We start from the raw sequence: 209,657 nt of genomic DNA, 5'->3' as shown, positions 1-209,657 counted from the left end.
AGTTGAAATAAGAAAGAAAGGATGTCTGGAATTAGCATGGAAAACAGGAAGGATGTTTTCCAGGTATGTATCCTAGGGAAGTTACAAGCATACCTAATTTACAAATCTCATTAAGTCATAGTTTGAGTAATCATGGTTTATGGAATAAACCAGAGTTGACTAGGTTCACATACCACACTAAACCATTATGTATGTATTTAACAGCAGTTTTACACTGAACAGAAAGGACAGAGCTGCAGACATTCAAATTAGGTTCCACAAAGTGCTTACCTGGATTTAAATTGTCTAGAATTGTTCAATAAACAATATAGCATATCATATTGATCCATCTGTTTCTTGGAATTGTCTCCATCCTTAAACTTCATAGGACCAAACACCATTTTGGCTGAATTTGAACATCTCACTAAAGACATGCCCAACCCCAACAACACTCTAGATGTGTTGATCTTCCACTCCTAGCTGAATAGGCACCAAGTTGGGGAATACTGCAATAAACCATAGTGTGATTTGTTTTTTTTTACTGAGCTTTGTGATTATTAAAAAAAATCCCACCATTTAAGCAAACCAGGACTTAGTCCAGTGTGTGCCCTAGCTGTTACTTTAAAAATGCATCTCCCCTCCCCCCTTGTTATTCCAGATTGGAACTGTGGCATGATGAGCAAGGAAATTTAACTGGTTTGTGCAATACTGTGTTCCCAATCCAGATCAGGCCTTTAGTGCCTGAAATTTTTATTTGCTTTTACTGTTTTTTATTTGCTTTTCAGTGTTTTTTTTTTTCAAGACTTCATTCTGGGGCATCAGTGGCTAAATTCACTGTTGTTTGTGTGGCCCATGCTTATTGGTTTGCCTCTACAAAGTTTCACTTCTTGATGGGAAGTCAGAAGGTTAGCTCACAAATGCAGAAACTCTATCCTCATACATCAGTATGAGCCAGGAATTTCCCTGCCATGATTCTCCAAAAATCCCCAGAAGCTGAGATTAAACAGTTGGCGAGTTCCAGAAACCACTCAATGAGAGAGTATGAAGACAGGGAACTGTCTCGGGTTGGGTACAATCGCAAGGTTGTTAGCATTCAACAGATCAGTTTGATCCTGAAGTAACTCTCCCAACTAAACTCATCAGCTTTAGCTCGTGTATCAGCCCAGCCTATGAGAGGCCACAGTGGCTGGCTATCTTGTGCACCACACAACATTCCCTAATGCCCAGTGCCTCTTCACAGCTACAGCACTTCAGCTCGGCTTCTAGAATTAAAGTCTTTGAAGCTTTCTTCATATAACTTTGGCTGGGGTCACACACTGCACTAAGCTACAATGTGGTTTTCCTGCTTCTGGTTTAAGACCAAATGTAAACCCCAGAGAAGGAAGCCTATCCTATTACGCCAGATGGGAAAGGAGGCAGCATTTTGCATATGCTGAAAATTAACATCACTTTTTTTAAAATACTCAGGGTATTCGCACAATACACCAAATCATAATGTGGTTAGATATTATGGCCAAGATAAATGTAAGACTCACTGCCTCTTTCGTTAAGCTTCGAATATATCCAAATCTGAACTTAAGGCTTCTTCCAATTCGCACTGTAAATCTTGTGTGACAGAGGCTGAGTGTATGATACCTTCAGTGGTGTTTTGTTTTGTTGCAGTACCTTGCTGTGAGAGGCGCACAGTTTGTTTTTTTCTAAACCTCGAAGAAATCTTCCTTGCCCTAGGGTGAAGAACCTGAGCAATAGGCGGTTCGGACACTTGCCTCTGAGCACGTACAGAATGACTTTCTTTTCCCACGACCCGATTTTTCCAGGCAGCTCACGCTCAGAGGAAAGAGAACGGATTCCGGGTTAGAGCGCGGGACTCCGTTTGGTGAGGCCAACCAATTTGGAAACTGGGCCAACCCAGCGTCGGAAGATTTGCGCGGTGCGGGGCTACTCGCCCGCCCCCCCCTCCCTCCCTCCCTCCCTCTCTCTCTCTCTCCCTCTCTCTCTCTCTCTCTCTCTCTCTCTCTCTCCCTCCCTCCCTCTCTCTCTCTCTCTCGCTCCACCCTCCCTCTCCTTCGCAGCCTCCGCAGGTCCCTCTTAAGAGCGCCTGCGCTGCTGGCCACCCGCCGGCAGGTCGCAGCTGTTGGGGCCGCCTGTCTGCTCGGTATGGCCATGGCTTCCCCGGCCATCGGGCAGTACCCCTACCCGTTGCTACTGGATAAGGAACAACAGCTCTTCCTGCAGAGCCTGAGCGCCAACGAACGAAAGAAGATCCTCAAGCGCTCCGCTTCCAATGACATGAAGCAGCCGCCGCCGCCGCCGCCGCGGCGGAGGCAGCCGCAGGAACAAGAACAGCCGCAGCCTCCCCGCGCTGCGGGGGCCACGTCCCAGTGGGGCGCGGACGGCGGTATCGGGCTGGAGAAGGACGCTCTGCTGGCCGCGAAGGCGGGACGCGCCGAGGCTCTGCGAGAGCGTCCTGCGGAGTGCCGCGGCGCTCTGCCCTTCGCCTCCGGCCGCGGGAGGCCCCTCGGGAGCGTAGTGGAAGCAGAGAGTAGGGCGCCCGTCGGACGAGCGGCTGAGGTCGGCGCCGAGATTCTCGTGGCACCCATCCTTGCTGGAGAAGAGGCTGCGATCGTGGCTCACATAATACCCCGGGAGCTGCCCGCGTCCCCCGGCCCCGCAGCCAAGCCCTTCCGCTCCGGGCAGCTGCACCACCAGCGGCTCAGACTGAGATCCGGAGCTCCTCGCCTGCTGCCTGACGTGCGCACCATTTTCGAGCAGCCGCGGGACCCCCGAGTGCGAGAGGAGAAGGGCGAAGGACACCGCTTCGAAGGCTTTACCCTCTGGAGGGGCTGGTGCGACCTGTGCGGGGAGGCTGTGCAGCAGCGGGCACTGCGCTGTGCCAGTAAGTTGCTCGCGTCCCACCCGGCCCCGCTATAAGGGCCCTCCTCCTGCCTTTTTTGCCCGAAACGTGGCAGAGGCGAGTTAGGTCCTTCTTACCTGGATTTGGCAGGTAAAACAAATATCCTTCCTGCTAACGGCAGAAGGCCACGCCGGTCCTAAGCAGTATAGAGGACCTGGCTCTTCCACTCTCCCCCTTGCGCCTTGTTTACTGCATCCCCTGGCGTCGGGTTGCTCCTTCACGGCATAGGAGTAAGTCGCTACTAGTCAGCGGTGTTCTCTTTCCCTCCACAGAAAGGCAGACCTCTCATTCTTCCTGCTTCTTAGCAGAAAAGCTCCCTGATCTTGCGAAGTCTTCATCTCTAGCCAACTCTAGCTATTGCCTCCAGCACTCTGGGCAGGGAAGGCTCCTGTTGTCCCAGACTGGTGTGTATGTGTACACATATTTCCATATATAAGTTATTGCCCCGGGCAGGGCCTGTGTAACCTTGTTGCATCCAGTCTCCATCCTCATGAAAGCTCTCAAAAAGCCTGACAGAGAACTCCACTGCTTTATGGTACTTGAGCTGATTTTTTTTTAAAATCAGAAAGCTTAAAAACTGCACAAGACATGTTGAAATAGCTGTTGGCTTTGATTTGAATCCACATTTGTGTGAATGTCATCCTACTTCGATCTCTCTTTTGCAACTGGGTTTTCTTCTCTTTTGAGGATGTGTTTTAGTTTTAGGCTGCATGTTGGTCAGTGCAATCATTAGACATCCATTCTCTTGCTATTGTCAGAATTGTGTTGATCTAAATTCCTTAATCTGTTCAACGTGATCTCTGTTTACTGTTCAATCCATGTTAGGAATAAGAGGTAAGGCCAATTGCTCTGAATTCTTGACATTCTGTAAGTTTTAGATATTGTGTCTAGCTTTTCAGAGAAATGACAGTAGTAATACGATGCAATATTCTTATTTGTGATAGGTGGATAATTTCTTTTTTGTTTTCCTTCTGTGTTCCTGTGGGGAGTCTTTTGCAATCTCTCCAGTGGTGAAAATACTATTTTCCCCCTCTTCTTGTGATTTGTGTGATCTTAAAAAAGTCTATTCTGATTCCTCTGCTGGCTACTTCTTATGCCTTCGCTAGCCTTTTCCAAGGCAGTATAGATAATTGGGTGTTTGCATTATGTGCATGACTTGATTTGATCAACCTTTCCTTTTTAAAAAGAGTGAGAGAATATGTGGAAGGCAAATTAATGGTATATACTGTACATTTACCACAGATATTCAAGGAGATGTTGAGGCTCAGAACCATATGATGGTCCTAGTGAGTGGGGTATAGCAGTGTTTAATTTTGTGTGGGGCAATATAAAGATGGAGACACAGAAAGTTGCCTAATCCCAGATGAGAAGATTTGTTTGTGGAAGCTTCCATCAGGTCTGTCTATGCACTAAACCAGCAAATGTTTTGATAAGGTTACAGCACAGTGTGTTGTGTGAACCCAGTCATTGAACAAACCCTGGAATGTGTTATGTGAACCCAAGCAATCCTCTAAGATTTCATTCATTCATTCATTTATTTTCCTGCCCTTATTATTTTTATAAGTAACTCAAGGCGACGAACATACCTATTACTCCTTCCTCCTTCTATTTTCCCCACAACAACAACCCTGTGAGGTGGGTTGGGCTGAGAAAGAGTGACTGGCCCAAGGTCACCCAGCTGGCTTTCAGGCCTAAGGTGGGCATATATCCCATTAGCAACTGTCCATGATTCCAGGACAAATAATATTGTTGTATTATCATTAATTCTATTCCTTCAATTGGATCAATCAGGGACTGACCCTGGAACAATCTGCATAAGTGATATGTGTTCCATCACTACGCTACGGCCCTTCCCCAACAAGATGCCGCAAGAAAGTTTCGCTCAAGCATGTTTCCTGCACTTGGCAACTTTCCCAGATGCTCCTTTATAATGCAAAAGATTCTGTCTTCTTCCCCTGAGACCACTATAGGCCTATCTGTTCATTTTCCAGGGTACATCTGAATATGTGGAGAGACCCCTCCTTTGGGTTCTATATACATCCAAATACTGCTGGGCTCTAGGATTGTGGAAATTGAACAGGGATCATGTATAAAGGCTCCATGCAAGTAGGAAATTGACATATGCCACAGGGTTGAGGCATAGTTGGAAACATGTTATCCAGTTAGCCACTGAATATATTGATCTGAACTGAATGAACAAGATTTGCAATGTGCAGAGATGCTGATTGCTTCATACTGAGCTTAGATTGCAAGAACTAAGAAGACTAGAGAATCGTAAGAGCCCTACAGAAGCTACCCAGGCAGAGAATTTGCCTTTTCATATCCTGGTATTCTCTGAGATAACTTTTTTTTCAGATTGGCAAATGCATAATGATGATAAAGAACAGCGTTTCTCAACCTTGGCAGAGTTTTCAGAATGCAGGGGGAAAGAGGTGCATTTCACTAGCCCAGTGTTTCTCAACCTTGGCAGCTTGAAGGTGTATGGACTTCAACTCCCAGAATTCTGGGAGTTGAAGTCCACACACCTTCAAGCTGCCAAGGTTGAGAAAACACTGATAAACAATGTGTTTTTCCTCTAAAGTTCCATGAATAATAATATTTTATACTTTAGTTTTTATACTTCATTCAAAATAAGTAGATAATATTCTATATGCATCAGTGTTCTTGAACCTCCAGTGATGTCTCTGGTAAACCAGAAATATGTCAAAATGATGACATTAGTGTGATGATAAATTCACATAAATGCCGCTATTATGTACTTCTGTCCCAGCATTCAACACAAAACCATAGGTCATGGCATTTAGGGGATGATGATCTCTCTGCATTTCTTTTCAACACTCTACTCAGTTGGTCAATATTATTGTTATCCTAATGTTATAAAGGTGGTTGGGAGGGGTTTCAAGCTATGGATGAGTATAGTATCTAAATTTGTAACTGACCTTTCAGCTCAAGGTCTCCTCAGTTAATCTGGTCAAGTTCTCTCATGCTAAAATTAAGCTTATATAGTATTTTGTGTAGGGTTCTTTTGTCTCTGGGAAGGTGGTATAATTTTTCAGAATAAAAATATATGTTGTGAATTAATGTAATCGATTGGAGAATGTCTACCATGTGAGATAATATATATGCAATTATTGTGCTTGATTTTTCCAGACCCAACTGATAATTTCTATTTCTTCTGTTTAGGGAACTAATCTGTTATATTTAATATGTAAAGAGATTAGTAGTTTAATCATGTACTGAATACAATATTGCATCTTTTAGATTGATCTAGGCTTTACAACAATCTCTAATTTTTTTTCTGAATTACTGTAGTAATGAATTCATTTTCTTTTCTAACTACAAAGTCTGAATTGTTATCCAAAGTCATCTTAGAAACTGCTGATTCTTGAAACCTAGCAAGGCAACCCCATACAAGGCTATTCAAAAGATGACACTGAATTCAATGGGACTTTCGCCTAGGTTGGTGGAAATAACCTTACAGTCCAAGAATATTGAAGTTGGCCATACCAGATAAAAACAAATACAGTCCCCCCCAAACTGGCTGTGATGGTCAAATTGTGGACATGTCATGGATTTCTGTTGCGGGATATTACATGCTTCTGCTCTCTATTCTTCCTATAAATGCTGAAGGCTGGCTGACTTCTTAATATTTCGGTGGGATGATTTTATGAGCAGCTATCTAGAGTAACTGCATAAACTGTTCATTGAAGGAAAACTCATTTATAATCTGAGGAGTAGGTTGGAGTTGACAGTATGAAAATATGTTTTACAAAATCCTATCTATTTGCTTCAAGCACATCTCTCTAAGTGGGGCTATAAGACTTTAATCAGTTAATGGGGATAATGAAATGAATATAGCTTTCAATAAAGATTAAAATATCACCTTCATATCTGAATGGTACCATGCCACCTTGTTTTTCACTGAGAAGGATTCTGTGAAAAGAGCATAAATGTGTCTTTTCCCTTTATTCCAGCTTTCGTAGCAACAGATAGTTTTGTCCTGCCCTAAACACTGTTGCTTCAGCAAAGGATCGTTACCTTGTTGTGGTGCTGGAGCTTGAGCACCTCAATGATGCCATGAGCTAAACCGTGAAGGGCCACCCAAGACGGGAAGGTCATGACAGAGAGGTCAGACTAAATGCGATCCCTGGGGAAGGTAATGGCAACCCACCTCAGTATTCTTGCCGTGAAAACTAAATGGATCAGTACAACCAGAGATATGTCGGTATACCATCGGAAGATGAGACCCCCAGGTCGGAAGATGGTCAAAATGCTACTGGGGAGGAACAGAGGATGAGCTCAACTAGCCCCAGACGTGATGACGCAGCTAGCTCAAAGCCGAAAGGACGGCTAGCGGCCGACGGTGCTGGTGGTGAACGGCGAATCCGATGTTCTAAGGATCAACACACCATCGGAACCTGGAATGTAAGATCTATGAGCCAGGGCAAATTGGATGTGGTTATTTGTGAGATGTCAAGATTAAAGATAGACATTCTGGGCGTCAGTGAACTGAAATGGACTGGAATGGGCCACTTCACATCAAATGACCACCAGATCTACTACTGCGGACAAGAGGACCACAGAAGAAATGGAGTAGCCTTCATAATTAATCGTAAAGTGGCTAAAGCAGTGCTTGGATACAACCCAAAAAACGACAGAATGATCTCAATTCGAATTCAGGGCAAGCCATCTAACATCACAGTGATCCAAATATACGCCCCAACCACAAATGCTGAAGAAGCTGAAGTAGAGCAGTTCTATGAGGATCTGCAGCACCTACTGGACAACACGCCTAAAAGAGATGTTATTTTCATCACAGGAGACTGGAATGCTAAGGTGGGCAGTCAAATGACACCTCGAATTACAGGTAAGTATGGCCTGGGAGAACAAAACGAAGCAGGACACAGGCTGATAGAATTTTGCCAAGACAATTCACTCTGCATAACAAATACTCTCTTCCAACAACCTAAGAGACGGCTTTATACATGGACTTCACCAGATGGACAACACCGAAATCAGATTGATTACATCCTTTGCAGCCAAAGGTGGCGGACATCTGTACAGTCAGTAAAAACAAGGCCTGGAGCTGACTGTAGTTCAGATCACGAACTTCTTCTTGCACAATTTAGGATCAGACTAAAGAGGTTAGGGAAGACCCACAGATCAGCTAGATATGAGCTCACTAATATTCCTAAGGAATATGCAGTGGAGGTGAAGAATAGATTTAAGGGACTGGACTTAGTAGATAGGGTCCCGGAAGAACTCTGGACAGAAGTTGGCAGCATTGTTCAGGAGGCGGCAACAAAATACATCCCAAAGAAAGAGAAAACCAAGAAGGCAAAATGGCTGTCTGCTGAGACACTAGAAGTAGCCCAAGAAAGAAGGAAAGCAAAAGGCAACAGTGATAGGGGGAGATATGCCCAATTAAATGCAAAATTCCAGAGGTTAGCCAGAAGAGATAAGGAATTATTTTTAAACAAGCAATGCGCGGAAGTGGAAGAAGACAATAGAATAGGAAGGACAAGAGACCTCTTCCAGAAAATTAGAAACATTGGAGGTAAATTCCAGGCAAAAATGGGTATGATCAAAAACAAAGATGGCAAGGACCTAACAGAAGAAGAAGAGATCAAGAAAAGGTGGCAAGAATATACAGAAGACCTGTATAGGAAGGATAACAATATCGGGGATAGCTTTGACGGTGTGGTCAGTGAGCTAGAGCCAGACATCCTGAAGAGTGAGGTTGAGTGGGCCTTAAGAAGCATTGCTAATAACAAGGCAACAGGAGACGACGGCATCCCAGCTGAACTGTTCAAAATCTTGCAAGATGATGCTGTCAAGGTAATGCATGCTATATGCCAGCAAATTTGGAAAACACAAGAATGGCCATCAGACTGGAAAAAATCAACTTATATCCCCATACCAAAAAAGGGAAACACTAAAGAATGTTCAGACTATCGAACAGTGGCACTCATTTCACATGCCAGTAAGGTAATGCTCAAGATCCTGCAAGGTAGACTTCAGCAGTTCATGGAGCGAGAATTGCCAGATGTACAAGCTGGGTTTAGAAAAGGCAGAGGAACTAGGGACCAAATTGCCAATATCCGCTGGATAATGGAAAAAGCCAGGGAGTTTCAGAAAAACATCTATTTCTGTTTTATTGACTATTCTAAAGCCTTTGACTGTGTGGACCATAACAAATTGTGGCAAGTTCTTAGTGGTATGGGGATACCAAGTCATCTTGTATGCCTCCTGAAGAATCTGTATAACGACCAAGTAGCAACAGTAAGAACAGACCACGGAACAACAGACTGGTTTAAGATTGGGAAAGGAGTACGGCAGGGCTGTATACTCTCACCCTACCTATTCAACTTGTACGCAGAACACATCATGCGACAAGCTGGCCTTGAGGAATCCAAGGCTGGAGTTAAAATCTCTGGAAGAAACATTAACAATCTCAGATATGCAGATGATACCACTTTGATGGCTGAAAGTGAAGAGGAACTGAGGAGCCTTATGATGAAGGTGAAAGAAGAAAGTGCAAAAGCTGGTTTGCAGCTAAACCTCAAAAAAACCAAGATTATGGCAACCAGCTTGATTGATAACTGGCAAATAGAGGGAGAAAATGTAGAAGCAGTGAAAGACTTTGTATTCCTAGGTGCAAAGATTACTGCAGATGCTGACTGCAGTCAGGAAATCAGAAGACGCTTAATCCTTGGGAGAAGAGCAATGACAAATCTCAATAAAATAGTTAAGAGCAGAGACATCACACTGACAACAAAGGCCCGCATAGTTAAAGCAATGGTGTTCCCTGTAGTAACATATGGCTGCGAGAGCTGGACCATAAGGAAGGCTGAGCGAAGGAAGATCGATGCTTTTGAACTGTGGTGTTGGAGGAAAATTCTGAGAGTGCCTTGGACTGCAAGAAGATCCAACCAGTCCATCCTCCAGGAAATAAAGCCAGACTGCTCACTTGAGGGAATGATATTAAAGGCAAAACTGAAATACTTTGGCCACATAATGAGAAGACAGGACACCCTGGAGAAGATGCTGATGCTAGGGAGAGTGGAAGGCAAAAGGAAGAGGGGCCGACCAAGGGCAAGATGGATGGATGATATTCTAGAGGTGACGGACTCGTCCCTGGGGGAGCTGGGGGTGTTGACGACCGACAGGAAGCTCTGGCGTGGGCTGGTCCATGAAGTCACGAAGAGTCGGAAGCGACTAAACGAATAAACAACAACAAACACTGTTGCAGCTGTCTCTTAAATAACTAAGGTGGCCACTTGAAAAGCAAAAGCTTTTCAAGCTTAGGGTTAGCTTAGGCAAAAAATTGGTAAAGAACCTGAGCTGCTGTAAACCTCTGTTTAAAAAGAAAAATCCAAAATCTATATGAAGAAGATAATTTTGAGTCTAAGCAAGTTACAGCATCTTAAAAATAATTTTCAGCTTTATTAATATAAAAAAATGATTTATGTTCATTTGCACTGATTTCTGTTTTCTCCCTACCAAGCAATCTGTGTATCTCACTAAAAATGGAAAAAGAGTTGACTTCAGCAGGTAGTTTTATGCTTCCCTAAAGTGAAGAATCAGCTATTATTTGCTTGCATGTTTGCTCATCCTAGAGGTTTTTGGGAGAGTCGTGGATGCAACTTTATATAACCTCTATATCGGTCAGGCCCAGTTTTGCATACCTGGAGTCCAGTCTAACTCTGAGACTGTAACCTATGTTGTTGAAACTTGGCTTAATTTTTTTCTTCACTCCTTTTTCTCCCCGCGTTTTGAAAATCATCTTGCTGGGTAAAGAGTTTTTGGAAACTAGAGAGCTTGCATGGTAATTTGTACACTCTCACTTGACCTAATAAAAGTAGGGTTTGGGTTTAAACAGCCTGGATTTAGTAATCAAGAAAAGATAAGCCTCCCTTCATTTTAAATTGCTGTGCTCTTGGTAGTACCTTTTGGAAGAGCAGGATGCATGGCTGTTTTTTCATTCTTTTGCAGAGGAATCCTGCCAGTTTGGATGTTGTGCTCTTTTACAGCCCGCATTTTTGGCAAGTGGTAGAGCTGCCACGGGTTTTCCTGGTTGGCTTGACAGTGTTGCAACTTGCCTCTCTGTGGCAGGAAAGCTTTCTTTTGCTAGATCCAAGACTTCCCTTCCTGGATTCTCTTTTAGCTCCTGTCATGATTTTAATGTTTTGGCTTGCTTTCAAATTCATATTTGATTAAGGGCTGGTTTTTTGTTTGTTTGGTGGGGCTGTATCTGCAGAAGAATGAATGGGGCTTGAATCTGTTCTTGCCGAGCTTTTTAAAAGGAAAGAGAAATTGGAAGACAAAAGAGCTCCACTGAGTTCTGCAGCTTCATATTAATACTGCAGGATTATGCCCAACCCTTTGATTTGGTTGCAAAGATATATCACATTTGGTCTTTGTTTTTTTCCTTTTTTTTCCAGAAAATGAATGTTTGGATCACTATGGAAGTTCTTTGTATGTACTGTTTCCTTAACCCTACTGTATGTATGATCATCTTTTGCTTATAAAGCTTTATACAACTTTTAATAAAGGCCTATATTGTTTTAGCAATATTACAAGGGTTTGACAAAGAATGGAGTCAGGCTGATAGTCGTCCCATCCTTGCTTTTTCTTTACTGTAGGTAAAGAGGCTGAGAGACCTTGTTGGGTCTGCATTTTAAAGGAATCAAACTGATGTAGCCTGTGAATATTTTGTGAAGATAATACATATGTAAAAGTTTTGTGCCTCTTTTTAAAATACAGATTAAACTAGAAATGAGATGATAAACGTTTTGAATGAAAAATGCTGATCTGACAATAGACTAAGGACTAGCTCTGATGATCAATCTCTTACAGTACCGTAGCTGTGATCAGTGTCTGATTTGGAGGTAACAGCTGTAGAAGATCTGAGTCTCACTCTGCAGTGAAGTTTATCCCAGTTGTGCCGCCTCTTTACATTTGAATTGCTAAGGGCCAGTTCATATCCAACATATCCTACTAGTTCAGTTTGCACATATTGTTAAGCTTTAATGTTGTTTGTTTGGCTTTGATGTATCCAGCTGTATGAGCCCACTCATTCTGGTTTGTAAGCCATTGGTGATTTATATCCTACCTTCCTGCTCATAAGTACTCAGGGACTAATGGCTTAGCACATTCTGTGAACCCAATCAGTTATGCTTGAATTAATAAACTGTATTGTTAAACAATCATGGTTTAGTGCAATGTGCAAGCTCAGCCATTAATAAAGTTCTCATAGTCACCAGATCATGGTTTATTGAATAAATAAAAATTAAGTGACTTTACACAATCTAATTGATAAGCCATGGTTTACCAGCTGCAATAATTATCATTATTGTTAGTGTTTTTATGCCATTTCAATTAAAACAACAATAACTTTGTTACTGTGCACTGCCTAGAGTCACATTTTCGTGAGATGGGCGGCTATATAAATAAGATAAATAATAAACATGAAGGGACATTTTATCATGTTTGGTGGATGTCTAAAAAAGCCAAAAAAATTTGGATACAAATACATGCATTAATTGAAAAGATTTTAGCAGTTAAAGTACAACTGAAACCATAGACTTTTCTTTTGGGACTAATGGATAGGCAACTAGAAAAAAGTCATGGAACTTTGTTTTTATATATGACAACTGCAGCAAGACTATTATATGCTCAAAAGTGGAAAGGTTCGACACTACCCGCAATGGAGGAATGGTTGGTGAAGATGATGGAACTTGCAGAGATGGCTAAATTAACTTCCTTGATCAGAGAAAAGACAATACCTACATTTATGGTTGACTGGAAACCCCTTATAGACTTTTTGCATGAAATGGAAAAAAATGCACTTATGACTTGTGGTTGTGTTGATTAAAAAAAATGGATAATAGAAAAAAAGTGATTTTTTTCTATTTTCATAGGGTAAGAGATAATTTTGTAATCACAGTTGCTGGAGAGAAAACTGGAAGCGTCTTTCTATTTTTATTCTTTCTCACTGCACTTTTGTTTTTTGTTTTTTCTCCCTCTCTTTCTTTGTTCTCTCTATTTTGTATTAGTTTTTATGTTCTCTTTAAAACTTTTAATAAAATTAATTGAAAGAAATAAATATGGTAAAAGAAATCTAAGCAATTGCAACCAGATCTAAGCAAACCCAACAAACCACATCATGGCTTAGCACATGTATGAACCTAGCTGTTGAAACCAGTGGTTAGCCAAGAGCATTTCTGAGGCTTCAGAAAGGAATGAATTATGTGTCAAGGAATTCTGTTGTCTGGTATTCATAAGAAATAAACATGAAGAACCTAATGCTAATTTCAACCACCACCAAAGACATTGGGCTTCAAAGCTCAGAAATGTCAGGAAGCATGGGGCTTGTAGTAGCTGAGGTCCAACACCTTTAGTATGCACAAAAGGTATCAGAATTGAAATTTGCAAAGCAGGAAGAAAGGGTGAAAAAAGAGAAGTTTGTTATAAAAATACTCTGCAAGTGATCATAATTGATAAGCCTGAGAAAGGGGTGGTTACCAGGCCTTTTTGACATAAGGCCAGGAAAAAAACCAGGATTTGGCTCTGAACTGCATCCACATATAGGACTGGATTCTGTAGGTTGGTCAAAGCTACTCTTCATATTATTTAAATCACAATGATAGCAATAAAGAAATTCTAAATATTCTAGTCATGCCTTAGATTTCCTGCGAATACCAATTTCCAGAAAGAATTATTGAGGTTTCCGAGGGAGCCCTTGACACAAGCAGAAGGAAGTAAACCTATGCCGACACATCTGTGGAATCCCATATTTGTATGGCTAAGATGTCAACTGAACACTCTATCCAGGCTTCATTATTATCAAGAACTTAAAACTTCTAATACACAAAAAGCCCAGTCTTCTCTACCTGGTTCCTTCCAAAGTCTTTGGTGTAATTAAAATGAGAATTTTGAGTAGTACATACATACATAATTTTAAATGTAGCTTCTTTAATATATATGTATGTATGTATGTATGTATATATATTTATTTCAATCATACCTTTTTATGGCAGTTATGTGAGTGGATATGTCTCTCTATATGAATGCTTTGTTCTACAGAACCATTATTGTGAGAGTTTGTACCTGGATTTAAAGAAAAACTAATCATTACTACAGACTGTGTAGATTGCTCAAATAGTGCAGTTTTGTACAGAACAAAAATAGTAATATGTGCCTAAGTTCAAAGAATATTTTTGTTTGGTATCTTCTTTATAATAATGTAATGGGACCTAACACAGCTGTTTTAATCTGCACATTGAAATCAAAGCCTTTTGATGCATCTCTTTAACAGATACTCTGTTTCCATACAAATAGCTTAGGACAGATTTGATGTGGCCTTTTATATTTAAGTTCGGTATGTTCTGTTTAGGAAGAAGTCCTGCCTTTCAAATGTCAAGAAACAAAAGCATGTGTTTCTAGCCACGTGAGCGAAATTTTGCCTTGTTTCTTTTCAATGGCTCCTTTTTTTAATATATAATTTTTCTTAAGAGTTTTGATTATAATAATAAAATCTAATACAAACTAAATTTAAAGAAAGAAAAAAAATGGAGAGGAGTAAAAAGTGTAAGGAAAAAGAATGAAAAAAAGAGAAAAGAATATAATAAAGAGAAAAGAAATATATAAGTGACTTTCAACCTTCATCACATGTATGAACATATTTATTCTTCACCCTCTCTGAAGTTACAAACATTTACTTCTTCATCCCTTATCCCATATTTTATCTATAAACAAATCCATAAAACATCATCTTTTCAGTCCTGGTGTCAGCAGAAAGTCCAAAAAGGGTAGCCAGAAGTAACAACATACCTTATTTTAACCTTGATCAAATAAACCAACTTTATATTCCTTCCTTTTACTTCTAGCAGTCTTAATCTGTAGTTTGTTCAAATGTTGTCTTAAGATTTGATTTCTCTTCATTTCTTTGTCCTATCACACAGAGTTCTTCAAGGCTTTAACAAGCTTCTTTTGTAAATCCAGTAGGAAAAAATTATCCAGTAGGAAAAAATTATCTCTTGGTTGGCATTTGTATTTCCTTTTTAAATTTTAAAACCTCAGCCAGTTTCTTTTGCAGATCCAGTGAAACATTCTTTTCTAAATCATTCTCTTGTTCTGTCAGTTGTAAATCTACTTTCAATATCATCTCTATGTTGTCAGATAAAATTTGTTCTACATCTACATCTAGATCTACATCTACTTTGCATACTATTCATTCAATAAATTAGTTTTCTCTAGTAACTACTGATGAGACTCCTTTTATTGGAATAGGCAATCATTACAACATCTGACATTTCTTCCATAACATTTTTTGGACATAGTCTATCCATAGAAGCAGATGTAATTACTGACATTGTTGATATTGTGGTTACTATTTTCTGATTCCATTCTTCAAATATCTCCTTCAGTATTTTTATTATCATAACCATCTTGCAGGCCTGTTTATCTTTCCTCTACCTAAAATCTTTAGTCCCCTAGTGTCCAGTTTTTGAAATCATGAAATTATTTATCTATGTTATATCTTTGAAAAAACAAAACAGGATCTATTTCCAATGAGAAGCTGTTTGTACTTTATAATTAATTCCAAAATCTTATTGTAAAAGTTTCAATATTCCAATTTTATCTGGATCCTTAGTTGGTTCATAACTTTCTAAGATCAAAATCATATTTAGCTTTTTGCTGTTTATTTCAGATTCTTTATTGCTTTTTTATAAGAATTTTATTAAGTTCAAGACAAAGATAAAAACTACAAAAAAGCAAAAAACTATAAAAAAGAATTAAAGTGTGAAACACAAGAAAAAAGAATTTTAAAGATTACATACACAGGTGACTTCTGACTTTCAGCAGCAAGAATATACAGCAATTTCCATAATCAATCCCTTACTCTATATCAAAGCAAGATCACATTATTCCTATAAATCCTTCCATTGGCACATATACAAATCACTAATACACTTGCTCCTTCCCCTTATAAAAAGAGTATAAAAAGTATATATATATATATATATATATATATATATATATATATATATATATAATTTAAATTGACTTCTCTCCCCCATAAGATAACATCCATTTAATTATTTCCTTCCTACTACTATTCTATATATTTCTATCCACTATAATAAAAAATTATAAAAACATATAAATTGTCTGCTTTTATAATTAATAATACTACAATAATCTTAACCCCATTAAACCTAAAAACCAAGCAATTATTATTATATATTATAGATATCTTATAAATCTTACAAATCAAACAAACCTTTAAAAAAAGGTCCATTAAATCTTAATCTAAGTCATTAAAAAGAAATAAAATCATAATAACCTCATTGTCAATTCAATTAACATTCTTAAATTTCTACCCCACTTCAAAATAAATCAGATCATTTACATATCTCCCAATTAAACCGAAGGCACTTTTCTTGCAAAAATCAAGCAGCCCAAATGCCCCCCTTAAAAATTCAGACTTCTCAGCAAAAAACTCCCACAGAGCAGATTCTCTTCTCTCCCATAACATTTCCTCAGAAAGTCATAACAATTGCTTAGAAAAACAGCTTTAATCTGCAACTCAGACTTTCACTTTAACCCCTTCAGCACCAAAATATAGTCCTTGTCTGGCATTACTTCAGCCTTGTTGTCAGTAGAAGGATCAGCATCCTTTTCTAAATCTTCATTTTGTTACATAACTTTTTCAGCCATATAACACATTTTAGAAATAATCTCTTCCCCAATATCCCAAATGAATAGCTTGACATTACTCTGATAGCATCTCTTTGAAGATCTTTAACTCTGAAAAATCTTTGAAATCCTTCAGGCAGTAGATTATGGCCCCCCCTAGATACTTGACTAACCAGATGGGAGTTAATGAGTTAATGCAAAGCATCCAAATGAAATTGAAACAGGAGATGTGCTAACAAGCAGGTCCCAGAGAAAGCGAACAGAAAGCTGAAAGTTAAAGCAAATCCAAGTGCAGGAAAATATTCAGTCCTTCAAATTCAGTACAAAAAAATAGCAGGAAGGCAATTATTTATTCTGCCCTCCTTAATCTTTAAACAGGAAAACAAGCCAAAACTTTAAAAGATCTTTAAAAGTAATCCAGAAATAACGATAAACACCAAGAGAGTATGCTTCTTACTGTAGAGACCCTCTCTTAGGGTAAAAAAGATTTTTAAAAAAAAGTAAATTGGGTGTTTTAGAAATGGGGGTGGCCGGACTTACTGCCCCTTTAAGGGCTGCAGCGTGGCTTGGAAATGATGGAATCCCAGCCTCCCAGCAAAGTCTTACCTGTCGATTGTGCATGCTGTCCATGATCTCCTGACTGCAACTCACCATTTGGAGGACACATGGGTTGATTACAAGCTTTTTTCTTGCTCTGGAAAAAAGCTCAGCTATAGGAGAGACCAGTCTGAGCCCAAAACAACTGCCACAATGCCAGTTCTGCTCATGGGCACAGCTGCTCAGTCTGCCATATTCCCACCGTAAATCCCAGTTTCTTTAAATTCTTAAGCTTATAATTAAAGTTTTCTTTCATTCAGGATTAAAGCCAGACTCCCCTGGGATTTTCAGACTTGTCATTCCGAAGGTCTCCAATAGAAGTAGTTAATGAGCAATTCCCGAAAGTGATTAGAAAGTGAGGTTTGCAAACTTGGTGTCCTTTAAAAGTCTCTGCATTGGTTGCGAGCAAGATGGCTAATCCTGTCATCTCCTTATGCTCAAACCTGTGGAAAACTGCTGTCTGATGGTCTCTTTGTAAGGAGCAGCCGTCCAGAGCACATATGGGTGAATTCCCATCCTCTCCTTGTCCAGAGAGATTTCCACAGGTTAGGGTTTGAGAAGGCCTTAGCATGGGTTGTGGGAAGGCCATGGAAACCTCATCTTTTCATACTCTGAAATACACTTTGCCTTGCACTCCAATACTAAATAGTTGAACATTCTCCAAACTGGCAATATCCAGATCTGGTCTACTACAACTCCCATCATCTTCAGCCACTATTGCATTGGCTGGAGATAGGGGTATTGTAAAATTAAGCTAGGGAAACAGTGGTTTAAGATTGTCCCCTCCAGATCTGAAGCAGCAGCATGGGCTTTGTTCACTGTTCGGCTATTGCCCTCGTTCCCTGATTCTGTGTTCTGTACTGCAATGTAAGTTTATATGTCATGTAAGTGAAAAGGCTGTGTTGGTCTCCATGTGTAAAAATGGGAATAGAAACAGCTCACCATTTTATCTTGATCAAAGAACATTACAGTAAGGATTTTGTATGAACTTTTAATAATTCAGGGATAGAGATAGCTACAACACTGACTAGATATTTTTGAAATTAATGTTTTCTTACACCGTCATCTTGGAATAATGCCCTCAGAATTTCTTATATATCATAGCAAGGCACAGATCAGCAAAGAGTTCTGGTTTAGAATGTTTTTTTGAAATCCAAGAATGAAATGCTTGGGATTATTTCTTGTTGGCCTTCCTTATTTTCAATAGTGCATTGCTTCCCCTCCCAATTCTCCTTTCCTGGTTTGTGCTGGTGTGGAATTGCTTCCCTCCCCAACAGACCCAGGTGGCTGGCCAGCCAAGTGTGACTGGTGCATTTTGAGAGACTGTAAAATGATGATTGCTCTACTTAAGTGTCAGTGGCACGTTGCTTGCAAATGAACTGCAAAGCAGCTGGTAACCCAGCTTGGTGTGTCATCGGAATCTCTCAGGTCAGCTGGTAGAACTGTGCCTTAAAAAAAGAAAAACAGAAGCAAGTCCTGATGTCAGAGATACTCTGGTAAGTATTCCTTAGTCTTTTTAGAAGAAAATCAGGTATTTATAGCGGAGGATCATAGAATGTGTAACCCCAGAGCCAAGTCAAAGTCAAGGCAGGATGCTTCACTAGAATTAGTGGCAAATTTTATCTGCTCCATTAGAGAATTAGGCTGTTACCTAATCACAGCAGCCAAGAACTGAGACAAGAATCTAGGAAAATGCACAAGTAGTTAGATGACTGGTTCATCTAGGCCAGCCTTTTTAAACTAGTGGGCTCATTTGGCATGTTCCAGTTATATTGTGGGGGCTCTTGCGAAAAGGCTGATGGATGAGGCTTGCTTATGCACAAAATTTCTGCAATTGGAAAAGAACCATTTGCTGGAAGACTACCTAACAACTCTTTCTCCGGCAGGACACTCCCCCTTATCCCTGCTTGCTTTTGTCCTTTTCCCAAACAAACACTGGGGTGGAATTCCCTTTTTAATTTTTTAAAGCTTACAGGGCCCAGAGGCATTCTTGGAAATAGATGCGAGAAGATGCACTTTACTTTGCAGCTTGCTAGCTTCACTATTTCAGGGAGAGGAAGGCTGGTGGTTAAATTTGGGCACCTGGGGGCCATGATTTTATTCTGGGAATCAGTTCTAACTCAATAACTGAGTAGGTTGCTCCCACTGTGGTGAGTTAAATATCACAAGGTGATCCTTCAAGGAGATTTTTCTGAAATACAGAGGGAGGAAGGAAGCAATTCTTCCCAGATATCTACATCCAGAGGGAGGGGTGTTTTTACTCGGGCCTAGTGCCAAAATTATACCAGGGTCTGGGGAAAGGGCTTGCCTCCAGGTAGCCCTAGCAGCAGCTAAAGCCATTCTCAAATAGTTCATTTTATATTAGGTCACTAAAAACATTATTTTTGTTTTCACCTTTCTTGCCATAATTGTCTCGTGATTACTCTTCAGAGGAAGCACTGGAGTTGCTTTATTTCCATATGATTCATAGATCTTTATAACAATTTAATTGCTTCTTTGTTTTTGCTAAGTCTTCTGTTTAAAGGTATTTGCTCACTGGGACTCCCATCATTTCCTGCCATGTACCATCCAAAGAATACATTCCTTTAGCAGGTGTGGGCATTCTTTGGATGGTACATGGCAGGAAATGATGGGAGTCCCAGTGAGCAAATACCTTTAAACAGAAGACTTTGGAATGGTATCTCCTCTTTCTGCATTAATTCCTGAAATGATACGTAAATGGACTTTAGGGCCAGTGGTTTCTGCTGCAGTGCTCAAGTTTAGATGTTGGCATTGAACCTTTGTCAGGAACAGTGAAAGCTGGTCTGAAAATGGAAGAGGTAGGTTCATGCTGTGACTAGGATCCAGCCAATCCTTGCTGTGGACACCTCCGTTTTAATGAGCGGGGAAATGTGATTTTGGGACTCCAACGATTGGCTAATCAGCACTTTAAAATTCAATCTCAGAAGGATTCCAGCTTTTCCTTTGTGCTTGATTCAGGGAAGTGCCCAAATTACAAATGGAAAGGAAGTAGAGATGGAAGTGGAGTCATGGCACAGCAACCCCTATGACCATGTGCAAGGCAGGAGTGTCTGAGCGCAGAAGTTTTATATCAACAGATCTTTATAGGAGTTAGAACTTTGCTCATAGGATTTCAGCTCCTGAAAAAATCAACATGAGTAGTCTTTATTCAGATCTTCATGAATGTTCTTTCTATAGATGGCCCGCCTTCACATTATTAATGCTTAGAGGAAGCTACAGTCAATATTTTTCCACAATGTAGCCACGTTTTAGGACTTTGACTTCAATAAGTTGTAATATTAAATTATTTTTAAGAGCAGCTAATAGAGCTTACAACTTCCTTTTGCTATAGAGTTGATTAACCCTAAAGATGTCCATGCAACATGGGTTGTTTGATTCCTGCTAGTGAACTGGCAAAGCCTCTTCTGAGTTTTCACAGCTCATGTGATCAGGTTTCTGAAGTACAGTAGTTTCAGTTGCCATTTGAAAGGTATTATATATAATCAAGATACTGCATATAGCTGCATTCTCATGCATACTTGGTTCCTACAGATGAAAAGCAAATTCCATCTTTTAAAGAGTTTTGTGTGTGTGTGTGTGTGTGTGAGAGAGAGAGAGAGAGAGAGAATGAGAGAGAAGGAAAGATGGATGTTCAGCAGAGATTTTGATCTGGAGAAAGAAACTATAATTTCCCTCCAGGATACAGTGAATGCTGTTTTCTTAAGAGTAAATGTGTGAAACTATCAGAGCTTCAGCTATGATCTTTACAAGAGAGATGGGGAAATAGAATTCTACAGTTCTTTCTTAGAGATATATCATTAGGAGAAAGCACTGAATTTTGACTGACTTCTGAATAGAATTACTTTGCAAATTTGTATTTTGTTACTCGGTGAAGTGAGAAATTTGAGTTCCTGCTTACTCTCTTGTAAATTATCTTCAGTGCTGGGAATACAGTAAGATAAACCTGTGAGTGTGCAAAATGGTGTTTTTATACATTCTTCCCCACTGAAAAATGTGGCTAGTGAGCTAGGTATAGAAATCTCATAAACAACAAGTTGATGAATGTTCTAACGCAGTCTTCTCATTTGCTGTGTTGGACTACAAGTCCCTAAAATCCCAAGCCAAAGTCTGTTCCAATAACTGAAAAAGAACTTGAAATCACCTGTTTCTTTGTAAAATAGAGACATGATGTTCTTGTGATGCAGTACATTCTAAACAGCAGCTGCAAAATGGTGAAACCTGTTAAGATTTGCTTACACCAAAATATAAGTAACAGTACAGGTAGTCCTTGTTTAGCAACTGCCTTGGACAGTATTTGTTTGCAGGTACGAGGGTGATGAAATAGTAATTTTGCTAGCAATCTTTGCATTGAAGACCTTTGCAGGTCTGTAAAGCAACGGAAAGATGAAGTAAGATCATAAGCACAGTTGTAGTTTCACTTAGCAACTGCTTCACTTAATGACTTGAGTTGGTGGTCCCAATTGTGGTCACTAAATGAGGACTACCTGTAAAACTGATTAGGTCTTTCTAGATACCTTCTCTGTGGTAAACCGTATTTCTCCTAATCCACCTACATGTCCCTGCCCCAATCAGTGTTCTGTTGGTCAGATCATAGTTTCTAGTACTTGAATCAACTCTAGTTCATGAAGAGGTGATTCATGACCAAGCATGTGGGAATATTTGTGCATGTATAAAAGGTGATTACAGAACTATTTTGAATACTTACCAACTGGTGTCCATGAACCAGCTTTATTTATGTCCACACTTGAATGTACAATGTGCAAATACTCATCAGTATTTTGGGAGTTTTTTATTCTTGTGGAAAATGCGTGCATGTACTTGTAACAACTTTAAAACAAATAATACAGGAGCTTTTCCTTCCAGGCTAGGTCCCTATTTTGTCAGTACAAAGAGGAGTTGTGGTTGGAAATATAATGTCAGGAGGGTCAAATTCTATTGTTACTGTTATTGTTGGTATTACTTTGGTTATCTATTCATAATAGCATTATTACCCACAGGCCTGTTTTTAATGTATTAATATCCTTACAGATGCAGCGTATTAAGATTGCTGGTTTAATTATAGTGCAAAATAATCTTAATTCAAAACTAAAAAAAAGATTGTGTAAGCTAAGGATATTTGAAAGAAGCTTTGCTAAAAAAGAGATGGCTTCTGGCCCTCTCTTTTCTGTAGCCTCTTCCGTTATGTTGCTTTATCTTATCAGGCAAAAAGTCCCAGAAATAGAAAGTTTTCCATGCGTTACAGAAGCTGCCCTGGAAGTTTGTGGACTGTAGTGTTTGCTTTTAGTTTGGGGGAAAAAAAGAGAGAGACAAAAAGACAAGAGAGCTGCAAGTGCAGGACTCTCAATTTTGTAACATAAATAAATTGTAGAGATAATACATGTGTGGCTTTCGGTAACATTCCGCATTCAAGCATTTGCCTGCCTGCCTGTCTGCTGTGCCAAAAGAAACTATTGATCTTCTGTTAGAAGAATGACAGAAGGAGAAGCAGGAGCTGCAGCTTGCTTTGGACTGGTAACAAAGAGAATCCGCAAGCTCTTCAGGCATTTTCCTAAGTCTAAATCATGGTCTGAGGGTCTCCACCTCCGACTCAAGAAGCCCAGTAGACCGATCTTGCTGGCCAAAGGTAAGTTCTAATGATTTGGGCAAAAATATGCCCTGGCTCTTAATAGGAAACTGAAGGGTATGGGGTAGCAGTTACTGATGAAGAGAACAGAAGATGCCCAGTGCTACTTTGCAACATATTTATAAAATGTGTTGATGAGTAACTTGAACAACACTTTTTGGGGTAAAGCCTTGAGTTTGACTTGGGCAGTGGGTTGGTTGTTTTATACTTTGTGAGTTGGTTAAGCAGTCTAATAACTAAAAAACCCAACACTAAGGAGAACTATTTCATCATAGCTCACAAGTTAGTAGTACTGATAATATAGCAATAATAAATTACTGTATTAATTGCTACAGTATTCTAGCAATGCTTTTGTGAGTTGCAAGAAATCTAACATTTGTATAGATTTGTGTATATTGTTGCTTTTTGATCATGTAAGTTCAAATTTTTAAGTGTAGCACTTAAATAACATGCTTGTCCTTTTGATTAAATAATATGCTTTTTGAAATAGTGAACCTAGAGAAAGTCATTGGAATGTCAGAACTTGCCTTCTGTTTTGTAAAGATTTGATAGAGGCAAAAAGCCTATAAAATAAAGTTAGCAGCTGTAAGGTTTGCATTTTTGAGATTTATGGTGGTATAAGTTGTTATTTTGTGACTTTGAAATTATTTTTGATGGGCAAGAGTAGACTTACTAAAGATAAAACAAGTATGGATTCTATATTGTTCTAAAGATTTTAGAATTATGTGTTTTACTTGGAAGTACTCATATCATTTTAACTCCTTTCTGGCCCAGATACTTTCTTAATATGCAAGTTTGCAGTAGACGTATCCCTTGGTATTTTGGCCATAATCTTCTTTATGCTATCTCATGGTAGAATCTGCATTGAGAGACCATGGTTATCTGCTGACTGTATGGAATGAGAACTGGCTTGCTATTTCAAACAGGCCAACAATTTTCCTTATTCCCTTTTGCTTCTGAAGATAAGAAAAAATATAGATTTAATACAATCAATCAAGCATGGATAGCATAACAAGGATCAGCAGGGTAGCTGTAATCCAGAGATATCCAGCTGGGGCACTCTCCTATAGAACTGCCATTTTTTTCTGACAGCTGTTTTACACATTGACTATAGTAATTATGGGTTATTATTTTTACCCCTGTGATTGACTTTCAATTTAATAAGTGTAAGCCATTGTTTAAGTGGATGAGCAGGACAGTATAACACTATTAAGTATTGATTAAGTTTGTTACTATTTATTCTGATGAAGACTTTGTTACCATGTTTAGTTGTGAACATTGAACACTGAACCTTACTCTACCTAAGTTGTGAGATTTTTTTTAACTTAGATGAAAGATTTATTTACTGTACTGTATTGTGTATGTATCTGAATTACAGTATTAAAGATTCAAATTCTCCTAATTAGGATAAAAGCATTCAGAATAATTGAGAAGACAGCATATTCTATTAAAGTTGCATTGTAAGGAAAGCTCTCATTTTGCTAGATTTAACAGCTGAGTGTTTTAAGTGACACATTTCACCTTGATACCAGTTGTTCTTTCTGAACTATGTCATGCTGTTTCATCCTAAAGCTTGTGTTAAGTTTCTAAAATTAGCTTTCTCAGCCAGTCACTGAAGCCATTACATCTATTTGGAAGGCGATAGTGACTACAGGACTACTGCTTTTAACTCTATAAATGAGCCTTCTCCAATCTGGCATTCTCCAGATGTTTTAGGACTACAGCTACTAAAATTTCCAGCTAGCATGACAGAGAATTCTGGGAATAAATCTTGTGACAGATATTGAAGGTACCCAGTTGTAGAAATCTCCTCTAAAGAAATTCCTAATGACTGCAAACCTGACAATTGAATGGTAAGAAATGGTAAGACATTATTAGTCTTTTGAGGTAGGCATACACATTTTTAGCTAATTCTCAGAGGAAGAACCAGAACAACTGCCAGGATACATGTTCCAAATTAGTTACATGGAACATGTATCCTGGCCTTGAAAGGTATGTGCAGAGAAACCAGGAAAGACCAGACATTGGGAAGGCAGCAATTGCAGGGACAGGGGAGGAAGGCTTCTATTTGCAAAAGTGGAAAACAGGATTTAAACACAATTCAGAGTTCTCTCTCTGTAGATCTCTTGAATGCATGGATGTCCAATCTTTTGGTGGCAAAAGGCCATCCTTCACCTCTAAAGGGTTTGAGCATTACATAGGGCATGGCAGTTCATCTCATTGGCAGGTAGGGATGGTTTGGGGAAAAGTTAAAGGAGTTATTTTTTAATTGTGATATATCTGCTTTATGGTTGACATTCCAGTTTTCATCTATTTGTAATTCAAAATAGTGGGGAGCTATGCCTTTGGTCTTCCTTCATAGTCAGAGGGTGCTTCCACCTATTTTCATTCATGGCAGTAAAAATTCGTTTGCTGTCCCTGTACTTAATGATAGTGCTTACTGTATAACCTCTTATTTAAACGAACATTAGAAAGGATTTTTCACCTGGAAAGAGCAGCAATATTATGGTTCCCCTTCTGTGAACCCTTTTGGTGCCTGTTACAGGGTTCCTGTTACAATGCGCTGTCAAGCACATTGCTTTAGTTGGATTATTTCTTGACCAGATAGATGGGATTTAAACATGCTTTTTGCTATGGGCGAACTTAGTGCCTATGTACAGTAAGGAAGTAACAAATAATATGCAGGGGTATGTCAAAATTAATGTGGAGAAGATAAATTGGGGGAAGGGGTCAAGGATCAATTTCCGGTGCAGTTAGAATTCATAGCACCTGATTTAAAAGGTATTAGCCTTCTCCAGATGGTTCTCTGTGCTATGACACTGTGAGTAATGTGGTGCAAATGTTGTGCATGTGGAAATCTCCTCCTCCTCTCTGTGTAAGAAATGGAGTCTTAATCCTTGCTTCCAATTTGAATCAAACTATAGTTACATGGAACATGTATCCTGGCCTTGAAAGGTTGTGCTGTGAAGTCTGAATTGGGAAATGGGTTTCAGCAATCCATGGAAAGTTCCTATTCGTTTCAAATACAAAAAAAGTACAAACTTTCCTGATACACCAGAGGAAAGGGAGCACAGATCACTTGCTTGAATTAGTGTGCAGGCTTGTTTAAATTAGAGCTGTGTTTTAACATAATTTTCTGTACTTCATGTTCTTATGATGGAAGCTTTCATTTAATTCTTGTAAGCATTATTCAGTGACAGCTAAACACAACAAATAATGAAAAATGGTTCTCTCTATTGCATTTTGTGTCTCTGGCTTTAGCTTAGACTGTGCTGCTTAGCCTTAATAATATGCTGGTGTGTATCGGTAATGCTCATTTTGTAGAAGTGAAGCAGAATGTGGATACAGGAAGAGTTGCGGTCTGGAGAAATCATACTTCTAAAGCAGTGATTAAAAAAAATAAAAGCACCAACACGCCATCTTAATAATAATAAAAAAAGGTTCATTCTGAAGATCCTTGGAAGTGCTGTTAATTATTGCTTCACATACCCAGCTGTTGATGTGCTCTGTGATATTGTCATCAAGAGGAAGCCAGCCCTGTATTGGAATACATGCAGTTACTCAATCATTAAGAGAAATATCAACACAAATTATGACATATAAAAGGAAAAAGCAAACATGGAGGAAGTCTTTGTAATGAGGATAAAATATTCAGACGTGTATTTTTACTGTTTCTGTCCCATTTGCCCTCCACGAAACATGGTCCTTCCCTTGTATAGTACTCCACACAGGAAGAAAAAGGTTAAAATGAAAGTACCATTCCTAAAAAAATGATGCAGGAAAGCTGAAAAAAACAGTTTGTGACTATTATGAGTTGCACAACAATATGCAGCTGTAAATCCAGCTTTCTTGGCCATTAGTTGATTAAAAATGCATTTGAAAGTGAAATTCTCTTTCCCATGCACATGCCAACAGAATGGGAGAGCAGGCTCAGAAGCATTAGAACCGATCTATGCAACGTGTCTCAGATTTGCTGAGGCACTTTTGATTAATAAGCTTAATTGACTGTTGAAGTACTTGACCAATGTGATGATTGAAGCAATGGATTTCCTGCATTAGTTCTGAAAGCCTCATTTAAAGACAGTAGTATTCAGTACACAGGCTGAAACATTATTGTGTAATTGAGGACTGCACTTGCATATCATTAAGAAATCTGTTCCTACTATATTCACCTGAAAGGAAGACTAGTTTTCCCCTAAATAATTCACCTTTAAAATGGAAGGAATGTTTTACTTTAGATTTATGGAGAATACAGTAACTGAGGCAGGTTTTTTCCCCTCTAATTTTTTTTCCCTTTTTCAGGTCAGGGAGGGATCGTTGTAAATCAATGTTATTTTCCTTTTGGAGGAATAACATTTTCATTAATTCAAATAAAAATGTATCTAATGTTGTTATGAGTGTTCCAAGTACCTGAAAAGATATCACACAGAAGGCCAGGACCCATTCTTTATTGTAATAGGGGACAGGACATGATGTAATGGTTTTAAGTTACTAGGAAATGAGATTCCAAGTTGAACATAGGAAAACATCATAACTCTAAGAGCACTTAGATAGTACAAGCAGTTACCAAAGCAGAAGGTAGTCTCCCTTTCATTGTGTTCAAGGAGAGGCTGGACTGCAATCCACAGAGATGCTTTAACGCAGGACTTTAACCTTGACCAAGGGATTCAGTGGCCTAAATAGTTTTTCCCAACTCTGTTTCTAATCTAGTAGTTAAAGAAATACTGTACACAACACATTCTTTACAGAGTGCAAGTAGAGACGCTGCTAAAAAGCATTTGACTGTAGGCAGCTACCATTTTTATTTTCTAAGAATGCCTATGCAGACTTCGATGGCTGAAAGCAAAGAGGAACTGAGGAGCCTTTTGATGAAGGTGAAAGAAGAAAGTGCAAAAGCTGGCTTGCAGCTAAACCTGAAAAAAACCAAGATTATGGCAACCAGCTTGATTGATAACTGGCAAATAGAGGGAGAAAACGTAGAGGCAGTGAAAGACGTTGTATTTCTAGGCGCAAAGATTACTGCAGATGCTGACTGAAGACGCTTAATCCTTGGGAGAAGAGCAATGACCAATCTCGATAAAATAGTTAAGAGCAGAGACATCACACTGACAACAAAGGCCCGCATAGTTAAAGCAATGGTGTTCCCTGTAGTAACATATGGCTGCGAGAGCTGGACCATAAGGAAGGCTGAGAGAAGGAAGATAGATGCTTTTGAACTGTGGTGTTGGAGGAAAATTCTGAGAGTGCCTTGGACTGCAAGAAGATCAAACCAGTCCATCCTCCAGGAAATAAAGCCAGACTGCTCTCTTGAGGGAAGGATATTAAAGGCAAAACTGAAATACTTTGGCCACATAATGAGAAGACAGGACACCCTGGAGAAGATGCTGATGCTAGGGAAAGTGGAAGGCAAAAGGAAGAGGGGCTGACCAAGGGCAAGATGGATAGATGATATTCTAGAGGTGACAGACTCATCCTTGAGGGAGCTGGGGGTTGTGATGACCGACAGGGAGCTCTGGCGTGGGCTGGTCCATGAAGTCATGAAGAGTCAGAAGTGACTAAATGAATAAACAACAACAAAAAATGCAGACTGCATAAGATTATTTTGTATTATTATTAATTAATTAATTAATTAATTATGTCAGCTGGGTTAGAAGTCTAGTGAGAACCATTAGTGTCTGTATGCACACTAATTTAGAAAGTTATCATGGACAGCTTTTCAAGAAGGCTTTGACCAAAGTCTGTGATCCAACTGTTGGCTGTACTGTACATGACAAAATAGGGTATATTTGTTTTACTATTAGGAGAAAACCCTAAATAAGTTTCCTCAAACAGTGTCTGTCTTTTGGAACTGCTTGTCCTGATTTATATTGTTTCCTTTCATTCCATTAGAACAAATAACTTGTGAAATATTCCAGCTTCATTTAAGCTAAATATTTTGTAGAGCCTCCCTTGCTGTTCTTCTGGGTAGTAAGTGGGGTTTACAGTGTGAACCTCTAAAATGATGTGAAGCACCCTTTACTACATAGCAGCTCTTGAAGCTCTAGATGCTTATGTGCCACTATTACCATATTTAGTATATTTCCCTTCTTTTATTTCAAATTCTTCATTTAAATGAAAGTTCATGTTGTACTTGCCCTAAGGCACATTTAAGCAATCTTTGCTCCAAATAAAAATACAATAAGCATCTAATGCCAGATAAATGCTAAATGATATATTACCTCATTTTTTCTCTTGGGGTTTCTACTAATGCCTCTGCCCTGCAGAACTTTAGCATCCCTACTTCATATTTATTTCCTGAATTAGTTGCTTTGCACAGCTGGATAGAGCTGCAGTTTTTACAAGAAAAGTTGGAAGTATTCCTTTTTTTAAATTACTGCTATTTTTTGTTAGCTGTAGCATGATGGACTGTCAGCTTCAGAGGTTCTTTGTACCCTTTTGGGTTTAGTCCCCATGTCAAAAGTGCTAGAAGTAAAGGAAATAGTGACTGAAGAGTTTGCAAGGTATTCTTTTAGAACATTCTAAATTGTGGGTATATGTATGTGTGCTATACTAATAGTGTAATATGGTATCTGCTCTTCATATACAGTGCATTAGGAAAGTATTCAGACCCCCTTCACTTTTTTCAATTTTGTTATGTTGCAGCCTGATACTACAATCGTTCAAATTTATTTTTTTCTCATTAATCTACACTGTACCCCATAATGACAAAGTGAAAACAGAATTTTAGAAATGTCTGTAAATTTATTAAAAAGGAAAAAGTGAAATAGCACATGTATGTAAGTATTCAGACCCTTTGCAACACCACTTGAAATTTAGCTCAGGTGCCTCCCATTTCTCTTGATCATTGCTGAGCTGTTTCTATGCCTTGACTGGAGTCCACCTGTGGTAAATTAAATTGATTGGACATGATTTGGAAAGGTACACTCCTCTCTATAGAAGGCCTTACAGCTTAGTGCATAGTGTATCAGAGCAAAGGCCATGAGGTCAGAGGAACTGCCTGAAGAGCTCAGAGACAGGGTTATTGCAAGGCACAGATCTGGGGAAGGCTACAAAAAAATTTCTGCTGCACTGAAGGTTCCCAAGGGCACAGTGGCCTCCATAATTCTCAAATGGTAGACGTTTGGCACAACCAGGACTCTTCCAAGAGCTGGTCGCCCAGCCAAACTGGGCAATCGGGAGAAAAGCCTTAGTAAGAGAGGTGACTAAGAACCCGATGGTCACTCTGACTGAGCTCCAGAGTTCCTGTGTGGAAATGGGACAAAGTTCCAGAAGGACAACCATCACTGCAGCCCTCCACCGATCTGGGCTTTATGGCAGAGTGGCTAGACGGAAGCCTCTCCTCAGTGCAAAACACATGAAAGCCTGCTTGGAGTTTGCAAAAAAGCACCTGAAGGACTCTCAGACTGTGAGGAACAAGATTCTCTCATCTGTTGAAATCAAGATTCAACTGTTTGGCCTCAATTCTAAACATTATGTCTGGAGGACACTGTGGGCAGATTGCTAGGAAAGCCTTTGGCCCAGGAGAGATCAGAAAAGTCACACACCAGGCATTTCTATAAAAATAATTTTTATTTACAGAAAGCAAACATATTTAAAAGCTTCTGCATTCTTACAGGCTCTCAGTGAGAGCTGCTTAACTCTCTACATGCCTACACAGAAGGGAAACTGAAACTAAAACAAGTCCAGGCAAGTTCTTCCCTCCAGGTTCAAAAATTAACATCTGAAAAGGGGACAATTAAATTCAACCTCTTCACCCAGCCAAAATGATTAGTTACCATAGTAACCTTATGCTGTAGTAGAAAACATTAACACTCCCCTTTTTATACTACAGAATAAGATGCAAACCAATTTCCTTTGTTAACTCTTTGTGTCTTGGTACAGCAAGAGGTTTGGTTAAAATATCAGCAATCATGTCTTCTGATTCACAATATTTCAACATTATTTCTCCTTTGCTTATCATATCTTTGATATATTGATATCTAATATCGATATGTTTTGTCCTATTTTTGCAGACTTCAGATTTTGCCATAGCAATGCAAGCTTGATTATCCTCATAAACAGTTATAGGCTGGTTCACTTCCATGCCTATGTCTTTTAACAAATGTTTAAACCATATAACCTCATTACAGGTTTGTGTTAGAGAATAAAACTCCGTTTCTGCAGTGGAAAGAGCAACAAGTGTTTGTTTTCTAGAATGCCAGCCTAAGCTAGATCCAGCAAATTGAATTAAAATCCCAAAAATGGATTTCCTGTCACTGACATCTGCTCCCCAGTCAGAATCGGCAAAAGCCTGCGATTTCTCGGTTCCAGAGGCATTTAGCTTCAGGCAATAATTCTTTGTTCCTTGCAAATACCTCATTAACCTCTTCAGTGTTGCTTTTCCAGTAGATGTAGACTTCTCTACCTGTCTACTTAAAATGGCCACAGAATTTGAGATATCTGGGTGAGAATGATTTGCAATGTACAGTAAACTTCCAATTGCAGATCTATATTTCTCTGCCTCAGTTAATTTTCTCCTATATCTTTCTGAAAATCTGTTATCATCGGAGTAGAGACTGGTTTACAGTCTTGCATATTAAAATCCTCTAGGAGCTTTTGAATTTTACTACATTGGTTTAACAGAAAGCTACCATCCTTCTCCCTGTGTATTTCTAAACCTAGGTTGTTATAATTCCAAGGCTTTTTAATGTGAAATGGCTTTTCATGCAGGCTTCAAAATCAAACCTTTGTTTTTCTGTTGGTGTGAACAGCAGCAAATCATCAACATAAATGCACAGATACATACAGCCTTGTTTGTCTTTCTTTATATATACACATGGATCTGCTTTTCCTTTTTCAAAACCAAAATTCTGCAGTTTTTCATCTACTTTTTGTTTCCAGGATCTAGCAGCTTGTTTTAACCCATAGATTGACTTCTGCAGTTCACAGACTAGATTCTCCCCTTTTTCATAGTCAGGGGGTTGCTGCATGTATAATTTGTGGTCTAAATCACCATAGAGAAATGCAGTTTGAATGTCATAGTGGTGAACTGACATTCCTTTGAGTGCAGCAATTTTTAACAGTAATCTAATTGATTCACCTTTAGTAACTGGTGCAAAAGTCTTGTCAAAGTCTAAATCTTTCCTTTGAGTGAACCCTTTTGCAACTAACCTTGCTTTATATTTTTGGATTTTGCCATCAGCATCCCTTTTCAGTTTGAAAACCCACCTGCAATCTAGACAGCGTTCATTGGGAGGTAGATTTACCAGTTTCCATGTTTTATTTTCTTTCAAGGATGCTAACTCCTGTTGCATGGCAGAATGCCAATTTTGTGCAATCTCAGGTGGTAAAGCATTCACTTGTTCTAAAGACTCAGGTTCTGTGAATATGTGAAAAGCCTTTACTGTTTCAGCCTGAAAACGTGATGGAGGAATGCCTTTATTACTTCTCTGAGATCTGCGAGGTAATACAGGGCTTAAATTTTGACTCCTATCACTTTCCTGAGAAGCTTCTGTCTCATCAGACAGATCTTCAGTTTGCTTTTCTGGTTTAATGTCCTCATCAGGCAAAAAATCACCATCAGCAAGTCCTTGCTGTTCTCTTGTGGTGGTCAGATCAACTGGAGAGCTAGAGTTTAATCTCCCCCAGTTTTGTTCAGCAAAAGAAGCGCTTTTGCTAATTATCAATTTCTCTCCCCTTATGAACTTATAGCTCCTTTGGCTTTGTTCATAGCCAACAAAGATGGCTTTCTTTGTTGTGGGGCCTCCTTTCCTTCTCTGTTGTTTTGGAATATGAACCCATGCAGTGCTACCAAACACTCTAAGATGGTTTACCTTTGGTTTCACACCATAAAACAAATGGAATGGAGTGTCCTGAATCACAGTTATACAATCTGTTTTGTACATAACAGGCAGTAGATATTGCCACTCCCCAATACTTAAAAGATAAATGTGAATCTTTAAGCATGCATTCCATCGTATTTTGCAAGGTTCTGCCCTTCCTTTCAGCAGCACCATTTTGCTGAGGGGTGTAAGGGTTAGAAAGAATTTGTTCTATCCCCTTTTCCACTAGGAACCTTTTGAATTTGTGAGAAAGGTACTCTCCTCCCCTATCACATTGGAGTGCAGATACAGGCCTAGGGAATTTTCTATTTGCCCATGTCACAAAACTTTTAAATTTCTCAAATGCCTCATCCTTATGTTTTAAGATGTAGATAAATGTGTATCTTGAGAAATCATCAATGATGGTCATTGCATACCTTGCTTGTCCAAGACTTGGAGCAAAAGGACCAATAATGTCAGAGTGTACAATTTCCAAAGGTCTAGTTGTAACTCTGTCACTGTGCTTACTCACAGGAGCTTTTAGTGTTTTGCATTCTTTGCAAACTACACAGTCTAAGTATTTATCACAGGGTTTTATCTTTAGGACAGCACACAGCTGTGGCATTTGTGCTATATACTTGAAATTAGCTTGACCAAATCTTCTGTGCATCAGGTGTACACATTGGTCATGATATGGCTTGTTGCCAACTGCAGCCTTGCAGCTTGGCTGCCTTGCATTTTGCACCATGTACAAGGAGTTTTTTAATATACCAGTAGCACACAATTTTATGTATCTCACAACCATTTTTCTTAAATGTTATGACATACCCTGTTGCAGCCAACTGTGCCACAGATAAAAGGTTTGATTGTAAATTTGGCACGTACAACACACCTTTTACAGTTTCTCCCAAGCAGGATAAATACAAGTCACCTTGTCCCATAATTTTGGTCACAGACCCATCAGCCAAAGATACACTTTGTCTTTCAGTTTTAGACAGTGACACAAAAGAGCTTTTACAATTACATAAATGACAATTGGCCCCAGAATCTAACACTCATACATCAGAATTACCCTTCTCAGCAACCTGTGCAATTTGGCTTGTCTGTAGAGCCTTCTTCTGTGTTGCCCTTGTGTTCTTCTCTGTCTTTCTACTCTTGGGTCTCAAGGCACAGTCTTTCTGCAAATGTCCAGCTGAACCACAGGTGAAGCATCGCTGGCTGGCTAACGCTGTGGCCTCAGCTTCCTTTCCCTTCTTTTCCCTCATTTTCTGGTACTGCAGCTTTCCAGAAGAGATGGGGGGGGATCTTTCCTCTCTCTTCTCCCATTCAGCGAGTAAGCGCTGTGTAACATACGATGGGGTGAGGTCTGCTTCAGGCATAGCCTCCAGGGTACAAATCAGTGTGTCCCATGTTTCATTCAATGAGGACAGGAGGATATATGATTTTGTGAGAGGTGTAAATTCAATCCCTCTCTCCTGCAACTCAACAAACAGTTGCTGAATATAATGCAGGTGCTCAGGAAGGCTATCTCCTTCTACAAGGTAGGCTTTGTACAGCTTTTTTTGTCAGGGTAACTTTATTCCCTGCTGTTGCCTTTACATACAAGTCTCTCAAAGCATCCCAAAGTTGCTTTGCAGACTGCATACCTCGCACGTGGACTAGCTGATTGTCCTCAACTCCCAGGATAATGGTGGCTCTAGCCCGCTCATCCTGTCTCAGCCATTCAGCACAGGGATTTTGGGGGTTTGCTCACCAATTGGCAGCCAAAGATTCTCTCTGCGAAGATACATCTCCATCTTCAGGGCCCAATTCAAATAGTTGGTCTCTGATAGGCGCTCCAGAGGCATCACTGAGGGCTGGGAGGTAGCCATGGCTTCTTCCTTCTTTTGCAAGTCACCTCAGCTGGCTTCTTTGTCCTGTAGACTGGCAGTTGCTGGAAAATCTCCAGGTGGCTCCAAAGAAAATCTTCACAGGTCTTTGCTACCTGCCTTTGAATTGTGCATGAGGTCTGGAGGTGATCTCTCTATTCTCTCTGGGTTTTACTGGGCTTACTGGGCTGTTTACTGGGCCCAGAACCTGTGGGCAGATTACTAGGAAAGCCTTTGGTCCAGGAGAGATCAGAAAAGTCACACACCAGGCATTTCTATAAAAATAATTTCTATTTACAGAAAGCAAACACATTTAAAAGCTTCTGCATTCTTACAGGCTCTCAGTGAGAGCTGCTTAACTCTCTACATGCCTACACAGAAGGGAAACTGAAACTAAAACAAGTCCAGGCAAGTTCTTCCCCCCAGGTTCAAAAATTAACATCTGAAAAGGGGACAATTAAATTCAACCTCTTCACCCAGCCAAAATGATTAGTTACCATAGTAACCTTAATCTGTAGTAGAAAACATTAACAGACACCAGGCACTGCTCATCACCTGCCCAATACCATCCCAACAGTGAAGCGTGGTGGCAGCATCATGCTGTGGGGGTGTTTTTCAGCAGCAGGGACTGGGAGACTGGTCAGGGTTGAGGGAAAGCTAAATGGAGCAAAGTACAGAGATATCCTCAATGAAAACCTGTTCCACAGCGCTCAGGACCTCAGACTTCACCTTCCAACATGACAACAATCCTAAGCACACAGCCAAGACAACACAGGAATGGCTTAGGACAACTCTGTAAATGTCCTAGAGTGGCCCAGCCAGAGCCCTGTCTTGAACCCTATAGAACATCTCTGGAGAGACCTGAAAATGTCTGTCCTCCAATGGTCCCCATCCAACCTGACTGAGCTTGAGAGGATTTGCAAAGAAGAATGGCAGAAAATCCCCCAATCCAGGTGTGCAAAGTTTGTCACATCATACCAAAAAAGACTCGAGGCTGTAATTGCTGCCAAAGGTGCTTCAACAAAGTACTGAGTAAAGGGTCTGAATACTTACATACATGTGCTATTTCAGTTTTCCTTTTTAATAAATTTACAGACATTTCTAAAATTCTGTTTTCACTTTGTCATTATGGGGTACAGTGTAGATTAATGAGAAAAAAATGAATTTGAATGATTGTACGATTGTAGTATCAGGCTGCAACATAACAAAATTGAAAAAAGTGAAGGGGGTCTGAATACTTTCCGAATGCACTGTACGTTGGCTGATATCCAAGGACTGTTTTCAACTCAAAGGTTGGATAGTAATCTAGCCATTCTAATGGATACAAACATTGTATTTCTGTCAAACCTGGGTATAGATGATTCTTGTGTTAGCAAGGAGGAAAGGAAGAAGTAACATATAGAATACTTCTTGGCAGGTGACTCTAAAGCGGTATATAACAAAACGTAATTACAATAGTATGATAAAAAAGTTCTTCAAGCATACTGCATTAAAAAAATGCTATCAAGATCCAGATATGAACTTACTACTGGCTTAGGTAGTATAAATTCTTGAAACTTGAGGGCCTGCCTAAATAAAATGGAATTCATGGCTAGCCTTCAGAAAGTATTAATGACAGGAAAATTCAGCTGCTCTGTGCATAATAATGATAATGATAATAAAAAATTAGAAGATGGGGCAAAATACTAATTCATTGGACCACCTCTGACTACTCAGTGATGTATAAAAGAATCTCTTCTGATGTCTGCCTGACAGAGCATAATAGTAGAAGTTAATAAGTAGCCAGAGGTTAGAAACCAGGAGATCAGTTGTGAGAAAAGAGAGTTAAGACACAAATTGGAGTCATGGATGGAGAAAAGTCACAGAGATTTCAGACTGTACTAGGATCTTGAACGAACATTTATGTCTGTTGAATTAGAGCAATGTGATTGAGTTTTCGAGATGTATTTATAATGTCCCACCTTCAGTTTAGCTTGTCCTAATGTTAATACTTTCACAAAGTCTGATTCTTATTTACCAAAGGTGAATCCTAAGGCTTTGCCTCTGTCAACATAATTATCCCTTTGGACTTGGGGACATTCATTTCCCAAGCAATTCTTCTCCTTCTAGCTCATACAGAGGCTGGCCTGCCTCTTGCTCAGTTCTCCTTAAATTAGGTAGTGTCAGTTCATGGACTACTTCTGAGACAGCCACATTCCAGCCAACACTTGAAGCCCTCTCTTACCTTTGCCTTTCATCTGAAGCAGCAGTGTATGGTTGCTGCCTCCTTTCTGATTTCTCCACATTAGGTTGATTCATGATATCTGAGCAGAATATCCAGCCAGACCTCGCAACTCAAAAGGCTTTCAAATTAGCATTTTAACTCTCTACTCCACTCACTAGATTTTGCTTTCCTGCAACCATGGTATCCTACTTTTTACTTCCCTTTAGATGATACCAGTTTCATAATATGGTAGCTCAAAGATGGCTAGAACAAGCATTAGGGTTTTTTTTTCCTTTATTGTTGAGTTCCATTTCAGCAATCAACCGTTCATTTTTAAATTACTTTCCATCTCTGGGAGAAGTCTTTATCACCATCTGGTGGTGACAAAGTAGCTGTCTCCCAGAACTGGAATATTCCTATCTGAGTTGTTTATACAATGTTCCTCATGTCTTGATAAGAACTTGCTTTGGTTCTGTGGTTTTGGATTCGAATACAAATAGCACTTTTGCAACTGTGGAGCTAATATGCATTTATGAAGACTGTCCAGATAGAATACCTGGTAATTGCTTTTCCTTTTTTCACCAAGAATTGCACATGACTTTGCTAGGTTATACAGATTTTAATGCAGCAGACAATGCCAAGTAGATCAATGTTTTACATTTTAGAAGCTATTCAGATCCTGAGAAGAGTTGCTTGATTCCCAACCCTCTGACCACTTTCCTCCTTTTTATCATTTTGGGTTCAGAAACTGGGGAATTTTGGCTGACTTGCAAAATAATAAATTCCTAGGGGTGTTTAGCAATTTAAATTGTCTCATTGATCTTTGTTATAACTGTAATTTGGATTGGCAGAATTTTTGGAATGATTCTGTAGGCAGTTTGATCTGGCCAGTTTTTTAATAAATGTAGCTCCTAGGCCCTTTCCCGGTAAAATTAAAGGAGGTACTAAATGTGTTGGTTCTTAAGGTGCCACAAATCTTTGTTTTTATTGTTGCAAAGACTAACATGGCTTATATCTGGAAACTTCATCATGATGAGGGGGATATGTGTGCAGATACCAGTGGAATCACATGTATGGTATATTGAATCAGAAAGTTGCATAGCCCATATACTAATGAGGTAAAGCTATAGTATATGTGCCACTTCTGTTTTTTGTCTGACCACATGATTTATTCTGTATTCCATATTACTTACGAGCTGATGTGTAGAGAAGATCACTGCAAAATTAAGCTCCATGCGCTGAGCTATTCAACTTTGCTACATATTTTGTAGCCCTTCTTGCCTCATAATGCATTGCCTCGGTTGAATTTCCTTATATGGATTGGGAAAGATGCTCTTGTCAGATTTCATTAAATGTTTTATTTCCACATTGGCTCAAAGTAATATTTGCCTCCCCCCCACCTTTCTTCTGCCATTGTTAATAAATGCAGAATTTGCATGATTGTACCGTTACATTTCTTAATATATTTTATTCAACATGGATGAAAAGAATAAAAAGGCAAAGCCTGAGATAGTATTAGTAATAGCCAAATTCTGGCACCATGAAAGAGCTACTGAACACAATATTGATTAGATGCAATTAAGTGAATTCATCTTCCAAAAATAAAGGAACTCCAATACCTGTAGTGAAAATAGAAGACTGATAAAAAAGAGGCCCAGTTATTTATTTATAATCATTCTGTGCTGCTTCAATTTATCAGACTCTAAATGGTATATAGCAATAATTTGCATAATAAAATGCAATCACAATACATAACAAACAGCAATCCTAAAAGAATATATGTGCTGCTGTATCTCACAACCATAAAATTCTAAAGGCAGTCTTGAATGGCCAAGGGCCATGAGAGTAGTGCCCACTCATACTTCTGGGGGCATCTACCAGAGAGAGCCTATTTCTATGCCCCCGGACTTAAAATAAGTGGGGACCTTCAGTGGACACTGTCTGTTTGAATATATTGGGTGAGCAGATAATAAATAATTAAAAATAGTTTACACTGATTTTGTTGTTTTATAGTTTATTTAATATCCAGGCTAAGCGTGTGCATTTGTATCTGTGAAATGGGAAGGGAGGAATTTTCCAGAACAGAAGAGCTACTCAGAAATCATGTAGTGCAAGATCTGTTATGTTTGCAATTTTGGTGCAAAGACACAGCATTTCATAATTGCAAGGGTAAAAGGAGATGCTCGAAGAGCATTAAGGTGTTGGTGACCAATAAATTGCAGTCGCAGGCTTCAGTTGATGTTGTAAACATACACCTATTCAAGCCATCAATTGTTGTTTTTTAAGTACATCCTCTCCTGCCCATCAGTTCTCCAAGGGGAAGAGTGCTCAGTAGCATTCCCTTCTGTGCGCTTGCATATTACTCCCTTAGGTCCACTTGCTTCTCTTTTCAGAAGTCAATTTCACAACCCAGCCTAGAGAGACAAGCTGGCCTAGTCAATTTCATAATTTCACAAAGACCATAGAAAATGCATTAGTTTAATTTTCCCTCTTTGCATGATAATATTGCATATTCCCCAATGGCATCCCACAGGAAAAGCAGATTGTGTTGCAATTTTGAAATACAGAGTTATCTCTTTCTTAAGGACAATAGTATTGGGAGACTGGGTGATAATATGTGCTGTTTGCTTCAGAATGAATTTGACAGTGGTACTGGATGTCACTTGTTAGCAGAATTGTTTGATAAACTTCTGTTAGCTTGAGGGCCCCATTCCAGAACCTTGTGGAGGCGGCTTGGGGAGGGAGTAGTTAAGAGGTGAAAGAGATCCTTATGTTTTTACAGGAACTAAAGAAATACCCATTTTGCCATTTAACCCACAGGCATTAAAGGGGCCTCTGGAGGCTACGGAAGGATTGGTGGTGGTTTGCGTATGGCCAGTACTTCTGCACTTCTCTTCTAAGAGAAGTTCTTTGCGACACACCATTTGCATACAGGAGACTTAAATATAATTAAATGGATTATGAAGTGACTCTCATTTTCAGATATATTGCAGTATTACTTCAGCACTAAGATAATGAAATGGAACATGCTTCACTCTACCTGGAATTGCAGGTAGCCTTAAGTTCACTTAATGTAAAGATTTTATAAACTGAAGAAGTCATTATAGGGGACAGTTTCTTCCTCAATTCCTTTTTTGGTGTATGCTGTTTGTTAAGTGGAAATAGTATCCAGGGGAATAAAATTATGATACAGTAGCTGAATGAACTTAATATTGAAAAGATGATGTGTAAATAATTCAAAGATCAGTACTTAACTTTAGCTTTCTTCTCTCTGGATGTTTCCATAAAACATTTTTATTCAGGTAATTGTGACACTTGAAGAAACAGGAGTTTTGTATCTTAAACAAATCATAGCCAAAACAAAGAAAGATGCATGTTTTACTTTAATCAGTCCAGCTGGACAGAAGTAGGAAGCCAAGGCTGACTTGACTGTTGTTAGTTGTAAAGGCAAAGGATGTTCAAAAGAAGTTACTCCAACTGTCTGAAGATTCTAATGGATTGTTCTGCTGTTGATGTTCACATGGCAAGCTTGGGCACACTTGAGGGAAAATACACTTTTTTAAAGCCTAGACATGTTATTTCTTCTTTGCCTACTTAGTTTTATTAAAGATCACATTATTATATGAAAATAATAATATATGGAAATAAATTTAGTTGGCTTGAATTTCCATTATATGTTCCCAAAAATCTTTTGCTTCAAAAGCAACACTTGACTTCCTAATACTCCTAAATAATTCCTACAGTAATGTTTTGTGTAAGTCATTTATGCATAAGTGTGAATGCAGATCAAATAAAGATATGTTTAGCTCTCTGAGCAGAAGTATTAAAGAACTGCCACTTTTCTTTTTCCCCCGAGTTATCACTTGTGCATGAGAGGAACTGCTATTCCCATGGAGGCTTCGTTTAATGGCATCCGTACACTGTGGCCAGCTGCCTTTTACATTTTCATTTTTAATTACAATGCTTTGCAGGCTTTTTGGTTTAATTGATTTCTTTACTCCCTCCTCCCTCTTAATATTGGATCCCAAGTGCTGTAGTTGACAAGACATTCAGTTCCCTAGTACAGCCTCTTAGCATAACAAGAATAAAGCAAGGCAGCTGAAGCCATTGACATTATCCTGCATTAGCTGTATTATGCCAGGATTTCTGCTGTGGGAAGCATGTTAGGCACAGCTCCTGTCATGATTTTTTTAAAAAGTGTCAAGCTACATATTAATGATTAATCTGAAGATGAAATATCTTTGAACCTTCTGATGAACTGCTCCTGATTTTGCTCATGGCCAGTTTACCTGAGAGCTTGCTCAAGCCAGACTAATATAAGCAGAGTCATGTTGGATTGAATTAATGATCTAGAGGTCCATCATATTCCATAATGGTCAGCTAGATGCCAGTGGGAAAGCTTTTAGGAAGATACAAAAGTAGCACCATCTGCCCTCTTATATTCTTAGGAATGGCCATGCAGAGAAGAATTGAGTTGTTAATTGTGAAATTGCTTTAGCTTCAGCATGTAAACACACATTAGATCAGTTGACTGTCATTGTTTAGGCAACTTGGTGCTCATCAGATATTTGGGGCATCAAGCTTCCATAATCTGTGCCTGTTGGCAATGATGACTGGAGAATATAGAAGTTGTAGTCCAAAACATACAGCACTGTTTGTATGTGTTATTAACACAAAAGCACAGACACACCAGTTTCTGTCTGTATGGTAGGCCAGACCCGTATGGCTGAAGTGCCTAGCATTATGCAGAAAATAAATCTAAGAGGTTTTTTTTTCCTATCATAATTAAAACATCAACCTAAGACATAAACAGGCCTTAAGTAGAGTGCTTCCCATGTTCAACAGAGTCTTATGGCAAAAATATTGATTTTGGCATAAGATGTATATATTATGGATTATTCATTTATGTGAATAACTGGGCTCTACTCTATTAAACCTTATTCTACCAGGTTCCTTTAGGTGCTGTGACTAAATTGCTCCCCCTCCATTTGCTGTTCCATACTGTTTGAACAGCAAGGATGACATAGGATTCTCCATAGAATTATGATTTCCAGATTTCATTAGAGAGATCTGTTTCCTGTTTCTGGTAAATAACAGATGACATAAAGGTGGTTTCTGGACTGAACTACTTTAGGCTGCAGGTGTGGTCTTCATCTTTGACTGTTTATACAAAATCCATTCCATGTAGTGAGACTAAACTGTAGTCTCACACGCTAAATTTTTCTGCTGGAAAAAAAAATCAGCCATGCAGTTCCCTCACCTTCAGTATGCAGTTGTACAGTCTAGGTACAAATTTCTCATTTCATCTGCTGTTTGTGTGAAATTAAGCCTATGATTATGCAATCATTTTAGGAAGCTACAGCACATTGCTTTGGGGAGCCATTTTCCAGGAGGTTGTTTGTTTATATTGATAGGCACTAGCGTGCATTCTTACATATGCAGTAAAAGTATGAGTAGATATGGCGGACCATACTTCAAGGAGGAAGACTAACATTTTTCTTTGTAATTATGTCTTAGCGTTTATATACTTTCATGAATGATATCAGTTTTTTTTTCATTTTTCTGTATTTGATTTCTGAAAACCTGATTGCTTAATCTGTGATTTAGTCATTCCCCGTCTCTCAGGCTATTTTGTACCTTTTGCTGTGTCTTCCATGCTGCAAAATGCGCACATTGGGAAACCTGGATGTTTATTGTTTACTCCATATCTTAATTACAGTTCATTTTGTTCTTTCTCCCTAGACTGCAAGTACACCTGCCATCAGGAATGCAGAAGGCTCATCCAGCTGGATTGCAGCCAACGGGAAGGAGAGACCCACAACAAACCTTCACCAGAAAATACTTTAACACAGAACTATTGTCAGGTATGGTGTAGCATCTCCATCTAAACAGGAGCAGAACTGAGTCTTTTCTGGAAGCTAAGAGATTAACATGCATATAGGAATAGTTCACTGATGTGGGTGACAGAAGTAATGACATTCTGTCAAGGTTTGAGAATTTGTGAAGAAATGTCCCCCCATCTGAGTATAGATATTGCATTCTCCAGTAGGTTTTTCCATTGTGACAGTGTATCTTTTCACAAGGTTATGCAAATTTGCATCTCTGCGCATATATTTGACCACATGGAAATGCTGGCAGTTTATGCTAATGTGTAGCCTATGTATGGTAAATTATTCATTGTGCTCAGGTCACGATGGGTATTTAGCTTAAAGACACTGATGCAGATTAAGGCTGAAATCTGAGAAATATATTTTGCCACATGTGTTTACAGAAGGGAGTAATATACCATCTCTAGTGCAGAACCAGAAGATTATTCCTGATAATAGTAGTGAAGTCAGAGAAGACATCGAAGAAGACATAGGGAAGGAGCCAGGAGTTTTGTGAGATTGTGAAGTACAATAGAAAAAAACTTAAGTTTCAGTGGCACAAGTTACCATGCAATGAATAGAGTAGGTAGTTACTGAGTGATACCAGGACCTGCTATGGAATTTGCAATCTCCAGAATATAGTATTACACAAATTCATGAGGTTCTGCTTCATAATGACCATATGATATTTGTAGGAACTGAGACAGCATGTCTCTGAATAACAATTGCTAACCAGTAGTAGGAGAAAAAAAAATCTTTTGGGCCACAAGAATGTAAGAAACGTAGGATGTTTGACTAGCTTGAGTAAATAAATAAATTAAATAAGTCAATGGATGGCAACATAGAGCTCATGGATATTCTCCTTGGCACCTGCCAGGTTCCCTGTCATATCCAGTTTGAATCATTTTTAAAGGTATATTTCATGAAGAGAGAGAGAGACAGATAGACAGAAACTGGTATCCTGCAGACAGAAATAGTGGTAGGAAGAGAATAATTAAATAGGTGTTATCTTTTGGAGGGGAGAAAGTTGTTTAGGAGGTTTATATGATTTTTTAAAATTTATTTTTATATAAAGGGGAGGAGTAACTGTACTGAGTGACTTTTATTATATGCTAAAGTGGAATGATTTATAGAAATAATTTGGTGTTTTGGTTTAATATAGAGTAAGTGATTATGGAAATTTTTGTATATTCTTGCTGTTAAAAGTTGGAAGACACATCTTTTTGTAAATCTGAAAAAAAAAATCTCTTGTGTTTTCGCACTTTTTAAATTTCTTTTTCTTTCTTTGTAGTTTTTTGGGTTTTTTGTAGTTTTTATTCTTCTCTTGAAACTTAATAAAATTTATTAAAAGAGAAACTGGTATCCGGCAAAGCAAAGCACTTCAACCAGCATCCTAATTTTCAAGAATGCCTCAAGGCTGCACATTAGCACCCAAAGGCATTCTTAGAAAATAAAAATGGGAGATTATTTTTCTCTGGAAATATGCTTCCTATCCTGGAAAAAAAAATAGGCAAATGTATAGAGCATCGCAAGGAACTACAGAGGTGGCAATTTAGAAATGCTGCACTAATATAAAAGAAAGAAAACAGGATTGTTCTCATGATGCATTTCCTTCCATAGAGAAATTGGAAGTGAAATCAATTAACATTTCATCACCATTGCAACAACGGGGCAAAATTAGTAGGATGTCCTGAGCTCTTCCTCTGAGGAAGAGGTCAGAATTTATTATTGTTTATTTAATTAGATTTAGGCATGGCCTACCTCCAAATTGACTCTGGGTGGCTCACAATATCAAACAAAAATTAAATCAAAAACACAATACAATATAAATAAGCAAGAACAAGCAAGGGGAGTCTGGGTTGCTTGTTGGGCCCAAGACTCAGGTCAGAAAAGAGGGCTGGAAGGGAGCAAGAGCTCTAAAGAGGCCTGGGAGGCCTTGATTTCCAGGAGTGTAATAGGGCAGTGTCAGAGGCTGAGATGCCCTCTCCAGACAATACATTCCAGTCTGCCTTATACCTCCGTGTTTGGAATCTAGGTCCATGAACTGTTTTCTTGGATATATTGGCTTTCGTCTGGACCACAACCATTCTTCTAGCCAGATCCCGTTTGGTTCTGGCACAGTGTTTCTTGACTTGGGCTGCAGTATTTCTGCAAGACAGAGTTGCTGGCTCTTGATCTTTGGTATTGGCCTGTCCCCCCCCCCTCTTGATTCCTACTGCAAAATTTAAGAAGTGTTGAAGATAGCAGGAGGCTTACATAATAAAAATGTCTGGTTTGGGAAGAAATGTATGCATAATTGTGTATTTCATTTAAGATTGTATTCCACTTACTGAAATGATCCTTTCTAAAAGAGATAACAAGGATAAAAAATAAAGAGCCTTGCCATAGAAGATTTAAATGTATTTCATGTGGTCTATGAAAGGTTATCCCAGGAAAAAATGTCCTTAAAGGGCTACAAGGCTCTTTCTTGTTTTAATAACAAAGGAAAAATAAATAGGTTTTGAAAAGCCTGCTTCTTCTTTTGATTTCTGGGGTTGAATAGAGTGCTCTGTTTTGTTTTTCCATTGGATTCTGAGACAAGCTTAGGAGGGAAATTGATTTTTTGCTTCATGAGAAATGCTGAATTTCCTGTAACACTTTTTATTCAGTTATCAGTCTGAAAATATTGGAGTTTTTACTCTTTCACATTCTGAGCATGAAGAATCTCAACTCTTTCTCTCTGTATATTCTAGATTTGTGGTTGTTTACCATGAGCACGCTAACTTTCTACAGTGCATCTATTCTTTTCAGAGGATTTTATGCAGGGAAATATTTGCAACTGGAGGAAAAAACCTCCTTCTATCTTGCCGAAAAAAAATGCATATCCCATTATCTGTGATTATTAGTGATCTTCTCCTAGGACAGGAAAGGCAACATCTGTCCCTAAAGGAACATGTTCTTGATCTAATTGAAGAAAAAAAAACTCAGCAAGAGATTACTTCAAAGTCTTTCTAGTAAGAAAAGTCTGTTGGGGGAGTGGCTGGAGAGGGAAGGTTGTAGTTGAGAGAAAGACAAAGAAGAGTTGGGACTTGTCTTTTTTTTATCTTCACCTTTGCCCTCCACCTGCAGGCTTCAGGTCTTCTTATTGTAGCACCCCCTACCAATAACCTCTATGGCAGTATTTTTCAAGCCCAGCAACTTTAAGATGTGTGGACTTCAAGTCCTAGAATTCTGGGTCTTGAAGTCCATACATCTTAAAGTTGCTGATGTTGAGAAACACTGCTCTCTCAACAGGTTTGGGGGTTTGATAATAACTTTATATATGTAAGCTCAACCATGATGCACTGTGGGAGGATGGACTGTACCCTGATTGCAGGCAGCTGGGATTGCATTCATCCCCTTTACTCCTAAATCACCTCAGCGTCGGGACGGCAGGGAAATTGTTAAAAAGTCCTGTGTTTGAAACAGCTGGGTGGTAGTGGTGGTGTGGTGGGTGTGTAGGAGAGAAGCAGATGACAGGAGAAAGCGAGGGAGAGAGCAGCAGTAAAGGTTTGTAGAAATGCCAGGAGCAAGTGAGATTTTGTCCTTTTAAAGAAGCATTGTATCCTGGAGATAGTAGTAGTGTTTAATGGTTATAGTAATAGCGTAGTATAGTGACAGTCATAGCTTAGTAACCTACATGTGTTAGCTAGAGTAGACATAGTTTAAAGTAGTAATAGTGGTAGAAATATAGGTTAGTTAGAAATTGTATTAGCTGGTCACCTGGGTAGAAAGAGCACTTTTATACTGTAACTAGTGGTTTTCTAAGTAAAATAACCCCAACAGAAAAGGGGAGAACAAAAGGTCTTCGTGTGCAGTATCTCATTGGGAACGTCTTGGTGAGTCTGAGTAAACAACCCTTGGGTATCAAACAAACCTGTGACATGCACCAACATCTTTAGGTTCCCTTCTTTTTGTCTTAATTACTGTTCTTGTAGTAGTATCTACCTTTTTTAAAAAGACCCTATGTTTTTTTCTTTTAAAGAAAAGTTATGGTAGACATTGTAGGATGTTAAGACTTGAACAAACATTAATCAAGTACAAAGTTAAAAAGAGAAATGAACCAGGCACAAAAAGTGAATTAAAAAAAAAAACCTAGGAACTTGGGTATACCTATGTGATCTTGAGGGAAAATAAATGTTTTAAACATTCAATCTTTCCAGAGTATTTCTATGGAAAAAGGTAATTCATTGGGAAAATGTCAATGTAAGTAAAAAAGATTATGACCAACTTTAAATACATTTATTGTAGACTTTTCATCAGATTTCATAAACTTTATTGTTTTCAAAAACTAAAACAAAAAAATAACAAACACAAATTTCTAAATATAGACCTGTCAACACAATAATAATCAACATTAATAAGAAATACCCCAAACATAAGTAAACCCTATGAAAAAACAAAAGAAAGAAAGAAAAGAATAACAACATGTGTACATACAACTTACACATTGATGTATACATACCAGAAATAAGGAAGAAAACAGAAAAAAGAAGAAAAAAGTGACTTCCGCCTGAGTTACAGAAATATCTAGATTATAATACTTTATTCTCTTGTTACTGATTATATATAAAAATCTCCATTATTTCTATTCCATAATATCCTTATTATGAAAATCCCATAATCATTACTTCATCTTTTTCAATCTCTAGCAAATAGTCCACAAATGGTTTCCATGTTTCCATAAAACTGACAGTGTTCTTGTCTCTCATCAAGTCCGTTAATTTTGCCACTTGGGCTAAGTCCAATAGTTTAATTATCCATTCCTCTTCTGATGGTATTTATGAGTCTTTCCAATATTGAGCATATAGCATTCTAGCAGCTGTAGTCATGTATAGAAGCAGCTTTCCATGATTTTTTTTCCAATTCTTCATCCATAATACTGTCAGCCCCCCCCCCTCACAATACCTAGTAATTCTGGTTTCTTTATTATTCTGATTTTTGATATTTTCTGAATTATAATTTGAATCTGATTCCAAAATTTTTTCACCTTCCCATACGTCCACCAAAGATGGTAGAATGTTCCCACCCCTTGAGAGCACTTCCAACAAAAATTTGGTACATTTTTGAAAATTTTTGACAATTTATTAGATGTTAAGTACCATTGGAACATCATTTTGTAAAACATTTCTTTTAAATTATAACTTAACGTGAATTTTAATCCTTTTGACCACATTCTTTCCCATAGATTCAACTTAATATTATAACCAAAATTTCTGGCCCATTTTACCATACATTCCTTAACTTGTTCATCTTCCTGGTTCATTTGTAATAGTAACTTATACATTTTACTGATCATATGATGATTATTCATACATAATTGTTTTTCCAGAATTGATATTTCATTTAAAAATCTAAAGTTCTTTTTATCTAGTTTAAAATGTTCAAACAATTGCCTATAACTGAACCAGTGACATATATTATCCCTCTGTCTCCAATTTCTCTCTTTTTTTCAGTACGGTTTTTCCTTCCTCAAAAATTACTAGGTCTTCATACCTGAGCCACTTTCCTTCGCCCGTACTCTCTTGTCTTGCAAATGCTTCTTGTGGTGACCACCACATGGGGACGTTGGGTTGCAACCTAAGCTTATATTTATCCCAGACCCTTAATAATGCCTTTCTAATATAATGATTCTTAAATTCCTTATTTATCTTGGCTTTATTGTACCATAGATATGCATGCCATCCGAATCTTAACTCGTGTCCCTCCAATTGTAACATTTTTTTATTTTCCAACGTTATCCAATCTCTGATCCACATAAAACAGCATGCTTCAAAGTATAACTTTAGGTCAGGTAGCCCTAAGCCTCCACGTTCTTTTGCATCCTGTAGTAATTTAAATTTAATTCTAGGTTTTTTACCTTGCCAAGTAAAATTTGAGATATCCTTTTGCCATTGTTTAAATGTCACATCAGCAGTGATAATTGGTATTGTTTGAAAGAGAAATTGCATTCTAGGTAGTACGTTCATTTTAATTACAGAAATCCTTCCCAAAAGGGATAAATTTAAATTCTTCCATCTTATAAAATCGTTTTTTACTTCATTCCAAATCTTATTATAATTATTTTGAAGCAATTCAATATTTTTGGTGGTCAGAACTACACCCAAATATTTTTTTCTCAATCTTAAACCCTGTTTTTCTCATCGGTAAATCTTGGTTATTAAGTGTCATATTCTGGGTCAACATTTTCATTTTTTGTTTGTTCACTTTAAATCCTCCTAAAGATCCATACTCTTTTAATTTTCTCATTAAATATTCAGCTGATTCCACTGGATCCTATATTAATAAAACTAAATCGTCAGCAAAGGTCCTTAGCTTAAAGACCTCCTTTTTAATTTTCAACCCTTTTATTTGCTCATCACCTCTGATATCTCTAATAAAGACCTCCAAAACTAAAATAAAGAGCAGATAATGGGCATCCTTGTCTAGTTCTTTTTTCAATTTTACAGGCTTCTGTCATTTCCTCATTCACAATCATATTTGCTCTTTGTGTCATATAGATTGATCTAATTCCCTTCATAAAAGATGCTCCGAAATTTATTGTAGACTTTTTGTAGGGCCTTTCAAAAGGTACTGGTTAAATTTTTCAGTCAGAGTAATTCCTGTAGATTTAAATGACACTGATCCAGTGGTAGGTAGACTTTTGTTCTCCGGTGTTTTGAGAGAATGAGAAATAACAAGAACTGAATCAATTTCTTATGCTGCACCAGTTTATATATCCTATATAATTTATATATTATTCAGTTTACTTGAAGAGTAAACCAAAGCTGTGATTCATGATTCTTGGGCGATTCCCACAATTTCTTCAACAATTTACAATCCAAAGGACTAATTGGGCATAGCCTCTAAAGATGATAATGTATACCAATTTGCCTTTAATCCCACCAGTGCAATCTAGAAAGCTACAATTTAGAAAATGTAATTTTTGCTGAGTGTAGTGTTGCCTGTGAATTATCTTGATGATCTATTCTTGTTAATTTGCTGGTCTATTTTTGATCAAGCTTTTGTTGAGGAGTGACTAGGAGGAGGTTTATATTTGGCAATTTTAAGAGTTCCTGCATTTATAGTGCCCTTAGCTCATATGCATGAACCTTCCTTCCTCCTGTCCTGACAGTCGCCTCTATAACTAAACGTTTTACCCATCAGCAGCACTTGGGAGAGATGAAAGCAAATGAATTTAATTGCCAGCACATGCTTACTAAGGATAGTATTATGCCAGAACAAAGATTATTGGACAGTGCTCAAAAAAGCAGGCAGACAGGGTTTTTTTTTTCCTCCTTGCAAAATCTCAGTAAACAAGGAACACCTTTTCTATCACCTGAATTACTACATGAACAGGACTGCTGTGCCTTGTTATCAAAATACTACATTTGTCATAGGGCTTAGTTTAGGTATTTATGTAACGATGACTGTTGAAGTCTGCCACTTAGTTAGAGATTAAACTGGGCGAAAGGTGCTGATAAGTAGGAAACATGCCATAATTTTGATGGCCACTTGGCATAAGTTTGCAAAGGTTATGTGCTGTTTGTTTTCTTACTGCTTTTTAGAGGAATACAATAATGATTCAGGCTAACTAGTGAGGCAGTGACATGATCACCTTCTGCAACACTTTCTATTAGATTTTTTTCTATTAGATTTTTTCCTGTCTATCAAATCAAAGTTTTCAAGGATTTAGATATTATGGATGGTTTTGTTCTATGGCAGGCACTAAAATACCTTTGAAAACATGGTTCTTAGTTTCTATTTATAGTTTTGGAGGATAAAGAATTCTTGCTCTCTTCAGGACTCTACCACCTTTTCCCAGCCTGGCTAAGGAATCTGACAGGTTAAGAATTCAACATGTCTGGAAGGCACCAGATTGGGGGAAAGCTGGTATAAGTGCTGGTGTACCTTAGTGTTGACACTACCAAGAGAGGCAAGGAGAAAAAAGGGGGGGATTTATTGATTGATTATTACTTCTGGAAGGCAAGCAAAAAGGTTCAAGAAAGCACATGGCAGTAGGTCTACAGGCTATCATATAGAGCAGAGTCATCCATATAACTGAGATTGCTTACGGTTAATCTAGTGTCTGTGGCTAATCTAGTAGCATGATCTAGTGCTTCTATATTACTGGATTGGGAATTTATAAAATACTTTAAAAAAAAAAAAAAGACACAGACTATATTCTTGTGCCCCAGTTTGGCTTCTTTTCCCCCAGATTATATTCAGTCTTCCCCTTCCCCCTCTGCCCATGGTTTGTGATAAGTATCCTGGCATTACTGAGTTCACACATTTTTATTATATTTTGCAGTGCTTACATTAATATTCTACATATGTAACTCTTTCACACATTACATAGTCGCTGCAGATCATCTAAGAACACAATTTTGAACTAGATATAAATATAAGGCTAGACATGTAAATATAAGGCTACATATGTGTAGAATATTTAAATACACTGGTATAGCCTTTTGCCTTGAATATTTCCAGAGTGTTACAATTAATAGCTGGCTTCTGGTTAAACACTGGAATATTTCAGATTATGAGTACATGTGTGATATGCTGGGTTCAGTCTTCCTCCGCTAAGAAAAACTTCTCCTTGGAATATAAGAAGTATTTTGCATTTGTTTAATTCAGAAGTTCAAACCTGGCAATCATTCTGAAAAGAGAAGCTAAATTTAGACATAATCAACTGCAAACTTTTTTTATTTTGCTATTTATTCCTTCTCAACTATGCATTTAAAATAATAATTGAAATAAAACTGCTGTTGGTGTTTAAATGATTCTGACTACATGGAAGAGCTATATATGTATATACAAAGGTACACACAAGCAAACATCTATTTTTAATATATTGGGGGATCCTGGCCTGGCAGTTTGTACAGTAAAAAATATTTTCTGGATGACAAAATGGTCAATACATGATTGATAGACCCAGTAATAAAAATCCAGGTGGTTTTTTGGCATTGCCATTTCTCATTCTGACACTTCCCACTTTGTGTCCATCCTACAAAGAAGAAGCCATCTTCAACAGATATGTAGAGGGTATTAAAAATGCCCTGCATGAGTATAGAAGTTAAAATGTTGGCGAGTCAGGTTCCAGACCACCATCACCCATAGAAACTCACTAAGTAACTTTGGGCCGGTCATTGACTCTCAGTCCAATCTCCCTTTCCTTGATCTCCTAGAGGAAAAGTGGGATATACTGTAAATCTAAATAATAAATAGAAAACTCAGCATTGCCCATTTTTGCCCAAACTTGCATGGGAACTGGTAGAGCTGTGGCTAGTCATAGGATATCCCATAGGATATAACTCTCTGTAAATTACTGCATAGAGCTTTCTAAGTTATAATTGCTTATGTGTGCCACTGGTTGCAAAACTCAGGGCTGAAAGTTGTGAAAAAGACTACTAAGTCCCTCCTTAGAGGGGAGATAAAGGCAAAAGTAAAGGTTCCTGTTTAGTTGTGTCCAACACTAGGGGGCAGTGCTCATCTCTCTTTCATGGCCGAAGAGCCAGCATTGTCCAAAGACACTTCTGTGGTCATGTGGCCAGCATGACAGTCATGGAACACTGTTACCTTCCTGCCGAAGTGGTACCTATTTATCTACTCACATTTGCATGTTTTCGAATTGCTAGGTTGGCAAGAGCTGGGGCGAGTGCGGGAGCTTGCTCCATCACGCGACGCTCAGGTCTTGAACCGCCGAACTTGCAACCTTCCGGTTGACAAGCCTGGGGAGATGGGCGGTGATAAAATTTGACAAATAAATAAGTTAAAGTGAATATACTTAGTCCCCTCTGTTCATTGAAGGACGATGGGAGAGATGTGTGGGTTAGCCTGCCTACTAATAGAACTTTCTCAGCTTCCCATGATAAATGTTAGATAGCCAGTTGTCATGCATACAGATCTTGGACAGAGAACTCCCATCCTGGAAGAGGTACCCAGGTTCCTAGTTCACACTGTATCGACTGCACATAGATTCAATTTTAACCTTTCCTATTGAAATTTCTTTCTTTTTAAAATCTTGCTGCGTGTTAAATTTAGACATTTTAGGCAGCTAGCAGCCATGCTTTCAAAATCTTTATCTAGTGTGGGCACAATTATCCCATCAAGTAGAATATGATTTTCTTTTCTTTTTTCTTTTTATCCTGATGTGACCAGTTTAGATTTTATACTAGTAAGATATCAGAATAATTATTTTGCACCTACTGTCTGAGCAAACTGACCCAAATACTAGCATAGATGAATATATCAGGTCTTCAAGAAAAATATGTACAAAGGAACCTTAGATTTCTGGAAATCAGTGAACTGCTTTTGAAACTTAGATTGTAATTTTAAAATTTCACATGAATATGTATAATTTTCTCTTATAGAATTGAGAAAGAATTCTAATTTTTCCTGATTCTGCTTTTAGCACCAGCTTGCTATGTAGGTGGAACCTCAACTGTGTGGTAATGTTAGGGAAGATGCGCAGTCCCAATGCTTGGTCCCTTGCCTTACTGTTCTCTGTGTACAAGACATCCACATTTGTATAACGTATTCACCCATGATTAACTGATCTGCGGTTTACAGGATTAACCCAATTGCTTGGGTTCAAAGTAGCAGCAAAGCATAAACTAAACACAGTGGCTGTGTTTGCACATTATAGCGTGCCACAACTAAGTCAGTTATCTTAGTATATTGTTCAAACCCACCTAAGACTGCTAATCTTGCAGTTTAAAACTTCATTGTCCTTTGGCAGGAAATGCAAATATTAAAAAAAGAATCATACATGCCTCAGCTATAGTTAACCGAGCAGGTTCAGAGGTGCAAGGTAATATATGGGAAAGAAACAGGTTGTGAGAATAAAAACTATGAAGTTGAACAAATTTTAAAATGGCAGTTTTACAAAGGGCATTGGTCAAGTTGTAGCAAAGAAAACTGGGGAGCTGTTTCTTTCCAAGCAAATGTTAATATTCTTGGAGAAAGAAACTGGAAGGAGGTAGTTCAGATTAGGATTTCAGCCTAGACCTAGAGAAATCAAAGGAAGTAAAAAAACATTTTGGGCTTTTTGACTAAAGTTGAAAGAATTGTGCTAAAGTGCTTCTAACATAGTTGTTGTTGTTAGTTGCCGTCAAGTTGTTTACGATTCATGGCGACCCTGTGTATAACAGAACGAAATGCTGTTCGGTCTTGCGCCATATGCCTGACTGTTCCAATGTTTGCATCCATTGTTGCTGTAATTGTATCAACCCATCACACTGAAGGTCTTCCTCTTTTCCACTGGCCCTTGACTTTACCAAACATGATGTCCTTTTCAAGCGATCGGTCTTTCCTGACAATGTGCCCAAAGTATGAGAGTCTAAGCCTAGTTATCTTCACCTCTAGGGAACATTCTGGTTGTATTTCTTCTAAAACTGATTTGTTTGTTCTTCTGACAGTCCGTGGTATTTTCAAGAATCTTCGCCAACACCACAATTCGAATGCATCAATTCTTCAGTTGGTGACAAATAATTAAAAAACCTCTGATGGGTGATGATTACTGAGGTTATGATAAAAACGGCCACTTCTTTGTGCAAGGAATGCTGCAATGCTTTCTAAAATTAGCACAGAACACAGATGGGTTTCTGCATTGAAATGTTGCTAGGGAATCTCTTTTTCCTCTTTCCTTTTACCATATATGTAGTCAGATATATTGCAATATATGGGATACGAAATCTATGTGGATGCTTATCATGACAGGTGTCACAGAGGCCATCTCTAGTAGAGGCCCAACTTTCTAAAATGTCCTGGAAGTCCTTGATTCCCCTGTCAATATTCTATTACACCCTTCCCCCTGGTGTCTCTCTCTCTCTCAATTTTGCAAAAACTTCTTAAAACGGGCTGAGCAGAGAATGGATAAGGATAATTTTGGAATACTTTCCACTAAGATCAGAAATGCCTTAAGCCTATCACAGGATGTTTACCTGGGAGCATACAGTGTTTGAGGTTTATGTCAACTAATGTATATTTAATCAGCAAGTCTCATCTCTGCCCCTCCCTTTTGTAAAGGTTTGCTATGGATACTGGACAGCAAGGAGCAGGCTGTTTCTTCCCCTGAGGGTGTAATGCTCTCTCTCTCACTCTCTCTCCCTCTCTCTCTCAATCTCTCTCTCTCTCTTTCGTTGTGTCACTCAAAATCAACTGAGATACTGTCAATGCTCTCTTAAGAGCTATGTCAGAAATCTTGCAAGAGGAAGTGGTTCAAGAGAAAAAGAAGCAGGAAAGGGGGGGGGGAGGAAGGCGATACTGTTCTCGCAATTAGACTCAGTTGGGCTTGCAGAGAGGCCAATGAAGCCGCACAGATGGTGAGCAAGTTTGTGAGTCAAGAGCAGAAGAAAACTCCCTCGGGTTCTGGCACCCAGTCTGCTTCTGGAAAACAGCCAAACAAGGCTGCTTGGTGGTTGAGGAAAGGAAAGGTTCTCCTGGCAAGATTTTGTGTTTCACTCTTGCTTGCTTGCTTACTTTGTTAAAAAAAAAAGGGGGCAACACCATTATTTGATTTGCTGATGAGAACAAACTGTTACAAGGCATGGCAAGTAGGAGCTGGAGGAGGTGAAACTGTGCTCGCTGTTGATTGCACAGGAACTCGGTTGAGAAACTGCACTGTTGCGGCAGTGAGCTGAGACTCAGAGGTACCTGGCTGTCTGGCTTAGTGGACTTGACATGTTCTGAAGATCTATAATCCTTCCTCAGATGACTGTCCACAAGAGCATGAGTAGTGGCTACTGTAGTTTGGATGAAGACTTGGAGGAGTGTTTTTTTACAGCCAAAACCACCTTCTTTAGGAATCCACAGGGCAAACCTGCTGCAAAGGTAACAAGGCTCTGCAGTGTTAAAACTTTCATAGCAAATTGCTGTTTTTAGATGTCAACTTATCAAAATCAGTTGACTGCTTAGCATTCTTCCATTGGTGTTCTTTTGCAATAGGTGCTGTAATCAATTATAATAGCATTAAGACTGTTCATATTTGTCCAAGGTTTGATTTTGACAGTAGTATGATATTCCCTGGTTGTCAAAGTTACCTGACTGAGATGCTGTGCTTGCTCTTCATATAGAATATTTCTGCACGTTTAAATTCACAAAGCTTGTCTGTGGTTTGTTGCTAAAGTAAATGAACGACATTAGGATATGATCCCGGTGTATCAAATCTAATGACTTGTTGAAGTGTGTTCCTTCTCCAAGACGTTCATGCCTTGGATATTTTTCCCCCTGGTGTTCAATGCCATGGATTTAAAATAGACAGAGGCAGTAGACTAATTCACATATTCATGTGTTATGATTCTCATTGATGATGAGATTATTCCACTGTTCTGTAAGTTCTCATTTGGTAGCTGAACAATTCTGGTTTATAGAAAAACCTTATTTATGCCTCCAGTTTGCAGGGCTTTATAGTCATAAGATTAGAGCACATAAAATCTTGCGCATATTTGTAGCAACTTTTTTTTAGCTAAATAAAAGCGTGGAGGAATTGATTCATTTTAAAGAGATTTAAACAGCCAAGAGAAAGAGCAGTTTCTCTCTCTCTCTCTCTCTGTGGTTTCATTAACAGGTTAAACATACTAGCTTGCAGTAATTTCATGCTGCTGATGACACAGCTGGGTAATGGAGTCAGCAGGGTTATTCATTTAAAGACTTGTGCGTCCAGAACTCTCTAGAAGTGAGGGTTACCATTATTGCAAAGAGGAGTATTCTCTATGAAAACGAATGCTTACCATGGGGTTGGTAGCCTTAGAGGTAATTTTGAGCACTGAACAGACTGACATTCATGTAGGCAATTAGGGGGCATAAAAGGAGATCAGGGTCACCTAGGTAGGCCTACTGTATCTTCCCAATGTCATACAGGATTGTGACACAGGCAATGTCCAATTTCCGTCTCAGTCATGGAATTCTGTGGGTGAGTTTGGATCAACCAATGTCTCTCAACCCAACCTACCTTGTGAGGTTTGTTGTGAGGATAAAATGAGAAACTTGGATGTATCCTAGCCTGAGTTCCCACTAGAATAGTGGATATAAATACATCCTGGCTAATATATTCTGTGATAATACAATCATAACTCATTCTTTGAGGCCAATACACTGTACAATGTGATGGTCTCCAGATCTGTTAAGTAAGGATGGGGATTATGGAAAGTCCCACATATCTGCAAGACACCAAGCAGGAGAATCAGATCTGTTCTGTTGGTATTTGCAGTACTTGACCTGAAGCCAATTTATTTTTACCACAGTTCATTCTTTAATGTTAAAAGATTGCATTTATTAGCATTGATGGAAATATGTTGATTTCAGTTTACTAGATGAGTAATAACAGTTTCAGCATATCTACACTAAATTTAGATTTTATTTTTGAACTGGATATTTTTTTATCAGAAATAACTTATGGTTGAAACAAAACAATTAAATAATTTAAAATTTAAAAAAATAGCATCTGAACCTTATCTATTCCAAGGCTTTCATTCTCAGAGACCTAGTATGAATGTGAAAACCATGTATTGTCTGGTCTTGTAATATTTAACCCCAAGGGGTTGGTGTAAACTGTTTTAAGATTATTTGTTTATACACGTGTGTGCTGGTAAGAGCTGTTAAAACACTTTATACAATAGTGCCATACTATTTCAAGAATATGTTAATGTTAAATTTCTTTGAGTAGTATATACTTTCAACCCCAAATGGAAAAGTGAACATCTCCCAGTCGTTTGCTTTTTTCTAAAAAAGGAAGTGAATAGACACTGGGTTTGTAGCAGCCATTTCCCTTCTGAAAGAAGATCCTCCTTCATTGTTCTGACATGCTAACCAGAGCCCCGAAGTACTGTTAGGACCAGTGCCTCAAATCATGGAAAGAAGAAATCATTTGAACAGGAAAAATTGTATCTACAATTTTGGTTCAGCAAACCATCTAGGTTGTGGGAAGGGAAGGGAAGCGAGATGCATTCAGAGGGAAATCAAGCTCCTTTGCAATGGAAAAAGAATCATATCATCTTTAATCTGTATAAAATGGGCACTTGTTTGCATAGTGAGCTTCTTTCTGCCTTTATTTTTATTCCCATTTCTGTTTTCCTGCCTTTAGCTCAAGAAACGACAGTGATGTTTCTTCTGCCTGTGGAGAAAATGTTTTATATTCCCATTTATTTTTTCCAGACTTCTCTGTCAAAAACTTTAATTGTGAAATAGGTGGCTCAGATTCATAATTTCTAACGTTAACATAATGTTTAATTTTGCTGGTATCTTTTTTGCCCAGTGATTTGGTGCAATTTCCAAATGCAGACTATCATCTTCCATGATGCCTTTAATCTTCCCAGTGTTTGAATACACTGTAGAGAAGTCTTAGTTTAGAATAATAATATAGTTTATCTGCTGCCATTTTAAAAATAAAAGGGTCTGTAGGATACATTTAATATTTATATTAATATCTTAATAACATACAAAATACATTTCTACCACACTGCACATTTTGTTCTGTTCCTTTTGTGCAGGAGCAGAAATATAGAGGCAGCTAGGCAGGATTCCTGAAATGGACTGTCTAGCCAAATATCATCCTTCTCAAATAATGTCTTGCACCAGATGATTCAGAGGAGGTACAAGAACACACAAATGGCTCACCATCAATTATGTGGGAGAATTTGCTTCCATGTAGGAAATTCTGGAAATGTTATTGATTTGGATTTAATCCTGAAATAAAAGATACTGGTTTTTTAAAATCTCGCATTAATTAACTCTTAGTATTTAAGGCACGTTTATTCCTGTATGCATTCATTCGTTTCTCTCTGAGAGACTTGTAAAAAGATTGAACTCAAATTTGAGAAGATTCAGTTCAACTATGCCTGAGCATATTTGTCAGAACATTTATTGTTTCTTCTCTGATGAACTTCCAGTATGGCTCTACAAGTGTTGGTAAGCTTTGTTTGTTACCATACTAGGTGGCCACATAATAGCAGGATTTCCAAACTAACGAAAGCAGATAGAAATGGCCTAAGCCCACATTGTTATGAATAGGTTGTTACACTGGATATGATCGATTTTAATCCTTTTGGGATTAAGAATTCTGAAAGAAGAGAATAGGGATTTACAAAATCTGTTGAACAATACTGTTTTTTCTTTGCCCCAGCAATGAAAGTGAAGAATAAAACCTTAATACTGCTAGTGTTGTACTGGCTAAGTGAAGCAACTGTATTGTGACTTCTATCTTCTTCAGTGACTTTCCATGCAAACAAAACTAGTTGTTTTCCATCAGAAGACTAGCTTTTGATGTACTGATTAAAACCAATTGGTAGCATCTAGGAGGAAGATGTAAAGAATATAATGTAGAATCTAGTGCTAGCTTACCCTTAACCACATCTCTGAATATGTGCTTATATTGCAGTAGCAGAAGTAGTAACGAGGGTTAGATATAATAGTTTCCCCTGAAGGCTGATGACTGGCTGTGTCCTCTTCCAGTACAACTTCTCTTACTAGGAAGTATTCAGGGCTGGCAAACTCTCCATTTCTCTGAATGGCTAAAAGCCAGTACACCAGCATATGATATTGCCAATACCTTTTCCTGTGCTGTACAAATTCTTTAATGAAAATTGTAACTACTTTGCTTCCCAACCCCTTCTACATTTTTGGTAGATCAAGAAATGTATGGCCTCAAATAAATTATTCTGCCAACATTAAAGTGACATTTACAATTGTGTTATTACTTTTATTGTTTGGAAGGTTTGCTTTAACAAAATGATACACATGGTATGTAACTCAAAGATGGAGGGCAAATTAACTTGCCTCCTGCAGCACAAGGAGAGAGAGAGTCCAAATAATAGTTAAGTATTTAAGAACAAAATAAAGTCCCAATACAGAAGAAGAGTAGATGTTTTACAGAAGGTTAATCAATATACCTGTGCATTTGATCATCTTGGTAACTTCTTGCTGACTGGGTCTGAGGGAAGAATATGGTGGAACCAAATTAAATACGTAGTCATAGGAGAAGAGAATAATTGTGTGTATTATATCTAAGGAGAACCTTTTCCCAGGTCTGCCACTTCTCTGAGCAGTGCAAACACAATGTTTCAGGGATCTGTACTTTAAATGCAATTTCTTAAGCATGGTCCACCTAAGGTTGGTGGAATGCTTCTTCCTGCACCACAAAACAACTTCTGGGATGACTATTAAAAAGAGGTGTTCATACTGAATTTTGCTATCATGTAACTCTTGGGCATACAAGGAAAACATCAGGAACAGCACTATTCTTATGTCAACATTTGGCAGTGGGGTGGAGTGGGTGATTTCATATAGAGCAGACTTTCTGAAAAGGTATATATTGCTGAGGAAAGCTAAATTCTATCAGCTGTAACTTTTTATTCTTTCAACAGGAAAATGTAGAGGAAAATAGCATTAGCTTTCCTTAGTTCTTGACTCTCTTCCATCTCCAAATACAGAGATTGCTCTTACAGTGAAACCGTATCTCTGCAATGCGATATCAACGTCTCATGTTAAGATAGTTGTGCATCCTGCTTCCTTATCATAATGAAATGGAGTCTGGAGTAGGACTAGAATTCTAAGAAACTGTGCTTAAAATGCCAGGTCTTCTGGAATGGATGCAGACTGTTATGCAATGTGCTTTAACCTGTTTGAAAAAAAATTATATATTGCACCTACAAAATAAAAAATAATTCTTCTTCTGTTTTTCCCCTTGATGTTTTAAGTTCAAACGTTTTTTAAAAAGAGAATGCTTTTAACCTCAGTTTATAAAATTCCTGTCTATAGCTACAACTACATAGCTGCTCATGAATCTTAACTGTGTATTTAATTATGCTAAAGTACAGAAAAGAATATTTAGGCTTGCAGATAATTCGTTAAATAATTCATTGATCTTTCTTTGGAGTGGTTTTCAAACATGCTTACTACGTATTAAGCTCTGTAATTTTGTTTTTATCTTACACATATTTGAATTCAAGCTTTTCAGGTTTTAGTTCTGTTGCTCAGAACTATGCTTTATGCGAGAAAAATTATCTCCTGCTCAACAATTTAAAGGAGTATTATTCCAATATTGTTTTTCCATTATTATTATCTTGGACTGTTTCCAGTTTTCAGGTGTCCACCAATTTCTAACAAGATAAAATAAAACTATCCCAGAATGTGCTCCAACTCCTTGTTCCAGTAATGTGCAACCTAGAACAAAGCATTTACAACAGGGTTAGAAACTGTTGCATGACGGTATTTCCTACTTTCTGCAGATATGCTGGAGGAAGAGAAATATCCATATTAATGTCCTGTAGCACAGAGAATTTCTATGAGGAACAGGGCATTTCAATTAACATTCATAAAACAGAGGTGAAGATAATTTGCATTCACTCTAATATTTAACATATAATACAACATAATAAATACAAATTGTGAACTCAAATCCACCATGAACAACAATGAAATGCTGTTCTTCAGATGCTTTTTTGCACCGCTATAAAGATGATTGAGGATAGGGATATGGTAGATGTAGATATAGGTAAGATAGATATAGATAGGCTGGCACTTCCTAAACAATACTTTCTGTAATCACGTACAATATTGAAAGCATAAAGTGAATGAAAATACCATTTGACACAATTTTTGTTCCGTAATGACACTGTCTCTACATATACATAGACAAACGCATTCCTCTCATCTTAAAAAAAAAAAGTGTCCTTTCTTTACCCTCTTCCAACTTGCACTTGAATTCTACTTGATAGGTATTTCAGGTTGAGTCGCAGCTTGACTTTGTGGCAACACCTTTTTCTGCAGTAAATGCAAGGGGCAGGGAGGGCCTAGCTCTCGTTCAGGACTTAGATTCTTTCTGGAGGACACAAACACACCTGTCAATATGGTTACTATGGAGGTATGGAATTGCTGTGGCATCACTTCTAGTCTGACAGGCTTGACACCATAGCATGAGTACAAATCCAGAAAAAGTGTGTGTGTGTGTGTGTGTGTGTGTCCTCTAATGAATGAATAGTGTTGTCTGAGAGATGAGTCAATTAGTGTGATGACTGAGTGAATTATTTCTATCAGAACCTGTCAAGACATGCAGGTAATCAAATTTGTGAAAGAAAAGAGAAACTGACGAAATCCTGATCTGACAAACCCATATGGGAGGAGAGGGATGAAAGAAAATGTCATAAAAAAAAACAGAGTGGAAATTTGCCCTTGAAATGAAAAGTCTGATAAATAAACAAGGCAACCCAAATCTCCTTGTGTTTAAAAACGTGATTTTATACTCAGGAATGTTGCTATGGTATCTTATAATACTGTAGGCTGAGTGGCTTGCATTGAGATTTATAGCCAACAGCATAAGTGGCTTCACTTACAATTTTTCCTACATCTGCAGAGGAATAGCTGTGCCCATTTTAAATGTGAAGAAGGCTTTAGTTAAGATGAGTTTTCCATAAGAGAATTTTGTTTGCAGGCTATATTGGGCATGGAGAGGGCAACCTGTGGGCCTGACATCAGCCTCTGAATGCCATGTACCACATTGTACCGCCTGGTCCTTTCTCTGAAAACTGTTGTTAAAAATTGGCAGTGAAGTTTCCACTATTCTGAAATGGAAACAAGGGAAAATAGCAGTGTAAGCCCTAAAACAGGTTTGAATGTAATTCAAAAACACCAGATCTATCTGTCCATCCCCAAACTGGGAAAAAAACACTGAAAATCCCAGTTCCATGCAGAAGGACCTGTGCTCTTTCTCACATTGCCCCAGCCTCTCTGGACTTTGGCCTTTTACCCCCAAAGGTTAATAGAATAGAATAGAAGAATATTGGGGGATGGATTTTCCATTAAGTTACCAGTTTGCTGTATGTTTGCTCAAATACTAAGTTTTATATTGAATTCTGTTGCAAGATTATTACAAGCAGCAATACGTAAATTAATTTCCACATTGTGAGGTGAAAGGTGATCGAAAATTAGTTCAGGATGGTATCATTTTAAATTCAGTTTGCAATGGTGACCTTGACATTAGCAACGTGAAAGCTAACAGAATTAGTTCAAGAAGCTAACTAACTAACATTTTTTCTCAACAGAAAAACTTGTGATAATTACCATGATTCCTAATCTGATGCTGAATGTATCTAATTGACCTTTCTACAAATAGACAATAATTTTCTTTTCCAGCCTTGCTTTATCTGAACTGTATAGCATCTATTGTGTGGCAAACCCATACAATGCAAATAGGGAATTTTAGCATACTGGCATTTCTCTGGCCCATTTTGTTTCACATGTAGGATCCAATATAGCATGGTTGTACAATATAAAAACTTTGTGGACATAATCTTACTCATTAAATTGGCATCCATGATAGATTATTAGTACAACTATCTAGCAGGGTATTCCTGAGCTTAACTCTCGATAATTTACATGGATTTGCCACTGTCTTGTTTCAGGGGTTCAGGGGTGGGTTTTAACTTCCCTGTCTAGACTACAGTCCTTGACTTTCCTGATGGTCTCTTATCCAAAAATAACCAGGGATGATCCTACTTAGTTTTCTAGATCAGCGCAGGTCAGTAAGATGTTGCTATTGCCTGAGGCAAAGTACTTGAATTGTCAAAAAAGAAAAGAGAATTCTAGTATCTAGCAGGGAGCCAGTATCCTGAGTCAAGGGACAATGATTCATTGGTGGAACCCTGTACTGCCTTCCCACATTTATTCTAGAGAATCAGACCTGGCTTTTCCATGGACAAGCAAAGTGAAAATTCTTAGGAAAGGGGTGTGTGTGTGTGTGGAGGGGGTGTACATGTGACTGGATTTGTACATGTCTGCAGTCTGGGTGCCCCTTGATGCCAAAACATTGCCCCTCCAAGAATAAAAGCAAGGCAAACTAAAAAGCATTTCTAATTCAGGGATAAGTATATATAATAGGTTGCTGCTCAGATTGCATATTCAAAATAAATCCATCCATGTAAATCAGGGGTAGGCAAAGGTTTTGGGCAGGGGCATTTTTGGAATTCTGAGAGCATGTGATGAGAGTGCCAGAAAAATTGCTTCTCTCGTGGACATGGCCAGTCACAAAAAGTCCATTTACCAAAAAGTGGACAAACTCCTTCAGATGTTCTCTCTCTCATCATAGTAGGACTAAGTAGAGCCTGGTGTTTTGCTTCGCAGTGTGCTACTTCACAGTATGCTACTTCCTTACAGTATTTAATTGATTAGATTTTTTTTTTAAAAAAGATCAGGGAGTTTGGTAGGCACAAGGAATATTGCTAGGATCACACTGCTGACATGGATGCCACATTGCCCAATTTTGACCTAGCACATAGCATTGTTTTCCTCTTGTGATAGGCAAGAAAACATTCAATGAGATGCTATCTTGCTCATTCTTAGTTGCAGCTGGCAAAGGAGCAAAAGGTGAAAAAAGTATAATTGTACATATCCCCAAACTGGGAGAAAAAAAAAAAAACACTGAAAATCCTACTTCCACCCAGAAATGTGACAGGAACATGTGCATATGTGTTTATCAGTGTTTTAAATAATGGTGATAGTAAATTGCTTTCTTGCAGTTCGTTTTCCTACCATAAGCTTGCAACTTTCTTGGTATTAATTTTGGAAGCTCCTCCTTAAATCTAATGTTTCTGAACTTGCAGAGGATTTTTAAGTTTGCCAATAATGTATAACACTTCTAAATGCACTTAAAGCAAAAACTGCCTATAGCTGAAAGAAGTTTCTACAGCCCACTGGAAGATCCATTAGTGAGCAATTTTCTTTATTCTTTCAGTGCTGCTTGAATAAATCCCTGCAGGCATGTTGCTGAATTATTTAAATTATTTACAATGCACCAAATTTCTTAGATTGGAAAATGAATTCTGAGTGGCAAGTTACAGTAATTTTTTTCTTTTTTGTTTCTGGTAAATGGCAGCAGTATCAAAGCAACATAGACTGGGGATACTTTAGAACTGTAGAATACTGGTCTCATCAAGGATGCTTCTGTACATTTAGTTGTACTTCTGTGAGTCTGTTTCTAAATTTAGTTTGGAAATATATCATTTTAGAGCCAAACTAGAAAGAGCAACTAAAACAGGAGTAAGTCAGCTTGTAGGATCTTAATTCTCATTATTACTGAGTCATATTCAGTATCCTAAGGTGCTCCAAAAGAGCCTTCAGAGAAGACTATCTCCAAAGACACAATGTATGAATGGAGTAGAATGGTGACTGTAGCAACTAGCATATCTGCAGTCCATCTTCTGGCCTCCAAGCTAGTTTTCTGCTGTTGGTGACTCAATACATGCACTGAGTAGAAAAAATGCCTGGAGTGTAAGTGATAAAGCATCACTTCTCCCCATCTCAATGCTTTCTCCCACCCCCACCCCCAAATTCAGTCTTGAGTCTGTTTTTAATTAAGAAATCAGAATATACATTAATGTATTTATAATCCTTTAAAAAACAAAACAAATCCAAGTTGCTATGATAAAACATATCCAAAGTTCACAGGATAAAGTACACTGTGATAGATCTTTGACCTATTTATGTATAACTCTAAATAAATTCCATTCATTTCAGTAGTTCTAAAGTAGATGCTGAAATCTAAAATGTAAATGTGAATTTCATAACTGTGCATGTCTATACATATGTTCTCTAAGATGTTGGAAATCTTCTTGGGGTAATCTAAACAAGATGCAGGTTACATATGCAAAGAATAACAATGATTCACCCCAATGCCAGTAACTTTGGAGATACACCCTTTATTAAAGGCTGCTTCAAAGAATTTATCTGAAGTAGAACTTGGCTCTGATTATCCTGGAAAACAATAGAACATAACTTCCCCCCCACCAAAACAACAACAACCAGATGAACCAAACCATTTTTGCACCATCCAAACTTTGTGGAGGCAGTGTTTCTCTGGATAGTAAAATCAGTAAAAGGAACATTTCATTGAAAAAATGAAATCTAAGTTGGAAGCCTACACTTACTGTGAAAATTAATGATCTAGTTGTAAATCATGTTTCTGTCAGAATATCAGGTAACAAGGTAGGTGACTATTTTAGATTCCCAAGGGACACATAATAATAGGATACAGGATGCTATGAACATCTGGAAAATCAATAATAGATTAGAGATTGATGTACATAGTTCATACTTATTCTATCTCAAATTTCTTACTTGAATTACGGTAAGCAGTATCCTCTGCCTCTTACTACAAGTTAAGTAGCAGCAAAGATAAAAAATATAGTCTTTAAGGGTGAAGATAAATTCTCTTAAAGAATAAGACTTCTGCTTTTGCAACATGGACTAAAAGTGAATTGATTTGGACTTTTGGACTAAAAGTGAATTGATATGATATTGATCTTAATTTCAACAATAATTTGTTATCCAATCTTCTTGATAAAGTACAGATAATTATCAGAAAATATATCTCTTTGAAACACCTTGTGTCAGTACACTACATATACCTCCTTGGTGGTGGTATGTAGGCAACAGTATGTTGACTTGCAAGGTAGTCTCTGGATTACAGAATCTAGCTTGCATAGAATAGTATAAGCATACTTGCAGTAAAACTGAGTTTCGATTGCACCTCCAGCATATTGGCCAAAATGTATCTAGTATTGTCTGTATTGTCCTTATCATAAAGCAGGGAATGTTGCATGTTCACAGGTATAACCAAGGCTGTTAATGTAGTCTACGCCTCTTCTATCTTACTAAAAGTGTTGTGTGAAAGCCTTGATTGACCAAAGCCAGGGTGGGCTGTAACGATCCTACCCATGGTCCCATTTCAGGATGCCCATACTGTTTGAGAGATTGTGGCTTGAAATGAAAGAAAAGTAAATGGTAAAGAACATGAATTAAATGAAAGGAAAGAAAGAAAGGTAAGTATGTTGTATGTCTATAAAACTAAAGCATCTGATAGATGTAAATGAAGATGGTCTGATATAGTGGAATTGATGAATGTATGCAGGGAGATGAAAATGTGGATTTAATTATTAATGAAAGGGATAAGCGATTTGTCAGAAAGTATGAATTCATGTCATCTAGGTTGTTGAGGCTATGTATGTGAACAGCAGTCCATAAGCTGGTGATAGTTCCATGTTACGCTTCAGTGATTGGTGATAATGGAAGAACCATTAATAAGCTTCGGGAAAAACTGCATAACATTCTGAATGAATGTGATTTGCTTGGAGAGGGGGGGAAGCTATTCCACTGGATGATATGAAATAATGGGTGGGAACAAGATGAGAGAATACAAAAAGGTGTCTGGGTCATTTGGACACCCAAGAATACATGAGAATGGAGACTGTTTGCTTAGGAAAGAAGTCTGTTTTGAGTCTATTTGTATGTACACATGCCAAAGGAATTACTGATGAGTCTATTTGTATTTACACATGCCAAAGGAATTAATATAAATTCAAAAATATGATTGATTTGTTTATAATGAAACATTGAGAGTCCTAGTGAAGGAAACAAGGGTGATCAGATGTTCTGAATATAGGATACTCCATGGAAGACGGACATGGAAAAAAGGAAAAATGTGAAATAAGAGTAAAAGTAGAATAACTACATGAAAGTAAACTACAAGTACCATATGAAAAAGTATTAGAAGAATGACTGGAAAGTAGATACAAGGAAAAAAGAATTTTGACCAGAAAGGTCTTGGAGCAGAATAAAAAAGAGGTATGTTACATAGCATCATAGAAATGCATATGAGGGAATGATTCCTGCAAAACATGAGGTTGAGAGAAAGACATTGCAAAATGTCTATGTAGAGAAAAGGATAGTTGCAAAAAACTTGGCCAGCAGAAGGAATTATTAAAAGTAGTGAAAATGCAGAATAATTTTGATAGAAATAAAATTGTTTTGAAAGGCAGTAAAAAAGACTAAATAAGGAACCTCCAGCAGAATGAAAAATAAAAAAAATGAACTGATTTGGGATGAAATTGAAGCAAAGGTATTCTGTAAGGAATAATTCAGTGGTTTGTGTGTGGATGACTGTGATATACCGAAGAGTGAAATTGAAATGAATGTTTCATATGTTAATGTCCAAGAAAGCAATGAAAAGGAAGCCATCAGTACTGTGAGAAAGTTGAAAAAAGGTAAGGCTGCAGGTGCTGTTGGAGAAATACTAAAATAGACATGAGAATAAATGGAATTTTTAGTGAATGTTACAATATTGAGCCTAAATAAGTCAAGGTGTGTGATGGTCCATTGCTTGTTTATTATATTTAGAGTAAACATAAAATGGATATTTGTGGTGATACTAGAGTGGAGTTGATTCTGATGCCATATGGTTGTCTGAGAACCTGAATGATTTGCCCCAAATGTTGGAGGATTGCATGATGCAGTGAGCAGTATGGATTAGATAATTAAAGTATCAAAGACCAAGGTAGTTGTATTTGACAGGGAAATCAAATGAACTGTTACAAGTTATACATAAATGGTGAAAAATTAGAGCAAGCAGATGAATTTGTGTATGCTGGCAGGTTTCTTAAGACATAAAAATGGAAAAAGGAATTTTAAGATGTGCAAATGCTGATAGAGATGTGGTCTGTTGCAAGGAATGAATGTTTATTGAAAGAAGTGAAAATGACTTTGTGTAAGAACATGCTTCTGCCCACTTTGTTATATGGAAGTGAGAGAGAGATGTCAGGAGAAACATAAAAGTAAATTGAATGCAATGGGAACGGGGTACTTAAGAACTGTATGTGTTAAAAGAAGAAGAGATACGTTCAAGAATGGATTGGTGTTAATTAAATGTGGATTGAATATAATAATGAATGATTTGTACAATACAAATACTGTATCTTGAAGTGGTTTGAAGAGTAAAAAGATCACAAGGAGGGGACGGCTGAGAAAGTTATAACTGGATGATGAGCTCCCCAGAAAGACAGAAGTGAGAATTTTAAAGGACAAAAAGCAATATATGAAATGGCATATGGTCATAGCAGAAACAAGGATGATCTGCAAGGTTGAAATGGTATGAATGGTGTTGTGTCAAGTAGTTACAGCTATGTTTCCTTTTCTTATCTCATAGCTTTATTTTTTCTAACTAATTATTTCTTGCCTTTTTTCCTGCCCTCTGCATAACTGCTTATCCTGGAAGGAATAGAGTGATGTGTATGTATGTGTGCATGTATGAGGTCTCTTGAAATTAGTTTTAAAAGCTGCTTCTCTTTAGTATTTCTTTGTGCTATTGATTTATGGCAGTTCTCATTTTAACTACATGCCGTGCAAGTCACCATAAAGGAAAGATTTTCAAAGGTGAAATCTACTTAACAATTGAAATAATAATGTAATGTTCACTTATTTGTTTGAAGCTTTCTCAAGTAGGTCTCCCCCTTCCACTTCCATTTCTTTAAAATTGGGTTGCTAGCTTGATCCCGTTTGGACAGTTTCATTTAGTTTCAGAAAAGTCCGCCCTCAAGCAAACAATTTATTTTTGAATCTCTAATACGTCTAAATTACTATGTTTCAGAACTTCCCCCACATACTTTTGGGAGAACAGTGATGGGAGGGATGTACATTGAATCTTTTTATAAATACATTTTGCAGCTGCTGTGGGGAAAAGTATAAAATTTCCCCCAACCTTTAATTTCTTAAATTTTGCAGATTTGGCTTAATCACACCCTCAACTTCAACTTTACATGAAAGAGCAGAACATTTTCCTATTTAACGAAACAGTTTCATCATGTTTCCAAATGGGATGTACTGTGGTACAATACAAATTTGAAAATGTATCATAGAAAGATATGCTTCATAGACATGTTTGCTACTGTGAGAATGCCAGATAACTTTTGGCTTCATATGAAATGCCTGGGCAGTTTACACAGATAGTAATGGTTTCTTTGTTCTCATAAGTTTCAGTTTTTACAGCCTAATACTTCCATCATTTTATATTATTCTGATAGATTTCCCATCCCAAATGGCCCTGCCCATATTAATACCATTCTTTAAAGATGCCAGTGAAAATTGCATTACTTCTTGTTCTGGAAATCAGATGATCCAGATCCACCAAGAGAGGTAAAACTGTATTTTCCCTTAGCAACATCAGGGATTTTGACATCAAATCCTGACCAGAAAGTTGAGTCCTCCCCAGGAAGCCAGAATTATTGACACTTGGGGGTTCAAAGTCAGAGTTGGCGTGCATACAAATGCTGACCTACAGGCAAGGTCTCCAAGACAGCAACAATTCTTTCTGGGAACTGAGGCAGGGTTTTGAAAGTAAGAGCATAAAGCCCTTCAGTGAGATGCTAGAATGTCTTTTACCAACCCTGTACTTATACTGTGGTTGTCCAATGCCTGATTTACTGACTTCTTTGATTTATGCTTCTTTGCCAATGGCTGATACATTTGGTTAGTGATGACTGTCTCCCTGCTGTTGCCTCTGCATTTTTAACTAAGAGTGACCATTGCCTCTGTGAAGTATTTTTTAGCATTGCTGAGGCTCTAAAGTGAGACATACAATAATCAATGTACTTTGTAAGAAAAGTACTAAGAGAAAAGAGCAGGGTTGCAAAAAGATGTATTATGCACCCATGTGTGGCGAGAGAGAGAGAGCACACTGCAACAATGCCTGTGTTACTGCCTTTATCTCACTTGCACTGCCAGCCATACTTTTTTTCATTGCAATGACACACGCTTTAGCTTTTCTGTATCAAGATTAGAACATGTTTTCACACACAGTTTGTAACCTAATAAACTAGCATCCACTTCTAGTCAAAGTTACTGATTGCTGAAATGTTTATACTGCTCTGATCTCAGCAGTCAGGTAAAATAATACCATAAAAAAATTCATGGACACCACACAAGTTTCCTCATTATTTTTGTGTCTGTATTTTCTTTGTTTTGCATCACTATTTTTTAAAATCTTCCTCTTCGCATCTGCTTTTGAAATATGCCTGTAAGCTGATCTGTTTTGAACATACCATGCTGTGTTGAAATATAAAAAATTCCCTTCTCACCTCTATGGGTGGTATGTGTCTTCCTCAACCTCGGGTCCTCTACCAGAGGCTTGGGAGTTTGGAGGTTCTGTGCAGTATCTTAGCTGTTCCTAGCACTGCACTCTTCTGGACAGAGAGCTCTGATGTTGTTCCTGGGATCTTTTGCAGCCACTCTCCCAGCTTGGGAGTCACAGCCCCAAGTGCCCCTACCACACTGTGACCACTTTGGCCTTCACTTTCCACATCCTCTCTAGTTCCTTCTTCAGGCCCTGGTACTTCTCCAGCTTCTCATACTCCTTCTTCCTGATGTTGCTGTCATTTGGCACCGCTACATCTATCACCAGCACTGTCTTTTGGTCCTTGTCTACTACCATGATGTCTGGTTGATCAGCCAGTACCTGCCTATCTGTCTGGATCTGGAAGTCCTACAGCCCTGACATTCTCCACAATCTTCTGTGGAATCTCCCATCTGGACTTGGGAGGGTCTAGCCCATACATTGGGCAGATGTTCCTGTACATAATGCCAGCTACTTGGTTGTGCCATTCAGTGTAGCTGTTCCTGCCTGCATCTTACACCCTGCCACTGTGTGTTGGACTGTCTCTGAGGCCTCTCTGCACAGTCGCACCTTGGGTCCTGTTTAGCGTGGTAGACCCCTGTTTCTGTGGAGCTGGTGCTTAGTGCCTGTTCTTGTGCTGCTATGATAGTGCCTCAGTTCTGTCTTTTAGTCCAACCCTTTCCAGCCACTGGTAGGATTTTGCAAGGTAATCCACCTCAGCTGTTGATGGTACATCCCATGCATGGTCTTGTCTTGCCATGGCACTCTGCTTGATCTTTCTTCCATGTCTGCTGCTGCCTCAGGCATTCTCTCAACAGCTCATCTTTAGGTGCCATCTTACTGATGTGCTCTTGGATGCTCTGGGTCTCATTCAGGACAGTGGCTTTGACACTCACCAAACCCTGCCTGCCCTCCTTCTGCCTGGGATACAGTCTCTGGGTGTTGGATTTGGGGTGGAAGCCTCCATACATTGTGAGAAGTTTCCGGGTCTTCACATCAGCAGCCTCCATGTCCTCCTTTGGCCAGCTCACTATACTGGCAGAGTATCTGATGACTGGCAGGGCATACCTGTTGATGGCATGGATCTTGTTCTTCCCATCAAGCTGGCTCTTCAGGACCTGTCTTATCCTTTGGTGGTACTTGGATGTTGCTGTCTTCCTTGCCTCCTCATTGTGGTTCCCATGTGACTGTGGTATACCAAGGTACTTGTAGCTGGTCTGTATATCTGCTCTGTGGCCTGCTGGTAGTTCCACCCCATCAGTCTTAACTACCTTCCCTCTCTTTACTATCATTTGGCCACACTTCTCTAGTCCGAATGACATCCCAATGTCCTCAGTGTAAATCCATGTCAGTGAGCTGATGTCTCGTTCACTCTTAGCATATAGCTTGATGTTATCCATGTAGAGGAAGTGGCTGATGGTAGTTCTACTACCATATATACACACACAGAGAGACACACACTCACACACATACCCCAAATATGCATGATATGATTTGGGTGAACAAACAAACTTCACAGTAAGGCACAATAGCAGTAAAACAGTGGTTCTCAAACTTTGTGGTACCATGACCCCTCAAAATTTATGTTATTCACCTTCACAAATTCAGGAATCTTAAATGTTGCCTAATATATGCAAAATTCTCAGCCATGATCCTGCTTTCTTCATGGGAGTGGCCTTTGACCAGCCATTAAATATATATTTATCTGGATCCTTTTCAATCAGGATTCAGACCCAGGTATGGGATGGAAACAGCATCGGTCACAGTTTTGGATGATCTCTGGCATGGGTGGAATTGGGGTTGTTCATCCATCCTTGCCCTACTTGACCTCTCGGTGGCTTTCAATACCATCAACCATGGTACCCTTCCAGATAGATGTAGGAGAATGAGTGTGGGCTGTACGGTGCTATGCTGGTTTGCCAGTTTTCTCCAGGGTCAATTCCAGTTGGTGGTGATTGGGGGGGGGAGATCCCACCCTCAGCCCCTACTGTGTGGGATGCCACAGGGGTTGGTGCTCTCTCCACTCCTATTCAACATCTACATGAGGCCGTTGGGTGAACTCATCCATTGCCATGGGGTGAGGCATCATCAGTATGCTGATGATACCCAATCATACATCTCTGCCCTTGGTGAATTAAGCAGTGCTCTGGATGTCTTATCTCAGTGCCTAGAGGTTGTGAGGGTCTGGATGGGAACAAAAGATTTCAACTGAACCCTGGCAAGACTGATTGGCTTTGGATTTTGAGGCCTGCCAGTTCTAGGACTATACCATCTTTGGTGCTGGATGGGGTTGCACTGCTCCAAACAGACCCCGTGAACAATCTGGGGGTTCTTCTAGATTCACAACTCCTACTCGAGGAGCAGGTGGCAGTCATGGCTAGGAGGGTCTTTGCTCAACTTCATGTTGTGGGTCAGTTGCGCCTGTTCCTAGATCAAGGGGCCCTACTCACGGTCACTCATGCCCTAGTCACCTCCTGGTTGGACGACTGTAATGTGCTCTGTATGGGGCTGCCCTTGAGGAGTATCCAGAAGTTTCAGCTGGTGAAGAATGCAGCAGTGCCGGTAGTTATGTGTGTTTCTAGAAGAACACATGTCGCATCTCTGCTCCATGGCTGCACTGGTTACCAGTCTGTTTCTGTGTCCAGTTCAAGATGCTGGTTTCGACCTTTAAAGCCTACATGGCATGGGCCCGGGTTATTTGAGAGACTGCCTCTCCCCAATTACATATGCCCATCCTATCAGATCCAGCAGAGAGGGCATGCTGTGGGTCCTGTCGACTAGAGAGCTACTCTTGGTGGGTCCTAGGCAGTGAGCCTTTTCTGCTATGGTCCTTGCTTTTTGGAACATGCTTCCTCCTTCATCCCTTCTGACTTTCTGGAAGTCCCTCAAGACCTGGTTGTGCCATCAGACCTGAGGACCCCAGGGGACTGGTGATGGCCCCAGTGTAATTAAAACTTTCTCTTCGCCTAGTATTTTTTATGTTTTTATGTTTTAGCTTTTGCCTTTTATAATCTTAAAGTTTTTAAATAATTATTATGTTAATAATTGTTTGTATATATTTATTGTTTTTAGCTGTGTTACACACTGCCCAGAATCACCTGTTTGTGAGATGGGCAGCCATATAAATATGACGTTTGTATGTATGTATGTGTAGAGATAGACAGACAGACAGACAGACTGACTGACTGACTTCCAATAGCTCACCTGCCAAATGTAAACATTTCCAAAATAACTTCAGGTAAACCTTGTTTTCTGTCTCTATACAAGCAGTAATGCTTGGCATGGTAACAGTGTATAGACAAGACAAGTTGATAGCAGACCCAATACTAGTTTTTCAGCTAGACTGTGACTTGTGTATTGTATTTATGTAATAATTTGTCAGATAACAAATAGGGCTAAGCAGTTCATCATAAATTTCCCTGATACTGCCCTCTAGAGAAACACTCTATGCTTTTATCTTGAATGACTGGGGAACTCCCAGCAAGACTGCTTTTCAACCAGTGAAGAAAAACAATCAAATTAATTTCTATCTATCAATTATTTTACTGAAACTAAGATATAAACACATTCTCTTCTTGGCAGATGGTATGCTGAAATGCATATATGTCAGTAAGGTACCATAAGACTTTGCTGAGCTTTGCTAGAACATGCTAACACAGCAACCCATTGAAAATTTTGCAGTACAATACAGTACAGTACAGCACAATACATGCACTGCAATATTCCCTCTCCACAGATGTTGCAATGGGGGGATCCCATTTTCCCAACATCATATTGCTATTTTCTGTTCAAATAATATAACATTGTCAGGAATGCTTATTTCAGAGGATTAGTAAAAAGTTCAGTTAGAAAATACAATAGATCTCCATTTAATGTTTCACTGCAATCCATTATACTCAGCCCTCTTATAATCTTCCTCTTTTTGATTTTTCATCCCATTAGAAGCAGTGGGAAAAATGAATCAAGTAAATGAGAAATGAATTTATTTTCATTCGGAACTTCTTTGCCTGTAGTGTTGTTTATTTTCAAACCTAAATGGATCCAGTGAATTTGGTCTGTTATCTTTATTTCCATTCATAATTTAAAAAATAAATATACCCCTGTACCCTGTACTGAGTGCCTTAAAAAGTTAATTTTCTGAGACTTCTGTTCTGCTTTGTAATGTTGGTTTATGTACATTGGTAAATTATTGTCTAAGTGTTGGGGTTTTATTTCATTTGCTCAATACCCCGTAACTGTTTTAACTATGGCATATTGAATAAACCATATTTTTCTGGGTTCATAAAAGATGCCAGGCAAATTACAATAAGACTACATTTTGGCTTGGCATACTCTTCAAACCAGGAATTCTACCTTCCTGAAAAAATCTGTAAGAAGTGATAGGAATACACAAGAGCCTTATAACTGGAGGGCAATAGTAGCTGGACCTCCCATTCAATTCCATAAATAAGGCAGGATAACTGCACACCACAATACTGCTCTGAAAGCAAACTCTAGACTATGGCACAATTGTATAGTTCACAGTAATCATCGGAATTTTTTTGAGAGTAAGGTGATAGTGCTTTTTAAATCATCACGTTATTAGGTCATTGTTGCTCAGAAACATGGTTGAGTTGAGCTGAGTTGAGGGAGGGAGGGAAGAAGGAAGGAAGTTTCAACTGTTTGAATGGACATAATTCATAATTGCATTTCCAATTCTACAACCCCTACTTCTCAAAACATGTTATTTGCTTAGCCACAATTTCTATAACTTTTCTGTAATCATTCTTCATCTATACCAACCTCTAAAATTAATTAATTTTAGTTAATTAATCATCAAGTTATTAGGTCATTAGTCAATCTGCATATCTCTGACTATGCATCCACAGAATTTTGTTTTTTTATTCTGAACTGAGAGTCTATTTGCATTCGATTCATAATACAACTTTGCATTTTTAAAAGAGAACAAATTCAGATGGCACATCTAGTTGTTCTGGTGGTAAGATGAGGCTTATATGATTCCTTATTCTCATTTTACCTTTGTCTCTTTTTTTAAACAAAAGATCCTAAAAGAGTGGTGTCCCAGGTGGAAATGAATACATATGAATTTTTAATGTAATAATATATCTCAATATGTGTTTGTAACTAGGATTTTATTTCCTCCTGATTCCATGCCTCAGGGGATGGTATGGTGCAAAAGCCTTTTTCATGTTAGAGTTTGAAGAGCAGGTGTCTGTGATATCCTGTTTTATCTATTTGGCAATAAATAGTGAATATACAATAGAGAGGTCTGTAGAATAGTAAAATATGACTGCCTTTTTTTGCTTTATGTATTTGTGAAAATAAAAATGTCAGAACTGGTTCATAGATATGTTCAATCAAACTGAACTTGGAGGTAATATTAGATGCTGTTAAGCTGAAATTCATTGCCTAAATCCAAAGCAAACTTTTTGGTTCTTGACTAGAATTCTGGAGAAAGAAGCTTAGAGCTCTTAGTCTGAATTTCCAACTGTAATAATAGAAGAATGTACAGTGGAACAGTTAGCTTAATATCATAGGACTCTGATCTTTTTGCTCTAACATATATTTCCTCCAAAGGAGGAATGAGCCATGAGATTGTTCATATATATAAGGCAGTGCATTTGGTGCTCTGCTTATGCCCCTCCACAGAATCTGTGCATTATGGGTAACCAATAGAGCAAAGGTTTCACAGTTTTAGAAAGCTGGTCCCCACTGATATGTTTTAAGTATTTGGTGAAAAGTGTTCTTTGATTATCTCTGTCATCTCTGTGATGCTGTAGTGTTCCATAGTTCTGATCTGATTTTGTAAGAAATCAATAATTTGGAAATACATACATTTATTTCACTTCTTCCAAATATGTTAAGGAGTGTATATGGTCTCTTTTCTGTCCTCACTGCAAGTCTAGAAAGCATATTCAACAAAGAGGCAGGGACTGGTCCAAAGTTCTGTAATTGAGATATGGATCTTGGTCTCATTAATCTAAGTCTAATACACTTAGTACTATACCACCTGGTTCTTAATTAATTTTAGAAGTTGGTATAGATGAAGAATGATTACAGAAAAGTTATAGAAATTGTGGCTAAGCAAATAACATGTTTTGAGAAGTAGGGGTTGTAGAATTGGAAATGCAATTATGAATTATGTCCATTCTTTAAAGTTCCAACAAAAATACAGGCCATTTTATCCCATGGCAAAGAAGATGTGTTTGACATACATTTGTGGCACAAAATAATGTGTCATAAAAGGATTGCCTTTTAAGAAAATAGTACAGTCAGTGAATATTAGCAAATGTATTATGAGACAAGCCAGAGGTAGAGAACATTTTGAACCGGTGTGTTTGTTTGGAATTTTGATAGCATGTTATGGTACTCTCACAAAATGGCTACCATAGGAGCATGAGGTCACAAAACACCCATTTCCCAGAAGAAAACTAGCAAGGTTGCATCTCTAGATCTACTCCCTAAGATGCTCCTGTTAGTCCGGTGTATGTTTACTTTTTTCCTAGTTCCAAACAAATAATTGTTATAGACCCACCTTTTTTTTCTAAAAATGCCAATGATGCTAAAGGCTAGTACTTTGCTTATGAATTAACAAGCCACTTTCCTAATTTTATTAAATTCAGTTGAAGAAACTTTTAAAAATAAAATCAGACATGGCAGGGAGTTTAGTAGTGCCAAGAAAGGACTTGTGGATATATTGGTGTTCCATGACCCACATTACCTAACCCAGCCTTAAAGTTTCATGGACTTAATCGAATGAACTCAGTCTGATTCATGAACTTTTACTACATCATAAATTGGTTAGTTTTTGAGTATCAGAAGGCTCTTTGTTGTTCTATTTGGCAGTAGAATAACATGGCTATTCCTTTGGAGATTATTAAAAGTACAAGAAATCAGTGAAATCTCTGAGTTTCTCACCTTCATGCATTCCCTCAGTGACCCAAACACAAGCCATCTGTTGCATTTTGGTTCAACTCAGAGGGAAGCTGTCACCCTTAAAAGATTGCAACATTTCCTGTTTTCAGAGAGAAATGACAAAAGCTCAATACATGTCTAAGTAATCTCTTTGCAAGTATCTGTTAAAAAAAAATACAAGCAGGTTCATCTGAGATAAGATTCTCAAAGAAAGAGGCCTTGGATTCTTCATAGTTTTGTACTCCAATTGACCTAAGTCTTTATACAAAAGCTAGGGAAATGGATGAAACAAACCCATTTAACCTAACATAACCATCAACCGTTGTATTTTCCATTAAGGAAACAAAGTATGATATCTTAGTATATAAAGCAATTCAATACATATGGAGTCTAGGGGCGTATCCACTAAACAACCTTGCAAGTGTATGAAATAGACAATTTCCCACCACTCACAAAGTACAAAGATTTTGGGGGGGGTTGTTTAAATTAATTAAATTTGTCATGCATTTCATTTTTTTCAGAATTATAAAAATCAAAATTCATAATTCAGTATCATCCAATAAGGAATAGAATTCTTTCTTATAAGACAGAAAACCGGCTAGCAAGTAGCTATATAGCCCTGTGCAGAATCCAGAACGTGGTATTTATGGGCAACTATGACACTACTAATACATTCCTTGGCATCTGATAAGTTCCCTGCTCTACCAAATTTTATAGATTCCTTGAATTAAAAAAAAATGAATGAGAAGCTAGCATGTTGCAAAGCACAAGTATATCCAATATTTCTGATAATGTCTCTGGGCCCTACATTAACTAGAAGCATTCTTAGAAAATAAGATAGTAGATGACTGCAGCTATGTGCTTTATTTTTTGGTATGTGGGTATTTTGTGATTCACTACATCCCTCATGGCAATTATAGCGTAATTTTAATATTTCCAATATGCCTACTGGCCAAAATATTCAGATCACATAACTGTCATACTTAAAAAAAATGGAAAATAGACATATTATGTAGGCTTCTTTTATCCTTTTGTAACAGAACAATTAATGCATTACTATATTAGGATTTTTCTGCACTTTTGTCAAGAATGGTGCTGTTCTTGATAAACAATAAGGATTCTGGGAACATTTGAGTCAACTTCTGTATCCTTCTTCATCTCGTGGCTCCCAGTGAGTGAAAAAAAAGCTTCTTGTTACTTAGAGCTATGAACTTGGCAGCATCTGCTTTGAACTTAGAACAGGTGGCAGGCTCTAGGTAACTGTAGTAGACCTTGGAAGTTTAGCAAGGTCAGCCCCATTTAGTAGTTGGATGGAGAAATTGGACATTCCAGGGTTTTGTCTAAACTGGAAAGTAAAAAAAAAATCTCAGAACAAGAAGGCAAGGATAAACCATTGCCAAGTAAACTGAATGGATGCAGTCACAATGAATTGAGGTCTTGAGAGCATTTTTACACATACCAAACCAAATCTTTGGACTTTCTGGTCTAGAGTAAGCCAGCAATGATACCCTCCAAAGATACTGAACTTCAACTGTTATAACCCATGATGACTGATTATGCTGATTGCAACTAATGTGAATTATAATCGAAAGTATCTGGAGGCATTAGGTTACTGATCTGTTTTCTAGCCCAATACTGCAGATTGGCAAGAGGTGTCCATAGAGTCTTTGACACATAGACTTATGCTCTGTTGTCTGAAACAGTTGTGACTACAGCTGCATAGATTGAATCTTTAGCTGGCAAAGCACTTGTGTTAACACTAACTGTAGCCTGTTCTTACCACCTGCACACCAGTTTTGGTGTAGGGGATCATGACTATAGAAAGATCGAATTGATTCCAAATCATGTTAGCTCACTTTATGTCAAAAGTGTATGTGACTTGAAAATTATGTCATGTGGATCATGTGAGGAGCATGGCCGACTGAACAGTCTTGTCCACGAGCTCCATGGACAGATCTGGTTTTTTTGGGGGGGGGCTCAGGCTTTTACCTGAAGCCCAGAGCTTTTTCATGAGTCAAGAAAAAACTCAGAATTATCACATTCATCCTCCAGAACGTTGCCTTGCAGCCTGAGAATCACAACAACGAAGACCTGGTAAGAGATGGGAGGCAGGGAAACCACCATGTCCAGCGTGCGTTTGTAGCCTTAACAGACACTAGGTCAAGCCTTCCTCATTTCTAAATCACCCAATTTATATTTTTAAGCTTTCTTACCTTAAGAGAAGCTTTTTACAACAAGAAAAAGTGGATTCTCTTCCTGCTTATTGCTATTTCTGAATTAACTTAAAAAAACTGTTTGTTTAGTCTTTGGCTTACTTCCCTTGAATTTTAAGGTGGACTGAGAATAATTACTCATCTCCCCGTTACTATCTTTGTACTCAATTTGAAGGACTTAACTTTTTCCTACATGTTGAATTTGCTGTTTTGACTTTCTATTTTTCTGTGCACTCTTGGTAGTTGTTGGTTAGCATATTTTTCCTTTGGCAATTTTATTCAATAACTTTGCAAGCCTTTCATTAACTCAGTAGCTCCAATCGACTGCCTGAAACATGGACAACCTTAAGAAAGCTTATACAGAGCTTCACTCTGGGCCCTTTTTTGATTTAAAGAGATTTTCTATGACTTTCACCAAGCTATTATGCAAGATATTCGAGATATTATAGAAAATGTCAGTGCTGAAATGTGTCAACTGGCTGAAGATGCTCTGCGGGGGTGGGGTGGGGGGTTGGTGATGAAGAAAAGGAGGATTTATTTCCTGACAGGGAAAATGATCTCTTTAAGAAATGCCAGCTGATGAACCTACTCTGGTGAAGAAGGAGTTAAAGTTTAAATTGCAAGACACTGTCCAAGATGTTTTCCTGAAAGATTGTTATGAGAATGAAGCTATGATGAGTGGAAGGTTGTCTACTGGCAAATTTGTTTTTTGTTTAAGGGGGGCAGTTGGATTGCTTAATTTTAATTTTATTATGAAAAATGCCTTAGGTGTAAGATGGAGACAAGTAAATGCTTTGGTATATTTTGATGTAGGATAAGAAATCAAGAATATATATTTGGATTTATATTAAGGCTTGTAGGACTCTATTGTACTTAAAGGATTTAAAGTTTGCTTGTTTTTTTAGTTTTATAAGGTATAAGAATAAGTGTTTGGAGGAACCAACCAACCCCAAGAGTGGCTCTTCCTCTCCCCACTCCAAGCATGGTGACAAAACCAGGTCTTCGACCATTTCCTGAAGTCCGGAAGGGAGGAGGCCAACCTCACTTCCGAGAGAAGGATGTTCCAAAGGGCGGGAGCTACTGCAGAGAAGGCCCGCCTCCTGGACCCTGCCAGATGGAATTCTCTTGCAGACAGGGTCCCTAGCATGCCCTCTCTGCATGACTGGGTGGGCCGGGTAGATGTAATGGGGATGGGAATGTCCCTTAGGTAACCTGGACCCATGCCATGTAGGGCTTTAAAGGTGATAACCAACACCTTGAATTGGACCCAGAAGCAACCTGGCACCCAATGGCACCACACAAAATAATTGTGGGTTTTAGTGACTAAATGGCTTGCTTTGAAAGGAACAATATTAATATGGAATAACTGCGGGTGGAAGATTACATCCCAAACTGTGTTTGTGCTTACATGGGAGAAGTTGGAAGCCATCTTTAGTTTTTGTACTCTTATAGTCTCTTCTTTGTTCTATGGCTATCTTTTCTTGCTTTTCTATATTTTTTATGTAAGTAGAGTAGTGGTGGGAGTTTGCATTTTTTGCTTATGAATTGACATTCTTTCAGTGCAAATATTTATTTTAAACTAAGGCTGAATGTTGTCTTTTCTATGTAATATATTTGTGTTGTAATTTTCATTTTCATTTCTTTTTTTGTAAAAAGAAAATAGATGGGTGGAAACATTTGATTGAATGCTTCCATAGATATGCAGGCTGATATATTATAAAATAATCAGAAATACTACTTTTTGCTGTTTCTGTAAACAGAAGCTATAAGAATTGAAATAATGCAAAAATATGTTGATGAGTGCAAGACAGTAATGGTAAATTCAAAATGATCCTTTAAAGCACAGATTAAGCTAGAGACTATTCCAAGATATAGTTGAAAACTGTACCATAAGTTATGATTTTGGACATGCCATGTTTTAATTTTTGAAAAAGTTACAGCATCACAAAAAAGGCAGTTTCTGTTAAATATCCTGCTTTTAATTCCAGACCAGGAGAATTTAGAGTCTGCGGTATATTGCTTTAGTGTCCATGAAGTTTTGAATCAAAATCAAGATTGCCATACGTACCAGCTTCTGTTGTAGTTTGTAGTAGTTTGCTGGCAGATCCTAAATAGTCTGACCTAGAGTAATGGTGATGTCCTTGTTGGTTGATGGCTCGGTTTTTAAAATAGTCATTTTTACTTTAAAATTGTTTGCTAGCAATGCAGCAATGGAACTATTTGTCAGTAAACACAGAGGTGTAATAAGAATAAATTAATTCCACTCCACATGCAAGATAACTTGTTAAATGACCCCCTAGAGAAAAATGCCAGGACTGCTAAAACTCATATTTATTCAGTTGAAAAATATGATGGTATATTCGGAATCCCAGAGAGAAGAAATTGAAGTATATATTCACTGGCCAATTATTGCCTTGTATTATAAGGCAAAGCAATCCCATGTATGTTTCAACACTGATCTCTTGAACATGGTCGTTAAAATTGTATCAGTCCACTTTATTTCAAGGTAACACTTCAGTCCTCAATACCACCTTACCTCCCTTTTCTGTATGTTAACTGACCTGGTAGTACCTGAAATGCTAACTGAAGTTTCTTGTTGCATTATAGTTTGTTAAAGAACTTTTTCTAAAATTTCTCAAATTTAGAATGCATAGCTATATTAAAGTATGTAGAAAACCCTAAATATATGCCTGTAGTGGAGAGAAGGAAACATTGTCAGTACTGTTGGCTTCTCCAACATATTCATGTTTAGCAAAAGTGTTGCTCTGCTACTACTGCTACCATTACTACACAAAATATACATGGTGTGTATATTGTGGCTCTTTATAGACTTTCTAAGAAATACAGGAAGCAGATGATCTTCATGATGCTCCCCATATTAACTCTTCCATGTTAATTTCAGCACTTTTTAAGAGGCTGCTTATCCTATTCTATTAAAAACAGCCCTATATTTAAAGGACTGCCAGAAAGCAGTCTTCCATCTGAAGAGATGACTCAACTAAGCTAGGTCTTAAAATGAAGAACCATTAGAGATGTGGAAGCTTTGAAGATGACCATTACCACTTAGCACCTGGAAAGCAGATTGTCAAAAAAAATTGCTATAGTGTAATGCATTGCAATTTGTTCAATTATTTATACATTTGTAATTATAAACAAGCTCCTTTTTTGTAGCTCCCCAAGTCCATCAGGTATGAACCACAAAATTATAACAAAGTGATTTTCCAAAAGAAGATGTAATGGTGATGGTACACTAAATCTTCTAAACTTATTATTTTATTATTTTTAAATGTTTATATTGTTATGTTTAGTTTTAATCTTATTACTCTTTTGGAGGTCAGTAAACCCACTCAGAGTCAGACATGCTTGGAGCAGCATATAACCCCAGTTGAATAAATAAACCAAAAATTGGAGAAAACAGACCCAAGTTCTGTTTCTATCCTGTTTCATGACATCACCATGCCACTTTCATGCCCCTTCAATTTCTACCACTCCCAGCCAGAATAGTCAGTGACAGGGGATTATGAATATTATATTCCCCCGATGGGAAGAGATGGGCAGGGACAAATTGGATAAACAAATAAATAAATAAATATTCTAAAATATCTGGCAGGCATTAGGTTGCCAACCCCCGTTTAAATCGTATTATAATGAATGATGCAGCCCAATAGTATGAACTCCTGCTCTGAAGTTGTGCCTTATTTAATGAGTAAGAGATGCCCAATTAACATCTCCTAGAGCTTGAACCTTAAGAACAAGTTCATTACAGGAGGAACAATTGCTTCCTTGTTTGTAATTCTTTTGCATTTGATGTACTTTCTATATTGAAAGATGTATTTCCAAGGAAGTACAGATTTTATAGCCTTTCTTTCTTTCTGATGAATTATTTTAAGACCTATTAAGATATCAAGGTCAACAGAAAGAATCACACCTTATTGAATAATTACATCTCTCTCTCTCTCTCTCTCTCTCTCTCTCTCTCTGATTTCACAATCAGGTCAGAAGTCAAAACTATGTGCCAAGTTATTTGTTTAGCTTTCCAATAATCAGTACTGTTTCATTCTTTAACAAAAATGTTGTTAAAATTTTTTATATAAACATTGCTTTTAAATTCCCAATTAAATGTGCTGTACATACATAGCTTTTTTGCTCTCATTTCTCTTCAACCCACAGTTGCACAGATTAAAGATGAGTTGCATTTCCCCTAAAATATATATAGCAATCTTTGCCTGTAGTGTAGGGTTTAGGCTTTTTTTTTTTACTTTAAAAAGTTGCAAAAACAATTGACCAGAGACCCAAATCACACACAAAAAATTGTGCATGGATTTGGCGATTGTAAACAGCAAAGTACCTTCTGCTGTTCTTATTTTCTTTAAATAGTGCAAATAAGATATCAGAAGGCTTGAGGGAAATAGGTTTTCTGGAATTGGAGCTTAGGCAAAGAAAAGGTCAGAAGTAAGCCTGGGTAAAATGGAGGAACAGAGTTGGCATTTTGAACAAACTTAGTTTAGATTTCTGGTTGGAGATATGTATGCCAGAAGACAATGGTGTGGGAGATAAATAGATGAAACTACAAGGATGTGGAAGTAATTAAGAATTTAGAAAATATTTTTTCAGTTTATTTGTGGGAGGACCAGGTCCTCTGGGGTCTTGTTTATGAAGATATTGTTTGTAGGTTGTAATGAAGGACCAAAGGAATCCACAATTATTCTCCTTTTAAGAAAGTGCTGTTTGGTTTCATGCCTGAACACTCGGGAGTATATTTTATTTTAATGCTGGTATAGTCCCCATTACTATTTTCTCATCAGGTAGTTTTGTGAACAAGATTTTAAGATACAGCCTCATAATTTGTAGGAAAGGATTATATGTTGGAACAATAAGCATGCCATGGCAGTAATAGGTAGCTAGCTGTTGATGATCCTTTTGATCAGTCAGTGACCAAAGTGCTTGGTGTTATCTGAATTTGGATTGTTTTGCAGATACTGCAGAAACGTATCTGAAATATGGGGTATCTGCTTCCTTTCAGAAACATTACTTCCTTCTAAGGTCCTTCATCTTCAGAAATGAGCAATCCCCAGGTCTCCATATCAAGAGTGCCTTCTGATAATGGAGTTTGTATCCATAAGAGGAATCTGAAGTTTGACATTCAAGAAAGGCTCATTTGTTTTTAATAAACTTTTAAAAAGAATTCCTTGTATACAGTATGTATGAAACTGTTAAATGAAGTTGGGTCAAGCAATTTTTCTCTCTTCTTGCATGTGCCATTTCTGGAATATAGTTAATGCTGGCATCTTTGTTTACACACAGTTTGAGATCTTATTAGTAATATTTTTCAGCACTGGAGGACTTATCTGGTTTATTTGCTTTTTGTTTTGTTTTTTGCTGTTTCAGATGTGCTAAGCCTGTCCAAGGCTTAATGTATCTTATCTCTTTTGAAATAGTTGGGAAATCATACTCTTGATTTGAGAGGGAGCACTCTGCGGCCACAAAGAAGAAGTTTAGTGTTACGTATGGCCCACAAAATGCTCTGTTCTGCTCTTGACTTTGGGCCAGTGGTTTCCAGCCAGTGTAATAAGATCTCTTGGATCTTCTAGTATATCCCTCCCCTTTCTGTGCCTTCTCCCCTTAGACGTCACTAACCATACATTAGCTCAGTGTTTACTATCTATGTTATTTGTACTGAGCTGATTTCATCAGATCTCTCTCATCAGATCCCTTCTTCCCTAAGCAAAAGTTTAATTTAACTATTAAAACTTTTCCCTACCTTGATGCAAGCAATGATGGGGATTTGTTTTGCTTTTGTTTATCACGTGACATCATCTCAGAGACATTTCCAAGGAGCACAATTCATGCATTTAGCTACATATCAGATGAGGGCTGAGGGCAAGTAACTGGAGGTAAAAGTGGATGTCACCTGTTATTTATTCCTGCTTTAAAGCAGTTTTCCCCAAGTTGATCAAAGTTTTCAAAGGTCTTTGACTAAAACTCACCTAATTCCCACACCATGGCTTTCCTACTCAGTGCTGGCTGTAAATTATGGTAGTTGTGGTCTAACCATAATTGGGAGGCACTAGGTTGGCGACAACTGCTCTGAAGTAAGTGTGATGTCTATTGAAATCATTGTTCATGGGTTTTCTTTTCATTTTGAAACTCCTGCATTTGGGTGGTGATAATATTTTGGAAGCAAAGCAGCCAAAATGGAAGAAATGAAATTCCATTTTATCACTCATGTCATTCTGATCTAGGTAAGAACCTCACACATTTGCTTTAGAAGAATAAATAAAACAAAATAGTCAGCTAAAATCAGATTATGTAATTTGACCACCTCTGAAGAACGTGAGTATAATCTTTGGGAATCTTTCAGAATGGAAAGGATAGATGTTCTCTTTACAAAAGAGAAGTCCTCCTTGGAAGGGTGACAAATCTGATCAAAGCTTTGCTTTTTATAAACTGAAAGAATCCTAAAAGGGAAAAGATTCTTTAGAGATAGTATCTCTCCCATTCCAAAGTTCAGCAATTTGTTACCATTTGTTCTTTAGAAACATAGGAGAATGGCGGTAATGTACATAACCTGCTCATATCTGATCATATCAATTTTTAGGTTATGATCTAATGAAATTAGTCTGCCTCCTTTTGCACATGATTAGTATACTACTGCACATGAACATTACGTATAAATTAGTATAGCTTAGCAAAGCATTCAGAGTGTTTCATACCATGCCCGTCTTCTCAAATAATTAAAATAGTCACTTTCAGTACACGTAGAGCAACTTTGCATGTGGAGGCAGCCAGGAACAGCTTCTAAAGCCGTTCTGTGAGCTTTGCAAAAGAGATAGTTCCTTTAATTATTTGAAAAGAAGTACTTCATATGCTGCTTAGCACTTTGTTCTAATGCTTTGCACAGCTGTATAAGCTAGAATCATTGGCAACCATTTTGTGCATATGCTTGCTGGGCTTAATTGGCTTACTGTGTAGATAGCTTCATTATACTGCTTGTTTAGTGTTATCGGCTCCATATGTAGTTAGTAGTTATGGAGTATTTATCCCCATTAAGTGAAATCTAGGAAGATTGAAGGAAACTGAATCCAGTGGCCTTGTGGGAAAGCTGGCCTGCACTTAACATAATGTGTTTCTAGTTCATCTACCTGTAAATTAGAAAGAATGTATATGTGGGTGATGCGGAAGAATTTTATATATTTTTCAGCAGAGAATGTCATTCTCAGAAAGAGTCTCTTTTTGATTTAATTTTTCTCAAGCCTGTTTTTCTCCCTATGACTCTGACACTGCAAGTGAAGAAATGGAAATGCTTACAGTTAAGCTTTATTTTTGAATAGTTGTTGATTACTTTGTTGAAAACTAGGAACAAGAAATTATCTTTCAAAAGTTAATTCTGATTGCCATAGAAACTAGCTGCACATTTTCTTTTGTGATTAGTTGCTAGGGTAATATGCTCTAAGATGCTGGAAAGGAGTAAGCTTGTTGGTGGAAAGGGAGATGGAAACTATTTGGGACAGAAAAAGTTAGGAATCTACTAGGTCAAGTAGTCAGCACTGGGAATTCTTGGCTCTAGATGAGCCTCTGTTGGGGAAGTTCATGGCACATTGTATCAACTATTACGTATCTGGTTATGTATATGGTTTTTTACTGAATAGCAGTCATTCTCATCTGGGAGGACTTAGACATCTGCTACATGATTGTGACTGGCCTAGCGTGTGGAATGTTATTACTCATAATGAATCCAGAAGCCCTGAGCATTGTACATTTTACAGTAATGTTCTTAGTCATCATGGTTGTCAGAAAATCCTGAAAAAAGTATGACCAGCTCTAAAAACATGAACAGTACTGTACAGAGGCGTAGGGTAAGCAACTACAGGTTGAATTTGAGTCCATTGATTCATTTAGCCCAATATATCTGCTCAAATAGGCAGTACTCTGCAGTGATTTAGGAATAGGTTCTCAAAGCTACAATCTGTGATCCTTTTCAGCTACAGTTAAAAGCAATGGAACGTGGGCCTTCTGCACATATAGTGGGTGCCCTGTCTATAAAGTGCTTCCTCCTCCAAAATACAGCTTCCCCAACCACTCCAGCAGATTGCCCATCAGAGACTTGAGAATTGCAGAGGGCATCCGATTTGCTTACAATTTGTCTCCAATGCAGTAGTTTTCATAAACGGTTCCAGAACTCCCTGAAATTGCACTGTTGAAGCTTAGCAACAAATTGTCATTAAATGAAGATATGCATCCATGCTGATTTTTGGCAGCAAATGAATCAAGAATTTGTTTAAGTCAAACATAGGCTTAACATGCCTTTTAAAAAAGGAAAAGAAGGTCAGCACCATCAGCCAGCAAAATTCTCAGTCCTTTGTAGCCTTGCAAAATGAAATAATGTATAGCTCCTGGCTGTCAAATGGTTGCCACCTTGCTCTAAGTAATGTCATCTTATGATTGCAACAGAGTATTATGAAGGTCCGATATATTTGTCTTAAGAGTCCAAGGTTGTGTTAAACCCTCAGTCATTTGGAACAGAGATGTATAAAAGATAAATTAATCTTCTGCTGTTACAAAGTGCCATGAATTTCAAGCTACCAGCCTTGGTGTCTTTGACATGAGCATATATCTTATTAATCGCAGCACTGAAATTCAGCACAGGAAGAGATAATAACCTTCTGTAGGGAGACTGTTCCAAAAATTTTAACCTTAACCATTAAAGATCCATGAGCCAACCATATGAAACATCCCCTTTTCACATCTACAAGGGAAAGAATTTCTAATCTGTATTGCATGTCTTCTGGAAGTTGTTTGGGAATCCTCAAGCTGAGAATTCTGCAGATAAAGAATTTAACTACTACAGTAATGTCCTTTTCTTTATCCAAGTTTTTCTGAAGCTTATGATGGTGAGGAAGATGGCTGAGTCCTTAGGATCTAAAGCTGGGGATCTCAGACCTCCTCTTCCAGAAGTCCTCTAGCTCTGCCTCATGCTTGGTAGTTCCTGCTGATACTGCCTAAATTCTAGCAAGTGCCTCACCTGCCATTCTCCCCACAATCCCAATCTATGAGAGCAAGGGGCTATTACATTCTGGGCTGCCTTTCTGGCAATTAAAAGGATAAAAAGCAGAAAAGTTAAATGATCTCAATAGTGAAATAATTCTACTTCTCATGGCCATGTATAGCTTGTCACTAATTTCACAGGAGATACTTTTTTAAAAAGAAAGAATATATAGATTTTTTTAAAAAAACCTTATCTTTAAATATTAAAATACAAATATCCACTCTTAGTAAATATGAATTACAGAGCTGTTTAGATCATGGACAGCAACTTAAAAGAATATTACATCAGAAAATGCAATTCTCCAGGCAGATCACAAAAAATATCTGCTACAAATAGCATGCTTCCTATCAGAATCTCAGAACAGATAATGGAGGGATTCTATATGTTCTGTATGTTCTCAAGTCCCGGTGTTTCTAACTCATACAGAGAAATAAAAGACAATTAGACTTAGCACCACACAGAAACATAAATGAAAAACCTAGCACAAGTTCCTATGTAGAACATTGTTTACCTATATCTACAGAATCTCCTGAAACAGATGCTTTCTCTGCTTAAATTACCTGGGCTTCCTTTTCCTTTTGGGGAGAGATTCCACTTTAATCAGAAGGTGCTAGGGTTACGGCAGCTCCCACTTTTTCCAGCCTTGATTCAGAGACTTCTGTTTTTTCTCTTCTCTAGCAGAGGGAGGGGCTTGGGTAATCTGACTGTGTGTGATTAAGAGACATACCTGCTACTGGGGATGTGGACTGCGTGCCTGAGTCTGTGTCCTGCAATCCAGCATGGTCAACATTTAAAAAATATGGCAACACTCCAGCTGCTTTTATTAAGTGTGATTCCATCGTTCTGAGCAGAACTCAGAAGTAAAGGAAATTAACCCCTTGTTAAAAAGAGCTGCCACTGTTCCCCAAATTGGTGGAGAAATTAAATGCATTAAAACATGATTATTTAGCATCCCAGGCTCAGTCAGATCAAACTTAGATTGGGTTCTTTGCACATTTTTTGCAATCAGTCCATTTTGTATTTAATGAGCTAGTGTTGTGCCATTTCTTCTGTCACAGCTGTGCCCAAAGTTGAATTCTCTGAGCCTCCTGATCGCATTTCTTTGGTATCCTGGATATGTCCTCTGTGTGACAGGTCTTGATTACCGGTGTGGTTGATTCCATATAAACATTAATGAACATATTTGCATAAAGCCCTGTTTGGGCATCATACCTTTGTTCTGTTCTTGCTTCCTTTAAAGGAATTTGAATTCAGAAAGACAATCCCTTGCCCCAGTTTGACAGTCCTATATACAGCAGTCTCATGTCCAGGCCAAAAGTGAATGGATCAAGTTTGTGTTAATGGTTTTCCTACTAACAGATTAAGGTGCTATTGTATCTAATCATTTTGGCCGGGTGCAGAGGTTAAATTCAACTGCCCCCTTTTCGAATGTTAATTATGGCACCTGGGGGGAAGAACCTGCCTGGACTTGTTTCAGTTCCTCTTTCTCTTCTGTGCCGGCATGTAGCAAGCCAGGTAGCTCTCAATGAGAGCTAAGTCCTTTAAATATGTTTTGCTTTTGTTTTTGCTTTCTGTAAATAAATTATTTTTATAGATATGCCTGGTGTGTATGACTTTTCTGATCTCTCCTGGGCTAAAGGCTTTCCCAGCAATCTGCCAACAGGTTATGTGCCCAGTAAACAGCCCAGTAAGCCCAGTAAAACCCAGAGAGAAAAGAGAGATCAGCTCCACACCTCATGCACAATTTAAAGGCAGGTAGCAAAGACCTGTGAAGATTTTCTTTGGAGCCGCCTGGAGATTTTCCAGCAACTGCCGGTCTACAGGACAAAGAAGCTAGCTGAGGTGACTTGCAAAAGAAGGAAGAAGCCATGGCTACCTCCCAGCCCTCAGCGATGCCCCTGGAGCGCCTATCAGAGACCAACTATTTGAATTGGGCCCTGAAGATGGAGATGTATCTTCGCAGAGAGAATCTTTGGCTGCCAATTGGTGAGCAAAACCCCCAAAATCCCAGTGCTGAATGGCTGAGACAGGATGAACGGGCTAGAGCCACCATTATCCTGGGAGTTGAGGACAATCAGCTAGTCCATGTGCGAGGCATGCAGTCTGCAAAGCAACTTTGGGATGCTTTGAGAGACTTATATGTAAAGGCAACAGCAGGGAGTAAAGTTACTCTGACGAAAAAGCTGTACAAAGCCTACCTTGCAGAAGGAGATAGCCTTCCTGAGCACCTGCATTATATTCAGCAGCTGTTTGTTGAGTTGCAGGAGAGAGGAATGGAATTTACACCTCTCACAAAATCATATATCCTCCTGTCCTCATTGAATGAAACATGGGACATGCTGATTTGTACCCTGGAGGCTCTGCCTGAAGCAGACCTCACCCCATCGTATGTTACACAGCACTTACTCGCTGAATGGGAGAAGAGAGAGGAAAGATCCTCCCCATCTCTTCTGGAAAGCTGCAATACCAGAAAATGAGGGAAAAGAAGGGAAAGGAAGCTGAGGCCACAGCGCTAGCCAGCCAGCGATGCTTCACTTGTGGTTCAGCTGGACATTTGCAAAGAGACTGTGCCATGAGACCCAAGAGTAGAAAGACAGAGAAGAAGAACACAAGGGCAACACAGAAGAAGGCTCTTCAGACAACCCAAATTGCACAGGTTGCTGAGAAGGGTAATTCTGATGTATGGGTGTTAGATTCTGGGGCCAATTGTCATTTATGTAATTGTAAAAGCTCTTTTGTGTCACTGTCTAAAACTGAAAGACAAAGTGTATCTTTGGCTGATGGGTCTGTGACCAAAATTATGGGACAAGGTGACTTGTATTTATCCTGCTTGGGCGAAACTGTAAAAGGTGTGTTGTATGTGCCAAATTTACAATCAAACCTTTTATCTGTGGCACAATTGGCTGCAACAGGGTATATCATAACATTTAAGAAAAATGGTTGTAAGATATGAAAAAATGGGAAATTGTGTGCTACTGGTATGTTAAAAGACTCCTTGTACATTGTGCAAAATGCAAGGCAGCCAAGCTGCAAGGCTGCAGTTGGCAACACTCCATATCATGACCAATGTGTACACCTGATGCACAGGAGATTTGGTCATGCTAATTTCAAGTATATAGCACAAATGCCACAGCTGTGTGCTGACCTAAAGATAAAACCCTGTGATAAATACTTAGACTGTGTAGTTTGCAAAGAATGCAAAACACTAAAAACTCCTGTGAGTAAGCACAGTGACAGAGTTACAACTAGACCTTTGGAAATTGTACACTCTGACATTATTGGTCCTCTTGCTCCAAGTCTTGGACAAGCAAGGTATGCAATGACCATCATTGATGATTTCTCAAGATACACATTTATCTACATCTTAAAACATAAAGATGAGGTATTTGAGAAATTTAAAAGTTTTGTGACATGGGCAAATGGAAAATTCCCTAGGCCTGTATCTGCACTCCAGTGTGATAGAGGAGGAGAATACCTTTCTCACAAATTCAGAAGGTTCCTAGTGGAAAAGGGGATAGAACAAATTCTTTCTAACCCTTACACCCCTCAGCAAAATGGTGTTGCTGAAAGAAAGGGCAGAACCTTGCAAAATGTGATGGAATGCATGCTTAAAGATTCACATTTATCTTTTAAGTATTGGGGAGAGGCCATATCTACTGCTTGTTATGTACAAAACAGATTGTATAACTCTGTGATTCAGGACACTCCATTCCATTTGTTTTATGGTGTGAAACCAAAGGTAAACCATCTTAGAGTGTTTGGTAGCACTGCATGGGTTCACATTCCAAAACAGCAGAGAAGGAAAGGAGGCCCCACAACAAAGAAAGCCATCTTTGTTGGCTATGAACAAAGCCAAAGGAGCTACAGGTTCATAGTGGGAGAGAAATTAATAATTAGCAAAAGCGCTTCTTTTGCTGAACAAAACTGGGGGAGATTAAACTCTAGCTCTCCAGTTGATCTGACCACCACAAGAGAACAGCAAGGACTTGCTGATGGTGATTTTTTGCCTGATGAGGACATTAAACCAGAAAAGCAAACTGAAGATCTGTCTGATGAGACAGATGCTTCTCAGGAAAGTGATAGGAGTCAAAATTTAAGCCCTGTATTACCTCGCAGATCTCAGAGGAGTAGTAAAGGCGTTCCTCCATCACGTTTTCAGGCTGAAACAGTAAAGGCTTTTCACATATTCACAGAACCTGAGTCTTTAGAACAAGTGAATGCTTTACCACCTGAGATTGCACAAAATTGGCATTCTGCCATGCAACAGGAATTAGCATCCTTGAAAGAAAATAAAACATGGAAACTGGTAAATCTACCTCCCAATGAACGCTGTCTAGATTGCAGGTGGGTTTTCAAACTGAAAAGGGATGCTGATGGCGAAATCCAAAAATATAAAGCAAGGTTGGTTGCAAAAGGGTTCACTCAAAGGAAAGATTTAGATTTTGACAAGACTTTTGCACCAGTTACTAAAGGTGAATCAATTAGATTACTGTTAAAAGTTGCTGCACTGAAAGGAATGTCAGTTAACCACTATGACATTCAAACTGCATTTCTCTATGGTGATTTAGACCACAGATTATACATGCAGCAACCCCCTGGCTATGAAAAAGGGGAGAATCTAGTCTGTGAACTGCAGAAGTCAATCTATGGGTTAAAACAAGCTGCTAGATCCTGGAACCAAAACGTAGATGAAAAACTGCAGAATTTTGGTATTGAAAAAGGAAAAGCAGATCCATGTGTATATATGAAGGAGGACAAACAAGGCTGTATGTATCTGTGCATTTATGTTGATGATTTGCTGCTGTTCACACCAACAGAAAAACAAAGGCTTGATTTTGAAGCCTGCATGAAAAGCCATTTCATATTAAAAAGCCTTGGAGTTGTGACAAATTACCTAGGTTTGGAAAAACACAGGAAGAAGAATGGTAGCTTTCTGTTAAACCAAAGGGGAGATAATGGTAAAATAATGTGAATGAAAAGACATACAGAGTTGTCAGAGAAGATTGTTTTGCATCTTAATCTATAGTATAAAAAGGGGAGTGTTAATGGTTTTCCTACTAACAGATTAAGGTGCTATTGTATCTAATCATTTTGGCCGGGTGCAGAGGTTGAATTCAACTGCCCCCTTTTCGAATGTTAATTATTGCACCTGGGGGGAGGAACCTGCCCGGACTTGTTTCAGTTCCTCTTTCTCTTCTGTGCCGGCATGTAGCAAGCCAGGTAGCTCTCAATGAGAGCTAAGTCCTTTAAATATGTTTTGCTTTTGTTTTTGCTTTCTGTAAATAAATTATTTTTATAGATATGCCTGGTGTGTGTGACTTTTCTGATCTCTCCTGGGCTAAAGGCTTTCCCAGCAATCTGCCAACAGTTTGTTTGTGACTGAGTGGAAGGGGAGTATTTAGGGATTAAAAATACAGATTGCCAATATTTCTTGTGAATTTTGCCATTTTGATTGTGGGAGCTACTGCATGAAACTCAAATTCACTGTAAGTATATTTGTTGCCAAGGAATGTACATCTTGCACCTTTGGGTGTATAAAAAATATTAATGCACAGGTTAACATTATTGGTTGCTTTTAGTTGCAAAGTGTGATATTAAAATGAATTTGCAGATAGGACTGGGTATGTGGTAGTGGTTTTTTAAGATAATGAGAGCAAGGATGTACAATATGTGTCCTGCCAAGTTACTGCTGAATTATAATTTTAATATGATAAAAATGGAATATTATCGAATACATGGCAAGTAATCATATATAACTGTATTGAATTACATCATCATCATCATCATCATCATCATGCTGAATCAATCCACTGCAGGGTGAAGTCCTCTTCACTGAAGGTTATATAATGAATCTACCATACTGGTACCATTTGGCTTGGTAAATAAATGTTTTTGACTTCCCAGTCTAGGTGAGACAGAATGACTGGCTCAAAGTCACCCAGCCAGCTTCTGTGTCTGAGGAGAACTAGAACCTTGGTCTCCCTGCTCCTAGTTCAGCTTCTTGTCTTCTTGTCCACTGGCTCTCTTTGAATTGTTTAAAATTTTAATTCAAATAAGTGAAATCAAATTCAGATTTTTTTATTGATTCTGACCATTTTTTAAAATGAACTGCTTCTGTTGTTTCTTCTGTGCTCTCTCCCTCCTTCTAGTTGTAAAAGGCAGTGGAGTATCAGGACCAGAAGTTCCCATTAACGTCCCAACTAGAAAATCATAAATTCCTCCCCCCTCCTCTTCCTCTTGTATTCTGATCTTTCTCAAGAGGTCTGGGCAGGTTACATGAGGTCTCCAGCTTATCCCATAACAACATTGTGCGGTAGATTGGCCTGAGAAAGAGAGTGGCTTGCCCAAAGTAATCCAGGGCATTTTTATTGTTGACCATGGACTTGAACCTGGATGAAAGTTCATGAAAGCACAATCAAGAGAGTCCTGAAACCATGTAATTTTGCTTTACATGCCTCACCAAAATTTCTGTCATTAGTATAAAAATCCAGGGCACTTCTAGAAATGTTGAATGGATTTGGATGGAGAGAGAGACAGAGATACAGATTTCCCTCGTTTTATGCAAATTTGCTGTTATGCAATTGATCATTTTCATCCAAGAATTCACTTTAAATTTCACTTTAAAATTGCAGTTATGCAACTTGTGCAAGGATAGCCAATTTGCACCAAAGATCTGAAAATATGCCAAGATTTCTTCCTACTTCAATCACATGAGTATTTTCCCCTTTCTGCACCGATGCATTTACCATTGTGTTATGCAGTAGTTCTAGTCTGTCTCCCACTTATTTCCATACCTGCAGTAGGATCTACTATTTATTACGTTACTATGGGATCAAAATGGCCATCACAACTTGTTCAAATCCTTACCCCAAATGAAAAGGAAAGGACTCTCTAACACTAGAAACAAGGCTGGACACCAGCTGAAGCTGGTGAAAGATCCTGTGCTCTAGGATGGACTTTTAACCTGGGCAAATCTACTGTGTACAACATAAGGAAGAATGCTAATAAAATTTGTAGTGGTGTCCTTGGTGCTGTCTGAGCTTGGCTGTTTACTTGCAGATGTTTCATTACCCAACTAGGTAACTTTATCAGTGCACTGATGATGTTACCTAGTTGGGTAATGAAACATCTGCAAACAAACAACCAAGCTCAGAGAGCACCAAGGACTCCACAGTTCAATTCTGACCTACTATATTCTCTTCTGTTGAAAATTTGTAGTGCTGTGATGCATTCTTCCTCTTTGAGTGCCATGATAACCATGTGCATTAGAAATTAAGCTACAGAAAATATGGAGAAAATCTTTCATTGTACATAGAATATGAGACAAGGAAGAAAATATCTTTGAGTAATGTAGTGCTTAAGAATAAGGCTATAAAAATGTATGAGCATGTTTGCCAATGCATTTGGGTTACAAAATGTGACATTATATCCTACAGACCGCTTTTTTCTACTGGTTCAGTGTCTTGTTTTATGTGAATTTACTTTATCCAAAGTTTTCAGGGAATGTGTGTGTATAAGTTTATGTCTCTCTGTGTGCATACTTGAAATAATTGAGTAACAGTGCATGCAGCTTTCCAGAGAGAAATTATGCATGACTATGGAGGCAAAGAGAGCCAGTTTGGTGTAGTGGTTAAGGCACCAGGCTAGAAACTGGGAGACTGTGAGTTCTAGTCCCACCCTAGGCACGAAGCCAGCTGGGTAACTTTGGGCCAGTCACCCTCTCTCAGCCTAGGAGGCAGGCAATGGCAAACCACTTCTGAAATCTTGCCAAGAAAACTGCAAGGACTAGTCCAGGCAATCACCAGGAGTCAACACTGAGTTGAAGGTACCAAAAAAAGAAAAAAAAGGCAAAGGAGAGACTGCATAGCAGCACTTTCTTCTTCAACTTAACCGTGAGAGCAGCGTTCATTTGGTTCCGGTCTTAACTACTTCCTTTCAAGCAAGTCATTGTAAGAAAACTGCAACTTTCAGAAATTGTGCCCCCTTTTGGTTGTTTATCCCTTCTTCTCAACCCATTCATCAGTTCCGATTTATGCTGTTTAGATGGCAAGCCTATGTTCCAAGACTGTCTTCTTTTTAAGTTTTGTACAATGTCTAATGCAATTCAGGCTTCTTGGGAGTAAGCAATTGCCACACTTGGGAAAATTCCTGGGCCATGACTCCTGTATGAAGAAAGTCAGTTAGGGCTAATACCAAGATTTTTCATTAAACAAAAAAAACACTGTGAAAGGTTCAGAGCTTCATTTTTCAATACAAGATGCAGCAGCTGTGGTGATGTCAGCAGTACCCAACCTTTCTGCTTAGCACCACAAAAAACTACCTAGTAAACATTGGTCCTGTAAGTAAAACAGGACCATTTGTTATATCTAAAACAGACAACAGGACAAAATAGAGTGGAATGAGTGTTGGCTGGGCAGACTAAGTTAGGCTTATTTGTTCGTTTGTTTATTATTAAACTTATTGTACCATCAACTACCAAAGTTTGCCTGTCTCAGTATTGCTTGCTATCTTTTGTTTTAGAATGTAACAAAGACAGTGGAAGAAGCAAAACCTGAGCCTCCTACAATCCAAGAGCTGAAGGACAAGATTAGCAATTACAACTCAAAAGTCAACAATTGCTTGCTGATGAAGCTGGTTGGTATTGCAGTTTGGGATATTACTTCCTACTTTTGTTACAGTGGCTCTTAAAACTATTTTCCCTTTCAGCATTTATGATGGGAGACTTGCTATGTTCTAGGGTAACCAATCTGTCTACCGCTCTAGGAGCCCCAGAAAAATGTGAACATTACTTCTCTGAAATAATAAATTAAATCCTGACTTCTGTTAATTGGAGTTCTCTATAAAAGGGTGGCTATGTTTACTAGGCTGTGCAACACTTTGGATTCAAAGGCAAAACAGTGTATTGGAGCACACTAGGTTATACATGCAGCACACATTTGCAGTTTCTTCTTCAACCAAATGCCTCTTTTCCTGGGATCACCCTGCAGTTGCAGGGGCAGCTGTAGAATCTCATGAAAAAGTGGGGTAGCTTTAAGGAGTTGCAGACAGATGCTATGTCTATGCACTCTCTGAATCACCTTTTTGCCTTCAGATATGAAGTGCTGCACAGCCCTAATGTTTACTTTCTGAGCTTTGAGAAGAAGAATGGCCAGTCGAACTATCTAAAGCAGTGTTTCTCAATCTTGGCAGCTTTAAGATATGTGGACTTCAACTCCCACAATTCCCCAGCCAGCCATGCTGGGTGGGGAATTCTGGGAGTTGAAGTCCATGTATCTTAAAGTTGCCAAGGTTGAGAAATACTGACCTAAAGCAAAAGTGCTGGTGCTTTATGAGTGACTATTAAGTAAGCAGTTGTCAAAACCAGCTTTTCTTATGCCTGTCCTCCCTTCTTATCTGGAGCCTTCAGTTACATGAACGGTGTACGGGCCACGTTGGTTGTTCTACATGAATTGCATTTGGATTTTATGTTACTTCATGGATACCACTGCATTTACTGGAATTTATTAGTATTATTTTGTCACACATTTGATGTAACATCCCTCCTTTATTGATATACAGCATCTTGAGTGGCAGAGAAAACCCATTAATTTATTCAGTCCTTTGTTTGCTTTTCCTTCATCTGAAGATGCCTTATAGGTTGTATCCCCCATACAGGCCTTTGGATAGATTTCTGCTGGTCTGCAATAGAACATAGTGGGAGGCCACCTTATTGAGGAACTTATCCAATGAGTTTTACAGCTTGGCTTTCTTGGGTTCCTTGCAGCCATTTCTCTGATACTGGAGTACTGCATTGCATGGCTTACACAATTTCTGAAAAGTAGAGTAGTCCTAGTTATGCTTGTCAACCACTATAATGAAATGTATTTTGTTGCTATCTTTTAGCTTTACGTGGGACCCCAATAGCCCTGACAGGCTTTGAATAGAGCAATTATTTGTTGTTTACATCTGGGCCAAATAGTTTCCAGTCTGGACTAAAAAAACACTGGCCCAACTCCCCAAGGCTAAGCTACCTCACAGAATTGCTGTAAGGGAAAGCAGGATGCCAGGAAGATAGACAAGTAGGTATAAGTACTTGCTTTAGCAGACAAGTGGCTGTACTTCTAAGATTGGGTCTGTGTTCCCGTGGCATTGATTTCACTAAAACTCTGTGGGATTGGTACAGGTTTTATTAGTTCAAATAGGCAACCTTGGCCAGGCTCCACTTTTAAAGGTCTAGTTTATTTACTTTGTCTTAATGATGGTTCACAGGGATTCTGATTAGAAGCGTGATTTTTAAGAGGCTGATCCAAAGGAAAAGCACTCTTTGAATTGAGGAGGGTTTGGAGGTCTCTCTCCATCAGCTGAACTCCTTTTCTGGACCTGCTGTTTGAACCACATAGCAGCTGTGATGACTGTTCTGTAGCTAATTGGAGCCTTTCTTGGAAACATTCTGTAGTCTCTGCAAATGTCCTCTGAATATCAGCTAATGATTTTCCACAAATAACTGTGGCTCTATTATTCTAGCTAGATGAGTTGAGATGAACCCAACCTATCGCCTCGCAAAGTGGTTCAGCATCTGTCTCAGTTGCTTTTATGGAAGAACAACATTTTTTTCCACTACAGAATATGTATCAGCCAAAGTGCAGGGAGCTTGATAAATTACCTTTCAGTGTGCATTCTTGATTAAGTTTTTCCCTGCAGTATCTTTAAGGAGCATCATAGACAAGTCCATTCCAGTTCAAAGTTTATGGGGGGAAAAGATAATTTTTCACTCAGTCCAAAGTATCCTGGGCATCTTTCAAAGTAATTGGATAAACCAACTGTCTACTTATTTAAATATTTGCGTTCTGTCTTTCTAAGGAAAAGAACTTGCCACAAAGCATTGTGTGGCTTAAAACACCCCAAAGAATGATTATAAGAACACTGCGGCCAAATAACTGTCTAGCGAGTACAAATCAGTGGCACTGACCCTCCTGGCCACTTGAATTCTGTGGCTTGACCTTGTTGCCCTTCTAGAGTTGCCAGCTCCTGATATTGTGATGAAGTAAAGTAGACAGACTCCCTTGGAATCAACAGGACTGCATCCCTTTGCACATTTCCTTCTCTCCAAAAAATCTATAGAAAAAGTGTAGTACTAAAAGAATTGGAGGGAGTGAAATAAATGAACCTGCATTCTTATATTGAGTCTAAAAAGAAATTTTTTAAAAAAGGATACCTGGAGGAATTCGAACTATGGGCAGTAGCTGGACCAGGCTTTAGAATTGTAGTTCATGTATTGAAACCAGATAATCACTCTTATTTTAGTGGATCTTCTCCAAGTATAAATATGAATGGATTCAATCAATGAAAATTTTTAAGTGAGAAAAGAAAAAAGTGGTGAAATTGGGTATGTCTTGGTACATACTGTAGTCTGAATGAGGTAGGGCTAAGAAGTCTTCCCATTCATAAAAAGAAATCCAATTCAGCAGAATTTTAAAGTGGTTTTCTGTGTCACTGCCAAGGCTGTCCCTCAGCCTATACTGTTTACAGACCTTTCACCTAAAATAAAAAGAATAAGCAAATAAAGTAATTTCCTGTTACCACGAGAGACCTATCTGGTGCAATCCTGATATCCTATCTGATGCAATCCTGCTTAAGTTCAGAACTGGAATGCTCAAGACTGACTGGACTGTTCTAGTTATGTATAGATTTTCAGAAAGCTAAAGTGGTGATTAGAAAGGCTGTTGTTGTTCTTTGACTCTCTCACACATTTAAATTGCTTGGAACAGAGAGTATTTGTGAAAATGTTTCAGAAAGTAGATATATGTAATCATATGCTGTAGTTTCCAGGGTATTGCATGGCTGGATGTTAGATCTAGAGGTCACTTGATTGCAAAAAAACTTTCAGATTTTCTTCAGAGAAATAATCTGAATTGCATCTTTCAAGTCATTTAGGAAATAAAGATCAAAAGAAAAATAATCTGCCTTTAACTAATTTCAGGCTTTTTCCCCCTCATTTCTCCCCAATCTCCAGAATGATGATGGCACTTACACAGGTTTCATCAAAGTGCACCTAAAACTGAGGCGCCCTGTGACAGTCCCAGCAGGGATTAGGCCACCATCTATCCATGATGCTCTCAAGGAGGTCAACTTAGCCAATATGACAGAGAAAAGAACATCATTCTACCTGCCATTGGATGCCATCAAGCAGTTACACATCAGCAGCACAACAACTGTGAGTGAGGTGATCCAGGGACTTCTGAAGAAATTTATGGTGGTGGACAACCCACAGAAATTTGCACTTTTCAAACAGATGCAAAAAGATGGTCAAGGTGAGAAAGACACAAGATAACTATTACATGTTGCAAAGAGCTTCCTGCCCTATAAGTGACCATCCATGCAAATGGTCCACCTGCTGCCGTGCAGTCAGCCATAGGTGCTGCCTCTGCTGTGCTCCCTGGCAAGTCTGCTAGGATCCTATCATCTTTTGTTATATCAGTCTCCCAGAGGAGCCCAAAGCAGTCAAACAATAAGCAATCAATCAGTCTTAAGTAAAACTATACAATACTAACAATTCTTAAAATAATAAATACAAACATTAGAACAAGATTAGTTTTTAAAAAAAGAAAAGCAGTAGAGCAAGGTGAAAGAGAAGAAAAAAATCTATTAATCTAATCAAGCTTCCTTTTGACTATCTTAGCTCTCTGGGCAGAATAAACTTCAATAATTATGGTAAAGGCTTTACAAAAAAATAATCTATTGGAAAGTCACATGGGGAGAGCCTTAAAAGTGATCTTTGAGAGACCTGTTGTAGAATCTCTATTTTTATTTTGCCCAATGACACACTTCGAAATGCGAGATCAAAATGTCCAGGTCTACTTTCATAGTCTGTGATAGAAACATGAATGGAATCATGCTTCATTTTCTTGGAAATAAATAGGATTTTCTTAAATTACAAATCAGCTTGAATCGGTTTTCTCCATGTTATATTTTGGATTTAATGTACCAAAATGAAGACATTATAGAGCTTATTCATTTTGGGATGGTATCTGGAGAAAAATCTGCTTGTTGATGGACCCTTAATTTCTGGTAGGTATCCAATCCAATGTAGGACGTCCTTCCTTAAGGCAGGCGATACTTGACTTTGATAGAAACCTGGCCTTGACATCATGCTACTGTTTCCAGTGTCTGTGACATTCATATGCACATTTGTATGTTTTGTAGCTATATAACTATAGCTTTACCTGATCTTATAGCTTATATAGCTTATAGCTTATATATAGCTTATATATAGCATATATAGCTTATATAACTTATACAGCTTAATACCTCATTGGCAACATTCACAGAGTCCCAAGTTCACCTCATGGCACCTTCAATTATATCAAAATTACAAATGGAAAAGCCCTTAGACATGGCATCAACCATTGCTGGGTTAGATAGGCAATAATTATATCCATGAAAAATGCTTGCAGAATTTTGACTTAGAAGCATAAAATTGTCAGGGGCTATTTAGGCTGAACCCATAGGCTGAATCTAGCCCTTTGCTGAGTTCAGGCACCCAAATTAAAGCATCCCTGACAGATGGCTGTCTAGCTTCTACTAGAACATTTCTAACTGAAAGGGAATCTATTACATCTTCTGATAAATGGGTCCAGCACCAAACTACTCTTGTTATGATTTTCTTTTCTAACATTCAGTAGGAATCTGATATATTGATTTTTTAAACAAATTTATAAGGCCACCCAACTCACACACGGTGAGTCCAGGTAGCTTTCCTGAAATTTAAAATCATTATTTTGTATCCTGCCCTCTGGAGAGTGGAGAACAGGTGTTGACCTCTTGTGGTATCTTCTGAGGTATTTGAAGATTGAAATATCTTTCTCAGCCTTCTCTTCTGAAGGCTAAGCATTTCCAGTTACTTCAATTTCTCTTCCTAAAGTTTCATTTTTAGTCCCTTAATAATCTTCATTGCCCTTCTCTGAACCACATCCAGTTCATCTGAATCCATAATGTATGGTGCCTAGAAGGAGGTCTAACTATAGAGTGGAATGTGATTTGGAAACTAAACTTCCATTACTGATGCAAAATCATCATTGGCTGTTTTTGCAGTTACCTTACACTGCCAATTCCTTTTCAATTTGAAGTCAGCTAGTATTCCAAAATCTTTTCACAAATGTTACTATCAGACCAGGTATCCTCCATCTTGTATCTGTTTCCTAATTGCATTGCTTTCAGTTGCTGTTGTTAATTCAGCTCTGTTGTTATCTGTTCACTTCTCTAAACTATTAAGATCATTTTAAATGTTATTTCTGTTTTCTAGTGCATTAACTATCCCACCCATGTTTGTGTTATCTGCACATTTATAAGCATTCCTGCCACCTTTTCACCCTGTTCGTTAAAAAAAAAAAGTTAAAGGGTGCAGGGCCCAGGACTGAACCTTCTGGTTCCCCACTTGATCTCTCTCAACAGTTTGATGAGGAAATTCTTTAACCGAGAGTTGCTTTCCTTCCTGTTACGGCTTTCGGTAAGGGTAAATAGTAAGTGATAATGTCCAGTTTTTGAGACCAAAAAATAAATGTTTGAAATTGCTATAAAGGAAGAAGCACTAACAGCTTTTCTGTCCAGTCTCCTTGATGCTCTATGCATAAGCCTGGCTATAACTACACATGCAAATGTGGAGAGTAAGTAAATTTGCCCTTTCTTTTCAAAGGTCCTAAGTGATTTTTGGTGTCTTATTTTTTTGTAGTTCTTTCTCAGAAGCTCCCAGTCACAGAATACCCATTATACCTCCGGCTGCTAGCAGGCCCTGACACAGATATTCTGAATTTTGTGTTGAAGGAAAATGAAACGGGGGAAGTTGAGGTAGGTCTGAATGCTACCTGGTTTTTTTCTTCCTAACTTGCAAATACACACAAAGATAGAACCATAATACACAAGCAGTTATGTGAATCTATAGGAGAGAACCAGAGTGAGTGGAAAAAACAAACTTCCCATCTTATTATTTCTTATAATAAACACTATTTAGATACTTGTCTTCGAAAATAAGTGGAATATTGAACCAAATACAGAAGTTTTTTAAGCAAAGGGCATTTCATGTCTCATTTAATACCCTGTTAAAATATTTAACATGTTTTATAAAGTTTAATTATACAGGGCAAAATAGTCTTCCTGCAGAGTTCTGGTGCTTAAAATTTAGAAATACAGAGCTAATTGATCAGGCTTCAGTACACAGATTAACGAGGCACCAAGGTACACATTCTTCTGTGCTTCAAAAGTAAAGGACTAAATTCTGAGTCATAGGAATAATTTCCAAATTAAAAACAAGTAAGCCTTCCAAACCTTAGAAATAAGCTTTTAATGCATTTCTTAAAATTTGAATTGTTTGGAAGCTCCTAAAGGGGAATTTCTTTCTTTCAAGGTAACTATAGCAACATGGCTGAGCCTATAGGTGAAAGGACTCAGCCTTCTTTCCCAGAAGCCCTCTGGATTTATAGATACTGTCTTCACCTTCTTACCTTGTAGTAGTAGCTTGGTAATTTCTCTTGCCACCATGTCTCCCAGGGAGCACCTCACCTGACATTCCCCCCACAATTCTAATGTGCAAGAGAGAGAGAGGGCCAAAACTTTTATTATTTTTTAACATGTATAAAATCCTTTTTAACTTAAGTGCCTGTGATGGACTACAGTAACGCAGCTGGCCCTCAGGAAGGAGGGCGCACATTCCAAGGAGGGGGGAGAGACAAGAGACAGCACAGCCTGGAGTTGGACCATGGGAAGAAGAAAATATTCAGATTAGCCACACCCTAGAGCCTCCCAAGGTATATCCATTTAGATTAGAGTAGTACAGATTTAGTTTGGCAAGATTCTGTCTATACAGTGTAAGCAAATAAAGAATCGAACTTGGCTGGATTGATTCTATGTCATGGAACATGACTAGGGCTAGGCCTGACAGTACCCAAAAGTAAAGCTTCAACTTGGTTAAAAAAAGAAAATTCAACTAGTAGGCAACAACAACAGTAACAATAATTTAAAAAATAAACAGGAAGTTACTTGAGCTTCTGGAACCTGACTGATGTATGAGTCTAGGCTGTCATAAAACATATAATTTCTGTTCATTAGAGATAACCTGAAGTCCTCTATTTCTTTGTCCCTGGCTTCTTGGAGTAATTACAGCCATTTATCGTTAACAGTTGGGGAGATGATGGTACAGTCACTTATTTCCCAGCTCATGTATCAGCTTCTTTCTCCATGTCCCTGGACATTTTCTCTATCTAGCAGGGAAAGGGTTGAGTTTACCTATGCCTGAATGGTGCATATTCAAAGACAGATGTTGTCTGGCATTTAGACTGGCAGGGAGACTTTCTGTGAATTCAGCCTGACTTGTTAGGAACATGATATGGTTAGTAATTCTAGGTTTTCAACTCCTTAAACTTGAGGAACCTGTAATTTTTCAGATGTTCCTGAAGTATCAGAAACAACTGGAAGGTTACAAGTTTTGGAATCCTGATTTAAGATGTTGAATATCAGCTTTTACAGAACATGCTGGCAATGTAAAATACTTTACTTCATTCACTTAATGTTTTTCCCCCTTAGGCTCAAAAATCTCATTCTTGAGGATCTCGCTTATTAACATTACAGTCCATCTAATATAAGCTCAGTAGGGGGTCCCCTTCTTGTCCTATCAAAAATGTTTTCATAGAAAATCCAAAACTACTGACAAAAAGATGTCAGAATATTTGAAACATTTTCTACAATCTGATTTATTTTGAAGCTCTTAAAGGAATATTTGAAAGGAAATTAAAACTGTTATTTGCCAGGATCTCTTCATAAGTTATTTTTACAAAGTAGTTCCCTAAACTACATTTTGAATTAGAAGAGATTAAAACATGTTTGTTTATTTATCCAATTTATATGGCTGCCCATCTCAACGACTGACTCTGGATGGCGAACAGAGTTAAAATAGAATAAAACAATAACAATCATTATAAAAATTAAAAATACAGGCAGCTGAGAAACAACAACCCAAATCACTAACACAGCTAAGAAGTGGGTTCCTCACACACTCGGAGCCCTGGACCCAGGCACAGAACCAGGTCTTTAGGGCCTTATGAAAGGCCAGCAGAGTTGGGGCTATCCTGATATCTGGAGGGAGAATGTTCCATAAGGTGGGCACTACGACAGAAAAGGCACGTCTTCTAAGCCCCGCCAACTGGTATTATTTGGCCTATGGGACCCGAAGCATGCCCATCCTGCCTGACTGGATCGGATGTTATAGAAAGTTTGAAAATTAAACAAGAAACTTAGCAAAATATTCAGGTATTAAGTAATGGGTTAAATCTAGACTAGTTATTCTGTTCACACAGAATGGCTTCTTCCCCAATGTTTTTGTATCCCCACTTCACCTGCACTCATGCTGTTGTGGAGGATATTCCAATCCTTTGGAGCAGATTTTCAACTACAGGATGAAGGAGCATTCAGCATAAAATATATTTTTCTATTCCTTCTGCTTAAGTGGCTCACCATCAGTAATAAACTAGATCCAACTGTCTATACCTCCTTTGATTTTCAGCCACTGACCAAAAGAATGATAAAACAAGCAAGCCATGTTCTGGAAAAATCACCCTTTGTAGATATGGGCCCTTTTGTGGTTGAAAGCTGGAAAATGATACAGTGTGTGTAATCTTTCCTATGGGTGGTTTCTGCTTTCCTACCCTGAAAATTTCAGAGTAGCAAGTTCATGCCTTGAAGGAAAATGTGGGATTGCAGAGGGTTCATTATTTGGGGGTGGGGTTTTCTTCTGGCAAGTTAAGTTTGTTACAACTGACATCTTCTTTCACAGGTTAGAATAACATTTATTTTTTTCTGCCAGTTTAAAGCCTCTCTGTCTTTTTACTCCCTTAGTGGGACAACTTCTCTATTCCAGAGCTACAGAATTTTCTAGTAATACTAGAAAGAGAAGAAAAAGACAAAATCCAGCAAGTGCAAAATAAATATGGCAAGTTTAAACAAAGACTGCAAGAGGCCTTGAAAGAAGCAAATGGGAAGCCTGGATAACCAAACATGGCTAGCAACAAACTCAATTTTAGAGTCTAAATAAATAAATAATTATATTTAAAAGAAATAAAAACAAAACCGAACAACTTTTTCTTTCTCAGGACACTTTTCAGTTTGGCTGTAACCCAAGCTTTGCTTAGAACCAGTAGTTACTGAAAGGGAAGCTGATATTCCAATCCACTGACCCTGTAGAACCAGAAGTGGTCGCTGCTTTTCCTTCTCCATGGTCCTACTGCCAGAAAGCTCTGCAATGAATGCTGAATGTCTACCTTATTGGTTGATTTATAGTACAAATGTTAATGCTGGACCAAAACGGCTTTCTCCCTTTCCTGCCATCCTGATACCTCACCTGTGGATTTGTGTTACGTGCAGTGGAAATGTATAGTGAATGTGCTCTCTGTGGTCAATTCATCCACATAACCATCAGCAAACAGAAGAATCTTAGTCTGATATTATGTGAGACACACTATAAAATATGCCAAACATATTGTTGCACAAGAAAATGAACTGAACAATTGCCAAGGAGGCAGCAGCAGATCAGCATGACTGGAGGAATGGCTGCAGACATGAGAAAGAGTACATTCTATCAGAGGGAAAAGTCCCTCTGATGTTAGGATTCTGATGGAAGTGGGGCATTGCATAGCCCTACTTTTGGAACACACTTTCCCCTAATGCAGAACCAGCACTGAAGGCTTTGGCAGCTGATTGTTACATTTACCTTTATCAAAATATGTTGGAAACATTAGTCACATATTACTTGAAATTTATGTGAAGACTCTGAAAGGAACAGGAAATAATCTTGGGTGTTATTGACACTCATATAGTAGAAAATGAGTTGCAACTTGCAACTGTTCAGCTTACTGGCTCTCCCACCTTGCAGGTCATGCAACCTGATTGAAGGTGTAAGTGCCAACTCGCTGGCTCTGTTCTGTTTCTGCAAAAACCAAGTTGAACTGGAAGAATGAAAAAGTAAATGTGACAATAGAACAAATATGAGAAATGGGCAATGCACTTAAAAAAGCAGGCATTGTTATCTAAGCCCTTATAGTTATATAGAATTTCCTGTTTGAAGCTATGCTTCTGATGTAGTTGCAGCTGTATGGGAACTGCTTTTCTGCAAGATGGTCTCACGTATTTGGAACCTGACTCTGAATTATGCACTCACTTATGGTAGGGACAGATAAATCAAGAACAAATATGGCAACTTTGGGGCTATTCAGGCTCAGCCTACAAATCTACAGGATTGCCTCACATTGGAGTAGCTACAGCGTGACTCTGGCTGCAGTTTGCTTGATAATGATGTAGGACGTGAGGCACTCTTTATTCTCCTGCTTATGTGGTGGTCATGTGAGACAAATGATTCCTTCGTTATATTTCCTGCCGCCTCCCTTTTCCGAGTGTGATTTCAACATGAGTTCATTAAGTCAGACGAGGTTTCATGTATTTCCCCTCTGAGGGCTAGCTTAAGCATGCACAAGCCATTTAGTCCAGCTTGTAAATGTCTTGACTCAGTTGCCTGAGCAAACTCAAGGCTCCCTTTCCCCTGCTCTGCAAATACTAGCCTCTTGTTTAAAACAAACGATCATTGCTCTTTCATTAATTTGGTAATCAAGCCAGTACAAAGAGTCTAATTTTATTAGGTAAGGGTTAATCAGTTGTCAGAACCTGATTAGCCTGAATGGCCTTCTTTGAAGATTCTTCAAACATATTTGGGGGGGGAGGCATATAAAGGGGAAAATATGTTTCTAGCAGGGTTATGCATAGAGGTGTACCTTGCGATCAAAAGGAGTGATTCGAACACCTTAAGGAAAAGCAAGGAGTAAATTTAACTAAATTCATGCTGAAGCAAAGCTACACACAAGCTTCCTCAGGACTATAGAAATGGTGGATGAAACAAAAAATGTTCCAGTTGTCTGCATAGTAAGAAGAAAGGGTGAAGTCATTAAACATCTCTCTCTCCAAGAGGGATATTATATATTGTTTCATTTTCATAAAAGAGGGAGGAAAACTGTCTCCTGCTCCTCCCCTTGGCATGTCTTGAACATTTCTACAGAAGGCATGGCTTTTTATGCAATTGATGTGAATGCTGCTGAGTAAGCCTCCTGCAAACAGGCAGGTGGCTTTTTTCTTTAAAAATATTATATAGCTAGGGGCATTAAGCTGAGGGAAAAAATGATGATGCTTAGATTGGGAGAGAATGCGGAGCCATTTGATCTGTGGTAGAACAGAAGCCTTAGGTATGGAGGCCCCAACTTAAAAAGCGCAGACTCCTGCTAGCAGTGCCTTTGTTTAGTATATTATGTTGCTTGCATCTGTTTGTGTGTGTGTGTGTGTGTGTGTGTGTGTCTATTTTTGTTCAGAATGGTCAGCTAAAAACCACATGTACAATCTGTATAGAATGGAATTAGTGAAAGCCTTTATGTGGGTAAATACATTTTTGCAATGCTGTAACTTATTTTTACTACTGTTTCAGCCTTATGACTTTATTTAATGTCACCATCTGACTTTTTTTTTAAAGCTCCTTCTCACTTTGGTTATATGATGCAAACTGTGTAAGAAACTATTAAAATAAAGAACATCTGATATAAAGAATGAGTTCTGTCTTACACTTTTGTGAGGGGCTTACTAGCCACACACAGAGAAACAATTACGTCATATTTTAACAGAGATGTAGTTTTCTACCCCACTGACTCACTGTTCCTAATAGGCAAAGGAACTTGAACTTCCTCTCCCCCATCTGATCATCAACAGAAATCTTTCACTGAGTCTATTTACTATGAAACTTACCTATTTGGTACCATTTCCTTTTGATTTATCCTATACATTTGAGCAAGTAATTCATCTATCTGTGTGAGGAGACATATTCCAATAAATCACACAGTTTAGATCACCAGCAATGCACAGGCCAAATTCCCTCTGAGTTAATACTGCAGCCACTACATGTTGGTGAAGTGGAGATCAGAGCTATTCCACAGTCATGCAAGAGAGAGAGAAAGAGAAACCAGTGGTCTAAAAGCTGGTGTGATGCAGTTGTTAAAGTGCTGGCCTGGGGAGACCCAACTCCAAGTCCACTGTCAGCAATGGAAGCCAGGCCAAGCGCACTCTCTTGAGCTTACCTACTTCCCAGAGTTCTTGTGGGGAAAAATTGGAGGGAGTGTGGCATGCCCCCTTGAGCTCCTGGAGGAAAGGTGGGATATACTGTACATCTAATAAACTTTTTAAGGCAAGAGGCATTCTGTAGGCTGTGACTCCATTTTTTGCAGCCCTTGGTAGCCCTTCTAACTGTAACTTCTAAAAACTGGCTGAGGTTGAAAACACATGAAAACTATTGTGAAAGCTCTAAAATAGGCATTTCACAATTTAAAAAAGGAAAACGCTTCCCTGATTACTCAGCCTTAGTTAAAAAAAAAACTATCCCTGTTTATATGATAGGGCTCCACTCACTTGCAGCCATCAAATTCTAAAAAGTTAACTAGCTTTTTCCAATGAAAAGGCTGGCCATCCCTGGTCTTTTCTTGAGTCATTGCTCTAATTTTCTTTGCAGCAAGAGGGAAATGTGCTTGGTTCAGGAATAAGGTGCAAATGTCTATCATCCTTGTTCAGTAGAAACAGTTCAAAAGAAAGGCTATTGAGTGGAAGGAATTATATTGCTGATATTATAGATACAGGTAGTTCTATTCTGATTATCCTGGTCCTATGAAAAGTTCAGCTATGAAAATTATGATTAGCTTATGATAACTATACAGACTAGATAACTAGCTTATAATAACTACAGAGTTGTTGTTTAGTTTTAGTACCTTATTCTGGTAAAAGCTTAGTTGTAACTACAAAGAGATAAGTAGAAAACTCAACTATCTGGGAAAAATCTTTATTTCATTTATTAAATAAAAATAGTTTGTAGATAAGGCATTTGGATTCAGTTCCACTGAATGAGATATTTATAAATAACATGCTCTCAATTTGAGGCTCAGGCTTGGCTACTTCTTCCGCCCCATCTTTGGTGCTTTTTCAAGACCTTGGATATATTTGCAAGGTATCTGGTAGTCCTCTGAAACAGAGTCAAAAAATAATAATCACTTGGCATTTAGCAGCAGAAGCATTTGCAACACAACAGGAGCTGCAGCTTACTAAGAATTTTTTAAAGATTCTGAAAATCTGAACGCATTATACCAGTGGTTCATAGATGTTTCCATCATAGGCAGTGGTGAGAGATGTTGGAAACTCTAGTTCAACAACATCCAGAGTAACACAGATTACCTACCACTGCACTATATAATAGTGCACCAGCTATAATAGCCATTCCTCTTTCTTTTAAAGAGTACATATGTGCTTGCTATTTGTGGTTTTGTAATTACCTTAAAGTGTTGTTGAGAAACACCTTTTTAATTCATCATAACCATTTAAAATCAATGGAGGTTACAATCCTACAATCCATCATCCAACTGTTGTGATTTGTAGCATTGTGCAAATGGTGCTGTTCACTAGAGAGGTGGCACATTGGCACACAACTCGCAAAGAAGTTCCTTGAAACCACTGCTTGCTAAAAACATTCATGTGTTTCCACTCCAATCAAAAGTAAAAGGGGATGTCCCTTTGATATATTGTGTTTTCTGTTCTGATGCCACTAATAGGAACAAAAATGAATCCAGGCAACCCAATAATATATTCTGTGTCTCAGCAGGTGGCAGCACCTCAGCAACTTTGTCTGGGCTCACAAACTAAGCAGGGTTGGGTCTGATTAGTACTTGGATGGAAGTTCTTAGGGTATCCCATGGCTAGTCATTAGACTGAGAAGTAAAAAAACAAACCCAGAAGGGGACAATGGCAAACTTCCAAAGTGCTGCCAAGAAAACTAAATGGATCTGTCTATAAAGTCACCAGAAATCCACCTTCATTCAAAGGAGATGGTCTATGAGTATTATTATATCATGCCAAAGATACTTACCTAAGAGCAGTTTAGCAAGATGACCAATCTGATTGCCTTGAATCTGGACTTGTGCTCTGTCCTTTGCTCCAGGGACTGCGACGATTGTGGCACTAGCCTGGACCTTTTGCTGAAGAGTACTGGCAAGAGCCTGAGGGTCCAAACCATACAGCTCAAGATTCTTAATTATTGTTATCTGTTAGCCAAAACAAAAAAGGGCATTACAAAATTAGTTGTGATGTTGCCACTAAATGGCCTTCTAACAATTTAGGCTATTACTTTTACTTGTGTGCGCTCTATTTTTTGGACAAAGATATTTCAAACTGGATGGGATAATAAATCTTTTCACTATATATATATATAAATCATACCTTTACATGTCTCTAGAAACAATGCTTATTTGACAGCATATATACAGTGGTGCTTAAAAGTTTATAAACCTGTTTGTATTTATCTAGTTTTAGATAACTTATCTCCACTTGTGTGGAGAACAGATTATATTTTAGGTCATAGTTATGCAGAAATATTGAAAATTCAAAAGGGTTCACACACTTTTAAGCACCACTGTATCACTAAATCTGGGTGAATTAAATGAATGACACAATCATCATAACACACTGGGTGACATTGATATTTCTTGATCTGTGCAAGCATGTTAACCTTCTGCCTGGTGATAGATTCTGGACTAGGCCAGCTGGGACCTTTGCTCAGAAGTCCTCATGTTTTGACTCTTACCTTTTTATTGGATGATCTCTGTGCTATGGTTACATCAATTGGATCAATTTTTCCTTTTCTCACAACAGGTTCTCGTCCCTGAAAGGTTACCTGATGGCAGGGTTGTAGTTTGCCTAGACACCTGCCAGTAAATTAGAAAATGTAAGCTTATCGAGTAAAAGCTGATGAGATGGAATCTTTCAGCATTTCTGGCTTAGCCGTGCCTGATGTCCAAAATTACCAACTATACCTATCCATTTAGTACATGGATGCTGGATCCTGTGAATAGTCCATATATATAACCCAAGAAAGAGCCTGAGAATTAAACAACGTTCATGTATGCCAGACTGCTAGCTTAGGATGCTATTAAAGAATATTGCAGGAACAAGAACTTATTTCTGGACTTGAAATGTTGTATGTCCCTTAGCAGGTTATTTTATAGAAAAGACAAACCAACCTGCAATTGTTAGACATAGAGAAACCTATGTTGAAGAGGCAAAAATTAAAAATTAGGCAACAAAAATCTCATCTTGCAAACAGTGGTCCAACAGTCCCTATGGCACAAGGAGTGCAACATACAGATGTTTTAGGGCCCTGCAAAACATCCAAGCAAGATGCTTTGTAAGGTACCGAAATCTGAATGAAACACCTCATCTCTTTCACTGAAGCTGCTGCATCTTTTACAAAGCTTGCAAGGCTGCTTCAAAAGTGATTCCTAGCTGTCTCTACAAAAGTGTCCATGCACAACCATTATGATTTGTTTTCCTTCCAATGAAGAATTTTCCGTGGAGTCCTTGGTGCTCTCTGAGCCTTGTTGTTTTCTTGCAGACATTTCATTGCCAGACTAGGCAACATCTTCAGTGCGAACAGGGAGAGGGCCTTGCTCTCAGTTTATATACTGTGGCTTGCCCTGCTTGTGTTGGTGGGGGTGTTGTTCTCTCCTTGGGAGTTCTTTGATTGGGCTGTTGTTTGCTTCTTGGTTGATTGCCTGAGTTAATAGTTCCTTGATTAGGGTGTATTGTGCTGTTTGATGGTTCATCTGGTGTTAATCCTAGTGCTGATTTTTGCATATCTGGGTGTTGATTGCTGGCAAGAAGGTTGGTCTTTTGGCTTTTCTATTGTCTCTTTTGAATGGTATGTAAATGTTGTTTACCTCTATGTGTCTGTTGATGGCTGCTTTGTCTGAGTGCCAGGCTTCCAGGAATTCTCTGGCGTTTTTGGATTTGGCTTGGTTTGGGATGCTCACAGTTTCCCAGTTGAAACTATGGTTGAGTCTGTCCATGTGTTGTGAGATTAAGGAGTTCTCATCATGTCTTCTGACTGCTAGTTGATGTTTGTGGATGTGCTCTGCTAGTCTTCGGCCTGTCTGTCCTACATAGTGGCTGTTACAGTCTGCATTGTACATTGTAAATAACTCCTGTTTTTTCTTCTTGGGCTATTGGGTCTTTTGGCTTGCTTAATATGTTTTGAAGAGTTTTGGTTGGTTTATGTGCTATGGTGATGCCAAGTGGTTGTAACAGTCTGTTGGTGGTTTCTGAGATGTTTCTGATGTATGGCAGTGTTATCCTTTTCATAGTTTCCATTGGTTGGGTTGTAGTGGGTTGGGTGGTGAGGCACTTTTTGATAAAGTTGAGCAGGTATCCATTTTGTTGGAAGATGCTGTGCAGATGTTCTTTTTCTTTTTTCTGGTGTTCTGGGTTGCTGCAGTGTGTAAGGCTCGTCTGAATAATGTTCTTACACAGCTTCTCTTGTGGGAGGTTGGATTGTTACTTTGGCAGTAGAGCACTTGGTTGGTGTGGGTAGCTTTCCTGTAGACTTGTGTTTCTAACTTACCATCATTAACATCTGCACAGCATCTTCCAACAAAATGGATACCTGCTCAACTTTATCAAAAAGCACCTCACCACCCAATCCACTACAATCCAGCCAATGGAAACTATGAAAAGGATAACACTGCCATACATCAGAAACATATCAGAAACCACCAACAGACTGTTACAACCACATGGCATCACCATAGCACATAAACCAACCAAAACTCTTCGAAACATATTAAGCAAGCCAAAAGACCCAATAGCCCAAGAAGAAAAAACAGGAGTTATTTACAACATACAATGCAAAGACTATAACAGCCACTATGTAGGACAGACAGGCAGAAGACTAGCAGAGCGCATCCACAAACATCAACTAGCAGTCAGAAGACATGATGAGAACTCCTTAATCTCACAACACATGGACAGACTCAACCATAGTTTCAACTGGGAAACTGTGAGTATCCTGAACCAAGCCAAATCCAAAAATGCCAGAGAATTCCTGGAAGCCTGGCACTCAGACAAAGTAGCCATCAACAGACACATAGAGGTAAACAACATTTACATACCATTCAAAAGAGACAATAGAAAAGCCAAAAGACCAGTACACTCCCTTGCCAGCAATCAACACCCAGATATGCAAAAATCAGCACTAGGATTAACACCAGATGAACCATCAAACAGCACAATACACCCTAATCAAGGAACTATTAACTCAGGCAATCAACCAAGAAGCAAACAACAGCCCAATCAAAGAACTCCCAAGGAGAGAACAACACCCCCACCAACACAAGCAGGGCAAGCCACAGTATATAAACTGAGAGCAAGGCCCACTCCCTCTTCGCACTGAAGATGTTGCCTAGTCTGGCAATGAAACGTCTGCAAGAAAACAAGGCTCAGAGAGCACCAAGGACTCCACAGTTCAATCCTGAGCTATAAATATTTGCTTCGAAGAATTTTCCCTTTAACTGACCATTTGTCATGAAATAACTCTTGGAGTGGGAGTCATCTTCAGATAGATCACAAGACACAAATATGTCGAGCATCACTTTATTGTAAAGGGCAATCACAGAGCCTTTAGCCATGCTATTGGGAATTCCTGAATTTATGGTCTCAATATGGAGGGCCCAAGATTAGGGAAGGCAGAGTTACTTCATAAGGAAATCTTATATTAAATATATAAAACATCGCTATGAATCAGTCATCCCTCACCTGTTGAGGAGATCATCCCACTTGAGCTTTGAGATTTTATCTTGCTCTGCTTCATTCAACAGGCAGTCACACAAAACCGGGTTTACTTTTACAAAGCTGTGATCAAAAACAAATGCATTTTCATCATGATTTGCTCCTTACGTTGGGAACTCACCATTGTCAACAATGTACAACACTTAATTTTTGTCAAGTCAACTTAAAGCTTTGCTTTAAAACTTATGGGAACTACAAATAAGAAGGTACTTGCCACCTGTTTTTAGTTCAAGGAGGTAAACTAAAGGAAGATTTAGAAAGACTTCCTCCAGCCAAGGTAAATTACTATCAACTAGCAGACACATGTAGTTTTTTGGGCAACAATGTGGAAGTGGTTGGCCATTAACATTTGACTTCCTAGTCGAACCTTCAGCCCTAAGATTTCCTCATACTCTCCCATCCAATTACTGACCAGGTCTGACCTTGCTAAATTTTTTTCAAAACAGCCAGGTCACATCAGCTAGATGCTTTAATATGAATGGATATACCGGTAGTCCTTGCTTAATAACAATAATTGAGACTGGAATTTCCATCACTAAGCAATGCGGTCGTAAAGAGCAATGTCACATGACTGCATCACTTAGTGACAGCAATACCGGCAGTCCCTGTTGCCATAGTTAAATGAGGACCTCCTCGTTACTTCTTGCCGGTTTCCAAAAAGCAAAGTCAGTGGGGAAGCCAGCAGGAAGTCGCAAGTCCCGGGGGGCTTGCAAACATGCCGGCAGACGGGTAAGTGGCTGTTGCAGTGTGAGTGCAGCGAGGCATAGGGTGGGTGCTCTGGAGGGCAGGAGGTTGCACAAGTGGCTGCTTCAGCCTGATACAGGTGTGGCCAGGTGCACGGTGGGTGCTCTGGAGGGTGGGAGGGCACACAGGTGGCTGCTGCAGCCTGGCGCGAGCATGAGGTGTGTGCTCCGGAGGATGAAAAGGTGTGTGGCAAAGTGGCAGGAGTGGGGGCAACTTACAGGAGTGACTTGCTACCATCTCTACTGGCTTCCCCACTGACTTTGCTTGTGGGAACCTGGCAGGGAAGGTTGCAAATGGCGATCATGTGACTGTGGGACGCTGCAACCGTCGTGTGAGTCAGTTGCCAAATGCCCAGATTGCAAATGGTCGTTAACCAAGAACTACCTGTAAATATCTGCTGGTTTTATGTATACTTACGTGTATTAAATGTAATTACAAATGATTACAAATTACTAATCTGTAGAATACTTGTTGATAAAAATATTTTTAATGATTAACAAATTTACTGATTTGTGGATCAAATTAAAAATCATGTATTAATTAATCAAGATTATTGTTGGTGGCCCTAAATAAATTGAAAAAAAGAAGTACTTTTTGATTCAAGTAGCTGCTAAATTAAGAGTACAACTTTACAAGGCCCATACTCGTATATGTATGCTTCTATGTGTCCATGCATGGGTAGAGGTAAGGACTAACAGCACCTCTGATTACTAATAATATGATAATAAGGCTTCCAGAAAATACCTGTCCCATTCTAATATTGCAAGACATAGGAAAGGGACTAGGATGGGACCAATCATTTGGAGGACTGAACATTCAGATTTGGAAATCGAAACATATGATGAACATGGGAAGCTACTTTGTAAAATTCCTGTGTAATCATTCCACTCCAGTGGTACAGAGCAATGATGCAAACCTTCTGCTATGTCAGTGGTTTCAGTTCTTACATACTTTTTGTTTGTTTCATCAACCAATTCATTAGCCTTCACATAGCTGATTATCACACTTCTTACTTCACTGCTGGAGAGGGTATGGCCTTTCCTGGAGAAAGATGGGAACTTTATTAGTTGTGCAGTTGTGTTATAGAAACAACTGCAATTATCCCCCTCTTGCAAACTAAAAATTTTCTAAATATTTCCCAATGGAGTTGACATTCTCTTAATTAAAGACAAAATAAAACATAGAAGAAACGGTGCAAGCAAACCAAACACATTAGCTTGGCATTCCAAAAGGATTCACATTTTAGGTATTTTTCCTGGTAGGTCATTCTTCTCAAACTTTTCTGCAAATGCTACTGGTAAGCTCTAGCTATGACACTCTATTTTTGCCTAAAATATCTAAGTTTACTCTGAATCACATCTGTACATACACACAGACACAGCCCTTTTAAGAAACAGGGTGTTGCCCTCTCCAAACGCCCTTGGCCCACTGGGTCAGTCAAAGAGTAAGGGGGTGTTTAATATTAGAGGGAACAAAACCAGGTGGCTGATTCCTTATATTTCTTACTTATATTCAGACTCTTGAAACAACGGAGCCATTTTTGACGAGATTCCATAAAGTGGTATGATTTCAGGAGGATGGTACAGTTGTTCTCTGTCATCACCTTTACTATCTTGGAAAGACATTTCAGATGTTGCAATGTCAGGTACTACGAAGGATCTAATGCTGATGTGCAAAGAGAAACATCATTTTCATACAGTTAAAGAATTATTGTAATGGTTAGAACATACAAAAACCAATTAATGCAGTGTCACATCTTTCTGACTTGCCAGAAGATGGACATCATAAACTAGTCTTCACACTGCTGCTACATAAAAGCTCACAGCAGAAGTAAACATGAGAACATTTTTTTTCTTAAAGCAACAAATCAAAGAGATTCCAAGATGCAATCTTTCATTGACCTCTACTTCCTATCATGGTTTTGGTCAATCATGGATTTCACATAATGCTTTTCAGTAAGATAAAAAAAATAAAAGAAATGAATATACTAGTTATTAGCCTTAGCCATACCCAAGCCACATGTTGCACCTGCTACAAATAGGTTTAAACATCTTTTGGCCTGTGTGCAACAAGTCCCAATTTTACTCCAAGCATACTCACTGTAATGACTGCCTATTATTCTATGCAAGCTAGGATCTCTAATTTAATTTAAATTTTAAGATTTAGATTTAGTTTAATTTATCTAAATTTAAATTTAGATAATTTAGAGGCCATCTTTAAACCAATATAGTGTTGCTCATATGCCACCAACTAGGAATATACTAACATACCCACTACACAGTACTTCCATTTCTTAAAATGGAAATTTTAAGTCAATATTAATACATTTTCTAAATTAAGTTTTATTTAGGACATCTGAATATTTTACTTTTGTTATCTTTTCAATGTATATTTTCCTCCCTCTATGAAATTCTATCATAGCAAAACACTAATTTTGCTTTGTATGATTTCTATTCAGAAGAAATAAACTGTTCCATAAGAATTTAAAACACTTATTACCTAGCAACTTCCTATGCTACTACAGCAACGGAAGAGCTTAACTTCACTCTTTGATTTAACAAAGAAAGATGCAGAAAAACATCTTCCACATGGAGAGAAACAGAATCGTTAGAGTAAGCATATAGTACATGCTAAATATGAGCAGGGGATATAGAACTGTCAGATATATTAGAAAATGAAGATCTTGGATTTTTTGTAATTGAGATAAAAAGAATCCACAAGGTCCCAGACCAGTCTCATAATGATTAAAACAAACCAGTCTCAAAATGATTGAAAACAACTAATCAAAGTAGCACCTCTGAATGTCCTTAGAAATTTTATAGAGCTTTCTAGACTGGATTCTGATGAAATCTGTTTCTGGAACAAAGGGTATGGACAGTTACATTTCATTCATGGTCTTGCGTGTCACTTCTAGTTAACCTCATGATCCCCCTATACATACTCGGCTTCCTTGACATCACAAGTATCTATTATGACAGAGCTAATGCACAGCCTGGCCTTTTCTAGCAAATTACTGTAGAACCCCCTGATATCATATCTGTCAAGGTATAGCACAAATAAGATCTCATCAGAGTTACTGTAAAATGCAAACTTCACAATGCTGTATTTATGTGACATCATAGATGGGTGGGGGAGGAGACACTAGAGAATTTCCTGTAGGAAACAAAGCCCAGGAGCCCAGAACTAAGGAGCCGACCCCTTCAGATATGATCCTTGAGGAGAAAGGAGAAGAGGGGCTGCAGCGTATCTTCATCCACACGAATCCACTGCCACTTTTAGCAGAAGTAGGAGGAAGACTTGCGAAGAGAGCATGGGCAGCATTAGGAAGAGACGACAGGTAAGCACACCCAGTTTCAGCTTTGACATGGAACTGGAGTGGGATGACATATGTGGAGGGTGTGGGTTGATACTAAAGGAATGGAAGAGTAGAAGCCATGCCAATCCTATCAAACATTTTCTTCTTTTCATTATCACTTTCTACACCAGGGATAGCCAATGCCATTCAGAAGTTGGGGCAGTAAGTGAAACAGGTTAGATGTATATCTAGGTTCCAGGCATCTCCAACTGTTCCAAGCATCAAATGTGTTATTGTTCACATAGAGTTCATGGCTGAGCACATGAGACTAATATCTTTGTCTATTAACACTAACAGAACTGCAAGAAAACGAAATACTATCCTTTCATATCCACTAAATATCATTGTTTATAAATTTTTAAATCTTATACGTTTGATATGTATAGTTCCATTACAGTTACCTGTTATTCACAACCGTTTCTATACTACTTCTAAATTGTTATCAATTTAAAAGTGACCCAGAAATAATTTAAGCAGCCCATAATAATTTAAAAATGGACTGCTATCAAAACACCTGACTCAATGGCATGGCAATAAAGCTGAATAGTAGTGGTAATAACTAGCAGTGGTGGGCTGTTGTGTGAATTATCTTACTAGTAAAATAACTGAGATTTCCAAAGCTTGATCTTGAAAATTAGTTTTTGATTTTAGTAAGTATGCATTAGAATGAGTTTTCCAAAATTTGACCTGTTTTGATGCAGCAAAAGGAATGATGAAAGCATCACTTGCTAAACATCTCCTTAACACAAGGGTTGGCAACCTTTTCTGGCTCCAAGGCACTCTTATGTGGTGGTCCAGATGCCCTTTCCTCAAAATTTTCATCCAAGATCTTCTGTGATTAAAAAAAAAATGTTTGTTGTGGGGGGGGGGGATATAAGTGCCTCTCAAGAGCTTGGCTGTTGCTGCACTGCTGACCCTTCTCCTCTGATACAATACAGAGATTTATGGCTCTACAGTTCATGATCTTAGCCACAACTGTACCATGATGATCTAAATATCTGAGAAAGTATTTACTATTAGTCTGGTCTAATCTTTTTAATTCCCTGCAAGTTCTGCTTTGCTGCCTCATCATGGCAATGGAATGCTGGGAATGTATTCCAAGACTGCATATTCCCAGCAAGGTCACCCAAAGCATGAAGGTCGGTCCAACTGCCCAACTAAAGCAAGAAAGCACCTACATCAGGCAGCAGCGATATAGAAAGATGCTAGAAGCAGATGAGCATGTTAGCAACAACAGCAAAGGGTACTGTGTCATATTGCAGGGGAGAAGGCAATGATAAACACCTCCTGCATTTTACTAAAACAACTGCATGGATAGACAATATTACAAGACTGACAGTACAGTGCTGTATGATGGGCCCTTCAGGTTCGATGGCACTCAGCTCTGCTACAGAGGAAGAGCTAAGGATCTTTTGGACTAGTAATGATGTTTATGTCATGGCTAGATTAAAGCCTCCAGGGCGTCTAGTTGCTGATGTAGCCATGCAAGAAAAGAAAATCTGACAATGCCAAAAAAAATTACACTGGGAACATGGAACATAAGCAACATGAATGTGGGAAAGTTCAACAGTGAAAGATGAAATGATTCAACTACACATTAGTATCTTAGGCACCAAAAAATTGAAATGGACTGGAACTGGGCACTTTCAGTTAGAAGTTCACACAGTTTACTACTCAGGACATGAAAAACAAAGAAGGAACAGTGTTGGTTACATAGTTAAGGATAGTATTTTGGTTCAGTGCAGACAATGACCAAATAATATCAATTAGACTTTGTGAACAATCCTCTATTATGATTATCCAAATCTACATTCCAACCATTGATGCAGAACAGGAGGTTGATTACTCTTACGGCCAAGTTCTATCTGAAACTAACAGAACTTGCAAGCAAATTGTCCTGTTTGTGGTTGGAGACTGGAATGCCAAGTAAGTAAGGAGGAAAACACGAGCTGTATGGCTTAGAAAGGAGAAGTGAAGCAGGAGGGCAACTTACATGTTTCTGCCAATCTAATTATTTCTTCACTGTTAACACAGTCTTTAAACAACCAAAATGATGTCCATATAGATGGATATCACTAGATATATAGAAATCAAATTGACTACATTATTGGTAGAAGGAGGTGAAAACCTCAGTTATAAATTAAAGATGTAGCCATCTGACTATGATCACAAACTGCTTATCTGCAAGTTCCAACTCAAGCTACAGCGGAAGAACAAAGCTAACCAGTTTATATGAACCTGAGCATATACCCACCATTTTCAAGAAGAACTTCAGGAATCACTTTGAAGTCCTGGAACTTATTGATGGGGAACCAGAGGAACTATGAAATGAAATCAAAGAAGTTGTTAGAGTAAAAAGAGACTGACAAAGACAGAAAAAACAGGAGAAAGCAGTCTGGATGTCGTAACAAATGGTGAAAATTGCTAAGAAGAGAAGCCAAAGCCAAGAAAGACAAAAATGTCAAGGAACTAAATGAAGAATTTCAGACAGCTGTAAAAGAGACAAGAAGCAATATTACAACATCTGTAAAGACACTGAAGATGAAAACAGAGATGGAAAAACAAGGAAAGTCTTTCAAAAGATCTTTGAATTCAGGAGGTTCTAGCCACAAACTTGTTATGCTAAAGAATTCCAATGACAGACAGTAACTGACTTAAAGAAGACAGGGTATACTGAAAATCCATAAATTACAGAAGTCAACATCCATGTTGCCTTAGAAGATATTCCCTATTTACAAGACCTTCTATACTAGAAGATGAATTTAGATTAGCACTCCAGTCATTATCAAGTTGACAAGACATTATTATTGATGCATGCTGGATAATTGAGAAAACCAAAAAATTACAAAAAATAAGTCAGTATGTCCTTCACTGATTATAGAAAGGGCTTCATTTGTGGTGACCATGCCACGCTGTGGAATGTCTTCAGGAAATAAGAATCCCCAAATTTCTCATGGTTCTCTTGACAAACCTATGGACATAACAGGAAATCACAGTCCAGATGGAACATGGTGAAAAAGACTGGTGCCAGGTTGGCAAAGGAGTCAAGGCTGTATAATCTCTTATTTATTTAACCTGTAAGTTGAATATATATTGAAAGAGAATGAATTGGAAGAGGAGGAGCCTGGTTTTAGAACTGGAAGAAGAAACATCAATAGCCTACAGTATGCTGATGTCAGTACCCTCATAGCTGAAAATGCAAATGCTTGGGAAGTTCTACCAATGAAAGTCAGGGAGTACAGTGAAAAAAATAACTTCATAAAAAACTTGTAAAATATAAGTTTATATTTAAAGTCAGACTAATGACAACAATTACAGCAACCAGCCTGAAATTGACAATGAAAATATTGAAGTGGTGGATGCCTTTTAGGGTAGACTATCAACATCAAAGGAATCAGCAATCAATAAATATGCTGCACAGTAGCAATGAAGGCCTTGAAAAAGATATTCAGATGCCATGATGTATCTATAGCTTAGAAAGATCAGAACTGCGTAAACAATAATTTTCCCTGGGAACATCCACAGAAACAAAAGATGGACTTTGAAGGAGGACAGAAAGAGAATTGATAATTTTGAACTTCGATACCACATACAGTAATCAATCGTTTTACTGGTGAGCCAATAATATAACATGAGTATCTATTACTAGTCTCCACAGGGACTCTGAATAAAAGTTGTTACCACAATAGAGATATTTCAAAAATAAAGGATTATTACAAAGATTTTAAGAACTGGCTTCTTTTTTATAAGAAGAAATAATGTGGACTCTTTCAATGGAAGCAAAGGGAAAAACTTTTACATAACTGTTAATGGGATACTTCATTTGCTCTCTGTTTCCAGCAAATAAATACTTTCTCCTCTAATTGCAGATCTGAAGTTCTAAAGTAATGAAAAGAAATAATATTGCAGAAATGGCTGGATCATTCTGATACCTATCCAATAAATATTAATATTTCAGCTTCCAATAATGTGCATAAAGGTTTTTTTTTCTTAAGTAGTCTACAATGTTTCATGACATCATGCGCCTGCAAGTTTCACAAATCAATTGCAGCATCTTCAGTGATTCATCTGAAAATGTGAGTGCTCTTCCATGTCCTCAGATCTGCTTGTCCAGTTTAGGAAATTGGAAATAAAATGTACAGATAGTGGTGCAGATAAGGGATAAAGATGTGTGGTCAGTGCATGAGGAATTTATCCTCTACATCATTTTCACTTTCAGATAGACTCTGCAATACCTGAAGAGAGCTGTAAAGGTAATTTCACAAATGTCTTGGAGAATCTATTCAGTATCACCAAACCATTAATAATTTTATATACTTCATCTATCTCTTTCAGAAGATATCTTCCACTTTTTAAAAAATTTTGCTTCCTATGACCAAGACTTTGCAGGGCAAGCATGTCCTTTAAAAAGCAAGCATCTAGCTCTTAAAGCACAGGAAGACAGAAGATAGATCTGAATCTGCTAAACACCCCCAGCAAGGATTGCTAATTTATTTAACAGTAGAAGCAAGGCTACTGTTCTCCTCTATTTTTCAAGTTTGCAGGTACATGATTCAAAATCTTACCTTTCATGTCTCCAATCAACATCCACAATACTTTCCACACCCTTACTCAATTCTTTCACCTGGAGAATCTTCTGCTGCTGCATTGACTGCAAGAATTTTGAGAACTAAGAGAAAAAAATAGTTAAAACTGAATAAAATAGCAATGATAGTCATAACACAGTCCAAACAACAGGGGAGACAGCCTAAGGAACTTCTACCCTTCACTGCAGACTTGGGATAGAGATGGAAGAAAAGGGACCCTGAATAATGCAGGCATAGGATGATAGTAATTTGTTCAGAAACAAACTAAAAGTATCAAGAAATTCTTCCTGGTACAACAAACCTTTGCCTCTCTTTGGCTGGCTGCAATATACACTGCTATAAAAGGCATCACCTGGTAGCATACTAAAATTTGCATCACCAGTTGAATAGGTATCATCAAATTATATGAATGTGTAACTCTTAAATGCTTGTTAAAAAGATCTGATCTGAATAAGTAAGATATTACAGAGATAGCAAAGTGAATTTACATTGAAAGGACATTATTAGAAAGATTATAAATACACAATATTCAATATATTGTTAAACTCCTTCCTAAATCTGCTGCATTATCCTAAGCCTTGTGTCTTGAAAGAGAGAAAAACTTGACAACAAATTTCTTAGCACAGGCAGATATTCTTTTTGGCAACATGTAGGGGAAAACTTAAGGTATTGCCCACAATAGAAAGATTGCCATGACTCAGACCATTTGCAAATATCAATGGGACAATACAAATCAATCTGGACATTTGTTGCTTGATCCATATAGAACATTCAGTGCATACAGCTGAATGAATTAACAGATATACAATGTGCAATAACTAGTACTATGAATAATGTATTTTTTTAAAGCATTGGTTTGGAAATCCAATATATTATTTTGGCATATTCTAAAAAACCCACTTTATCTATTATACTTTTTTTAATCCCTGAATTTGCATGGGGGTGCAAAATTTACATTTTACATACATTTCAACTGTAATTTTAGAGCAGTTTCCAAATTATCTATACTATGTAGTCAATGATAGACATGAAATGACATTATACTTCTTTTTAATCAACTTGGTATAACACATATTTCCCTCTAACACTGCAGTCCTAAAATGGGATTTTCATTGCATGTAGTAAGATTTACTCCTGAGTGTATCTCAGGATTGCACTATGTTCAAAATAATTTAAGATGTCTATATGGTTATCCTCATTCGGTGCTTCCACTGTTCCCTAGATTTATGAATATATTTATTAGATCTGTATCCTGCCGTTTCTGTACGATTCAACATGTCTTGCATGAGGATCACCCTCCCTTTTATCCTGACACCCTCCCTTTTATCCTGTCAGGAGGATTGGACTGAGAGGGAGAGGGAGAGGGAGAGGGAGAGGGAGAGGGAGAGAACTGGCCCAGGAACCCAATGAGTTTCCACAGCTGAGAATGGACTAAGCCTGGGTCTATTCATTTATTTATTTATTTTTAAGATGTATAAGGCCGCCCAATTCAAATAAAGTGATTCTGGGTGGCGTGCAGTGTTAAAAAACAATAAATAAAAGAAGAAAAAACAAAGAAAACCATATAACAAAAAACAGACAATATATAAATACAAATTAGAAAATGTAAAATGGTGACCAAGCACACAACAAAACAACCACAGGGGGACTCCCACTCAACTGGCCCCTTATGCCTGGGGGAAAAGCCAGGTCTCAATGGCATTTCAAAAGGTGAGAAGGGTTGGGGCCTGTCATATACCCGGGGGGGGGGGGTCATTCCAGAGAGCAGGGGTGACCACAAAAAAGGCATGCTTCCTAGGTCCCATAGGAACCTGGAGCATGCCTTCCTTGTGAGAGCATGTGGGATGGGCAGATGTTCTTAGAAGAAGGCAGCCCCTCAGGTTACCTGCTCCTATGCATTGTAGAGCGTTAAAAGTAATAACCAGCACCTTGAATTGCACCCGGAAGCCAAATTAAGTCAGAGCAGCTTGTGGAGTAGCAGTGTTACATAGGCATAACAAGGCAAGCTCAGAACTACCCACGCTGCTGCATTCTGGAGCAACTGAAGCTTCCAGATGGTTTTCAAGGGCAGCCCCATGTAGAGTGCATTGCAACAGTCCAATCAGGAGGTGACTAAGGCATAAGTTACCATCGGCAGGGCCTTCCAATCCAGGAATGGGCACAACTGACATACAAGATACAGTTGTGCAAAGCCCCCTGGCCACAGCTGCCACCTGCTCTTTGAACAGAAGCTGTGGGTCAAGGAGAATCACCAGATTGTGCACCAAGTCTGAACGGGGTGGTGCCACCCGATTCAGCACCAAAATGGAAACTCTGCAACTCCTGGATCTGGGGGAGCCAAAACCCATAGCCACTCAGTCTTGGCAGGCTTGAGCTGCAACTTGTGGGATCTGAAACTGCATCCAGACCCTCACAGCCTCCTGACACCGGGAAAGAACCTTGACAGCTGCAACTGGATGGCTGGTGACAGAGATGTATAGCTGGGCATCATCAGCATTTTGATGATAGCTCACCCTGAACCAACCAATTGCCTCCCCCAGAAGCTTCATGTAGATATTAAAGAGGAGGAGGAAGAGGGCAGAGCCCTGAGGCATCCCGCAAAGCAGGGGTCAAGGACTCGACTGCTCCCCTCCCACCAACACTGACTGGAACTGGCCTTGGAGGGAGGAGGAGAACCACTCAAAACAGTGCCCACCCCCCAGCTGGACCAGAAGGGTACCATAGTCAGTGGTGTTGAAGGCCACTGAGAGATCAAGGAGAACCAGGATGGACACACCTCCCCCCCGCATCCCAAGCTTGCCATAGGTCATGGGCAAGTGCAACCAAAGCCGTCTCCATGCTGCATCCAGGTCTGAATTCTGACTGGAAGGGGTCCAGATAATCCACTTCCTCCAAGGCCCTCTGAAACTGGCAGCCAACCACCTTCTCAACAACCTTCCCTAAAAAGGGAAGGCTGAAAACTGGATGAAAATTGTCCAGATTTGCTGGATCCAGGGATTGCCGCCTGAGGAGGGGCACACCACCACCTCTTTCAGAGCCAGCAGGACCATCCCCTCTCAGAGAGGCATTTATCACTTAATCCCAGTAAAGCTAAAGGACAGACCTATTAGCTATATCACACTTATAAAGTATTACAAGGAAAAGACCACAGGTGGGGAACAGTGTATTTGCTATATATGCAAAATATCCCTGTTTCAATTCAGTTAAAATGTATGGGGCAGCATATGATGTGAAAGAAGTCATTATTGGTAAAATGCAAGAATGTATCCACTAAACAATATATTAACAGTTGCTCACATGCAACAGAAAATTCATTTAATTTCCTCCATTAAGGGCACTGAGAGAGACAGAAGCATTTACCAATGAATATCATAGTGCAGAAAAAACCAAAGTTTTGTCTGGAACACTGCACAAATAAAAAGAGGAAAATCTCCAGCTCTATGTTAGAATGTACTGTAGATATGAGAAGCAAGCAACCCAAGAAAATCCCCACAAATATTAAATCATTTATTTCTGCAAAATTCCATAAATACACAAGGAAACAACTATTCACCTTTTTGTAGCTAGATTTCTTTATATCCAGTTGTTGATCTTTTGGACTATTAATAGATTAAAGGAGAAAACAATTACAAAACAAACAAAAGTTGCATCATCCAGAATATGCTAAATAGAAAGACATCCTTACTAAATTCATATATACGTTCACAGAATTACAGCTGCTGAGGTCTAGAGCCTTTTACGCACATAGGATTTTGACTGTTACCTATAAACACTTTGCAAAGACATGGGCCTCCTTTTGTATCTTTAGCTAGCAAAAGTTGTAGTAGATAAACTCCAAGATAACTTCCATCCGTTAATCAACACAGAAGCGCTGCTCTTGTGCAGTCTAGTCTAATTCAGAATATTCTTACATTTAAGGAGGCTCCTATGTACATATAAATTTCCCCAACACAAGAGTTTTCACTCTCTGCGTGCTCAACGGAGGTCAGCTGTGTACTTGAAACTTACATGATTAATGGTTCTCAAACATGTTGCAGATAACAGGAAGCTGTTCTTTTTGAGAATCACCAGAGCTTCACTCAGTATAGTACTTCATGTTTTGCATACATATAATTCCAAGTTTAATCTGTGGCATTTTTGGTTCAAATAACAGGACAAAAATGAGCTCTGGTTTGGGACCCTGGTTGGAATAAAGTTGAACTCGACTAAACAGAATTAATTGTCTTGGCTCCATATGCCAATTCCATTTCAAGCTACAAAGGTTTTAAAAAGGAGTTAAGATTAGTGTTTTTCAAACTTGGGACATTCTTCTCGTTTTGTTGCAATGTATTTCTAACTAATAATCTTCTAATCAATTAATTGGAATGACAGCAAAATCTTTAACTAAACCAAAGTAGGAAATTGATTTACACAACATTACAATCACTGAATTAAGTTTATGAATTATGGGGACTGAAATACCAGAGAGGATTAATATAATTGCAGTACATTGCCATATTATGACACTAGGTTCAAAAATATTAACCTTGTGTTATGGTATTAACATGTAATTTGTATACGCAATTGTGGATTCATGGATATAGTATATTTTTCAGGTTAACCAATCATGTTTTGAATGAATAAATTATAGTGACATATGAGGCATGGTGAACTTGGGTAGAAGCCATGAAGTTCAAACAGAAAACAATCCTCTATAGCAGTGATTCTCAAACATTTTGGTCTCAGGACCCCATTACAGTCTTGAAAATGATTGAGGACTCAAGGAGTTTTGCTTTCTGTGGGTTATATTTATTGATATGCTAAATGTTAAAATACTTACTTACCTGACTTCGCAGACCCCCTGAAGGGGTCTCGGGGACCCCCAGGGATCCCCAGACCACACTTTGAGAACCGGTGCTGTACAGCAAACTTAATACAAAAGTCCATTCTTACGATACTTACCAGCAGGAAAACATGTAGTTACGCAGAAAAGTGCTGGTCAGCAGGGGGAGCTCTGACTTCTTTACTTTACATTTTAAGGCATGGAAGCAGCACTGATAAAGCAGCGCATCCATTTGCTCTATAAAAAGCAACGTAAGACACAACCGTATGTTCCCCACTGGACTCTGCCCAGAATCCAATATGGGTTGGTTTGCAGTATAAATTCACTTCTAATTAGTTTATGCTTCTGTGTTAACTAGTGTTACACCATGTAACATGATCTCAAACAACGATTTCTATGTAATATTTTAAATAAAAATGCAGATACAAAAGAAAAATTTCTATAGAAATAAATCAACAAGCCATCACTGATATATTAAAAGTAGTAATACATCTCTTTTTTGCCGAGTTTTTAATTGTTTATCCATTTTAGCACCAAGTTTAATTTACGATTTTAATTATTTATGCAGGTAGGTCTCGATTAGTGCAGTTAATGAATCCCACAAAATGGTCACGTTATTTGAACTGAGACTTCTATGGAAAATAGGGTAATTCATTCCAGCTCAGTGGAAATGGGCAATTAATATTTTTAAACGTATTTTTAATGTTTATTAATGAAATACTGCAGAACAGTAAAAGGATAAACCCATATCCAAAGCATTCCTGCTATCTCCTGTATTCTGCTGTACAGTAGTTCTTCAAAATGAGCCTCTTCTTTTTTGAGCTTTCCTCGAACGGAACCTTCCTTTTCTCCATTTTGCACAAACAACGATTAGCATCTAAAACCCCAACAGCAACTGTACATGCACTAGCCTCAACCATGATGCACTAAAGGTAAAGGTAAAGGTTTCCCTTGACGTAAAGTCCAGTCGAGTCCGACTCTAGGGGGCGGTGCTCATCTCCGTTTCTAAGCCTTAGAGCCGGCGTTGTCCATAGGACACTTCCGGGTCATGTGGCCAGCATGACTCACGGAACGCCGTTACCTTCCCGCCGAAGCGGTACCAATTAATCTACTCACATTTGCATGTTTTCGAACTGCTTGGTGAGCAGGAGCTGGGATTAACAACGGGAGCTCACCCCGCCGCGCGGTTTCGAACTGCCGACCTTCCGATCGACAGCTCAGCGGTTTAACCCGCAGCGCACTAGCCTTGCACTAACTGAATTTGGGCTTGCATTAAACAAGACCTGATTATCAATTTCTAAATCATACTAAATCGAACTTCTCACTGTTCGAACTTGCACTAATCACAACCTACCCGTATTACTTTTAAAACTGTATTAACTGTCTTGAATAGGAAGTATAAATAAATAAGTAAAACAAATAGCATCTATAGATTATCCAAGCCCTATGTAAAGGAGATGCATTTTTGCTGCTGTTTCTACCAACGTGTACAATGTACACATGCTGTGAGGAATCTTGATTAATACTTTATGTCTTTGTGCATATGTTTCTGTGTGTTACTCAAGTAAATACATACTATATGAATACACAAAAGCACACGTTACCTGCCACACATTACAGAATATGAGAGTTTGCACTTTGCAACGTGTGAAGCACTACAAATGTCGTAAGTTATGCCAATCTGCCTGTCATGTCATATAAACAAAGCAGTTACTCTCTTCATCTAGTAAATCTATCACTGCACAAACCCCTACTGTTATACCTTGTGGACTTCTATTATCTTCCACCTCCTGAGAAATATTTGGTTCGTTCTCTTCAGTCATTTCAGCAGCATCATTTTCAATGAGTTCTTCTTTTTCACCCATGGTATTACACGGAATATCTTCCTCCAAGTTCAGATGTCCACTGTCCATCTGCAAGGATGGGTCAAGAGAGAGGCTGCTTTCAGGTGCTTCTCCTTCTTCATTCTTCTGTTCCTCTTCTTCCCCAGCCACCAACTCTGAAGGTTCTGTCTCTAAGGGGGGTATTGTGGGTGGGCTTGATTTGTCACCGATTGCCCTTGTTTATTTAAAAAGAAAACAAGTAATGTGATAAAGCTTACTCCAAATGATGTGATAAGGCTTACTCCAAATCCCCATTTCAGCAAAAAGAGGTCATTGCAAACAAGTCTACTTAAAATGTAATAACTATGCCAGAGAAATCAGAATAGCAGTAACCATCTGTTCTATTAATATACTTATTCATTACTTTACAAAGTCAGATTAGAATCCAGAAATCAGTTGGCCTAAGTCTTGGATTAATACTGTGCCAAAACTAAGAGCTTTACTCCAATTTGGAACATTCTCCAAAACTTTGTCTGTGTCCTCACCATAACTGATCCATATAAGTATGTAGCACCGTGAAGCCTTTTCCCTTCATTCCAGCTGCCACCATCTCAGCAGTTGTCATAATAGCTATTCCAATGGCCACAGGGGCTCTGCAAAAAGACATGGAAAAGTGTGTAACATGCTTAAGGCACTTAGTCAAATTCTTACTCCATTTAAAACAGGTTACATCTTAGCTGCTTTCAGACAAGATCCTCTTAATTTGCATGTCATCTCCAAACCATGGTTTAACTGGAGATATTGGCTTTATGTTTCATCTTGCAAGCCAAAGCTGAAACTTAGAGAAAATACCAAAACTCAAGTGTTGTGACACAGCAAGACAAAGTATAGAGTTGCTAAATGAAAAATTCAAAGTACCAAATTCTATTCTTCATTTTCTAATCCATCTGTATTTGTTCAGTGCAGTATCAAGTTTTCAGGTAGATTTGCTACTCTTGTTAACACCTGCCCTTCAGATTTGGAGGTTCTTTTTGTAATAAGAACATTAAAAATAGTAAAAGGCATTATCTTAAAATGTCAGATTCAGAAAAAACAAAACCCTTGACTTTCTCTTCTTAAACAGGATTAAAAAATTTAAAAATGTCCAAAAAACTCAGAAGACCTCATGTGAGTTATATAAATATCTTTTTTTAAGGGAGTGGGCAACATTTCAGAATACAAAATAAGAATTCATTAACATCAAACTTTTAGCATTAATTTTCTGTAGAAATCATACCTGTTTTCCACCAAGGTAACAGCACAGACAGTACCTCGATCTACCTGTGGGAGACCACATCTAGGAACTATAACTCCTGGAAGCATTAAATCTGTGGTAAAGAAACAGAATGAATATGTTCAAGAGAACAAATATTCAGGAGTTAACCTCTCCCAATTTTCTGTTCTAAACAACCAAGAAGCAAAATATTACACCAGGTACATTTCATAGCAAGCATCATCTCTTCAGTAATGAAGCTAAAAGTTATTGACACAACCTTTTATTTTATCCAAGTCTTATTTTGGCTCAGTGATCTTCTTCACATGACAACAAAAGCCATTATGTTTAGGGTAATGTCTGAAGTCAGACCTTACATTAAATCTGTATCTGTGATATCTGAACCTTAACTTATAGCTATTATTCCATAAATTCCAAAGCCAATCCTGTGTGTGTGTGTGTGTATGTATAATTAGTCAACATGGACACACACAAACACACAAACACACACATAAACACAGGTATGTGTGCATGTTAACTAATAATTAATTCCTTTTCTGAGCTCCAGAAACAGGACCAGAAGGTAGGAACAGCTGCAAAATGGAACTAGTCCATCTGTAGCATTTCAGCTATTCCTGTGTCTATATTTCAACCCTTACAAATGCACAACAAGACATAGAGACCACAAGAGGTCCATCTTTGATTAATTCACTGAATAGGAGTTTTTATCCTCTATTTCTCAAACATACACAGACAGGAAGTGTTTGTCAACTGCATACTTTGAAATCACAAAAAAGGGAAGGTTTACCTGTATAGCTTCTACAACTGCATACTGTTAAAATGACAGTATGGTGACTGAAATATTAGTTATGTTTTTCATGTACAATGCCCATAGACAAATACTAGCATGGCTTGGGACATTGTGTGAATATGCCCAGTGTGTCTTTGACTTCTCCCACTACTAACAATTCTGCATCTCTGCCACAGCATTTATTACAGTTACAAATCAAGGCTCTCTGTGGAATTGAAGAGTTTGTATTGGATTTTATTGGGGGACAGGACGACAAAAGTATTTAACAAACAGATAAAATGTCTGATAGGTTAAAAAGGTGTTGTTTAGTGTCTAAAGAATAATAGTTAGGCACCAGTTGTGTTCTCTGGGAAGGGCATTCAAAGCCACCAAAGAAACTTGATTAAAAAAAATTTAATATCAAGTCATACTGACTTTTAATTATTATTTATTTTCCTTTGTTAGGGTTAAATAAGAAAAATCCCCCAAAGTCTCCTCAAACTGTCACCTTAATGGTAAAAAAATATGTATATTTGAAAAGATATTTCATTGTTTTTCAAAGTACCCTATTTTCCAATCAGCATGCTAAGATCAGCAGTGTCACAAGCCAAATATTAAGGACAAATTCCACAAAAAGGAAGAAAAATGGCACAATATAAGATTTCGACCATGTCCTTACCTGCTCCTCCTACTAATTTGTGCAAAACAGGTGGCCAAGTAGAAAAGGCAGGGAGAAGGTGAGGATGAGACCACAGAGTGTACACTGCCCCAAAGAGAAAAGAAAACAGTTTTTAAATGTTTTGCTCATCTTGATTTCTCTTCAGTCTTGCATAATGTAAAATGAAGACTGGAAAAGGCTAGAAAATGGGCCGCATATCCAAATGACTCTCCTCATTTTAACTTTTCATTCAGCTAACTCAAGAATGCAATAATTTAATTAGCATTATTTTATCCTATACAAAGGATTGAGTACAAAATATTTAAAACTACTAAGTATAACAATGGAAGGCTGACATTGATTAGTTGGAGAGTTATCAATCAGTATAATTATGCACTCTCTTTTCTACCACCTTGCTTGTGTCATAAAGATCATGGCTTGTTTAAACAACAGTTGCCTGTTACATTTGAATGAAGAACTGGTGGTTCCTAAAACTATGGTTAAATAGATTAGTAACTGATCATAATCAATATGGTAAATGTGGAGTGGTTTCAATGTTGAGCACAGCAATAAAGTATGTATCTCCTACTATCATCACAACTCTTATATAGCAACCAAAACTAGGAAACCAAACCACAATCAGTCTTTGTTGGGGATCACATCCTCCTGGAATCAGCACAGATTCCTTCTTCTTCCCACTCACCAGCAGATAGACATTTTGAGAAGAGTCATAACAAACCATATTTCAGAAGTAACATATGAACTATAAACAGCATGCTGCCTGCCTGCAATTAAACATTTTGAACCCTCAGTGCCATAACTAGGAAGTACTGGAACACCATTCTTAGGTATGGAGACCAAGAATTAGAATGATCAAGAAACTTGTTCAAAGAGAAAAACAGAACCAAACTCAAGAATTCCAAGTCCTATAACAACCAACTGCCCACTGGAATGTCTCCTGTACCTGTTGGATATAGCATTTTCTCCATTTCAAAAAGGACAGGATTTTTGCCATTAGCATAGATGGTGAGAGCTTCTCCTTTATGAGTATATATTTTAATAACATTCAACTCCTCTTTCACTGGCACAACTTCAGCCAGCTGTTCTGAAGTTAGGATGGGAAATACTGTTGCAACATCATTTCGCAATTTCCTCCTGCAATTATTAATTTTATATTTGTTACTACATATCAAGAAATAGTCAGCCCTGCAATTTCATATCATTCAATCTGCAATTACTCATATATAAGATTATGAGATTTTATATTTTAGTACTTTATTAATATTTTCTTAATAGCCTCATTCTGTATTTTTATGCACCTTCTCTATCTACCCAAGCAGCTCACAGAAAATGTACAAATATCTTACATATGCCACAACATTTAAAAAGTTACCTTTAAAACCCTAAAGCCATTTTAAGAATAGCAAGTTATCCTATAGCTATTATTTCAAATCACAGATATATATTCTATACCAATATTGTCATTTTTAAAAAAAATGGTAACAGTATCACTAAATCATCCACTTTGAAAGGAAATTTACTTCATTGATAGGGAATAGTTAATAAGATAAGAAAGCAGATTGATGTATTTGATACTGGTTTTTATAAGAATATAAAGTACCGCAAGTTGAGAAATATGTTATCTTGTTGGTCCAAATAAAATAGCCAATTTCTAAATTCTAATACTACAGCTGTAAAGCCCAAATTATCCCCTTAATGAAAGATGTTATGAGTCAGATACTACAGAGTTATAATAGCAAGCATTTGATGATCTGAATAGGAGAATGGATATATAAAAACATTTCAGAAACTTGCACAATCTTATATTGTCCTGTCTCTTTTGCAATTTGTCCATTATTCTAGGGTTGCAATGTTTATTTTAAAGATAGCAAGATCAGATATTTACATATTAATAACATATAGCTTCCCTGATCTCACCTTTTAAAACACTATTACAGTATTAAAACTAGAAGACTGTTATTGTTTTGTCAAAAACAAAATCTTAACCCAACATTCCTTTCAACGCATGCTGGCTTAACAACTCAGATCACTTTTATTTATAACGCAAATATCATCATGAAATCTTCTCTAAACACAAATTCCTTGTCGACCATCAATCTTTCGACGTCACACGATGCGTATAACGAAAACGTTCATAGACTGCGTTCACGTTGCAGCAGGCATTTCTATGCCACAGAATTTCAAAAGCGTGTCGTCCTTATCGGCGAATAGTCTTAAGCTGCATCACATAAAACCCCTCCTTATGTTCGATATGACAATATCCCAATTTACAACTCCCAAGAATATAGTGCCTTGACAGAAAGCAAACTCACCTATCGGACCCTTTGATAGCGGTGTTGGATTTCACCCTGAAAGGTTTGACAAACATAGTTAAAGAAATCTCAAGCCTTCGGTTCGGGTGGAACTTGGAATTTCGCCGATCGTGGTTTCCCCAGGAGTGGGGGAAAAAAGTTAGAAACCGGTACCCATTTATTATCTGAAATTTTCTGCATAGACCTCTTTCCTCATTGCACGGGCGCAGCCATAGTGCGGTACTGCAACAATATAAGTCCGTGGGGCAATTGCATGATTATTCCTGTAGCTGGTAGAACTATTTCCTGCTCTGGTGACCTCAGCAGCAAAGATACTGCAGCAGGATCGGTTACACTTCCGGCTACTCCAATTTGCCTGGCTTTCGGCTGTGCTATGCAAATAGAATGGGAATCAGTACGACTCACCAAAATCGCCGCCTTTTAATTCTGCTGAAATTGGTAGAAGAAACTTACGACATGAGACGTTTTGAGCAACTAAGGAGGATTAAGCCATACTTCAATGGGAATCTGTGAACACAATTTAAATCATTATTTATATCTCTGTACATCGTCAGACATTTAGATCGTTAGAATGGCAATGAAATGTGTTGAACCTTCTGCCCAAGTAGCACTAGCAGTTAATAATAATAATAATTTATTAAATTTATATGCTGCCCAGAGTCACTAGGGTGACATATAAGTTTAATAAATTATTATTGTTATTAAGGCTTTGCATTTAGATCAGCAAGGATTTTATTCAGTGTCTGGAGTTCACACATCACTGCCTTGAGTTTCTTTTTGATTGGGCAGCCCTATAAATAAATAAAATCATGCTAAGCAAATTGTTTTAACTCTGTTTATTTATTTATTTATTTTATTTGTCCCTGCCTATTGCCTCCCATCTGGAGACTCTGGGCAGTTTACAATAAAATAATCGATCAAAACAACAAACATACAATATAAATATGATATATAAGCATAAAATTACTCTTAATAAATAAAAATAAAAATCAGGGTAAAAAGGTAAAGGTAAAACTTGTTTACCATGATTTACAAACTAAATGTTCTGGCTTAGTGCACTGTGCGAACCTAGTTAATCTTTAGAGCAGTGCTTCCCAAACCTGGGTAAATTACCCAAAATTGGGTAAAAGTGGTTTTTCTTCAGATATTGATACACAAACCCATTACCCAATCACAACAGGGACATTTAAATAAAGCTTTTACCTACCTTGGGTAAAAAGGACTTTCTGATAAGTGGCTTTGGGTAATGAAGGAAAAAGTTTGGGAAGCACTGCTTTAGAGGATCAGTTATTTTGGAGCCTGGTTCAATGTGTTATGCAGGTGTGCCTCTGTTCTTTAAAGCCCTAAAATTGCACAGTGGTTTATACCTTCCTTGTCAGCCACAGAATTACCTGCAGGTGGAAAATACAGGCCCTGAAAGTATGTAGTACATCAAGAATTGCTCAAGTCTAGACAGCTGAAGTCTAGACAGACTATTTAAATGAATATCTATTCATTTGATTTATATCCTGATACACTCCATTTCTTCTCATAACAACCCTGTGGAATAGGTTGGGCCAAGAGAGAGTGGCCCAAAGCTGCCTACAGAGCCCATCATAAAATTCAGCTTTGTTCCAGGACAAACAAGAAATCTGATTCTAGGATAAGAATATGGAAAATCTCACAACACATTTTATTTTGCCAATGGTAAGAGGTGTAGACCTTTGTGGTAAATTGTGTTATATGCACTTTGATGTAATATTTCAGATGTCCCATCAACATGCCACACCTGGAGGTATCTCTTTAGTAGAGGATAACAAAGGCATCAGATTTTGGCTGTACAATTCTTACCAAACAATAGGAATAGGAAAATGGGGGAGTAATAACTTACTATTAATAATTGCATTAGAGTATTACAGCTCAAGAATCAGTTTTTAATCTCAGTTACATCAAATTACATTGCTAAAAAAAGTTTCTGTCTGTTGAAAATATGATTAGAATTAAACACCTTAGTGTTGAATGAAGTATCTCATGACTTAATCAGATCTCTTAAAGATCCCTCTTTCAGGGTTCCACAAGAATTTGATGGGTTTCCATCACAGACTAAGGGCAAAAAAAAAGCATATAAAAGGTAGGGACATAGTTACTTAACAACTTGGGAGGACCCTAAATTCTAATCCCACTTTCATTACAAAGCCAGCTAGGTGACTTTGGGCCAGTCATTCTCTCTCAGCCCTAGGAAGAAGGCAGTGGCAAAATGAAGATTTCTGAAAATCTTGCCAAGAAAACTGCAAGGACTAGTCCAGCCAGTTGCCACACATACACTCAGACAAAGCACAGTGCTGTCCCACATATATACTGGACCATCATCTGCAGATAGCATAGCCATCTGATTAGTATTTGAGGCCAGACATCCAGTTTAACTAAGCTGCATGTTATATTGTTCCAACCTTCTTTAGATAAGAAAAGCAGCAGCAATATTAAAACAATTTAAAATAGTACAGCACTAACCATGATAAAGGATATCAGAGTATTATAGCATTCATCTTCAAATGAGGAAAAAGGGAATCTGATCATCCCAAGAAAGCTTTTGATAACTTTGTTGCTAACTTCAAAATAGCTATGTCTCTTGTACCCATCAGTTATATTTCAAACGATGAGAGGAAAGTACAAGACTGTGCAGTTGATCCTAGCTTATGACATGATTGTATACAAGAAGACAATTTGAACTGACTGCTACCTGGCTTTGAAAGTTAATACTAGTATCATAAAATTCAGTATTACTTGACTATGAGTGCCAGGCCTTATTAGATCATTGTCTATCTCATACTGCCCAGATGAATCATCATTAATACTTCAATCCTGACCACATTATAATGAAGATGATTTAATTAGTTTCAGTCTGAATCCATCTCCGTAATTGTGCTTTGCTTAGAATTAGGGTCACACAGTAATTCAAATAAACATGCTAATTTTTAAAGAATGTATTTGTGGAGATAAGGCAATACAGATTAATCACAATCTGTTTCACAATCATTAGGAAAAAAAAATTTCATAATAATTTTATTAAGTTTTAAAACAGAGAGATAAAATCTAACAGAAACTGATAATCAAGAAAAAGAGTAGAAATATAAAAGGAAGAAAGAGGCAGAGAACAGAAGTGCAGAAAGAAAAAGAAAAAAACAAATACAAAAAGGAATGACTTCAACTTCTTTTACAAAAGATATAGGTAGAACTTAAACTCTTACTCTAAGGTTACAACATCCATTTTTTCTCTAGTCAACTAATATTACTAATCATCAAATCCATATATCATAATTTCATTCTTTTCTGTTTCACACAAAAAGTCCAAAAGGGGTTTCCAATTAGCCATAAAATTAGTCAATGTCTTTTCTCTCATCAAAGCTGTCAGTTTTGCCATCTAAGCCAACTCCATCAACTTTACCATCCATTCTTCCATTGTAGGTAATATCGAATCTTTCCACCTTTGAGCATATAAAAGTCTTGCTGTGATTATCATATATAAAAAACAAAGTTCCATAAAATTTTTCCAATTGATTATCTATCAGTCCCAAAATAAATGTCTCTGGTTTTGATAGTATATTGATCTTTAAAAACTTCTGGATTAATTTATGTATTTGACTCCAAAATTTGTTAGCTTTTTTACGTGTCCACCAAAGATGATAAAAAGTCCCTTCTTGTTGTTCACATTTCCAACAAATATTTGAAGTCCCATTATACCTTTCTGACAATTTTTCTGGTGATAAATACCATCAATACATCATTTTATAAAAATTCCCTTTAAGATTATAACATAATGTGAATTTCAGTTCTTTCATCTACATGTTTTCCCATTGTTCCATTTGTATATTATACCCAAAAAATTTAGCCCATTTTATCATACAGTCTTTAACTTGTTCATCCTCAGTTTCAAATCTCAACCAAAGTTTAATCATTTTAGCAATAAGATGTTCATCATTAGTACATAACTCAATATCAAATTCAGTACAATTGTTAGGAAGATTTTTGGATTAACAGCTTCATAAGAGAATGTGTATGAATGGAAATTCTGAAAAAATATTTTATTTATATGATTTATAAACTGTCTCACCCCAGAGGCTCTATGCAGTGCACAAAATCAAACGTATTATAAAACATAATATAATGAAAATAATAAGAGTCAGTAACAGAAAATGATAGGATCTTCTTCAGAAAAGCCAGGTGTTAACTATTCTCTGGAAGATGGTAAGTGTGGAAGTTGTTCTTGCCTCAAGGACTAGGTTGTTTCAAAGGGTGGGAGAAGCTACCCACCTTTGTGTCCTGTCATGTTGTATCTCCTGATAGAGGGAACTTTCAGCAGGCTCCCTCTATTCACTCAGGTCAGGCAGGCAGGATGGACTGGGAGTAGGTAGTCTCTCGTATAATCATAATATTTAGTCTCTAATTCTGTAATTTAAATGAATGTGCTCATTTTTAAACAATATATTATATGTTTGTATGTATACATGTATGTATGTATGCTCCCTTCACTTATTTTTGAATATGATTTAACTATTGCTTTTTCTAAAGAAAATTACGTTAATTTTCATATTTATCAGGCAAATAAATTAATAATATTAAATAACATTGGGGCTCTGGCTCCTGAATCAAGCGAAGTGTTTAAAAAGAGATGGACTAGAGTAATCAGTGAGGAATTCACATTTTTTAAGAAGTTCACTTTACATTAAAAGCATGTCTCCAAGAGAAAATAAAAATATTCTTCCAAAAACCCTAAATGATTTTAGTTCCATAGAGGGAATAGAGAACTTTCTCAGGGTAATAATAAGCACTTTCACAAAACTATAGTTCCCTGGAGGGAGTCATAATAGGGTTTTTTTTTTTTAAGAGAATGTTGTTATCACTGCAGAGTAAAAAGTAGTCTTTGGAAGTCATAGAAGGTCACTCTTGAATAGAGTTAATTACATTTGGAGAAACTTATCAGCACTTAAGAGATACTCAAGGATTCATTCAACAGCTAAGGTTTTCCACCCTCCAGAGTCCTACCCTGAATGCAGTCAAACTTTCCCCCTACAGCAGCAAAGAAAATAGACACAGTATTGGACACAGTAGAGCCCTCCAGTTCTGAGAAAGTAAAACATGCTTGGACATGATTCACATACTGTAGTGTCAAGTGAACCACCCTACGGTGCTGTTTCTTATGTGACTATAAAGGATAAAAAGCACTAGAATTCAGTAATAACACTGCCCCGAAGAAACTGCATAATTAAGGATCTGCAGAATGGGGGTCCTTTTTTAAAAAAGTTTATTTTGCTTTTTCTTGGTAAAACAGCATATACATATCTGTGATACTTGTTAATAGCACCAGGTGGCTCTAAAGTACACTTTCACAGAACTATTAATCTGCCCTTGAGGCACAACCAATTTCATAATGAAAAAGGGCAACTGTACTAAAAAGTTTAATACAGAAGCATCCTAAACAAAGAGTATTTCTTTGTACTTTTATTATAAAGAAGCATAGAAGCACCACACAAGTGAGAATTCTTTTTGTTTACAGGGTGTTTGAAGCATTAAAATCTTGCCTGGGAATATAAGGCTATATATAGTTTTTACTGGCATAGAAGTAGCTGAATTGCTATTTATAGCCTGTTAATCGGTAGAATCTAGACACGGAAATGGTCAGGCAGAAGGGGCGACTCTTTGTTTTGATACAAAACAGTAGTTTGGCACGTGCATGCATGTATTTCTTGTATTAAGGAACAGACTGCCTCTTTGCCCTGGATTTAAAGGGCAAATCTAAAATCTGAGTTCTACATTTTCTCCAAATGTTCTGTATTCAGTATTCTCATTTAGAAGGGAAAACAGTCCTTTTCTATTTCTATTACTAATCACTTTGGTTCCAAAACTCCTTGCTAATTTACTGTAAAACGTCCAGAAATCCACCAGCACATTTCAGTCCTTCTATCTTAGGCCCAGAACAAGGAAGGACAACTGTTTGGAAGCCAAGGACTACATATCTTTTCTTCAAGATTGTTCTTGGGCTCTGTGTGCTGCAAGAGGCTTGGTGATTACATTCTGACATTATCAGTGGGAGAGGGTCAAGATGTTTTGGCATGTTAAAAATCAGTTTCATTCAATTTACTAGAAGCTTAACACATTTAAGGGGTACATTTTTAAAGGTTAAGTGAAAAAATGGACCACCAGATGAACTTTGCCACCAGTTTTGGCAGTGAGGATGGCTGCTAAAAAGGCCATAGCCTGGCTTTGAGTATTAAGTATTACACACACACAAACTTTATGTCACAAGAACTGCCTTATCAGAATTAAATTTATTCTAAACAATTGAGAGCTGCAGCCCTGTACACATTAATTTGGGAGTAAGTCACATTAAACTCAGTACAGCTTAACTTTGAGTAGACAAACAAAGGATTGGACTGACAGTGTAGTCTAGTTTAATGAATTTATGGGCTAGATTGAATATGGTTTGGAATCTTATGTTCTTGATCCAATTCATCACAGTCTTTTTGGAATGAATCTAAAAACTACATGTAATACACATCATATGTGTAGCTTCTTCTTACTATAAACAAAATGTGCAGTGGCCCAGTTGAGATCAAGACTGCCATAATTTAGGAGAGGAACCTAATTTTCAATACACTAACTTAAAAAAAAAACCTACATACAGGACAAGATTTTTTAAAAAACATTCCATTGGGGCTTCTCCGAGAATGATGAATCTTGAAACACAAGGGAGCTCTGAGGAATTTAACAATTAGGTTTTCCCACCATTGCAGACTAAAAAGAAAGCAGAAATGGAGCTGCATGATATATATGAAACTCTGTGCTCTCAAGGTTAGGAGTTACAGAAAACAAATCCAGCCACCCTGAATAACAATGACCCTTCTCACCAAATAAAAATAAACAAGCAATTTCCTAATTCTTGCTCTTGAGAACCTCTAACATTCCAGAAATAAAATTTACCAAACCAAAATTATGCCAGAGGATTATATCCTTATTAACATTTCTATATATTTCAGGATGATCATATTCTCAAACTATCAAATATCCTGTAATAGAAAGGAGCAGCAAGGCACTAAATAAAATTAGTCAAGGCAAACAGCCCAAGGCAGAGTTCTGTTTCCCACAAGAACATATGGAGCTTGAGTGTCAAAAGAAAACTGAAGACAGTTTGGAGATACCACCTGGGTTTCTCGGGACTTCTCAGACCTTTGGAGAGGATGTCCACCAGAACAGAAACAGGTTCTCACCATCCCAGCTGTTTTAAGGCAGCAACGTCTCCTCCCCAATATTGCTGAACTACAACAACTATCATGAATCACAATATTTTTGGTCACACTGGAGAAGGCTAATGGGAGTTCAATCTGATTTGGTCATTCCTGTTTTAAAGGAAAGAAGGGATGTATAATTGTTGAAAAGTTGGAAAGACGGTGAGAAAGGCTTAATGGAAGTTGCTGCAGTTTCTCACGTTTAGCACCCATCATACCTTTTCTTGTAAGAAGTTTCTTGATTTCTCTCTCCCCTCACTTTCTCAAGCATTTCCCCTTATACAAAAGTGATATTTTAGAATTACTAGCACTTAGCTCTTAGGTTTGACATTATTTTTCCAGAGTGTGCAGCAGCTGGATTTGGCTGTTCCAGCAAAGGCAAGAGTTGTGGCATTATAAATATCTGCCAATTTGCAACAGACAAAATACTTCAAGTCCTCGAAAGCACAGGACACCTACATGTCTGCAATTTTTATGAAGTTACTGCTAATTTATTTCGACAGGCTTTCTCTCGAGTAAGCGAGTGCCATTTCAAAAAGTATTCTGTGTTTACTATCGCCTCTTAAGAATATAGTAATCTCCTACTGTCTTTAAACAAAATAAATCCAGATGCTCTATACATCAGGGGTCCCCAACCCCCGGTCCGTGGATCGGTACCGGTCCATGGCCTGTTAGGAACTGGGCCGCACAGCAGGAGGTTAGCGGTGGGCGAGCGAGCAAGCTTCATCTGTATTTACAGCTGCTCCCCATCGCTCGCATTACCACCTGAGCTCCGCCTCCTGTCAGATCAGCGGCGGCAGTAGATTCTCTGTTAGAATGCAGTCTGAGTTTTGCAGCAACAGTGGGAAAAGTGCTGAGCTCTGCAGCAACGGTAGAAAAGTTGTAACAGAGCTTGACAGTTAGAAATAGCGCTAAAAAGAAAGCAAGCCCATTGGCTGCTATCTCCAAACGGCTCAAAGAAAAAAGAATAAAAGGTCAGGAAAAAGAGGAACATGTTGTCGGGGATAACCATTCTTTGGGCTCCGCTTCCAGACCTTGCCTCTTAGGATCCAGAACTGGGAAGACCTTCCAAGCCTTGCACAGCCGGACCACCAGACAAGCCTGCCTTCCTGCGCCTTCACTGCCCTCAGCCGCTTCCAGCCCTGCCCTGCTGACCCATCCTCCACCAAGTTCTACCTTCCTACGCCTCCTCCACTCTCCACCACTGCCTTCATTGCTGCTGCCGAAGCCTCCAAGGATTACCAGGCTGGAGCTCCTTGCCTGATCCTGCTGGTTTCCGTGCCTGACGTGTGCCTTGTGAATCCAAGGAATTCTGTGGCTGGGTCTGCTTTGACTTTGCTGGCTTTCTGGAAAGGACTCTGCTTTTCAACCCTGCTGGCAAGCATGCAAGTACTCTGTGTCAAGCCTTGTTGTACCCAGTGCGAATCCTAACAAGTCTTGTGGTTGCCCGAGTGAATCTTGCCAAGCCTTGTTGTATCCAGTGCAAATCCTGCCAAGTCTTGTTTTTGCCAGAGTGAATCTTGCCAAGCCTTGCTTGGATCCAGTGCGAAATCTACCAAGCCTTGCCTTCGCCAGTGCGACCTTGCCAGGCCAAGCCATTACCCTGCTTACCATCGTCCTGAGTTTCATGCCAAGCCTGCCGTGTGCCAACCAGCAACTAACCACTGAACTTTTATCACACTTACTGTATTAATAAAGGTTATTACTTCACCTTCCGTGTTGAGTCACAATTCAGAACAGGACATTCTCACAGGAGCTCAAACCCTACTGTAAACTGTGCATGCTGGTTGTGCGCTCCTTATGAGAAGTCAGAATCCAACACTTATTTTAGTCTGCGAGTGGCCCGTCCATCATTTTATTTACCACTTTCATCCACGCCTGTTTCCCGCATTGCGCACTTGTCTCAGTCACAGTTTTGGTAAGCCCACAAGCTACCCCTAGCCAAAATGAGTAAAAATGTAAAAAACAAACGTCGCTGGAGAGCTTCTTTGAAATGGGGGAAAGACCCAATGATGAGACAGCAGAAGACTCTAAGACTGCCAACAAAAAGAAAGCTGCATTTAAAAGAAAATACCAACAGTCCTACTTAAATTACAGGTTCATTGCAATAGGTGATTCACATTTTCCAAGCCCGCTTTGTATAATATGTGGCGACCGGTTATCCAACGAAGCTATGAAACCTTCAAAACTGCTTTGCCACATGGAGACCAAGCACCCTGCATTAAAAGACAAGCCTTTGGAGTTTTTCAAAAGAAAAAAACATGAATACGAAGAACAGAAGCAATTATTGAAGGCCACCACTTCATCAAATGTGTCTGCACTGAGAGCATCATTCTTAGTGGCTAACCACATTGCTAAAGCTAAGAAGCCCTTTACTATTGGTGAAGAGTTGATCCTGCCTGCTGCTAAGGACATTTGGCATGAACTTTTAGGAGAGGCTGCAGTTCAAAAGGTGGCACATGTTCCTCTTTTGGCTAGCACCATAACTAGATGAATTGATGAAATAGCAGAGGATATTGAGCACAATTGTTAGAGAGGATTAATGAGTCACTGTGGTATGCAATCCAGGTTGACGAGTCTACTGATGTTGACAACAAGGCAACAATGTTTGTTTTTGTGCAATATATTTTTCAGGAGGATGTGCATGAGGATATGTTATGTGCACTTTTGTTGCCAACCAACACCACAGCTGCAGAACTATTCAAGTCTTTGAACGATTACATATCAGGAAAACTGAATTAGTCATTTTGTGTTGCTATATGCACGGACGGAGCGGCTGCCATGACTGGACAGCTTTCTGGTTTCACTACTTGGGTCAAGGAGGTTGCTTCTGAATGTGAGTCTACGCACTGTGTCATCCATAGAGAAATGCTGGCTAGCTGAAAAATGTCACCTGAATGTTTTGCAGGATGTGATTAAAATTATCAACCACATTAAAGTACATGTCCTTAACTTACATCTGTTTGTGCAGTTCTGTGAGGAGATGGACGCAGAGCACACACATCTTCTCTTGTACACAGAAGCGAGATGGCTTTCTAAAGGTAGATCACTGGCCAGAGTTTTTGAGTTACAAGAGCCGCTCCAGAGATTTCTTTTGGAAAAACAGTCACCACTGGCAACACATTTCAGTGACACAGAATGGGTCGCAAAACTTGCTTACTTGTGTGACATATTCAATCTGCTCAATGAACTCAATCTGTCACTTCAGGAGAGAACGACAACTGTGTTCAAGACTGCAGATAAAGTGGCTGCATTCAAAGCCAAACTGGAATTATGGGGGCAACAAGTGAATATTGGGATTTTTGACATGTTTCAAACATTAGCAGAGATTTTGAAAGAGACTGAGCCAGGGCCTTCTTTCTCCCAGCTGGTGCATGACCACCTATCTCAGCTTTCAAAAGAGTTTGAGCATTACTTCCCAACCACAAAAGACCCCCTAACTGGGAAGGAATGGATCTTCCACCCATTTGTGAATCTGTGCTAGAAGAGGATCAACTGCTTGAGATCACAAATGATGGTAGCCTTAAAAGTATGTTTGAGAGAACTTCAAATCTCCACATGTTCTGGATTAAAGTCAAGGCGGAATATCCTGAGATTGCCACAAAATCACTGGAAAGCCTGCTTCCATTTCCAACATCCTATCTTTGTGAAGCAGGGTTTTCTGCAGTGACAGCAACCAAAACAAGATTAAGGAGTAGGCTGGACATAAGCAACACACTTTGGGTGTCACTGTCTCCCATCACCCCCAGATGGGATCATCTAATTGCAGGAAAACAAGCTCAGGGCTCCCACTGATTCTGCGTTATGGTGAGTTGTATAATTATTTCATTATATATTACAATGTAATAATAACAAAAATAAAGTGCACAATAAATGTAATGCGCTTGAATCATCCGGAAACCATCCCCCTTCCCCACCCCCGGTCCGTGGAAAAATTGTCTTCCACGGAACCGGTCCCTGGTGCCAAAAAAGGTTGGAGACCGCTGCTCTACGCTTTACACGCTTAGTATAACGCTACTCGATTAAAGGAGATTTTACTTTGCTGAAGAAATGCTTGGGGGCGGGAGAAGAGCGCTCTACTCTTTAGCCTCAGCCCCTCCCCCACCGCGCAAGCGCGCAGCGACCCAAGCAGACGTTCCCTTAGCAACCGCGCTCTGAGCGCTACCACGTCCCTGCCTGCTCGACCAAGGCCGCCGATCAGAGCGAGCGAGAGGCACTGAAGGCGGGGGATCTGGGGACCGCGCAGGCCTTGGCACGGTGATGGGGCGTATGGCCTGCGGGCTTCTCCCCCGCCACCCCGCTCGCTATGATGCTGCTGAGCAGGAAGTCGGAAGGTCCCCTCTCGGCAGGTACTGAAGCGGGAAGCTTGAGGGCTCCTCGGGCGTCTCCTTGGACCTCCTTTCCGTTCCCCGCGGGCGTGGGTCCTTGCCTCCTCTGGGCTTACCGTGGCTGGGCCTTGGGGCTGTGTGGATCCTGCTTTCCAGGCTCTGAGCCGTTTGCGTGTCTTTGCAGAGGCAAGCCCTCTTTTACAGGGAGCGCGTTTTGTGCAGCGGGGGCGGGGGGGGGCAGATGGCTTGTGCGCGGAGGAGGGGGCTTGTAAGGAAGAGTGTCCCCCTCCTGAACTCCCGGACTCCGAGGCTATTTCCTTTCGGCCTTGCGTCGTACAGCCAGTCTTTCCTTCCCATCCTTCGCCAGCCTAGTCGTAAGACATCCCAGGGACACGATCCGGTGGCGGTCATCTCGGAACGGGAAGCGGGTTGAGGGGTCGGGTGTGGCGTTACGACAGGGTCACCCTGTCCGTTTGCGGGAGGAAGAGGAGCAGATCTACGGCCCGCACGTGTCTTTGCGAGAAGGGCTGGAACTTTTGCAGGAGGCGGCGGGGCCACGTGGGGAAAAGGGACCATCCGGACGAGAAAAGGGCTCGTTGCCGAATTCATGGCGGGACGGATGGCATGGACTGCAGGTTAGCGCGGCGCTGTATATTTTGAATTGGGGATGATGGACAAAAATGCAGACCAGAGGCTCGAGAAACGTTTTAAGGACCGTTTCCCCGAGAGGCTGATGGAAAACTCCCATCACATGAGCAGTACAAAAAGAAACAAAACCTCCAACCAGAGCAGCCGCCGTCCAACGGTAACGGACTGGCGGGCCTCAATTGAGAGGACTGGTGCTTTAGTTGGCTTCCCTGTAGAAACAACGTTGGTTTCTATTGTCTTTATTTGGGATGCTGTAACAGTTGCTTTCTTTCTTTTTTTTTACGCCTCATGCGTTTAACGGTAGAGAAGGAGTAATCGTTGGAGCCAGAGTGGTCTCGGATACTAGAAATACTCAGCCTACATGGTGACTTGGAGACTTAAAGCAGGCCGGATTATTTCAGATCACTGCCAAATTATGCATAAGGAAATTTTTAAAGATTTTTCCTTTGGTAACTTGGCTGGCTTTTTTTTCTTTTTTTTGCTGTAAACTGGAAGGCAAGGAGCATTCCTTCCAGTCAGCAGTAATTCCCATGCAACATGTTTGTTCATTTGCTTGTTTGTGATCTAAGTTTTACAAAAATTCAGTATCTGTGATTAAGCAAGAGAAAGCTCAGGAATTCTTCCTTTTTTCTTCATTCAAGTTACAGGTATTTTTAAAATTTCTAAGTACTTAATAGAACATTTTTTAAAAAGGCACTCCCAGAAACAAAATGCAACATTTGCATATTTCTGCCAAATTCTATTTGGATAACAAATATTTGCAAGTAAATGAAACTTCATGGGGAGAACAGTTGGGCTTTATTTGGTTGGAGTATTATTTGTGTTCTCAACAGAACAGAACAAGGCAAGAGAATATTTATAGCTCAGGTCAATGCATTATTGCACTGAAGCAAACATTAAGAGCATAAGAGCCTTGCTGGATGAGGCCAGTAGCCTCTCTGGTTCAGCATTCTGTGACTAACAGTGGCCAAACATATGAATTCAGGGGAGTCATAAATGTGGACAGGGCAGTATCCTTCATTCATGTTTCCAATCTGCTAGCGTTGAAGGCAGGCTGCCTTTATTCCAGAGGAAATAAATGTCCGTCAAGCCATGGGTATGTGCTACTAGTTTCTAGGAGAGTTATATTTCCAGGCAAGCTTATGTTAAATTATAACTGGATGAATAATTATGTAATGGATATACTTACTGCATTAAATTTCAATATGACAGTATGGTCTCAATATTAAGTGTCTGAGTTTCAAACTGTGTTTCTGAAGCTGTAATTCTCCCTACTTTAGTCAACAGATACTGATTCATAATTGCTGATTGAACAGTTTTATGCAGGACATTTGCAGCTTAGTCTGCTTTTGAAGGAATCCAGTTTCATATTATAGATAATAAAAGATCATCTGATCACCCCCATTTGTTTTCTTTAATGGATACTGCTGAGGTGAACATTTTTAGATTGCTAACTTTAGCTCATGATTTTAATCCCAGTTTAAGTGCTCATGAATACAATTCTGATTGTAGTTGTAGTGGTATTCTGTACAATTTAGTAGTGGAATCCTATTATACTTGGGAGGGTTCCCATGGTCCATAAGACTTGTTGGATTTCCCTTCTCAAGTCAGAGAAAAGAATCCAATGTTGGACAGATTTCTGTTGCTGGTTTCTAAGGCAGTCCTGAGTATGGTATCTCCCAAAATTGAGTGTTGCAGGACAGATTAGGCAGAGGTGAAAATCTGATAGATCCTAATATTCCTGTCCCTCTGTTATTCCCCAAACAACAAAAAGAATTGTACACTCTCAATGCCTCATTTAATTTTTCTTTTAATTTTTTTCCCCTATTAATGAAAAGTGGAAAAAAATAAAATACTGCTCCTTCTGTATTGATTATCTGCAGTCACATCAGCTGGACTTTGGGGTTTGTTGGAGTATTCCAGTAAGAGTTTAGGATTATTACTGTAATTTAAAATAGTGCTCATAAGAATTGGTGTTAATTTTGACTGACCATCTTGTTATTTCCAGCCAGGTTTGGAGATGGCTTGTATGATTCTTACATGAGAATAGATCAGATTAGATATCCAGATCCTACAAATGAAGAATGCACCCCTTCTGGTTTTCCTTCATTAGGGAGATCTAATGTAAGTAATTTCATGCTTCTTGAGTTTTGTTACTGCTAGGACAACATGAATTAGTTTCTTTAACAAACCAGGATATTAATACTAAGATAATGCAATGCTTCTGATTTGATTCAAAAGAGATACTTTGTTGCACAAATGAGACATCTGTGTGTAACCACATTTGTTTCCAGGATCTCAATGGCTGCTTTAACAGGTTGCACACAGGCACTGCATTCACTTTCACACACTGAGGATCTTCTTCCAAATACAGCCTGAAGTATTGCACAACCCTAATGAATACATCTGTATTAGCAAGGAAGGCTGTTGTAAAGTATTGTGTTTTGTACTGTCTTTTTCCAACTATTCAGCATGATTGAGAATGTTACAGGTAGTTCTCATGTAATGATTGCCCCATACAGCAGCCATTCACAGTTACGAGTAATGAAAAAGTAACTTTGCAACCAATCCTGGCATTTATGACTTTTGCAGGTCTGTAAAGCAAAGGAAAGCTGAAGTAAGATCATAAGCACAGTTGTGGTTTCACTTAGCAGCCACTTCACTTAATGACCAAGTTGCAGGTCCCAATTGTCGCTAAATGAGGACTACCTGTATTTAATAACATGGTGAAGGTTACAATACTAATATTTGTGGATGTTTCTTGTTTTGAATAAATCTCAAGTACTGTATAGCCTTGCAAATAGATTTTCTGGAGCAGGTCATCCACGTCTTGTTCTGCTTTCCTTAGTGTCTCTTCTTCTCCTTTCCCCTTACTAGCATAGGGGTTAGTGTTCCTGACTATGGAAATGGCCTGAAGCTAACAATAGGCATATGTAGGTAAGACAACAACATAATTAATCAAGTGATCTGAATTAAGAGATGTCACAGTCCTCCATCTCATTGTACTAGGCAGTTAACTGAGAACTACAGACTCCTTGCCTCCTTATGGCTTGTCCACTCAGCTGACAAAGGGAAAACCAACTGGCTTCCACTTTTCAACATTAAAAGGATAAGTGGGTTTTCCTTTTGGCAAACATTAAGATATTAAGACTGCAATTATGTCAGCATTCATTATTTTAACTATTTACTCAGAGTCTGAAGTGGCAAGAGTAGCTTTTCTCTCACTGGTAGACTTGAAAAGAGTTGTCTTTTGAATGTTACAGTAATTAGTTTTTATGGTAAAATAGATTAGATTAGAAAAAAGTCAGTAAATATTTCTTTGCAGAAGAAGTAAGCACTGGAGAGTATCTCTTTACTGAAAAGAATTGCTCACACTATAGTTATATATCATCCTGTATTGTGGTATCTATGACTACTCCATTTGTAGTCAATATTCTCAGACGACTGTTACTGTCAATTAGGTGTTTAATTACAGTGCTGAAAAGTTATTGGTTCTGTTTTTTTAAATATAAAAAAGGAATTGCCTTATGTGCTGTCATTAAAACAAGATTGCCATTTCTTTTGGAAACAGAAGTGTTTTCTGTCACTTGGATTCTTTTTGTAGAAATGATAGATGCCTTGACCAGAGTCATGTATCCTGTGAGCTTGGTAGAGAGGATTGGTTAGGTTGCAGCAATTATATCCAGCTGTGGCAACAGTCTTAACAGTAAGATGCTCTGCAAATACTTTCAAGCAACAGGAGTATTCTGTTTTGAGTAAAACCAAAGCTTGTCTGCAGATCTGATCATTGAAAGAAAAGGCTGGAATATATAGTTCTAGCATCCTTTCATGCATGCCATAATTGCTTCTTGGAAGCTCGTAGCTAAAAGTCAGAGGGAAAAAAGATATTTGAATTCGGCAAAGATATATTTAGTGGGTCAAATCATGTCTTATAAACTGGGACAGGTCAGTTGAAGTCACTTAGACATTCCATAGAGTAACGCTGAATGTTCCCATTTTTTAAATTTTCTTATCAAACATCTGTATTTGCATTTTCAGATTTGATGGGAAAGGACATATAAGGGGATACTGTATTATTTACTTATTTAAAGAAATCCCTCTAAATCAATGATTTCTATTTGTGAATTATATTTGATGCAGTTCCCCTGTAGAAGTGAGATTGCAATCCCGGTGGTAAAGGAATCCCCTCTGAAATCCACTTCAAGAAATACTTGCTTCAGAGTGAACATGTGTGGACATAGCTTGCAACTTGTCTGCTGTAATCAGAAATTTTTGTGCTATCAAACTTGGTAGAATTTTTAAAAAACTGAAATACTTATAAAAGCATTAGTGCAATTAAATGAGAAATGGTTTGAATGGATGCCTTATTTTTTTTCTTTCTACCATAAGTAAGTTTTTTTGAAAAATAAAATACCCAGTATTTTGTTCAACACTGTATATGGTGCCATATATTTTGTTACATATTCAGTGACAGTACTAAAATGCTTGATAATATACTATAAAATCTAACATTTGGCCTCTAATAGTCTCAACCTAATATGTCTTAATTTCTGAAGGACTAAGTTCCATTAGACTTAAGTGCAGTCCTGGCATATTTATTCAAAAGTAAGCAGTGCAGTACTGAGAAAGAAATGGTCTTCTAAGTGTGAGTTATACTGGTGTTACTTAAAATGAATGCAGGTTGAGTTAAGCGACACCCTGTGTGTGTTCTCAATTCAGTTCTCTTGGCAGCCAGCAGCTGACTCTATGGACTAAATAAATGATACGGTCCAAGAGGAAGTGTTGGAAGCAGGATGATAGGTTACTCTGAAGTCATCTGATTGAAAATGAAACCTGAAGTTAAAATTGTAATGTAGGTCAGTCTGCTAAAAGTCATTTGCCCATAATCTGTCTACGTAATGGGACGTCTGGAGAATGTAGAGAATTAAAGAAAATATATTTGAATCCTAGGAAAGTGGAAAGTGTGAGAAAGAAACTCCAAACAATTCTGCTCTGATTGTGTTCGGCAGAAGTTGAAGTAGAGAAGTGCTTTGACAGGCTTTCAAGGTTTTGTTATAGTACCCTTAAAGTACTTTCCAAGACCCTTAGTGACTCCTGTTTCTAACAATTACTTTCTCTACAGTTGTTTCTAATGATTACTTTCTAACAATTCTAACAGTAGAATTGAGCCCTCCTAAAAACCTTAAGAATGTGTGAATCCCCTTCACTGGCAATGATGTCAGAGTTATGCTGTTATAACATCAAAGATTCACTGACATATCTCCATTGTGGCATGACATCTGACTATCATAGGAACATATAAGGAAGAGTGGCTAGTTGGTATTTAACATTTAGTAAGCCAGTAGGTACCCTACCTCAGGATTTCACATATAAATATCCAGTTGAAATTGGATCAGCATCAAATGGTTAATTCTGTATATACATAATGATAATCATTTACGAATCTCGTCAAGAAAAAATTGCAAGAATGATTAAGTTGCAGCATTAAAGGATTAAATGCTCGTTTGGATTCTGGATATTTAGTCTTCTAACCTATTTTACCCTATTTTTTGTATTTAGACAGTTATTGGGAGTTGGGCGGCATACAAATTTGATAAATAAAATAAACATGAACTAAGATGATTTTAACCATATCACAAAATACTGATATTTTAAAAATTATAAATCACTAAATCAGCCCTTTTTTTACTGTTTCAAATAATTAATATAACATCTGATTAGCGATCTCTCAATAGCAATTCTTAGTCTTTTCTGTACTGCTATTTTCAAACATTAATCACATAGGAAATAGAATATAGAATGGCTACTGCAGATATTTGGCCCCCTCCCATTCTAGTATAGTTAACTTTGTGTCATGTAATCATTTACAACTGGTCACAAGAGATACATGGCTACACACACACAAACACACACACACACACAAAGGGGAACTCTTAATGGTCAAAGGAAGGTAAGCTTTCTGCTGAGGAATGAAAAGCAGTCCACTTGATGATTGCTAGCCTAAGCATTGTGATTGCTTCTGCAGCTAGGGGGATCACAAATTGGTTAAGTTGAGCAGAAAAAAAAATTGGGGTACTTAGATTTCTACTGTTACTTGCTCCTGTGGTTAGTACTGCCTACAATCCATTCTGCAACAGGAGAAGAATAAGAACTAAAGAATATTAGAAGAGTATCTAAGTAGCAGTATACTCACTTGCTTATGAACACCACTGAGCATCTCAGTCTGTGAAATAGACATTGTAGCTCTTGATTACGGCAAATTGTTATCTTTGTATGTCTCAGACTTTCCACAGGTAAACCTCCAACAGTGCTGCCAATGCCATGTGAATTAATTAAGCCTATAGCAGAAGTATTGTGGTGGAACCATTTCCAGGGCCTGCTACACTATTATATGGCATGCAGATAAATGTTGCTGGCACTGAAAGATTGCAGTTCCGTCCATGTTATTTTTTTTCCCCCAAAACCCACTCTGTTTTTGATGCTGTTTGTCACAGCTGTTTTCTTTGTTACTTGCAGTGAACAAATAGAGCATGAGTGAGACAGTCATTCATTTCTTAACTCAGTGGTCTCAGGATGGGTTTTTGAATGGAATAAGGGCATAGACTTCTTTGCCACCAAGTTCAGGGTCTGCAATTCTTATGGCCCATTGCATAAGTTCGTCTGTAAGACATGAACAATTCTACTACGTTAGGATCCTTAAGACTATAAGAAGCTACTTAAGTTAAATAGATGAATTGCCCAGCATAGTATAAAGTAGCTTCTTACGGTCCTAAGAATGAATTGCCTGACATAGTATAAATCTTAAGACCATAAGAAGCTACTTTATACTATGCTGGGCAATTCATCTATTTAACTCAGTATTCCCTACATTGCCTTACCATGTAGGAGCTTGAACTACCTAAAAATACCAGGAATTGAATTTGAAGACTTTTCTGCACAAGTCTGTAACCCTTCTTTTTCTCCACACAAGTCTCTTGGATCTGGCCTAGATTTTGTTCCAGATGTAGATAGCTGGAGAAAGATATATGCCATGCCTAGTCCTATTGGCTTCCTACCTGCCCCACCATTGCCACTGCTTTCTCATATCCATTTTCTATCCCAACATTCTGTGTTTTAAATTGGGAAATTCTGTTGTACTGCCGATTATTTACATTCAATTAAAAGGATGCATTTATTATAGGATGTTTTTCTCATCTTTCCATTCTAAGTGTGGGGAAGGTTACCGGTATATGTTATAAAAATACAAGAAAATATGACTAAAATCATAGTCTTCTAATAAAACAAGCTAAGTAATGTTACATCAAGACCACAAGAAACAAAGTCTTAAAAGATCAAACAGAAGGTAAACCTGGCATGCTCACTTAACCAAAAAAAAAAAACCAGATGAGAAGATTCAAAGCAAACTTCTCAGAGTTCTGTTATCTCAGTGCTACAGAAAAGGATCTTTTTTTGTTCCACACTAGTGCATCTTACCCAAACATCAGGTATACAGGAAGTCTTCTCCAGCTGCTCAGGGAGGGAGGTGGTAGCATCTGTATGCAAGTTGGGGGGTGTTTAGAGCTTTAAAGAAATAGTGAAAATGAAGAGACAAAGAAACTAAAACAAATTTGGATGATACTATTGATTTCAGTGAGTAACCTTATGGTTGCATTATTGACAAGGTATAATTACTGGTGGTCACATTAGTATTATCTATATGTAGTGATATAAAGAGGCCTGAATCTGTATGTGTCAGGCTTTATAATCCAGGCTTCTTAAGTCTGTATAATATTGGCTCACTAGAGGACATTGAGGTTGTCTTGTTTATGATGGGAAGCAAACATCACTGAGAAATCTGCTACTTACCACATACATGGATTAATTTTCTCTATACATGGGCAGTATGAGAAGCTCATCTGCATGTCCTATTGTTTGTATCAGGTAGTCCTCGGGTTACAACCACTCATTCAGTGACTATTCAAAGTTACAACGGTGCTGAAACAAGGGGGACTTACGACCAGTCCTCAAAGTTGCTGCCATCACAGCACCCCAGTGGTCAGTCACATGATTGTGGTTTGAACACTTGACAACTGGCTCACAATTACGACAGTTGCAATATCCCACGCTCATGTGATCACCATTTGCAACCTTCCCTGCTGGCTTCCCTCAAGCAAAGTCAATGAGGAAGCCAGCAGGAGGTTGCAAGTCACTCCCACTTTTTCTCTCACCCACACTCCAAAGCACCTGCGTGCGGCACCTGCCTACCTGCCTGCGCTCCATAGCCATTGGAGGACTAAGTATCTGTCATTTTCTTTGGAAATCTTCTGGATTTCAGAGTCATTAAGCACATTTTTTTTCTGGCAATTGGCTTATCTTTTTGTCTTGCATATGAAAACTAGAAACTTGCTTTTTATTATAAAAGATAAATGGTTGTATACAATTTTTATGGAGTGTAGCTTGGAGGCTGGATTTTCCACTACACAAAGAACAGATGTGAAAAATGCTTCTCATTTTATTTCTAAAATAGTTCAGTCTAAGGCATCATACTGGCTAGAATGTATACAGCCCCAAAGTTATCCCCTTGTGAGTCAATTTCTAGCAACTCTGCTTTCATTTTATATCTATCCAGTAACAGAATATCTTCTTTCATTGCCAATTGTTTCTTCATTATTCTGTGTTACTTCAGAGTAAATATAAATATATTACTAATGTAAATATAAATATATTATTAATGTTTAACTTCAGACTTTTTTTCCAGTTTATATTGTACTGAAATATTTTATGTGGGACAAAATTACAGTTCAGATTCATTTCCTGTTGCACTCCCTGTGTTGCTATTCTCTTTTTTCCTCCACCATTATCTGCAAAATGAAAAGAATGTGTCTAGAATTCTTTTGTCCACTAGAAGATCAGATGTTTCTGAAAATAGGCATTCTCTTTGAAACCTGGTTGTTCGAAATGAATAAAGAATTGCTGATACTTGGATTAATGTGCTGGGAGGGGTCATATTATTCAGAATTTTATACATTCCTCTTTCTTTCTCCTCAGTTCAGCCATAAGATACTGAAGAATCTGTTAATAAAATGCTAATTCTCTGGATCATATTTTCTGTGACTTCTAGGAAAGGTGTGTGTCTCAAAATATACTGTCTATATTTTCCAAACAGATATAGCAGTTAAGCAGTAAAATACAGATCTTGGTGTCCTGAAACTGCATTTTCTGAACCAATGTCGTAACTGTGTTTTGGCATTTCATTGAAAAAGGTATACAAATAACTTTTCACAAGAGTTATCAATTTGCTGTTTTGGTGGAGTAATAATTTGCTGTGGAAATGGAACAAGATAGCTTCATTTGTTGGCCCCAAAGACATATTTTTAAAGAAATAAAAGCTGCTATTTAGTTGCAAGGGCTGGTGTCATTATTTTGAGATTTAAGGCTAAAATAGAAGATGTCTTAGCACTTCTTACAATTGTTTTATAATATAGCACAGTACCTTGCAGCTTTGTTGCAGAATCAGTGAAGTATGTCAGACTTACGCTGGTCTGCTTTGTGGACCTCAAGATACTTTTAACCCAAATCCTGTAAGAGTGGCTCGTTCATTCATTCATTCATTCATTGCTCTTTTGAAGTGGCTACTCTGCACCAAAGCAATAGGGCAATGCTTTGCTTCATGGCATTGCTTTGAAGCCTATTATGCACATTGCCTTTACTGAAATAGAATTTGAAATGAGTCTCCAAATGTTACAGTTGTTTCAAATAAAAAAATCATTTTTAATGTTTTCTGACTACTTTTGATTTGCAGTTTTGCAGGGAAAATCTTTAGTTCCATGTTTGCATAGGATAGCAAAACTCTTTGCAGGGCTCAAAAATAAGTTAGAATTCTAGTAGTAATACAAAACAGACAAATGTGCTTTCATGCAACTGCAGATAAAAGGTGAATGAGAGGTGGGAATGCACTAATTTGAGAGCAGTATGGAATTACTGGTCACCAAATTATTCACTAATTCTATCTTAACCCTTTTGGAAAGGTTTCAGTCATGATCTGCTGCTGTTTATCTGCATGCTTATTGTGATCTGCTACATTTTTGCTTTCCTGTAATTTGCTATTTTTGGTTCCAAGCTAGTAAAACCATAATTTACAGGTTATTGGTTGCTTCAGGCTACGCTTTCATTACATGCTGCTATGCTGATTGAGGAGTAGATGTTGCAGAACTATTTTATATGCATGCTAATGTAAAATTTACTACATCAAGTTTATGTAAACAGTATATTTCTACATATTCCCTCTGAAGTTAAATGACTGTTGCTTTTTCCCAAATGTTAAATTTATGTTGAATTCTAAGGACTTCCTCTGTTTCATCCCTAAAGGTAACTACTAACTCAATCACAATGAAGGATCATCCTTTGACTGGGAGCCAAGTCAAAGTTGAGCAATTATTTGAAGACTCTGGAAATAGAAGGAGCAGTACTCTGCAGTCCTCTGGAATAAATGGCTCTGAAAGGTCATTTCCAACTCCAGCAAAAGATAAAAGCACTGATAGTATATGCACCATCAAAAATAGTGGCAGCTCAATAAAAGCACAGAAAGCTGGTTGTCAGTCTGCAGAGCAAGCGCTGAAGCAATATAAGCAGCAGCTAACAGCCTACGAGCAACAAGAAATACTTAATTTTCCTGAAATCTATTTTGTGGGCCCAAGTGCAAAGAAAAGACAAGGAGTCATTGGTGGCCCAAACAATGGTGGATATGATGATGAGCAAGGCAGCTACATTCATGTACCTCATGACCATCTTGCCTACCGATATGAAGTACTTAAAATAATTGGGAAAGGCAGCTTTGGCCAAGTAGCTAAAGTGTTTGATCACAAACACCACCAACATTTGGCTCTAAAGATGGTACGCAACGAGAAACGATTTCACCGGCAAGCGGCAGAAGAAATACGCATCCTGGAACATCTCAAAAAGCAAGATAAAACTGGCAGCATGAACGTTATTCACATGCTAGAAAGTTTTACCTTTCGAAATCACATATGTATGACTTTTGAGCTCTTGAGCATGAATCTGTATGAGCTGATCAAAAGAAATAAGTTTCAAGGCTTCAGTGTGCAGCTTGTACGTAAATTCGCCCACTCAATATTGCAATGTCTGGAGGGGCTTTACAGAAACAAAATTATACATTGTGACTTAAAACCTGAAAATATTCTTCTAAAACAGCAAGGGCGGAGTGGAATCAAAGTAATTGATTTTGGATCTAGCTGTTTTGAGCACCAAAGAGTTTATACTTACATCCAGTCTCGGTTTTACAGAGCCCCAGAAGTTATCCTGGGAAGCCGCTATGGGATGCCCATTGATATGTGGAGTTTTGGTTGTATTCTTGTGGAACTTCTGACTGGTTATCCTTTGTTTCCAGGAGAGGATGAGAGTGATCAACTAGCTTGTATGATGGAGCTCCTTGGAATGCCCCCACAGAAATTGCTAGACCAATCCAAGCGAGCCAAAAACTTCATCAATTCGAAAGGTCATCCTCGCTATTGCTCTGTAACAACACAAGCAGATGGGAAAGTCACTCTTAATGGTAGCAGATCACGAAGGGGTAAAATGCGCGGTGCTCCAGGCAACAAGGACTGGATCACAGCATTAAAAGGCTGTGATGACCCTTTGTTTATAGAGTTCTTAAAAGAATGTCTTAATTGGGATCCTTCTGCACGGATGACTCCTAGCCAAGCTTTAAGACATCCTTGGATTTGTAAGCGAGTACCTAAGCCTCCCAGTGTGGATAAAAGTTCAGGCAAACGGATTGCTCACTATACAAGCTCTTTCCCAGGGATAGGTTCCAGATTACCCCCAGTTGTTGGGGTAGCAAACAAACTGAGAGCTAATCTAATGTCTGATTCAAATGCCAATATACCTCTATGTACCGTGCTACCAAAATTGGTCAGCTAATAGAGAATTTCATATTCCCAGAGTACATATACTGTGTTTGTTATTATCTCCTTGAAACACAAAGACATAAGTGTAGGGGGTCTGGGGAAAAAAATTATTGAAGGCTGAATCTTGTGTAAAAAAAAAAACTGAATGAAAACATAAACATTTTAAGGGCTATAATTATTTAATCAAATTGTTTCAGCTAGAATGGGATGCTTGTATTACTTCTGATAAGTCAATGCATTTGTTTTATTCAATGAGATCACATGCTGTATAACAGATTTTAGAACAACATTCTAATAAACCTCAAAATAACTTCTTATGCAGAGAGTCAATGATAACCAGACAATTGGGTGCAAAGTGGTTTAAAGATAAATTGCATTTGATAGTGAATTCCTTACAGAATGATGGTCAAAAAGCACAAGTTCTTAAGTTTTTTGTTCTCTAGGAGTTATTGTAGTAATTTCTACATATAACTACAAGATTTCTGAGTTTGCGAAAATCAATTTGCGGACTTTCCTTCAAATTGCTTGCAGACAAGCACCTTGAAAAAAGTGGGTGGTGAGCTGGAGCTATGAAGATACTAGTTTTTGGACTCTCATTTTAATGGTTTTAGTTCTTCATTCCAACATTTTAAATTGAATTTATTGATCACATATGGAGATAAAAATATTTCTGAGAAAATTTCTTGTCTGTTAAAGTAAGTTGCTTTTAATTTTAGTAAAGGATAAACTCTGAGGAAGATGCTGTTTTCACGTCTCAACCTCAATTAGATGCAGAAAGATGGTGTTTCAAATATTTTGTACAGGAAAATGTAACAGGCAGCATCTGGATACTGGAAAATAAAGTAGATGTATTTTACTAGTGCATGTGAGCTTGGGTCTTGGTTTTCCCATTCAAGGTCTTGATTATAAACCCTTGATCTTTAGCAAAGCACAAAACAGTATTACATAGCCCTGAAGTACAGTTTGGGTATACGGTGCTGGATCTCTCTGTATTATTGGTATCCATTTGCATTGGATGTTCACCAATCAGTTGAAGATTAACTGTTTAAATTCCATTTCCCATGTTGGATGCATTCTGTGTGACTGTTAATAATTTCGTAGAACAGCTAATTACTGAGAAATTAATTTGCTTCCTCTTGTTTTTGTGTTAGCTGTATTTACTCTCACGAGTTAATATCACAAGTGCTAGTTTATATCATGCTGTTTATTCAGATTGCAATGCAATTTCTGTACATGTGTGTTAATAATAGTCCTGCATAACTAGGAAAATGTGAAGAGTCTTCAAGAATGGAGATTTTATAGATGCCGCCAATTATTCAGAACCAGAAAGCTGTACTGCATTTACATATAAATTATTCTGATTCCAAATAAATACCTTAATTTCCTTGTTTCAGGTAGTTGGGCTGTAATGCAATCTGCATAGCCATTTAAGATTATTTGATATTAAGAATTCTGTCTTAACAGTAATAATGATCACAGCACAGGCTTTTTAGATTGTCAACATCCTCAAGGCAATTCAGACAAAAATAATTTATTGTGGTAGCAGACATTGAGTGTATAAAGCGTTGCACATATCTTCTCAGAGATAAGTCCCAATGAACTCAGTGGGATTTGCTCCCAAATTCATTTGTATAGCACAGTTTAAAGGAACCTTCTACTTGAATAGTTTTTTTAATATCCTTAGAAAAAAGTATTTCTCTTACTGAGAAATGCCATGTGTATTACATTGTTTGTGTTGTTTTTATTTTTAAAGTGCATGGTTTAATATGACATAAAGAAATACGACATTAATATTGCAGGTAAGGAAACAATTCACTCTCACCTTGGTAAAATAATCTTTAAAAGCATTATTTATTTTATTGTAAAAACATTTTAATGTTTACTACATTTGTATACCATTCCATTAGCTGAGGAATTTGGGGCAGTTTGCAAATAAAGACTAAAATCATGAAGTAAACAGGTATAATAAAACATAATGTAAAATTTTTAAACTTGATTTTAGTTGCATATTTATAGCTCATTGCATTTGTCATCCTTTGTATAAAATACAGTAAATTTCAACAAAAAAACCTACAAGCTATACTGAAATATCTGCAGTATGCCATAGCTTGTTACTATTTTTTATAGCGTTGAGTAATACTGAATCCTACAGGTAAAAGTCACCATTAATAAAATCCAGGTCATTTGGGGAAATGAAATACATACTTGATTAAATGCTTATCAGATAGGTTTCATAGTAAACAGTTTTCTCTCTTTAATTACTATCTTTAAACTTTTTAAAAAGGGCATCCCCACTCTTGTTTTTTTGGCTGAAAAGGCTCCTCCATGATAATTCCTGCTAATTCCAGAAGAACAAGCCAAAAACTGATTGTATATCCAGAGCTTTGTGTTAAAAGATTAGCAACAAATTACCCTTGCCTGAAATAGTTTGTTATGGGAACAAAAATCTTTAATGAATTATTTGCACCATTTCATCACCTGTAACAGGTATAAAACAAGATGTTTTCTATGAAAGAATGGTATGACCTTTTGAACAAAGAGTTCAGTTTTTCTGAAATAATTTGGCTTTTTACCATTCCTATTAAGAAAGGAAGTTAATAACATTACAAACTTTAGATGTAGGGTACTTTTAGGTGAGGCTATTGTGATACAGTTGTGGAATTTTATGAGTTCAGGAATAAAATCCTAGAGTAGTATCTTTTTTCCATTCTGTAAAATGGCTGTTAAGGAAACTGCAATAGCAGCACATTGGCTTATGTAGCATTAGGCACTGGTCAGTGATATTCTGCAACTATAAGAAGACTGGGTTTACTGTCTGATTCTATGCCAAAAAGTTTTCTAATTTGAAATAATTTTTATCTAAATTGTGTATTTTAATGTGGGAACTAAATCTGTTCAGTCCTATGGAAATACTCTAGCCCAGAGATATTAACTGAAACCTCAGTGTTTTCCTGAAAGAAAATATCAATACAGTATAGTTAATCGAAGTGAAATTTTCTTTTGCCTTGGTTGTACAAAAGTCTAATAATCTTAATAATATCTTGCATTGTCTCTTCAAACCTCTTATTCCCAAAGCAATGTCCTCAGTTCCTGTACAATAACCAAGAAAGTGATTATGTACATATAAAGGAATAGGCAACTTAATGTTCTTCAGAAGTTCTGGACTACAGTTTCCATATAATTTTTGATCTTTGACTATGCTGACTGATTTATGGAACTTGTAGATCAAAACATCTGGAGAACATGAGATTTCCTACCCTTATTTGCACACAAGAATTGCAGGGCGCTCTGTTGGAACTAGCTTAAGCTAATTTGTGGAACAGCTGAATGTTCTTGTGCCTTCTTTTACTCATCTACATCTATTTCCATGCAACATATTCAGGAGTTATAGTAAGTTCCAAAGTGGCCACTAAAGTTGGTCTGGAACACTTACAAATTAGATTTGTATTTTATTTTGAATGCTATGACAATGCAATAATGTGTTGCAAGTTAATGAGTGCTAAACTGCATGATAACTTGGAATGATGTGTGTGAAGGAACATATTCAAAAGTTAGAGTCTAAATGTATATAAATGCAATGGAAAAACTGCTCAAACTTAAGATTTTTTTAAAAAATAAAATGTTTTCTTTTTTAGACTCAAGCTGTGTGCACTTCTAGAAAATGTCTACTGTTTGGCATTCAGGTATAGAGAAACAGCTGTAAACTATGAGAAATCAAAATTCACTTATTAAAACTTTTCTCTTGAATGTGCATTGAGGAACATTACGATAACAGTATGTTTAATTGAAAGTAAGTAATTGTGTGTTTAAAATCACAAGGCAAGAACTGAAGCTGGCATTGGGATTCAGCATGTTGGGACTCACTCATTTTTAAAGCCAGGCTTTAGTATGAGTGCCACGAGTGGACTAAAGTTAAGAATGAGCTTTACTAATAGTAACATAGGAAACTTGTGGTGGATAGCAAAATTTTCTAGTTTTGCAACAGCTAAAGCCCAAACCCCATTGGATTGCTGATTGTGAGAAAACCAGAAGTGGGTTCTGATGGGAAAGGATTGTGAACTTGGTTTTGGTACTGGTAAAGTATTGGCTATGCATATGCACATTTCCCCTTAATTATTAAGGTCTACCTTCCTGAGCCATTATTTTGACTCAGCTTTTTGCTGATGGATCTGAGTTTTAGTACAATACAAATTAAGACTCCACAAGCTTGTAGTTAAGAAGTTTTCCCCTTCTAAAATTGGCAAAAATGAACTTAACAGTGTAACCAACCCTGAAAAGCTAAGAGAAAGTTAAGGCCCAGTAAATTGCAAAGATTTCGAGTGAAGCTTTGATGCTCTGAGCTCGGTAGGTTTCTACCAATGTTTAGCAGTCCAGTAGCAGAATGAATACTGTATTGAACAACTGCACATATATAACCTTTGGATAATGTACAGGTACACACAGTACATGTTTTCTTGATGCTATATTTGGAGCCCAGCCTTTTAATGTACAAGGCTGTGATGAAAACCATTTATGTGCATTAAGAATTTTGACTGAGTTTGCACATTTTGTAATTTAGCATGCATGTACCTAGCCCTTTTGGCTCATAAACTATGTTTTATCACTTAGCATGTTGGGTAATGTCAGCCAATTTTAATTTGAGCATGGTTTGTGAATCCAATTTTTGAGTTCCATCCAATTTCAGTTTCATGTGTCCAAACAAATTTATTTACTGCACAGTACATGCTAATGTTTCTATGCCATTCTTCTCCCTATGCTCATGATTAAGATTTTAAATAAATTTTCAGTGCAAGATGAGTGTGCATGTAAAAGAAATCTAAGAAAACTGAAGTGCATGCTCAGTAAATTGGCCAGATCAAAGATATGAACCAGCCACCATTTTATGCCTATTTATATTCCTTGATGTGGCAAGAAATGACATTGAAACAGATAGGTTAACATTAATAGATATTAATGAGTTATGATAGATTTCTGATGCCAGATAATTAGCATTTTGTATCTGTGATGCCACTGGTAATAATTCTCCTCCATCTTTGGCCACTTTTTATTTCACTGTATTATCTACAGATTGCTTCTTGTAAATTTTTTTTTAAAAGAATCCATGCTATAATTTCAGGTTATGGCAGCTAAATGTGAGTTTGTCAAAGCTGTGGAATTGGAAATCTTACATAGCATTCTTTGCTGTCACTCTTCAACTTTAAGTTGCAGAAACCTGGAATGCTTTTAAAAAACAAAAATCACTGCCCTGGAAAGGAAAACCTAGCAAGAATCAATCAGCAGATTTTTCTCTGTATCAATGCCTATGTCTTGGTACAGTAGCTTACTCAATGAGACAGTTGCATATTTTGAAGCTAAAGTTACATGCTGTAAAGAAAGCCTTCGCAGCTGTAAAATACAAGATGATACTTGGGAGATTTGTGGAGAAACATTTAATCATCATTTAAGTCAGTCACTGCCAATAGCAATTAATGTAACCCCTTGGGGCACTTAATGGATTTCTGGATAAAATGGGAAGCATGACATTTGTGTATCTGGCAATAGATACATTGGAATGTCTCCCCTCCAGTGATAAACTCCCTTGTGGCACTGTAGCAGTGTAGTTTTCCTTGAGTTAATAAGTCTTTTGTTTCAGAAGTAGCAGAATGGTTCCAACCTGGAAGAAGCATCAGGAAGGTTTCTTTACACGTTGGGTTTTCCTTTTGAATGTTGAGTGAGAAAAATGAAGGTCTTTGCACTGGAGACAAATAGGTTTTGTTAATAGCATTGACTGGCTACAGTAACATTTCCCCATCTTCATAGAACTTCTTCCAACTGTATTACTGGAGGATTTGCTATCTTGGGTAAGAAGGAAGCTTTTATTGAAGTAATAGAGAAATAGTTATTCATATGTGATGCTGGACAAATTCTATGAAGATGCCTTTGTTCTAAAGGCATGCAATTTGCTAATGAACACAAAGTAGTCAATGGAAGAAGTGGAAGGAAATGGAAGCAGAGGAGTATGTGATGCTTTTTGCTATGTGTATATTGGTGGAGAACCAAACTACCCTTGACATTAACCTCGTTAAGCCTGTCAGATACCACAATATAGACAAGGATTAAACCTTCCATTACACTGTATTCCTGATGAAAATGGTGAGCTTTTTTTTTTTGACAGATTCCCTTTTTTTCAGTCAATGTTTAGCATGTGCAAAATATTTTAGCCCATCTTCTAAGCTTTAGGGGCACAGAGCACTGATTAAACTTCTGACAGCCCTAGGCAATCTGCCATCAGCATTAAGGAAGTCCTGCACCAAGATCAGCAGTTCTGCACTCCAATCTAGATTCCTGATGTATACTTTAAATCACTCACAGACCTTACAGTAGGTTAATAATGCAATCCTGTGTGTTCCTCTTCATTTTCCTCAGTGAGGCTCTCTCCCAGGTCAATGTGTATTGTATAGGGGAACATCTACTGCATGCTTCTGAAGGAATGACTATAGTACAACAATCTCTTGAGTAAACACGTTTATGATTACATAGTGCAGAATTCAGATGAAAATTATAACCATAGGAGAGTTCCTCTTATAAGTATCTTCTGTATTCCTGCATTCTGATTCTCAGCTTTTGAGCCTGGTGATAGCTTGAAGGATAATTGTGCCTTATTTGATGTTGCAGAAAAGTGAGGCAGCCTAGTGCTGGGCATGCATATCCAAAGTACTGTAGCAATTTGGGGCATTTTGGTGCTAGAATGCCAAATTCCATGAGCAATTTTATTAAATAAAGTACACAATTAGTTTGTGTGAAGGGGATCATTTGAGCTTTCTTGTATGTTGCAAGTCATTATTAGGAAGTCATAGGTTTCTGTCTAATGCGCCTGCCTGTAATGTACTGTGTTTGTCAGTCAGTTACATAGAAGAATCTATGCACGTATTCCATGGAGGAATCCATTTCCCATCAGTGCAAAACATGAAGAAGAGGTTGGAGTTGGGTTGAAGATTGGATGAATAACACAACTGTTCTGTTGTGCTTTCAACCATTTTTTAGTCTTATATTAAAAAAAACAAGCCAGTTTGCACAAGAAGGCCTCCAGCACTGGCTCTTAGCCATTATAGTGGTGTTTCTCAACCTTGGCAGCTTTCAGATGTGTGGACTACAACCCCCAGAATTCCCCATGGCTGGCTGGGGAATTCTGGGAGTTGAAGTTCACACATCTGAAAGCTGCCAAGGTTGAGAAACACTGCATTATAGGATGGATGAATCTGTAACCTGGGTGGCAGGGAGGGGTGTTGCTTTAACAGTTGGTGTCATGAATGATACAGAAAGTTCACTGCTAAGAGAAACCTGTGATTTTAAGTTTTTGTATCTTTTAAAAGTCATCCTGAATCACCACAGGGTGTTGATGATCAGTAATGTAAATACTAGAAGGTTATCAAACCAAAAGGTGGTCTGTATATCAGCTTGTCTGTAAATGGCACCCAAGCAATGGAGTAAAAATGGTATGCTGTGGAAAAGGTGGTGGTGGAAAAGTTGTAGAGTGTCATAGGCATATCATGTGATCTCCCTTCATTGTTCTTGAAGTGCCTATGGTGGTTAACAATCTCCAAAGCAGATCTAATGCATTGTTGTGCAGTTCATTTATTCTTATCTAAAATGAATAGGTGCATCATTTTATCCCTTAGAGTCACTGATTTGGTGGAGGTGTGGTACTGAACGCCTTTCTTTGCCATGATTTTCTCATATTCAGTGCTCTCTCCTGACACACCTTTTAGGAAAGCTTCCTTATTGTTGATTGGGTGAGGCCTTCTAATCATTAAAGTAATTAATGGATGTCAGTTAACGAGTTTCTTTTTTTGAAAAAATATGTCAAAATGTTTGGGGAAAATTGGATGCTTAAGATTGGGACGTAGTTTGCAAGATGTTTCTATGGTACCCTGGAATTGAAAACCCAGATACTTAATCTAGAATGATGGTTTTGAAAACCCAGATACTTAATCTTTTAATCTAGAATGAATTATATATGGATGGATGGATGGATGGATGGATACACACACACATACATATATAGATATATAGATATATACACCCCTCTGTGTGTGTGTATGGCTTCAAGTCAGTATTGACTCCTGGCAGCTGCCTGGACAAGTCCCTGCAGTTTTCTTGGCAAGGTTTTTCAGAAGTGGTTTGCCATTGCCTCCTTCCTAGGGCTGAGAAAAAATGACTGGTTCAAGGTCATCCAGCTGACCTTGTGCCTAAGGCAGGACTAGAACTCAAAGACTCCCAGTTTCTAGCCTGGTGCCTTAACCACTACACCAAGCTGACTCTCTGGGTGTATTTGCTTAATTTGAATATTATTTTTTTAGTTACAAAATGTGTGGTCAAGTTGTTTTGACAAATTGATTACATTTACCTGCTGTATGCCTACTTGGTCTGGGTGCAGATGTGGTGAAAGACTAGAATAGTAAACATTAAGGCAATGACAGCAGAACTACCAAGGATGTGTCCAGTTGGAGATGCTTTGTGTTTTAGTATCTAATTGCAAACCAACCTTATTAAGTAAATTCTACCATTTTATTACCATGAATATCTGAAGGAGGAGATCAGTTTTGAAGGGCATAACAAAGAAGCCAAGGTATAAACTGGCATTAGAATAATTAATCCTAGACTTCATTTCAAGAGTCAGAGACTCCAATAGAAAACTAGAGGTGAATAAATCTCTATTCAGAAACAAAATATATATTCTGCCAACGGGTGTTGCTTTTTTCTGTTACTGAGCTGTTTAAAACAGCTGCTACTTCCTCCTTTACTCTCCTTCTAACTTCACTCTGGCTTGGAAATAGCCTTGTGTCAGTTTGCCCTTTCGTGCTCATTATAATTAGTTATGTGGATTATCACTCAGCCTAAATACAGTCTAGAGCAAGCTCTTGGTCGCAGGCATATGGTCAGGTCAGACGATCTTGGAAGACTGCATTTTGTTTCCTGTAGAGAAGAAGGGAGGGGAGAGGATAGAAATAGAGGATTGTTTTCAAATGTGTCATAGCACTTCATGGATATTCCTAGTAATCATTTTTATGTCCATCCTCTTGCTTTAGTTATTTTTGGCAAGTTCCTAATGGTTCCCATATGTTTTTTTTTTTCTTTTATGAATGTATGTATGGCTTTGGCTGCTAAATGTTAGAAGCTATTGTGGATGTCTCAAATCTTTGCTCAGTTGTTTATGTTACAAAGATCCCAGGAGGAATTCACAAGAAACATCACCACACAAGACTGGCTTCAAGAGTACAGCAGAGACTGTAAAAGAAACAAATATCTTTATCCTCTAATCTAGTATTTCTCAAACTTAGCAACTTGTAAGTTGTGTGGACTTCAACTCCCAAAATTCCCAGAATTCCCCATGCTGGCTGGGGAATTCTGGGAATTGAAGTCCGCACAGCTTAAAATTGCCAAGGTTGAGAAACACTGCTTTAACCTAATATATTTGTCCTTTACATGCTTTGAGCTAAATGTTAGATATAAACTGATTCCCTAACCTTCTGAACTTAGTCTCTCAAAATGTTTTGTTTGTAGATGAACTCTATACTGTTCCCAGTAATGTTATCACTAAGTCCAAGACAATGAATAAAATGTGTAAAAATAATAGATTTCCCCAAGGTCAGACCTTTTACCAAAGGACAGTGATGCAGTCATTATAATAGGGGGGGGGGGAGAGATCTGAGGGGATTCCAGACATTACTACCTGGTTAGTTAGTTTATTTATTTATTTAATTTCTATCCTGCCTTTTTTATTTTTATAAATAACTCAAGGTGGCGAACATACCTAATACTCCTTCCTCTTCCTATTTTCCCCACAACAACCACCCTGTGAGGTGAGTTGGGCTGAGAGGGAGCGACTGGCCCAAGGTCACCCAGCCGGCTCTCAGGCCTAAGGCGGGACTGGAACTCTCAGTCTCCTGGTTTCTAGCCCGTTGCCTTAACCTTAACATCTGTTCTGGGTAAGCTAGTGAAAAGCATCATGAAAGGCAAAATTATGAAGTATATAAAACAGGATGCATATTCTTTTCCAAGCAGAAGGCCACAGTTGGCTTTTGAGTGACATACTGATGACCATCCTTAAAAAAAAAAGGCCGAATACAAGCAAAAGGAAAGTGGATAGTGTCATGATATAACTAAATTTTATGTTATTTAAATTTTATTAACATTAAAATTAGAGCTAATATGATTATTTCCTACATATTTAGTAATTTTCCCCTTCTGTCATGTGCATATTTTGTATAGAATTACAAAGCTTTTCAGGTACCAAAAAATCAAGCAATTTTGTGTAATAGAACAGATGCCCTTTTTTAATCATAAAAAAAGAGAAAAAGCTGGTATCACAAAATCTCCCAATCTCAAAATATTTCAGCACTCTTGCTTCAAAATCTCACAAGAATTTTGAATTAACTCATTCAAAATTGAGAGAAATTTAGATTGTTATCGCCCTCTGTTTTGTTTCAAATGGATGAGAACTGGGTAGTGGTAGCTACTGACACTAGCATTTTCCTATACATTTTTGTAAGTCTAATGGATTCCTCATCACCACAGACTTCCAAGCATGAAAGAGGGAAGGGAATGATCAGAATAAATTATTAATTTCATTGTTACATTTGGAATCACCTATCTCCCTTGCACTGGTATAGTAAATTTTTAGGCATGTGTGTTTAGAATATTTTGAAAGTGAGCATGTGATCCTTTCTAACAGCACCACAGCTTAATAATTATTCATCTTCCGTGGCCATGACAACAGGGTCAGTAGAAGCAATGTACTAAGTGCATTGTGCCATCTATTAAGATCTTGTTTTGTTTCTTGCTAAGTGCCAATTCCAGATTTGGAAACATGGAGGCTTGCTTGCAGAGTTACCATATATGGTGACTAGGGTTATCTCCCACCCAGTGCTGTTATTTTGGCAATTCAAAAGTGTTTTTAGGTGCTCTTGCTCCCATCTGAAAACAGCTTCAGTCATTCCAATCTATACAATTTTTTCTAAGGGTTTGCATGTCAGGCAGTCTCTCTCATTTCTTAACATGCCTGTTCTCTAAATAGACATTCTCTTAGTTTGTCTGGTTGCGTTCCTTCCTTTAAGAACTTCGTCAAGCTGTTTGTTTTCCCTTAGACCCCATTTTGCACAAATAGACCATTTGATATTCTGTAAAATATTGCTAAATTGCTTTATTGCGATCACCGAGTTTATTTTCACATTGCAGCTTTCTAATTTTGATTTCTTTTCATATCCCAAGTTCTGTTATAGAGCAGACTTTGAATGTGGGCACACCTATAGTATGTTCAGATCTTTGGCTTTTTATTTAAGTTTCCTTTGCTGTTGGGAAAGCCCCGTGTCTGCCGTGCTACCAATCACAGTACATTTCTTCATTAGCTGGATTCCTTAAAAACTTTATCATGCAGCTCTTCCCAAACTGACATTCTCCACATATGTTGAGGAAGCAGTTCACAAAATTTCTAGCCAACATGGCAGAAGAACTAAGAATTCTGGGAGGTGGAGTCTGAAGGGCATGCCTGAAAGGCCCCAAGCAAATCCTACATATCTCCTGGAATCTCTGAGGCTGAAGTTGCTTTGTCATTAGCCTTAAGTTGGCATTCACATTATTTGAAAGAAGAATGTGATGTCAAGTCAGCTCAAACAAGGTATGGGCACTTCTATATTACCCAGAGGGACCAGGGTGAGTCCCATCTTTTGAGGGAAATGGGTGGTGATGAAATTTGATAAACAACCTCTATTGTGAAATTTAATTAATTAATAAATAACCTCTATTTTCATTCCCCAATCCTCCCACAGCAGTTTGAAATGGATTTCCAATTGACTTCACTGCTGCCAACACTGAAATGCAGGGAACATGCTGCCAGTGAGTCATAAGCAATCACTGCTGCCTCTGGCTGATCAATGGGAAAGCATAAAAAAATTATTCAATTGGTGCCCTGGGCTTTGAGCTTTCATGGGTCAAAGAGAGACAGAAATCCCCACTCCATGAAAAAAAGAAGGGGAGGGGATTAATGGCTAGTCTATATTCACCTTCATCAACACCCCATGCATGGCAGATATGATCAGAAGTTATGCAAAGGATGGTAGTTTGTTTTAAAAACATTAAAGTGAGGAAAATTTAAGCCATTTAAGATTTTCTGTCATTACTGCACTGCATAAAAAAGCACCTGAAGGTGTAATGATATGAGTTCTGCCACCAGGTTTTTCCCAGTGTCTTGAACCATGTTGACATGCTGCTATGGTAGCTTAAGTGGGGGGTTAGGATAAGTCTTAAACAGTGCAGACAGGCTCAAGAATTCTATTTTAAAATTCAGCCAAGGTTGACTCCTGCTGTTTTGACTGTTTATAACTTTCTTTTCTATTTGGTGAATACTGAAGGCAGTGAACAAAATTTTAAAACAGAAACAATATAAAAAGTTTACAACTTCAAGTAAAAATAACTTTAAATAGCTATTATTAGTATTTACCGCCCAGAGTCCCCCTTTTGGGGGAGATGGGTGGTAGCAAAATTTGAATAATAAATAAATAAAATAAAATAAAATAAAAAATTAACTTAAACATCTGGCAAAGGGATGTGTTTTGACTGGTTTACAAATTCTCAGTCCTGAGAGAGTCTAAGCACACTGTTCAGAGAATGTTGCAGCAATACAGGAAGATGGACTGTTGTCAGCAGGGGCATCTTCAAAAGGGCCTTTCCTGCAGTTCTTAACAGCTGGACAGTTTCCTAACTGGACTGTCCACATGCTTTCACATTGCAAAAGAAAAGACTTGCTCTGGTTTCAAATAAACCAACACAGAGTGAGAAAAAAAGCTGGCTCTTTCAGAAGGAGCTGGTGTCAGCAGACATGCCTAGACCTGATTTTTAACTAGCTCAGTCTGTAGGTAGAGGTGCTCAGTATTATAAATAAATGTAGGCTTGAGCTTTGTGTAGTTACAGCTATGCTAGCAGTAGTAACCAGCTCGACCAGGGCAGTGAACACAACATGTGGTCAGGTCAAAGCACTTTCCCACTTGCATCCATTCCCCATGTGGGGTGCAGCCTGTCCAGGTGTGAAGTGGGTCAAGAAAACTGGGCTCATTTCACAGTGTGATGATTTCCACTAACAAGGATCATTTTTACTAAGGCAGCCTTTTACTCTCAGACATTTAAGAGTTGTGTTTGAAGCCTGGGTTGCTGAGTAACCATTGAGAAAACTAAAAACAGAGTTGTTGCATTTAGTCTTCCTTTTATTTATTTGTATGTGTGTGTTATTAAATCATAGACAGGGCAGCAGGATATATTGTCTTAAGGTAATAGCACAATGTAACCTAAGCTGCTTGGCTCCTAAGTGACTCTTGTCAGTCTGTTAGGCCAATTTCAGAAATTCTAGTCTGCACTGTAGGGGGTTGGTCTACCAATGCCTGACTTTTCCTCTTGGGGATTGTTCCATTCTTACTAGTCCCTGTGTTTTTCCTTTACTTTCCCAGATATTTGCACACAAGAGATGCCTACACACAACCCTTCCCACATTATCTCCTTTGACATGAATGCAGATCTTTTCTGTTTTTCTTTTTTTGCCTTATGGTATCATCATAGCTCTGATGCTACAATGATGAAAGCAATAAGAACAAGTTGTTATTTTGTTCCTACCTTCCATGGAAGCTTTGCAGCAAGGAAGAATTGATAATTCAGGTTCAAAGGAACAAAAAAGCTACATTCCTACCTTGCAAGTTGAAGAGAGGGAAGGGGAGGGGAGGATATTTTGCAGTACTGCAGGCAGGGCTTGAGAAACAAGGGAAACATGCTTGACCAAACCTACAAAGAAATTGGAAGAGTGCTCACTGGGAGTTATAAAGGTTGAATGGAACATCAGCTTCTAGAGTTGAGAATAGTACTTTTACTTAAGAGGCCATTGTGGCAACATCTCTCTCTCTCTCTCTCTCCCCCCTGACCAGCAGAGAACATAGGTATCCATCAGCCCAGGTCTAAATGGCTCCACAGGGGAGTGACTGTGGAGGGAAGCAGGTATTCCAGGCACTGTAGCCAGTCAGAGGTGGGGCTGCTAGAATGGAATTCTAGTGCTGGAGATCATCTGTTTTGAATGACTTAAGATGGCTCAGGTCAGAAAACAATTTTGGATTGAAGCTAGAAAACATGGGCATGGAGTGCATTTGCAATGAGCTGGAAGTGGGAGGAAGATGACGTTATCTGTTCCAGCACTCAGGAAGTGCTGAGTGGACCGTGCTGGCAATGGGCCAAGGAGAAAGTGCAGATCTGCTCTCCAAAACATCCACCAATAGAATTCTGAGAGTGAGAGAGAATGAAAAACAGATTTCTCCTGTAGAGCAGCAGCCAAACCCAACATCTGCCAGGCAGATGCTATCAACACCACATCCAAAACCGCTTTTCCCTCCATTTTTTCCCTAAAGTTGGAACAGAAGCTACCCAAGGATTCTGGTTTAACCCTTTCACTGCTTTCCTTTCCTCCACCACAAACCAACCAACTGCTCCAACCACTTTCCCACTCCAGAGCCTTCCATGCAGCGCTGTCTTTTGCAAGCAATCTTTGGAAGTGGAGCAAGGAGAGAAGTAGGCAAGGGGAGGGACAGTTCTGAAAGGTGAAGCATTGCCCCACACTCGGCCACTTCTACATTCAAGTGCTTACATTTATGTGGCAGTGAAGGAGATCTTGGGGATTCTGTATTAATCTCAAAAAGTTCCAAAATCCTTTAAGTCTCCCAGTTGCCATCCATCATAGAGACCAGTCCAAGCAATCACAATCATACATGTTTTCTTGCTGTTAAGATGTGTGCCTGGAATTCTGCACAAGCTCAGACACAATCCTGATATTTACAACTGGGAAAGGATTCATTGGCTGAGAATTGTCCCATTCTGTTAAAACCACATCTTTATGTTTGGAACTGGCCATGCTAAAATTTCTTGAAAATGTGTTTAGCAATGGCTGGTGAAATTTCCAAACTCAGTGGAATGTGTGGTGGATAAAACATTGGGAATCAAAATATGACTCTCTCCAGTAGCTGCTTCTCTGCCTAGCAAGGGCAAATAATCCTGCAATCAGCAGAGTGACTCCTCTCCCCCAATTTTATTGAACCTTAGTTGAAATAGCTGAATAATTTCTGAGGTGAGTTAACTTTCTTCTTTTCTATATTCTGCTGCCATACATATGCACATACACACGCACACGCACACGTGCTCGCTTGCTCTCTTGCACAATCAGTCTGCATATAATTTGTCAATGCAGTGCATACAGTATAGAAGATAAACTCTTTTAATTGATTGTTTTTTTAAACTGCAGTCTTTTATGTAGGAACTATAGGCACAAATGAACAGTGGGAAATTTCCTTAGCACTTGCCAAACTTTCTACTTCATCTCATCAAAATAAAAGCCACAAAAGGAGATCATTTTACTTTTAAAAATGGGATTCTAGCTTGCTGCAAAGTGCTACTCTCCCACATTATGTCGAGAATGTCCCAGAGAGAGAGATGTTCTTAGAAAATAGGAAACTGTGAGTTGCCAAAGACTTGGTTTGAAAGTGGGCCCAGCTGACTAGAAACAAGGCAATGCTAAGATGGGGGATCGAGAGACCCTGGGGTCTGGGAACTCCTCATCATCTGGTGGCTGGGAGGTTCCACTCTGCCAGTGATTTTGTGTGCTCTCACTGATTTAAAGCAATCAACACTTTCCAGGTCTGATTCCAGTATGTAGGAGAAAAAGGGGAACACTAAAAATTAGTAGAAGGAGAAAGGAAGAGAAATGCCTACTGGCATCATTCATCTCTGAACCAGCTTGGCCGTATGAAATGACATTCCTTTGCAGTGACAACTGTGGAGAGCTAAGCTGCAGTGGGGATCCAACTGAATGTGACTGAGCACATCCCGGCACAAGCTGCATGTGGTGGCTCCCGTTGCTAGTCGCTGCTTTTCGTTTCTTCTCTGTGTGAAATTCATGGGACCAGTTGGTGAAGAAGCACGGCACCAAATGGATAAGTTTGTGTGTAAAGCGATCATCTCCATTTTCTCTGACAGTATCCTTAATCACAGTTGTTTCTGTCTCTTCCGTCTATTTCTAGCAGCTATAGGAAAGCCACCTTCAAGTATGAGCTGTTGACACAGTTCCATATGATGGAAAATTTAAAGAATAACCACTTTGGGAAAAGAAAAGAAAGCCTGGATACATAACTTCCAGGGGAATAAAGCTACAATATTTTATTTTCCGAATTAGATAAATCAGGTTAATGAATTTTCTATTTAATGGTACACTATTTCTTTAATTGTTAAATTTGAACTGATAATTATTATTTTTACTTACAATGCAATGTTACTCAACTTGAAGTCGTATAAACTTCCCTGAGCTCTCAGAAACAAGTTCAGAGAAAATGGAACAAAGCTTCAACTTACCATTGACCCAGATGTATTCCTGCCTGAAATGGATCAGATTCAGAACTCACATGGTCTCCTTTGGATTGTTTTTCATAAAGTTGAAGCTTCACCCATTTTTATGTTTGTTGCACATGTAACACACACAAAAAATAGGCTGAGCTTTGATTGCACTATTGTGGCTGACAGGCTGATTCTTCTGACCATACCCTGTGGATACCCTGGATGGAACCATAAGCTAAGTATCACCACAGACCTATGGAAACACCAAGTGGCCTTACCTATTTTCAAATACAATTTAATAGTTTTTATGCCCCACTGAGGCATGTGAGCACACAAAGAATTACAAATTAAAGGATGCTTATGTCTTATTCTTCTATGGCAGGGATGGCCTTATTGTTTAAAAGTCTCCCCTCTTGTTCAGCTTCCATTGGGAGGAGGAAGGGGAGTAGAATTATGAACACGGCATCATAGCAACACAACATAATCCCCTTCTCACATGTATGAAGGAGATGGAGCTCATGGCATGATGCAGTAACACTGCTCTTATCATTTTGACAATAGCAACAAGATGACAAAGGTGAAGGTGATGCTGATGCTGATTAGATTTTGCAGATGCCTATGTCCTTGCTTCTTTGGCAGAAAAAAAAAACAGATATTGGCAAAAAAACACCTATCAATATTCCACTGCTACAAGTCGGGTGCAAATTTCTCCTTCCTGTGTTGTTTAATATTTCTTTAGCCATCCCTCACATCATAAAAGCCCACATTTCTTGATGTCTCTAAACATTTAAGATAGTACAAGAAGAACATATACACCTTTAATGCATAGCAATCTATCCAGAGTCATATTATAGTGCTATTGATTTCACTCCAAATATGGAAAAAATAGGATACATCCAAACTATATGAGCTTATGTTCCAGCTCCTGAGATGCATCTCCAACATCAAAGCCATGCAACCATGGCCTATTAAACATTTTCTTCATGTGTCTAAAATACAAAAAGCATTCTCTTTAATTAACCACAATTTAAGATCATAGGAAACTAACTGCATGTCATCTTAAGCAATCTTCTATTAGTTTGCCAGAACAGGACTTTCAAGATCATTATGCCAGAGGTCACAAAAATAACTAATATCAGCTTCATCAACTTCCTATAAAAACTACTAACAAGCTTAGGAGTCTCAGTTAATTCCTCCATAACCTTCAACCAACTGCAGAAGTAACAGTGGCATCTAGACCAAATAACACATGTTTGAGTTGAATATACTTTAATGACTCTTTTAGCAAAGAAAAAGAAAAACAAGGCAACAATGGGGAACTGTCTGCAGATACAAACTCTAGCAGAGTGTAAAATCCTGATTGGTCTCTATGGATTTCTTTTAAACAAACAAACAAACAACGCAAAGCTATCTATTGAGAAACAAAGTGAAGTGCTTATGGGGCGGGGTGGGGCGAGAGAGATGTGCCTCACCTAGCTAACTGTTGCTATTATGTTGGTTACTGTATCAACAGATTTATTTCTGGCTTGCGCTACATACCAGGTTGTAGGTCAGTGCTGCATCAGCTGGCCTCATTGGCCTAAGCGTGCTGTGGCTTTCCTCAAGTTTTGATTAAAGTTTATTTAGCATTACGTGGTAGCAGCTGTTCTGGCCCCCAAAATAGCAATTGCCCCTAAGGTCTCTCCCCAGTCTAAGTGCTTGTAATCACTAGGGAGAAAATAGATGGCTTTCCTCCATTCCCCCCCCCCCAAACCTTCCCTCCATCTCTTTGAGCTGAAATAGCTGCCACCTGCCCAGGAATGCTGCTAAGAGGAGCTGATGACAGGCCAGAGGGACACCGGAGCAGGGGTGGGAGGTGTGGGGGGTGGAGATTGTAGAAACCTGACCAAATCTTTTCTGCATGAGGTGTGAGTTCTGGAGCCGGGAAGCTATAGTGGTCTTATTTTAGCCGTGAATCACACACAAAAAGACATTTTAAAGCACTGTTTTTCAGTATATGCTTGTAAAAGAAAATTGATTGCATCTAGATACAGGATGGTAGCTTTCTGTTTTTCAAGCAGAAAAGCAATCGGTTTCCTCCTTATAATTTCATTCAGATGTTGAACCTTATATAACACCTAGTTCAGTATGCTGTTGTTTAATTTCTTTAAATAAGAAATACAACTTTGGTCTCTTGTGCCCAAGCCTGCATTACTAACAAGCCCCAAAGGACCTATGCAATGCCACAAAGGTGCCTGGATCTGATTTGGATTTTTCTACCCCTGCAAATGTGGTGCTAGCAACCTTCCAATTAGCTGAAGCTTTGGCTTCAATCCAATACCTTCCAAATATGTTGGACTTCAACTCCCAAAAGTTCTCAGCTAGGCTACCTATGGATGATAGAAGTTGATGACCAAGGCAACAGGTTGGTTGGCTGGTTTATTACATCCATTTTACAATACTGCATCAAAGACTCTAGGCAGTCTACATTTAATCAAACCAATAAAACAATGCAGTAAAAAAAGTATCCATAAATACAAAATTATATCTAAGCCATCAATCATGTTATAACCAGACACCTCCTTGACAGCTGCCCTCACTTGTATGGTACCCTCTGATGCCATATTTTATGGAAAAAGACAATCTTGATGGCTTTCCTGAAGGTTAGGAGAGAGGAAATCATCCTGCTCTTCAGGAGAAAGCTGTTCCAGAGTGAGAGGTTATGACCAAGAATGCCTGCTTCTGGGCCCCAAACTCCTTGGCATCTCACAGGGGGAACCTATACCTTGCCATCCTGGCTAACACATATTGGATGGGTGGATTCTACTTGGAACAAATGGTCACACAGGTAGCAAGGATCTAATCCATAAAGGGCTTTTTAGGCAATCAGTAGCACCTTGAATTGAGACCAGAAGGCAGACAATACAATTCCTTGCTGTAATGGTTCTGACCTATCAGCAAGGGGGCAGCTGCATTTTGCACCAGCTGTAGCTTCTGAGTCATCTTGAAGAGTAGCACAATATAGAGAGGATTACAGTAGTTCAAACATAAGAGAATAATGCCATGAGTCCCTGGAGCTAGAGCCTTTTGATCCAGACAGGTTACAACAGGCATACCAGCGAAGGCTGGTCAAAGACTCTCCTGGCTACAGTGTCTGGCCAGTCTAGCAGGAGCCACAAGTCCATGAGAACCTGCTGATTGTGCACCTGCTCCTTCTATGATTGATAGTATCAACTGCCACTAAGAGATTAAGCAAAATAAGTGGGGCTCATTTCTTCTATCCAAGTCCTGCTGCACATTATCCAGAATAGCAGTCAGTGTGGTTTCTGTCCCATCCTCCTGCTTGAACCCATTCTGAAAGGGATCTACACAGTCTGCTTCATCCACGCCTCTTTGCAGTTTTTCCTCCATCACCTTCCCTACAACCTTCTTTAAAAAGAGAAAGTTGAAGACTAGTGTTTGAGAAGTGAAGAAAACTGCTGTTACTGAAGCATAGGAGCGAGAACAAATGGTAGATTTTATAATTGTCTCCAAATCATCACTAGGTTACATATTTTATTATGCATTGGAATAATACAGATCATGAGAGATAGTGTGCTGTAGTGGTTAAAGTTCTGGACTAGGAGTGGGGAACACCAGGCTCTAGTCTTTCTGAGGCATGGAAGCCAGCTGGGCCAGTTACTCTTTCTCATCCCTAGATTAGGAAGACAAAAAAAAACAGCCTAGGAGAAAACAATGCTAAACTACTTCTGCAGTCTTGCCAAGGAAATTGCATGGACCTGGCCATGAAGTTACCAGGAGTCAAGACTGACTTAAAAGCACCTCTCTCTCTCACACTCTCCCTCTCCCTCTCTATAGTCTTCTTCAACTTGAAAAATAAAATATTACAATCTCTCTCTTTCTCTCTTGTAATATTTTATTCTTCAAGTTGCCCTGCTATAACAGATATTAGGAATAACCTAAGATCTGCTTAAATATTGGTATGAATGATTGAGTTTCTGCTAAAATACCTAAAAAGACTCCATGCTATATTTATTTTTCAGAGCTACTGTATTATTAGTTCAGACAAGCTGTCAGATATGTTCCTATAACTTAATTTTCTTCCTGGAACTTAGATGTCTATGATGAGCTTGGAAAAGAACTGGGAATGTATCCCAGGGAAAATAAACAATATATAACAACTGTGCAGCATTGTAAAAATGTCTTATATTACCTGTCTACCTGCAATCCTTACAACAGACCATTATGGTAAATGAGGATGTTCCAAACAGCAGTCATGTTCTGGAAAACTGAAACTGAATGCAAACATGTGCCCAATGTAACCTAAGTGGTTTTTGATGATGCTATACTCTACTGCAGAGCAGGTGTTATTATTTGGTCACCTGGTATAACTGTGTGAAAACTTAACTGGATTAGAATAAGATTTTTTCATTTTGATGGAGGATGGGGAGGGAAATTACAAATAGCAAGAATGGAAAGCAAACGGGTTTCATTCTTACGAATTGCTAAAGCACAATCAGCTCTGGGTGTTGGGTATTGTGGATACATTTTATAGAGTTGGTGTGAAAGGAGGAAGGTTGTAGTTCTGAACAAGGATGACCAAGTCAGGTGTATCTTTGGTAGTGCTCTCTGAATTTTCTCTCTGCATTGGTTGGAAAAATCTATCTACCAAGATTTGTCCTTGCAACATCTTGACTTACCAAATCTTGGCCCTTGGTTCTCTGAGACCATGCTCACTTCTGAACAGCTCAGATATTCTCTTTAGGAATGGTTGTCTTATATTTCCTGTCCACAGTGAAGAATTTGTCTTCCTAGGTGACAGAACATGGGAACAGGGTGCTGATACAGTAAACCTGAGATCCCCGCTAAATTGGCATTTGGATTAGGCTTCTGCAGAAACTGCTGAGGCAGAAAGATTAAAGCCAAGCATAGCCTGTATTAGCTGTAGAGGGGAAAAGAAAAAAAAATCCTTGCATTAAACAAAAGCACTTCTAGACAGATGCTGAAGCAGAGACAGTACCAGCTTTAGTGCTAGTGGGGTATGAAAAGGAAGCAGAACAAGAGAAAAATAAGAAGTTAAGCTCTATTATAAATAGTTTAGAGAGAACAATGAATTTATTCAATGCCTGCCAAATGGCACTGAATAAATCAGGAGAGTTAGAATTTCATTTTCGAAAAGAATTGTCTGGTGATTCCACACATTAAAAATGAAAAGATAAAAGCACAATTAAGATTAGAAAAGATTCATTGCTACACACGAATCTAAGAACAAATTATCTCATTTTGAGGTAATGGTCCCATTACCTAATGAGTTCATACTTAAGAATGAGACTGAATTTAAAATTCATGTTGGAAAAATCAGTTCTAGTGCATTTTTCACCTTTTTATTTTTTACATTTTAAAACCAATAGAAATATTAATAAAAGGATGGTGAAAGTGAAAGGTGAAAGGTGAAAGGTTTCCTGTGCAAGCACCGAGTCATGTCTGACCCTATGGGGGGACGCCACTTTCGCGACATTTTCTTGGCAGACTATATTGGGGTGGTTTGCCATTGCCTTCCTCAGTTGTCATAAAAAATAAAAAAATAAAAGGATATGAATAGTAATAATTTCCACTGTTTTCAGAAAAACTAGACAACAAAAATGAAACAAAACAGTGAAAACTAAGAAAAAGAGAATAAGAGAAAAGGGAGAGAAAAAACAAAAGGAAAAAAGAGAAAAATTCCTACTTTTCTCCAGTTGCCAAATAATAATACTACAGTTATACTATTCAGTTTTCAGTGAAACCTAGACCATACATAGTCATACTGTGTAATTTTGCTTTCTGTTGATTCAAGAAAATCTTGAAGGTTAATAGCAAGCATATTTCATTAAACCAAACTTCAAAATCTGGTATATATACATCCTTTCAAGAATACAAATTCACCTTTCTCCCTACCATCCAGGCATGATGTATCCAAAGCACTTCATACGCAGACAAGTTACAATTTTTTAGAATATAAGTTAACATCAAATGTACAGTTTTGGACCTTAACCTTCTTGCATGTTAATCTAACAGTGAGGCTGAAGAAGTGATCCAGCCCTCATAAAAAGAGGTGCACACATTTGAAAGCTCCACATCAAAGGGAGGAAAGGGATTGATATTTCCAGATTATCATGGTATAATTTAATTTAAAAATTCAGAGAATCTCCTTATCTTCTAGGCTACTGCATAATCAGTAGGGAAAAAAATAAATTAAATTAAGTTAAACAAACAAACTTCTTATACTCAGCTGTGTCCTGGAGGGCATGCCAATACATTCATGTGGGCTAGATAACTTGGCCTGCATTAAGATAAACAAACCTTGGTGGGCATACCTCTTGCTGTTAGCAGAGGGTTATTGATCTCCCTCTCACACACACACCACATTTTTTAAAAAATCAATTCAATCGTGTCCAATTCTTGGAGACTGCCTGAACAAGTCCCTGCAGTTTTCTTGGCAAGGTTTTTCAGAAGGGGTTTGCTATTGCCTCCTTCCTAGAGCTGAGAGAAAGTGACTGGTCCAAGGTCACACAGCTGGCTTTGTGCCTAAGGCAGGACTAGAACTCACAGACTCCCAGTTTCTAGCCTGATGTGCTAACCACTACACCAGACTGGCTCTCACATACATACATACATACATACACACAGACACAACTTTTTTCTAGAGCTCTAGGCAGCATATACAGTATTGGGTAGATTGAGCTAAGAGGAAACAACTGGCCCAAAGTCACCCAATCCGCTTTAATGGCTGAAGATGGACTTGAATCTGAATCTCCCTGGCCTAGTCCAACACCTTAGTGCTTTTTCCCATTTGCATCCATTGTACAAAACATGTCCTAGCTACGTTTTTTTTCCTGCCATATCCCCATGATGGTACCTTCACTTTATTTATTTATTTGATTTATATGGCTGCCCATGTCAAGTACATGACTCTGGGTAGCTCACAACGCTAAAAATAAATAAAATATGTACAAATATATTTTTTAAAAAGCAAGAAATAAAACACACAGCAGCTGGAGAATCATAAAAAGCCCTCAACCTAGCCAAGAAACGGGACCCATTCCACAGTCTGGGCCCCAGACTCAGGTACAGAACCAGGTCTTTAAAGCCTTGCCTTGTCCCAAGCTCATGAATACTGTAAAACAGCTTTAAATCATCACTGGTTGTACCAGTGTTAAAGCACTGTTTTCCCACTTATGCCAAGAACATCCAACACAGTCACAAGGTGTATAAAATCTGTTAGGCTTCAGCATCCATTATGTCAGGGGTGAACTCAGATATACAGTAGTGGGTAGGTTCAAGACAGTGCTTATTGGGTGTTTCAGGCTGATATGGGCAAAATTCCTTCCTTTTGGCCCCTGGTTAGTCTAATCTCCTATCATTCTGCTGTCATCTCCCCAAAGAGCTACAGTAGATGTAGCAGAGCTGTGCTGGTGATCTACTAGAACTGCACAATAGCAACAAACTGCTTAGCCAGCAGTCCTGGAAGTACTTTAATTCAATGGTCGGTTCTGATTCAGGTCAAGGCTGGAATAGTGAAAAAGTAGAACAATGGGACCAATCCCAATCTCCATCACTTTCTGAGAAGAACATGGAAGTATCTGGAAGTCAGAATATATTGCCTATATAAAGAAAAGAAAGGAAGGGAAGGGAAGGGAAATCTTGAATAACAGTGCTGCTTGTGGTTCACTTCCCTTCATGATTCCAGTCTGTTTTTCAGAAACTTTATTCAACTCAAGTAATGACAGAATGGGGCCTAGGTGAGAGCCCTGTGAAAGAGATGAGAAAGTCCTGAAGCCAGACAACACCATAACTACAACAGTGTGACTGGAGGATGTTTTTCCCGTCAGCTGGTGTTGTACAAAATAGGTTGGCAAAACTGGAAGAATCAAACACTTTGCTTCTCAGACTTCGTGCAGACAAAATCAGAACAGAAACAATGGAGGCAGGATAGGGACTAGAAATGGGGACAGTGAATTTTGTCCGGAAATATTTTCAGCTGACTCAAGGATGGGTTGTTAGCACTTCAGCAGTGGGGAACAGCTTTTCAGGTAATCCGAAAAGCTGGAATAATGCTGGTAGATTTATGCCAGAATGATGCTGCTCAGGTGTTTCTTACAGATTTTGATGAAATGTTGACAATTCTTATGTAGGGAAGTTTCAATAACCTTCAATCATAAGTAGTGATTCTGCAGATCTAACTTGTCTTCAGTGATGTTTCTAACCCTGAATTACTTTGAACAAATGGCAGGTGGTTCTTTAGTAGATGGCCTCTTTCCACACAAAGCCATTAAATATGCCAACAGTGTTCAATTTTGTGCAGTTATTAGTAGAGTTTGATAGATGAGAAAGCTGCAAGTGAATTTTGCAGTTATGTTCTCCAGGAGGTGGTAATGGATATAAGGAAGTATCATTAAATTCCTAGTGGAATAATTCTGGAAACAGACCTACTGCTTGTATCAGGGTTAGATTATTCTCATTACGGGCTGTTTGCCAAATAGCTAAGTGCTGGCTGGCCTGCAATGATCAACATCACTACTTTTTTTTTCCTGGAAAAGTTCTTTACTTTTGCAAGCTACCTAGCAGATAGAAATTCAACTGTTCAGCTTGTCCTGACAGTAATTCAGACCTCAAGAACAGTTCACTTGTGACATTTCTACCAGACTGTCAACCGTAGAAGAAAGAAGCTCTTTTAAAGAAAATTAGAAACCTATATTGGAAGCAGATGAGAGATGAAAATTTCTTGGAGCCCTGTTAATCACTAGGGTCAACTCATAGCTAGTTCATTAGCTGGGTGCCAGTAAGTTTGGTTCAGTTCCTGGTGACTACATGAACAAATAATCTTGACTATCTTTCAAGGGCACCCCAGCCATCTTTTTTATCCCATCCATTTACCTTCTTCATTGTTCTCCTTTTCATTCCTCAAACTTGCAAACTATATTATTTCTGGTTCCTGATCATCATCTCAAGGGAGCACCTTTGTTTAGTCCAGGTCTAAAAGATTTTTCATGCAGTCCATGGTACTATAAGTAACCACCTCTAAATCCAAAATATAAAGGTATCTATTTCATTCTTTTCTTAGTGTCCAGTTTAGGGACAGATGAACATTGGAGGAATTATGAATGAATATTTTAGGAAATAATTTGAGTACTGTATGCTCTTTTATAGTCTCTTACTTTACTGTCCTTTGCCTCAGGATAATGCCCTAGTATATTGATCTCCAAAGGGACAAAGGCAAGAATTCAGTGAGTTTTTTTTTTCCTGGAGATTCTGCCCAACACATTTACCTTGCCTTTTTTAACACTGTACATTTTGGAAGAACTTTGAATGCAGCCCTTGCTTGACAGCATTGGACTTGGGCTATTTTAGTGTAAACGTGCACTATCAATTATGGTAATTTAATGGAACCTCCAGATGGTAAAATTCTTTAGTTATCAGCTCACAGGGTCTCTCTTTTTTATCTGTTTAGACAGAAAAGTGCTAAACAACAGCATAACACTTCAAATGTTTGATACTCTATGCATTTTTTTTGGCAAAAGCTTTAGTGAGTGGTGTTAATGTCAGTAGTGATTTTGAGCCTCCCTCTTGCCTATATTTGCTCACTCCTGAATCACACTGGTTGCTGTATACACCATGAGTTTAAAATACTAAGTGTACGTGTACATGAGTTCATGTACACCAGGGTTCAAAATACTAAGTTTGAGATCAGCTTCCTGCTTAACTTGAAAAAAAAACCCCAAATCCACTTTCCATATCTATAGTAAAAATAATATTCTATTTTATAGAAGTAAGAGATCTTCTTCAAATGAGTCATATTCACATATTTTTGTATAACAGTTTATAATACTGGTTCTGAGGAGAGGGATAAAATCACAAAGCAATCAGTATTCGTCTCTGGGGAATTCCTCTTGAAACTTTAAAATGCCTTAGCTTAGCGGTTCTCAACCAGGGGCCATATGGCCCCATGGGGGCCCTAGAATAATTCAAGGGGGCCACAGGTGAAAGACATTTAATGGGGGACAAGAAATATGCCGAGGAAGCCACAGAAAAGTAAAGTGTATGTTACTGCAAATACTGTCTTGCTGACACCAGAAAATGCATCAGTTACTGTCCCATGTCTGTATCTGGTAATTGGACCAGGACACGGGGCCACAGGATTAAAACAAGATCAGAAGGAGGCCATGGGTAAAAAAAGGTTGAGAAATACCACCTTAGCTGACTTTTTGAATGTTTTATTAAAGGTTTTTTTTTTGTAAAAGAAAAATTCATTCTTACAAAGGATGGAAATTACTATGTTATGATGGATGAACTTGGCACTGTATTTATGAAATGTTTTGAAGTTCAAATTAATTGTATATTTGTAAAGGTGCCCTTGGATGGAAGCTCACTTTGACAGCCGCTTTCAAGGGAGTAAACATGAAACAAGTGAGAAGCAAGAGAGACTAAAAAAGGTATCCTAAACCTGAGAAGTCTGTGGATTGGAGATGGCAGACTTTGGTTTTTAAATTGCCCTAAAGCACTGACAAAGTCTTGTAAACTGTAGTTTTGCAAGTTACATGCAACCATATAATATGAAAGAAGATTGCATCCACACTGACAATCTTCTGGAGTTTGTTGATTTTTTTTTCTTTCTAGGTGGGCGTTGGATATAGAATCTTCTTTAAAAATCAGATTGCTGTCAAAAATATACACCTGCTGAAGTGGTTCTCTACTTTTATTTAATATATATTTCTGTGTTTGCATAAATGTTATGACCCAGCTAGAACTCTATACAGGATGTGAAATATAATTGTTTTAAATAAACACATAAAGTTCACTTTTAGACCTAATTTTACTATCTGCTTTGTGTTCTGATGGTGCCATGGCTTTCTTCTTATGTTGCCAACCTACTGCACAGCACATTACGTACAAAATTCAAGGATAGCCTGACATGTAGTGTCTTGTGTATCAGATTATTCTGGCTTATGCATGCCTCGTGAAATCTGTGTAGAGCTACCTCTTTGACAGATTACCGTGTTTTGTTGTCTCCATTGGACTCTTCCTAACAGTTCTCTCATGCTGATGAAGTAGGCAATTCCTCCCTCCCCTAATTCATCACCTCATATTTTTTTAACTCTTCATCTGAGCTTCTGCCAGATTTGGGATGTCCAATGTGTGTTTAGCTGACACACATACTTTAGAGTATGAAACAGCAGAAAATAATTACCATGTCTTAAGTAATTAAATTTATTTCTTTCTTTCTTTCTTTCTTTCTCTTTCTTTCTTTCTTTCTTTCTTTCTTTCTTTCTTTCTTTCTTTCTTTCTTTCTTTCTTTCTTATTAACTGAACATAAGATTGTGCAGATGAAATTTTATACTGCATGCTCTCCTGTTTTATTGTCCCTGCCTAATTTTGTTTTGACAACAAATTTTGAGGTATTGTTGGGAACAAATATCAGCTAAGGTGTGAGCTAGTCTTAACAATGGCAGGGAATCTCACAACAAGATAGGCAACCACAAAAGACAATGCCATGAGACCAGCTTTCCTTTAAAAAAAGTAAAAGGAAGGAACTAGAGTCTTCTAATCAACCACTCTCTTCACTGAAGTTCAGACTTGAATAACTAACATGGCATTAAGGCTGTGCATGCTTAAAAATGATATAGACTAAGTGCTTCAGAACTTGTGTGACCACAATACCTCTCTACTGTTCATTAAAGCACCAGGTCTTTTTCAGGTTTCTATACAAACTTAAAAAGTGTGTGATTATTTTAATGAACAGCAGAAAGGTTCTGTGTTTTTGCTCATAAGAGATCCAGCATAGGAGAAGAAAGCTGTCATTTCAATTACCTCTGTCTCACCAGCCAAAGCTTTGCTTGGATTGGTTGTAGATTGGAGTCAATCTGTATAATATTCCTTCAGGAATTCTAGAAAGTATTCCTCTGAACATAAGATCTTTTGCCTCTCATATACCTCAACCACATTTTATTCAAAGACTGAGCTTCTTCTGTTGTTTATTCGTTCAGTCACTTCTGACTTTTTGTGACTTCATGGACCAGCCCACGCCAGAGCTTCCTGTCAGTCGTCAACACCCCCAACTCCCCCAGGGACAAGTCCATCACCTCTAGAATATCATCCATCCATCTTGCCCTTGGTCGGCCCCTCTTCCTTTTGCCTTCCACTCTCCCTAGCATCAGCATCTTCTCCAGGGTGTCCTGTCTTCTCATTATGTGGCCAAAGTATTTCAGTTTTGCCTTTAATATCATTCCCTCAAGTGAGCAGTCTGGCTTTATGTCCTGGAGTATGAACTGGTTTGATCTTCTTGCAGTCCAAGGCACTCTCAGAATTTTCCTCCAACACCACAGTTCCAAAGCATCGATCTTCCTTCTCTCAGCCTTCCTTATGGTCCAGCTCTCACAGCCATATGTTACTATGGGGAATACCATTGCTTTAACTATGCAGACCTTGTTGTCAGTGTGATGTCTCTGCTCTTAACTATTTTATCGAGATTTGTCATTGCTCTTCTCCCAAGGATTAAACGTCTTCTGATTTCCTGACTCATATACCTCAATCACATTTTATTCAAAGACTGAGCTTCTTAAGTCCCTAAAAATGAAACATTATAATGCAATTGCTGATGTGAAGCTGCCCAGCAGCCAGCTGCCCAAAGAAACACTCAGTCACTTGCTGGGTTTATTGCTATCCCCACCTGGCTTAGTGAATAGCTGACTTTACTGGCTGCTGTATGGCTGAGCCAAGACTGTCGTTTTAGCACACTGCTTTGAGGAAACCCAATGCCCTTGATGTGATCAGTGGTACTTCCAGACAAAACTTTCCTCCTGCAAATGCACTACTTTGTTCACTGAATTTTGATGGGTGTGTGCAGAGAAATATTCTTGTCTTCTGCTTTAATATTCTTATTTTCTCACTGCTTCATTCACCTTGTTTCCCTAAAATGTATAGGAAAAGACGTAACTTAAATAAAATCTTTTGATTGATAGCACAAGGAGCCCTCCTGACTCGGAAGGTGTCTTGACTTGACTATCCAGGGAAGATGCTGTTTTCCTTCATCAAGATTAGCCTTTCCAAGGCTAGTACCCTTCAGCTGAGTGTTGTAGTTCAACTCCCAAAATTTTTAGCCAGGGCACCATGCTCAAGAAGGCTAATTTAGATTGTGGGTTTTTTCCCTGCTTTTGAATGAACACTACTGATTTTACCATCTTCTTGCCATTTTAAAGAAGGAAAGGAATTTCATTTGGTCCTACTAAGATATAAAGGGAGTGTGAGGGAATGCATAGCACCAAAGTTTGATGCTTGTTCCCTGTATTTCATAAACAAAGTCATCCAACATGTGATGTACCCATGTAAAAAAACCAAAACCAAAACTAAAACCAAAAAGACCTCTTTAATTCAATCAATTTGATTAAATGGATAACTATGGTCAGTTTGGTGACTACTTCATTCAGCAGTCAGGCCTGATTGGGCCAAATCTGCCCTACATAAATATCACAAACTCCTTTCATCACAGTGAAGTTCTCACTATGCATATTTCAGAGGTTTGTCATGCTCCACTCAAAATACATTTCTGAAGACCTCCATAAAAAAGTAACTGATGCCTATCAGTCTGGGAAAGATTCCAAAACCACTAAAGCTCTGATGCTCCACTGATCTGCAGCCAGAGATATAGTCTGAAATAGAAAAAATGTGGGACAGTAGGGAATCTCCCCTTGCATCCTGACTGTGAGTCTGTACACTGTATAAACCACCTGGCTGGTAGGATTCAGACAACTGTATGTTGGTTTACAAGATAGTCACTTGATTAGAGAGCCTAGCTTGCATAGAATAGCATAGTATGCTTGGGATAAATCTGGATTTTGGTCATACTTGTAGAGTACTGATTAACATGTGTCAAAATTGAATAGTATGTTCTGGTATGGCCAGGTCAGAGTCCAGACCTAAAATATTGGGGCAGAACTTGATAGAAGCAATTCATATTAGAAAACTCTCAAATGATATTGAACTAAGCACTTTGCCATGGAGAAATCCACCAAAAATCCTACATAGTGATGTAAGAGACTAATAATCAATTTCAAGAACTGTTTGGTTACAGTTATTGCAGACAGGGTGGTGGAGCCAGTTACTGAATCAAACCATGCAATTATTTTTTTCATGGCTCATTGTGGTGAAGTGTCGAGGAACAAAGTTGTATGTACTAGGAATGCATGGAATTCATGTGATTGGACAAACATTGGATTATATAGGCCATTGGTATATTAAAAATTGTGTATGTTCTAGGGATTTACTATCCGGGCTTGCACATCACACTAAGCCATGGTTTGCTTAACTATGGTTTATCAAGTAAATAAAAAATGGCTGGCTCCATACAACATGCTAAGCCAAAAGCCATGCTTTATTTAACACCATCAGCACTGAACACAGTATTGGTTTCACCCAATATGCTAAGACAGAACCATACCAAACAAACTACATTACAATAAAGTCTCAACTTAATGGAATAATGGAGGGAAGAGTACCTGCTAAAGCCAGATGCCCATTAAATCTGAACAGAAATGTTCTCATGTTGGGCCTGAGTGCTACACCTGAGGCAAACAAGATCCACATTGTCACAGGCAGCTGGTCTAGTAGACCTAAAGACAGCAAGTGGGGAAAAGGGTATTGTGAGCCTTCCCAAAATATCAGTGTGGGATTGCAGAATGTATAGTTTGGCACCAGGTAGATCAGCTGGGCTGCTGCTTCTTTTGCCAGATTTTCCAAATTAGATTTTGTCTGTTACATCCAAAGTCAGCTAAACTGAGGTCAGTTAAATTGAGGGTTTACTGTACAACTTAATGTAGTGCATGAAACTTGTCCCAGGCTGACAGTGTTGGAAGCTGGCAGAAACTAATACATGTTATTGGAAAGAAGAGGCTGAAGTCAAGGTTCCAAATGGAAAAAAAATTCCATAAAATAATGTTAAAATCATGATTTTATCCTTGTAGATGACCCAACCAAGACTTTCAAATCTAGCCCTTATGTCAAATTCTGGAGTACACGCTTACAACTATTTATATTTCTCTTGTTATTTCATGATGCCACATTGTGAATTCTCATTATTTCTATCAGTGAAGCGTAATGAAATAACCAACTGAAACAATATTGCTCTCTGGGGTTGAGGTGCAGAATTGCAGCCCATTGAGAATTCAGGAGAGAAAATCTTGCTATTATTTAGCTTGATGAATAAACTTATCTGATTTTCTGTGATGGTTCTATATCTGCCTTCCCTAACCTGGATCCTTCCAGATACATTAGGGGTCTTACATCCCAGAATTATCAACATGTCCAGTGAACATCAGGTTGAAGAAGCCTATGGTCACTGAGACTAGTTAACTGTGCTGAAAGATGCAGAAAATGCTCAGTTCAAGATTCTAGCCCAACAAAAGGCTAGACTGGTAGTTTGATCAGAAAGCCTTACGGCCTCTGTGAATCTAGGACTGACCACATGTAACTCCTGTGTGATGGCTTTGGGTTTGGAATACATGACATTGAATGATTACCTCTATTTTTTTCAGCAGGAGTAGACTTTTTATTTTATTTTATTGGATTTCCTATCTGTACATCCCATGCCATATTCCTACTTATAAAAAGCCCTAATCTATGGATCTGTAGATCTATAAAATCAGGTTAAGTACATTTCCCCACTCCCCTCTTCTCTTTTTTAATGCCTTCAAGGAAACTAAAAACTTCTGATCTGGAACAAGCTCCCCATTCTCGGGGAAAACTGACTAGTTTAAATTAGCAGTTGACAAATTTATTAAAGTAAAAGCCTTCATTTCCTTGTATGGGGGAAGTAGTCAGGGGCTGCCGGCTGGGGCAGGGGAACAAGACCAAAGCTAAAAGCCACATCAAATGTGAATGAAACATCCATTTTCATTCCTGTCATTCACCCATTCTCTTCTATCCAACTTTTCCCCTCTCCTCCCCTCCCCTCTCCCCCAACTCCTTTGAGTTACCCTCAAGGAAAGAGACTGACACAGCTGCAAATACTTCCTTTCTCTCCTCTTGCTGTTCTTTTCTCTCTTTTGCAGCAATGTAAGTGTACCCACAAACTCCCAACCTATTCCCAATTCTCAGTTTTCTTCCTTGTATATTCTTCCTTTCAACCTTTCCTCCATTCACACATTGTCCTGTCAGACAATTTTCTTTCAACTTGAAGAGAAGAGAAGCACATCCTCTAACAAGGGCTCCTGATGAGTTTAAACCTCCCATCAGCAACCAATTTAGGAGACTCCAGTATAGCACCAGAGGGCAGCGGCTTTTGGAAGCTCCCTTTGAGTCTTGTTTTTATATATGATCACTGCTGCAAGTTTATTTTCTGCACAAAAATGGAAAGACTCTGAAATACCCACAATGGAAGACTGGCTGGTGAAGATGACAGAATGAGCAGAGATGGCAAAATTGACTTGTCTGATTAGAGAAAGACAATTATTAGTGACTGGAAACCCCTTATGGACTTATATATGCTCACTTATTATCAATTATACTGAATTAAGTAATATCTTTTACCATTCTGTCACTTATGGCTCCATTTTGCAGAGATTGTCACAGCAAACATTACAGAAAAGGATTAGCTGCAGTCCCTGTTGCAAGTATATAGCGAGGCAAATACAGTCATGTGAAAGAATTAATGCAGTTCTTTATCAATTTTGATTAAGATCTGCTACTTTTTCTTTATTGTTTGGTGCCACCTAGTGAGGCTGCACGCTCAATACTCTATGAATGAGATGGGCGTTTCAGATATTTCCAGAAAACTACTCCTTCTCTTGCCCAATACTTCTCATTCCCCAATTAGAAAGCAGCAGAGAATAACTGGGCTGTTTTGAATATTTCTAGATCTGGAAACAGACAAGGAAATGATGGTAACAAGTATGCTTACTTGATTGCAGATTTACCGCACTTACAGAGAACAGGCAGCCAATAAGCAGTTGCCCTTCCTGGCCAAGAGTTGCATACAGGGTGCTTATTTGTCAACCAGTAAGGAATGCCCACCAGTTTCATGCTGAAATACAAATCCTTTCTCCTTCTGTAAAAAAGTAAACAATCTAAACTGGGCATTTCTGTGCTTGCCAGTATGGAAAACCTTGTCTTTTAAAAGACTTCTGTTGTCATATGGCTATATGTCTTTGGACCCAGTCATGATGTCCAATCATAACATCAGTGTATCAGGAACTGGGAGGTGGGGTGAGGCAGATATCCACTCCATTGATTGCACAAACCTAACAATGAAACTAAGTGGAATGCTGCCCTGGCAGCAACACTCACTGCTTGAACATGAGTATTTCTTAAGTGAAATACTCACAATTAGAACTGGGATAATCTGGAATTTATAACCCTAGTAACAGCAGCATATGCTCAATGGGAGACTTGAATCAATCCTCAGTCAGATCTGTGACCCTGTTTGAAAGTAGCTATATAATACCAGCCTTTGCAATCTGGGTGATCATTCATTCATTCATTCAGCTGCTCATCTCACATACGTGACTCTAGATGGTGTACAATAAAAACAGACCATAAAAAACAAACATTAAAAATTATACCATAATAAATAGTATAATAAATATAATAATAAATAACTAGTTACAAATAAATAGTTATAAAAACTACTGTAAGAATAATAAAAACATTAATATTAATTAAAAAGACTAAGAGAGAGCATCCTGATATTATGTACAGTGTAGCCATCTTTCCAGTTCTCCATTTCCCCGAGCCTGCTGGTACAGCCACATTTTAAGGGGTGGATTGGCCTCAGCTCCCAGAATTCTCAGCAATCTTTCTGGTGGCTGCTTGGCATTAATACCACAAATATGGAGGGTACCTGAGCTATGCTTATCATTATAAAAAAAATGGACAAAATTCAAAATATGATTACATTTAGGTATTTATTTGTTAGATTTGCAGTATATCCTGGCTCTTGTTTAGGAGCTCAAGGTGGTAGCCCTTACTCCTCCCATTTCACCCTGAAATAGCAAACCAGTATGATAAATTGGGCTGACAGAGCGTGACTGTCTCACTGTCCCCCAGTGAGGTTTTTTGGCTGAGAATGGACTTGACCCTAGAGAATAGACTTGATCCAACATCTTAACCACTAGACCACATTGGCTCTCAATGTCATCATAATTTCCCCACACAGCTTTTTGGGGAGTGGGGTGGTCCAATTATGCTTAGGGTAGTGATTTTATGCAATACTGGGTAAATGGCTTTAACTTTTAGAAGGAAAATAAGACACATATCCTATCTGTAGTGTTATATAATCACAAAACTTTCAAAGTTGAATTCATTTTGCTAGAAATGAAATGTTTACTGATAAAAATCTAAGAGCTGGGATTGCTTCTAGATGTATCCAGTTTAACTGAACCATGAGACTACAGGTACATTTTACTTTGCTTTTCCTCTTTTTACTGAAAATTGCACTGCCATTATTTGATGGTTTGCCAATGAAAGTAAGGAGTGTAATCTTGGCGGACACTGGAAGCTAGAAAGATGGACTGGGGACCATATGTGGCCTGTAGATTGCCTGGCCCTATACAAGTTCCACCTGCACAGACGTGCACTGAAGGAAACCCTTGTTTCCTGATCTACCTTTCTTCTGAATTTCACCGTTCTGAGGAATTTTAAGAGAACTGACTCCACTGACCTGCCTTCCTCAACTTGGTGTCTCTCATGTGTCAGACTAGAGTTCCCAGCCAACATGGCTAAGGACTGGACCCATGCTTGCTGTGTTCTGTTTTGTGCCATGTGATTTGCATAGCATACAGGACAAAAGAATCATATTCAGCATTGTTTTGACTTCAAAATATTGTTGCATATTCACATTTCAGCCCTGTAAGTGACTCAGTTACATGAAACACAAGTAGCTTGTCCATGAAGCAATTCCAAAAAATATGAAATTTGTATTCAAGATTCTTTCCCTTTGTTCTCTTTCAACTTAGATACCAAAATAACACTCAGACAGTTTCTAACCCAACAATGCTTAAGGAAAACACTTGGAGCAACAATTTTCTGAGATGTTCTGTGTCTTGTAATTAAGTATGCTTCCTGAGGCCTTGCCCCACTGCCAAACTAAATAGTTATTCATCCATGCTTGAGCTGGCAAAAAACTAAACCACCATAAAATTTGCTGCCCCCATTGCCAGTCCCTATCCTGGGCCTTTCTTCTGGCTTGTTGTTGAATGTGCATGTTCTGACTTATACGTCTGGTGTGCTAGTTCATGCTGTTGCTGTACCTTTGCATTTATAGAGATAGGGAATTTAGGAAATGCTTTCCAGACCTTTTCAGTCTCCTTTTTACTAGTGGGCCAGCCGAGGAAGAAAGCAAGCTGCCTTCTCCAGCTGGGCTTTTTCAGCCATAGGAAAGAGAGGGAACATGGACCCACTCCTTTGTTGTTAAAGAAGACACCACAATGTGTTTCTTCTCAGATTCTGCACTAAAGCATACACACACACACACACATTCACAAAAAGTTGGCAGTTCCTCCTGAAGTGTTCTCTCCTCCTTGGCAGTTTCCTGCCCCCAACACACACAGATTCACTGCTGGTGTTTTACTTTCATCAGGAAGAAACAGGAATTGCTGTGTCAAAACCTCTAACCCTTTGCTGCCATCTAGTGTCTGCCCATATTTCTGCAGCCAAATATAGTAGCCTTGCTTCACAGCTCAGTTCCCCCAGCCATGACCTGCTGCTTGCGGAGCTTTTCTTGACAGTGGGTTTAGTGCTCTTTCATGGCTCTATAGTTTGGAAAGTGCACAGAAGCTGCTGTCAAAACCAGCCTGCCAAATAGCTGATTGGGGGATCCTTGTAACAGAAGGGGAGAGCTGGCTCTCTGTCAGCCCTTGGAGGCAGACCAGACTTGAACTCCAAAGTCATAAATATAAAAATACTTTTATTATAGGATTATAATAACAGGATCTTGCAACCCCCCCACCCTTTAATCCCAAAGAGAACTAGGGAGGGTCAAGACTTAAATTCCATTCCTGCTTTGGACTCAGATTGCTCTTATCTGACTGTTGCCCTCTTCCTCAAGGTTATTGTCAAAACCCATTACACTCTCTCAGCAGCCAGGTATCTGTGCTATGATGTGAATTGGCTGAGAAGCATTTACACTGGCTAGCCTTAAGCCAACATGAAATTTGTAAAAACAATGTGTAAACAAAATGACCTGATTTCCTCTTTCCTCACAATAATTTATTTCGTTTTAAGATTGTGAATGTCCATCTTAACCACTACATTTTACTGGGAGCAAGTATAAATTTAAAGAATTTCTAATGAAACTTGAGTGCTGTTTAAGGGTGTGTGGGAAATGGAATATATGTTTTGTTTCAAAGTTGGAACAAAGTCATTAGGCATTAGAAATTCAGCCAAACTATATTGGATCACTGTAGATTAGCAGAAACAAAACCTGGAATATTTTGGTTGTTGTGGGTGTGGGATTAAACAAAATCAGGAGGCACCTCAGAGTGATATTATGAGGCAGATAGGGCTTGAGTGGTGCATGTCAGCCCCTCCCACCCCATCTCCCTTAGCAGCTCCCCGCATGAGTTCCTTCCTCCTCCTCCACCATCAGGGAATGAAGCACCATGCGGCTGCTCCTTCCATCTCTGGGTATCATGCATGGTGCTAGAGTCAGGAGGTTCCCCCCTCTCCATGCAGCCTTCAGCAGCAATGAGGGCTGAGGGTCAATTCAGTTTAGGGAAAAGAAAGAAGAATGAGAATCATCATTTTTCTTCTGAATGGATGTAACTGGACCAAATACATTTTTTTACTTACTTTTGAACCTACTTTGTCTAAATGTGTAATTCTTTATGCTTGGGTAGGCTAAGTGTGTAAGATCAACAACCTATATTTCTCTAACATGCTCATTAATGCTATTTTAGATAATATTCTTTTTCTGTGCATGCTTTTTTGCTGTATTAAGCTCTGCTCCTTTCAGTGGTCCTAGCTGTCCACTAATGGCTTCATTCAGATGGCATCATGCTGATGTCCCAGTGTGATATTTCCTAGTGATCTACTTGCCCCCAATCTTCCACTGCCTTCCTTTCTCTATCTTCTTCCTCTACTTACCCTTCACTATCATGACCAATATTCTTGGCTTTTCCCCCTATCTTCCCAAATAATTTTTTGACTGGAATAATTACATTTCAGTCTGTACCCAGAAAAAAAAAGTCCTGTTCATTCTGTTTATGGGCCAAAGTATCCAAAACCCACATTTCAGTTCATGCATGGACCACACAAAATCAGTTTTTTTGTGCATGGACTGGTTTGTGCTTGGAACATTTTACACATCTCAGTGCTGTTGTATTTTCTTAATGGTGTTAGCAGCCTTAAATGCTATTTCATATAGTGTAAAGTTAAAATATATAATATGCTAATTAGTAAGTTGATAAATAAATGCTTGCCACAGAGGCAGTAATTAGGCCAAGAAGAAAAGCAGTGCACAAAGTTGCAATTTGAAAAAATATATATTATAAAGGACATAAGAATTTAAGTGGTTTAAGGATAACAGTGACCTCTGCTTCTGTGAAGCGGATACCATATGAGATGCAAGATGTGGTTTTATGCCCTCCTAGTAACCTCAAGTATGAAAGGGAGAGGGGAGAGGCTTACTTAAGCTCCCACTGATGTATTCCTGTTTCATACTGACTGTGGTGTGGTGCAAGAGTGTGCACTTGCATTTCTCCTTTTGTTAAATATGGCAGGACAAGTCATGCAGGCACCCCAGGGATCCCCACAGCTTACTGCCCACCAGAGGATTTGTCTCTCTGATGAGGAGAAATAATCATAGGAATTTGTCATCTGAGCCCACTAAGAAACATGTGTATTACTCTGTTAAGATTATATTGCACATTCTGTTGTTCAGTGTTCATGAATGGGGCCATTACTCTAACATGTACAGATTTTCAAACTAACTAATAATACTCTTTATGTATTGTGACTTATTCTATATTCCATATTCACTTTGTAAAAAATAAAAATCACCTTCCAATTCTCTTAAGCCCAGGATTCAGAGTTTTCCAAATGGCCCCTAGCAGATGCCAGGTTGCTGAATGATCAATGGGATCTGAGTGATTGTCTCTTATCTTTGAAGTCCAGTTCTGAGGCTCATTGTTTTTTATTTTTTTATTAGATGCACAGCTACACATGGCTGAGTAGGTTAATTTGCTGTCACTGGGAAGTGCTTTGTTCCCTGCAGAATTCATTCTCACCTCTTGGCCTTCCTTTGACACTCACCATGCTTGCTCTGTTGTTCATGTTTCTTCTCTTCATGGGCATTGATTACAGATAAACACTTGACAGAGAACAGGATGCTTTGGTCAGTACAATTATTATCTCATCAATATTTTCACTTGTGACGTTAGAGACATCTGAAACAAAGGGCTAAAATAGACTGAAGCTTGTTAACTGAAATCAGAATGACTTTTCTTTTTTATGTAGTAGACATTTCCCTACAAATCTTGTTTTGGACAATAATGGCAAAGTCAAATTTACATCCCCATTAAATGGGTCAAGTCTTCCCATTATAAGAAAATAATGGAGATAGCACCAACTATCATAGGTCTTCTCACCAAAATATTAAAACACTTGGGCCATCCCCCTCTCTGCATCTGTCAGAAAGCAGTGTGAAACTGGCCCATTTTTTAAAGATTTTTTTTATTCTGCCTTTATTATATTTATATATAACTCAAGGTGGCAAACATACTTAATACTCCTTCCTCCTCCTATTTACCCCACAACAACAACCCTGTGAGGCGAGTTGGGCTGAGAGAGAGGGACTGGCCCAAAGTCACCCAGAATTCCTAAAGCTACATTACATGTTGGAGTAGCAAATACCCATTCATCCTCCCTCCACTGAAAAAGAAATCCAATAGATTGTTAATACCATCTGCATCCATGATTTTAGCAGATGCATTTGTGAATCTCGTGAATGGGCTGCAAAAACTTATTATGAAGGCAAGCAATGAAATGGAAGGTTGATTATTAAACATCAAAATATGAGACGCAAATTGAAATCCTCCCAAGGCTTCCCAACTACCTTGCTGCCTTTCCTCTATTGCATTTAAAACCCCCAAAGTGCTGTGAATCCAAAATGCTAGCATGCTGGCAATTTTGTAATCAGGTGCTTTTTCTAATAACAGTGACCATAACTGCATGTTCCTATGGCAGCTGGATGGGAGAGGAGATAAGTTTTAAACATACAGGAAAAGATGGACTCCAGGAACAAGACATTGGATCTATGTAGTATGGAGAGTATGTAATGACTGGCAGGCGCTCAGGAGTCAAGGAGAGGCAAGAGTTCCTGCTAATGGGAAATCAGACTACCCACTAAGTCTGCAGAACCACAGACAAACAGAGGAAAGCTAGCTTTGCAGCAACTTCCAGTAAATGAAAGCAGAATCAAAACTACCTTGACTCAGCTCCCTAAAACATACAAAAGTGTGAGATTCATCAGATCCCTAGCCAATGCTAAAGTCTAGTAAAACACTGGGGTGGAAGTATCCTTTAGGCAGAAAGCAACTATATTGTTAAACATGATAAAAATTAGAAAAATTGACCAAATATACATTATGATTTTTTAAAAATCTTAAAATAGTTCCCACCCAACCATCATTCTTATAAGGGTAGGGAATTTGATGCGGTGTGAAAAAAGAGTGAAGAAAAAGCAAGGTATTGTTATCATGTACGTATATCATTCTATTATTATTACAGAAAGTAAGATATACAATAAACAATACCATACTAATGAAAGAACTAAGGGTCAGCTGAGCTTAGAATAATCCAGCAGCTAGTAAAGTTAAAATGTCTGGACAAATTTTTTTTTAAGTTGACATGGTGCTACTAAATGGAATGGGGATGCTAATAATATCTCTGTGGTAAAGTGGGCAGCCTTTCTGGACTTGCAAAGCTCAGCATGCTCCTTTAGGAGACCATATGAGTGGGTGGCACCATAAATCACACAAAACTGTACGTTCAGACCATATGCTAAACTGTTTTTTGGATTTTGATTTAATGCAGTAGTAAACGCAGCTAATTGTGATTGAATGAACAAATCATGATTAAGCAATGTCTTGGTGTTCTCTCTGTCTCTCTCACACATACACATACTCAGAATTTTTGGGAGAGAGGACAACATAAAACCATTATCTCATCAACTTGCCTAATTAAGACCATCTTTCCCAGGGACTTGGTACTGTCAGCACTTCACTGCATTTGGGCCTTTCACATATCTAGTGGGAGATGCAGAAACTTTGGAACTGAATCCATATATCCCACCAAGCTCTGGTTTAACCATAGTTTATGGAATGATTCATAATCATACAGACTCACATATTCTTCAATCCATAAGCCATGCTTCTACAAACCATTATAGCTGGGTTAATGCAAAATACAAAGTCAAAACAAACCAAATCACATGACAGCTTTATGCAATGTGTGAACTCAGGCATTGAATTAGTGGTAGTGAAATAACACAGAAAGTTAACAGGATTTAATATGTCACATAACTTGGATGTTTATGTAACAACTGCCCCATTGTCTTTTGAAATTAACTTTATTTTAATGGCTCTACTTTTATTATCATTTTCTTTATTACATTCATTTTCATTTATTGTTTTATTGAAGTGTTTTTATTGAAAACTGGTGATTGTTCTTTCTTATACACTGCTCTGGGCTTCTTTGGTGGAAGAGCGCTATGCAGATAAAATAGTAGCAATAACAACTTGGACTGTGAAGTGTTTGGACATGATTTAGAAGCAATGCTTTGACCCTGCATGAGCTGAGGACTCCTCTGCTATTTATGAAAGCGACCCCACTTTTTTCAGTCTTCTGTGCAATCTTGAAAAAAAGCCTGCTGCTTTAAGAGTTCTATTAACTTTAAAAAGTGGACTCCTTAATGGCATCTATTTTTCAGGCTCATGTGAAAGCTTGAAAAAGGTTGTTTTCATGAATAACAGAGAGGAGCTGTGCTTGTGTAGGATCCAAAGCTTTGACATCATTTTTTGGAAGTGGGTGCCACTGTAACAACAACAACAACGACGATAAAAAAGCTTGTGGGTGTAATTACACTTTACATATACACTCATATGTTTCTTTAAGTCAAAGGAATTTTGGAAGAAATCATCTGTAACAGAAAAGCAGGACAAGGAGGGGTTGTGTGTGTTACCTTTTCATTTATCTCTCTCCCACTATAGTACAAGCTTCTTTGGCTCTTTTTCTCTCTAAATATCAACTAGCAACTGGAACCTCCCAGGGAGAAAGTGGCCTTGAGTTACAATGGAAGAGCAGAAAGTGAAGAAAAGATTAAGTGCGTACCTGCTCCTTTTCAGCCAAGTATGAACAACTAACATTTGGCTAAGCCTCCAGAGAATAAGTAAATATATAGAAATTGTGAATACCATCAAGAAAAGAAATTTGACTTTATTTAAGACATGTGATACACAGTGAGAAATATAAACTTCAATGAAATATGCAAAGAAAAAAAACAAGGGAAACACAGTGTTGGCAGATGATGCATATCATGGCTGTAAAATCTATGTACATGGTTTAGCATAAATACAGCTCCTTGTTTTGGACAGCCACAGAAGGACACAGCACTGATGATTTCCAACCTCCAACAGAAGATGGTACTAAAGAAGAAGATACAACTTTGCTGGAAAAAAACATCCTGTTTGTTATCCATAAGCTTAAACAACCTGGGTCTTGTTCTGCCCTAACAGCTTCTCTCTAGAATAATGGCCAAGCTGCTACCAAACACCCAGGCTGTTTCTTTGCTGAGTTGCTTACCAGCTTGCCAATGTATCAGATTCCTTGCCTGTTCAGACCAGTGCCTACTTTAGCAGGTCCCTATTAAAGACTTACAGTGTCTTCTCGTCATCCAGCCACAGCTGGGCTTCTATCTTCCACATTGTTATATATTTTATATAGCCTCTCTGGTGGCTGGATGACACCAGAAGAGGCTTTAAATCTCTTGCAGGGAAATGGCTTTGACTTCCTAAAGCCAGCTTTGTGGTAACTTCTATGTGCCAGCGTCTTTCCTTCTAGGTGATTCTGATCCCTACTATTAACCAGCTGCTCATGGAGAGGGCAAAGATACAAAGACCTCTCCTCTGACCCCCAGATCAATTCTGTTTAGCCCTTCAGCTTCAGTGCCTTCCAATTACCTATGCAAGCTTTCAAGCTTATCACTTCAACCTTAAAAATAAGTATGTCTCTTCTTCAGAATGGAAAGAAATTATTTCTTTTCTGCTAACAACTTATTTGGCTGTATGTTATACAGTTTTGGATTGCCATTATCCCTGAACTTATTCTGAACATCCACATGATTTATGACTGGGCAGTAAAAAGACATTTACCCATAGTTTACTCCATTAGATAAATATTATGTGTTTGTACCACATGATAAGCTAAAATGAGGTTGGCTAAATAATGGTTATTGTATTATACAAACCCAGGCAGTGAGTAAAATTGTGTAATTAATTAGCACCTATTTGTTATTAATTATATAGTGCCTGTTAAAAATGAGTAACAGAATCCAGATCTGCCCTTCGATACTTATGGGAGAAAAAGATACAAAATCTGCTGCAGGGAGCTGGAAACACAGGAGACTTTGAGTGAAAGAAGACTTGAAGAAAAGGCATTTTTAGTACAGAATGTGCCATCTGATCCTGGTCTCTGGTCCACCCCACAGTTACATGCCCCAAAGCTCACAATTACACAGGGCCTCTTTATTAACCAGTTGATTGGTTTCAGTTGAGGAGGAGAAGGAGAATGGAATTTCTTGCACTGGCTGATAAAACTTCTTTTTTTTATCACCCAGCCATATTCCTGATGCCATGGAGTCTGAATCTTTTTCCTTTAAATGGGAAGTATTTACCAGAAAGGATGATGATCCTGAATTTAAGATCTTCTCCTCCCTCACAAGGAATTTAAAGAGAGTTTAATAGGTACAAATTTCTTTAACACCGGACGCCCTCTTAGTGAGAGTGATAGCATTCTTCCATGACATTAAAAATATAATATTTACTCTTACAAATCCATCTTAAACTTATTTTAGAAGTCTGGCAAAAGTCAAACAATCTTTGTCCCTGATCTCTTCTCCCATTCCTTACCCATTTCCTTTTTAAATGAGGCTAAATTTTACACAATACAAGATGTCAAAGAGAGGAATTTATAGGATTAGACATGTGATTACTGACAGAAGCCTTGTTACTTCTGAATAGGATTGTAAAAGAAGGGGCCACATGTTGCACCTTGATTTCAAATGAGAACAACTCAGTAACTCCTTCATAGGCTTACTAGTACTTATAAAATAGCATATATCCGTTTCATTTAAAATCCCAATTACTACATAAAGCTCTTATATCTAGCCCAGCAGATTATCTTGAAAGTCTCAAAAAGTTCTAGCGGTATAATCTGTGATCTGAATTCAGTGAATCTCATTGCAATTCTTTCTGGTACACACAGTTCCTTTGAAATGTATTTCAGCAAGTCATCAAGAACTGAAGATAATTTGCAAGTGATAATATTCTGTTAATATTATATTATGAAGGTTGTAATCTATATAGATTGTGTCTGTGAGACTGAAAGCCAAGTGGGTATATATTTTCATCTTTGGTTATAATGCTCAATAAGTCATTTATTTTGGCCACATTTTCTAAAGAAATGAGAACAATCAACTGCCTGATAATGAATCCTGCTATTGGTTTATTGTCCATTTTTCCTACGGCATATAAGCTGATTGCATCATAAAACATTGATTAAATTCCTATTGTTAACTGCTGGGCTAGCTATCACAAAAGGGTGGAAAAGTAAAGCACACCTGTCTCTGGATTAATGGTATTTCAAAATGTGGGAGATTGTTTTTCCCCCCCCCACCAACCCCATTCAAAACACAGCAGTAAAGAGCTTTGAAGAACCTTACAATTATAGTTTTATTCAAATCTGTCCACTGTTTTATAGATATATTAATATATTCCTTTCATCTGTACAAATGTCTTTCTGGGATAGAAATATTAAATATGGACATAAATAACCATTCCTACTATTCTTTTTCAAAGCAAGCAACTTTACACAGTGCACATAAAAGGAGTAAGAAATATTAAGCTAAATAAATGGATGTTTTATCATAGGATAAAAGAAAATATAGCTGTATCTCTTTTTCACTTGAACCATTCATTATCCCTCTCCATACTTTTCTACCCTTGCATACCATCTTTGCTCCCATCATCCTATACAGTGATTCATACATTGCCTTTGGCTTTTTAATTAAACACAATTTTTTAAATATTTGTATTTTTCCTTAGGAGAATGGTTTTCCCTGTGACACTCTGTGGAAGTGATGGATCATCAAACAAATCAACCCAGAGTTCTCACTTGAGACACAAATAACCAGGCTTAAATTATCATACTTAGCACACATTATGTAAAGATATAGCTCTCTGGAGAATGATGGGATGGAAGGAAAGAGGAGGATGACCAGCAGCAAAGTAGATGGAGTCAACAGGCCCACAACTAGGGTCTGTGTCACCCAGGACAAACATGGATTCCGCACCCATTTTGGCACCCCCCCAGTGCGGAGCCCGGGGCATGTGTCCCGCTTGCCCTCCCCCCCCCAGTTGCGGCCCTGGGAGTCAATTACAGTGGCAATGGCTGCACTGCTGGAAGACTTGAAGGACCAAGTTGGGGATAGATCATCATGGAGAACATCTATGTGGTCGCTAACAGATGACACCTGTCCTAACAACCAGGAAACACACTGAGACAAGGAACTGGTCTCTAATATTTATTACTAGTACTTAACAGGAATCCTAACAAACTGAAGAAGTGTGGGAAAAACCCAGACATATAAACCCCAAAGGTTAAGGCGGTCCCGATCTGTGTCTCTTTGAATGGCTGACCAATTCCTCAGTGCTACGCATGTGCTTGACAGTCTGGATGGGAGCCCCCTGCTCGCCATCCTTACTCATGACAACACCAACTTGAAGGTGTATAATCAATTTCCCCTTAAGATCTCACATTCTCTGATATGCATATAATCCCAAATCTCTTTTTAAATTGCTTTTGTTTTAGTTCTCTGTCTTCCTTTTTCACTTCTGCATTTCTGAGCAGCATAAGAGATCATCTTTAGTAACGATAATACGTTCTTCTGCATGCCTATTAGCAACCACTCAGACACAACTTTGCAGAGCATTGTTAGTAATGGCTGTACTATATGGACAGTGGCAAACTGAAGACAGCTGCACTAAAAGCGGAGCTGACGACTGCAGTGGAATGAAGAGCAGTGAGTGGACCAACTCCTAGTAATTCCTCTCCGGACAAGAAGACGACTTGAGGTCATCCACAAGTTGCTCCTTGTGAGGAGAGTGTAAGACAGTGGTTTCCAGGGGGTTAAGAGATCTGGGAGACAAGGGAAAGCCATCTTTGTTCTAACTGCGGTCGGCACCTTTATGGACACTGGGTTTACATACTTCCTTTTCTCATCACTTTTGGAAATTGCTTGTTAACTGCTTTTCAGCTTTTAGGAACCTTTGAATCAACAAGTATTACAGCACTGAGTGAGTTTCCTTCAATCCTTAATGAAAGATGTTTTAAATACAAGTTTAAGGACTTAATTTTTGGGGGGCAGGGATGAACAGCAAAAGGGTGACTAGAATTTTAGATTTTTGAAAGTTACAAATGGATTAAGGGTCCAGATGGATTTGAAATAAGGGTTTGGAATTAATTATAACAATCCTTCCCATGGGAAAATGCTTTTGTTTTGAATTCTTTTTTTAAAATATGATAAGATGGGACTTTAAAGGTTGGACACTAGAGGGAACCAGAAGGAACTAAAGATTACAATTAAAGGAGAAGAACATTTAAATTTGACTTACTAACACAGAGTGGAACAAAATACTTTAACATTGGATGTATTGATGGATATTTGTGAACAATGGAGCCAGAAGTTGATTTTAAGAGCGTCTGCCATGATAGATAGACTGTGTTTAAAAGGTGCTATGGAAGAGGAGTAAGTTATACTGGAAAAGACACACTGATCTGAAAGTGGATTTAAAAATGACAGGCTACAAGAATGATATGGAAATAGATGCTACACTGAACATACAAGTGAAACTGGCTGATGTCTTAATAATTAAAAGGGATATACAAATAACAAACCAAAAAAGTGATCTGGATTACTTTTCTGTATTGGATTTACAAAAGAGACTTGTTAAATCTTTGAAGAATTTTGTGAGAAGAGACAAAGAAAAAATGAAAAAAAAATCAAGTTCTAGGACATTGTTTGAAGCGATTAAAGATCAAGATGGTTAAAAGTAAAAGGAAGGAATATAAAGTTGGTTTATTTGATCAAGGTTAAAATAGATATGTTGTTATCTCTGGTAACCCTTAATGGACTTTTGCTGATCAGGACTGAATGACAAGGGTTTAAAGATTTGTTTATAGATAAGAGATGAGATATGGGAAGAAGAGATCATTTGTTGTATTTTAAGAGAAGGTGATAATTTAATAAAATTGTTATACTTGTTGTGATGAAGGGAGAAGTCACTTCTTTATATATTTTCTGTTTCTTTACTATTTTTTTTTATTTTCTATTTATTTTCTCTTTTTTCTCTTTTCTTGCATTTTCTGTTTTTTTTCTTTTTAGTTTGTATTAATTTGTAATGTTGAATAAAATTACCATTACTGAAAATGGCATTTCAGAAATTAAAAAGTTGGCTTGACATTGGCTTTAATAATTATCTTCTGTTTCCTTTGTGGGAACAAAAGGATGGCATTTACTCATTATTGACATTTTCTGCCCCAAATACCAGTATTTTTTTTATCAACATACCTCATATTGAGAATATATCCATAATTTGTATTGACTCAGCCATCTCTTCTCTTTATAATTACAAATTAAATTGATTACAATATGCTGGGTAAAAGAAATCCAAATCTCAACAGCATATTTTAAAAGCCCTGTCCTTATTTAGTTACTTAAATCCAAACTCTCAGTTTGAACATGGTGGCTAACAATAAATAAAATGTGAAATACAAAAAGCAAAATTCAAAAACATGAATTAAACTATTTCATATATCAATTAACAATTCAATGCCTGACAAAAAATATGTTACCTGCTGTATGAGTGGAGGCCAAATATAACTCGTAAGAGTTCCACGTTTTGCCTCCTAGGCTGGAGAAGGCCATCTCCTATATGCCAGGAAAACAAGTCCCTGACAATGGGCATTTCTTCAGAAGGGCCCTTCCCACAGATTTTAATGCTGGAACAAGGTGTATTAGGACAGGCACCCCCTTTTAAAATATAAAATTAGCACTTATAAATTTGCATGAGAAAAACCAGTAAAGAATAAAATATTAAATATGTACTCACAGTATATTAAATTTTGGCCCAATATTGGCCAGTCTCTGCACAAGCCATAGATGCTTATAGGCTATTAGTGACTCAAAGAATCATTGCATAAGTACCTGATGCAAGTACCTGATGCAAGATTAATTGCCTAGCTCTGTTAGAAGAGGACTTATGATGCTGCTGCATATTAATAACAATATCAATAAAGGTTAACAGGACTGGAAAAGTATAATTGACTCACTTCAGTCTAGGGATTTTATATAATTGCCTACTGAATCTTTTTTTTTTGCAAATTCTTAAATGCTCATTGCACTTGAAAGAGTGATGTTCCCTGACTTCAAGCATTTTTCAAGACTCTTTATGCTTCTCAGCTATTATTTCTAGTAGAGAAGGCCCTGATCACTGAAATCAATGGATTTATTCTTTAACTGCAATCATCTTTCCCATTTTTCCTGTGACATGTGTCAGAGTGCTAGAAAGAGTTTGGCCCGAGACATCAGAAAAATCACACACCAGGCATTTCTATAAAAATAAATGTATTTACAGAAAGCACAAAAACATATTTACAAGCTGTGCATTCACACTCGCTCAGAGAGGACTGGGAAGAGAGGCTGTACTGGAAGGCTATGAAAGCAAAACTAAAACAAGTCCAGGCAAGTTCCTCCCCCAGGCAATGCAGCTTTTAACACCCAAACTGAGGACAATTAAGTTTGACCTCTTCACCCTGCCGATACTTAAGAACTCAATTACCATGGTAACCTAGTGCCTTGGTCTGTGCAAAAACAAAGAAATGCCAACAACATGTCCACTGATCCCACACTGGTCTGTATGCACATGGTGAAATGTTCATGCTTTTTTCTATGGAATGATGATTCCTGTAGAAAACAAAAGAACAAGAAGATGTATGAGTTTTATTACTTTATTTGTTCATAAGGAATTAACTTTGATATTTGCACAAGCATACAGCAATAAGTTAAAAACAAGGACTCTTTAGAGATCAAGGTCTCGCATACTACATACTCATTTCTCTAAAAAGAAGTCCATGTATGATAAGGAAATTCTTGTCCTTGCTTGTTAGTTTTCTTTAGAGTGCTAACATCTACATGAAACAGTTGGGAGAAGTCATCTGTTGGTTCAAGGTGAAGCATCAATTTGCAGATCGTCCTCATCTCTATATCTCCAATACAGCTAAGCCAGAGATGCTGTGAAATATTGAGCTAGTGTCTGGAGGTTGTGACAGCCTGGATGGGAAGAAACAGGCTGAGCTTGAAGGAGCATGTACATGACTTGGGAGTTATCCTGGACTCATAGCTACACAGGTGAAGGCTGTAGTCAGGAGAATCTTTCCCCAGCTTCAGTTGCTGTACTTGTTGCAGTCCTACTTGGAGTAGGAGGTCTTGGTGGCAGTGACTTACATCCTTATCACTACCTATATGGACTATAGCCATGCACTTTTCATGGAGGCTGCTTTGAAGACCACCCAGAAGCTGCAATTGATGCAAAATGCAGTGGCCCACATTCTGGAGAGTAAGAGCTACTATGGCCTTATAAACATGGTGTTATGGACACTGCATTGGCTTCCAGTGGGCTTCCAAGTGCAATATAAGGTGCTGGTTTTAACCTTTAAAGTTCTACAATATTTGGTCTTCAAGATCATCCTCTACAGGTAGAACCTACCCATCTGGTATACTGTACTCAGACAGTGAAGCTTGAGATATCTGTCACAAAGTATGGAGGAGCCCCCAGAGACAATGTTTTTCTTATGGTGGCCTCCTTCTAGAGATTTTGGTTTGTGTCTACTTTCATAGTTTTTAGAAACAGAGTTCTTCTGCAGGGCATTTGGAACCTGAAGGTCAGGATTTCTACTTTGCATTTATTGTTGCTTTGTTGTGTTGATCTAATGTAACTGTAAACTAGTAAGAATCAGTCAAAGCCAGTGGAATATTAAATCTTCCAACTTTCAGACTTCTTGGTTCTGGGCCATGAATAAGAAATGAA

At 38.4% G+C, this 209,657-nt stretch overlaps 3 protein-coding genes across 9 annotated transcripts; 2 read left to right on the top strand and 1 right to left on the bottom strand.

Annotated features, from left to right (window-relative positions):
* Positions 1-2,076: 2,076 nt before the first annotated feature.
* Positions 2,077-109,259, top strand: RASSF5 (Ras association domain family member 5). 3 transcript variants are annotated; one of them, XM_063297479.1, is made up of 6 exons: positions 2,077-2,875; positions 42,452-42,573; positions 97,202-97,315; positions 100,674-100,971; positions 103,389-103,504; positions 106,544-109,259. In XM_063297479.1, the coding sequence occupies exons 1-6, from the start codon at positions 2,137-2,139 to the stop codon at positions 106,694-106,696; spliced, it is 1,542 nt and encodes a 513-aa protein (XP_063153549.1). In that variant the 5' UTR covers positions 2,077-2,136; the 3' UTR covers positions 106,697-109,259. The 3 variants fall into 3 exon arrangements, with proteins under 3 accessions (XP_063153549.1, XP_063153550.1, XP_063153551.1); XM_063297480.1 differs by lacking the exon at positions 2,077-2,875 and adding an exon at positions 22,685-22,838; XM_063297481.1 differs by lacking the exons at positions 2,077-2,875; positions 42,452-42,573 and adding an exon at positions 54,857-55,407.
* A 1,289-nt stretch (positions 109,260-110,548) lies between these two features.
* On the bottom strand, positions 110,549-136,011 carry EIF2D (eukaryotic translation initiation factor 2D). The gene is made up of 15 exons (XM_063297472.1): positions 135,754-136,011; positions 134,385-134,575; positions 133,442-133,525; positions 131,997-132,087; positions 131,266-131,373; positions 130,660-130,955; positions 129,017-129,134; positions 127,629-127,674; positions 124,055-124,158; positions 117,641-117,799; positions 117,086-117,175; positions 115,358-115,453; positions 112,356-112,476; positions 111,642-111,816; positions 110,549-110,744 (listed from the first exon to the last, which is right to left on the bottom strand). Exons 1-15 carry the CDS (start codon positions 135,807-135,809, stop codon positions 110,674-110,676), a joined length of 1,806 nt encoding a protein of 601 aa, XP_063153542.1. The 5' UTR covers positions 135,810-136,011; the 3' UTR covers positions 110,549-110,673.
* On the top strand, positions 119,326-161,565 carry DYRK3 (dual specificity tyrosine phosphorylation regulated kinase 3). Of its 5 annotated transcripts, none has more exons than XM_063297478.1 (3): positions 119,326-119,471; positions 150,004-150,115; positions 158,339-161,565. In XM_063297478.1, exons 1-3 carry the CDS (start codon positions 119,341-119,343, stop codon positions 159,908-159,910), a joined length of 1,815 nt encoding a protein of 604 aa, XP_063153548.1. In that variant the 5' UTR covers positions 119,326-119,340; the 3' UTR covers positions 159,911-161,565. The 5 variants fall into 5 exon arrangements, with proteins under 5 accessions (XP_063153548.1, XP_063153543.1, XP_063153544.1 ...); XM_063297473.1 differs by lacking the exon at positions 119,326-119,471 and adding an exon at positions 147,179-147,364; XM_063297474.1 differs by lacking the exon at positions 119,326-119,471 and adding an exon at positions 147,201-147,364 and having other exon boundaries at positions 150,000-150,115.
* Positions 161,566-209,657: the final 48,092 nt, after the last annotated feature.

The sequence above is a fragment of the Candoia aspera genome, chromosome 3 (genome assembly GCF_035149785.1).
Source record: "Candoia aspera isolate rCanAsp1 chromosome 3, rCanAsp1.hap2, whole genome shotgun sequence".
Taxonomy (NCBI): domain Eukaryota; kingdom Metazoa; phylum Chordata; class Lepidosauria; order Squamata; family Boidae; genus Candoia; species Candoia aspera.
This window is presented reverse-complemented; position numbering and strand designations above follow the sequence as displayed.

Coding starts and splice junctions, on each gene's coding strand:
- RASSF5 (XM_063297479.1), top strand. CDS start 2,137: ATGGCCATGGCTTCCCCGGCCATCGGGCAGTACCCCTACCCGTTGCTA. Junction 97,316..100,673: donor ATTGCTTGCTGATGAAGCTG/GTTGGTATTGCA, acceptor CCCAATCTCCAG/AATGATGATGGCACTTACAC. Junction 100,972..103,388: donor GATGCAAAAAGATGGTCAAG/GTGAGAAAGACA, acceptor ATTTTTTTGTAG/TTCTTTCTCAGAAGCTCCCA.
- DYRK3 (XM_063297478.1), top strand. CDS start 119,341: ATGATCCTTGAGGAGAAAGGAGAAGAGGGGCTGCAGCGTATCTTCATC. Junction 119,472..150,003: donor GCATTAGGAAGAGACGACAG/GTAAGCACACCC, acceptor ATTTCCAGCCAG/GTTTGGAGATGGCTTGTATG. Junction 150,116..158,338: donor CTTCATTAGGGAGATCTAAT/GTAAGTAATTTC, acceptor TCATCCCTAAAG/GTAACTACTAACTCAATCAC.
- EIF2D (XM_063297472.1), bottom strand. CDS start 135,809: ATGTTTGTCAAACCTTTCAGGGTGAAATCCAACACCGCTATCAAAGGG. Junction 117,800..124,054: donor GTTGATTGGAGACATGAAAG/GTAAGATTTTGA, acceptor TTTGCACATCAG/CATTAGATCCTTCGTAGTAC. Junction 111,817..112,355: donor AGAGATCATCCAATAAAAAG/GTAAGAGTCAAA, acceptor TTTGGCTAACAG/ATAACAATAATTAAGAATCT.